Below are 281,054 nucleotides of genomic sequence, written 5' to 3'. Positions count from 1 at the left end.
TGTTGGCCACACCAACACCTCTTTCAGCAGCAACCCAGCATTCCCAGTTGATCTCCCATCCAAGTACTGGGCAGGGCCAAACCCGATTAGCATCAGATTTGTTACCTAGTCTGAACTGCAGGTGGTATGGCTGCATATGGAATGTATAACATATATTCAATTTGCACAACTGCCATTTGCACAACAGTCATTGTGCACTATATTTACCATGTTACATGTGGTACCTGTGGTTTGGCACAGTTTTCTTATTTATTCTTTGACTTATTTTTATGGTTATTATGTTGCTGATTAAAATAGTTTTATTGTGTATTTGTTGTGTTTTTAGTTATATTATCATTTGTTGTATTAATTTTTACTTACAAGAATTTTCCCTCCATGGGTAACAATAAAGTTCCATTTTATCATTCCTGGGAAATTCGCTCTCATGTTGCATACGGCCCCAGCCAGACATGGTGCTGCCATCAAACACAGGCAAACAAACCACCAGTCCTGTATTGAGGCACAGTCCCACCCGGAGAGTCAGTGTGGCAGATTACCCACCCAGACATGCTGTTAGTTGGGATCTTGCAGGAGCACCAGCCCCAATCCTGCAGTCTGACATGTAAATGCCTGCATGTGACTGAGTGATGCCCTGCATAGTTAATTTTCCTTGGTGCTGCACTTAAACAGAAATCCAGATAAACACACACACACACACACACACACACACACACACACACAGGTTTGTAATTATATCTTTGTGGGGACTCTCTATGGGAAAACTCTAATCCCAACAAGACGTCCTTAACCCCGACCCATCCCTAACCTTAACTAAAAGTAACCAAACAAAATGTGAGATTTTTGGCATTCTTAGTTTTTTGAGTGCATTCACGAATCTTTGTGGGGACCATTTTTAAGTTCCCACAACTTCAAAATATCAGGTTTTTATTACATTGTGGGGGACATTTTGTCCCCCACAAAGTAATATAGACCTAATCCACACACGCACACACACACACACACACGCACGCACGCACGCACACACACACACATGCATGCACGCACACGCACACACACACACACGCACACACATGCATGCACGCACACAAACACAAACAATACAAACCTGAGCATGACTCACAAATTCAGACTGGTGACTAACACAAGGCAGAGCAGCATGAACACAAATAGCTGAAATAGCTGCTCTTTCCCTCCATAAATCTGTATCTTGTTTGTCAGCATTCCTCTCTATATGGTGTGGCGGCAATGAATGTGCCCTTCCAATTTAATCTTCGGTGATGAAGAGACTTGGAAAAAGGTGCAGTGTTGGATAGAAGCAGAGAAGAGGGGGCAGGTCGATTCATTTGGGCAGCAATAGGATGGTGGGGGGGTGGGGGAAGTGTCAGTTAGTAATTAAGGAGAGTGCCTGAGAGCACCTCCGCACACACACACACACACACACACACACACACACACACACACACACACATACACACACACACACACACACACAAGTTTGTAATTACATCCTTGTGGGGACTCTCCATTCATTTCTATGCAGAAAACTCAAATCCCAACATGACGACCTTAACCCCGACCCAGCTTTTTTAGTTTTAAATTTTTGATTGCATGCACAGATCTTTGTGGGGACCTGAAAAATGGTCCCCAAAACATAGAAGTAACAGGTTTTTATTACATTGTGCAGGACATTTGGTCCACACAAAATAATATAAACCTAATACACACACAAACACACACACACACAGATACACACAGACACAGACAGACAGACACACAAACAGACACACACACACACACACACAGACACACACACACACACAGACAGACAGACACACAGACAGACATACAGACACACACACACAGACAGACACACACACACAGACACACACAGACAGACACACAGACATAGACACACAGACAGACATACAGACACACACACACAGACACACAGACATAGACACACAGACAGACATACACACACACACAGACAGACATACAGACACACACACACAGACACACAGACATAGACACACAGACAGACATACAGACACACACACACAGACACACAGACATAGACACACAGACAGACATACAGACACACACACACAGACAGACACACACACACAGACACACACAGACAGACACACAGACATAGACACACAGACAGACATACACACACACACACAGACACACACACACACAGACACACACAGACAGACACACAGACATAGACACACAGACAGACATACAGACACACACACACACACACAGACATAGACACACAGACAGACATACACACACACACACAGACACACACACACACACAGACACACACACACACAGACACACACACACAGACAGACACACACACACAGACACACACAGACAGACACACAGACATAGACACACAGACAGACATACACACACACAGACACACACACACAGACACACACACACAGACACACACAGACAGACACACAGACACACACACAGACAGACATACAGACACACACACACAGACACACACACACACAGACACACACAGACAGACACACAGACATAGACACACAGACAGACATACAGACACACACACACACACACACACAGACATAGACACACAGACAGACATACACACACACACACAGACACACACACACACACAGACACACACACACACAGACACACACACACAGACAGACACACACACACAGACACACACAGACAGACACACAGACATAGACACACAGACAGACATACACACACACACACAGACACACACACACACAGACACACACAGACAGACACACAGACATAGACACACAGACAGACATACAGACACACACACACACACACACACAGACATAGACACACAGACAGACATACACACACACACACAGACACACACAGACAGACATACAGACACACACACAGACACACACACACACAGACACACAGACATAGACACACAGACAGACATACAGACACACACACACAGACAGACACACACACACAGACACACACAGACAGACACACACACACAGACAGACACACACACACACAGACACACACACACACAGACAGACACACACACACAGACAGACACACACACACACAGACACACACACACACAGACAGACACACACACACACAGACACACACACACACAGACAGACACACACACACACAGACACACACACACACAGACACACACACACACAGACAGACACACACACACACAGACACACACACACACAGACAGACACACACACACAGACAGACACACACACACACAGACACACACACACACAGACACACACAGACACCTTGTCCAGCAGGAGACAGTGAAATATGTCCCTGCAGACTGCTTCCCATGGTGTCTGCAGTCACTTTGTATTGCTGATATGTGCTTGACTAAGGGTTGTATGTGGACGCATAGCTCTGTTGTACTCTGTACATTGATCATAGAATTGAGACTGTGCATGGTGTTATTTCATTGACAGTGACCACGGTACATATATACAGTAGTTTCGTTATCGAGGAAAGTGTTAAAGTGCACACATAATTATTTTGCTATCATTGACAGTACGAAAAGTGCACATAGGGAGTTGTCTTAACAGACAGTGTTATAGTAATGCACACATTTTGTTATTCAGTGTCAAAATGAAAGTACACTAGTAACCAGGAGGTGCCTGTTCAATCCCATAATAATTCTTTGTATTGTACCACTGAAAACTCTATTTTTTCTTTAGTAGAAATTTATGTTGGTAAGAGTATCTTTGCTGGAGGTGAGTTGCCTTGGATAAACGTGTGTATTGAGCTATTACGGGATGACATCAATGGATATTTTGGAATGGACAGTCATGTGACTTTGCTTAACAGTGAAGTGACTGTGAGCATTTTATTTGTTCACACACATAATGCTTTGATCTACAGACCCTAATGCCAATGTTGGTGGACAGACCTAAAGTTCTAGCCACCATGAATTGTGTCACAAACCAAGGTTTGCCTCAAGTAGTAAAATGTTGCGTACGCATTATGTGGTGTTACAAAATGACAATTTTTAATTTATTATTTATTATACTATGAATCTAAAACTATTTAGGATAAAAATATTTATAGATGGTCTGTATGAGTCTGTTGACTCACAGGTCTATGTGTCTGCACTGGTGTGCAGATAAAGTTGTACTGTCATGCCCCCTTGGTGCCCAGCTTGCTGTCTCAATGTAAACGCAGTCGACATTGATTATCTGCCTTGGTTGAATCCGAAACCTGCAGCCGTTCCCATTGCCCACAATTAATTCGCCTTGATTCAATCAGGGCAATTATCAATTATCTGAAAACCAGGACATCAGGGCAGGAGGGGATGAACCAATGAGAGAGAAAGCATTTGTGAGTGAGAGGGAGAACTGAAAGGAAGCCAAGAAACAGAGGCTTGCTTTGTGGGATATGCATTGTTTAGTGTGACAGATCAGGATCACTGCCCACCAATTGCTATACCCCATCCAAGATGTGCTCTGTACCTAAACACCGCTCATTCGTTCTATATATTTTTTTCATATAATGAATCACTCATACTGATAAGCCTTTGGGGCCTATTACTGATGGACAGTAATCCATAAATAAAAGCCAGAAATGATTTTTTTTCCCTTGCCAGGATGTCATCATCCAAATTTTAACAGGATGCTTTTATTGACATAAGTGAGTGAAACAGTACATCATCCGTCCATCTTCCAAGTACATATCTTAGAGGTGGGGTCCTGGGTCTTTCGAAAGTAGCGCAGGGAGCAAGGTAGGAGTGCAAGCAGCACCGGATGCCAGTCCACTGCAGGGCACACACACCATCATGCACTATGAGCAGTTAGCTCAACTGCATGTTTTTGGAATGCAGAAGGAAATTCACATGACACAGGGACTAATGAATTTGTTCACTATGGTCAAGGCTTGACGCACTAATTCCAAGCACTATGGTACAATGCTGATTCCTCTACTACCTAAACTTAACTTGGCTTACTAAGTGAGAGATGTGAATTCCATGGCACTCATGACACTCACTATGCAGAGTCTGTCGTGACATCACAGTTTTGGTTGTTTACCCAAGCAAGGTGCAGAGAAGCCATAAAACAGGCTCTTTTTAAAATCTGACTTGTGTCAGAAATGTTTGACTTTGCCGAGAAGGAGGAATTCTTATGCTTAAGAGTCCAAAAAGGAAGCAAAATGGCCAGGTCCACGGATAGCACATCTTGTCTGCTCAGCAGTGGCTGCAGTATCCATATAACTAATGCAGGCGGAGTCTAAAACCGCAGCAAGACAGCTGGATTGAGAGAAAGAGCTTTCTCAGGCTAATCTATAACAAGGCTGTTAAAAGCATCCGTGTGCTGATCCAGGGCTATGATCTAATTGCTGGTCTGTTAGTGATTGCCTGGAGAGATCAATCTTTTCCCTACTTTTGTGCCTTTGCCACCCTCCTTGTTTTTACTGCCGTGCTTTTGCTCCTTCCTACAAATAGACCATGCAGGGAAATGCAAAAGAGACCCTGAGTACAGAGTGTGAAGAGCACGAGATAGCAGTAAGTCAACAGACCAGAGGATACTGATAAAAAAGTACAAACACCCAGGGACGGATTATGGGTTGTGTGGGCCCCTGGGCAAAACGTTCGCGAGGGCCCCCCCCCCCCCACCACAACCACAACCACAATTCAAGGGCCCTTGGCAGCCAAACGCCCTCCCTCCATGTTTCCATCAGAGGCCCTATAGGGTCAGGGGCCCTTGTAGGCAGAGGATCAAAGAATGTAGGCCCTCTAAAATAGACAAACGTAAATACATTGTTGATAAGCGTTGCAAATTGTTTTGGGCTAGAGGCCCCATGGGCCCCCTGCACCCCAAGGGCCGCTGGGCAGCGGCCCCGCTGGCCCGGTCCGTAATCCGTCCCTGCAAGCACCATCATATCAACCACAGTCAAAAATGGAAGCTGAGGTAGAATTTTCTCCATGGGGGAAATTTTTGTTGTCCAGGAATATTAAAGAAATAAATTCCAACATAATCTCTGATTCATCTATGATCTTCCAACTGCTCGGACAGGGCTGCAGAGGTGCTGGAGATGCCGCAGACTCTGGACGGGATGCACACAACTGCACACCCACACTACTGGCAATTTAGAGAAACGAAACCAACTGCATGTTCAAATCCATCCTCTGCTCTCTTTCTGTGGGGTTTGCACGCTCTCCCTGCTTTGCACAGGTTTCCTTCAGATATTCCGGTTCCTCACACATCCAAAGACATACAGCTATTGTAACTGGTGTCTCGTGCACTTACAGTATGACTGTGTGTGTAGGTACGCACATTTGTGCACTCTACAATGAACTGGCATCCCATCCGATCTATGCTGCCTGGGGCGGGCAGCCCGCCCCTTGCGACCCTGACCAGAACTGAGTTAGGAATTCTGGGAAGAATATGCAAACTGCACAGACACAGAGCAGGAGCCCGATTTGAACCCCAAACCCAGGATGTGAGAAGCAGCAACGCTACACAACGAGCCTCAGTGCCATCCTATAGTCTCACTCCAAAAAAGATAAAAAATGAAGGCAACACTTTACATTATTTGCACATTCGCAATGAATTCTTTATGCATTCATAGAACATTCACTGCACCTTCATAATGCATTAAGACATTCATAATAATGATCATTAATAAAAATCATTAATAAAACATTCATAAGCAGCATGTAAGTATACCATAACATCCTAATATACCTTAATAGCTTAAATATGCATTAATAATAAGCATTATATAATAATAAGAAGCATTATAATTGTATTATCATACCATATAATCACACGCCTGAGGGAGATAACCTTCCTCACCTGTTTTTTTAGCTAATCACCCTTTACCTTGATATTATCCACCTAGATATCAGGAGCAATAACCATGACAATATCTACAATGGTGTGTGGCACCTTTCTGTATCGGGCCAGAGGACTTTACACTTCTCAAGAAAAACAGCCTACTTTGCACTTCCTTGTGGCCTCTGTGATGTCTTGCCAATTCAGCCTGTTACAGCACCACACCTTTTCCACATTACACCTTGGATGGTGCCACTGGGCAGTAGCTTCCTGCCCCGCCTGAAGTCAACCACTAGCTCCCATGTTTTTCCATAATTGAGATGCAGGTGGTTCTCCACTTAAAAAAAATCTCTGAATCATAAGAGAAGATGGCATCAGAGAAAGTTCTTTGGCCTCGGCCTGTTGGTGAGATAGTAATCTATGGCGTCCTCAACCTGCATCTCCTTGAACCTCTTCCCCAGCAGGGAAAACTGGATGTTAAACGCACTGGATTAGTTAAAGAAAAGAATCTGCAGTAGTTTGTCCAGGAACACTTCTAAAAATGGTCTGAGGTTTTGGAGGACCAGCCTCTGAAATATGGAGATTACATGGAATGCTAGTAGGTGGAATATTATAATAAATTTTCTGCTAAAATAAATTATGCGGTTTTTATTGAGCCAGGAATATACCATCCACCCATCCATCTATCTTCACTTTTCTGTGCTGTCCTACAAGAAAGAACAGTAAAATATTGCCACCTACTGGTCATAATGGGGCATTGCAGGAAATTCCTACCTAAGAGAATTTCAATTCTTATCTGAAAAGTGTACCAAAGTGCCTGAGAAAAAAAAATTGTAAATGTCTGGCCAACAATTTCTCATTACTAGTTCTAGCTCCTTATGCAATGGTAAATGGTCAATTTCATTCCATTTGATGCACTGAGGGCAGTGATTGTTGTATTCGTCGTGCGAGGCGAGCGGGGAAACAGGCAAGAGAGCCGGGAATACTCAAAAACGGGGTTTATTCCGGGCAGACAGCAGACGGCAACAAACATTACAACAATACAATGACAGATCTGGGAAACAAAGGAAGACGCGGACTAATATACACAAGACTAGCCAAAAGGAACAGGACACAGGTGATCACAATCGGGAATTAACACGAGGTAACGAGTGGGGCGTGGCACACACGAGGATCGGACGAGCCGGGCGTGACAGTGATGAGTTCATTGTAATAATTTTACAGCCAAAACTATACAAGTAAATGTGATAATTGTGCTTGTCACCACATGCAAAACAGTTAACCAAGCTTTTAAAATGATTTCCAATTTTTCTCGGTTCCTTTGGACCATTTCTCTAAAGAGGGATGAAGGACTCTGGGGCAGGCGTCTGGTGAACAAAAGGGGCTTTACTGGTAAAACAGGAGCAGGGAAATAAATGGGATTGCAATGGATCAAATCGGGGAGACGATCTCGGAGATGGGCACAGTCAACAGGAAGGCTGACATTAATGACTGGACTGGGCCATGTTAGGGGGAATACAAGAGGGTCAGGCGTGCAAACGTGACAGTGCCCCCCCCCCCCCCCAAAAAAAAACCATGTCCTCTGGGCACAAAAGATGAACAAGGGAGGAGACCAAGGGGACCAGACACCAGGGTGGACACACAGAGCCAGGGACATAAAGGACACTGGGCTGGACAGAGAACAGCAGGACTGACAGGGTACATGGGGTAGACAGCACACAAGATCCAAGGGGAAAAATCGCTGGACAGGGCAGGAAAGGACAGGATGAGACAAAACCAGGCACCAGGAGCACAACAGGGACCAGAAGGATTAACATTAAAAACCAATGCGGACTAGGAAGCAGAAGAACATGGCACACCAGAACAAGAAAGACAAGCAGAGGAACAATGGAGACAGAGACGGAAGCACTGGAGGGGTAATAAGGGACACAGGCCAGGGTAAAACAAAGGCAGAACAAGGTACTGGGACAGGGACTGAGTTGCAATGAATGGAAAAGGGTGGTGTCCAGGGAATCTTCCGGGTGCTGGACGACAATTCTGGGATGCGGACCCTCCTGGGTCCCATCCGGACTGCAGGACCTGGAGGCCTTGGAGGGCCAGCAGGGTGTGAGGGCACAGACGGGCCAGCAGGGCTGCAGCAGGAGGATGCTGAGGTTTTTCAGTGCGGGCAACATTGGGCAGAGGGAAGTCTGGGAGCCCAGCACGGATGGCATGCCCCCATCTCCCTCTCTAGAAGACGAAAGACTTAACCACCCCACCCGACGACCCCAACTGATATCGGTGGCTGCCCTGGGACCTAGAACTGGGTTGGCATAAGCCTTGGGTTGAGGCCCATGGAGCAGGGATCAGGGCAAGGCACAGAGGATCCCACTTTAAGTCTGCTGGATGGGCATCCTCCGATTCACTCCAATTTGGTCAGGTAGTTGCTGGGGAGTCAGGTGTCAGGCTGGCAGCAGCCAGCAGGCGATGAGGAAACTGCTGGTTGCAAGTCAGGAGGCTGCCAAGGTGAGGACAGAAGACAATGCGGGTGCCAGTGGGACATTAGGAGAGGAGGCAGGCACCAGCGGGACATCGGGAGACAAGGATGAAGCCAAAGAGGACATCAGGAGACAAGGCTGGAGCCGACAGGACACCAGGAGACAAGACTGGAACTGATGGAATATCTGGAGGTGAGCAGAGCATAGCCAGGACACCTGGAGGTGAGCAGGGAGAGGGGGACCCCCTTGGGCCGGGACACCTGGAGGTGAGCAGGGAGAGGGGGACCCCCTTGGGCCGGGAGCCTGGAGCGTGGGCAGAGTGGCCCTCTATGGACCAGACTGTGGAACACTAGGCAGAGCGGGCCCCTGTGGGCTGGGATCTGGAGATTTGGGATGAGCAGCAATCCCTTCTAGGGTGGGTTCTGGAGGCTTCCAACCTCCAGAACCATTTAGCAACTTCCTCTGGGCAAGGTTCTGGAGGCACTGAGTCATGCGAGGTCGGATTTTCTGCAAGAGAAGAATAAACATTTGTAAGGTGGTTTTTTTTTTTTAAATCAGGACAACAGAAATTAAAACTCAACCTTTATGCATATAAAATTATAGTAAAAGCTCAGTCAATGAAGTAGTTTAATGTGCAGAGTGTGACTGTTGTGCAGGATTCTTTTTTAAATGTAATTATGCATGCCATGCATATTCCTTCCAGGATTTTATATGACATTCACCAGGTTTTAAGTGCAATGTCATATACCATATACCATTTTATTGTTCTATTGTCTATGTATACTGAGTACACAGAACAGAGGACAATCTCTATGCTCTTTGAAATATGTAAACACCTGGCTCTTCCACCATGTGTTTCATTCAGATTATGGGGAATCCAAATATTAGCAAATATAATTATCTTTTCATCCATCCATTCATTTTTCGATGCTTATCTGGGTCTGAGTCGTGCGGCCTGACAGCCTGAGCAGGGATGTCCAGACCTCCTTCTCTCTAGCCTCCTCCTCCAAATCCTCTGTGGGGAAACAAAGGCATTCCCAGGCCAGGTGAGAGATCTCACAGGGTCTCCTCCTGGCTGGACATGCCTGAAGCACCTCCCCAGGGAGGCATCCGAAATAGACCCCTGAACTAGAGCCCTGCATTGGGAGCGGGATCCCGCGGGTCCCGCGGGACCCAACGCAAATCTCACGGGATTGGGCGGGTTTTAGATTGTCGTGGGCGGGAGTGACAGAGATAGCGGGCGGTATAAAAATAGACAGCGGGTCCCAAAATTGTTAGCTTAGCAGGATGGAGGATGCAGCTGATGTTGTTAATAAAATTGCAAAGGGAGAATATAAAACAAAACTAAAATTGGGGAAATCAGAGATATGGAAAAACTTTAAAATTGTAACAAACAAAGAGGGTAAAGAGTTGAACTTTGTGTGTTGTGTGAAGTGCGGCAAAGCGATCTGACACTTCAGGATTGAGGCGACACACCTGCCCCATTGCTGTACTCCCAGGTAGAGCCCTGCATTGGGAGCGGGTCCCGCGGGATAAATCTCACGGGATTGGGCGGGTTTTAGATTGTCGTGGGCGGGAGCGGGCGGGAGTGACAGAGACAGCGGGCGGGATTGGGCGGGAATCGTCAGAAATTCAGCGGGAGTGGGCGGTAATGGTCAGAAATTCAGCGGGAGTGGGCGGGAGCGGGATTAAAAAAATAGTCCCGCGCAGGGCTTTACCCTGAACCTCAACTGGCTCCTTTCAATGTGGAGCGGCAGTTCTACTTTGTGCTCCTCCTCAATGTCTGAGCTCCTCACCCTACCTCTCAGGCTGAGCCCAGACACTGAAAAGGAAACTCATTCCTGCCTCTTGTTTCTGCGAGTTCATTCTTTCAGTCACTACCCATGATCATAGGTATGGGTGGGAGCGCAGATTGAATGGTAAATTGATAGCTTCACCTTCCGGCTCAGCTGTGTCTTTACGACAACAGAATGGTATAACGTATGCATGACTGCTGATGATACACCGATCTGCCTATCAATCTCCTGCTCCCTTCTTCCAGGGGCATTGGACACAAAAAGGACGGCAGCTTTGATATTTGTTTTTCACTGGTTGTAAATGCATATGTATCCAAGAGAGTGTTTTGACTTGTTTTCTTTTGATGCATGGTTTCTTGGTTACCTAAATGAACTCTAACCCTTTCATCCATTTACTCAATGTTTTACTGTTGCTTATTTAGTCATCAAATTTATGTAATAATGGGTGCAGCTGGTTCTCCTTACACCACCCAGAAGTCCTGTTGTCATGGGTAGTTTATACATATTTTTGCGCATGGTTAATGTAAGCACCAAAGGTTAAAATTGATTAGACCAAGTAATTTCAGATTAAATTTCCTTTACTGTATGAGTTGACCTTGTCTTACACAGCTTCTCCCTGTCGTCTGTTTACTTCTCATATGGACCTTGCCTATACACTGCTACTGCATTTTTGAAAACGGTTCAGTATTACATTTCTTTAGTACAGGTAATAATGACACTATTACAGACATTGGTAGTGCTCCATATTGCTAATCATCGAATTGGAACCATGGACTCGATACGTCTGAACCACTGCCAAAACTCAGTTATACCCTATGTCAGAATTGAACGCATCATGCTATGTAAAATACTAAAATGTCACCCTAGTTAAATGTAATCTCCCTAGCTTCAAGTCAGGGATTTGTGTAAGGGATCTTATAATATTGCAAGGTCTTATATCAAATAGACTATGTTAACATCATCCTTCCATTTTCCAACCCACTTATCCTTCTGGGTTGTGGGGGGTCCGTAGCCTATCCTGGAAGCTATGGGCACGAGCGGGAAACAACCCAGGATGGGGGGCCAGCCCATCGCAGATGTTAACATCATCAAACCTGTTATTATGCTACCCTGTGTCAGCGTTGCCAGGTCCTGCTTAAAATCCACCCAACGGAAGCTGAAACTAGCCCAATATTTGAAATCGCAGTATACTGGATCTCAAAGAAATAAACCAATATTTTGCATGACGATCACATTCAAATGCTTAACATCTTAAAACTCTTTCCGCCAGAGTTGCCAACTGTGGTCAGCAGGAGGGACTGAGTTTTTCAATTCTAGATGAGTCTGCACAGCATTTATATCTATGTCACATTTTCATTTCCTTGTAAACAGTCTGTAGGGTTTGCAAACTACCCCAATGCTTCTGACTTTAATTTTAGATTTATAATAGAATAATATAGATTTTCCATAAGACTGCATGAGTGTCATGCCAGATGCATGACAGTTGGCAACCCTGCTTTCCGTGTACGCCTGTCTCTGACCTGGCGTGGCTAGCCATTCACTATTACTCAGGATTAGGAACCACTTGCATTCATAATAATTTATTTATTTTCCCCCTTACAGTATGCTGCTGTGGAACATTATGGAGGCAGCCCAAAAACCTGCAACCCGCCACGTCCTAATATTTACCCGCAACTGTATTTTCAAAATAGCCCAACTGGGCGGGAAAACCGCGGATCCGGCAACTCTGTTCTGTGTTTCAAGCAGCTAGGTTATCTGTGCTGGAAGGTTTTTAGTGTTTATTGAGCTGATAAATGGAAATCTGCTGTAATCTTTTGTGTGCTTATCTCTTTTTTTTTTTTTACAGTGGATAGTGATGGTGATGAGTTTGATCACTGAAGAAATACATTTTACAGTTTTGCGTGCTCTTTTTTTCACTTCACAGCACAGCGCCCTTTCAAAATCCATATAACGAATCAGATCCATACTGACCCCCACCAAGCCCAAAAACGATGCGTTCCGTACAGCCCACTCCATCCATTCCTTCCAGGTTCGGTTCAACTATAATGTCCATGTCCGCATTTGTAAGTCAATCGCCTCACTGATGTCATGTCTCCTTTCAGTACTCAAGCACGTTTAGCATACTGCATTCATACCGTGCTCAAGTCTATGGGACTATTATTGTAGCAAAATTATTTGCAAATGTGTATGGAGAATTGTGTGACTGTATCTCAATCCATGTGTGCGTAATCAGAATTGTAAATGTGTAAAAGAATTTGTAAATGCGTACTGAGATTTGCAAATGTGTACAGTAATCTGTAAATGTGTATTCAGAACCCGAGTGCATAATCAGATTCGTTTGCGTAATGAGATTTGCAAGTGTACTGAGATTTGTACGTGTATAGACAAATCTGTAAAAGCGTGCTTAAATCTGTGAATACGTGGACACATCTGGAAATGCATACATAGGTATTATTGGATAAAAAGTCTAAGTATTTTGCTGTATATACCGACAAGTCATCAGTTACAACGCAGGCGGACCTCTCTATTGGGTGTCTTTTTACGCGTTTAGAAAACATGTATTTTTATTCCGTATCAACGCAGTACAAAATGTTCATGTCAAAAAGTACGGGGCGCCAAGTTTCAAGTGCTCATTTTCGTGTACAGAATCAATTTTGCCACAAAAAGCATTTAATGATGAAATCAAGTAATGCCTTGCTGTATTCCGTCCACAAAAGCAAAACAACTTCACTTTCTTTTGTGCACAGAAATGAAAAGGAATGTTTCTCTCCCCGGGATAACATGGTCCCCAATACTAAAGATCAGACACACTGGATGAATGGATTAACATTCTGCGCACAAAAGAAAGTGTCGTCTTTTTGCTTTCCTAGACAGAATTCAGCAAGGGGTTACTGGATTTCTTCATCAAATAATGCTTTTTTTATCACAGAATGTATTTTGTACACAAAAAAGTCTCGCAGTACTAAGGTATACCTACATTAATACTTCCTATTCAAGGGCAAACGGTTCGATCTGTAATGCATATTATATTGGATGTCACATAATAATGACATTTTTACTTTTAAGCTCAAAATCTGAAGCTTACTGAAGCTCAAAATCTGTGAAAATTTTAACCTAAAAGTGAATTGTTTTGTCTGATATGCTGAATCATGCATATTTAACGCAAAATTAAAGCCTGTTGGTAAGAATGTGCGTTCAATAGCCTAGATAATTGTCATGTTAATCGAAACATAGTGCCAGAGATCCCGGTGAAAATTTTAGTCCTACTCCCGCCCTGACTACTTCGCTAATTTTAACTTAATATGTTCCAAGTCAGAAATATAATTCATCATATAATTTATATAATTCAGAAATATTCAGCGTTCAGTGTGGAGAGGTATTCTGTCTCACGGTTTATACCCTGACTGTGTTCCATACCTAAGCCCTCAAAAGACTGGGAGTGTTACAGCGCTAAGCCCTAAACCACTGATCATCAACTGGCGGCCCGCGGGCCGAATCCGGCCCGCTGAGCTGTTCTATCCGGCCCGCGACTGGATTCCAAAATTGTGAGGATCAAAAAGAAAATAGTGGTCCACACTATTAAAGCAACTAAAAATAACAACAACTGAGTCTCTTGTCAGAATAACCACCATTTATGACTATATTTAGGCTATGAAATGGAAAAAGTATAAACATTAAACATAATGTTAAGCCAAAATTAGATTTTTATTTGATTTTCTTCTTGGGGGTCCGGCCCCCAAGGAGACTGTCTGGTAAAACTCTGGCCCTCTGACAAATATAGTTGATGACCCCTGCCCTAAACCCTCAAAACCTCCACACCCAGAAAAATGTCCACATTCATTTGCAGATCTGCGGCGGCAGAAGTGTTACAATAATCGTGTGTGAAAAGACAGCAAATTGAGAGTTGTAACTGATGAGTTGTCAGTATATACAGCTCTTGGAGCAAACTCCATTATCCATTAGTACCTATGATACACCTGCAAATCTCGTTACGCATACGAATCTGATTACACACACGGATTCGTAATACACATTTACAGATTCCTGTACACATTTGCAAATCTCAGTACGCATTTGCAAATTATTTTACACACACACGGATTGAGATACAGTCACGCAACTCTCCATGCACATTTGCAAATAATTTTGCTACAATAATACACCTATATAAGTCTGACTAATCATACTGCACCTGAACACGGTGAGCGTACCGGTAAGCACACCACGCCCAGGCACGGTACGGAGTGATCTTACTAGTCAAATGAACTGGACATTGGGGGTCAAATGTCCTCCGGCATGGTACAGATCAGCTAGGATGAGTACACCCTTAAAAACAATCTGTACACCACACTTTAGTCTGGCCTGCACTTTTATAATGTGCATATTCTTACTACAGCTACTTTTAAAGCATATATAAATGGATGTGTATGTGAAGTTTTAAACATGATATCATATATGCTTTACTTTCACAATTAATGCAAAAGAGGCCTTATGAACATTAAATGGTTTGTACAGTTTAATATATAATTTATCCAAATGAAGTCTCCTAAAGCAACTCAAACTAGAAGAGGTGCTGTCAGACTGAGAACTATGTTTTTCCTGGACTCCCCCTCATCTAATCCCTACTCATCCCACAACTCCCAACCCCTACAATTTCTAGAATTACTGGATGGATCAATTGTAAATGTGAAAGCCAATGTGTTCTTACCCAAATGCTCAGAGTCCTACTTGTGACACAAATCAATTTAACTACATCTATTCATTTACTCCATATTCCACTTGCATCCCAGTTTATGCAATCTTTTCCCACCAGTTAGGTGGTTATTTATTTGGGCATGTCTTAATGTCTATGTCTTAAAATGTCATCTATATAATTTCTATACTATATTTTTCTGAATACTTATATTCTATTTATAATTTTCCCATTTGCACTATGCCCAATGTTTCCTGTGACACAACATGAAGAACCATAACAGACACACCAATGGTATAACTAAGAACCATGTAATGTTAAATAGGCACCAACATAGCCACACATATAGACACTGTGATTTTCTTCTAATATCAGGTGTTCCTGCTACCTGTTAACCAGCAAAAAAACTGCTGTACAAGCACAGTCGGCCGTGCATAAAATCTGTATAATATACCAGATCCAAAACTTGCAAAAACTAAACACGAACAAACAGAAAGTTGTTGCATTAGCATTTCAACTTTGAAAATAAATGTACAGTGGTACCTCAGTTCTCGAACTCATTAGAACTCGAATTTCTTAGAAGTCGAACCAACCAGTTCGAAAAAAAATTACCTAGAGCTCGATCTGAATCTCAGAAGTCAAACCGTGAACTCCGACCTAAGATAACTTGTACTCGCGGGGAAATGAGTTGCGGCACATCTCTCAGCGGAAACAAAGGGTAACGCTTCAGTCTCAGCCTCGCATTCGCTGTGATAGCATCGTGCATGTTTACACTAACTGGATACATACACTCACCTAAAGGATTATTAAGAACACCTGTTCAATTTCTCATTAATGCAATTATCTAATCAACCAATCACATGGCAGTTGCTTCAATGCATTTAGGGGTGTGGTCCTGGTCAAGACAATCTCCTGAACTCCAAACTGAATGTCAGAATGGGAAAGAAAGGTGATTTAAGCAATTTTGAGCGTGGCATGGTTGTTGGTGCCAGACGTTCCGGTCTGAGTATTTCACAATCTGGTCAGTTACTGGGATTTTCACGCACAACCATTTCTAGGGTTTACAAAGAATGGTGTGCAAAGGGAAAAACATCCAGTATGCGGCAGTCCTGTGGGCGAAAATGCCTTGTTGATGCTAGAGGTCTGAGGAGAATGGGCCGACTGATTCAAGCTGATAGAAGAGCAACTTTGACTGAAATAACCACTCGTTACAACCGAGGTATGCAGCAAAGCATTTGTGAAGCCACAACACGCACAACCTTGAGGCGGATGGGCTACAACAGCAGAAGACCCCACCGGGTACCACTCATCTCCACTACAAATAGGAAAAAGAGGCTACAATTTGCACGAGCTCACCAAAATTGGACAGTTGAAGACTGGAAAAATGTTGCCTGGTCTGATGAGTCTCGATTTCTGTTGAGACATTCAAATGGTAGAGTCAGAATTTGGCGTAAAGAGAATGAGAACATGGATCCATCATGCCTTGTTACCACTGTGCAAGCTGCTGGTGGTGGTGTAATGGTGTGGGGGATGTTTTCTTGGCACACTTTAGGCCCCTTAGTGCCAATTGGGCATCGTTTAAATGCCACGGCCTACCTGAGCATTGTTTCTGACCATGTCCATCCCTTTATGACCACCATGTACCCAACCTCTGATGGCTACTTCCAGGAGGATAATGCACCATGTCACAAAGCTCGAATCATTTCAAATTGGTTTCTTGAACATGACAATGAGTTCACTGTACTACAATGGCCCCAATCCGGTTCATTTTGTGTTTGAATGCTAAAAAAAAACATATTTAGGTGTAATTTTTTGGGGCCGGGAACCAATTAATTGGTTTCCATTATTTCTTATGGGGAAAATTCGATCACAACTTGAACTTTTTAGGATTCGACCCGGAGTTCTGAACGGATTAAATTCAAGTTCTGAGGTACCACTGCATATATTTATTGTAACACTAGAATAATTAAGATGAGCCTGCATACAAAGAATCTGAAAAAATGAGAACAAGTTATCCCCTGCATGGCCCCTCACCCCCCTCCCCTATCTAATCACTACTCCTCCTACGCCCCCACCCACCCCCCACCCTCTATATGTATGGTAATCCTAAAAATGGATGCATGAAATGTTACATCTGGATCTATCAAAATAATAAGTGAAGTGAAACACACTGAGAATTCCAATACCATAGTGACTAAGGGTAAAATCATTATCACCCTTGTGAAATATCCACATAATCCGGGCCCTGCCCATTTGCCTAGAGCCAAATATTGCATCAGGAAATAGAAACCTAAGGCATAATCTAAGGATATGTGTTTTGTATTGCCTTTGATAAAAGGTTTTGCAGACACCTTATTTACAGAGAAACCATAAAACCATACGCACTTTTGACCTTCTTTGATACCGTTAAACATTTGGTATCATATCTCCTTGGGACCACACCTTGGAGAAAGTGAATATCTACTTATCCACTTCCTTTAACTGCATCACAAAAGGTTACATTTGATTAAACCATGACAAAATTGATACACGAATCCATAGACACACAATCATACAGAAGACTGCAACCCAAATGCACTGCACTGCACTGCATTCCAATGAAAAGACTGAAAAATTAAAATACTCCAAAAACCACGTTTTAATCATGAGAGGACTGTGATTTGATTATGGAAGATCTCATTGAGTCACCATTTTCTAAATTTCACTTTTCCACTATCAAAAAATATTTTTCGGGATTCTGTTTGACATACCAGCGAACCATTGAAAAAACTATGAGAAATTACTTTGAATACAACCAAAATGTTGCACCTTCTCAGAATAAGTCATTTAAAATTTATTCCAATACTTCATAAGCCCAGTAATCTAAAACTGGTCATAAATCACTCTATGTGTATATGATTAGGAAAGACACTGACGGTTACAAGCTCTGAGGCACAAAATGTTGCTTCAGCACATTTTGACCCATTAAAGTTTAGTCCTTCAGCTAAACAGAAGATACAATGAACATCATTACCACAAAGTACTAAACAATTGATTATAATCAATTATATCACACAAAAACATGAAAAATTGATAACCAGAAAAATTTCAAGATAAAATAGGTGGCTGGACATGTTAGACCACATTTACTGGGGAATGTACCCCAGTATTATGTGCTGTGCCCAGCAAAATCTAACACTCAGCTTTCAACAACAAAATAATTTATTTGGCAGTGTATGAATTTTGATTGATAATATTGGGAAAAGAGTGGATGTTTTTGTATTCCAAAGTGTAGGAAGGTAGTTTTATCCACAAACATAAGTCACGCGCACACATGTGCATTTCAGGTAACAGGAGGAGGGGGTTGTGTCATAGTCGAGCGTTATGTATAGCAATGCCACTGTGGCAGGATGTGTCCTTGGTGGAAGAAAGTAACCCAAAATCGAACCCACTAAAGACCAGTTCATGTTTTTATAATTTTATAATCTATCTGTGGCATTTTGTTCTAGATAAGTATGTTTCATAAACAAATTAAAACTGACATCTGATTTTCACATGACATTGGATGTTTGCAACTCATTATATTCAACATTAACAGCTCAGACTGTTCTGAAGAAGAATAGTATGATGTACTAGGTTACCAGGATAGCTGTGTAATATGATTTAGCATGACTACTCTTTATAAACCCTAATGTTATATTGTAACTGAGAAATATGTTCCTAGTATGTCATAAAGCAACTATATGTTAGTTCATTAGAATTTCTCTACAGTACAGATAAGGTAGCAGATTGACAAATAAAGTAATAAAGAAGCGGACTAGGTATTCATTGTCTCTCTATACAATAACTGAATGCAAAACACATGGCTAAGCTACGAGCGAATGTCTGCCAGTTCCGAAGTTGTTGGATAGTGTAATGTTTTGCTGGAACTGATTAATTTAAAGAAGCTTTTGTGAAACAAAGTAATATCAATTGCACATGAACTCTTACCATTTCCTGCATATCACAAGGCTATAGAATACATATGGATTGCTCGGTTAAAAACAAGACTGCTATCAGCAAACGTTGGTAAAAGATTATGTTAGTCCATGGTTTTTCAAATCCTTGAAAAACGATGTTTTTTTTTGTATGCCAGTCCAATTTACAAGACTGCTAGATGCATGTGAATGAGATAAGCTGGTCCTGAAATAAATGTAACACTTTGAAAACAAAGTAAGCAAAGTGAGTCATATAAATCTAAATATGGACCAGTGTAAATTTCTTAAATGACATCTATGTGACCTTCAACATGGTTTTATGCAATCCCTCCCAATTTAATGTGCCTGTAATGTAAAACCTGCTATTCCCGGTGTCATGTGGGGAGGAGACAAGCCACTAAAGCAAAAATCAAATAACTAAATAAATTATAGAAATTTAATAATGCAAAATGCCATTTAAATGAGGCACATGAATTTACTAAGTAAATTTCTTAACGTACCTTGTCAAACATTTGTTTTTAAAAGGGTAGTAACATTAATTCTAATTAGAAATGTTGACTTTAAAAAGAGCTAATAAAGAACATATTTTATACTATTTTGTCAGTAGATGACGCTCAATTTCATTGAATTCACATATGATTATTCTATTTCCTAACACACTATCTTTTAAAAGATGAACTTCAAGAAGCTATGGAGGCATCCATCCACCCTCCCATATTCTGCACCCTCTTGTCCTACGCAAGGTCGCAGGGGCCCAGAGCCTATCCTGGAAGCTATGGGCACAAGACAGGGAACAATCCAGGATGGGGCTCTGACCCATCGCACACTCGCACCCCCTTCGCTCACACATGAACACCTACGGGCAATTTGGCAACTTCAATTCAACTGGCAATTTTTGGACTGGGGGGGGGGACCAGAAATCTCTGCGGAAACTTCATGATACCTTGGGTTGAACATGCAAACACCAAACATGCCACAGGACTTGGTGCAGACCCGTGGAAGCCATGGAAACATATTACACTATTAACAGGTCTGTGGAGCAAACTTGGGAAAGTATCCTGATTGCGGGGAAAAATCCATATAAGCCATACATGTATATATAAAGCATCTGACAGAAACAATGGGCTTTTAATAAATAAACTTGAGATTAATGATTAAACTGTCACATGCTACTGACAGCTCTCTGCTTTCCAGCTCTGGAAAGTCAGTCCCACGGATGACACATGATGAAAGGAACTGAGAAAGGAAACAGAGAGAAAGCAGAGTGACAGTCGGTATGGCACCCCCAGGGGCCCGTGTGACTGCTATTTTGTTCACCTGGATGATACTATGGACTGTTACAGGTAAGACAAAATTTCAGTCCTTTGAAGTAAAATAAGCATCCTGGTTAATCCTGTGGGTGTTTATACATTATAAAACCATTAAACTGCATTTACTCTATAACATTCTCACTGATAATAAATGAAAGACAAACTAATAATTAAAACGTATCAAACTTACCTGAATTCAACTTAAGGGATAACCAGATCCAGAATATGTTTACACATATGAGATTTCTTAAATGTTCAGAGATTTTTGTTCAAACGAAATATGATAATAAAGTGAATGAAAAACTAGAAAAAATTAGAAATTAGGTTGATTAAGGATTAGGTTGAAAAATACCCCTAATTTGGCTGAATTGCCTATATTAAATGTGATTGGCAGTTGTAGTATCTAAAAACATTTGAAAAGGATAAACATACTCTCTTGTGTGTGTGTGTGTGTGTGTGTATATATATATATATATATATATATATATATATATAGAGAGAGAGAGAGAGAGAGAAAGTATGTACAAAAGTCTTAGGCTTTTTTAAAACACATTACAGCTGGAAAACTGAATATTGAATATGAGGCTAACTTTATTGCAGTTTAACAAGAATGTCTCTGTAAGATATTCCAAGACTGAAGTTGAATTTTATGAGCTGTGTTCGTCACTCCATGTTCATGTAACTGTGCTCAGTACCCTGATTATCTTATGCGCATAAGAAATAAACCTGTGAGCAAAATTTGATCTGGTCCAGACCTTCAGCCTTACAACATGTCTGCAATGATTGAAAAACTTCTGTCAAACACTTTTTAAGTTGTTGGACTAATGGGACCAAATGTCTTGAAGTACCCTTTTTTCTATCACTATACAGTGCTGCTTCAGTTTTGGATCTGTCTCAACATTTGATCCCTTCTAATTTTTTACACCTACAACATGTCAGCATGTGTTGGAAAAAGATTCAAACAATACTTTTAGAGTTACCTTTTCCACAAGACTAAGTGTCATCTACAGTTGTTGTTTGTTTACTTTGTTGCCACACAGCTCTGTGGCTTCATTTCAAGTGTGATTTGTATAAAGATGAAACCAGGTGTAGATCTTCATCCATATAATGTTTTCGTAAAGTAGTAGTAATAGAAATCAAATACTTTTTGACTTAACAAATTCATAATGTTAAATGTCATTCCCTTTGTTTCCACTAAGCGGCGCTGCTTCAATTTTGAGGCAATCTGCCTCCGAGTCTCAAAGTTTTCTCAGAATTTAATCAATTTTATGTCCTCACCCATATGATGCCTCTGCAAAGTTTGAGTAGGATATTTGACTTATTGTTTTACATACAAAAGCATTGGTGGTGGTGGCAGACTGAGGCTAAAACAACATGTATTCCCTGAAATCCGGGGGAATACAATAAGTGGAAAGTAAAGATCAAAACTTACAGCTGTTTCAGCCTAAAAATGACAAGCACTTTGTATCAAAATGGTCAACAAATACTTAGGGTATACACAACTAAAGATCCATCCAGCTGTCTTCCAGCCATTTGTCCTGGACAGGGTAAGGGATAGCCTGGAAGCCACCCCAGGCAGCAGAGGGCACCTGTCTGGGATACACAGAGTCCATTTTAGAGCAGCATTTTAAAAAGTGTAAAATTCCCTAAAGCAATTTAATGAAAGGGCAAAATGCCTAACTAAAGTGCCCAATCTATCATAATAAATATCATCTGATTTAAGCAAAAGAATTCATTTTAATGGTGATTGCTTTATTCCTACTTGAGTGAAACAATTTGAAAAATGGTTGAGTTATGAAAGTTATGCATTTCATGGTCCAAGCACAAACTCATACTTTCCAATACCAAAGCTAAAGTATTTCATTGTCAATGTTAACTGATTTTGCCGAAATTTACACAATATTAACTATTTTATGATAACAGCGAAATCCTAAAATTAAGATTATATAGGACAACATAAATAATAATACATCATCAATAAATGGTTTTTCTTCCTCCCCATCACATTATAGTATAGGTTATATTACATATATAGAATATATATTCTAATATTTACTTTACCATAAAATTAGTTAGAAATGTGATTTCCATTTTTATTGTTCTTTTCTTTCAAAGGCACATGTATACATACCTACTGATTATCAGAAAAAAATAAATAAATCATTACACTTATACATGTCAATTACGTTTTAAACTGTATCTTATGAAATAAATCACTAGAATGCCGGTGGCTTAGTTGATTGTAGTGTAGCTTCACACATTAATAATTGGGGGTTCAGATTCCATCTCTGGATCTTTGTGTGTGTGATGTTTATGTGGTAAGGCAAATCTGGTTTCCCTAAATTTTCCCTTAAAGGGTGAGGGTGAATACTATGATGGAAAAGAATTTGTCCAGGGTATCCACAGTCTTGTATGCTATGATTTGTATGACAAATGAAACTCTGTGTGTTGTAAGCAGCTATGGATGGTGGATAAGTTAAGACCAGGGATAGGCAATCTTACCCTTAAAGAGTATGCAGGTTTTTGGGATAACCTTCAGGTTAGCTGTTAAAACCTAACCAATCATTCATCTAATTAGTAATTAAAATAGGTCCACAAGTGGCCCTTTCAGGATAAGATTGCCGAAGATTAAATCTAGCAATAATGACAGTTTGATAAGCAATAAGCTTCAAAAACCAGTTGATAAAGTAGCAGTAAAATGCAGTAGTTTATTGAACATTATATAAAACCTCAAATACTACAGAAATAGAATACTGGAAAAAACATGTTGCTATGGACTTTTGGAAAAGAAAGAACAGGCTAAGCAACAAGATTCAGGTTGGCTTTTTTAGGATAAAAAGATTTAGGGGGTTGTATATATTCTCTATAAGACCTATGAAGTTAATTTACTTTAAAAATGGGTAACAAATTAACAAAAACCTAATAATATTAACATATTATTAATGAACTAATTTTTTATTCAAAATTTCTTCTATTACTACAGGAACGGAACTTGAACTGAGAAAAAATTCAAAGGTCAAAAAATCAACTTACAATCAGTCAGAACAAATAACACTAAGTAAAATAATTAGGAATAAAAATGAAGCAATAAAACTAAAGGACTCAGAAAAAAACAAAAGTGCAACTGCCATCGTACAAACAGCGAATGAAGTAAAAAGGTTTACAAAGCCTGGAGCATCAATGAGAAAACAGCAAACCACCGACTCACCCACAACAACAGTCGGGATTTCCGAAACCACGCAGGTCGGTGACACGAGTCCTACTCAATCTGGAATGACCGCAGCAACCTCCGGAGCTACTGATCCTACCATCACAGCCGAGCACAGCACTACGGACGGGCAAACAGCAGGTATCTCCTCAGCATTCACCACTGATGCAACTTCTCAACCAGCAAGCACAGCAGAGGGTGCGACAATTACCACTTCAGAAGTAACCCGGACATCTGAGCCAGCAATGACCACCGTTGGATCTACAATGACCGCAAGTCCTGATGTAACAATTTCAGCCGCATCAACCGAGATCACCTCGGGTGTCACTGCAACCACTGCTCAAATTATTACCTCTGCAACGACAGCCATCACAACCTCAGAAAGCATGGCCACTGAAGTGTCAGATATGACAAGCTCCCAAACAGTCATAACTGAGCGGACAAGCTTTACAACACCTTACATGACCACAAACTCTGATGCTCCGCAAACCACCGACTCACCCACAACAACAGTCGGGATTTCCGAAACCACGCAGGTCGGTGACACGAGTCCTACTCAATCTGGAATGACCGCAGCAACCTCCGGAGCTACCGATCCTACCATCACAGCCGAGCACAGCACTACGGACAGGCAAACAGCAGGTATCTCCTCAGCATTCACCACTGATGCAACTTCTCAACCAGCAAGCACAGCAGAGGGTGCGACAATTACCACTTCAGAAGTAACCCGGACATCTGAGCCAGCAATGACCACTGTTGGATCTACAATGACCGCAAGTCCAGACGTAACAATTTCAGCCGCATCAACTGAGATCACCTCGGGTGTCACTGCAACCACTGCTCAAATTATTACCTCTGCAACGACAGCCATCACAACCTCAGAAAGCATGGCCACTGAAGTGTCAGATATGACAAGCTCCCAAACAGTCATAAATGAGCGGACAAGCTTTACAACACCTTACATGACCACAAACTCTGATGCTCCGCAAACCACCGACTCACCCACAACAACAGTCGGGATTTCCGAAACCACGCAGGTCGGTGACACGAGTCCTACTCAATCTGGAATGACCGCAGCAACCTCCGGAGCTACCGATCCTACCATCACAGCCGAGCACAGCACTACGGACAGGCAAACAGCAGGTATCTCCTCAGCATTCACCACTGATGCAACTTCTCAACCAGCAAGCACAGCAGAGGGTGCGACAATTACCACTTCAGAAGTAACCCGGACATCTGAGCCAGCAATGACCACCGTTGGATCTACAATGACCGCAAGTCCTGACGTAACAATTTCAGCCGCATCAACCGAGATCACCTTGGGTGTCACTGCAACCACTGCTCAAATTATTACCTCTGCAACGACAGCCATCACAACCTCAGAGAGCATGGCCACTGAAGTGTCAGATATGACAAGCTCCCAAACAGTCATAACTGAGCGGACAAGCTTTACAACACCTTTCATGACCACAAACTCTGATGCTCCGCAAACCACCGACTCACCCACAACAACAGTCGGGATTTCCGAAACCACGCAGGTCGGTGACACGAGTCCTACTCAATCTGGAATGACCGCAGCAACCTCCGGAGCTACTGATCCTACCATCACAGCCGAGCACAGCACTACGGACAGGCAAACAGCAGGTATCTCCTCAGCATTCACCACTGATGCAACTTCTCAACCAGCAAGCACAGCAGAGGGTGCGACAATTACCACTTCAGAAGTAACCCGGACATCTGAGCCAGCAATGACCACCGTTGGATCTACAATGACCGCAAGTCCAGACGTAACAATTTCAGCCGCATCAACCGAGATCACCTCGGGTGTCACTGCAACCACTGCTCAAATTATTACCTCTGCAACGACAGCCATCACAACCTCAGAAAGCATGGCCACTGAAGTGTCAGATATGACAAGCTCCCAAACAGTCATAACTGAGCGGACAAGCTTTACAACACCTTACATGACCACAAACTCTGATGCTCCGCAAACCACCGACTCACCCACAACAACAGTCGGGATTTCCGAAACCACGCAGGTCGGTGACACGAGTCCTACTCAATCTGGAATGACCGCAGCAACCTCCGGAGCTACTGATCCTACCATCACAGCCGAGCACAGCACTACGGACGGGCAAACAGCAGGTATCTCCTCAGCATTCACCACTGATGCAACTTCTCAACCAGCAAGCACAGCAGAGGGTGCGACAATTACCACTTCAGAAGTAACCCGGACATCTGAGCCAGCAATGACCACCGTTGGATCTACAATGACCGCAAGTCCAGACGTAACAATTTCAGCCGCATCAACCGAGATCACCTCGGGTGTCACTGCAACCACTGCTCAAATTATTACCTCTGCAACGACAGCCATCACAACCTCAGAAAGCATGGCCACTGAAGTGTCAGATATGACAAGCTCCCAAACAGTCATAACTGAGCGGACAAGCTTTACAACACCTTACATGACCACAAACTCTGATGCTCCGCAAACCACCGACTCACCCACAACAACAGTCGGGATTTCCGAAACCACGCAGGTCGGTGACACGAGTCCTACTCAATCTGGAATGACCGCAGCAACCTCCGGAGCTACTGATCCTACCATCACAGCCGAGCACAGCACTACGGACAGGCAAACAGCAGGTATCTCCTCAGCATTCACCACTGATGCAACTTCTCAACCAGCAAGCACAGCAGAGGGTGCGACAATTACCACTTCAGAAGTAACCCGGACATCTGAGCCAGCAATGACCACCGTTGGATCTACAATGACCGCAAGTCCAGACGTAACAATTTCAGCCGCATCAACCGAGATCACCTCGGGTGTCACTGCAACCACTGCTCAAATTATTACCTCTGCAACGACAGCCATCACAACCTCAGAAAGCATGGCCACTGAAGTGTCAGATATGACAAGCTCCCAAACAGTCATAACTGAGCGGACAAGCTTTACAACACCTTTGATGACCACAAACTCCGATGCTCCGCAAACCACCGACTCACCCACAACAACAGTCGGGATTTCCGAAACCACGCAGGTCGGTGACACGAGTCCTACTCAATCTGGAATGACCGCAGCAACCTCCGGAGCTACTGATCCTACCATCACAGCCGAGCACAGCACTACGGACAGGCAAACAGCAGGTATCTCCTCAGCATTCACCACTGATGCAACTTCTCAACCAGCAAGCACAGCAGAGGGTGCGACAATTACCACTTCAGAAGTAACCCGGACATCTGAGCCAGCAATGACCACCGTTGGATCTACAATGACCGCAAGTCCAGACGTAACAATTTCAGCCGCATCAACCGAGATCACCTCGGGTGTCACTGCAACCACTGCTCAAATTATTACCTCTGCAACGACAGCCATCACAACCTCAGAAAGCATGGCCACTGAAGTGTCAGATATGACAAGCTCCCAAACAGTCATAACTGAGCGGACAAGCTTTGCAACATCTTACATGACCACAAACTCTGATGCTCCGCAAACCACCGACTCACCCACAACAACAGTCGGGATTTCCGAAACCACGCAGGTCGGTTACACGAGTCCTACTCAATCTGGAATGACCGCAGCAACCTCCGGAGCTACTGATCCTACCATCACAGCCGAGCACAGCACTACGGACAGGCAAACAGCAGGTATCTCCTCAGCATTCACCACTGATGCAACTTCTCAACCAGCAAGCACAGCAGAGGGTGCGACAATTACCACTTCAGAAGTAACCCGGACATCTGAGCCAGCAATGACCACCGTTGGATCTACAATGACCGCAAGTCCTGACGTAACAATTTCAGCCGCATCAACCGAGATCACCTCGGGTGTCACTGCAACCACTGCTCAAATTATTACCTCTGCAACGACAGCCATCACAACCTCAGAAAGCATGGCCACTGAAGTGTCAGATATGACAAGCTCTCAAACAGTCATAACTGAGTGGACAAGCTTTACAACACCTTTCATGACCACAAACTCTGATGCTCCGCAAACCACCGACTCACCCACAACAACAGTCAGGATTTCCGAAACCACGCAGGTCGGTGACACGAGTCCTACTCAATCTGGAATGACCGCAGCAACCTCCGGAGCTACTGATCCTACCATCACAGCCGAGCACAGCACTACGGACAGGCAAACAGCAGGTATCTCCTCAGCATTCACCACTGATGCAACTTCTCAACCAGCAAGCACAGCAGAGGGTGCGACAATTACCACTTCAGAAGTAACCCGGACATCTGAGCCAGCAATGACCACCGTTGGATCTACAATGACCGCAAGTCCAGACGTAACAATTTCAGCCGCATCAACCGAGATCACCTCGGGTGTCACTGCAACCACTGCTCAAATTATTACCTCTGCAACGACAGCCATCACAACCTCAGAAAGCATGGCCACTGAAGTGTCAGATATGACAAGCTCCCAAACAGTCATAACTGAGCGGACAAGCTTTACAACACCTTACATGACCACAAACTCTGATGCTCCGCAAACCACCGACTCACCCACAACAACAGTCGGGATTTCCGAAACCACGCAGGTCGGTGACACGAGCCCTACTCAATCTGGAATGACCGCAGCAACCTCCGGAGCTACTGATCCTACCATCACAGCCGAGCACAGCACTACGGACAGGCAAACAGCAGGTATCTCCTCAGCATTCACCACTGATGCAACTTCTCAACCAGCAAGCACAGCAGAGGGTGCGACAATTACCACTTCAGAAGTAACCCGGACATCTGAGCCAGCAATGACCACCGTTGGATCTACAATGACCGCAAGTCCAGACGTAACAATTTCAGCCGCATCAACCGAGATCACCTCGGGTGTCACTGCAACCACTGCTCAAATTATTACCTCTGCAACGACAGCCATCACAACCTCAGAAAGCATGGCCACTGAAGTGTCAGATATGACAAGCTCCCAAACAGTCATAACTGAGCGGACAAGCTTTACAACACCTTACATGACCACAAACTCTGATGCTCCGCAAACCACCGACTCACCCACAACAACAGTCGGGATTTCCGAAACCACGCAGGTCGGTGACACGAGTCCTACTCAATCTGGAATGACCGCAGCAACCTCCGGAGCTACTGATCCTACCATCACAGCCGAGCACAGCACTACGGACAGGCAAACAGCAGGTATCTCCTCAGCATTCACCACTGATGCAACTTCTCAACCAGCAAGCACAGCAGAGGGTGCGACAATTACCACTTCAGAAGTAACCCGGACATCTGAGCCAGCAATGACCACCGTTGGATCTACAATGACCGCAAGTCCAGACGTAACAATTTCAGCCGCATCAACCGAGATCACCTCGGGTGTCACTGCAACCACTGCTCAAATTATTACCTCTGCAACGACAGCCATCACAACCTCAGAAAGCATGGCCACTGAAGTGTCAGATATGACAAGCTCCCAAACAGTCATAACTGAGCGGACAAGCTTTACAACACCTTTGATGACCACAAACTCCGATGCTCCGCAAACCACCGACTCACCCACAACAACAGTCGGGATTTCCGAAACCACGCAGGTCGGTGACACGAGTCCTACTCAATCTGGAATGACCGCAGCAACCTCCGGAGCTACTGATCCTACCATCACAGCCGAGCACAGCACTACGGACAGGCAAACAGCAGGTATCTCCTCAGCATTCACCACTGATGCAACTTCTCAACCAGCAAGCACAGCAGAGGGTGCGACAATTACCACTTCAGAAGTAACCCGGACATCTGAGCCAGCAATGACCACCGTTGGATCTACAATGACCGCAAGTCCAGACGTAACAATTTCAGCCGCATCAACCGAGATCACCTCGGGTGTCACTGCAACCACTGCTCAAATTATTACCTCTGCAACGACAGCCATCACAACCTCAGAAAGCATGGCCACTGAAGTGTCAGATATGACAAGCTCCCAAACAGTCATAACTGAGCGGACAAGCTTTGCAACATCTTACATGACCACAAACTCTGATGCTCCGCAAACCACCGACTCACCCACAACAACAGTCGGGATTTCCGAAACCACGCAGGTCGGTTACACGAGTCCTACTCAATCTGGAATGACCGCAGCAACCTCCGGAGCTACTGATCCTACCATCACAGCCGAGCACAGCACTACGGACAGGCAAACAGCAGGTATCTCCTCAGCATTCACCACTGATGCAACTTCTCAACCAGCAAGCACAGCAGAGGGTGCGACAATTACCACTTCAGAAGTAACCCGGACATCTGAGCCAGCAATGACCACCGTTGGATCTACAATGACCGCAAGTCCTGACGTAACAATTTCAGCCGCATCAACCGAGATCACCTCGGGTGTCACTGCAACCACTGCTCAAATTATTACCTCTGCAACGACAGCCATCACAACCTCAGAAAGCATGGCCACTGAAGTGTCAGATATGACAAGCTCTCAAACAGTCATAACTGAGTGGACAAGCTTTACAACACCTTTCATGACCACAAACTCTGATGCTCCGCAAACCACCGACTCACCCACAACAACAGTCAGGATTTCCGAAACCACGCAGGTCGGTGACACGAGTCCTACTCAATCTGGAATGACCGCAGCAACCTCCGGAGCTACTGATCCTACCATCACAGCCGAGCACAGCACTACGGACAGGCAAACAGCAGGTATCTCCTCAGCATTCACCACTGATGCAACTTCTCAACCAGCAAGCACAGCAGAGGGTGCGACAATTACCACTTCAGAAGTAACCCGGACATCTGAGCCAGCAATGACCACCGTTGGATCTACAATGACCGCAAGTCCAGACGTAACAATTTCAGCCGCATCAACCGAGATCACCTCGGGTGTCACTGCAACCACTGCTCAAATTATTACCTCTGCAACGACAGCCATCACAACCTCAGAAAGCATGGCCACTGAAGTGTCAGATATGACAAGCTCCCAAACAGTCATAACTGAGCGGACAAGCTTTACAACACCTTACATGACCACAAACTCTGATGCTCCGCAAACCACCGACTCACCCACAACAACAGTCGGGATTTCCGAAACCACGCAGGTCGGTGACACGAGCCCTACTCAATCTGGAATGACCGCAGCAACCTCCGGAGCTACTGATCCTACCATCACAGCCGAGCACAGCACTACGGACAGGCAAACAGCAGGTATCTCCTCAGCATTCACCACTGATGCAACTTCTCAACCAGCAAGCACAGCAGAGGGTGCGACAATTACCACTTCAGAAGTAACCCGGACATCTGAGCCAGCAATGACCACCGTTGGATCTACAATGACCGCAAGTCCAGACGTAACAATTTCAGCCGCATCAACCGAGATCACCTCGGGTGTCACTGCAACCACTGCTCAAATTATTACCTCTGCAACGACAGCCATCACAACCTCAGAAAGCATGGCCACTGAAGTGTCAGATATGACAAGCTCCCAAACAGTCATAACTGAGTGGACAAGCTTTACAACACCTTACATGACCACAAACTCTGATGCTCCGCAAACCACCGACTCACCCACAACAACAGTCGGGATTTCCGAAACCACGCAGGTCGGTGACACGAGTCCTACTCAATCTGGAATGACCGCAGCAACCTCCGGAGCTACTGATCCTACCATCACAGCCGAGCACAGCACTACGGACAGGCAAACAGCAGGTATCTCCTCAGCATTCACCACTGATGCAACTTCTCAACCAGCAAGCACAGCAGAGGGTGCGACAATTACCACTTCAGAAGTAACCCGGACATCTGAGCCAGCAATGACCACCGTTGGATCTACAATGACCGCAAGTCCTGATGTAACAATTTCAGCCGCATCAACCGAGATCACCTCGGGTGTCACTGCAACCACTGCTCAAATTATTACCTCTGCAACGACAGCCATCACAACCTCAGAAAGCATGGCCACTGAAGTGTCAGATATGACAAGCTCCCAAACAGTCATAACTGAGCGGACAAGCTTTACAACACCTTACATGACCACAAACTCTGATGCTCCGCAAACCACCGACTCACCCACAACAACAGTCGGGATTTCCGAAACCACGCAGGTCGGTGACACGAGTCCTACTCAATCTGGAATGACCGCAGCAACCTCCGGAGCTACTGATCCTACCATCACAGCCGAGCACAGCACTACGGACAGGCAAACAGCAGGTATCTCCTCAGCATTCACCACTGATGCAACTTCTCAACCAGCAAGCACAGCAGAGGGTGCGACAATTACCACTTCAGAAGTAACCCGGACATCTGAGCCAGCAATGACCACCGTTGGATCTACAATGACCGCAAGTCCAGACGTAACAATTTCAGCCGCATCAACCGAGATCACCTCGGGTGTCACTGCAACCACTGCTCAAATTATTACCTCTGCAACGACAGCCAACACAACCTCAGAAAGCATGGCCACTGAAGTGTCAGATATGACAAGCTCCCAAACAGTCGTAACTGAGCGGACAAGCTTTACAACACCTTACATGACCACAAACTCTGATGCTCCGCAAACCACCGACTCACCCACAACAACAGTCGGGATTTCCGAAACCACGCAGGTCGGTGACACGAGTCCTACTCAATCTGGAATGACCGCAGCAACCTCCGGAGCTACTGGTCCTACCATCACAGCCGAGCACAGCACTACGGACAGGCAAACAGCAGGTATCTCCTCAGCATTCACCACTGATGCAACTTCTCAACCAGCAAGCACAGCAGAGGGTGCGACAATTACCACTTCAGAAGTAACCCGGACATCTGAGCCAGCAATGACCACCGTTGGATCTACAATGACCGCAAGTCCAGACGTAACAATTTCAGCCGCATCAACCGAGATCACCTCGGGTGTCACTGCAACCACTGCTCAAATTATTACCTCTGCAACGACAGCCATCACAACCTCAGAAAGCATGGCCACTGAAGTGTCAGATATGACAAGCTCCCAAACAGTCATAACTGAGCGGACAAGCTTTACAACACCTTACATGACCACAAACTCTGATGCTCCGCAAACCACTGACTCACCCACAACAACAGTCGGGATTTCCGAAACCACGCAGGTCGGTGACACGAGTCCTACTCAATCTGGAATGACCGCAGCAACCTCCGGAGCTACTGATCCTACCATCACAGCCGAGCACAGCACTACGGACAGGCAAACAGCAGGTATCTCCTCAGCATTCACCACTGATGCAACTTCTCAACCAGCAAGCACAGCAGAGGGTGCGACAATTACCACTTCAGAAGTAACCCGGACATCTGAGCCAGCAATGACCACCGTTGGATCTACAATGACCGCAAGTTCAGACGTAACAATTTCAGCCGCATCAACCGAGATCACCTCGGGTGTCACTGCAACCACTGCTCAAATTATTACCTCTGCAACGACAGCCATCACAACCTCAGAAAGCATGGCCACTGAAGTGTCAGATATGACAAGCTCCCAAACAGTCTTAACTGAGCGGACAAGCTTTACAACACCTTTCATGACCACAAACTCTGATGCTCCGCAAACCACCGACTCACCCACAACAACAGTCGGGATTTCCGAAACCACGCAGGTCGGTGACACGAGTCCTACTCAATCTGGAATGACCGCAGCAACCTCCGGAGCTACTGATCCTACCATCACAGCCGAGCACAGCACTACGGACGGGCAAACAGCAGGTATCTCCTCAGCATTCACCACTGATGCAACTTCTCAACCAGCAAGCACAGCAGAGGGTGCGACAATTACCACTTCAGAAGTAACCCGGACATCTGAGCCAGCAATGACCACCGTTGGATCTACAATGACCGCAAGTCCAGACGTAACAATTTCAGCCGCATCAACCGAGATCACCTCGGGTGTCACTGCAACCACTGCTCAAATTATTACCTCTGCAACGACAGCCATCACAACCTCAGAAAGCATGGCCACTGAAGTGTCAGATATGACAAGCTCCCAAACAGTCATAACTGAGCGGACAAGCTTTACAACATCTTACATGACCACAAACTCTGATGCTCCGCAAACCACCGACTCACCCACAACAACAGTCGGGATTTCCGAAACCACGCAGGTCGGTGACACGAGTCCTACTCAATCTGGAATGACCGCAGCAACCTCCGGAGCTACTGATCCTACCATCACAGCCGAGCACAGCACTACGGACAGGCAAACAGCAGGTATCTCCTCAGCATTCACCACTGATGCAACTTCTCAACCAGCAAGCACAGCAGAGGGTGCGACAATTACCACTTCAGAAGTAACCCGGACATCTGAGCCAGCAATGACCACCGTTGGATCTACAATGACCGCAAGTCCAGACGTAACAATTTCAGCCGCATCAACCGAGATCACCTCGGGTGTCACTGCAACCACTGCTCAAATTATTACCTCTGCAACGACAGCCATCACAACCTCAGAAAGCATGGCCACTGAAGTGTCAGATATGACAAGCTCCCAAACAGTCATAACTGAGCGGACAAGCTTTACAACACCTTACATGACCACAAACTCTGATGCTCCGCAAACCACCGACTCACCCACAACAACAGTCGGGATTTCCGAAACCACGCAGGTCGGTGACACGAGTCCTACTCAATCTGGAATGACCGCAGCAACCTCCGGAGCTACTGATCCTACCATCACAGCCGAGCACAGCACTACGGACAGGCAAACAGCAGGTATCTCCTCAGCATTCACCACTGATGCAACTTCTCAACCAGCAAGCACAGCAGAGGGTGCGACAATTACCACTTCAGAAGTAACCCGGACATCTGAGCCAGCAATGACCACCGTTGGATCTACAATGACCGCAAGTCCAGACGTAACAATTTCAGCCGCATCAACCGAGATCACCTCGGGTGTCACTGCAACCACTGCTCAAATTATTACCTCTGCAACGACAGCCATCACAACCTCAGAAAGCATGGCCACTGAAGTGTCAGATATGACAAGCTCCCAAACAGTCATAACTGAGCGGACAAGCTTTACAACACCTTTGATGACCACAAACTCCGATGCTCCGCAAACCACCGACTCACCCACAACAACAGTCGGGATTTCCGAAACCACGCAGGTCGGTGACACGAGTCCTACTCAATCTGGAATGACCGCAGCAACCTCCGGAGCTACTGATCCTACCATCACAGCCGAGCACAGCACTACGGACAGGCAAACAGCAGGTATCTCCTCAGCATTCACCACTGATGCAACTTCTCAACCAGCAAGCACAGCAGAGGGTGCGACAATTACCACTTCAGAAGTAACCCGGACATCTGAGCCAGCAATGACCACCGTTGGATCTACAATGACCGCAAGTCCAGACGTAACAATTTCAGCCGCATCAACCGAGATCACCTCGGGTGTCACTGCAACCACTGCTCAAATTATTACCTCTGCAACGACAGCCATCACAACCTCAGAAAGCATGGCCACTGAAGTGTCAGATATGACAAGCTCCCAAACAGTCATAACTGAGCGGACAAGCTTTGCAACATCTTACATGACCACAAACTCTGATGCTCCGCAAACCACCGACTCACCCACAACAACAGTCGGGATTTCCGAAACCACGCAGGTCGGTTACACGAGTCCTACTCAATCTGGAATGACCGCAGCAACCTCCGGAGCTACTGATCCTACCATCACAGCCGAGCACAGCACTACGGACAGGCAAACAGCAGGTATCTCCTCAGCATTCACCACTGATGCAACTTCTCAACCAGCAAGCACAGCAGAGGGTGCGACAATTACCACTTCAGAAGTAACCCGGACATCTGAGCCAGCAATGACCACCGTTGGATCTACAATGACCGCAAGTCCTGACGTAACAATTTCAGCCGCATCAACCGAGATCACCTCGGGTGTCACTGCAACCACTGCTCAAATTATTACCTCTGCAACGACAGCCATCACAACCTCAGAAAGCATGGCCACTGAAGTGTCAGATATGACAAGCTCTCAAACAGTCATAACTGAGTGGACAAGCTTTACAACACCTTTCATGACCACAAACTCTGATGCTCCGCAAACCACCGACTCACCCACAACAACTGTCAGGATTTCCGAAACCACGCAGGTCGGTGACACGAGTCCTACTCAATCTGGAATGACCGCAGCAACCTCCGGAGCTACTGATCCTACCATCACAGCCGAGCACAGCACTACGGACAGGCAAACAGCAGGTATCTCCTCAGCATTCACCACTGATGCAACTTCTCAACCAGCAAGCACAGCAGAGGGTGCGACAATTACCACTTCAGAAGTAACCCGGACATCTGAGCCAGCAATGACCACCGTTGGATCTACAATGACCGCAAGTCCAGACGTAACAATTTCAGCCGCATCAACCGAGATCACCTCGGGTGTCACTGCAACCACTGCTCAAATTATTACCTCTGCAACGACAGCCATCACAACCTCAGAAAGCATGGCCACTGAAGTGTCAGATATGACAAGCTCCCAAACAGTCATAACTGAGCGGACAAGCTTTACAACACCTTACATGACCACAAACTCTGATGCTCCGCAAACCACCGACTCACCCACAACAACAGTCGGGATTTCCAAAACCACGCAGGTCGGTGACACGAGTCCTACTCAATCTGGAATGACCGCAGCAACCTCCGGAGCTACTGATCCTACCATCACAGCCGAGCACAGCACTACGGACAGGCAAACAGCAGGTATCTCCTCAGCATTCACCACTGATGCAACTTCTCAACCAGCAAGCACAGCAGAGGGTGCGACAATTACCACTTCAGAAGTAACCCGGACATCTGAGCCAGCAATGACCACCGTTGGATCTACAATGACCGCAAGTCCAGACGTAACAATTTCAGCCGCATCAACCGAGATCACCTCGGGTGTCACTGCAACCACTGCTCAAATTATTACCTCTGCAACGACAGCCATCACAACCTCAGAAAGCATGGCCACTGAAGTGTCAGATATGACAAGCTCCCAAACAGTCATAACTGAGCGGACAAGCTTTACAACACCTTACATGACCACAAACTCTGATGCTCCGCAAACCACCGACTCACCCACAACAACAGTCGGGATTTCCGAAACCACGCAGGTCGGTGACACGAGTCCTACTCAATCTGGAATGACCGCAGCAACCTCCGGAGCTACTGATCCTACCATCACAGCCGAGCACAGCACTACGGACAGGCAAACAGCAGGTATCTCCTCAGCATTCACCACTGATGCAACTTCTCAACCAGCAAGCACAGCAGAGGGTGCGACAATTACCACTTCAGAAGTAACCCGGACATCTGAGCCAGCAATGACCACCGTTGGATCTACAATGACCGCAAGTCCAGACGTAACAATTTCAGCCGCATCAACCGAGATCACCTCGGGTGTCACTGCAACCACTGCTCAAATTATTACCTCTGCAACGACAGCCATCACAACCTCAGAAAGCATGGCCACTGAAGTGTCAGATATGACAAGCTCCCAAACAGTCATAACTGAGCGGACAAGCTTTACAACACCTTACATGACCACAAACTCTGATGCTCCGCAAACCACCGACTTACCCACAACAACAGTCGGGATTTCCGAAACCACGCAGGTCGGTGACACGAGTCCTACTCAATCTGGAATGACCGCAGCAACCTCCGGAGCTACTGATCCTACCATCACAGCCGAGCACAGCACTACGGACAGGCAAACAGCAGGTATCTCCTCAGCATTCACCACTGATGCAACTTCTCAACCAGCAAGCACAGCAGAGGGTGCGACAATTACCACTTCAGAAGTAACCCGGACATCTGAGCCAGCAATGACCACCGTTGGATCTACAATGACCGCAAGTCCAGACGTAACAATTTCAGCCGCATCAACCGAGATCACCTCGGGTGTCACTGCAACCACTGCTCAAATTATTACCTCTGCAACGACAGCCATCACAACCTCAGAAAGCATGGCCACTGAAGTGTCAGATATGACAAGCTCCCAAACAGTCATAACTGAGCGGACAAGCTTTACAACACCTTACATGACCACAAACTCTGATGCTCCGCAAAACACCGACTCACCCACAACAACAGTCGGGATTTCCGAAACCACGCAGGTCGGTGACACGAGTCCTACTCAATCTGGAATGACCGCAGCAACCTCCGGAGCTACTGATCCTACCATCACAGCCGAGCACAGCACTACGGACAGGCAAACAGCAGGTATCTCCTCAGCATTCACCACTGATGCAACTTCTCAACCAGCAAGCACAGCAGAGGGTGCGACAATTACCACTTCAGAAGTAACCCGGACATCTGAGCCAGCAATGACCACCGTTGGATCTACAATGACCGCAAGTCCAGACGTAACAATTTCAGCCGCATCAACCGAGATCACCTCGGGTGTCACTGCAACCACTGCTCAAATTATTACCTCTGCAACGACAGCCATCACAACCTCAGAAAGCATGGCCACTGAAGTGTCAGATATGACAAGCTCCCAAACAGTCATAACTGAGCGGACAAGCTTTACAACACCTTACATGACCACAAACTCTGATGCTCCGCAAACCACCGACTCACCCACAACAACAGTCGGGATTTCCGAAACCACGCAGGTCGGTGACACGAGTCCTACTCAATCTGGAATGACCGCAGCAACCTCCGGAGCTACTGATCCTACCATCACAGCCGAGCACAGCACTACGGACAGGCAAACAGCAGGTATCTCCTCAGCATTCACCACTGATGCAACTTCTCAACCAGCAAGCACAGCAGAGGGTGCGACAATTACCACTTCAGAAGTAACCCGGACATCTGAGCCAGCAATGACCACCGTTGGATCTACAATGACCGCAAGTCCTGACGTAACAATTTCAGCCGCATCAACCGAGATCACCTCGGGTGTCACTGCAACCACTGCTCAAATTATTACCTCTGCAACGACAGCCATCACAACCTCAGAAAGCATGGCCACTGAAGTGTCAGATATGACAAGCTCCCAAACAGTCATAACTGAGCGGACAAGCTTTACAACACCTTACATGACCACAAACTCTGATGCTCCGCAAACCACCGACTCACCCACAACAACAGTTGGGATTTCCGAAACCACGCAGGTCGGTGACACGAATCCTACTCAATCTGGAATGACCGCAGCAACCTCCGGAGCTACTGATCCTACCATCACAGCCGAGCACAGCACTACGGACAGGCAAACAGCAGGTATCTCCTCAGCATTCACCACTGATGCAACTTCTCAACCAGCAAGCACAGCAGAGGGTGCGACAATTACCACTTCAGAAGTAACCCGGACATCTGAGCCAGCAATGACCACCGTTGGATCTACAATGACCGCAAGTCCAGACGTAACAATTTCAGCCGCATCAACCGAGATCACCTCGGCTGTCACTGCAACCACTGCTCAAATTATTACCTCTGCAACGACAGCCATCACAACCTCAGAAAGCATGGCCACTGAAGTGTCAGATATGACAAGCTCCCAAACAGTCATAACTGAGCGGACAAGCTTTACAACACCTTACATGACCACAAACTCTGATGCTCCGCAAACCACCGACTCACCCACAACAACAGTCGGGATTTCCGAAACCACGCAGGTCGGTGACACGAGTCCTACTCAATCTGGAATGACCGCAGCAACCTCCGGAGCTACTGATCCTACCATCACAGCCGAGCACAGCACTACGGACAGGCAAACAGCAGGTATCTCCTCAGCATTCACCACTGATGCAACTTCTCAACCAGCAAGCACAGCAGAGGGTGCGACAATTACCACTTCAGAAGTAACCCGGACATCTGAGCCAGCAATGACCACCGTTGGATCTACAATGACCGCAAGTCCAGACGTAACAATTTCAGCCGCATCAACCGAGATCACCTCGGCTGTCACTGCAACCACTGCTCAAATTATTACCTCTGCAACGACAGCCATCACAACCTCAGAAAGCATGGCCACTGAAGTGTCAGATATGACAAGCTCCCAAACAGTCATAACTGAGCGGACAAGCTTTACAACACCTTACATGACCACAAACTCTGATGCTCCGCAAAACACCGACTCACCCACAACAACAGTCGGGATTTCCGAAACCACGCAGGTCGGTGACACGAGTCCTACTCAATCTGGAATGACCGCAGCAACCTCCGGAGCTACTGATCCTACCATCACAGCCGAGCACAGCACTACGGACAGGCAAACAGCAGGTATCTCCTCAGCATTCACCACTGATGCAACTTCTCAACCAGCAAGCACAGCAGAGGGTGCGACAATTACCACTTCAGAAGTAACCCGGACATCTGAGCCAGCAATGACCACCGTTGGATCTACAATGACCGCAAGTCCAGACGTAACAATTTCAGCCGCATCAACCGAGATCACCTCGGGTGTCACTGCAACCACTGCTCAAATTATTACCTCTGCAACGACAGCCATCACAACCTCAGAAAGCATGGCCACTGAAGTGTCAGATATGACAAGCTCCCAAACAGTCATAACTGAGCGGACAAGCTTTACAACACCTTACATGACCACAAACTCTGATGCTCCGCAAACCACCGACTCACCCACAACAACAGTCGGGATTTCCGAAACCACGCAGGTCGGTGACACGAGTCCTACTCAATCTAGAATGACCGCAGCAACCTCCGGAGCTACTGATCCTACCATCACAGCCGAGCACAGCACTACGGACAGGCAAACAGCAGGTATCTCCTCAGCATTCACCACTGATGCAACTTCTCAACCAGCAAGCACAGCAGAGGGTGCGACAATTACCACTTCAGAAGTAACCCGGACATCTGAGCCAGCAATGACCACCGTTGGATCTACAATGACCGCAAGTCCTGACGTAACAATTTCAGCCGCATCAACCGAGATCACCTCGGGTGTCACTGCAACCACTGCTCAAATTATTACCCCTGCAACGACAGCCATCACAACCTCAGAAAGCATGGCCACTGAAGTGTCAGATATGACAAGCTCCCAAACAGTCATAACTGAGCGGACAAGCTTTACAACACCTTACATGACCACAAACTATGATGCTCCGCAAACCACCGACTCACCCACAACAACAGTCGGGATTTCCGAAACCACGCAGGTCGGTGACACGAGTCCTACTCAATCTGGAATGACCGCAGCAACCTCCGGAGCTACTGATCCTACCATCACAGCCGAGCACAGCACTACGGACAGGCAAACAGCAGGTATCTCCTCAGCATTCACCACTGATGCAACTTCTCAACCAGCAAGCACAGCAGAGGGTGCGACAATTACCACTTCAGAAGTAACCCGGACATCTGAGCCAGCAATGACCACCGTTGGATCTACAATGACCGCAAGTCCAGACGTAACAATTTCAGCCGCATCAACCGAGATCACCTCGGGTGTCACTGCAACCACTGCTCAAATTATTACCTCTGCAACGACAGCCATCACAACCTCAGAAAGCATGGCCACTGAAGTGTCAGATATGACAAGCTCCCAAACAGTCATAACTGAGCGGACAAGCTTTACAACACCTTACATGACCACAAACTCTGATGCTCCGCAAACCACCGACTCACCCACAACAACAGTCGGGATTTCCGAAACCACGCAGGTCGGTGACACGAGTCCTACTCAATCTAGAATGACCGCAGCAACCTCCGGAGCTACTGATCCTACCATCACAGCCGAGCACAGCACTACGGACAGGCAAACAGCAGGTATCTCCTCAGCATTCACCACTGATGCAACTTCTCAACCAGCAAGCACAGCAGAGGGTGCGACAATTACCACTTCAGAAGTAACCCGGACATCTGAGCCAGCAATGACCACCGTTGGATCTACAATGACCGCAAGTCCTGACGTAACAATTTCAGCCGCATCAACCGAGATCACCTCGGGTGTCACTGCAACCACTGCTCAAATTATTACCCCTGCAACGACAGCCATCACAACCTCAGAAAGCATGGCCACTGAAGTGTCAGATATGACAAGCTCCCAAACAGTCATAACTGAGCGGACAAGCTTTACAACACCTTACATGACCACAAACTATGATGCTCCGCAAACCACCGACTCACCCACAACAACAGTCGGGATTTCCGAAACCACGCAGGTCGGTGACACGAGTCCTACTCAATCTGGAATGACCGCAGCAACCTCCGGAGCTACTGATCCTACCATCACAGCCGAGCACAGCACTACGGACAGGCAAACAGCAGGTATCTCCTCAGCATTCACCACTGATGCAACTTCTCAACCAGCAAGCACAGCAGAGGGTGCGACAATTACCACTTCAGAAGTAACCCGGACATCTGAGCCAGCAATGACCACCGTTGGATCTACAATGACCGCAAGTCCAGACGTAACAATTTCAGCCGCATCAACCGAGATCACCTCGGGTGTCACTGCAACCACTGCTCAAATTATTACCTCTGCAACGACAGCCATCACAACCTCAGAAAGCATGGCCACTGAAGTGTCAGATATGACAAGCTCCCAAACAGTCATAACTGAGCGGACAAGCTTTACAACACCTTACATGACCACAAACTCTGATGCTCCGCAAACCACCGACTCACCCACAACAACAGTCGGGATTTCCGAAACCACGCAGGTCGGTGACACGAGTCCTACTCAATCTAGAATGACCGCAGCAACCTCCGGAGCTACTGATCCTACCATCACAGCCGAGCACAGCACTACGGACAGGCAAACAGCAGGTATCTCCTCAGCATTCACCACTGATGCAACTTCTCAACCAGCAAGCACAGCAGAGGGTGCGACAATTACCACTTCAGAAGTAACCCGGACATCTGAGCCAGCAATGACCACCGTTGGATCTACAATGACCGCAAGTCCTGACGTAACAATTTCAGCCGCATCAACCGAGATCACCTCGGGTGTCACTGCAACCACTGCTCAAATTATTACCCCTGCAACGACAGCCATCACAACCTCAGAAAGCATGGCCACTGAAGTGTCAGATATGACAAGCTCCCAAACAGTCATAACTGAGCGGACAAGCTTTACAACACCTTACATGACCACAAACTCTGATGCTCCGCAAACCACCGACTCACCCACAACAACAGTCGGGATTTCCGAAACCACGCAGGTCGGTGACACGAGTCCTACTCAATCTGGAATGACCGCAGCAACCTCCGGAGCTACTGATCCTACCATCACAGCCGAGCACAGCACTACGGACAGGCAAACAGCAGGTATCTCCTCAGCATTCACCACTGATGCAACTTCTCAACCAGCAAGCACAGCAGAGGGTGCGACAATTACCACTTCAGAAGTAACCCGGACATCTGAGCCAGCAATGACCACCGTTGGATCTACAATGACCGCAAGTCCAGACGTAACAATTTCAGCCGCATCAACCGAGATCACCTCGGGTGTCACTGCAACCACTGCTCAAATTATTACCTCTGCAACGACAGCCATCACAACCTCAGAAAGCATGGCCACTGAAGTGTCAGATATGACAAGCTCCCAAACAGTCATAACTGAGCGGACAAGCTTTACAACACCTTACATGACCACAAACTCTGATGCTCCGCAAACCACCGACTCACCCACAACAACAGTCGGGATTTCCGAAACCACGCAGGTCGGTGACACGAGTCCTACTCAATCTGGAATGACCGCAGCAACCTCCGGAGCTACTGATCCTACCATCACAGCCGAGCACAGCACTACGGACAGGCAAACAGCAGGTATCTCCTCAGCATTCACCACTGATGCAACTTCTCAACCAGCAAGCACAGCAGAGGGTGCGACAATTACCACTTCAGAAGTAACCCGGACATCTGAGCCAGCAATGACCACCGTTGGATCTACAATGACCGCAAGTCCAGACGTAACAATTTCAGCCGCATCAACCGAGATCACCTCGGGTGTCACTGCAACCACTGCTCAAATTATTACCTCTGCAACGACAGCCATCACAACCTCAGAAAGCATGGCCACTGAAGTGTCAGATATGACAAGCTCCCAAACAGTCATAACTGAGCGGACAAGCTTTACAACACCTTACATGACCACAAACTCTGATGCTCCGCAAAACACCGACTCACCCACAACAACAGTCGGGATTTCCGAAACCACGCAGGTCGGTGACACGAGTCCTACTCAATCTGGAATGACCGCAGCAACCTCCGGAGCTACTGATCCTACCATCACAGCCGAGCACAGCACTACGGACAGGCAAACAGCAGGTATCTCCTCAGCATTCACCACTGATGCAACTTCTCAACCAGCAAGCACAGCAGAGGGTGCGACAATTACCACTTCAGAAGTAACCCGGACATCTGAGCCAGCAATGACCACCGTTGGATCTACAATGACCGCAAGTCCAGACGTAACAATTTCAGCCGCATCAACCGAGATCACCTCGGGTGTCACTGCAACCACTGCTCAAATTATTACCTCTGCAACGACAGCCATCACAACCTCAGAAAGCATGGCCACTGAAGTGTCAGATATGACAAGCTCCCAAACAGTCATAACTGAGCGGACAAGCTTTACAACACCTTACATGACCACAAACTCTGATGCTCCGCAAACCACCGACTCACCCACAACAACAGTCGGGATTTCCGAAACCACGCAGGTCGGTGACACGAGTCCTACTCAATCTGGAATGACCGCAGCAACCTCCGGAGCTACTGATCCTACCATCACAGCCGAGCACAGCACTACGGACAGGCAAACAGCAGGTATCTCCTCAGCATTCACCACTGATGCAACTTCTCAACCAGCAAGCACAGCAGAGGGTGCGACAATTACCACTTCAGAAGTAACCCGGACATCTGAGCCAGCAATGACCACCGTTGGATCTACAATGACCGCAAGTCCTGACGTAACAATTTCAGCCGCATCAACCGAGATCACCTCGGGTGTCACTGCAACCACTGCTCAAATTATTACCTCTGCAACGACAGCCATCACAACCTCAGAAAGCATGGCCACTGAAGTGTCAGATATGACAAGCTCCCAAACAGTCATAACTGAGCGGACAAGCTTTACAACACCTTACATGACCACAAACTCTGATGCTCCGCAAACCACCGACTCACCCACAACAACAGTTGGGATTTCCGAAACCACGCAGGTCGGTGACACGAATCCTACTCAATCTGGAATGACCGCCGCAACCTCCGGAGCTACTGATCCTACCATCACAGCCGAGCACAGCACTACGGACAGGCAAACAGCAGGTATCTCCTCAGCATTCACCACTGATGCAACTTCTCAACCAGCAAGCACAGCAGAGGGTGCGACAATTACCACTTCAGAAGTAACCCGGACATCTGAGCCAGCAATGACCACCGTTGGATCTACAATGACCGCAAGTCCAGACGTAACAATTTCAGCCGCATCAACCGAGATCACCTCGGCTGTCACTGCAACCACTGCTCAAATTATTACCTCTGCAACGACAGCCATCACAACCTCAGAAAGCATGGCCACTGAAGTGTCAGATATGACAAGCTCCCAAACAGTCATAACTGAGCGGACAAGCTTTACAACACCTTACATGACCACAAACTCTGATGCTCCGCAAACCACCGACTCACCCACAACAACAGTCGGGATTTCCGAAACCACGCAGGTCGGTGACACGAGTCCTACTCAATCTGGAATGACCGCAGCAACCTCCGGAGCTACTGATCCTACCATCACAGCCGAGCACAGCACTACGGACAGGCAAACAGCAGGTATCTCCTCAGCATTCACCACTGATGCAACTTCTCAACCAGCAAGCACAGCAGAGGGTGCGACAATTACCACTTCAGAAGTAACCCGGACATCTGAGCCAGCAATGACCACCGTTGGATCTACAATGACCGCAAGTCCAGACGTAACAATTTCAGCCGCATCAACCGAGATCACCTCGGCTGTCACTGCAACCACTGCTCAAATTATTACCTCTGCAACGACAGCCATCACAACCTCAGAAAGCATGGCCACTGAAGTGTCAGATATGACAAGCTCCCAAACAGTCATAACTGAGCGGACAAGCTTTACAACACCTTACATGACCACAAACTCTGATGCTCCGCAAAACACCGACTCACCCACAACAACAGTCGGGATTTCCGAAACCACGCAGGTCGGTGACACGAGTCCTACTCAATCTGGAATGACCGCAGCAACCTCCGGAGCTACTGATCCTACCATCACAGCCGAGCACAGCACTACGGACAGGCAAACAGCAGGTATCTCCTCAGCATTCACCACTGATGCAACTTCTCAACCAGCAAGCACAGCAGAGGGTGCGACAATTACCACTTCAGAAGTAACCCGGACATCTGAGCCAGCAATGACCACCGTTGGATCTACAATGACCGCAAGTCCAGACGTAACAATTTCAGCCGCATCAACCGAGATCACCTCGGGTGTCACTGCAACCACTGCTCAAATTATTACCTCTGCAACGACAGCCATCACAACCTCAGAAAGCATGGCCACTGAAGTGTCAGATATGACAAGCTCCCAAACAGTCATAACTGAGCGGACAAGCTTTACAACACCTTACATGACCACAAACTCTGATGCTCCGCAAACCACCGACTCACCCACAACAACAGTCGGGATTTCCGAAACCACGCAGGTCGGTGACACGAGTCCTACTCAATCTAGAATGACCGCAGCAACCTCCGGAGCTACTGATCCTACCATCACAGCCGAGCACAGCACTACGGACAGGCAAACAGCAGGTATCTCCTCAGCATTCACCACTGATGCAACTTCTCAACCAGCAAGCACAGCAGAGGGTGCGACAATTACCACTTCAGAAGTAACCCGGACATCTGAGCCAGCAATGACCACCGTTGGATCTACAATGACCGCAAGTCCTGACGTAACAATTTCAGCCGCATCAACCGAGATCACCTCGGGTGTCACTGCAACCACTGCTCAAATTATTACCCCTGCAACGACAGCCATCACAACCTCAGAAAGCATGGCCACTGAAGTGTCAGATATGACAAGCTCCCAAACAGTCATAACTGAGCGGACAAGCTTTACAACACCTTACATGACCACAAACTATGATGCTCCGCAAACCACCGACTCACCCACAACAACAGTCGGGATTTCCGAAACCACGCAGGTCGGTGACACGAGTCCTACTCAATCTGGAATGACCGCAGCAACCTCCGGAGCTACTGATCCTACCATCACAGCCGAGCACAGCACTACGGACAGGCAAACAGCAGGTATCTCCTCAGCATTCACCACTGATGCAACTTCTCAACCAGCAAGCACAGCAGAGGGTGCGACAATTACCACTTCAGAAGTAACCCGGACATCTGAGCCAGCAATGACCACCGTTGGATCTACAATGACCGCAAGTCCAGACGTAACAATTTCAGCCGCATCAACCGAGATCACCTCGGGTGTCACTGCAACCACTGCTCAAATTATTACCTCTGCAACGACAGCCATCACAACCTCAGAAAGCATGGCCACTGAAGTGTCAGATATGACAAGCTCCCAAACAGTCATAACTGAGCGGACAAGCTTTACAACACCTTACATGACCACAAACTATGATGCTCCGCAAACCACCGACTCACCCACAACAACAGTCGGGATTTCCGAAACCACGCAGGTCGGTGACACGAGTCCTACTCAATCTGGAATGACCGCAGCAACCTCCGGAGCTACTGATCCTACCATCACAGCCGAGCACAGCACTACGGACAGGCAAACAGCAGGTATCTCCTCAGCATTCACCACTGATGCAACTTCTCAACCAGCAAGCACAGCAGAGGGTGCGACAATTACCACTTCAGAAGTAACCCGGACATCTGAGCCAGCAATGACCACCGTTGGATCTACAATGACCGCAAGTCCAGACGTAACAATTTCAGCCGCATCAACCGAGATCACCTCGGCTGTCACTGCAACCACTGCTCAAATTATTACCTCTGCAACGACAGCCATCACAACCTCAGAAAGCATGGCCACTGAAGTGTCAGATATGACAAGCTCCCAAACAGTCATAACTGAGCGGACAAGCTTTACAACACCTTACATGACCACAAACTCTGATGCTCCGCAAACCACCGACTCACCCACAACAACAGTCGGGATTTCCGAAACCACGCAGGTCGGTGACACGAGTCCTACTCAATCTGGAATGACCGCAGCAACCTCCGGAGCTACTGATCCTACCATCACAGCCGAGCACAGCACTACGGACAGGCAAACAGCAGGTATCTCCTCAGCATTCACCACTGATGCAACTTCTCAACCAGCAAGCACAGCAGAGGGTGCGACAATTACCACTTCAGAAGTAACCCGGACATCTGAGCCAGCAATGACCACCGTTGGATCTACAATGACCGCAAGTCCAGACGTAACAATTTCAGCCGCATCAACCGAGATCACCTCGGGTGTCACTGCAACCACTGCTCAAATTATTACCTCTGCAACGACAGCCATCACAACCTCAGAAAGCATGGCCACTGAAGTGTCAGATATGACAAGCTCCCAAACAGTCATAACTGAGCGGACAAGCTTTACAACACCTTACATGACCACAAACTCTGATGCTCCGCAAACCACCGACTCACCCACAACAACAGTCGGGATTTCCGAAACCACGCAGGTCGGTGACACGAGTCCTACTCAATCTGGAATGACCGCAGCAACCTCCGGAGCTACTGATCCTACCATCACAGCCGAGCACAGCACTACGGACAGGCAAACAGCAGGTATCTCCTCAGCATTCACCACTGATGCAACTTCTCAACCAGCAAGCACAGCAGAGGGTGCGACAATTACCACTTCAGAAGTAACCCGGACATCTGAGCCAGCAATGACCACCGTTGGATCTACAATGACCGCAAGTCCAGACGTAACAATTTCAGCCGCATCAACCGAGATCACCTCGGGTGTCACTGCAACCACTGCTCAAATTATTACCTCTGCAACGACAGCCATCACAACCTCAGAAAGCATGGCCACTGAAGTGTCAGATATGACAAGCTCCCAAACAGTCATAACTGAGCGGACAAGCTTTACAACACCTTACATGACCACAAACTCTGATGCTCCGCAAAACACCGACTCACCCACAACAACAGTCGGGATTTCCGAAACCACGCAGGTCGGTGACACGAGTCCTACTCAATCTGGAATGACCGCAGCAACCTCCGGAGCTACTGATCCTACCATCACAGCCGAGCACAGCACTACGGACAGGCAAACAGCAGGTATCTCCTCAGCATTCACCACTGATGCAACTTCTCAACCAGCAAGCACAGCAGAGGGTGCGACAATTACCACTTCAGAAGTAACCCGGACATCTGAGCCAGCAATGACCACCGTTGGATCTACAATGACCGCAAGTCCAGACGTAACAATTTCAGCCGCATCAACCGAGATCACCTCGGGTGTCACTGCAACCACTGCTCAAATTATTACCTCTGCAACGACAGCCATCACAACCTCAGAAAGCATGGCCACTGAAGTGTCAGATATGACAAGCTCCCAAACAGTCATAACTGAGCGGACAAGCTTTACAACACCTTACATGACCACAAACTCTGATGCTCCGCAAACCACCGACTCACCCACAACAACAGTCGGGATTTCCGAAACCACGCAGGTCGGTGACACGAGTCCTACTCAATCTGGAATGACCGCAGCAACCTCCGGAGCTACTGATCCTACCATCACAGCCGAGCACAGCACTACGGACAGGCAAACAGCAGGTATCTCCTCAGCATTCACCACTGATGCAACTTCTCAACCAGCAAGCACAGCAGAGGGTGCGACAATTACCACTTCAGAAGTAACCCGGACATCTGAGCCAGCAATGACCACCGTTGGATCTACAATGACCGCAAGTCCTGACGTAACAATTTCAGCCGCATCAACCGAGATCACCTCGGGTGTCACTGCAACCACTGCTCAAATTATTACCTCTGCAACGACAGCCATCACAACCTCAGAAAGCATGGCCACTGAAGTGTCAGATATGACAAGCTCCCAAACAGTCATAACTGAGCGGACAAGCTTTACAACACCTTACATGACCACAAACTCTGATGCTCCGCAAACCACCGACTCACCCACAACAACAGTTGGGATTTCCGAAACCACGCAGGTCGGTGACACGAATCCTACTCAATCTGGAATGACCGCCGCAACCTCCGGAGCTACTGATCCTACCATCACAGCCGAGCACAGCACTACGGACAGGCAAACAGCAGGTATCTCCTCAGCATTCACCACTGATGCAACTTCTCAACCAGCAAGCACAGCAGAGGGTGCGACAATTACCACTTCAGAAGTAACCCGGACATCTGAGCCAGCAATGACCACCGTTGGATCTACAATGACCGCAAGTCCAGACGTAACAATTTCAGCCGCATCAACCGAGATCACCTCGGCTGTCACTGCAACCACTGCTCAAATTATTACCTCTGCAACGACAGCCATCACAACCTCAGAAAGCATGGCCACTGAAGTGTCAGATATGACAAGCTCCCAAACAGTCATAACTGAGCGGACAAGCTTTACAACACCTTACATGACCACAAACTCTGATGCTCCGCAAAACACCGACTCACCCACAACAACAGTCGGGATTTCCGAAACCACGCAGGTCGGTGACACGAGTCCTACTCAATCTGGAATGACCGCAGCAACCTCCGGAGCTACTGATCCTACCATCACAGCCGAGCACAGCACTACGGACAGGCAAACAGCAGGTATCTCCTCAGCATTCACCACTGATGCAACTTCTCAACCAGCAAGCACAGCAGAGGGTGCGACAATTACCACTTCAGAAGTAACCCGGACATCTGAGCCAGCAATGACCACCGTTGGATCTACAATGACCGCAAGTCCAGACGTAACAATTTCAGCCGCATCAACCGAGATCACCTCGGGTGTCACTGCAACCACTGCTCAAATTATTACCTCTGCAACGACAGCCATCACAACCTCAGAAAGCATGGCCACTGAAGTGTCAGATATGACAAGCTCCCAAACAGTCATAACTGAGCGGACAAGCTTTACAACACCTTACATGACCACAAACTCTGATGCTCCGCAAACCACCGACTCACCCACAACAACAGTCGGGATTTCCGAAACCACGCAGGTCGGTGACACGAGTCCTACTCAATCTAGAATGACCGCAGCAACCTCCGGAGCTACTGATCCTACCATCACAGCCGAGCACAGCACTACGGACAGGCAAACAGCAGGTATCTCCTCAGCATTCACCACTGATGCAACTTCTCAACCAGCAAGCACAGCAGAGGGTGCGACAATTACCACTTCAGAAGTAACCCGGACATCTGAGCCAGCAATGACCACCGTTGGATCTACAATGACCGCAAGTCCTGACGTAACAATTTCAGCCGCATCAACCGAGATCACCTCGGGTGTCACTGCAACCACTGCTCAAATTATTACCCCTGCAACGACAGCCATCACAACCTCAGAAAGCATGGCCACTGAAGTGTCAGATATGACAAGCTCCCAAACAGTCATAACTGAGCGGACAAGCTTTACAACACCTTACATGACCACAAACTATGATGCTCCGCAAACCACCGACTCACCCACAACAACAGTCGGGATTTCCGAAACCACGCAGGTCGGTGACACGAGTCCTACTCAATCTGGAATGACCGCAGCAACCTCCGGAGCTACTGATCCTACCATCACAGCCGAGCACAGCACTACGGACAGGCAAACAGCAGGTATCTCCTCAGCATTCACCACTGATGCAACTTCTCAACCAGCAAGCACAGCAGAGGGTGCGACAATTACCACTTCAGAAGTAACCCGGACATCTGAGCCAGCAATGACCACCGTTGGATCTACAATGACCGCAAGTCCAGACGTAACAATTTCAGCCGCATCAACCGAGATCACCTCGGGTGTCACTGCAACCACTGCTCAAATTATTACCTCTGCAACGACAGCCATCACAACCTCAGAAAGCATGGCCACTGAAGTGTCAGATATGACAAGCTCCCAAACAGTCATAACTGAGCGGACAAGCTTTACAACACCTTACATGACCACAAACTATGATGCTCCGCAAACCACCGACTCACCCACAACAACAGTCGGGATTTCCGAAACCACGCAGGTCGGTGACACGAGTCCTACTCAATCTGGAATGACCGCAGCAACCTCCGGAGCTACTGATCCTACCATCACAGCCGAGCACAGCACTACGGACAGGCAAACAGCAGGTATCTCCTCAGCATTCACCACTGATGCAACTTCTCAACCAGCAAGCACAGCAGAGGGTGCGACAATTACCACTTCAGAAGTAACCCGGACATCTGAGCCAGCAATGACCACCGTTGGATCTACAATGACCGCAAGTCCAGACGTAACAATTACAGCCGCATCAACCGAGATCACCTCGGCTGTCACTGCAACCACTGCTCAAATTATTACCTCTGCAACGACAGCCATCACAACCTCAGAAAGCATGGCCACTGAAGTGTCAGATATGACAAGCTCCCAAACAGTCATAACTGAGCGGACAAGCTTTACAACACCTTACATGACCACAAACTCTGATGCTCCGCAAACCACCGACTCACCCACAACAACAGTCGGGATTTCCGAAACCACGCAGGTCGGTGACACGAGTCCTACTCAATCTGGAATGACCGCAGCAACCTCCGGAGCTACTGATCCTACCATCACAGCCGAGCACAGCACTACGGACAGGCGAACAGCAGGTATCTCCTCAGCATTCACCACTGATGCAACTTCTCAACCAGCAAGCACAGCAGAGGGTGCGACAATTACCACTTCAGAAGTAACCCGGACATCTGAGCCAGCAATGACCACCGTTGGATCTACAATGACCGCAAGTCCAGACGTAACAATTTCAGCCGCATCAACCGAGATCACCTCGGGTGTCACTGCAACCACTGCTCAAATTATTACCTCTGCAACGACAGCCATCACAACCTCAGAAAGCATGGCCACTGAAGTGTCAGATATGACAAGCTCCCAAACAGTCATAACTGAGCGGACAAGCTTTACAACACCTTACATGACCACAAACTCTAATGCTCCGCAAACCACCGACTCACCCACAACAACAGTCGGGATTTCTGAAACCACGCAGGTCGGTGACACGAGTCCTACTCAATCTGGAATGACCGCAGCAACCTCCGGAGCTACTGATCCTACCATCACAGCCGAGCACAGCACTACGGACAGGCAAACAGCAGGTATCTCCTCAGCATTCACCACTGATGCAACTTCTCAACCAGCAAGCACAGCAGAGGGTGCGACAATTACCACTTCAGAAGTAACCCGGACATCTGAGCCAGCAATGACCACCGTTGGATCTACAATGACCGCAAGTCCAGACGTAACAATTTCAGCCGCATCAACCGAGATCACCTCGGGTGTCACTGCAACCACTGCTCAAATTATTACCTCTGCAACGACAGCCATCACAACCTCAGAAAGCATGGCCACTGAAGTGTCAGATATGACAAGCTCCCAAACAGTCATAACTGAGCGGACAAGCTTTACAACACCTTACATGACCACAAACTCTGATGCTCCGCAAACCACCGACTCACCCACAACAACAGTCGGGATTTCCGAAACCACGCAGGTCGGTGACACGAGTCCTACTCAATCTGGAATGACCGCAGCAACCTCCGGAGCTACTGATCCTACCATCACAGCCGAGCACAGCACTACGGACAGGCAAACAGCAGGTATCTCCTCAGCATTCACCACTGATGCAACTTCTCAACCAGCAAGCACAGCAGAGGGTGCGACAATTACCACTTCAGAAGTAACCCGGACATCTGAGCCAGCAATGACCACCGTTGGATCTACAATGACCGCAAGTCCTGACGTAACAATTTCAGCCGCATCAACCGAGATCACCTCGGGTGTCACTGCAACCACTGCTCAAATTATTACCTCTGCAACGACAGCCATCACAACCTCAGAAAGCATGGCCACTGAAGTGTCAGATATGACAAGCTTTACAACACCTTACATGACCACAAACTCTGATGCTCCGCAAACCACCGACTCACCCACAACAACAGTCGGGATTTCCGAAACCACGCAGGTCGGTGACACGAGTCCTACTCAATCTGGAATGACCGCAGCAACCTCCGGAGCTACTGATCCTACCATCACAGCCGAGCACAGCACTACGGACAGGCAAACAGCAGGTATCTCCTCAGCATTCACCACTGATGCAACTTCTCAACCAGCAAGCACAGCAGAGGGTGCGACAATTACCACTTCAGAAGTAACCCGGACATCTGAGCCAGCAATGACCACCGTTGGATCTACAATGACCGCAAGTCCTGACGTAACAATTTCAGCCGCATCAACCGAGATCACCTCGGGTGTCACTGCAACCACTGCTCAAATTATTACCTCTGCAATGACAGCCATCACAACCTCAGAAAGCATGGCCACTGAAGTGTCAGATATGACAAGCTCCCAAACAGTCATAACTGAGCGGACAAGCTTTACAACACCTTACATGACCACAAACTCTGATGCTCCACAAACCACCGACTCACCCACAACAACATTCGGGATTTCCGAAACCACGCAGGTCGGTGACACGAGTCCTACTCAATCTGTAATGACCGCAGCAACCTCCGGAGCTACTGATCCTACCATCACAGCCGAGCACAGCACTACGGACAGGCAAACAGCAGGTATCTCCTCAGCATTCACCACTGATGCAACTTCTCAACCAGCAAGCACAGCAGAGGGTGCGACAATTACCACTTCAGAAGTAACCCGGACATCTGAGCCAGCAATGACCACCGTTGGATCTACAATGACCGCAAGTCCTGACGTAACAATTTCAGCCGCATCGACCGAGATCACCTCGGGTGTCACTGCAACCACTGCTCAAATTATTACCTCTGCAACGACAGCCATCACAACCTCAGAAAGCATGGCCACTGAAGTGTCAGATATGACAAGCTCCCAAACAGTCATAACTGAGCGGACAAGCTTTACAACACCTTACATGACCACAAACTCTGATGCTCCGCAAACCACCGACTCACCCACAACAACAGTCGGGATTTCCGAAACCACGCAGGTCGGTGACACGAGTCCTACTCAATCTGGAATGACCGCAGCAACCTCCGGAGCTACTGATCCTACCATCACAGCCGAACACAGCACTACGGACAGGCAAACAGCAGGTATCTCCTCAGCATTCACCACTGATGCAACTACTCAACCAGCAAGCACAGCAGAGGGTGCGACAATTACCACTTCAGAAGTAACCCGGACATCTGAGCCAGCAATGACCACCGTTGGATCTACAATGACCGCAAGTCCTGACGTAACAATTTCAGCCGCATCAACCGAGATCACCTCGGGTGTCACTGCAACCACTGCTCAAATTATTACCTCTGCAACGACAGCCATCACAACCTCAGAAAGCATGGCCACTGAAGTGTCAGATATGACAAGCTCCCAAACAGTCATAACTGAGCGGACAAGCTTTACAACACCTTACATGACCACAAACTCTGATGCTCCGCAAACCACCGACTCGCCCACAACAACAGTCGGGATTTCCGAAACCACGCAGGTCGGTGACACGAGTCCTACTCAATCTGGAATGACCGCAGCAACCTCCGGAGCTACTGATCCTACCATCACAGCCGAGCACAGCACTACGGACAGGCAAACAGCAGGTATCTCCTCAGCATTCACCACTGATGCAACTTCTCAACCAGCAAGCACAGTAGAGGGTGCGACAATTACCACTTCAGAAGTAACCCGGACATCTGAGCCAGCAATGACCACCGTTGGATCTACAATGACCGCAAGTCCAGACGTAACAATTTCAGCCGCATCAACCGAGATCACCTCGGGTGTCACTGCAACCACTGCTCAAATTATTACCTCTGCAACGACAGCCATCACAACCTCAGAAAGCATGGCCACTGAAGTGTCAGATATGACAAGCTCCCAAACAGTCATAACTGAGCGGACAAGCTTTACAACACCTTACATGACCACAAACTCTGATGCTCCGCAAACCACCGACTCACCCACAACAACAGTCGGGATTTCCGAAACCACGCAGGTCGGTGACACGAGTCCTACTCAATCTGGAATGACCGCAGCAACCTCCGGAGCTACTGATCCTACCATCACAGCCGAGCACAGCACTACGGACAGGCAAACAGCAGGTATCTCCTCAGCATTCACCACTGATGCAACTTCTCAACCAGCAAGCACAGCAGAGGGTGCGACAATTACCACTTCAGAAGTAACCCGGACATCTGAGCCAGCAATGACCACCGTTGGATCTACAATGACCGCAAGTCCTGACGTAACAATTTCAGCCGCATCAACCGAGATCACCTCGGGTGTCACTGCAACCACTGCTCAAATTATTACCTCTGCAACGACAGCCATCACAACCTCAGAAAGCATGGCCACTGAAGTGTCAGATATGACAAGCTCCCAAACAGTCATAACTGAGCGGACAAGCTTTACAACACCTTACATGACCACAAACTCTGATGCTCCGCAAACCACCGACTCGCCCACAACAACAGTCGGGATTTCCGAAACCACGCAGGTCGGTGACACGAGTCCTACTCAATCTGGAATGACCGCAGCAACCTCCGGAGCTACTGATCCTACCATCACAGCCGAGCACAGCACTACGGACAGGCAAACAGCAGGTATCTCCTCAGCATTCACCACTGATGCAACTTCTCAACCAGCAAGCACAGTAGAGGGTGCGACAATTACCACTTCAGAAGTAACCCAGACATCTGAGCCAGCAATGACCACCGTTGGATCTACAATGACCGCAAGTCCAGACGTAACAATTTCAGCCGCATCAACCGAGATCACCTCGGGTGTCACTGCAACCACTGCTCAAATTATTACCTCTGCAACAACAGCCATCACAACCTCAGAAAGCATGGCCACTGAAGTGTCAGATATGACAAGCTCCCAAACAGTCATAACTGAGCGGACAAGCTTTACAACACCTTACATGACCACAAACTCTGATGCTCCACAAACCACCGACTCACCCACAACAACATTCGGGATTTCCGAAACCACGCAGGTCGGTGACACGAGTCCTACTCAATCTGGAATGACCGCAGCAACCTCCGGAGCTACTGATCCTACCATCACAGCCGAGCACAGCACTACGGACAGGCAAACAGCAGGTATCTCCTCAGCATTCACCACTGATGCAACTTCTCAACCAGCAAGCACAGCAGAGGGTGCGACAATTACCACTTCAGAAGTAACCCGGACATCTGAGCCAGCAATGACCACCGTTGGATCTACAATGACCGCAAGTCCAGACGTAACAATTTCAGCCGCATCAACCGAGATCACCTCGGCTGTCACTGCAACCACTGCTCAAATTATTACCTCTGCAACGACAGCCATCACAACCTCAGAAAGCATTGCCACTGAAGTGTCAGATATGACAAGCTCCCAAACAGTCATAACTGAGCGGACAAGCTTTACAACACCTTACATGACCACAAACTCTGATGCTCCGCAAAACACCGACTCACCCACAACAACAGTCGGGATTTCCGAAACCACGCAGGTCGGTGACACGAGTCCTACTCAATCTGGAATGACCGCAGCAACCTCCGGAGCTACTGATCCTACCATCACAGCCGAGCACAGCACTACGGACAGGCAAACAGCAGGTATCTCCTCAGCATTCACCACTGATGCAACTTCTCAACCAGCAAGCACAGCAGAGGGTGCGACAATTACCACTTCAGAAGTAACCCGGACATCTGAGCCAGCAATGACCACCGTTGGATCTACAATGACCGCAAGTCCAGACGTAACAATTTCAGCCGCATCAACCGAGATCACCTCGGCTGTCACTGCAACCACTGCTCAAATTATTACCTCTGCAACGACAGCCATCACAACCTCAGAAAGCATGGCCACTGAAGTGTCAGATATGACAAGCTCCCAAACAGTCATAACTGAGCGGACAAGCTTTACAACACCTTACATGACCACAAACTCTGATGCTCCGCAAACCACCGACTCACCCACAACAACAGTCGGGATTTCCGAAACCACGCAGGTCGGTGACACGAGTCCTACTCAATCTAGAATGACCGCAGCAACCTCCGGAGCTACTGATCCTACCATCACAGCCGAGCACAGCACTACGGACAGGCAAACAGCAGGTATCTCCTCAGCATTCACCACTGATGCAACTTCTCAACCAGCAAGCACAGCAGAGGGTGCGACAATTACCACTTCAGAAGTAACCCGGACATCTGAGCCAGCAATGACCACCGTTGGATCTACAATGACCGCAAGTCCTGACGTAACAATTTCAGCCGCATCAACCGAGATCACCTCGGGTGTCACTGCAACCACTGCTCAAATTATTACCTCTGCAACGACAGCCATCACAACCTCAGAAAGCATGGCCACTGAAGTGTCAGATATGACAAGCTCCCAAACAGTCATAACTGAGCGGACAAGCTTTACAACACCTTACATGACCACAAACTATGATGCTCCGCAAACCACCGACTCACCCACAACAACAGTCGGGATTTCCGAAACCACGCAGGTCGGTGACACGAGTCCTACTCAATCTGGAATGACCGCAGCAACCTCCGGAGCTACTGATCCTACCATCACAGCCGAGCACAGCACTACGGACAGGCAAACAGCAGGTATCTCCTCAGCATTCACCACTGATGCAACTTCTCAACCAGCAAGCACAGCAGAGGGTGCGACAATTACCACTTCAGAAGTAACCCGGACATCTGAGCCAGCAATGACCACCGTTGGATCTACAATGACCGCAAGTCCAGACGTAACAATTTCAGCCGCATCAACCGAGATCACCTCGGGTGTCACTGCAACCACTGCTCAAATTATTACCTCTGCAACGACAGCCATCACAACCTCAGAAAGCATGGCCACTGAAGTGTCAGATATGACAAGCTCCCAAACAGTCATAACTGAGCGGACAAGCTTTACAACACCTTACATGACCACAAACTATGATGCTCCGCAAACCACCGACTCACCCACAACAACAGTCGGGATTTCCGAAACCACGCAGGTCGGTGACACGAGTCCTACTCAATCTGGAATGACCGCAGCAACCTCCGGAGCTACTGATCCTACCATCACAGCCGAGCACAGCACTACGGACAGGCAAACAGCAGGTATCTCCTCAGCATTCACCACTGATGCAACTTCTCAACCAGCAAGCACAGCAGAGGGTGCGACAATTACCACTTCAGAAGTAACCCGGACATCTGAGCCAGCAATGACCACCGTTGGATCTACAATGACCGCAAGTCCAGACGTAACAATTTCAGCCGCATCAACCGAGATCACCTCGGGTGTCACTGCAACCACTGCTCAAATTATTACCTCTGCAACGACAGCCATCACAACCTCAGAAAGCATGGCCACTGAAGTGTCAGATATGACAAGCTCCCAAACAGTCATAACTGAGCGGACAAGCTTTACAACACCTTACATGACCACAAACTCTAATGCTCCGCAAACCACCGACTCACCCACAACAACAGTCGGGATTTCTGAAAACACGCAGGTCGGTGACACGAGTCCTACTCAATCTGGAATGACCGCAGCAACCTCCGGAGCTACTGATCCTACCATCACAGCCGAGCACAGCACTACGGACAGGCAAACAGCAGGTATCTCCTCAGCATTCACCACTGATGCAACTTCTCAACCAGCAAGCACAGCAGAGGGTGCGACAATTACCACTTCAGAAGTAACCCGGACATCTGAGCCAGCAATGACCACCGTTGGATCTACAATGACCGCAAGTCCAGACGTAACAATTTCAGCCGCATCAACCGAGATCACCTCGAGTGTCACTGCAACCACTGCTCAAATTATTACCTCTGCAACGACAGCCATCACAACCTCAGAAAGCATGGCCACTGAAGTGTCAGATATGACAAGCTCCCAAACAGTCATAACTGAGCGGACAAGCTTTACAACACCTTACATGACCACAAACTCTGATGCTCCGCAAACCACCGACTCACCCACAACAACAGTCGGGATTTCCGAAACCACGCAGGTCGGTGACACGAGTCCTACTCAATCTGGAATGACCGCAGCAACCTCCGGAGCTACTGATCCTACCATCACAGCCGAGCACAGCACTACGGACAGGCAAACAGCAGGTATCTCCTCAGCATTCACCACTGATGCAACTTCTCAACCAGCAAGCACAGCAGAGGGTGCGACAATTACCACTTCAGAAGTAACCCGGACATCTGAGCCAGCAATGACCACCGTTGGATCTACAATGACCGCAAGTCCTGACGTAACAATTTCAGCCGCATCAACCGAGATCACCTCGGGTGTCACTGCAACCACTGCTCAAATTATTACCTCTGCAACGACAGCCATCACAACCTCAGAAAGCATGGCCACTGAAGTGTCAGATATGACAAGCTCCCAAACAGTCATAACTGAGCGGACAAGCTTTACAACACCTTACATGACCACAAACTCTGATGCTCCGCAAACCACCGACTCACCCACAACAACAGTCGGGATTTCCGAAACCACGCAGGTCGGTGACACGAGTCCTACTCAATCTGGAATGACCGCAGCAACCTCCGGAGCTACTGATCCTACCATCACAGCCGAGCACAGCACTACGGACAGGCAAACAGCAGGTATCTCCTCAGCATTCACCACTGATGCAACTTCTCAACCAGCAAGCACAGCAGAGGGTGCGACAATTACCACTTCAGAAGTAACCCGGACATCTGAGCCAGCAATGACCACCGTTGGATCTACAATGACCGCAAGTCCTGACGTAACAATTTCAGCCGCATCAACCGAGATCACCTCGGGTGTCACTGCAACCACTGCTCAAATTATTACCTCTGCAATGACAGCCATCACAACCTCAGAAAGCATGGCCACTGAAGTGTCAGATATGACAAGCTCCCAAACAGTCATAACTGAGCGGACAAGCTTTACAACACCTTACATGACCACAAACTCTGATGCTCCACAAACCACCGACTCACCCACAACAACATTCGGGATTTCCGAAACCACGCAGGTCGGTGACACGAGTCCTACTCAATCTGTAATGACCGCAGCAACCTCCGGAGCTACTGATCCTACCATCACAGCCGAGCACAGCACTACGGACAGGCAAACAGCAGGTATCTCCTCAGCATTCACCACTGATGCAACTTCTCAACCAGCAAGCACAGCAGAGGGTGCGACAATTACCACTTCAGAAGTAACCCGGACATCTGAGCCAGCAATGACCACCGTTGGATCTACAATGACCGCAAGTCCTGACGTAACAATTTCAGCCGCATCGACCGAGATCACCTCGGGTGTCACTGCAACCACTGCTCAAATTATTACCTCTGCAACGACAGCCATCACAACCTCAGAAAGCATGGCCACTGAAGTGTCAGATATGACAAGCTCCCAAACAGTCATAACTGAGCGGACAAGCTTTACAACACCTTACATGACCACAAACTCTGATGCTCCGCAAACCACCGACTCACCCACAACAACAGTCGGGATTTCCGAAACCACGCAGGTCGGTGACACGAGTCCTACTCAATCTGGAATGACCGCAGCAACCTCCGGAGCTACTGATCCTACCATCACAGCCGAACACAGCACTACGGACAGGCAAACAGCAGGTATCTCCTCAGCATTCACCACTGATGCAACTTCTCAACCAGCAAGCACAGCAGAGGGTGCGACAATTACCACTTCAGAAGTAACCCGGACATCTGAGCCAGCAATGACCACCGTTGGATCTACAATGACCGCAAGTCCTGACGTAACAATTTCAGCCGCATCAACCGAGATCACCTCGGGTGTCACTGCAACCACTGCTCAAATTATTACCTCTGCAACGACAGCCATCACAACCTCAGAAAGCATGGCCACTGAAGTGTCAGATATGACAAGCTCCCAAACAGTCATAACTGAGCGGACAAGCTTTACAACACCTTACATGACCACAAACTCTAATGCTCCGCAAACCACCGACTCACCCACAACAACAGTCGGGATTTCTGAAAACACGCAGGTCGGTGACACGAGTCCTACTCAATCTGGAATGACCGCAGCAACCTCCGGAGCTACTGATCCTACCATCACAGCCGAGCACAGCACTACGGACAGGCAAACAGCAGGTATCTCCTCAGCATTCACCACTGATGCAACTTCTCAACCAGCAAGCACAGCAGAGGGTGCGACAATTACCACTTCAGAAGTAACCCGGACATCTGAGCCAGCAATGACCACCGTTGGATCTACAATGACCGCAAGTCCAGACGTAACAATTTCAGCCGCATCAACCGAGATCACCTCGAGTGTCACTGCAACCACTGCTCAAATTATTACCTCTGCAACGACAGCCATCACAACCTCAGAAAGCATGGCCACTGAAGTGTCAGATATGACAAGCTCCCAAACAGTCATAACTGAGCGGACAAGCTTTACAACACCTTACATGACCACAAACTCTGATGCTCCGCAAACCACCGACTCACCCACAACAACAGTCGGGATTTCCGAAACCACGCAGGTCGGTGACACGAGTCCTACTCAATCTGGAATGACCGCAGCAACCTCCGGAGCTACTGATCCTACCATCACAGCCGAGCACAGCACTACGGACAGGCAAACAGCAGGTATCTCCTCAGCATTCACCACTGATGCAACTTCTCAACCAGCAAGCACAGCAGAGGGTGCGACAATTACCACTTCAGAAGTAACCCGGACATCTGAGCCAGCAATGACCACCGTTGGATCTACAATGACCGCAAGTCCTGACGTAACAATTTCAGCCGCATCAACCGAGATCACCTCGGGTGTCACTGCAACCACTGCTCAAATTATTACCTCTGCAACGACAGCCATCACAACCTCAGAAAGCATGGCCACTGAAGTGTCAGATATGACAAGCTCCCAAACAGTCATAACTGAGCGGACAAGCTTTACAACACCTTACATGACCACAAACTCTGATGCTCCGCAAACCACCGACTCACCCACAACAACAGTCGGGATTTCCGAAACCACGCAGGTCGGTGACACGAGTCCTACTCAATCTGGAATGACCGCAGCAACCTCCGGAGCTACTGATCCTACCATCACAGCCGAGCACAGCACTACGGACAGGCAAACAGCAGGTATCTCCTCAGCATTCACCACTGATGCAACTTCTCAACCAGCAAGCACAGCAGAGGGTGCGACAATTACCACTTCAGAAGTAACCCGGACATCTGAGCCAGCAATGACCACCGTTGGATCTACAATGACCGCAAGTCCTGACGTAACAATTTCAGCCGCATCAACCGAGATCACCTCGGGTGTCACTGCAACCACTGCTCAAATTATTACCTCTGCAATGACAGCCATCACAACCTCAGAAAGCATGGCCACTGAAGTGTCAGATATGACAAGCTCCCAAACAGTCATAACTGAGCGGACAAGCTTTACAACACCTTACATGACCACAAACTCTGATGCTCCACAAACCACCGACTCACCCACAACAACATTCGGGATTTCCGAAACCACGCAGGTCGGTGACACGAGTCCTACTCAATCTGTAATGACCGCAGCAACCTCCGGAGCTACTGATCCTACCATCACAGCCGAGCACAGCACTACGGACAGGCAAACAGCAGGTATCTCCTCAGCATTCACCACTGATGCAACTTCTCAACCAGCAAGCACAGCAGAGGGTGCGACAATTACCACTTCAGAAGTAACCCGGACATCTGAGCCAGCAATGACCACCGTTGGATCTACAATGACCGCAAGTCCTGACGTAACAATTTCAGCCGCATCGACCGAGATCACCTCGGGTGTCACTGCAACCACTGCTCAAATTATTACCTCTGCAACGACAGCCATCACAACCTCAGAAAGCATGGCCACTGAAGTGTCAGATATGACAAGCTCCCAAACAGTCATAACTGAGCGGACAAGCTTTACAACACCTTACATGACCACAAACTCTGATGCTCCGCAAACCACCGACTCACCCACAACAACAGTCGGGATTTCCGAAACCACGCAGGTCGGTGACACGAGTCCTACTCAATCTGGAATGACCGCAGCAACCTCCGGAGCTACTGATCCTACCATCACAGCCGAACACAGCACTACGGACAGGCAAACAGCAGGTATCTCCTCAGCATTCACCACTGATGCAACTTCTCAACCAGCAAGCACAGCAGAGGGTGCGACAATTACCACTTCAGAAGTAACCCGGACATCTGAGCCAGCAATGACCACCGTTGGATCTACAATGACCGCAAGTCCTGACGTAACAATTTCAGCCGCATCAACCGAGATCACCTCGGGTGTCACTGCAACCACTGCTCAAATTATTACCTCTGCAACGACAGCCATCACAACCTCAGAAAGCATGGCCACTGAAGTGTCAGATATGACAAGCTCCCAAACAGTCATAACTGAGCGGACAAGCTTTACAACACCTTACATGACCACAAACTCTGATGCTCCGCAAACCACCGACTCGCCCACAACAACAGTCGGGATTTCCGAAACCACGCAGGTCGGTGACACGAGTCCTACTCAATCTGGAATGACCGCAGCAACCTCCGGAGCTACTGATCCTACCATCACAGCCGAGCACAGCACTACGGACAGGCAAACAGCAGGTATCTCCTCAGCATTCACCACTGATGCAACTTCTCAACCAGCAAGCACAGTAGAGGGTGCGACAATTACCACTTCAGAAGTAACCCAGACATCTGAGCCAGCAATGACCACCGTTGGATCTACAATGACCGCAAGTCCAGACGTAACAATTTCAGCCGCATCAACCGAGATCACCTCGGGTGTCACTGCAACCACTGCTCAAATTATTACCTCTGCAACGACAGCCATCACAACCTCAGAAAGCATGGCCACTGAAGTGTCAGATATGACAAGCTCCCAAACAGTCATAACTGAGCGGACAAGCTTTACAACACCTTACATGACCACAAACTCTGATGCTCCGCAAACCACCGACTCACCCACAACAACAGTCGGGATTTCCGAAACCACGCAGGTCGGTGACACGAGTCCTACTCAATCTGGAATGACCGCAGTAACCTCCGGAGCTACTGATCCTACCATCACAGCCGAGCACAGCACTACGGACAGGCAAACAGCAGGTATCTCCTCAGCATTCACCACTGATGCAACTTCTCAACCAGCAAGCACAGCAGAGGGTGCGACAATTACCACTTCAGAAGTAACCCGGACATCTGAGCCAGCAATGACCACCGTTGGATCTACAATGACCGCAAGTCCTGACGTAACAATTTCAGCCGCATCAACCGAGATCACCTCGGGTGTCACTGCAACCACTGCTCAAATTATTACCTCTGCAACGACAGCCATCACAACCTCAGAAAGCATGGCCACTGAAGTGTCAGATATGACAAGCTCCCAAACAGTCATAACTGAGCGGACAAGCTTTACAACACCTTACATGACCACAAACTCTGATGCTCCGCAAACCACCGACTCGCCCACAACAACAGTCGGGATTTCCGAAACCACGCAGGTCGGTGACACGAGTCCTACTCAATCTGGAATGACCGCAGCAACCTCCGGAGCTACTGATCCTACCATCACAGCCGAGCACAGCACTACGGACAGGCAAACAGCAGGTATCTCCTCAGCATTCACCACTGATGCAACTTCTCAACCAGCAAGCACAGTAGAGGGTGCGACAATTACCACTTCAGAAGTAACCCAGACATCTGAGCCAGCAATGACCACCGTTGGATCTACAATGACCGCAAGTCCAGACGTAACAATTTCAGCCGCATCAACCGAGATCACCTCGGGTGTCACTGCAACCACTGCTCAAATTATTACCTCTGCAACGACAGCCATCACAACCTCAGAAAGCATGGCCACTGAAGTGTCAGATATGACAAGCTCCCAAACAGTCATAACTGAGCGGACAAGCTTTACAACACCTTACATGACCACAAACTCTGATGCTCCGCAAACCACCGACTCACCCACAACAACAGTCGGGATTTCCGAAACCACGCAGGTCGGTGACACGAGTCCTACTCAATCTGGAATGACCGCAGCAACCTCCGGAGCTACTGATCCTACCATCACAGCCGAGCACAGCACTACGGACAGGCAAACAGCAGGTATCTCCTCAGCATTCACCACTGATGCAACTTCTCAACCAGCAAGCACAGCAGAGGGTGCGACAATTACCACTTCAGAAGTAACCCGGACATCTGAGCCAGCAATGACCACCGTTGGATCTACAATGACCGCAAGTCCTGACGTAACAATTTCAGCCGCATCAACCGAGATCACCTCGGGTGTCACTGCAACCACTGCTCAAATTATTACCTCTGCAACGACAGCCATCACAACCTCAGAAAGCATGGCCACTGAAGTGTCAGATATGACAAGCTCCCAAACAGTCATAACTGAGCGGACAAGCTTTACAACACCTTACATGACCACAAACTCTGATGCTCCGCAAACCACCGACTCGCCCACAACAACAGTCGGGATTTCCGAAACCACGCAGGTCGGTGACACGAGTCCTACTCAATCTGGAATGACCGCAGCAACCTCCGGAGCTACTGATCCTACCATCACAGCCGAGCACAGCACTACGGACAGGCAAACAGCAGGTATCTCCTCAGCATTCACCACTGATGCAACTTCTCAACCAGCAAGCACAGTAGAGGGTGCGACAATTACCACTTCAGAAGTAACCCAGACATCTGAGCCAGCAATGACCACCGTTGGATCTACAATGACCGCAAGTCCAGACGTAACAATTTCAGCCGCATCAACCGAGATCACCTCGGGTGTCACTGCAACCACTGCTCAAATTATTACCTCTGCAACGACAGCCATCACAACCTCAGAAAGCATGGCCACTGAAGTGTCAGATATGACAAGCTCCCAAACAGTCATAACTGAGCGGACAAGCTTTACAACACCTTACATGACCACAAACTCTGATGCTCCGCAAACCACCGACTCGCCCACAACAACAGTCGGGATTTCCGAAACCACGCAGGTCGGTGACACGAGTCCTACTCAATCTGGAATGACCGCAGCAACCTCCGGAGCTACTGATCCTACCATCACAGCCGAGCACAGCACTACGGACAGGCAAACAGCAGGTATCTCCTCAGCATTCACCACTGATGCAACTTCTCAACCAGCAAGCACAGCAGAGGGTGCGACAATTACCACTTCAGAAGTAACCCGGACATCTGAGCCAGCAATGACCACCGTTGGATCTACAATGACCGCAAGTCCTGACGTAACAATTTCAGCCGCATCGACCGAGATCACCTCGGGTGTCACTGCAACCACTGCTCAAATTATTACCTCTGCAACGACAGCCATCACAACCTCAGAAAGCATGGCCACTGAAGTGTCAGATATGACAAGCTCCCAAACAGTCATAACTGAGCGGACAAGCTTTACAACACCTTACATGACCACAAACTCTGATGCTCCGCAAACCACCGACTCACCCACAACAACAGTCGGGATTTCCGAAACCACGCAGGTCGGTGACACGAGTCCTACTCAATCTGGAATGACCGCAGCAACCTCCGGAGCTACTGATCCTACCATCACAGCCGAGCACAGCACTACGGACAGGCAAACAGCAGGTATCTCCTCAGCATTCACCACTGATGCAACTTCTCAACCAGCAAGCACAGCAGAGGGTGCGACAATTACCACTTCAGAAGTAACCCGGACATCTGAGCCAGCAATGACCACCGTTGGATCTACAATGACCGCAAGTCCAGACGTAACAATTTCAGCCGCATCAACCGAGATCACCTCGGGTGTCACTGCAACCACTGCTCAAATTATTACCTCTGCAACGACAGCCATCACAACCTCAGAAAGCATGGCCACTGAAGTGTCAGATATGACAAGCTCCCAAACAGTCATAACTGAGCGGACAAGCTTTACAACACCTTACATGACCACAAACTATGATGCTCCGCAAACCACCGACTCACCCACAACAACATTCGGGATTTCCGAAACCACGCAGGTCGGTGACACGAGTCCTACTCAATCTGGAATGACCGCAGCAACCTCCGGAGCTACTGATCCTACCATCACAGCTGAGCACAGCACTACGGACAGGCAAACAGCAGGTATCTCCTCAGCATTCACCACTGATGCAACTTCTCAACCAGCAAGCACAGCAGAGGGTGCGACAATTACCACTTCAGAAGTAACCCGGACATCTGAGCCAGCAATGACCACCGTTGGATCTACAATGACCGCAAGTCCTGACGTAACAATTTCAGCCGCATCGACCGAGATCACCTCGGGTGTCACTGCAACCACTGCTCAAATTATTACCTCTGCAACGACAGCCATCACAACCTCAGAAAGCATGGCCACTGAAGTGTCAGATATGACAAGCTCCCAAACAGTCATAACTGAGCGGACAAGCTTTACAACACCTTACATGACCACAAACTCTGATGCTCCGCAAACCACCGACTCACCCACAACAACAGTCGGGATTTCCGAAACCACGCAGGTCGGTGACACGAGTCCTACTCAATCTGGAATGACCGCAGCAACCTCCGGAGCTACTGATCCTACCATCACAGCCGAGCACAGCACTACGGACAGGCAAACAGCAGGTATCTCCTCAGCATTCACCACTGATGCAACTTCTCAACCAGCAAGCACAGCAGAGGGTGCGACAATTACCACTTCAGAAGTAACCCGGACATCTGAGCCAGCAATGACCACCGTTGGATCTACAATGACCGCAAGTCCAGACGTAACAATTTCAGCCGCATCAACCGAGATCACCTCGGGTGTCACTGCAACCACTGCTCAAATTATTACCTCTGCAACGACAGCCATCACAACCTCAGAAAGCATGGCCACTGAAGTGTCAGATATGACAAGCTCCCAAACAGTCATAACTGAGCGGACAAGCTTTACAACACCTTACATGACCACAAACTCTGATGCTCCGCAAACCACCGACTCACCCACAACAACAGTCGGGATTTCCGAAACCACGCAGGTCGGTGACACGAGTCCTACTCAATCTGGAATGACCGCAGCAACCTCCGGAGCTACTGATCCTACCATCACAGCCGAGCACAGCACTACGGACAGGCAAACAGCAGGTATCTCCTCAGCATTCACCACTGATGCAACTTCTCAACCAGCAAGCACAGCAGAGGGTGCGACAATTACCACTTCAGAAGTAACCCGGACATCTGAGCCAGCAATGACCACCGTTGGATCTACAATGACCGCAAGTCCTGACGTAACAATTTCAGCCGCATCAACCGAGATCACCTCGGGTGTCACTGCAACCACTGCTCAAATTATTACCTCTGCAACGACAGCCATCACAACCTCAGAAAGCATGGCCACTGAAGTGTCAGATATGACAAGCTCCCAAACAGTCATAACTGAGCGGACAAGCTTTACAACACCTTACATGACCACAAACTCTGATGCTCCGCAAACCACCGACTCGCCCACAACAACAGTCGGGATTTCCGAAACCACGCAGGTCGGTGACACGAGTCCTACTCAATCTGGAATGACCGCAGCAACCTCCGGAGCTACTGATCCTACCATCACAGCCGAGCACAGCACTACGGACAGGCAAACAGCAGGTATCTCCTCAGCATTCACCACTGATGCAACTTCTCAACCAGCAAGCACAGTAGAGGGTGCGACAATTACCACTTCAGAAGTAACCCAGACATCTGAGCCAGCAATGACCACCGTTGGATCTACAATGACCGCAAGTCCAGACGTAACAATTTCAGCCGCATCAACCGAGATCACCTCGGGTGTCACTGCAACCACTGCTCAAATTATTACCTCTGCAACGACAGCCATCACAACCTCAGAAAGCATGGCCACTGAAGTGTCAGATATGACAAGCTCCCAAACAGTCATAACTGAGCGGACAAGCTTTACAACACCTTACATGACCACAAACTCTGATGCTCCGCAAACCACCGACTCGCCCACAACAACAGTCGGGATTTCCGAAACCACGCAGGTCGGTGACACGAGTCCTACTCAATCTGGAATGACCGCAGCAACCTCCGGAGCTACTGATCCTACCATCACAGCCGAGCACAGCACTACGGACAGGCAAACAGCAGGTATCTCCTCAGCATTCACCACTGATGCAACTTCTCAACCAGCAAGCATAGCAGAGGGTGCGACAATTACCACTTCAGAAGTAACCCGGACATCTGAGCCAGCAATGACCACCGTTGGATCTACAATGACCGCAAGTCCTGACGTAACAATTTCAGCCGCATCGACCGAGATCACCTCGGGTGTCACTGCAACCACTGCTCAAATTATTACCTCTGCAACGACATCCATCACAACCTCAGAAAGCATGGCCACTGAAGTGTCAGATATGACAAGCTCCCAAACAGTCATAACTGAGCGGACAAGCTTTACAACACCTTACATGACCACAAACTCTGATGCTCCGCAAACCACCGACTCACCCACAACAACAGTCGGGATTTCCGAAACCACGCAGGTCGGTGACACGAGTCCTACTCAATCTGGAATGACCGCAGCAACCTCCGGAGCTACTGATCCTACCATCACAGCCGAGCACAGCACTACGGACAGGCAAACAGCAGGTATCTCCTCAGCATTCACCACTGATGCAACTTCTCAACCAGCAAGCACAGCAGAGGGTGCGACAATTACCACTTCAGAAGTAACCCGGACATCTGAGCCAGCAATGACCACCGTTGGATCTACAATGACCGCAAGTCCTGACGTAACAATTTCAGCCGCATCAACCGAGATCACCTCGGGTGTCACTGCAACCACTGCTCAAATTATTACCTCTGCAACGACAGCCATCACAACCTCAGAAAGCATGGCCACTGAAGTGTCAGATATGACAAGCTCCCAAACAGTCATAACTGAGCGGACAAGCTTTACAACACCTTACATGACCACAAACTCTGATGCTCCGCAAACCACCGACTCACCCACAACAACAGTCGGGATTTCCGAAACCACGCAGGTCGGTGACACGAGTCCTACTCAATCTGGAATGACCGCAGCAACCTCCGGAGCTACTGATCCTACCATCACAGCCGAGCACAGCACTACGGACAGGCAAACAGCAGGTATCTCCTCAGCATTCACCACTGATGCAACTTCTCAACCAGCAAGCACAGCAGAGGGTGCGACAATTACCACTTCAGAAGTAACCCGGACATCTGAGCCAGCAATGACCACCGTTGGATCTACAATGACCGCAAGTCCAGACGTAACAATTTCAGCCGCATCAACCGAGATCACCTCGGGTGTCACTGCAACCACTGCTCAAATTATTACCTCTGCAACGACAGCCATCACAACCTCAGAAAGCATGGCCACTGAAGTGTCAGATATGACAAGCTCCCAAACAGTCATAACTGAGCGGACAAGCTTTACAACACCTTACATGACCACAAACTCTGATGCTCCGCAAACCACCGACTCACCCACAACAACAGTCGGGATTTCCGAAACCACGCAGGTCGGTGACACGAGTCCTACTCAATCTGGAATGACCGCAGCAACCTCCGGAGCTACTGATCCTACCATCACAGCCGAGCACAGCACTACGGACAGGCAAACAGCAGGTATCTCCTCAGCATTCACCACTGATGCAACTTCTCAACCAGCAAGCACAGCAGAGGGTGCGACAATTACCACTTCAGAAGTAACCCGGACATCTGAGCCAGCAATGACCACCGTTGGATCTACAATGACCGCAAGTCCTGACGTAACAATTTCAGCCGCATCAACCGAGATCACCTCGGGTGTCACTGCAACCACTGCTCAAATTATTACCTCTGCAACGACAGCCATCACAACCTCAGAAAGCATGGCCACTGAAGTGTCAGATATGACAAGCTCCCAAACAGTCATAACTGAGCGGACAAGCTTTACAACACCTTACATGACCACAAACTCTGATGCTCCGCAAACCACCGACTCACCCACAACAACAGTCGGGATTTCCGAAACCACGCAGGTCGGTGACACGAGTCCTACTCAATCTGGAATGACCGCAGCAACCTCCGGAGCTACTGATCCTACCATCACAGCCGAGCACAGCACTACGGACAGGCAAACAGCAGGTATCTCCTCAGCATTCACCACTGATGCAACTTCTCAACCAGCAAGCACAGCAGAGGGTGCGACAATTACCACTTCAGAAGTAACCCGGACATCTGAGCCAGCAATGACCACCGTTGGATCTACAATGACCGCAAGTCCAGACGTAACAATTTCAGCCGCATCAACCGAGATCACCTCGGGTGTCACTGCAACCACTGCTCAAATTATTACCTCTGCAACGACAGCCATCACAACCTCAGAAAGCATGGCCACTGAAGTGTCAGATATGACAAGCTCCCAAACAGTCATAACTGAGCGGACAAGCTTTACAACACCTTACATGACCACAAACTCTGATGCTCCGCAAACCACCGACTCACCCACAACAACAGTCAGGATTTCCGAAACCACGCAGGTCGGTGACACAAGTCCTACTCAATCTGGAATGACCGCAGCAACCTCCGGAGCTACTGATCCTACCATCACAGCCGAGCACAGCACTACGGACGGGCAAACAGCAGGTATCTCCTCAGCATTCACCAGTGATGCAACTTCTCAACCAGCAAGCACAGCAGAGGGTGCGACAATTACCACTTCAGAAGTAACCCGGACATCTGAGCCAGCAATGATCACCGTTGGATCTACAATGACCGCAAGTCCAGACGTAACAATTTCAGCCGCATCAACCGAGATCACCTCGGGTGTCACTGCAACCACTGCTCAAATTATTACCACTGCAACGACAGCCATCACAACCTCAGAAAGCATGGCCACTGAAGTGTCAGATATGACAAGCTCCCAAACAGTCATAACTGAGCGGACAAGCTTTACAACACCTTTCATGACCACAAACTCTGATGCTCCGCAAACCACCGACTCACCCACAACAACAGTCGGGATTTCCGAAACCACGCAGGTCGGTGACACGAGTCCTACTCAATCTGGAATGACCGCAGCAACCTCCGGAGCTACTGATCCTACCATCACAGCCGAGCACAGTACTACAGACAGGCAAACAGCAGGTATCTCCTCAGCATTCACCACTAATGCAACTTCTCAACCAGCAAGCACAGCAGAGGATGCGACAATTACCATTTCAGAAGTAACCCTCACATCTGAGACACCATTGACCACTGTTCTATTTACACTGACTCAGAGTCCCGACATTACAGGTTCGACAGCATTACCTGAGACCACCTCACAAGTCACAGCATCCACTGCTCCAATTATGTCCTCCATGACAAGTTCCGAAATACTCAAAACAACTGAGGGCACAAGGTTCACAACGTCTTGGATGACAACAAACTCCGATGTTCCGAAAACCATCATCACATCGTCTACTGCAACATCATTAACTGGTAGCACTACCCCAAGGACCACAACAATTACATCCACCACAACTCCATTACCACCTTTCTGTTTGAATAATGGAACGCTAATAAATGGAAAATGTCAATGCTCTCGCAATTATGAAGGACTCCGTTGCGAATTCCTGAAGTCACACCTCAGTTATGGTGAGTGTGCAAACTTGGTTTTTTTCTTAATTTCCAGGCCCTGTGGTCTTACTCTGGAGACCAATCTTAATATGTTTTTTTTGATTAATTGTTTTAAGTGATTTAATACATTACTCTTCACAATTTAGTCAAGTTTCCAATTTCTAACTGCTTCTGTTGGATAGCGAACTGGGGAAACATTTATAGAAAATGTATCTTCTTGCAAGTTAGAAAACATTACTTTAAAACTACAATGTTCATACAAGTAAATGTCAGATTTATAAAAGTTTACATAAACTGTCATACAGGTTATAAATCCCATGTATTGTAGAAATATTCTCACATTTGTGCACTTAATAGACTGCCCAATTTCACTCACTAATTACCCTACACTGGCAGTCTGTCATGGCTCAGGAAGGATGGAGGCAAATGCAGGTGTCAGGGAAAAATAAAAGGGTTTTATTCTCACAAAAACACAATACAAAAGACAAAAGGAACAGACCATGATGGGTCAAAACAAGGCTGGGAGAACAGGGGAGAAACACAGGGGGTAGGGGGTAGGGTGTCGGGCAGGGGTGGCCAATCTTATCCGCAAAGGGCCGGTGTGTATGCAGGTTTTCGCTGCAACTCCCTAATTAGAGGACTGATTGGCTGAAGAGTCCTCACACCTGGGTTTGAACAGCTGACCTACAGGTTATCCCAAAAACCTGCATACACACCGGCCTGGTGTAGGATAACCAGAGGGGTAGCGCAGGCTGGCCACAGTATCACGCACGTAGCAGTACAATGACCAGACTGGGAAGCTCAGGATGAGGAGGCACTATATACACCTCAGATGAAGGAGTAGACTAGAGGCACCTGGGGATCATCCACACGAGGGCTGAGACGAGAGGCAGGGTTAAACGAGGAACAGGTGTGGCTCTTGGCACACCACACGGAACACAGGGAAAAGAGGCATGTGGGGTATGACGCAATACACATTAGCCACTTGTATTTATAAGCAGACACACCTCACATTTGCAATGCTATTTCAGAGAGAATGGAGCCACACCAAGAGAAAAAATAAGAAATGTATAATAATGTGAAATGCAGACTTGAGCTAAAGGAACACCAAAACATTTTATTTGGCAGTACATCTGTCACTGTGACTAAAAAAAAAATTCAGAATGACAGCATCTAACTGCTGTTGTCAATGTGGTCAGCTCAACAAGCTGGACAGAAATAAAGATAGCTGCAAGCAGTAACTGAGGGGAATGGATTCTTTCGCCAAGCAATAGAAACAACGCTGGGTGAACTAATATTTTATGTTAAATGAGGGGTGGTCCAAACGAATAATTATGAAATGTGAGGGGTACACGTCCCTCTCAGATTTAATGGCGGCTACGCCCGTGATTTAGCTAGCAATTTTAAGTCATGATGGGGTCGTGGACGTGGATGCACGTAGCAGACCGATAGCCCGCGCAGTTGCTAGGTAAATAGGTAATCTTCGTATTTATGCTGCTAACTGAGTAAAAGTAAAAGTATAGACATGGCTATAATCGTTACTGTGTTGTATCTGTCTTTAATCGTTTAGGGACAGAGGATTGCACATATAAACATAACCAGGAACAAAAGAGAATACCAAGAGAAGGAAACCTAGCTAGGTTTTATTTCAAACTACGAAATTCTGGAATAATTGTACATTTTCAAAAAAAAAAAAAAAAACGGGACCATTCGTGTCCTGGGAAAGAATATTGAATTCAGAGACGTGTCTCTATCCATACAAGTTTTAGCAGGTCTGTTCTGTTTTGTCCTGTTCAGAGTTGTCAGTCGAGTTGCCGTTAGATTTTTCTTAACGGACCCGTTGGAGGTCCGTATTAGTAGAGTTGAATGCGTCTCGCCCCGTACAAGTTTTAGCAGGAACGGTCGAGGTACAAGTCGAAAAATATCCAACAGACCCGTTCGATGCCCGAGTTGGTCGAGTTAAGAGGCGCGTTTGATTTTCAAGATTCTACTGTATAATTAAAGTCATTCATTTAAAAATAAACACAAATGCTGAATGTTACTTGTATATTAGATATAATACAAATGTTTCTATATTTATTAACGCGGATGCACATTTCTGTCTGACCAATAGACATCAGCTTTTTCTTTCCTCCATTACATAGTTCATAGGACTGCTCTAGACCATTTGTAAATGTGTGAACCTTTTAGGGTATGTTTTATTTATTTAAATACCAAAATCTTCGTATAAATGTGCGCATACATTTTTGCTGCTATTTTGTTCCTATGAAGCCTTTAAAAATGAACCCCCTGAAACTTCATGGCTGCATAGGTTACATCCTGCATCTTATTTGCAATTTGATATCTGTTTAGTATTCAATACTTAGAACATTATTGGTACCTAATGTGTATTTATATATTTTATCTAACATTTGAATATTATTAATCCTTAAGTTTCTTTGAATTTTAAAGTTTTATATAATACTTTTCTTACATATTAAAAATTGTTTACAAACATGATAATTCCAAATTTGTGTTCACGGTGTGTTTATGGTGTATATGTACATAGAAAAAAACATGTCTCTTGCTTTTTTCCCCTCATATAGATACCTTTGGTGTGGCAACTGGGGTTGCCGTCAGAATTAATGAAACATTTAAAGAAGCTTTCAAAAATCCAGAGTCATTGGAGTACAAAGAATTTGTTAGAAACTTCACAAGAATTGTAAGAAAGACTTGTTAATTTCTATTAAGTTCAATTTAAACAGTACCTAGTATTTGAGGTAAATCTAGTTTCTGGAATAACAGGAAGCAGTATATTGAGTATATCTATGTAGGGGGCAGTGCAGTGGTGCAGTGGTTAGCACTGTCACCACACACTTCCTGGACCTGGGTTCAAGTCTCTGCCAGGATTCCATTTGTGTGTAGTTTGCTTGTTCTCCTTGTGTTGTCATGGGGTTTCCTCCAATCCCCCCACAATCTGAAAACATTTGGAGTTACCAAATTGCCCATAGGTGTGAGTCAATGGTGTGTGTGTGTGTGTGAGTGTGCCCTGCAATAGGATGAGTGGTTTCAGAAAATAGATGGATGGATGGAATCATTGTATTGGGTCTTTAATGTGAAGTTCAAGGGTTTATGTGAAGTTAAGTCTTTATTCTGATCAAGGTCCCAGGATGACCTTGGACAGGGGTGCCCAACTCCAGTCCTGGAGGGCCGGAGCTTAGTTCTTTCCCTGTTCCACCATAAATGATTCAGCTCAAGAGCTGTGTGGTAATTAGCACAAGGAGTTGAATCAGGTGCGTTAAATGAGGGGAAACCCAAAAATATGCAGGGCTCTGGCCCTCCAGGCCTGGAGTTGGGCACCCCTGACCTAGGGTCTATTCCAGGCAGCAGAGGACAGAAAGCTAGGGTACAAATATGCCCTAGGTAACAGGAGTGGACTTTTAAACTACCAAAATCCCATTCTGTACAATCTGAAACATACAACAACAAAATCAATATGCATAGTAGCATACATGCATCTTCACATTTTAAAATATTTTTAGCTAAATTATGCATTATCCATATCTAGAAATTATATACCTGTTAAAGCAATAAAATATACTGAAGCTGAGGACCGTAATTTAATATTAAACCTTTTTTCTTGTGTTTTAGATGGAACAAGTGTATCGAAAAACAGTGGAAAATTTCATGGCAATGACTATTATAAAACTCAGGTAAATACAGGCTAACAGATAAATGCAACTGGAGACAGTATTTATCAGGTGTAAAGGTCACAAACAAAATATGTAACTGCCAATATCCCAATAATCGATATTTTTAAATCCTGTTCTCTTTGTCCCTCCCAATGTCCCTAGGCAAGGCAGTGTGCTGGTGGATCACGAAGTAATAGTAAACATATCAAATGATCAGAATACCACACAAATTGTGAGTCAGATTCCAAAACAGATTGCTGCAGCTCTGGCGGCAGCACAAAACTGCACAAAAGGTACTAGAACCTTCATCTGCATTCATAATAACTGCTTTATTAAGTGGTTCAGCATGACAAATTTTTTGCATAACATCCATGTGCATATTTGCTGTTGTTGTGGTTGCAGGTTCACTTGGATGTTATGAGAATTACATTGTCGGAGACCCCATTGTGGAGAAACCAAAATTTTATCCAGAATGTAAGTTGGCTGCAAAGAAACTAGAAAGAGACTAAGAGTGAGAAATGCAGAAAAGCAGAGAGACCAAGGACATAATAGTTTTACCATTTTAATAATCTGGGAGACAATTTTATGATTTTATTTATGTTTGGAACTACCCCAGATACTACCCCTGATTTGGTTCAGGAAATAATGTACGTCGGAAAGAGATTACAGAGGACAGATTCTCACTTTTCTCCTTAAATTCCAGTGGTGTGTGATCAGAACATCCCCAAGGAGCTCAGCCGTTACTATATTGCACTCCAGAGCCCAGACAAAATCATTTGCATCTCTCAGTGTGACAGCGTCCACACCACCTCTAAGAACTGCAATGGTGGCACCTGTCGAATCTTGAGCACTGGCCCAACCTGCCAGTGAGTTCTAATACCACCTATTTATAATAATGTTTAGAGCACTTTTTTATTTTTTAAAAATATGTTTGTATTAATGTTTGAAAAGCAATGCATTTATTTACTACTAGGATTGCTGATAACTTGATGTTAGGGTCATATATGTCTCAATATGTAATACCTTACTGAAAGTAGTGTTCTTTATATTCAAATTATAGAGAAACTGCTGCTGTCCATGTATCTGAATGCTTCATGATTTTTTAAATTTGTTCCTTAGTTTGTGCCTCTCTCCCCTACAGATGTCTGGAAGATTACTGGTACTCTGGGGCTGATTGTTATGGACCCATCCAAAAGAATGCTGTGTTTGCAGGGGTTGGGACACTAGCTGGTATCCTATTGGTGTCTGTTGTATCTGTTGCTGTCTACGTGATCTGCATAAAGCATCAATCTAAACGGTAAAAAAATATTACAACCTCTATAGACATAGAATGCAGAAGGGATATTTAACATGTAATGTTACCTTTTCTCAGTAACCATATCTCTAAATGAGAATCCGGTTTTTAGCCCTGAATAACATAAGTAGGGGACCGTTGCTGTAAAATAAAACATAAAGAGTCTTCTTCTCCCCCCCCCCACCCTGCCCCACAACTGTATCAGGATGAAGGACAATAGCATTGATCAGCTGAATCAGTGGCTGGAGGGGGACTTTGAGTGGCCTTCTTCTGCAAGCAATTCTATAGGTATATTGATGTGCTGACTTTGTTAGTGTCTCAGGTTTTATACAGCCTTATTCATTTGCGTATACAGGCTTCACTCAAGGAATGCTTAAAATCACTTTCTCTTCCCTCCAGAAAACATCTTTGCCTCTCCAAATGGAGGATATGATGATTTGCAATATGAACAGGAGAGTGATTTCTGGCCTACCTCTTCAAGATCAAGCACTCAGTCTCCTTATCATGGCCCTCAGCAGCGTCTCTCATGCCAAAGGCCTGACTCTGTTCATTATGACTATCAGTCCTTCTACACAGGAATGGACAGCAGGCCAGAAAGCACATATCAGACTACTTCCAGAATGTCACAGTTCATCCAAAATGGGGACAATCATATGCAGGTGAGTTCCTGGTATAGCAAAGGCAGAAATCAGCCTTACAATAGAATGCAACATATACATGTTGATATATGTTTGTGAGTAAGTGTAATTTAATATAAAACATAATGTATCAACTTTAATTTATTTGCTCATGTAAATTCTGTTTCATTATACACCAGCTGAGGATCAGTCACCCACAGATCTTGTCCTCCTCTGAGATTTAATGAACTACTCTCATCATCTTTTGGGCCTACTGTGGACCTCCCGGAGCCTAAAAGCAGAACACAAAATCTCCAAAAAAAGATAATACAAATAATTACAAGACCTAAGTAAAAAAAGTGCATTTGGATCACACACTTGGCCAGAGGTTTTTCCCACGTGGAATTTGGAAAGAGCTACTAATCTTTGAAATGCTTCCCTTTTATATTTAATGTAACAGAACTTAAGAGAATATTGTTCCATTTTGGGAGGCAGTGTTATAAAATGAATTAAATAATGTCAACGTATGAAGCACTTTATACTTAATTTAATGAGGCTCTGTAGTGTAAAGCAATGGCTGTCGTGGATTTGACTGAGAGAAAAGAAATGAAGATAGATTCACAGTTTAAAAGAATGTTATGCAAATAGTACTTACTTATGTAAATGTTTTGAAAAATAAGTAATATTTTCTTATTTATATCTTATTTACTTAATTTGTAGAATATGTCATATAATACTACTATGTAACTCTTATAACATAGGGGACAGGGTTCTAGTAACCATGAGATGGGGCTGTTGTTTTTATTTAGGGAACTAGGTAGTTTTATTGAATTATACTTTTTATAATTTTATGTGTGTATATATAAATATATATATATATTTATATAAATTGTTCACTATCTATATATCATTTTAAAACATTTGACAGAGATTGAATAAAGTTACGGAGCTTTCTGCTGTCCTTTTTGCAAAACATTCTGCAGCCTCAGATATTACTACTCATCATGCAGATTAACACTTTTCTAATTTTGTTTGTTAGATCACTGCTTTTTATGTCAAGATGAATGGAACCCACACTGAATTACATAAGAATGAATCAATCAAATGTGTAATCATAATATAAACTGTGTCCTTGTCTTACAAATACAGGAGGTTGTTGCTGTGTGACATAAATTATCACTGTTACAGTATCAGCCCAGTTACGCAATTTCTTAAATAGAAAACATTAACATATATGAGGGTTACAGCAGTCCATAGTACAATTTAATCTAAAGAAAATACAGGCTGCTGTTATTAAATGAACTAGAATACAAACCATGTAATTGATTTTGAAACAATAGATTATAACTGTGAACTGCCTCTAATCATGCGAGTATCCACATTTTTCAATGTCTCAGGCTCAAATGCTTCAGTTTGATATTATTTATTTAATACACACTTTTATTAAAACGACACAGATTTCAGAATGCAGGGCCAGCCCTGGGGCAACTGGGGCTTAAGAGCCCAACAGCGAATGATTTGAGGCTTGTGCCTTGAATGATTGGCCCTAGTGACACCACTGGGTACAATTTATGTGCATGTTCTGTGTCGTTGAACTACAGGGGAGTTCAACTGCAGAGTTTCTTGATATTCCAAAGTATCAAAGAAAAATAAACTTATTTTCCATAACTGGGGAGTCTGTCCTTTCCAGTACAACCTCATAAGGAACATTCATTGTTACTTGTACTAAGAGCTGAAATTAAGCTGTAGGTCATATAAGTTGTACTTACAGTATGAATTCTGCTGAGCTACTTAGTGCAGTTAGAGGCTTTTTCCATTGTAAAACAGTAAATCTCACTTCATACTTTACATTTCTTTGGGGGTCATTTGTAGGATTTTACTGTATTACTTTGTTGTTACTAGTTGTTATATTACTTTATAAGACACAAATCCTGCCTTGTGTGGACTCTTGTAATTAAATGAAATACAGTAATGACAGAAACCACCCAGTCCTCACTCCCTATTGAGACCAAAAAGCAAGGTGCTAATCTATGCACATCAGCAAACAAAGACAGAGCAATCAGGTTGGCACATACATAATATTTTTTTTACTTTTTGTTCTCAGCATAAGTAATAGAAGCTCAATGTAGAACGAGTATTATTTTACTTGAAAATATAGGGTTATGTAAGTAATTTTCTGACACTGAGTGGATATTAATCAGATCTCTATTTGTAAAAGTTTTGATATTGTGATAACACAGCTACCTCGACAGCGGTGCCAGCCTGTCACCTTGACTTCAGCACCACGCTGGTGAAGAATTGCTTACTCAGGCAGAACCCAGAATGTTAACAACACATAGATGGCAGCCGATGAAGACTATCAACTGCCGGCAAGATACAACCACAACTGCAGAATAAAGGTAGAATGAGAAGGTCAAATACCCTAATCCAGTCCACCAGATGACCGACCTGTTGGAACCATTGCCCTTGGACCATGGACCAGGTGTAATATCCTTCTCCAGGTGGCTGCCATCTTCCCACGTACAGTTCTTCAGCTTCTTTAACCACCAACAGCCCCTTTGGGCTCTCACTCACTACCCAAACTCATCTCCATATCTCCAATGGTGACATTTTTTTTTAAATGTAGTCTGTCAGTTGATCAAGTTCTAAACTAAAATAAAGGAAAAACTATGATATGGTTCTCTAACTTGAATATCACAAAATTATGGCAGCAAATAGGCTCAGGCAGTAGAATTACCACTTCATACTCCAAGATTTGAAGGCTGTAATCTCGCCCCTGTTCTGTGTAGGCGTATGGAGTTTGCACATTTTGAATTTCCTCCTGCAGTCCAAAAACATACAGGGAACAACTGTCCTGGGGTATGCATGTTCTATGATGGATTATTATCCAGCCTTGCAGTTTTTGCTTTGTGGGACAGGCTGCTGGTTTTTGACCCTGTATCATCTAATAGGCAGAAGATGGATGTATAAATAAATACACTGCTTGGCCAAAAAAAAGTCACCATTTGAATTTATATCAGCAAATACTTAAGAGCCAATGACTGGATCATTATTACAGCTCTGCAATGTTATGCAACAATAAAATGAAGTCAGCTGAGTGCCTGAATCTACTGAATGGCCAGGTTACACCTCCATCCATCATCAATGGATTTTTTTCTTCCCTGTTGGCATGGGCATATTCCAGGACAAGAATGCCAAGATTCAATGGGTTCGAATTGTCAACGAGCAGTTCAGGGAGCATGAGGAATCATTTTTACGCATGACTTGGTCAACACAGAGTTGTGACCTTAACCTCACTGAAGGTCTTTGGGATGTGCTGAAGAAGGCTTTATGGAGTGGTTCAACTCTTGGTGAGAAATTAATGCAAATCTGGATGAAAATAAAGGGTGAGATGTTGCATACGCTTGTGGAAACAATGCCATAACAAATGTGCGGCATAATCATAGCTAAAGGCGGTCCAACGGAAAATTTAAATGCCGACTTTTTTTGGCCGGGCAGTGTATTAAATTCAGCACTGAAAGTGGTTTGTCTGGGAAAGGTACAGCTTTGTTTTAATCAGTAGGTTCCTCATTGAAAATATAAGCTTTCTTATATTTTCAATATAAGCAGCGTGTGGCTCAGTGGGCTAAGCCTGTGTACCTGTAATTACAAGGGCACCGTTTCAAACCCAGCCTCACCCACAGCTCCCCAACAGGTGACTGCCCTTCGTGGACAACTTACTCTACAAAGAGCAAGTTGAGGGAGGTGTAAAAACAATTTACCCATGGGGATCAATAAAGTATCAATTACTATTATTATTTCTTGGTGAAAACACTGAAATTCATGAAATATTCAAGAAATGTTTCAACAATAATAACATTTTTGGTAACACTTTACAATAGTTCCTTAACTTAGTAGTAAATAATTTACTACTCAAAAACAAACCATGAACAAATATGGTAGCTACTTGTGATAAAACATGCATTATGATTCATTAATGATGAATAAACATGAGATGGGTATTTAACTTTTTGTTATTCATTATTGTTTATTATTTATTAATAATGAACAAACATGGGATCATCATATCACTTTGTGTTATTCGTTATTTGTTCTTTCAGTAGTTCACAAAGATTTATAGAATTAACAGACGGAGTAATAAATACAGTAACTGCTTGAAATAAATGACCCATCACAATTCATTAATTATCTAAGAGTCTGGGTTTATCTTTAATGATGAACAACAATTCACCAAACATGGATGTGTTTGGACTGTGGACAGAAATCGAAGTAAGTGGGAGAACGTGCAACCGACCTGTGTCTGCTTTTATATCTAGTTAATCCATCAATTCAGAACACATGCCATGTAGGCTCATTCATATTTGGGGTAGGCAGTAGTTAGCACTGTTGCCTCACACTCCTGGGACCAGGGATAGAGTCTCTGCCATGACTCCCTGTGTGTGGAGTTTGCTGTTCTCGCCCTGTCATTGTGGGGTTTCCTCTGGGTGCTCCACACAGTCCAATAACATGCTGAGGACCCCCGCCCCCACAACCCTGAATAGGAGGAGCAGTTACAGAAAATGGATGGATGGATGGGTGGGTGATTATGTTAGTACAGCAGCAGATAACATTATTAATTACAATATTTATTAATCTATAAATAAACCTTTGTGATCTAATGAGAGAAGAAATAATGAATAACAAAAAGTGAAATATTGATCTTATATTCATTCATCAGGAATGAATCATGATTTATTTCAAGCAGGTGCTATATTTGTTACTATATGTGTTAATTTTATAAACTTTTGTGAACAACTGAAGAAACAAGTAAAGAATAACACAAGTGTTAATGAACAAACATGATATTTTATCTTGTTCTGATGCTTGTATGATTCACTGAGTACTGTAACCATTGTCCAATAACTAAAGCTTTTATCTCAAGTAGCTACTATATTTGTTAATGATTTGTACTTCAGTAGTAAATGACTTACTCCTAAGTTACTAAGGAACCATATTGTAAAGTGTTACCAATTTTTTTTTATTTTAACTTAAGTCTTTAATAGGTAATATCTATTATCATATACCATCATTTGTTCTTTATTCATTGCCATATTATGTACTTTTTGGTTTGGTATTTATAACATTCTGCAAATTAGTTACATTATCTTTACTTTTGTGTCATATCTAATATCAAAGTCCTGGCCATAGAAGGATGGCTTTCCAAGCCACTGAGAGAATGTTAATGTTTAACGTTTAATAATAAAAAAAAATTAAAAATCACAAGTTAAGGTCCAAGTTTAGCTTTGTTAACCAGCAACAGCACCACAAACCATCGAGAGAAAAGGACCCCAGTTTGGCAGTAATGGGAGAGTTTGGTGGTACAGGATTATTGCTTTCCTTGATGCTTCTCTGGGCAGCAAAAGGTAAGATGTTATGTATATTCCTGAAAAAATACAATTGGATAAATAATGTTGCTAAAAAAGATTAAGCTTTTGAAAAAAGGAGGTGTCATATTAAATACGTAATATATAAAAGTACCTTTAGTTATTGGACAATGGTTACAGTACTCAGTGAATCATACAAGCATCAGGACAAACTATATAGTCCTGTGTAATCATTTTTGTTTATTGTTAGGTCTTTTATCATTTCATTTCTAATGTAGACCATGAAAATTAAGTTTCCAAAATAGGTGGGAAAATAATACTGAGTAATAAAAGCAAAGAATCAAGGAATTCAACACAATGATCATCAATAATTTAGTACAGATTTGGCATTTTGACAAAAGAAGTATTATAATCTTACTAATATTATAGACAGCAATGCAATATATTAATACCTCGTCAAGTGAAAAATGAATAAAAAATTAATTCATTCATCAACAGCATCAAATGAATTTTCCAAAATTATGGCTGATGAAGAATCAGGTATCACCATCACAACCAAGGAAGGCACAGCAACTGCAATGTCAGATGTGACAGCTTACAAGTTACTCGCCATGGAGGGCACAACATTTTCAACATCTGGAATGACATCAACCTCAATTGTTCCCCAAACAACCACTGACTCTTCTACAAGTCCTACTCAGTCATTAGAATTTATCTCACCATTCTCCAGACTTACTGACCACACCAGTGCTTCTGAGGGAAGCACCTTCAAAACTGAAGCGCAAACCTCGGGTGTGATGTCAACAGACATTACTGCCATAGGCTCTCAACCAGCCAACACAACTGAGCTATTTTCCACCACTCCTGGACCTTCAACGATACAACAAGCTGCCACAAGCTCTCAAACTGTAAGCATGACTGATGACACAACAGTTATGGCATCAAATACGACTGATCAAGTCACTACTCCTAAAATGCATACAACTACCAAGCTCACTTTTACAACTGGAATTATATCTACAACAAAACCACTGCCTACTCCTCCACCGTGCTTGAATGGTGGGACATTTATAAATGGTGTATGCCATTGCCTTGGCAATTTTGAAGGAAGTAAATGTGAATCGTATAGTTCTTTAGTGACAATTGGTAAGTGATCACACAAATATATATGTATACATATATATTTTATATATATTTAGACTATTCCAATTTCTTATTCTCTTAATTTTTTATGCACCCAGCTAGTGAAATACAGAAATATTTGATTTTATAAATATTTATATAAATTTCATATAAAATGCTTACATTGGTTGAATAAAAAATCTGACACTATTCCAGGTAAATAATAGAAGTCTCTATCCAGTGCACTGAGAATGTAATAGTTTTATAGGAGATCTTAGTTTGGTTAAGTTGATTGAATTTGTGTCTAATGAATAGCTTCTATATTACTTTATTATTCATCTTTATATTAGATTCCACTGACATGGCAACGGAGGTTAAAGTAAAAATTAATGAAACATTTCATGAAGAATACACCGATCCACAGTCACTTCAATACAAAGAGTTTGTCCAGGACTTCACAAATAAGGTATGTTTTTGACAGAGAGTGACTGACTGCTGTGTAGTGTAGCAAAGCAACTTCACTTGCTGGTAAAGTGGAAAATGATTATAATAGTAGCGCCATAGCTTGCTGGTACTGCAGAATATTGCTGCCACCATAATGAAATAAAATTTGTTTCTCATTATAATGAGACATTTATAACGAGAAAAACATTTCATGGAGACCCAGTTGCATATTACATGTATTTGTTATTACAGTATATAGGTTTGAATGACCATAACTTTATTTTCAGTGTCCTGAGTACAGGTACAGAACCAGTGAAATGCAGTGAAGCATCTAACATCGAACTAGGTGCAAATTAAATACACACACACACACTGTCACGATCCTCGTGTGTGCCACGCCCCCTCATTACCTCATGTCGACTCCTGATTGTTCCCACCTACACACACAGAGTAAATTATAATAAATTATAGATATTAATGTAAGTGTAAAGAATGGTTCTTTGCGAAATATACATGAGGTAGTGCCTATAGCTTAAAGTGCAGACAGGAAGTACAGTGAGAATGATTGTGCCAGGAAATATGACAATATGCAATAATACAAGTGCAAAGTGGAGATGCATGATGTGCAAAATGAGCAGTTGGTGCAAACAAATGTGCAGTAGAAGAGTGTTCAGTGAAGGTAATGGTATCAAGTCGTGTGGGCAGGCAGAGAATCAATGCTGTAAGGTACTACTGAGCACATTGACAGCTGTGGGGAAGAAGCTGTTCCTTAGCTTAACCAGTAAATTCCACCACAGAATTGGATGAAAGTGGCTACGTACATACATGATAAGGCAGTCAGTGTTAGTATCAGGAAACAGGGTTTCATTCATAATTGCTAACATAGTCTTAATAAATTAAATGTTTTATGGTAAATAAATTTAAAGAGCAAAGGCTGTGAATTAAACATTTATCTCTGAAAAGACAGTAAATTGATACATCTTTAATGACACCTTTTAGCAGTGTTACAAAACTGCTGTATTACAAATGACATCCACATGATTTAATTTCTTTTGGAGATGCATTTATTTATTGTGGTGTAATGCTACATGAGAATTGCTGGTTGCGACTGCGAATGAGTCAATGAACCAAGTGAACTTTGCAGTTTGTTAACAGTGAATCTCCTCTTGTTTTCTTGCAGATGGAATTAGTGTATCGTCGAAAAGTTGAAAATTACATGAGACTGAATATCATAAAAATCAGGTGAGGTTAATGCCCTGCGTAAAAATGCAGGTTAATGAAACACACAATTCCACAAGTGCCACCTGGATTGATATTTTGCCAGACTGTACTGACTGGTTAGTACAGTCTACTCTAGAGGTTTGTTTTACTGTCCATTTTCATTCTATGTCCCCATCACCTGGCAAATCCCACAGCCAAGGCAGCGTCGTCGTGGAGCATGAAGTGGTAGTAAATATAACGAATGGACCAAACATCACCGAGGCAGTCAATCAGATTCCCGAAGAAATTGTGGAAGCTTTGAAGCTTTGCATGGCAGGTAGTTTACATAGATTTAACAGACTGACAAATGGAATCCAGCATTGTGAATGATTTCAGTAACAAGACTCCTTGCTTATTTCTGCTGCTTTTCAGGAGAATGTTCAGGGATTGAATTTCTTGAGACCCCAACTGTTGTGAAACCGACATTTTCCCCACAATGTAAGTCAATGCACAAGATATGCTTACAAGAGAACCCACAGTTCAGTGAATGTACCTGAAAAGTAACCAAATAATTCTACCGTTTCACAGATCTTGTATATTCTTGACATCTCTCCATCCATCCACCCATCTTCCAACTAATTAGTAGCTAGATATTATACCGAGCAGCATAGGAACAATAGGAGTTGTAAAGTAACAAAGTATAAATACTTCATAACTGCACTTTTTTTTTTTAGTAGAGTATAAGATGCTGCAACTTTTACTTTCACTTTGTTACATTTCTGAGCCATATAAGGACTTCTGACTGTGATAATTCAGCGTGACCATCGTTACTCACCCAGTTACGAAGAACTATTGCATGCAGTGTACCTGGGCCTGCGTGATTCTGGGTAAAATGTGAATCACAATTTTTGGAGCAATATCTTTTTCTTTCTTTCTTTCTTTCTTTTGCAGGACAAACAAACAATATGTACAGATGTATGATAGAGCTACTACTGAAATATTGGTATTGATTGCATTGGACAATGAGCCATTTTTTCGTAGTTGTAGACCAGGGTTTTTGTTGCCTCATTTATCACTTATAAGAGACTTACAAGTACCAGGCCGCAAAATGTTTATAATCCATTATTAAAACTGGCCTGTGGATCAATCTTTCGTTTTTCACAGAATCAAAAAGTTACTCCGTTAATCTGTGTCAGCAAACTTGGGAAGTTTCACCACTTTTTCTGAATTAAAAGAAAATATGAGACTGAATATTCCATCTTGTGCTGCAATGTAGCTTACAGTGTTATATTCAAACCTGTCTTGAATACATTTTGATGTTGTTTGCTTTTTATAAGGTCAACAGATTTTAATGTACAGTATAGTACTTTTTAACCAAGTACTTTTTTACTTTTACTTTAGTAGTTTGTTTTTTTTTGCTTTTACTTGAGTGGTATTTTACTGGATGGTATTTTTACTTTTACTTGACTAACATTTGGGGTGGTATTTGAACTTTTACTTAAGTATGACAACTGGGCACTTTTCCCACCACTTGACCCAAGGCAGGGGCAGACCTTAGACAAGGTGTCAGTATTTTCACATAAATATTACTACATTACATAATCTAAGTTTTCACATTCTATTATAGGCGCGGATTGTCGTCTTAGATGACCATATAATCAAATGCCCATTCTGTTAGAAGAATGTCTAACTAGGTTAAGAAGAATGTAATAATGCACATTACAAGTCATGCATATTGTACTGGGTAAATCAGAAGTAAAGTTATATACCTTTACATCATGAGATTGCTGTGTAAAAATATAAAAACTGTTTCATCAACTTAAATTACCATCATTCCCTTTGCAGGCTTCAGACCTCAACGTTTTATAGCAGATTACCGTCCAAGTGCAAAAACTGGTTGTTTATGAAAATGTACTGTCTCTAATTGCACACAGTGCACAGGCTAATATCCAATCTAGTATGAAGCCTGCTTCATGCCGTGCTTTTTTGGGATAGGTTTCCAGAGTTGGGTAATTCAGGTCCAGAGAGTAAAAGTCCAGACCAGGATTTTGTTTCAACCAACCAGTTCCGTACTCAACTGGTTGGTTGAAACAAAATCTTGGTCTGAACTTTTATTCTTTGGACCTGAATTATCCAACTCTGTAGATTCCAAGCTCAGCCTATTCCCAAACTGAATAAGTAGTTATCGAAAATTTTATGGATTACAGTGATATGACACTGGCATAGATGGCACTCTATAGGAAGTGATTTTTAGTTGAAGCACAACGGAGAGCAAGACAGAAGGTACACGCAGAAATATGAAATCAGATTAAGACTTTTCTCCTTTCCTTTGAATTACAGTGATTTGTGATCAGCACATTCCCAAGGAGTACAGGAATTACTACACTGCAATCATGGAGACAGGAGGAATCACCTGTGTCTCTTTGTGTGACAGCGAACATAACAACACTAAGAACTGCAACACAGGCGACTGTCGAATCATGAACACCGGCCCAACCTGCAAGTAAGTTCTAATAGCACTTATATTCATACTGTGACCAGCAGAAAAAAACGTATTCTACTAGTGCAGTTTAATTCCATGGACTACAGCTGTACTGAGTATTATATAATATATAATATAACTGAAGTATGCAAAAATAATGTTCCAAAAGATAAAGATTACAAATAATTGTTCAGAATATCTGTGAGCTGAATTGTTGACAGCACTTTACCGAATTTTACCTAGTAATTGACTTCATATAATCATGTAATTTCTACCATATCTTTCCATAATGTCCTTGAAAAGCTTCAAACTGATAACAAGTAGCTCTCCAGCCTAGGGCGGGCACTTGATCGGTGGCTCTGTCCCCTGCTGCAGATGTCCAGAAGGTTACTGGTACTCTGAGACAGACTGTTATGGACCCATCCAGAAGATTGCTGTGTTTTCTGTGACTGGAGTTCTAGCTGCAGTGCTTGTTATCTTTGTGATGACTTCTATCATATGCATGGTCTATAAGGGAAAACAGACTAAAAGGTGAGAGTTTGTTTGTAATTAAAGAATCATACTTTTAAATGTGAAAAGCACATCCCTTCAAATGCTTGACATGACTGAATATGGTATTTTAATTTTCAAGACATAACCTTAAAAGTACCCATATTCCAGTTAGTACAGTCCAGGAAGTATTGTAGGCAGGATGTGAGTCTTCTGTCCTTGTCAGCCAGTAGACATTTGTCATACAGTGTGATTGGTCAGTTGGAGGGATTGAATTTGCTACTGGAAATTGGATTGCCCTCAGTATGAGCTTATGATGGACAGAGATATTAAGGTCAAATTAACTGCTCATTTACCAGTTTCTGAAAGGGCTGTAAGTTTTGCTGAATGGGCAAATCTGAAAATTATGCTTTTTTTCCCATTGCTTGCCTACCCCTGCACCAGATTGAAGGGCAGTAAAGATGACCAGATGACAGAATGGGTAGAGGATGATTTTCATTGGTCTTCCTCTCATAAGGGGGCGGTACCGGTGGGATTCTCCAGAGAGTTCTCAACAGGTAGTTAAACAGGCATTTAAATTTATTAAGTACTGTTAAATTATCGTTTTCACAGGCTTCTGAATTTATAATTAATTTGTGTCTATAGACCACCAGTATTTCTATAAGTGCAACACTGACCATAAACCTGTGTCCCTTTTGGTCTCTTTTTCTCCAGAGACCAAGCTCCCCTCCCATAATAATAGCTTTGATGGTTGGCAATTTGAAGCACAGCGTCATTTACAAAGTATGTCTTCTGGTTCAGTCACTGGATCTTCCTATTATGGGCCCCAACAGTATCTCGCCCACAAAAGGCCCGATTCTGTCTACCAGTCATTCTATGGACAGAGAAATGACGCATGGGGGCACATGTCACAAACGACTCCCAGAGATCCACATCTCAGCAAAGACATGCAGGTGAGCTACTATTCCCCATAAAGGACAAGAAGAAGCCTAAAATATATGAGTGAGAGACAACATCTGAACTAGTGGTGCACTATTCCCAAAGTGTCGAGTTGCTCAGTGAAAGGAACAACTGGAGAATACTTTTAAGGTCTCTATGCAGGGAAATAATTGAGGGATGGGCAAGGAAAGTGTATGAGGTTTGTGTATCTTTATTAAAAGAAAAGAAACATTCTTGCCTTTTTGTTTCAGTTTTCTAGGCCTCAGATCCGGTCTTCGGTTGACATTTAGCCAGTGCCCCTCATTTTCAGTCTTTTGTGGATCTTCAGAATCTACACATCGTTTCCCAGTGGACCCAAAACTTTGTGGTCCATCTTCAGTCAGGAATTATCATTAGCTTTATTCATTATATACCATTCACCAGGACTGATGAAATAAGCTTTTCAATACTATTTAAGGCTTTCCTGTTAAATGATTAATCCTTTCAGTAAATTAAATCACAAAGCATCATATATTATATATATATATATATATATATATATATATATATATATATATATATATATATATATATATAGACACACACACACACACACACTTAATGATTATTCTCAAGGATAGTTTGTGCAATTGTTTTTTATGTACCAGTTTGTTTTTCACCAAATCTCATGCCAGCAGACCAAAGTTGGCAATTTTGAAACTATCACTTGCAAAAATTCATTTGCTGAATCAGTCACTCATTTGAAATTTTTTTTACACAATATTCACTAGTTAGACAGATGTAGTTAAACTCACCCTTTTTTCAAAACTCATTCTCATTCATCAAAACACATTTTGCACTGTGGTGAAATGGAAAACACAGGCTACAAGAGTTACAGACAGCACACAATAGTCAACATTTAAACACAATGACACCAAATTGTTCACGTGTTTCTAAACATGTGAAAAAGCCAATGAGTGACTAGAACAGAGAATAAGTGCCAGATGACAGTGCCGTAGCCGAGTCAAATTTCAATGTCATGGTAAGGATGTTTAGCTAACATTTTTGCTAAACAACTTTTTTTACTATAGTCTTATGCAGCATGTTTCCAATTTTGCAACTCCGCATGCAAAAGACCATATCCACAGCATAAACCAACCAGCATAAAGAGTCACAGTCACAGAGTACTCAACTGGTTGGTTGAAACAAAATCCTGGTCTGGAGTTTTACTCTCTGGACCTGAATTACCCACCTCTGTCCTTTGGGAAGTAACACCAAGCAAATTGTGGAGCTTTATTTACCAATTGGCAACACCCACTTCTCACAGGGATAAACATCCATTCATCCATTTTCCAAACCGCTTATCCTTTTTGGGTCATGGGGGGTCCGGAGTCTATCCCAGAAGCTACGGGCACGAGGCTGGGAACAACCCAGGATGGGGGGGCCAGCCCATCGCAGGGCACACACACAATAGCCTTTGGGTTATCTTTTAGGGACCTTTTAGGTATTGTTTTTTTCCATCAATGTTTTTTTTTCCCAAAGCTGGGATTTCGGTAGAATACATTATGAATTTTTGTGTTATTTGCTGTGGCCTAAAATAAAAGCTTTTATCCAATCAAATTTGTTTCTGCATACATGTCTGTAAACTTGAACAATATCTCTTTGTACAGTTCTCAGCATACACAGTTATGATAATCCCTAAAAAGATAAGTGTTTATGATTATACATAGCAGTGTTTAGTTGGATAGAGCAAAAAATTCAGGCATGGGAATTTTGCAGGATGTGTGAGGTGTTTTGCTCTTTTGGTTTGTGGTTTTGTGAATTGTATTAAGTGATTTTTTAAAAATGAGCACTGTTTTCAATATTGTGCTTAAGCAATTGTAAAAAACTGTAAATGAGAATAGGTAAGTACACCTATCCACTATACCATGTAACTGACCTCACGAGGTAGGGGATTATCTAGGATGGGGCACCAACTCACTGCATGGCACACATGAACAATTTGGTATCTCAGCATGTTTTTGGACTCGAGGAAGAGGGGAGAAACCAGAGTACCTGGAGGAAATCCCACCATGACATGGGGAGAACATGCAAACTCCATGCACAAAGCCCTGTTGGAGACTTGAACCCTGGTCCCAGAGGTGTGAGGCAACAGTGTTAACCACTGCCCCCCTTCCCCATATTTCGTACAAAAAAACTATTTGCATAATGTTTTTTGCAGACTTACTAGGCAACCCCCTGCTGAAGGAAGAAGACTGCTGTTCACTCCAGAGCAGGAAGAGCACATCATAATCTTCAGATCAGACAATCACACAACTCTACGACCACTGCAACGGCACATCATTACTGACAACATAAGGTTCTCACGCTTCCATTCAGTGAGCTTATCCACAATCAACTGTCTCCTGAAAGCCATCACCGATCCATGAAGAAGCTATACAGGGTACTGTTTCAGCACAACTCTGACAGTGAGACAATTACACAATTACACAAGTAAGCAATTCTCTCATTGGATCTGTATTCCAGTGTACTGTGCAACACAATATTGACTACTTCATCTCTCTTCATACTGTCAAACAATACGTTAATGCTTTCTTGCCTGTTTCAAAGAGTGATGGAGCTAGATGTTGCTGTAGTGGACCAGGAGTTCCTTTACATTGATGGAGCTGGCTTTAACCTTCCCAAAACACAGCACAGGGGAAGGAACATCATAGGACACCTTGCCATTGTCAAAGTCCCTGGACAATGTTGTGGCAACATCACAATGTGCAGCCATTAGCCAGAATGGGATCATTCGTCACCTTGCCACTCTTGGTCCCTACAACTCTGACCACATCACCTTCCTCAAAACCCTACACAACGTAGTCCTAATGACCAGACTTTAGGACTGGAGCAGTCCAGTGGAAGTGGAAGTTCTCACTGTGCGGCTCTGGTACGGAAATGTTTCTTTGACCACTCATGATTTTTGATACTTTATCTGCCACCATGCTTTCCGTTCCTCAATCCAATTGAAGAGTTCTTTTCAGCGTGGCAATGGAACATTTATGATTGGCCATTCCACCGATGCATACCCGTTCTCCAGCGGATGGAGGTGGCCCGTGCTGTGCATTGATGTGGGAGCATGCCAGGGCTGGATACGTCACTCTAGATCCCTATTATTCAAATCGCGGTCCTCGAGGTCCGAGCATTGCTGGTTTTCCAGCCTTCCTTTACCTGTGAGCCAAGTGTGAACCCTCAGACCAATCAGAATCAGTAATTATTAAACTAACTAACTGGGAGAACTGAAAACAAGGCCTGGATTTGGAATTGAGGTCCAGATTTGAAGAAACCTGCTCTAGATGGTACTTCCCCCGCTGTTTGGCCAGAGAGAACATTGCTTCAGATGTTCTATATCCAGACCTAAAGAGAAGACAGGACGCACCATAGTTTTTCCTTTAGTTCACAGTATCAAGCCTCTTATATCTTCCATGACAGTATACACAGCAGGTACTGTCTGTTACTGTTCACGCCAAAACTAAAAATTCCCCTTATATTTCTCTTTTATAGTGTATATGTACTGAATTTGCATACAATGCCTATATATTTGTGAAAACACATGTACGTGTGAGTTGTGGTAAACTTTTACAACAGTCTGATGTGCACTGCACACTGAAAATGCAACAGCCACAAGTTCATAGTGTGTTCCATTTATCACATCAGTGTGTAGTTCGCCTATATAAAGGGCTATCCATTGAATATTCGTGGGTAGTTTGCATGCAAAAATGCCATTCTGGCAAGAGTTAAAATAGTCTTGGGTAAAGTGTTTGCTTTATCAAGAAGTGTGTGATGTTTTGCATGTTGTGTGTGTGCCATTTTGTGTGTTAAGTTTTCACAAATTGAGCCATAGATTCAGAAATTGTCTAAGCACTAGTAAAAACTATAATTTAGAAACGTTAAGCTATACATCTCTGGAAAAAACCAAGATCACTCTATATTTATAAAAAAAAATCTGCATTTTTAAATTTGGGTTTGGTCCTGGTTCTGCTGGCAGAAGGCTACACTGCGAGGCTCAAAGATTCCAAGGCAGCAGTACACAAGAACAAGGTGAAGCAGGAGACACTGGCAGTGACCAAAAACCAGCCAGGTAGAGGGCGGAAGCAACTTTCTAATGCCAGAGATGACCGTCAACTTATCCGACAATGCCTCAAAAATCAGAGGATGACCTCAAGTGACCTTCAAAAAGATTGGGAAACTAGACTATTAACTAGACATTCAAAACCATCCAAAATGCCATCTACCAAAAGATAGATCTATTTCTCAAAACTATAAAAACTATTACCCTGTTTTCATGCGATTCAGCTTTGTTGAACTTTTTGTGAGAAACGCTGCACACAAATCCTTCCATATATCACAGGCCCACATGCCCTAGGTTCTCATTTACAAAGCACTGGCATTCGATACCATTAACTCAAGTCATCACAGGTCGAACCCAATTAACACACATTTCCCCAGGTGGAAACACTAAGAGGCAAAATTGTTCACACACCAATCAGACAGATAATAGGGCCATGGGTCGGTTCACTTGTAGTGGGACAATGGATCTACAAAGACTTGAAGATAGTGGAAGAGGAGGTGGAAGAGAGGGGCAAGGAGACAAGTGGATTCTGATAAGATTTCTGCAACTCTAGTTATCCATGCCTTTGTCCGTGGGATGTAAGTAAGGGAAGCTGGGCAAAGAGTGCAGCCGAACCTGAGCCACTTCACAGTAGCCTTTACGATCTGGACCTTCAGAGAGGAAAATGGATAGACAATTTACATACTGCTCTCTACTGTAACCTTGCAGTGCTGTTACAGCATGGACATGTACTGTAGCTGTTGTACTGTACTGTATGCTGTCTGAAACTGTATTGTATCATTGTACCATATCACATATTGTTAATTTGGAGCTACCGTATGCTTGGATTTTGTAAAATGGATGGCTTTTAGTATACTAATCAGTACTATATTTTTGCAAAACTGAGAGATGACCGCCTAATGGAGGAAGAAGGTGGCTCTTGTCAGAGGTACGACTATATTGACGATTTCTAACAATATCATTTGCTTGTATGAAATCCAAAAGGAAGTTATTGAGTATCAGGGATTGATGCAGTCAGCATCTCAACAACTTACCACATTCTTTGACATGGCTGAGGATGAAACATCCATGAAACATCTTTTCAAAACGACCTCCAATAGTTATAGACCAGCACTTGGAAAATGTGAAAGTATGGTTTTTCATCTGTATTAAATAACTGAGTATAGTTATGTTATACAGTCGTATGTACTATAGTACAGGCTATATGATTATTTCATCTCTTTTTGTCGACAATCTAGGAAATTGGTGTCAACAGGTTTTTCTTACCAGATGGGGAGGAACATAATTGACCACCAGGCCATTGTGAATGCCCCATGTGACCATGTATGCCGCCATCAACTGCTGAGAGATCCTCCACCACCATGCCGGCCTTGGTCGATACAACACCATGCATTTGCAGGCTTTCCTCGATAGTCTGCGAAATCATGTATACCAAAGGGAGCCAGCACAACCAGAGCAGTCATAATCTTGTTGTTTGGGATAATATCCGTTTTCACCGGGCTGCTCTGTTTCATGATTGGTTCACAAACAATCCAAGATTCAGCAACATCTTTCTACCTGTATCTTCTCCCTTCCCAAAGTCCATATAGTGGTTTGTTTTTTTCGCCTGGTGGTGGAAGGTCTATGACAGACCTCTACAGCTGCGATGGTCTCTTTATGTATGCTTGATTAGATTAGTTTGAGGGTTGCTCCCACTGCCTAGCTAGGGCTAATATTGTCTGTGATGCTGATGAGAACCCAGACCAGCAGGCCTGGAGTAGCCAACTGGGAGACTCAGGAGAATTACCGGTGGGCCGAGGCTGTTGTGCCTGTCAGAAACAAAATAATCGTACGAATTAATTACTCATCTTCGAAGCAGCTGATTTTCTATCCAGCTGTATTCAGCTTTGAATATTTTTTTATCTAAAAAAAAGATGACAGAGGTCTGTATCTGGCTATGGGCATGGCACCATTACTCATTGCAGCAACAGGTTTTTATTGTGGTGTTTTGAAATTCATCTCACCAGTGTGCCATCGCTATTTTGTAGTGTCTGTGTATTTGATGGGTTCTGTGTAATGTCTAAAGGCAAAGTTTGGTTAGGTATAAGATTACATGTTTTTGGGAGAGAATTTGGTTTTAACATGGAAGTTTGTGAAGATGAGTGTACAATTTTGCTGTAGCCACCATAAACAAGTCATCCTCTCTATCTCCCACTCCCAGTCATTAAAATTGCACATTGCACTTTACCTACCTTTCAGCTGATACCAGATACATACTACTGCTTACCTTTAACCTGATACTGCAGTATTACATGTTTTCATGATCTCATCTAACTGTGCAATTACCTGCATTTATGCATATTTTTCCAGTCCCTGCACAGCAATTATCTATTACATGGGGTATTGTGTAGTGCAGTGGGTAAGGACTTTGTGCTCATCATCAGAATGTCGCTGGCTCGAATCCCCTGACTAGCAGACCGATGTCACCGTTGAGGCCTTGAGCAAGCAACCTCAGTTGCCCCAGGGGTGTCAGGCACTGGCTGACCCTATACTCTGACCCCCAAGTTTATTATCACCTGCCTGTCTCTCGAAGATGAAATAGGTTAAAAGACAATTTTCCTTGCTGGAATAAATAGTTTGGACTCTTCAGGTGTACCTGCATTGCCAAACCCTGATAAAGGGTATCACACCAACACACCAGAAAAGAATGTTTAAACTAAGTTTAAGACTTCTTAATCTCACCTACTCACGTAACTCCCATCTAATAAGGAAGTACTACACCTATACTACAATTCATTAGCTTGGGGTCAAAGATTTATTGCTTTACTGGGTGATACTGTGACTAAGAAGTTGGTTTTCTGAGCAAAAGACTGTTAATGGAGTCCCAAGTAGTCTTTTCTCATGTACGTGTTTCCCTATTAAACATTGTATAATCATGCAATGATTTTACATGCAACTCCCAAAATAGTAAATCAAGTAACAATAGTATAATCTGAGGTAGAACAAAAAAGAGTCACAGGAGAATTAAAATAGTTTTTAATCACCAAATGAAAATAATGCTTTTTAAAAGAGGATTTTAACTAAAAAAAAAAACAAAACAACTTAAAATAAAATTTGAGAGAACTTTAATTGCAACAGACCATCATTTTACTTACTGTATGAAATCTGTTATTGGGATCAAATGAATGTGTCCTGGGTTTTTTGATAGTGGCTTCAGTCTTGTTGTATCTCCAGGAAAATGGATGGATGGACAGACTTTTAGTTATCATAGGAACATAACTGAATTGCAAGAATCTTAAAATCTACTGTAGCCTAATTGCATGTTCAAGTATTTAACAAAGAATAATTTAGCTTCATACTGAAACTATACAAAACCGAAGAAAAGTAAATGCTTTAAATATGTGATTTATGTGGAAGATCTTTTCATAAAGCAGCTACTTTGTACAGCTCCATATCGATTGCTCCTGTAAATATAGTGTAAAATAAAAATATTAGGTCTTTGCAAAATAATAGTGTTATTATATACAGATGTATAATTTTATTATTTACATATATATTATGTAAAGAATGGTACATGTTGTACCATGTAAAGATCTTCCACCCATGGAAAAAGACAAATACGGAGAGTGTCCCAAGTGAGATGTCTGGTGAGCTCAGATGATACTATCGGTATTTCATTTAATATGTTTTGGCAGTTGCGTGATAATGGATTTTGAATGTGTTGAAAATCCATGCATAGTCAATTAACAAAGAAATATAAAAACATTTTGGAATGACAGGCTAACAGAATGTTTGTTTATTATTTAATGACATACTTGCAAGTTATCGTTGATCTGGTTAGCCTCTCCACAGCGATTGACGTCACTTCTTTGTTTCACAAGAAAATATGGTCCCTGCCTTGTACATCCATTTTAGTGTTTACATTGTTGTGTCATCCTTTATCTCACCTGGAATACTCCCCATAATTGTATTTTTACATGTGTAAATGAACTGGGGACTATTTCGGGTCATTTTCTTTCCAAAGAACTGAATACCATTACTCTGGAAAATAATAAGAAAAGCACTACAACTAAAAATTATTGTGAATAGGAGATTAAAAATTAATCACCCTCCAAGAGCTTATGCCAAACAGGATCGTGGAAGGCAGTGAGAGCCTTTTGCAGGCATCATAGAGTACAAGGCAATTAAAAAAAGACCTTGGATGGATTAAAACTTGAAAGTTAAGTCTCAGATGTAATACTAAACACACTGTTTTAGCAATTTATTCCTTACAAAAAGTTAACCACCACATATCCATATATTCTTATATAACCCATGCAGACTATTGTTATATTAAATTTCATCAACTATTTGCATGTCTCTCTAGCAACCTCTACAGGCAAGGATGATGAAGTGCCATAAAATATAGCAAATCTAACTCAAGAATCAAAGATTCATTAATTGTCACATACATAGTTAGACAAAGTACAACACACAGTGAAATACATCATGAACCACTCTTTTGTAGACTGTGCAAATTTAAAACTCCAATTGTGCTAAAGTTAAAGTCCAAAAAGAGCTAAAATGCAAGCAGAAAAAGTATATTTAAAATGAATGGTAAAAGACATAATAAAAAGTGACCAGTGTAACAGTGCGGGTATGATGAGGGGTACAAGAGCACAATGCACATCAAGGTGTGAGGTGCAATGGCATGTCCAGGTTCAGAAACCTTATGGCCTGGGGGTAGAAAGTCTCTCAGTCCTGGAATTGCAACCCTGAAGTTCATGGCTGAGCTTTTTAAAAAACCAAGTGGAGATGGTCGCGCCACCATTATGTTCAGCCGAGGGACCAAACAGTAAAAGAAATGATGGACAAACTTATCACCTAGGGGTGTGGATTAAGGGAAAAAACAATGATCATGACCTGCTCATTCGATCCTCTTGTGCCACGCCCCCCTCAACCTCGTGAGGATTCTCCATGTTTACCAGCTGTTTTGAGTTGTTTTCATTAGTTTGGTGTACTTAAATCCACGTCAGAGTCTGTTTCCCTAGTTCTGTCATTGTATTGTTAAGCCTGTTTGTTCCTTATGCCCCTTTGTGTGCCTATTAAATCCCGTTATTTTTCCCCAGTCCTTATCTCCTTTGCTTGCTTCCCTGGTCCGTACCTTGTAAGTCATAACAGAATGACAGAACTCCAGAAGACATCGCCTCGTCTCTTTGAAGAGGAATACCTCAACGCTGCCGACAAAGTAACATACTGGTTTGATCAGCCCGAAGTCCGAGATGATCCTGTGCTTCGGGCTCTAGCTCACAGGGGGAGGGACGTTCTGGAGGAGATGTTCCTGCCCGGAGACACGCACCTAGCCGGGGAGGTGTGCACGACTGTCCGGCAGCTTCGAGGAGGGGCGGCAGAGTCGATGATGAGGTGAGTAGCCTTGGACAATGGACTGCCATATGGCCTGCTGTCCGAGCTGCCCAGCGTCACCCCAGCGTCCCCACTCCAGCAGTTGGACATAGTGGAGGAAACCCTGAGGAAGCTGCTCCGCTTGAGGATGGTGCAGGCTTCCCCAGCAGGGGACACCATGCCCGCATCTGAGACGCAACCTCAGGCTGCACCCCCTGAGGTTCCTGCGCCACATGTTCCAGGTTAGCCCCCAGCGGTTCCCGTCCCGGCGGCTCCAGCTCTGCCCCCAGTGGTTCCCGATCCTCCTGCTCAGCCCCCAGTGGTTCCCGATCTTCCTGCTCAGCCCCCAGTGGTTCCTCACCCGGCAGCTCCAGCTCTGCCCCCAGTGGTTCCTGACCTGGCGGCTCCAGCTCTTATCCCCGTGGTTCCAGACCCTCCTGTTCTGCCTCCCGTGGTTCTAGACCCTCCTGCTACATCCCCCATGACTCCAGACCCAGATCCCATGGCCCCAGAGCCCATCCCCGAGAAGGTCCCAGACCACCTGACCACCGCTCCTCCCTCTTTAGTGAAGTTGGAGGAGGAACGTGAGTGGGACCCCTCAGGGATTTTCCTAGTGGCCCAGGTGCCCCCTCGGGTGGGTTGTAGTGGGTCTTCGCCCCCTTCGACTCTGGCCTCGCGGTCGCCAAGGGTCTCTCCTGCTCCACCCTTGCGGTCGCCCATTGCCCCTGCGGCTTCTGCTTTTTGCCCACCGGGGTTCTCTCCGGCTCCCCGTTTCCCCCTGCCCTTTGCGTCCTCGCCTCCTCCCTTTGTGCCCCCTGTGTTTGCTCCCCATTCCTTCATGCCCCCGGTGTTTGCTCCTTGTCCCTCTGTTTTGCCTGTGTTTCTGTCTGGTCCTTTTGTGCCTCCTGTGGGTTTGTCCCCTGGTGTTGTCCCTCTGTTGTCCCCTTTCGTGTTCCCGTGTCCTGGGTTTCCGTCGTTGGTGTCCCTGTGTTTGTCTGCGTTCCCCATGGTTTGTCGTTTGTTGTCGGAGTGGGTCTCCTTGTGTCTGTTCTGTGTATCTGTGTTATTCATGTGTGGAATGACAATAAAGTTCTTGAATCTAAATGCTCATTGTTGTCAGTTGGCTCCTACTCCACTTTCGAGGTACAGCTGTTCAAGACTGAACTGTTACATCCTGTGCTCAGTACTTTGATTTTCAGGCCGCCAAAATACAGTAAGGACTTTGCATATTTTTCTGTCTTTAATGGTGCCCCATTTTGAACAATAAAACACCAGCCATTAAAGCTGCCCTGCTCCCAGATGATCAGCCCCTCAGACTTTCCATCTCTGATGTTCAAGCTGTTCTGAGTAGAGTGAATGAACGCAAGGCTGTTGGCCCCAAGGGCATACCCAGGCGTGTGCTCAAGGGAGAAACATGGAATCTAACAAGACTCAGAGGAGTACACAACATGGCTGATGCTTTGACACCAAAAAGAGCATCATATCTTGATCCAGTACAGTACAATGATGCTCCTCAGCTGCACTTTCTCTGGATTCAGCAGGGGAAAATGTTGGATGGGGAGGAACATTTTCCTGATCCATGGCATCAGATGCTAGAGTGGGAGAACAGAAAAAGAAATCGATGCACAGTGCAAGACCAAACTAAACCCTCCCACTGACAGTAACAACTTCTGTGATGCTGGCAGCCTGCTGTGTCCCATGTTCATTGTTGGTGCCCAGTCAATGATGCCTCGGTGTTATATTGTGGCTGGTTTTCCCGAAAGGATAATTATGGCCTTTAGGATGCGTTTCCATTTCATATTTTTAAAATCTAAACAATTTTACGTCATTAGATGAGCTCCAGATGTCGCCGGTCAACTGCACATGAGTAATAAAATCCAAGCATAAAATAAACAATTAATGAATGAGGGTTAACTGATAATGATCATAAATGTGGATGTGAATGTGGAAGTCAGGAAGTCTTGCCCATTCATTCAAAAGAGCACTTGTGAGGTCAGGAACTGATATTGGATGTGAAGGCCTGGTTTGCAATCTCTGCTCTAGTTCATCCCAAAGGTGTTAGATGGGATTGAGGTCAGGGCTCTGGGCAGGCCAGTCAAGTTCTTCCACACCAAACTCACCCAACCATGTCTTATGGATCTTGCTTTGTGCACAATAGCACAGTCGTACTGGAACAGAATTTTATACGAAGTTGGAAGTATAAAATTGTCCAAAATGTCTTGGTGTTCTGAAGCATTAAGAATTCCCTTCACTGGAACTAAGAGGTCTATCCCAACCCCTGAACAACAACCCCATACCATTATCCATCCTCCACCAAACTTTACAGTTGGCACAATGCAATCAGACAAGTAACATTCTCTTGGTATCTGCCAAACCCAGGCCCATCCATCAGACTACCAGACAGAGAAGCATGATTTGTCACTCCACAGAACATTTCCACTGGCGGCATGCTTTACATCACTCCATAAGACACTTGCCATTGCGCTTGGTGATGTAAGGCCTGCATGCAGCTGCTCGGCCATGGAAGCCCATTCCATGAAGCTTCTGGTGAATAGTTTTTGCACTGGAGTTAATGCCAAAGGAAGTTTGGCACTCTGCAGTTACTGAGTCAACAGAGTGTTGGCGACCTCTATGCACTGTGGACCTCAGCAACTCCGTTCCATTACATTAAGTGGTCTGCCACTTCATGACTGAGTTTCTGTTGTTCCTAAACGCTTCCACTTTGCCATAATACCACTTACAGTTGGCTTGGAATATCTAGCAGGGAAGAAAGTTCACAAACTGACTTATTGCAATGGTGGCATCCTATGACAGCACCACGCTTGAATTCACTGAGCTCTTCAGAACGACCCATCATTTCACAAATGTTTGTGAACTTGACTGCATGGCCAGCTGCTTGATTTTATACACCTTGGGTCTGAATGGTAAACCTGAATTCAATGATTGATTATATGTTCCAGTACATCTGTCCATATACCTGTAATGTATATTACAGTGTGTTGTTTATACACAGTATAAAGGATGTTGTCAAAAACAGCAAAATTAATGATTAGCATCAGCACTGGGAGCACAGAAGCTGCACTGCATTGCATTACATTGCATTGCATTAGAGCTCAGCAACAGACATTGGGTCCCCATCACAGTATTTGTGCACATATAACATTGCCCCATTGTTAATAATGAATACATTTTCACATTAAAATGATCTTTAATATTCATAAAAAAATAAACACAATAGCTCAACAACCAAATATCGTGAATGCCTAGAAGAGGAAAAAGTCCTTCATACTTGACTGGAATTCAATACTCAATTAGTCTGACAGACATCTGGCTGGCATGTTAGTTTATAATCCATGAAAACTGGAGCTAAGGGCCATCTTCCATAAGTGGAGTTGCAGACCGTGCCAGTAGCTTAAGAGGAATCATGAAGGGGTTCATTGGGCAGTGTCCCACATTTGCCCAGTTGGCTTTGTCTGTCCTAGGGCTTGGAGGTGATGTAGGGGCATTTTGGTTGGATTCTGTCTGGATCTGCATTGTCATGGTGCCAGCATTAGCCAAAGTATCTCTTTGTTGTCCTGGGCTTCCTTTTGCAGCTCTGTCTTTTTCATCCTCCTTTTGATTGGTTTGATTTAGAGAGTTCTTCAATGAATGGCCAGCATCTTCATCCCCATGGGAACAGCAGGCTCTATCACCAACCAACTCAGAGGCTGAGGTATTTGAAGATTCTGACACATCAGTTTGTCCATGTTGCTTATTGGTAGAATTGTCCTCTGTTTGTACATCTTTCTCTGAAGGGGGCATGTGAACAACAGATGAACTGATTGGATTAGAGCCCTGTCTGCCGCAGGGATGTGGCTCCTCTGCAGTTGCATTGAGCTGTGCATGTATCTGGCACAGATGATGCTGCAGTTCCTGGCAGTCAAGCAGAGGGAGCTCTTCTGGCAAGGATAACAGCAGGTCTAATACCACTCCACTCTCTGGAAACGTGAAAAGCAAACCAAAGTTTTAAAGCATAAAAACAAAATAAAGCTGAAAGTAAACATATATAGTATTGCGCACAATGTCTTAAGCTATGTATCTGGGCAATAAATTTATATTTTTTCAGAAAAAGAACACAGTTTAACATTATAATATATGCAAATGAACAGTGACAACAAAAATAAGATTTTCTTTTGTTCTCGTAAAAATGACTCATATCTTGTGGAATGATTAGAACAGTTTCAATTCCCAAACCTCTCCTCAGGGACACAAGAAATTTTGCCATCTGCTCACTAAATGAACTAACTACTATGGTGACTTGGGAGATTGTGAGAGGTTTGTGACAGACATACAAGCAGAGGTGGAAAGTTCAGGTCCAGGAAGTACAAATCCAGACCAAGATTTTATTTCAACAAAACAGTTTGGTATAAAGTGTAACATTCAGAGTATTGAACTGATTGGTTGAAACAAAATCTTGGTCTGGATTTGTACTTTCTGGACCGGAACTTTCCACCTCTACATAACGGCATAGTTTACACCAACATAAACGCAATCTAAACAACTTCCTTTGGCTGCCTAGGTATTTTGCACAGTACTGTACATCATATACAGTATGTGTATATACACAAACACAAAAAAACTCCAAAGCATACAGTCCACTCACCCATAGCAGTGAGAGTGGGCTCTTTCGCCTTCTTGCTGAGCGCATTTAAAAAACGATAAATGTTTTCAAAATTCACAGTGTGTTCCGACTTGCGGAAATGGCTCAGGAATGCCTGCTGAGCTGGTTCAGGCTGCTGATCGGTGGAGGAGGAGCACGGCTTCCCCTGAGCGGGGCTCTTAAGGCTTGGGCTGACTGCCTGTTGACGGGACAGGACAGGTGGAGATGCGAGATGCATTATGGTTGTTTCATACTGAACTGTCTGAGGCTGGCTAAAGCAGACTCAGGAACTGAGCCAGAGGTATGGGTGCTGACAACATTTTATACCTTTGGGGAAGCAGATCTGGACAAAGATTTCCGGGTAATGGTACGCACACCAGAACTTGAGGGCTCAGAGGAGTCGAGGGAACAAGGAGGTAAGGAATGTAAGAGGCTGCAAGGCTCTGTGGCTCCAATCACCAACATCTAGAAAAGAGAAACCACATACAAGAGTTGGATAATGAAACTAAAACACCTGGTTATAGACCACAATAATTTATTGATATGGTGCAAGGTCTCCTTCTGTGGCCAATACAGAATTAGTTTGTATTGGGAACGACAGATACAAGTCCTGAGCCATTCCTCTTGCAGAACAGTGGCCAGGTCATTATGTGATCCTGGTGAAAGAGTTTCCTGACTCACTCCTCCACAACACCCCAAAGTGAGTCACTAATATTCAAATCTGGTGACTCTGCAGGCCATGGGAGATGTTTTGCTGTGTGCACTGGTGCATTATCATCCTGATACACAGCACCATCTTCAGGGTACAATGTTTGAACCACTGGGTGACCATGGTCCTCCAGAATGCTTCTGTAGTCCTTGGCAGTGACGCACTCATCTAGAACAAGTAGTGGCCCTAGGAAATGGCATGATATTGCAACCCAAACCATCACTGATCCACACTCCGTGCTGCACTCGGGGCATGCAACAGTCAGAAAAATAAAAAGCAGCAATCTCAAATACGCAAAATCTGTGCGGTAAAAGTGCCAGAAACTGATGTTTACCAAAGTAGTTAACTATTGACTTCTGCTCGTACATTTCCGTGTGGAACAAAGCGGGAAACAAAAATGAACAAGGCTAATTTCCAAAACTTTTCCTCTCTATCCAAGAATTCCAAAACTTATCCAGGACCTGTAGTCCACTGCAGATGTTCTCTGAGTATGGAACTAGGTTCTGGATCACTGGTGAAATGGATAAATAGTTAATGAAGATGTATACTTATTTAAACACACAGTCTGAGTATGTACATATACAAATACATACATAATAAAACATGTTTTCACTCTGCCTGAGTCAATAGGAAGAATTCAAATGTTCAGCAAGACAATGCCGGAGTTCCTGTCAGGGCTAATTATCAGCAATAAAGTTGAGCCAATGATTATACTTGCTGGACACTTACAATGTGATATGCTGCTACGGTATATAGTTCTGATCTCCTAAGAATTCAGCAGGTACATGTTAAACTTTACTTACACACAAATATAAAGAAAGGCATAGTGTAGAACTTGCGTCAAGTACTGGTTTAAGTCTGCCAAAAAATTGTGTAATTTTCCATTATGCCATTGACTACTCTGCCTCCTACTCTGCCTATTTACTCATAACTATACTGAGTGGAAAAAAACATGCTTCAACTACATACCCCCAAAAGCCCCTACAGACCTGAGAGAAAGCGGAAGAGATGGCCTCTTCCATTGAGCCAGCCATGTCCTGCGCAAGCTTCTCCCACACCTGTGCAGGTACCCGGGCCAACCGCTCCTCCCGTAGCTGGCGTTGAACATAGGTTGCCACCATCTTCCCAACACGACTCTTCAGTTTTTGCAGGAAGCTGGTGATCTGAACTCAAAATATATAAAGCAAACTTACATAACTGTTGGCCAAAACAGGGGCAGATTAATACGCAAGGCAGCCAGGGAAGCTGCCCCAGGGCCCAACCCACCCCCCCATGATGACAAGGGCCCCCCATTTGAATGGGAAACATTTGTGAGGATGAAGTCGTGCATTTTATATGAACCTGTAACATGCTACTTTTCTCTCTCTCATTTTAATGTATACAATCTCATTATGAAGTCAACACAAAAATATTTGGCACAATACTTAAAACAATTTTGAAATGTCATAATTTGTAATGTTTGTAGTCAAACTATGTTGTCGAGGTGCGTATTTAAAGAAAAAAAGCATGTTTGTGGAATCTGCTAATTACTGCAATGCATGACAGGTATGATATTTGGAGGCTACTAATTTAATCATCTGAAACTGCTGCAACTGGCATAAGCAGGACCTAGGTGTCAATTTGGAGAAGGGAGGGGATATTATTAATTCTTAATTAATTGACACCAACTTTTTGGTGAGCATTAAATTTCCATGCTAACTTTAAAGGCTGAAAAAAGGCAAGCACAGATCTAAAGAAGAGTGAGAACAAATTTGTGGAAACTTAAATTGTTAGAGAACACAGTGTCCGGGTATCTCTGGCAGGGTAAGAGACCACCAAAGCAATAACTCATTTATATTTTTCTCATTTACCTCTATCGTAGACCGCTTGGGGAGTTTCTCCTTCAGGATATTAATGTCTAATTCAGGCTTGCAGGACTGCTTTCTCAGTTCAATCATCAGCCGACGCCTCTCGGCCCGACTCCATCCACACCAGTCACCACGAACTTTGAGGCGCTCAGGCTGTTGCCGCATGAAACGCTGCGGTATTTCTCGCCGACGGGAGGGTGGCTTCATGACTGGAGACCCCGATCAGGGATGACACAGAACTGCAACCGAAGATAAATCTTAGTAACGGTGTTCTGACAAGTTGAGCTACTTTGTCGAGTTAGGCTACCGTAGTCCTAATCGATAGCCCTAGCCATAACCCAAAAAAACCCCTAAAGCCCTAACCCCTAAAACCTAACCCTAATCCCAAAACGGTGGGACTGCACATGCGCATAAAGGCTCGATGGCACGTTTCGATAGGTACCATTGGTCGATAGAACAACAGTTCATATGTAAAGCGAATCAGACATTTGTCCGTTTAGCCACATGTACAGAATCGGGGGGTCGGTCATAAGAAGTTACATTTTATGTGCAACATCTCCGACCTAGTATTTATTCCGTAGCAAAATAATGACAAAATAAGTCGGACGCAAAATACAGGCTAGTTTTTGCCTTGCGGTTAAACGCTAGTTGCATTACCGTACTTGGAACACACAGTATATTACAAGTTAGTTCAAATAGTTTGTGCACGTATTCTATACATTTCAACTGCATATAATCCCGTACTTAGCTAGGCAAATTGGTCAACACTGTTTTGCTCAATTTCTTTACCAAGGTAAGTGGTTATATTTTACTTATAATTATTTAGCTGGCAAAGAATCAACCAGGATGGACATAGCATTTATACACAACACGACGTTTTTCAGAAACAGCCGCGACTACCTGGTAAACCGGAATACAATCTAGCCAAACAAATACTTTAGCACAACACTGAAGTATAAACGAATTTATATCTCAAAATGGAACATGTCTGCGACAAACATCTAGCAAATTACCCTACCACCTCAAACACCCCCCGACCAGACGTCACCAGGCATCCACCAATTAATGTACGGGTAGGCAGACGACCAAAAAGGCCAAAAATATATGAATCGCGATTATAATTGTTGTCGGCTTAACGCACAATTTGTCGCTTTACTTCGGAATAAGGAATATATGTAAAGCTGCAGAATGATTAGTAACATTATTAATGTTAGTGCAGAAAATCTTTTTTGTATTCAAAAAAAATAAATAAAAATACAAAACCGTAAAAAATAGATGGCAGCGGTGGGATTCGAACCCACGCCCCCGAAGAGACTGGAGCCTTAATCCAGCGCCTTAGACCGCTCGGCCACGCTACCGATGTAGGCTTCTACATTTCCGAAAATCTTGAAAACCGAAACAAATTGGGAATAGCAACGTAAGATAACGGCATTATTCCGAGCGGCCTATCCAAAACTTTTTTACTGGGCTTTCCTATAAAATTCGCACAATTTACGGTGGTATGTTTCATCTCATACGCAAACACCTCATCAGAAATTAAAACTGTATTTTAAGAGTATAAATTTGACATACTTCAGATTCGCCGGGAATCCAAATGTCGAAGTTAATATAGAACTGCAATAGTCATTACGACTGATTGACCGATATAATGGTTTAAGGTGTGACTGAACATAATTTAAGATAATAGAAATAATTACCACTTTTTGGGAACTCGGTTAGGGAATTGGTTATAGACGCAAAATATTCACAGAATCATCAGATTGTCTAGCACTTTAAGGACACTAATGGTGAAGCCCAAAAATTATGGTTTATATTATTATTAGGTACCAACAAAGTATTTTGAAATCCTGACATATCGACGACAGCCTTTACAATGACATCCATCTGGTCCTGAAGCTTCACAACAGGATGATCATTGTCATAATCTTTGTCTTTTACCTTCAACTTCTCCACGCATTACGGTTTTCTCCAACGCAATGGGTTTAAAGTAAGATATCTAGTTTGGTTATTTCTGCTTCAAGTGAAACTCTAAATTAGCTGAAATAGCCGCGGTCAATTTAAACGCGCCAGTAGCACCAAAACAATGAAATGTTCGCCGACCGCCTGTCGTTTGCCGCCACACAGAAACAGGGTCCTAGACACCGCCACTTACCGCGTACCTTGATTAGACGAGCTTGGTGACATAATTCAATACACTATACGACAGTGGTGATCCACATGCTAACAAAATACACGAGGAAAAAGATTCAAAAACTGTATTTACAGTAAGTTTTAATTCTCAGTTGCCATTTGAGCTTACATTTTGTGTATCTTCAAATTGCTGTAATGTGATTATTGCTATATCAAAAACCAACATTTAATACCAAACCATGAAGCACTAAACAGGTGTTTTAAGTACCAGACCCAGGCTTTTGTACTGTTATAACTTAATGTAGATTTATGAAGTAAATGTCAGCATCATCATTAAAAAAATCAGTTGAAATTAGTTTACAAGACATTGTACTGTCGGAAAACACAGATAGCCATGGTAAAAGACCCCCCCCCCACATTATCCTTCATTTCTCAAAGACCCAAAAAGGGTGAGATGCAATTTTCTTACAATGCCATAAAGATATATGTCCATTTATGATTAGAACATTGTATGCAAACAAAATTTACATAAAACATATCATGGTAAATGTATATAATTCTGATAGCCTATGAAAACATAGAATTAAAAATAACCTAAACGTCACAACTTGAACTACTTCAACTTTAACAATCACTCCAACATGTCAGAACTATGCTGTAAAAACGATGCAATCTGGCTGCCATTTTGTCAGTTTCTAGTCTCTGCATCACTGAATGACTCTTCCAAAGAGTCTGTTCTGGCCATGTTAATTCCATGACTTGTCCTTCATGAAGTGTGGAGCAGCCAGTTTCCCAGCCTGCTGGGGATCTGCTGTTGGGAGGCAGTAAGTTGGTGTTGTGACAAACGGATTGACAGAAATTCTTAGGGCTCAGTAACAGCCGTCCTTCCATGACTCATCGGCGACAGGTCTGCATGATTTGGTCAACCCTAGAGACCTGTCAAAAGGAATTATTTGGTCGTTATCTGATGCATTTTAATCAGGTTTCAGTATTGTATCATACTTTTTTCTTTTCTAAAAAATACATTTATATACAATTACGTTTTACCTGTTAAATAGTATCATGAAAAATCTAATCTTATACAAGTAACTAAAATTCCAGCATGGTCACATTCATTGAACTGATTTTGATATGAAGAACTCCCATACCTGAACACTACAGCTTACAGAGTGAGTTTAAAAATAAGAGTTTTAACCAACGACGACAACTTTGGCTGGCTGACAATGAAACTAAATCTTCTGCTTCCTTATCTTTAGTTTGTATAAAACAAGCCTTCTAAATGGACTGTAGTCTCTGTCTGACCTTCTCTGGTATACCCTACCTCCTGGTGGGTTGGGCAAGTCTTCCTCGAGATGCAGCCCCAGACCCTCCCAGTGAGCTCCGCGCCCTGCCTGGTGCACTCCTATTTGTCACAGTAGTAAGCCGAGTGGCTGATGAAGCTCCGCCATTGGAAGGGCCTGGTGACTGGCCCCTGTGTGCGCCGCCCAAGGGTCCCTCCTGAGTCACGGTGTGAGCCCTCTGTGGTTGCCGCACTCCCGTCATGGTGCCTACCGGGCTCAAAGCTTTCACAGGGGCGCGGAGAGACAGGGGAGACTGACCATTGCTACGTAGCCTTGTGGAAGATACACCTGGGGAAGAAGTCATGGATTTGCATGGGTCAGCCAAGAAATAAAAAATAAAACCAGGAATTAATAGGATTGTATGAAACAAGGCAAGGGATACTAATGCAGGAGTAAAACAATGCGTTTAGATATTTTCCTTATACCAGATGCAAAACCACAGGTATTGGTAAATGCATAAGAAATTTCAAATGACTTTAATATCATTTTGTAGAAGAGAAAAATATTTTAATAATCTAGTGATTGTTTCATATAGGGCCCCTAAGAGGGCAGTACAGTACAGCATAAATCACTGCCACATCATTAGTGATTCTGATGTAGGTTCCTGTTATTGGAGTTTTGTATTGCATTGCAAGCTGTATTGTATTGCAGACCAAAGCTTGAAATAATTAATTTATAAAAGTCCCTTATTCCCCATAGCACTATTCTACTTGTCACAATAGTTATTTGTACATACCCTCTTTATATGTTATGCTTCTTGTTCCAATAGACCTTTATGCGAATAAAAAGGCTTGCTTTGTGAGTATCGTTAAAAAGGATGGTTCAGGTCAGATGGGTATGAAAGGGATCAATGAGAGGCACACGTATTACCAGCAGCTTGCAATACTTGAGAAAAAGGACGAGGTGAATGGGTTTTGTTTTTTCTGATTTAGAAGTAGCTGGATTTGACTGACTGCAAGTATTTAACCTTTGAAATGTTGCTGGCATATGTATCAACTAACCCTTCTGTTTTTACTTTATTCATAGCATATATTTAATATTATTTAGATCACATTCATGTGTATTGTATTACCTAATGTATAACTACTTTTGGCTATTATGGTAACCATCATTGATGCAGAATAGTTAAGTCTATATCACCACTACTCAACCTCTCTCTATTATAGGTAGATCCCTGTTGAAAAGAGGGAACATATTTCTGTAATAAAAGGTCTTCTTATACAGTATTGTTATAGAAATGTTGGTATTGTGTGACCTATTAGTGCTGTATCACATTGGAGTATGACACACTACTTCAGTATTGTCCTTTCTGTATTTGCAGAACCACACCCACCTATACTTTTACCTAAACACAGGTGTATGTACTCACTAAGAGGCTACAATATAAGTTCAGTCTGGGAGGTCAACTAGAATCGTAGAATCTTTCTTTTTCTTTTTAAATCTGATGACCCACGGTGTTCACACCCATCATTGAATCCTCAATTACAGATCCAGTCTATCTGGTTCACTCTTCAGGAGCCAAAGGTTTTCACAAATAAATTTATTATGTACAATGAAAATTTGGGGCAATGCAAGTTCAAATGTTGTATAAGTGGTGCAGTATAAGCCATTTAAAAACTGCATGTGCATCTTTCCCATTTAGACTGAATATTTTTTCAGCCACGTGACCATTCATTACATGATGACCACAATTTGTTTAATCAGAGGAAGTAATATTCATGAAACCTATATTCCTTAAACTGTTGAGAGTAATGTTTTGCATATGGCATTTAGGGCTTCCAGTAATGACCATTTTTCTATAGATTAATCTATTGACTATTTTACCAATTGGTTGGTTAATCTAAATGATTTATTTTCCTTCAGAAAATCAAATAGACTGTTTAAGTTAATTTTGTTTTGCTTATTCTGGCAGTCCAGAATAGCACCTGTGTGTTCTCTTCAGGTGCTCGTATACAACACTAGTGCCCTTGTAGTATGCCATCGAACTTTGCACACTGTAAAAACACCTATTTGTTTTGTGATAATATGAACTACTCCCATAATTACATAGTGATATTAAAGGAAAACATTTGTTATAATAAATTGAAACATTTTAAAAATCATAATGGTAATTTAATTAAAGTAATGTATCGATATAAAATATTGAGGCATAAAAATATCTAAAAAACGATGCGTCAATATAAAATATTGATGTCGATGCATTTTCAGCATTAACGTCATCGACTATGTTGACTAACCGTGGCAACCCCAACGGCATTACTAGCAAAACTCAAATAACTGGTGCAAGAGTGGTACAGACCTATACCACAGGGGCAAGAGCATGGTACAGACCTCTATAAGAGGGAAGTGAAGCACAGTGTGGTACAGACCTATACTGGAGGAGTGGGGCAGGCGGGACATCCGGCTGCCTGGACTCTGCAGGTTGGCTTCCATGCTACGGCTATTCCTCACTGCCTCGAGAGAGCGGAGGCTGGTGCGTGGTGCCAGGTTGGGCATGCTGTGCCTTAACTCATCTGTAACCACACACAGCAAGGCCTCGCTGACAAAGGCGTTCCCAGCCAGATGGAGAATAACACTACACCCGTATTTCATGGCAAATAAACTTACAAGAATTTTCCCAGACAAACTATTTGAACATGTTTTGTCTACCAAAAATAAAATGAAAATGCTCTATATTTAAATAAAAATAAGACTGAACAAATATAAAAAATTTATGAAAACCCTCAAATGAGCAGGGAACCAGGAACACTTTATTTGATTAGGTGGATGCCTGTTAAAAGTAGGCTTGGGCGGTATATTTCTTCTGACGGTGTGTGTGTGTGTATATATATATAAATGACATAAATCATGTAGGCTACTGTAGACACCAGAATCGGAGATAGCCCGAACAGGCTCATCAGTGTGGTAGTTGAGCGCAAGTAAAATGAGGAGACAACTCCTTGTTAACGAGTTAAAAATATCACCCTTTGTTTATTGACACCAGTGTCACTCCCTGATCTGTGGCCGCATGCGCACTATGTTTCACGTATGCCACACGTGCGCCAACAGTTTGCAGTGCATTCACAGCAGATTGTTTTTGTGGCATTGACCTATGCATGCGCATTATTCTTTTTTTTAAGACTTCCAAGGTTCCAATCTCAGCTAATGTACAGTGCATCGCCTCTCTATATCAATTTCATAGAAAGAGCATCTATATTTTTTTCAGTATTGAAAAGTCTTATGTTTTAATACTGGGGTGTACCGTAATACTGTCATACCGCCCAAGCTAGGAGTACAGGGTGATGTTATGTATTAATACTGGGGCGTACCGTAATACTGTCATACCGCCCAAGCTAAGAGTACAGGGTGATGTTATGTATTAATACTGGGGTGTACCGTAATACTGTCATACCGCCCAAGCTAAGAGTACAGGGTGATGTTATGTATTAATACTGGGGTGTACCGTAATACTGTCATACCGCCCAAGCTAAGAGTACAGGGTGATGTTATGTATTAATACTGGGGTGTACCGTAATACTGTCATACCGCCCAAGCTAAGAGTACAGGGTGATGTTATGTATTAATACTGGGGTGTACCGTAATACTGTCATACCGCCCAAGCTAAGAGTACAGGGTGATGTTATGTATTAATACTGGGGTGTACCGTAATACTGTCATACCACCCAAGCTAAGAGTACAGGGTGATGTTATGTATTAATACTGGGGTGTACTGTAATACTGTCATACTGCCCAAGCTAGGAGTACAGGGTGATGTTATGTATTAATACTGGGGTGTACCGTAATACTGTCATACTGCCAAAGCTAGGAGTACAGGGTGATGTTATGTATTAATACTGGGGTGTACCGTAATACTGTCATACTGCCCAAGCTAGGAGTACAGGGTGATGTTATGTATTAATACTGGGGTGTACCGTAATACTGTCATACTGCCCAAGCTAGGAGTACAGGGTGGTACTGGGGAGCCCTGCACATACCCTCGGTCTGGGCAAAGGCGAGAAGCTCGGAGCCGGGACCCTGTAAGGAGCGCCGAGGGGTGCGGGTACGCTGGGCACTCAGGCGGCTATACTCTGCCAGGGTGTTGGGGGACTGGCAGCGGGGCGAGCTCAGCGGGGAGGGGGAGTAGCGATGCAGGCGTTGGGGAAGGGAGAAGCAGCCATCTTCCTCATCCTCCAGGCTGTAGGAATCGAACTCCTGGTCGCTGTACGTGCCCCGGCGCAAGGACTGCAGGGAAGCACTGGAGCTGCGACGTGACACTGAGGCCGAGCTGGAGGCGTAATCCTGCCTGAGGCCTGTGTATGTGCAACGGTACACGCGCATAGGTACACGCACACACAGACAGACAGACAGACACATATACAGGTACAAAGTGTTTGCCAAGGAGACTATTAACGTTAGCTCACTGCTAAGACTAAGGAAGATTAGTCTTAGCAGTCTTTTGAATTAACATACATTGGTAGAAATAATTATGTTTCTGCTTTTTATATCTGTTTATTACAAACCTTAATGTATTACATTCCTATAAATACTGCAGAACAAAAGAACAAACTGCAGTCAAAAGGCATTAGCGTTATATGACTGCTTTATGCTTTCAGATCTTAGAACACAGCACTAAGGTACTACAGGGCAAGAGGGCTTGTTACAACAATTTATTAGACGAGATCAGTCAGGCAGCTACACTCACTTTCTTCCTGCAGCCGAGCCATAATCTGAACATCGGTCAAGTCCTGTAGCTTGTATCCCATGGAGATGGAGTCATCCGAGGTGCTCAACTCACTGTCTATAGAAGACTGTGAGCTTAAGGCGGAGTGCGTGCCCATATGACCTGGGAACAAAGGGAAGAAAGCATACTACCTTAAAGGATTTGCCTCTGTACACAGAGTTCACTCATACTGAAGGATATATTAAAATACCCAGTTTCTGATGCATGTAAAATGCATGTATAAGCAGATGTTGTGACTATAAACAGGGTATATACAGAAATCCAGAGGTTCAATTTAACACTTTTTAATACCTTTTTTAATACTTTCTCAATATTTTTTAAAACCCGCACGGCATTGAGTTGCAACCGTTTTTAAACAAGTTTCAAATTGATTTAAAGATTTATAATGTTACACAATTTTGGCCTGTACAACAGAATTTAAATAGGGAACATGGGTCAACAGAATAAATTTAGTGACTGTGATTTTGAAAACATCTTGCATTTAACTTCTTCAGTCACAAGTCCATATCTTTATCCACTAGGCTATTCATGGCAAGTGCCTTAATTGTTTGGCTTTTTCTTCATTGAGTTTGTCGATTTGCACCAGTTGACTAACTGCTCTCATCCATGCATTCCTGATTTATGAGTTGCGCATCGCATATGCGACCAGAGAGCGCTAACCCCCATCCAGGTGATATTTATGTTTTTTTTTTGCAAACTGATCAGTAACCCTCTCAATATTTTCCTGCTACCGGCCTTAGCCAGTCCTTAAACGCTGGGTCCTCTAACCACTTACGTGCAAATTTGCACTTACCCATGATGACTATGACTTAGCTTTTCTGAGTGTAAGCAGCCAACATGTACTTCAGCACGCAAACTTTTTAAGGCGTCACTCGACCACCGAATATGACGTCAGCATCACAGAGATCATCTATGAATGAAGGAATGAGCCTAATCCACATTTAAAATAATTTGCGAGAAATTTAGCAGATAAATTTTAAAACACAAACGGACAATTTGTAGTTAAAATTTTTTTTTCTGAAATTTAATATCTCGTAAATTTGCGTGTAATACCTTTTAATACTTTTTAATGGCTTTAATTTTTGCTTATGTGATTTACTACCTTTTAATACTTTTTAAAACCCCACGGACACCCTGATAAATGTTATACGATCTTTTTCTCTGAATAAAATGCATTGTACCACATACAGCTAGCTCAGTGGTATAGTAAGGGTAGCACAGAAGGAACACAAGAATAAGAGGCTAAAGATGCTAGACAGAACATTTAAATTTTGAATGACAGACATCGGCTCAATTTCAAAATTCACTTTTTAAAATCAGCTGGTATCCTATGCTAGTGTTCATGTCTGCTGCAATGCTGCCTTTAAAATACTAACTCCTACAGAAAGGCTTATTATAAGCAACCAAAGCAATTAAGGGTATACACTAAGTCCCCAAGAGACCAGTTCTGCTGTGAGAGTGGGTTCACAAGTCCAAAAGTTCGCAAGTTCGACAGAGTTAGCCTGCGCGTCCAGCTGATGACGCTCGTCCATGACATCGGCACAGCATTTTTCACGTTCCATTACCTTGTCCTTGTTCTTTAAAATCGTGCAGATGGTGGATTTGTTCATATTATATGCATGAGCGACATAAACCATCTTTTCACCGCGTTTGTAACGTTCAACTTTCTTCCATTCTCGTTTCCATTGTAACAGCCTGGTGCATCTTAGCGCTACCAGCTAGATCAACCCTTGTTTTTTGTTTAATTCCCGACATCTTGGGTTTAAAATAGCCCTGAAAACTCAACACAAATATGCAGTCAATAATGAACACTTGTGGTGGATAAAGGCTGCCCATGACTAAGCATATATAAAATAACAGCGTGGGTTCTGTGCACTGCCAAGCGTCAGAGACAGGAACTAACATACACTCTGTTACAAAATTTGAAATTCGGGCACAATTAATTTTTTTTTAATTTATTGGGCACGCATGTTCACGTCATTGAAAGTTTGCATCTTGAAGGGTTGTATGTAGAGGATTTTCTGTAAAATGCTCATGCAGAGAGGTTAATTAATAAGAGGCCTAATTTGTCTGACATCATGCCATGCACAGACCTTGCAGCCAAACTTAATGTCCTGTATTAGTGTTAGCAATTTTAAACATTCTGTACTTCAAATCAGAAGTTAAAAGGTGAGAAGGCATTCCATGCAAACTCTGCAATGCTTGAATTCCAAGAAATTGCATTGCAAGAAATTCTAAGACGGTGCACATTTCACAATTAATAAAGCACTAAAAGCTTTAAAGCTAAGATGCAAAGCCATAAGTTACACTATAATATGAAGCATGATTCAAAGACAAATAGCAGAGATACTTTCCCACTGGGACATTAGAAGAGAGCCCTTTAACTTGAACATGACAGACATACCAAGGGGCAGAGTGTGTTAACGTCATGCCATACCTGAGCTGCCACAGGTTAGTAGTGTTTTGTTAGTTGTTTTGTGGTACCCAGGCGACAGTAAGGCAGTGCCAGGGCCAGACTCCGAGGCTGGCCCCACAGTCTGAGAGGGGCTGCTATATATGTTCCTCCATCGGGTGGCTGGAGGAGAGAAGACACATCACAAGCATTCAGACACCAGATCATTCTCAGGCTGATTCACGGTGCAGCACCCAAGCCATGGGCATCTCTTTCCATGATGTAAACAAGGCTAATAAACTGATAAAAATGATACCTACCGTCTACAGGACTTGACCAAACACAACACGCATTCAGAATTGAGTGGGGACATAACACGTAAAAAACAGAATTTAAAAAAAACTTTAGGCTTTTCTACATTTTTCCCCAGAGACACTGACTGACAGATTTAAAATTTCTGAGAGAAACAAACAGATATGATGTTAATTTCATTCGTGTTTTGACGGGGTCATAAAAGCTAAGAGAGGAGGAACTCAAGTTTAAATGATATATTACTACAAACCTTTCCTCAAACTACAGGTGCCTCTTATTAACTATTGCAGTTTGCTCATGAGAGGCAGCAGCAAAGCATTAATACAAATGTTTGCTTTAAACTTCAATTGCACCTTGTGTTACATTTACATCGTGCTTCCTTTGTTATTGCTTTAAAAAGCAGTTGCACAGCTGACCAGGTTTTACAGAAGAATTACAAAAGGGGAACTGATCCAGGCTGTGGTAATCCGAGCTAACCGCCGAGAGAGGGTGTGGTAGGGCTCTTCACCATTTGTTGTGGAACTAGAGCAGTGATGGAAGCCACGGGGGAGCCATTACATAATGGAATGGTCAGCTGAGTAGCACACACACCTGGGTGGGTATCACAGAGCACGCACATCTGAGCTCACAAAAACGTCATTGAGCAGTAAAATAACTGCAGCACACAGAGTAAGAGAACTCTGACCTGTCTCACAAATGAACAACAATGATCTGATGGTTACGAGTAGCAGGAAAGGTACCACTTCTACTCCCATGGAAGGTAAATTGCTAGCATCTACTTTGTTTTACAGGCATTTTTAGAAATGTCTTATGCAGAAAGGATGGATATGTTTAACAGGTTATGGATGGGGAAAAAAGGAGTTGTGGGGAAGCCTTGTATTCCCTTCCTATGACAGCACATGAGATCATTACTGTGGCAAGCAAATGCATTTCACACGGGTGAGGACTTACTTTGGTCCAGGCGGTTGATAAGCATGCGGCAGGCCACCTCAGTCTCTGGGCTGGGGTGATCCAACACCTTCCTACACCACTTTAGAGGAGACTCTGGCCTCTCCTCTGCCAACACCTGCTTCTTTGGAGACACATACAACCTACACATACACACACACACACAGACACACACACACACACACACACAGACACACACACACAAGATTAAAAAATCTCAGTACCAGAAAATCAGATGACATGGCAAAATAATGAACCGGTTATGCTATCAGGAGGGGAAAGAAAAAGTTCAAAAAGCAAATGAAGACAAATGAAGAGCAGCAGTCTGTAGGAGCAATAGGGGAAACCAGCTGGTTTGTCCCACATACTATAAGAACAGACACTCTGTGCTATGTGTCCAAATAACCGTAAGGTAAGAACAACTCGTCCAAAGAAACATGAAAATCTCAAAATAATCAGATTAAGCTGTCATCATCCAAGACTCTGTTAAAATGCATTTTCTCTTATGGGGAGAACAACAAAAATGACAACACAGGTATTAGAGCCAACAATTCTATTTGAGTACTGGGTGTAACCTTGGTCTAATTTTCTTATTGCTGTTGGCAACCTCAGGCATTACTGGCGAGGCTGAATTTGGTCACTGCTGAGTAAACGGCTTTTAAGAGTAATGTGATTCAGAGAAAACAAAACATTCTGCTAGTTAAAAACTGGATGCTGACTCCAATGAAGAGCCATCATCTGTGCTGACAGCTTTCTGCACTCTTTCGCACAGCTAATCAGTGATGAGTCTGGCAGAAACAGCCTGTGTTCCCTGCCAGTACTGTAAAACACAGCAAGCAATCCTATCTGCAACAGGATCACATGCGCCCAAATCAGCTTACAGGGCCAGAGCAGGGGGAGATTACAAACACTTTTTTTTTTTTTTTTTTTAATTTTCATAATCCCATGCTCTGCCCACTGAATAACTAATTATGTAAAGAAAAAAAAAAAAAAGCATTTCGTTGCTGGTTTGTCAATTTTGTCCTGGGTGAACCGTGACATGGCATTACAGTCAGCAGACAAAACAGCACTTGCTCTCAAACAAGACATGAGAATACCTGAAGCTTTGAGATTATTTTGCTCACTACTAGTACTACTACTACTAAGACGACAATTCTAACAGACATGCTGGGGGAAATTAGCACATAGAAAATCATGATGTACATCATGTGAACAGTAAATAAGTGTTTCTTCCATTTTACATCACTGTTGCTCTCCAAACCCAGCAACGCCTTTATTGAGCTAACCCTTCTGCAGAGGAAAAGCAAAGTGAGCTAGAACTGTGCTGAAACTCTCTCTTCGTGGTACAGCTTGGTTCCTGTATACCAGTGGAATAGCGGCAAAAGAGATTACACCCCTCAGGAGCCACAGATGATTATAGATTATAGAAAAGAATGGAATCAATTGTATAAAAGAACAAAATACAGTATCACAATTAGGATGCTATTCAAATTACATGAAATGCAAAAGAGAGTACTTTACAAAATGCTTTGATGTTTATTTCATATATATTTCAAGAATATTATGCTTAATTTGTTCAAGTAGGTATTATTAATCCACTGCAATAAAAAGGACTGTGACCCATTTTTGCTTTCTGCTTGTGCGAGTTCTCAAAATGCCAGAGGGTAACTTTCTTAAACATTCAGAGCACTGCAAAACACAAAAACTATTACACTAAGGCTCCACGCTGAATTTATAAAAAGCAGTCTGTTATTCAATATGTACTGATATTATGTGAAAGCCTTCTGTCTTCATGCATTTTCATGCCCTTAGCTATATGACTCTGAGATGAAGTTTTATGTTTTGTTCTTGCAAAGCACATACTTAGCAAATGAAATTGAGATTCCAGGTAAAATTTTCATGCAGAATATGTTTAAACTTCAAGAATGGTTCATACTCCGTAAGTGTACTAGTGGATATGTTCGCTCGAACGTTTATGACACGTTTGATGTCATTGTGCTCCTCTATAGACAAAATTCTGCTGCATTCCAAATTTGTGTCTGTGTGGCTCAGAACACACTGCGCATGATTGATTCGCTAGCATCCACTTTAACTACCAACATGGATGCTTTTGGTGTGTACTGGGGTAGTTTACAAACCCTACAGACTATTTACAAGGTAATAAAATTGTTACATACATGTGTATGTGTGCGGATTTGTCTGAAATTGAAAATCTCACGCCAGCCAGTTGGAAAAAAAAGGGAGCTGGCTCTCTGAATTTGTAACACAGAGAAACTGACACAAACCTCACTGCTGTAGTACGTGTGCAGGGAATATCAGAATAATAATTAATAATAATAATAATAATAATAATAATAATAATAATAATATACCCACAGTCCAAAGACATGCTGAGGCTAATTGGAGTTACTAAATTGCCCATAGGTGTGCATGTGTGAGTAAATGGTGTGTGAGTGTGCCCTGCGATGGGCTTCCCCCCCCCCCCCCCCTCCTGGGTTGTTCCCTGCCTCGTGCCTGTAGCTTCCGGGATAGGCTCAGGACCCAGAAGGATAAGCGGTTTGGAAAATGGATGGATGGATAATAGTAACAAAGTACAACACGTTGTGTGCATGTGCAAATTACGTGGCTTGACCGGAGAACTATAAACGTTTCCGTATACGCATATGTAGAGTGGATACGCAAGTGTTGCACTTGGGCAGAGAGGCATGAACCAGCTTCCAGGCTACCAAATTAGCCACTTCTCTTAAGGACAATTGGATTTCACAAAGTCTTTACTTTTCTATTCCTTACAGAAACGCCAAACTCTTTGCTGTCCAACCACTGTAGAGGCCCAGAATTTTCACTGACCACCAATTACAAAATGAAAGATGTACAGCTGCCTCCTGAGAACACAGTCATGAACATCACACTCCAAAAACATTAATCAACAGAAGGCCTACTGAACTACTCCTTGACATAATTCATCCTTTTATAGATGGGACCAAAGTCATATCTACCCGGGAGAAACAGATGAACCAACCAAAAATAATGGGAAAGTAACAGATGTGTGAAGGACATGCACAGTTAGCGGACCTCATAAAACCTGAGAGTACCGCCACTGCTTTACTTTAATTCTTTGATGAGTAAAACAATACTAAGGAGAGAAAAGAGTGAAGTGAAATAGATTTCCAAAAAACATTACAGCAATTATGCAAGTTCATCCACTTCAAGGTATGCCCTATGCTGCCTGGGAGAGGCTCAAGGCCCCTCAGTGACCCTGACCAGTATAAGCAGCTGGAAGATGGACAGATGGATGTTTGTAGGGTGCCAGCACCATCTGAGTACCAAATGGGTAAGAGCAATTCAAAAGTATTCAATGGGTCGATGCTGGCAAAGTCAGGTGCAAATGTTATCATTCTGACGTATAACTAGAGCTGGACAATAATTATAATATTAAATATTTTTTTCAGTCCATATTGATAATCTTCATTATATAATTCAAGTACTTCTTTACTTCAAGGCTCAATGTTTACTTAAAATTCCCTCAAATTGCCCTTAATCAGATTCGGAACATGAAAACAGGCAAAAATTAGTATGGACTGCAAACTGAAGTGTAATTTTAACAAATAAATCATACAAAAATGAACACTAGAAAACAGCAACAGTATGGTTAATTGCTGGACTTTTTCCCTGACTGCCTCAATGCTCGTTCTAGAGAACAGGATTGACATTGCTGGTAGGGTTGCCACCCACCTTGTAATGAAAAATTTAAAAAGGGTGTCCTATTTTTTTTTACCAATACAGGACGCAATTTGTCCTGTATTTCTTCAGACTGAAAGTTGAAACCCTAATTGCTGTTGTTGACTGTGATCACTTGTATTTTGTATGTTCTACTGTATGGCTATGGTTCAAGTGGTGAAACAAATTTGCAGCATTTCCAGATTTAGTTGGCACAAGTTTTCGGCAGACTTTACAATACACAATACACAAAACCTTCCATGATTTTACCAAAACAGTAGCTCTGCCAACTCACTAAACCTTGCTGTGCATTTATTGGGCATAGGTTGTCCATTCTTAAAACATTACCAACATTGCTTGAAACTGCATGTTTCTGTGATGTGATGCTGATGTGTGCTACCAAGCCACGTTCCTTATGGACTGTTTATCAAAGTTTCTCGTTGTTTAAATTATTCAGATCTGTCGATATATTGTTTATATCGCTCAGCCCTACATACAACCTAATAACCACAAAGCCACAGAATCAAATTTCCTTCCCCATCCTCCCACGCATACGAGGATAGAGACATTGCAAGTTTTGCAATCCTCAAAGACCACACCACTCCAGTGCAGATTGGGGGAGTTTACATTGATTTTTAGTAAGATTGCTGGAGCGTTTCACCGCAAGGAGCCAAAGACTCTCTCTCTCTCTCATACATATCTGACTAATTACATCAAATAAGCAAATGGTTTGACCATGCAGTGCAAACATGACTGACAAGAAAGGAAACTGCACACGAGTTCAACAACCCATTAAACTATTATTCTAACATGTTACCAGAAAAAGTGTAGGATTTCTTAGTGCATGTGTGCCAACTCTGCTGGATCAATCAACAACTCCTAGAACTACTGCAATACAAAGGAGCTAATTATGCCACTTGAAAATTACATCAAAATACAAAGATCTTAATTGCCATTTCATACACTTGATACACTGAAAAAGACTGAGGACTTTGAAAGTACTGCAGTTCAAAAAACCTCAGAGAGAAGGAGAGTAGTGATACAAGCTCACTAAGATTCTCATGAGGGAGAGGATGTTTTATTTAGAGCACTTGGGCTTTATAATGTCTTGAGTACAGGAAGACAAAGATGCCTGGAAGCAGCAATGGAGCCTTCAAGGCCCAGCTATTTTCACAGTCCAACTCAGACAGTTCATCTGCTCACTGCTGTCTTGGTACTTGAACCTCCCAGACTCCACCATGTGGCCTCCCATAAGCAAGAGATGTTTCCACGATTTTACCAACCAGGTGTTGCATGGCAGCAAAACGATGAACAATAATGTAGTTATTCCTCAACAGGAAAATGTAAACTATGTGAATGCATATTAAATGGCACCCCTCCCAAGCAGTTATCTGGGGGGGTTGGTGAACGGACATTTACGAAGCAAAAATCTTTTGCAGCCAGTGTGACTGCCTCAATTAACGACCAGAACTCAAAAAATGAGACTGAGGATAGGGATATTGAGAAAAACTTACTATGGGTACATGTATTTAGATTCTATTCTAAAACTGGACTGCCTGGAGGGAAAGTGGGTAGAACACATGGAGAACATACAAAATCCACACACACAGAGTGGAGGTGTGATTTAAACCCAAATCCTGCTACCCAAAGAGCTTTCATATAATTACTGGCTGTTTCACTAAAGTGATATAATTCTTGAGAAAATAAGGAGTAAAACTGATAATTACATACTTACCTGAAATATGGGGATGTAAAGATCCTTTGGATAAAGGCCATAACTCCTGTTTTGAAACTGTAGTGTACATACATACTGCTAGGCCATCTGACAATATGCATATATTAGACAAGGCTGCCAGCACAAGCAAATAAATATTGACTTTTGGCAGAATGTAGAACATGATCTAGCATCAGTGTCAAGGGAGGAGCCCAGCGAAACCAACCGTGGCAAAGAGCAATAATATTCCCAACAGGCACCTACCAGCTGTCTTCTTCTTCCATCTCATCACATTCCTCCAGGTTGAGCACTTCCACCTCATCTAGCGCAGACAGATTTGCTCCTGTGTCTGCCCCACCAGGAGTCTCATGGCCTACAGTGTCCACAGTCCGACACAATGTTTCCCCTGACGTTCTACTGCAGGGTATGGCCATATACCCACCGCCCAAAAGGTGCCCCTCATGTGCCCCTTCCTCCTCATCCTCTAACCTACAGGTATCTGGGAGGGGGGACACATCTCTACTGCTGTCGTTGCTACTACTGTTGCTGTCCGGCCGAGGTGATGGCTCCAAGCCCCTGCTGCCAAGTTTGACATGGTCTTCCAAAACGAGTGGGGAGGTAGTCACCTCCTCAGTGGGAGTCCTGGCATTAATGTTGCTAGCTGCTCTCAAGTTGCTGTTAGCCCTGCCCCCTCTGTTGCGCAGTGTCTGATTTTGAACCTCCAGTCTTCGCACCAGTTCCTGAAGCTTGCGCACCTCCTCAAGCTCCTTCCCATCCGTGTCCTGCTCTGTGCCAAATCCAGCCTGCGGGGTCTCCCCCAAACTGCTTGATTCACCATTATCTGCCTGTTGGACCGCAGTTCCATTCTCAGGTACCACCATCTTCACACCCTGAAAAGAGAGACAGGAAAAGACTGAAGTCAAATTGGACCAAGCTAACCTAATCACGTCTACAGGTAGATTAAGAGTTGCACTAAAATGACAGATTCAATATGAGCCAGATCAGTTTTTTCCATTTGCTATTTTCATTTACTTATAATTTATCCATCTTTGCAACAATGCAGACCTGATCCTAATTAGAATCTAGTTAATTCCAGCCTTTATTATAATAAAAGGGTATAGTGGTTGTTTAAGTAAACAAACCAACCACAACAAGGCTCCAGTTGCACCGTGTTGGCAGATGTGATGCCAATGGGTGAGCACTGATGTAGGAATTTTAGGAAATAATTATGAATTGTGAGCAGATATGAGCATCTGCTCTCCTCCAGAGGTTTTCAGGAGACGCCAAAGATGTAGCTTCAGAAAACTGCTTCAAAATAACTTCTGTTGAACAAAGTACAGGTAACATGCAACTTGACAAGTAAAGACACAACTGAAAGACTGCATCTCAGGGCAGCACTGCCAACCATAAGTGGAGTTACAGTTTTTTGGGAGGTAGCTGCTGACGAATGACTTTGCCTCCCGTGATGTGACATGAAAGAATGGTAGGACATGGACTGTACCTAGAGTCAAAACGTGGATGTAAACTTTAATGTTTCTTATTTCTTGTGTTTGCCTTACTTTAGACGGTCCCAAATGCCACCTCGGCAAAACCCCACATCAGAAAAAAATATATATTTAAAGCTGTTAACTATGCAGAGTAAGAAAACCTTATTTAAAGCACACATAAGGTACTGACGTCACTCCTCAATGGGAGAGACTTCATACATGCCAGCTTCGGCACTACACTTTGCAAAGCAAATCAGAGGGGCAGAGAATTGTCTGCCAGACATGTCACACACACACTTCAAAACTGAATTGACGTTACCTTTAAGATGGACCACACACAGGAACAAAGCACATCTCGACGGTTTTTACACCTGTCTTTCAAAATACCATCGTATTCTTTCCTCTAATAAACTTACAGTATATGCTACCTTTCATGGAAAATGTTGACGGTGTTTATTGATCCTTAAGGATTCACCAGGTAGTAATGGGAACTGCGATAAACTCCAGCCAAGGAAAACTGACATTACATTAAAAACAAAACCCATCTGCTATCAAGCTAAAGTCACGCGAACCAGTCGAGGGCAGCACCAATAGCATATTAAAAGGTAGAAGGGTAACTAATACGGTTATGTAGCTATAGTTCACCCAAACCATTTAACGCCTCAGTCTGGATGCCAGTTGTAGAGTCCAATAGCATCATAGCTTTAGCGGTGGCCGCGCTGCAGTATCGTTATGCTGACTAACTAACCAAACGGCATATGATAAAACAACTCAGCCGCTGTAGATGGTTAAGTTAATCTTATTAGTCTACCAAGCCAAAAGAAAAAAAACGACGGCGGACTAGCCAACTGTGCTAAGCCCAAGTTACGTCGTCGGCACTGTACGCTTCAAACTGGACCTGCACCCATCTAACATTTCCCAACAATGACGGCCGCGCACGACCCACGTTTCTCAGGTCACACTTAGGTAGCTAGTTAGTTATATTAATGAGCTGTCAGCCAGGCGTTTCTTACATTTTTTTAAAACTAGATATCTATCCAAAGGACATTCGAAACCCAACAACCCAAACAGTCGTCGATACGACCACGTCCGAACGCCGACTAATGGAAAACATGAGCAATTCTTATTATGAATTAAACTCACAAGTCCAACTAGCCAGTTAGCCACGTAGCTAACGGCACAACAAAACCTACCTCTGCCCGGTGTTCCGTTTCCGTTTGAACGACGGCTTATAATAAAATTTTACGTTGGGGAGTGCTCATGCAGTTATTAAATTTAAGGATACAAAAAACTGGTAGGTTGCACGAAGACGGACTAAACAACAGCGAAACTGACCGGCGATCTGAGCGTCTCCTCCGTGTGGCGATGCGCGTCGCTAACGGCTGATTCTGCGCTACTAGCAACAAGGGGGCGGGCTCGAGTACAGCGCTTAGCCTATTCAACCTGGGGGGGGATTGGGGGGTGCGCTCCATGCAGCTCTTTGTTTTCACACATAATACGTACCGACTGTATAACGGCATCTAAGTCCATCGTCGCATAGTTCAGCTGGGAAGGTTTATGGCGAAACCCCAGTGTGACTGCATCGTCTGATCTCTCGAAAAGGAAACCAGTGTCAGCGAATCTTGAGCCCGCGTTTTCACATAAGCGGCCGATTTCACTGGATTTTCTAAAGCGGTGAGAAAAAAATGAACACAACCTACAGTGCAGATTGCGCTTTCTGCATAGGTCTTAATCTGTCAAATCCAGTTTACAAGGTTTCATTTACTTTGTCAATCTGTTTTGTACGATTGTACAATTCATTATTACCTGTTCTCAATTTAACACTTTTATGAAAAGGTGATTAACATTTAATGTATAAATACAGATTTCAGATAGCTTCAGGTGGGTATGTTGTATGTTGTCGCTCAGTGTTTTCCGTCAATAAAACAGAAACCTAGAAGAATTCACAATTCATTACGGCAATATATATTCTTGCCAGATGGTGGCAGCACCCTTCGTTTCTCTTATCCATCCTCCAACTGTTTAACCAGTACAGAGCCATGGTTAGATTACCTGACGGGGATGAGGACATCGGGGGTTTTACATGCTTGGGCTTACATGCGCCACTGCGGTTGCATTTAAAAGTTTCACAAACACTGGGTGGGGAATTCACACTTTAGGAGATCCCACAGGTTATGGTTGGAGGTTTGCAGCGACAGTGCCACCCGCTGCGCCGCCGATCCTCCCTCATCTCGATTATGAATTCGATTAATAAAACGTAGAATTTTATTTCAAAAAGCAATAGCAAACAATTGCAATATAGTTCAAAAACAAATGAAATAGTCTTTTAATAATCATATTATGTCGCATGGACATGCAGTTCTGCATATAATAACAAAAGAGTATTTATTTTTTAAGATACTGAGTTGGAGACAGCATTTCTTTTAAAATACGTTAATGGCGTAATTTGCAGTGTCATTCTTGAACGGCAGATGTCCTTGTAACACAATGCTTCCACCTATAATGCTTTCACGCCGTTTTAGCTTTGCAAGGGGAAATAGGGTGTGGCGATCCAGATAGGTTTTAATTTTCTGAGTTACGCTGTATCAGTGTTTTTGAGAAGACATTTATAAACGATTTCGATTGTGTGGCGGTTAGAATTTTAGTAAACATTATGATGAAATACAAATGTGATGATAGGTTAATATGACTACCTGCATGGTAGTAACCTTGCAGTATTTTAATCACCTCATTTTGCAATGTTCATAAAAACTAGAGTCTGTTTCATCTACCTAATACAAAACAAATATCGCTCTAAGGAGAAAAACGAGACAGAAAATAGAGCCATTATCCAATCACACATGCATAGAGGTCTGATCTTTTGTATGTATATAGATACTGGATGCCTAATTTTTCCATGGAATCACTAAAATACCTGTCTATCTCTGTCTGTCTGTTGCTGCAGGTATGCATACCAAGACATCTAATCGTGTCCGCGCACGTATGTCTGTTCGCTGGTAATGTGTGTGCCCGACTTTCTAGGCATATATGTAGAGGCAAGATGTCTGAAGATAGTGTGGGTATTTCGACGTTTTGGCCAGAAACTTAGATCACGTCAGTGGCCTATAAATATTGAATAATTTGGGTGCAACACCTTGCAATGGGGTACATGTGCATATTTTCCATAGAAAAATACATGAAACTCACTTTTAGTGACTTTTGAAAATACATTTTTATTTACATTTATATTAGTATTGTGGGAGTTCCATAAAAGAATGGGGATGCTTACACCATACCAACAACCGGTATTATTTTGAATGAAAGGGAACTAAAAAAAAACCCGAATTATTCATAGAACGAATCAAACTGCTCGAAGTATGGCATTACAATCTGAGATTATAGTTACTGTACATTAGTGGTTTGGCTTTATATATGTTTCTGTTTGAAGTGCCTTTGAATTGAATTGACTTTGATATATCAACAGAATTATATGTGTTATATTGTCATTTCTTAACTGTGTTTGTACCTACTGTATGTACTGTATGTGAGCACTGAAAAACGGAGACAAATTCCCTGTACGTGTGCACATACTTGGCCAGATAAACCTGATGATGATTAATTTGTCATTGCTGTTTCACGACACACTTTTGGACACACTAGATAGACTGGCCATGTTTAACAAACTTTTGCTTTTGGTAACTCACCTGCATAATCAAAGGAATGTCCTGCAGTCACAGAGGATCGTATTACAGGTTAGGGCCTCATGAGTAGTGAAATTACTACTCCCATGAAACATTAGCTAACATGTATCTGCATGTGCAGGAATTGCAGGAACAGTCTACCATTTCCTTACCACCCCACCTTCTGAAAAGATTCCACTCTGGCAGGGACATAGTATGTCAATGATGCGGAAAGACTCTTCCCAGAAAGGACACTGACCAATAGCAGTGTGATAGGCTTGAGGGCAGTGGTGGCTTAATGGTTAGGAAAGTGTGCTTGTAATTGAAAGATTGTTGGTTTGAATCCCCGACCACCACTGACATACCCAGAGTAAAGTACTACTCCCCGGGCGCTGAATTAGCTGCCCCCTGCTGTGTCTCAATGTCCCATATGGGTTAAATGCAGAGGACACATTTTGTTGTGTGCTATGGTGTGTCAAAAATGACCACTAAATTCTAAGCTGCTTACTCCAAAAAGCTCAAAAATCAACACCTGGTCTGGGCAAAGAATGTGATAAGGCTGATTAAGATCAACTGCTGTCACATGTGGTTATCGCGGGGGATATCTTGGTGTATGGGCATGCAGGAAAACATGTCCAATATGTTCTGGAGTCTCGGCTAAGCAGTTGCATGGAGTACTAATGGTGAAAAGGTCATGTTCCGCTGAACTGATTTCACAATTCATGCAGAGTCACGTGATGATTGGAAACTGGATTAATGTGTTTATATTTAGTTATTTAGCTTTAATTCAGAGTGAACTGAACCCATTTATATGGCTGGATCTCTATGGAGACACACAGGTTAAGGACATTTTAGCTGGGCTCCTGTGCAGTCATATGCAGTGAGTCTTTTCACCATTATTCACCCTGCTGCCCTAATCAGATAACAGAATTTCTTCTTGGCAGTTAAACTGGATTTGAAATGATAATTAAGTAAGTATCTGTAATAAATGTGTGTCTTTATCACTTAAAATTAATTGTACGGTTTATTTTGATTTACCATAGTAAATAAATACTATCACACTGTTTAGGGTGTTGCCCTTCCTCATGTCCTGTGCTTCTTCGGATTAGCTCCAGGCTCACGGTGACACAATGGTTGGTAATTAAAGGCCAATTAACTATAATTATGTTTAATTAAATAATTTTTAATAAATAATCTTTAAGTCCCATGATGCAATAGCTTTCAGTGAGGGCACGTCTGTTGTGTAAATCAGGTCAAAAGCTTAATTTGGTGGATATAGTATAAAATTAGGGACAGCTGTATTTAAATTAAAATGTTTTGTTCGTGCCATTTCAAAATGTTAGCAGGTCTGTTTCTGTTATGTCTGTTGCAGTGTTTCCCGACCAAGTCCTTTGGTCCACATTTTTGCTCTCTTCCAGCTCCCAGCATGCTGTTACAGGTGTTTGGGGCTGGAAGGAAGCAAAAATGTGGAGTGTCTGGGGGTTCCTGAGGACTTGGTTGAGAATCACTGTGTCTACCGTATAACATGTATAATATGTTGCCAAATTGTGTAGGATTTTAGACAATGTACAGATGCAGCACCTTTGGGTATGTTACAGGTCCACATGACTATCTGCTCCTTAGTATGTGCAACATTTTCTACCTTTTTTGGAAATTTTGAACTCATGCTCACCAGCTCATTGCTGGATATGAACATTTGAGCTGCAGCTGTGTGAATATTAACAGAGCTCCTTAGCTTATTTTAGCACGTTTTCTGAATGATGACATACTGTACTGTTTTGCTATACAACACAATTTACAAGTTGGCTTCAGTGTACAGCAATCCGATTTTCATTTATATTTTATCTGCCATTCTAATCATATTGTCAGACCTCTTAAAACTTTTCTGCTTACATTTGATAAAGTACAAAACTGTATTTCATGTTCCCATTAATCAGTCCCAGCATTCAGTTTATGAAGCACTTTTTAATGAATAGTTTTTAAATGAACTGTGAACTAACAATACTTATATTGTGTATTTTCTGTTTTATTTTCTCAAGTAATATTTAAGAATTTACATTGTAAGTATGGAAATCATCTTCTTAAAAAGGCACTTTTAAATGATTTCCGGTACACCAAAACAAACATTTGCACCAACATTATATGAAGTTGCTTTCTATTGCTAGTTCAAATTTCAACACATGAAGTATTAAATATAAAAACTCTCTTCAGGTGCTCTGGAAAATACATTCACTGGATTACGGGAGATTTTCCTGTTATTTGAAAGCAGGCCAGATGCAAGTTAAACTTTAGAGGAAGTTCAACATTAAAAACAATAGGTTATGTGCTCACAACAAAATACTTTGATTTAGATTAAGAGACAAAACATGTATAAACAAACTTTTTGAAAACATCCATCCACTTTCTAAAATTCTTCTCCTGGTCTGGGACTCCTGGACTCTGTCCCAAGCATTACAGGTCACAAGGTTTGAGTACACCCTGGACGGGATACCAGTCCACTGCAGGGCACACGCAATGGAAAATTCAGAAATAACAGTTAGCCTAACCACATGAGGACATCCATATGATGTTGGGAAACATGCAAACACCTCACACAAAGAACAAAGGTGGGATTCAAGCCCTGGAGATAGCTGAACAACCGCACCATTTTTCCAAAAATATGTCTATTAAAATCATACATTTGTTTTGCATTCTGCCAAATAATCATCTGTTTTTGTTTGACTGCTAAAAATATGATTCTACTCCACTAAACTTCCCAGCATTCAAGATACACACCATTAGCATGTATCTTGCACTGAAACTGCTGAAGATGTTTAAAACTATGTGTGATTGAACTCCGACAGTCCACCAGAAAGACATACGCCTGCTATTCTGTTCGGGACACAAAAGAATAACTCGGTTTTGGAAACAGCACACACCCCCGGGAAAGGGGCCCATATTCACAGAAGGAAATTTGAAATAAACAGTTTTGATTGTTTTTTCAAATGATGTTTTTCATCAGGAGGTCTTTGCAGAGTGGGTTGTTCCCCAGTGCTGGCTGAAGCTTTTGGCATCTGTATTCTATGGATGGATGAAAGGCCAGTACATTTGGTTGTCTCTGTGTGCAGGTTCTTGGGCAAACAGAAAGCTGGCAGTTTAGGAGGTCATGCATGACAATGCAGGTGCTGGGTGTCTAATCAACAGGTTGAGTGGCTAGGCTGCAATTTGAATTGCAAACAGTTTATCTCCAGGCTGTGAACTCCTAAGGCTCTCCACGTCTGGCACATTGCGTGGAGAATTCCGGAAACACGAGCCTCCTTATTCCACAGCCGCATATTGTGTCTGTCACTAGCAAATTTAATAATGTTATGACAGAGACATAGACAGCCCTCAGAACATGTATTTCAATAATCTGTCTCAAACACAGGACAGAATACAAAAGTTATGTGGTGGGCTGTTTGGGCTGAATGACATTTTTCGTTCTCGAATCTGCAAGCATGGCACTCATCAGCTGCCACTGAGCTGAAATGAGACAGGTGCAGGATTCATGAAAAGGAGAAGTGCGTGAGACACAATAACCTATGAATGTCCACAGTCCGTCTCGAGTCCATCCAGATGCTTACAGCTGTTGCTTTGGCTGCTTTCACTATCAGTACTGTTTGTAGAACCCTTGCCCCTGTTTATAAAATATGTCAGGGTGCAGGAACATGCTGTTCAGTGATTTTTTTTTTTTGCTGCAGTTCATGTCATGTTCAAGTTATTATATTTCATGTTAAACATTATTATTATTATTTAAATTTTATACTAGATCTGTTCAGTCTTTTGGTTTGTGATGATGACTATTTTTGGAACTAGTACAGTGGTACCTCAGTGCTCAAACTCATTAGAACTCAAATTTCTTAAAAGTTGAACCAACCAGTTTGAAAACAAATGACCTAGAACTGAATCTGAATCTCAGAAGTCAAACTGTGAACAGCGACCTAAGATAATTTGTACACGCAGGAAAATGAGTCACACGGCACGTCTCTAAGTGGAAACAAAGGGTAACGCTTCAGTCTCAGCCTCGCATTCGCTGTGATAGCTTCGTTTGTTGGTGATAGTGCTTTTTTAATTGAAAATATCAGTTAATACACTATACTTTATATCATTTTGGTAGCCATTGCTCACCAAAAAATTATGCAATAATTGTACAAATGTTACAACCTAAAAGTTTGCAATTTATGAACACATTAACGAATACAGAGTAATAATAAAAATAAACAATGGACTGCAAGGCATACACACTCTCTCAATATCTTTCTCATTTTTTAAAATGTTTTGCTTTTGTTCCTGCATTAACTACAAACCCTTAGTATGAGTCAAGGTAGTAGTGGTGTCATTGTTTTTTTTTTAACTTTACACATTGTTTGGATACATTTATTTTGTTACTTTACAAATTACTGTTTTGATAAATGTGCTTAGATGTGTTTAGCATATGCTCTTCTTGTTTTATCATTCTTCTTGTTTAAATGCTAAAAAAAAACAAAAACATATTTAGGTGTATTTTTTGGGGCCAGGAACCAATTAATTGGTTTTCAATTATTTCTTATGGGGAAAATTCAATCAGAACTCAAACTTTTTATGATTCAAGCCTGAGTTCTGGGGCCAGTTCTTCTGCTAGGGGAGCCAGGTACATTTGACCTTAATGTCCTCCAAGTATTACTCACACTAGTCTGCCAGCAATAAGAAGCAGAAATTTTGAAAACCGACGGTATTTAGGCAATGCTTTGCAGTTACATTTCACAGTCTTTACAAATATGTAACTCACTATGATTTCTATTTTAGACTGTCTTATTTGTTTCTGTCGTTAACTTTGCTTTTCAGCAACTGAAGCGACTCGACCACCCAGTGGCCCCTGTTCCCAGCACACAAAATTTTAGCCTTACATATATTTATGTAAATAATAATAATAGTAATAATAATAATACATTTATTTCAGACCCAAGTAGCATACGTATTTAGGGGGACCGTGCATGTTATTCCAAGCCCAATGGGCCATATATGAGTTCACTATACTTTGTGTACTTAACTAAGACTTTTTATAGAGAGAAAAAGAAAAAAGAAAAAAAAAAATATATATAACTGTTTTTTTAATCTCTTTTATTACCTATTGCTATAATCAAAACAAAGCAAGTACATTTTGGGCTCACTCATTAACTAAACAAATCTGATGGTCATTGCTACTGTAAAATTGTTGTCAAACAAGTATGAGGTCCAGTCTTGTTGGAAGTAACTGTTGTCAGTTCAGAAGCAACACACAGTCTTATAAAGCACCAGGTCTCTTGGAGAACACTTACTAAGGAAATCATACTGTATGGCATGGTTATCACAATGAAGCAGATATACTGGGGGGAAATATTTAAGCATTTTAGGTGATAACCTGATTTATGTCTTAGAACCCCAGTGAGAGAATATATTGGTTTACATATAATATTGCATATAATGACATTATAAACAGATTTTGAGTGCAGTGGCATTCATTAGAAAAATAAATGGTTATATTAAAATAAAACATAAAAGTGGTTTGATCATGTGTATACTTGCATATAACACCTGCTTATGTTAAAAAACACAGTATTAAAAGCATTTCCTTATTAAATCTTTATACATTATGAAAACGTTTTTACTGTTGTTTGTAGAGATATTCCGTATGGAACATACAAGGGGGTGTTGTTTTTGCTGAAGATTGTTTATGGGAAATGATGCCAGGGATCTGACTGCAAATGGAATGGTTTTTGTAGTGCACAGATAAAATCGACTGTCCTGTTCTATCCAGTTCAACGGATCCAGGCATGTTTTACGTACTTTGCTCAATTCAGACTCTCTGTCTTTATTCTTCTTTTTTCCCTCACACCACTGTTTCTATTCCAGAAGATATTTTCTGGCTCCACATTTGTCTCCAAACTACTCTGTCTCCATCATTCCTTGCATTTTGTCTTTACAATTGAGTGTGGCAACATGCTTCTGTATTGTATGCTGGAAACTAAATTAACAGTCATAGCATGGTCATATGCAAACTAATATTGTAAGAAAATATTTTGTTGTTTCTGTTCATTTTTAGCTCGAATAACCTTAAAAATCTGCAAAAAAATCTCCACAAAGCTGTAAAACAATTACATGCTATTGGAAGAGCCAAACCAAGAATATCTTCAATGTCTGCAAGTCTGTAATTCGCCTTGACAGGCAACACTGGCTCATGCCACAGCAGACTGCTGGCACGTTGGAATCGACGTAACACGACATCACTGTGCTGCTTCTACACGCCCTCTCATCCCCAGAAGGACCCACTATTTGCCCTGTGAAGTCAGTGCGGCTTTCCAGCCCAGCTATCAGATGCCATGTCACACTGGTTATACAAGCAATTAGTAAAACTGGATGGACAATTTCCCTTTATATGCTAAACATAGTGAAATTCCTTTGGATAATAACATCTGTAATGGTCCGCAAATGAGAAATGGCAAACCACTCAAACGGTCTTGTTGGTTGTGCATGTTTTTTGAGGTATTGAGGGAGGGGCATGGATACCCTGAGAGATTCAGGGAGCGCAACACTTTGCAGAGGCCGTTGAATATGTAAAATTATAAAACTATATAATGCGAGGGGGGCGGGGCCCCCAAGGTGATATTTTGTCAGGGGGCCCACAATGTCAAGCTACTCTCTTGAGTGTGTCTATGACCATGAGGTCTGTGCTGGTGATGTGTGTCTACAGACCTGCTGTCCACTCCTTTTACGGAGAGCAACTCACTCTGGGACGTTCTGTGTACAGACATGCTTCTGGCACGTCTGAGGCTGCTGGTGTTTTGCCTTTTCCACGGCTCAAGTCCCAGTGCAGAGTTGAGGGTCTGATGCCGTGTCCTTCATCTGCTTCACACAGAGTCACTCCCAGCTGGATATGCATGAGTGTGTTTATATATGCAACTAATGCTCATAAACACTGAAACACTATATACGTACAACTGATACAGCTATCATTTAATCTGCCATGGTTAACGTGAGTTTTGGAACAGTAATCATATTGAGGGCCAGGACTGATCACGTACAAGGGGTCCTTGTATCTTTGATCCAATTCTGTTTTCCCCGTTAAGGCTGCAAAAGGCAGGCAAGCTCTAGGAAGACCACACCCTTCCTTTGGCATGCTGCAACATGCTTTCTGGCCCAAGGAAGGGAGGATTCACTGCTTGAATCCGGTTTCTCAACTAAGCAAACATGCTTCAATCTCTGCTATACAGAAGTGAGAAGTATTGTGTATGCAAGCTTACAGTTAATGGAATATTCACAAAAAATATATATGAAAATAAAACAAACGTGCTAGCGATTTATCAACTTAACTAACTTGATCCCAGGAAAGTGCATGAAAGCGTAATGCGGATAGGCGGAATTCCTAAAAGTTTCCTGAAAAATCTTACCAATAGAAAATAAAGATGTATTTTGAAGGGTTTTACTATTGTAATTTGTCTGAATTTAGTAATAAAATGTTTTAGATATTATACAAAAAAACAAGCAGGCCAGTTTAGATGAATTGGCCCACTGTGCAAGGGCCTGTGATGTCACACCATGCTTTGTGCCCTGAGTGTACATTCATACATGGACACAAACACATATATGTATGGGAGAGAAGTATAGGGAAAAAATAAGCTGCCTTGGGGAGGTCCTTACACAACGTTTAGGAAGGACGTGTGTTTCTTGTTTTGAATATACTACTGCAGATATGCTTCCTGTAGTGTCACTTGAAGCCTCTAATTAAACCCTTTGTACTTCCCCATTCCTAACAATGTGTCATGGAAGTAAATTCCAAAAAACATGTAATTTATAATAGATGGAAGTTCAATATCTATAAGGCACAGTCTTGTCATTGTCCAAAAAAATGTGCATGCCAACATTATCAGCTAGTATTGCGTGAGATGAGCTTGGTTTGTTGAATTCCCTTTGTCATATAAAAACAAACTGATGTTTACGGACTGTGGACATCTGTATATTTAATTAAGAAATTTTATCCTGCGTAATCTTATTTATTTCTGTATTACGTGAAATGTGCAGGCTGTTTGCAAGGGTGAGGCTAAAGTTATACCGAAACTAATGCTGCACAAACCTGTTTTCCATTTAACAACTGTAAATCTATTCAGATCTAAAACTTTTGTCCCTTGGAAATTATGTGAAATTCTACAAAATGTTCAGATGGGAATTCTGAATTTCACAGGTCAATTATCTTTGTTCTCTTCACTCTCCATTCTGTCCGATCACTACTGGCAAGAGAGCTATGCTACTCACCTGTGGACAGAATCGCTTCATTAATCTGGCAACTTCATACAGCAACAGTGCATTCATTGAAAAAGACGATGATTTAAATGCAACTCTTGCATAAATCATAAATCTAGCATCAACGAATATAGCCGGCTCATTTAGTGAACTAAATGTTTTCCACTATTTAATGCAATAGCAATTGTATGCATTACATATGTGTTTAATGTATCTGTATTGTTTGTTCTGCAGTTTTTTTTGCATCTCTGTAAACAAGATTAACAAATTTCTATGGTATACACACAGGGTGTCACGTGTGTCCCAGCACCTTAGAGCATACACACTGTGTTTCTTCTGTAAAATTTATCTGGCACATCTAATTCCAGTTGTAAACTTGGGAGACTCTGTTATTTGTTGAAGTTCACATGATCCAGATGAGGCAAGTCTGCTATGCAGGGGTGACGTCATTCTCAGCAATGCTCCAAAGATTAAATACAACATGGACATAAAAACATTGATTCTTTTGGACAGCAAGTCTGGGCAGAGAGCATTTTTTGAGTTCTGAATCTCCAGAATGCCATCAGGCCCTGATTCTTTAATTAGCAGAACAGGGGAACGTTCATCTTATTTTTTTGTTGCCATGACGTAATTTATTATTCTGCCTGTGCTGGATTAAAAAATTACTGAAGGGATGCAAGTGGTATTTTATGGCATTATATATGTGTTTGATGCATGTTTTGCTTTAGTGTTTTTATACCCATAATGACTAATGTGATTTGGTACAAAGAAGCTCCTCATGGTTGATGCAATATATGAGCAAGAGCTCAGGCTGATCATTGGTTACCTCTGAGAGAGTGAGTCAAATGCGTTGAATTCCTTTTTAAAACATCTTTATTTCAAATAAAAACAGAAAACACAAAATCTGACAGATGTTTCAGGAAACGCATCCAGAATGGCACATGGGCTGACAGAGTTGGTGTCGCTCTAATTGGCACAACTGCTCTGTGCACCATCAGCCTCTGTACCTGCCATTTGCTTCCTCCTCTTTTCCGGAATGAATTAAGAAAGAATCATTGTGTACGTGACTGAAATCGACATTAAAATGGGACCACTTCCCCACACCTGTCACCGCACCTGCACATGCCCTCCCCTCCCTCCCCCCACCCCATACTACTCCTGCCCCTGCAGCATCTAAATGACCCACATTTTATTTGGATGCACAGATGACTGGAGGAGAAGCAGTAGCAATTCACAGGGGTAATGGCTTGGGAGGAGACGGGTAGAGGCGGGGCGGCTGGACTCGGGAGTTCCGTTGTTTCATTTGGAGGCCTCCGCTCGCTTCTCCTGCTCGATATCTGATGGGGGCAGGACGACACGAGGAAGTCAGTGTGTCTTTGAGCACTGTAAACAAGCTGAAGTATGTTTTTAATCGGCACATGATATCTGTGGCATAGGGCAGAAGATTGACGGGGAATGAGTCGTCAAATGTCATCAAAAACACCTGCGACGCATCGCTGCCGAAACATCAGCAATCAGCTCATCTTCTTCATATCTTGTGAAACTAAAGTGGTTGATTTAAATGAGCATGGAGCACACCAACAACAGACAGACTTTCTGCAGGTTTTTCCTCCACTAAGTGTGGGTGGCCCAAAACAGGGGTAATGGATTGTGAAGGACTACGGGAATCCCTGTGTCTATGGCCGGATGCAAGCTGGGCTTTGGGCATTTTGCCCAGTGCTGTATGCTGCATTGCTAAAAATCAAGCCGTGATCCATGCGTCTGCCAGTGCCACACTGCTGCATGTGGGTTCAGAAGTTCCATTAATGTGTACGTGACTTTATCATCAGAGCAAAAGCTGTAGCTACACATGCTTTCAACACTGTTCGTTATTAGGAGTGAGTAATGAATTTATAGAAACAACCAATTTCCTTCCTCTCCTTCTCGCTGTTCCCACTGTATGCTTTGCCAGTCCCTGTTAGTCAAGCTATAAAGTATATTGTCTTTGTGGGGAGATTGGAATTACAACTGATTGTGATTTAACAATTTTATGTGTGGCCAAACATTAACTAGCAAGTGTCTGAACAAGAATACCTATCCCAAGGCACGTGAGGGACACTTACAGACACTGTGGTGCACTCGCAGTACCAACATTGGCAGTAGGAAAAAGTAGCATTTGAACATATTAGATTACACATACACAGACACTTTTGTGATTAATGGCAGAATTTCAGACTCCATAACAACCATACAGAATAAAAATGAAAAACAGAGAGCAAGGAGACAACACAAATAGTCAAAGGAAAGAAATCGCTCTCACCCTCCTTGGTGGGAAGGGTATTCTTTTCAGATGTGGTGGTCTTCTTTAGACACTTCTTATCGAAGTTCTGAACTTGCTCGTTGACTGGATTGTTGTCGCTCATTTTGGCACGTCCCTGTGGAGGAGAAGGGGCCATCCTGAATGGTAGCTACTTCCAATTAGCATAGTTTTTCAAGGCGGTTGCTTGATGAAAACAAGATTAGTCTCCATTTTGTTTGCGAAATACTTTGAAAGAGAAGCCAGAAAGATGTAATCATTCCTGTAGTTGATGTCAGTCATGTACAGTTCTCTTTCTGTCAGGTACAGATCATACCAGATACCAAGTACCAAAAGAAGGTTCACTCATGGGCTGAAGAGAATGGCACGGAGGACACAGCAACCAGTCAACCTTCTTCAACGATTCCCAGTTCCTAATTGTTTAATCCACAACTGTTAAAGAACAGCTACTTTTTCGTCTCCATCTAATCAAGACCCAAGGAGTCTGCTCACTTGTGTCAGTTTCTCTATCTGATCAATTATTTTTATCAATGGATATACAGAAAATTTACGTGGATCATAAATTGCCGATACTGTTACAGAACAGCCCAGTTTGGTAATAGTTCACAACAACCACTGATGTTGAAGATCCCAGTCATAACAGTAACATGATTCTAATAGGGGGAACTCTGATTACCACAATCTCACAATACCAGGCTGATCCAGTACAACCAGATGCATCCTGTTGCTTTTCTGCCCCTGTGTCATTGAACAGATAAAACTCTTCACCCCAGCTCTGACACTCTCCTCTACTCCCCTAGCACAATACAGACTTCTGCAGTACCCAGGCCTTCACTGCACCCCCCACGCCTCCTTCCCTGCAGTGCGCGCAAACTGCTGCGTAGGGAAAGACCTATTCTGTAGTGTGAAATCAGCATCACTGCAGTTTGGATAGGGTGGGACCAGAAGCTTACCTTGTCAAGAAAGCAATGCTTGAAGTCTTTTGTTGTAAACTCACTTGACGCTGAATATCTACTTAATTCTTTTGTCCCAGAGACTAATTAATCGTTTTGGTCTAGAAATAAAAAGGTCATTATACCTTTCTTCCTACACAGAATTAAGTTTGGGAGTTGTCCGAAGTGAATTTCACAACCATGACCCATGGTCACGGCCTTGGCTTTAGTGCCACAGGGAATTTAGTACAATTAAATAAAGTTTGCAATTTGACTTAGGACATTAGAAGTTTGGATATGATTTGAGAAAATGAAAAAAAAGTTCAGGTTCAATGAATTTACAGAATTTACAACCTGTGTTAATATTGTAATTAAAGCTTCTTCATTTTTAACAGCAGTTCAAAATCAAATAATCATAAAATGTGTCAAAGATTGTGTAGAATATGCTGTTCCAAATTAAATTCAGCTCAGCAACAAAGACTGCTTATCTGGAAAAAGAAAAAAACACGCACCCATGGAATCACCTTCACTTCCCTCTAGTAATGCAGCAGTAAAATGAGAAGGCTATGAAATCGTCATGTTCGGTGTGAGCCATTGATGGTAATACACCTTTGTACTCTGAAAATGCATACGAAATAAGGTCCATTTATACAAACTAAACAGCACCTTAGGGCACAGCCTATTCTTACGATTTTCAGGGCCCTTTATGGAGATGAATCGTATCTAAACTGCAAAGGTGTGGCTGCCTCCTACCCGTACATCCACTATAATAAGTGTTTCTCCAAAAGAGCGACATTTAAAATGTAGGGATGGTATGGGTGGGGCTCTTGAAAGGTTAGGTAACGGCATTTCCGCACACCTCGTTTAAGTGCCTCCGATCACTACCAAAATATTAGCATGCTAATTTAGCCAATAACAGTTTATATTATGTAACACGTTAACTCAGTATTATACAATAACTTGACAGCACTTCCTCAGAGAAACCGCAGCAGTCACTCCCTAGTGCGCTAGTGAGCGCGTGCACAAGATGATCTGCAAAGGAATGTATATGTTCAATATAAAGCATGTCGATTCATATACTCTAAATCAATAACCTAGCAAGATAGTTTACGGTGCAACCTGCTAGAAATGTAGTAGTAGTAGTAGTAGTAGTAGTAGTAATAATAATAATAATAATAATAATAATAATAATAATAGCAATGACTCATAGAGGTAAAATAAAACATGGTTATCACAAGTAGTAATAAAACATTTTGTATGTTCAGCGCTGCACCCTTCCTTGCCAAGGTATATTCATTAGTAAATTCACTGAACTGAATGTAAACGCATTCTTTTAGTTTTTAAATATAATGGACAGAACATCGTAGAAGGTAAAAAGGGGAAATAGTACTACAGGAAGACTGCGACCTGAATTACCACTGTCCACTCACATTATCTGGAATTGTCTGCGATTTTCTAATTGCATCGAGGTGTAGAGCAGCTACATAGCATCTAAAATGGTATCTTCACGGCTACAGTAGCCAATAAATCATATTTCACCTCCGAATACATCGTATATATAATTATATAATTAATAAACCACAAGAGGTCTAACTGAGCAATCAATCAGCAATCATAGCAGATATAAAACGTTAACTTCTGCATTCTGTAAAAAATCCTGTCTTGCTGTCTTACCTGGGATTACCAGATCACAAAATTGCAGCAAATTCCTCAGAGTAGTACTGTGATATCGTGTGGAGAAAGGTGTTTAAATAATTCAGCACGCCTTTAAGTGTCTTTCAACAGTTATCCTCCCCCTCACACTGATTGGCCAGAATTTTCCATCATTGTACACTATTGGTCAGAGCTACGATCATTTAGTTTCAGACCAATTATATTTCGCTAAATAATCCAATCTAATTATTCTTCTATGAGCTAATGGTAGCTTATTGGATACTATTTGAGTACCGTTGAACGCTAACGCAGTTACTGTAATATACGCCTACTGCTTAAAGTGAGAAAAAGGGAGGTATTAAAAAGCTAAGTGACAGCGCCACCATGTGGACAATCAAGAATTTCATAAGAATTTCACCACCAAAGAATTTTTCTTTCTAAAGAGTTTATTTCATATTTGGAATGCAGTCTAAAACAAAAATATAGTAATGCAGCTGTTTTCTCTGTCAAATTATGACAAGTTTGCAGCCCGGGGTTTACAATGAAAGCTAGCATTCACTTCCGAGAATTTGCATGGACTTTTGCATATTACAAGAAAGTAAGAGCAGCGCAAATGAGTTTCGAGCAGCAATTTCATGACACCCTCCCCCAGTTCAAAACACTGTTTCATTGATGATCTGGTATCACTCAATCAGAACGAATATGGTAATAAAATAACCAATGGGTTTATTAATGGGCAAATTAATTCCGTTTAGGATCTGAATAATGCTAATACTAAAATAGTTAAGTGATACTGTGACAGTAATAGGACAGATGATACACAGTAGAGAACGTCGATTAAAAATCAACCCTGCTACTTTGCCACTACATGCAGCGCAGGATTCAGGCATATGCAAAGTACGCAGCTGCTTAGAGCAAATCAACAATGAACAAACAAATAAAACCATATACATCAAATTAAAATTGTTGCGTTGTGTTGGCAGAAACATGGCCGCCTCTAGCTATAGAATAAGCAGGTACCTACAGGGCCCCCAAATTACCTGTGTTGCGGAAGAAGTTTAATTTCCTTGGTATGGGGGGAGCCGGGACAACTGTAGCTTTGCCTAGGGCCCCTGTAAAAGTAGATTCGATCGGCTCTGCCCACCACACATACATACCTATGGTCAGGGGCGGATTAACGCACAGGCTAGATATGGCTTAAGCCTAGGGGCCCCACGTGTGCCAGCCTGCAAGGGGGCCCCCATTGGCGCGGAGGGGGGCGGGGTTGGGGGGCCCACAGACTACTGTAGCCTAGGGGCCTCTGTACATCTTAATCCGCCCCTGCCTATGGTACAGTTTGGTGATTCAGGGGGGTTCCTCACAACAAATTTTGCCAGCAAAGATTTCCTCTAAACTTGCCTTGTGTTTAAAGCGCTACGTTTATCCTATGTCTTAAAACTGTAAATAAATTATCCACTCCATATTTAGTCAATACAGGAAAATTGTATTTTATTTTTCAGGAAATATAACATGGCAAGAAGTTTAACACATTCAGGCTGTGTGTTACTATATATTCCAAATATGCATATAATTTACTACAAGAATTCCTGTGCCGCCAGTAGGTAGGCCTATGCAACTTCAATTCAAATAATTTTGTACAAAGTGCACAGTTTCTATAAAAAATTAAAAATGAACAAGTATCAAAAATCAAAACACGAGAGAATAGTTAAATAAATAAATAAATAACTTGCGCTAACACTGCCCTCTGGTGATAATATAGGGAATAACAGTAAACAGGGCATTTTTTTTTTTCAGATTTCCAGACATTCTTCTGATATGTAAAAGGTGTCCGGTATTACCCATTTTTTTTCTTAAGAAAACAATAATACTAAAGTAACACATAGCAACAAAATAATAAGACAGTAAACATAAGGCACCGAATGGCAAATACATATACAAAAAAACATTTACACCACAATAAGGATAGTTCTTTAAAAAGAAATTCATAATGCACATTTGAAATTGTAATCAGAAATTTCATAACTGGTCCAAAATCACAGTGAAACTACACTCTACTTCTTTCTGCTCTGCCATGTTTTTACATATACTCCTAGCAGTGGTAATGGCATGGATTGAGGAATTAAATAAAATAAGAAACACATATAACAAACTTTTAAAATACTGAAACGTGTATTGCCTTTTGAATTACCAGTCTAACTTAAAAACAAGTCTTTTCAAACCATTGAGAGATTGTCACATTGTCATACCTGAAGCAACAGAGACGAGAGTCATACATGGTGTGAGCAGACTTTACTTGGAATTGTTAGCTTTGAAAGTATGCCTTTCTAGGCTGTCGTAGATGGCTGTTGTAATGCCCCAGGTAAGGCAGGACCGAAAGATAACCAGGGAACCACCACGGTACAAGAGGGCGACGCTGTGCTGCCGAGAGTTCCACAGCATGACACCAGACTGCCACGCCCCACGCGGCCCTCCAACAACCTGGGCCTGTATGTTGGCCACCAGAACTGAGAGTGGGTACAGGGGCAAACTGATGATCATGGAGTTGAGAACACCTGACATAAAGGACGATGCACCTGGTGAAAGACCTTGCTGCCAGAGCATGCTCTGCACTGGATCCTTCAGCCCGAAGTAGAGGCTGCTACCAATTGCGTTGCGGATCATCGTGGGCATCAGGCCCCTGTAGAACCCGGATGACAGGCTCTCAGAACGAAACCGTGACAGCACACTCCGGAGTGTGGGCAGATTGCAGTCATTGCTGGAGTTCTGCATCACGTTCTGTACCCGCTCAAAGGGCGTGAAGACCAGGGCCTCCACCATACCTACACCAAGGCCTGCAAAAGCTGGCAAGAGGAGTGGGGGGATGAAATGCACATCTGAGAGCTGGTGCATGAACGTGTCTTGGAGGCCGAACAACAGTGTCCCCTGCAGCGTCTTCACCAGCAGCGGAGGCACCACCCCTCTGTAGAGCTTCCATGGACCTTCCCTATAAAGCTGAGCAATGGCCTCACGAACGAGGGTGCTGTGTATCTGCTGGCGGAATACGGTCTTGTAAACAGGAAATGTGACTAATGTTGTTACGGTGGATAGCAAGCTGGACGTACCACCATGCATGTAGCTGTGGAACCGCGCAATATGATCCTGAGTCGCACAGGGCACTTCATCCTTACATACTTCATGTCTGCTATTCATCTTCCTCCTTCCTTCTGAATGAGGCACACCAAAGCCCTGAAGAAGAAACAGAAATTCTATGCATCTTTACAAAGTTTACGGCGTTAGTGTCAGGAATTCCGGCATGGAACTCGAAGTAGTAATCTTGCGTCGTGACTATCAAAACAAAAGGCAAACACTGGCATTTGAATGGTTAGCCTTATAAATAAACGGCATTTTTAAATCCACGAAGCAAAATAAATGGTACTAAAAGAATATCACTCAACAAAGTGCGTATTTAGTTAAATAACCGCATGTTACACATTTCCTGCATTATTACATTATTTCCTGTTCTAGACGAATATCCGCACATCGAACCTCAACCAACTATTATAATCCACCATCGAACCTCAACCATTATAAAATAATAGTGTTCTTTTTTTCTAATTTATTGATACCGAGCTATTACAGGAAATAGAATTGAGAATGAAAATGGTTTAGCATTGAAATTGGGTCGGATCTATGTGTATCATTTAGATTTATTCCGCACTGCCAGAAAATGATCGAGTTAAGATAAATAAACAGTAAAATTCTTAGTTTGTAACCGTTTATCTTAGTTAAAGATTTAATTAATTTCTCTACCTCCTTTCACCCGTCTTCACTCTGCAATCGGTACTTAATGATAATTATTTATCCTGTGCCTAAAGACGTTTAAAAAACTGGTAGAAATATTCGATAAAAAAAAAAATTAAAAGAAAACGACAGTTCCGAAAATAGCAATTCAAAAGGAAATTTTCCAAATGCATAATATTTGCACCAGGTAGGTTTAAAATGTGCTGTCTGCAATTATACTTTCCTTGTCGTCGGTCATTGAAACGTAATCCCGCCCCTTCGTGAAATAACTATTGGACAGCGTGTTTCCGTTAGTTAAATTCTAACTGGCAGTTTCACCTGTCAATCAACCAGGCAGAAAACGATTTCCTTTGCGTTTCCAGCCTTAAACATCTATCTATCTTCCAGCAGATTATCTGGTAAAAGATTCTCATATCCCAGTATTCACTGTGAGAAATACAAATATGTACAAATATGTAGTCAGAAATTGGACATTGACCTGATATTGTCGGATATCTAGTGCTTAAGGTGTGTCCCCCTATACTGTCCCGTTATTCAATGAAACCGTTTCCAAATTAACATACAGTACTACCAGGAAAACTTCTTGCACAAAAAAGTTTTTTTGTGTGTGTAAATAATACAAAATATTATTTGAAAGGATCCGTCCGGTATTCAAATTCTCGTAACCTATGACGCGAAACCAGTTACAAAATTAAGAGGAGGGAGCAGGGGCGTTTCTACCTATTGTACAGATCAGGGGCTAAGTTCACCTGGGACTTGACATTTTTCGCTTTTGAAGGAAGATTGGCATCAAGGCTAAATACTCTGGGCTAGGCTTAAGATACTCGGGGCTATAGCCCCGACCTAACAACGCCCATGAGAGGTAGAGCAGCTTGCGGACCGGCGCAAAGAGAACAACTTTATGCTTAATTGTGGCTAAAACCAGAGATGGTTGTGGACCCCCAAGGCTCCTCCACCGCTTATTGTAGACAGGGTAAAACAAAAAATCATGTCCCTTGGCGTACACCTCACTGAGGGTCCTACCTGGAGCTTCAATGTTTGTATTCTAGTCAAGAAGCACAACAATGCTTGGACTTCGCGTATTTGTTCGCCATTGATGCTGCTAAAGTTTGATGTTCTGGTCTTGTGTAAAATGTATGCATGTGTGTGTGTATATATATGTGGATGTTCACATGCATATAGGTGTCTAAATAACTGACTTTAATCCTTTTATATTGGATGTAGGATTGATTGAGAGGTGTGAATGATGTTTTTTTATTTATTTTTACTTCATATTAAATTGCACCCTAACTCCAGAGAAACATTTCATCCATGTGGGGCGCGGTACGCAAATGTTCATGTGCACACATATTCTTATATGGTGAAATGATAATAGACAATTTTAAAAACAGCTCTCACGCATCTGGCGCGACACACTTTCAGACGCTCACGCAAGAAATCTTACATCAAATATTTTAAATTGGGCTAGTTTGCAAACTCTATAGACTATTTACAAGGCAATAAAACTGTTACATTCATGTGCATGTGTGTGCAGAATTGTCTCGAACTGAAAATTTCACTCCAGCCAGCAACCCTGGGGCTAATATGTGGGTAAATTGAAGGCTTACCTATGAATATAATGAAGGGGTATAGCATGAGTGATCTTGATTTTTCTGAAGTTTGAACACCCCGGTCTTGGTATAATTCTCATTGTTTTAAAAAAAAAAACCATTGCAAATTGCAGTGTGAATTTAGTTTCAGATGTAAAGAAACCAGAAAGAAGAACAGCATTTTGTTAGGATGCTGGTGACTTAGGTGTCGATGTTATGTGCCAAAAATTTGATCTGACAAGCATGTTACAATGAAAGACAGTAGAACAGTTATACTGCTAGCAATGTACTTGTTTTCATTGGAAACACTGAAATTAGTGAGTTCACAGATTTTAGCGCAAACACATCACCCACCCACTCAGTCAAGGTTACGACAGCCATAGAGATGCAAACTGGCAGTTGGATTTTAAGAATCACCTGAAGACAATGCCAGTTTACCAATTACTTACACGGTGATAATTTTGCTGAAGACTACGTAAGCCCCAGGATGTGACAGGAAACCCAAACAAATGGCAGATCGTATAAAAAGTTCCACGAGTACTGCTTACTGTTAACTTTCTGCTGTGGATTTAATATTAAGCGTTGGAACAACAGTGGTGTTTTATCAAAGGCATTACGCGTTTCCGGACAGCTGCCCAGGGAAAAAAAAAAAAAAGTGCACTACTCTCCTGAGAGGCCCTATTGCACGAGCTGCACCTTGCTTCAGTGACAGAGAATAAGTTCTTCACCGTGATTTTAATGAAGAGGTCTGGCCAAGTGTACAATATCCGGTCATGGCAGGGGAGGAACCAAAGCCAAATAAAATTCCCCGTATGAGAATCCCTCGGCATCCAATTACACCATGCATCTTTATGATTGCCCTCGACAACAAAAAACCTAGCCACATTTTTGTGTAATTCATCTGTCAGTTGCAGACACTGATGCTCCTTAAATCCATGAAGTAGTAGGAAGTAAGAGAAAATGGTTAAACAGGTAATGTATGCACCTTTGTGCACACACACACACATTCTGCAGTGCTGTAGTTCTGGTGTAGGTTTAATCACATAAGCCAAAAGAACAAAAAAAAAAAAAAAAACATTGCCCAACCTATAAACATCAGGTCCATAAATGCATTAGATACTTTCAAAAATTTGGATCAAATTTAATCTAGCACTTTCAAGTAAGAGGTGTGTGAGGGGCACAAACACGGAGTCATTCGCTTGGTTGATACTTTTATCCACGCAGAACACATGGAACTGCACACGGACAATGCTGCACATTCAGCAAATACCAAGAGGGGAGTCATTTGGGGGATGCAAGCGCAGACAGACGACCTCGTTTAGAAACAGTGAACTAAAATTAGCTTTCCAAAGAACTGACAAGTTAAAAAAAAAAAAAACAAACAAACAAAAAAGCAAACAGCTTGTTTATCAACAAAGCTGCTGCCTAGATAAACCAACTTGAAGGACTAGAGGCACGAGGGGGGGCTTGGAGGGGGTGTCTTTACAAAATTATACATCTTTACCATCCCCACACATGCATTGTGGAACTGCTTTCCAACCTGGCTTCGGCAGCACTGATACCTATGACACATTCATGTTCCGTTTACTGTGGAAAACTGCCTCTGGACAGACTAGTAGAGTAAGACTGAACTAGGTTACTTAAGTCAGCGTTTACTGTGCCCAACTGTCAAACACACTGACAGCCATTGTAACAAAATATATGGGGGGGGGGCTAACATGGAGCAAGCTGGAGGGAGGAGGAAGATGCCCCAGGTGGAGTCACAATGGCTGAGTAGAAATTAGACAGTCATTCCTCAGAACCACTGGACCCATGGCGTGGTGAATGCTGGGGTGCCGAGCAAGCCTGTGAAACATGGCTCTCCTTACAGGTAAAGGGGGGGGGGGGCAGCTTTGTAAGGCGTGGCAGGGTGAGCAGGGGTGGCCTGGGTCTAGGGCCCCTTCCTGTTTCTGCAGACAGGTATGGGGGCTCCTGGAGGGCAGCTGTTACAAGGGAACGTGGCTGAAGAGATAGGAGACAGACTCGCCATTGTGAGTCCTGCGAATGGCCTCAGCCAGAATCATGGAGATGTCAATCACCTGTAGGAGAACACATGCATGCTCTGGTCACATGACTGTTACATGAGTGATGTAATATCAGAAAAAAAGCAGGGTACGATACAAAGCCTGCAGAATACACAAGATACAGTTAGATCAGGAACAAGGAAGTGGCTTAACCTCTGTACCAAGGGAGGCCATGCTAGATGTCCTACTCCGAGACTGCTCACCTGTATCTTGGAACAGTGCTTCATCTTCTCTTCCTGTGGTATGGTGTTGGTGACCACCACAGCCTCGAAGCAGGCATTGTTGATGCGCGAGATGGCCGGGCCAGAGAAGATGCCATGGGTCAGGATGGCATACACCTTGGTAGCACCAGCTGACAGAAGTCTGAAGGTTGTAAAAACCACATGAATCACACAGCAGCTCAAACGGATTTGCAAAGCAAAACTAGCAGAAAGTACTTCTGACAGCTTTATTCAGGACGTGTCACCAAGAAATCAGTACATCACTGGCATGACAAAAAATTTAATGTTGGTTTAAATATGATGTCATTTTTGAAGCCGCGGTCCTGGTGGCTACAATGTGACCAAATGAGCCACTTCACCACAAAAATATGGAATGCTTCACAAACTTCCATTTAATTATTCATGACACCACGAATGCTCTAATTTAACAGCTACACAGTCTAGGTCAAGTGTCGGTCTTAAGTTCCGAGCTTTATATCAGCTACTGGGACAAGCACGCTAAGAGCATGAGACTGATGGCAGAGGGAGCTTACTTATCGGCAGCATGGCAGATTGTGCCGCAGGTGTCCGCCATATCATCCACCAGGATCGCAACTCGGTCCTTGACGTCCCCGACCAGAACCATGCGGTCCACTTCATTGGCTTTCTTCCTCTCTTTGTGGATGAGGGCGAAGTCCACGTTCAGGCGGTCGGCGATAGAGGTAACCCTGTGAAGAGATGGCTAAGGTTTTCACACGGAATATAGTTTTAGTTCAGCCCCATGCCCCCCAAAAACGTTTGTCCAAATGCTTTAGGCAAAATACTGAGCCGAGGATAGAGAAAAAACTGTATGGAAAACAGGCCACACAGTCACTGGGAGAAGAGTGCGGAATGTAACCTAGAGGGTGGCTGGCTGTCTACATATCACGGGTGTATACACAAAGATAGTCCTGCCACAGCTGGCATAAAGAAATCTGAAGAGCAAAACTACAACTCAATGGGAATCTGGCTATTCCAGATGGGGAGAAACTGAAGAGGAGGAGGAGGGAGCGTGGGAGAATCACACCAGCCAAAAACTCCCCAAACCTGGTTGAGGGTAGCTCTGGCTCAGATAACGACACTTTGGCAGGACTGGTCATCAACCACAAAACCATATCATATGCAAGTTAAAGTTTTTGAAACACTTCTGCAATTTTCATCTAAGGGCATGTACACGGAGTACAGTTAGTTTCGGAAATGCTCAGAGGCTTAAAACTTATAGGGCATACATTCAACGGCACAATGAATTCAGAGAGTACAAGGTCCCCCACATAAATACGGATTATGATTAGGAAGTCAGACATTCCTAACTCCCAAAATGATGCCCTCATGCTTTTTTTTCTGACGTATGACATCAGTGCAATATGAAATTCATCAAAAAAATATGTTACAGTTGTACAATTTGCACTTTGAAATGTGTGTGTGTGTTTTTTTCCGTGTGATGCTTCTAGCCACCCAGGAAGGTATCAGTAACTTTTAGGAGAACCGAAAAAAATCTCGTTAGTTTTTATTATGTTACTATTAATTTTCCTGTGTTCTAATGTCACACTGTTTTTTTGTTGAGCATATATACACCTACTACCTAGATAAATGGCTTTAAACATTTCCTTTGACTGCACAGTACTGTACACACACATGTAAAGGTGAGAGTGAAATTTGGTGTCTAAGGACATGCCCCCGGACTATTTTTAGGGGAGTCAAGGAGCTTGCTCGTGGGCCCAGCGACAACGTGGCTACTCTGCTGAGTAGGGGTGGGGAAAAGAAAATCGATTTTACAATTAATTGTGTTACTACCTTTGATAATTCAATACAGATTCAAAAAATACCTAGACCAACATTTGAATTTACACATGTACCCTTTGAAAATATCTTCTTATCATAAAGGGGGCACTATTTTGTCTCTGATCTATAGAGTGTACAGTTATTATCCTAAAAAAGGCAAAGTGAATTCCATTACGTTAGCCCCTGATGCTTAACAACTGCAGAAGGTGATTCTCTGACAGCAGCACCTTAAAGCAGATGTTTGGGAGCGGAGCAGAAGAAGGGTCAGCTGAGGAAGTTCAGAAATACCAGCATTTATATGATTCCTCACTACCTGGAACCAGTGTACCTAATGAAAGGGCATTCTCTACAGAGGGAGAGATCTATATTGCACAAAGCAGCTGATTCACGCCTGGACATGATAGCCAGCTCCTTCTTTGCATAAAAATCTTCCACTGCCTTAAAAATTAACAGGCTTCTGTGAATGCGTTTTGTTTCAAGTAGTGCTCAGAAGTTTCATTAATTCTTAGTTAGCGTGTGCTGAAAATTTATTATTTACAATTGATGATGTAAAGAAAAGGACCTAACAAGAACCTTGTCTGGTTAATTTCACATAGTAATGGACATTATGTGATAGCTAAAACACACCATTTTCTTTGCTGGTTAAAAAAAACCATTAACCTCGAACTTTGTTAATATTTGACATTAATCCATGTGATAAAGTAATTCTCAAAGAATTGTTCTAAAAAGATGATGTAGCAAATTCAAATTGGATTTAAATTCAATTGAACACTTGTGAATGGAAATCGGATAAAATTGTGAGGTCATGACTGATTCCCAGCCCTACTGCCAAGCACGGGATTCGAACCTGCGACCTTCCGACTACAGGAACAGAAGCCCAATCTGCTGAGCCACACACCACGCCGGTGGATTACTCTTGTCCAGCTCACCTTTTAGCACCTCCTGCATCTGGAGACACGATGGTGCAGTTCTTCCATTCAGGGATGTTCTCCTTGATCCACTTCAGCACGGCGGGTTCCGCGTACAGATTGTCCACAGGGATGTCGAAAAAGCCCTGCAAACGGCACGGCAGCCAGACGTCAGGAAGACACACGGCTTCTTGCCAAAATGGGGCTTCACGGTCCCGCTGGCAAACAGCCCCTAAATTCAGTCGTCAACCATTCATCCATCCATCTTCCTTAACTGCAGATCTAGTGCAGGATCAAAGTGTCCAGCATAATGGATTTAAAAACAAAAAAAAGCACATTAAGAACTTGAACTATTTTCAATAAGACTTACGAATGTATCAAGTTACTTTCTTTCCTTTAAAATGTTCTGTAGTACTATTTATACTGTTACTATTGCAGTTTCTATCAAACAATATAATTGCCTTGGGTATTTCAGCTTCAGAATTTAGCAAAGGAATCTGAATACTCTTATACTTAAAACAAGTTTAAAACAAGCGGTTCCAAACTTCACAAAGAGTTAAAGCTAGATACACCTGAATGTCCAGCTGTAGTGGCATCAGAATAAAGCTGGCATGCCCTTTCATTTCACTTCCATACCAACCTGTATCTGAGAAGCGTGCAGATCCATGGTGATAATGTGGTCGGCTCCAGAGACAGACAGCATGTTGGCCACCAGTTTAGCGGAGATGGGGGCGCGACTCTGAAAGGGTAGCAGACAGAGCCACCATTAAAGCCCCTCACTCATTCTGCCAAAAATGTATCAGAAAATAGTTGCATACAATGCCACTGCAGGCTGGTGTATCTGCATGATCAGGAGCACCATATGGGCTCATGGGAGTTTTACTTACACAAAATTGTTCTGAGGGCAGAAGGAAAAATGATTGGTTCAGAGAGGCAGATCCAAGCAACTAAAGGAGGTAGGACCAACCAATCAGATATATTGGCCCCACCTCCTTAAGTTGCTTGGTCCCACCTCTACGGTCTGATTGGTTCTCTCTCTGAACTATTAATTTTTCCTTCTCCCCTCAGAACATTTTTGCGCAAGTAAAATTCCCATGAGCAGCATGTGGAGGGAGGAAACAAAACAAAAAGATCTAGAACAGGAACCATGCCAACTTAAGAGACCACAACCAACCACATCTTTATAATCTGAAAGGGCAGGTCGGTTACAGTAAGCCAGCTAGGTGTGGTTAGTTAGGCAGCTGGGCAGACACCCTTTGCCCTCACCTTGTCCTTCTTGTCTTGTCGAGCGTAGGGGAAGCAGGGGATGACGGCGGTGACACGGGAGGCCGAGGCGATCTTGCAGGCATTGATCATGATCAGCAGCTCCATCAGGTTGTCGTTGATCTCGCCACAGCCACTCTGGACGATGTAGACATCCTCCCCGCGCACGCTCTCACCGATCTCCACGCTGGGGAGGGGGGGGGGGGGCACAGGACAGAGTCTCTCTTCAGATGGGAAGCTGACTTTATACCCAAGTTGTGGGGCGCTTAGCTAATGCCACTGTTTTTTTGTGGTGGAGCCAAAAACAAAACAGTTGACATGGGGGGTATCCAGCGAGTATGACATGCCCAAAAAACAAGGACAGCCTATCACCGGGCAATTAGTATTTAAAAGGGGAGCATCAGGATGCAAACAAACGTTTCACCAAAAGATGTTAAGGTATGAAGGGCTTCTGAAATGTCAAAGGCACCTGGCTTGTCAGACTCCCACTTGCATTTTGCCTCCACTACACATCACATTGCCACCTGATGGTTATTACACCATGTACATTTGTTTATTGCTGATACCGAACAAAATGCAACTGAACAGAGAATCTCACCTGTGCATCTCCTTTCCTAATCGGCTGTCTATCAGACTCGGCAAAAGGCACTGTGTCACTACCCGACCCATACCACGTGCCACGCCTGTGCATGAAAACACACTCAGAGATACATCTCAGTATCTCAAGGAGTCATTCTACTTGGAAAGCCTGCCCTGTAACCACTTTGGAAAAAGGTACATGAAAAAGGAGGGCCCATCCTGGATACACAACATTGTTAGATGGAAGTGGAACTCTCCAGGGAATGCGAGTCAGTCTGAATGGATGGGCACGCGCCATTCCAGAATAATTAGTGGAATTTCAGTAACAAATTCAAGAAAACAAGAACTAAAATGGGCATCAAAAAACAGACTTGGTTAATGGTTAATTAGCCATTCTTTGAATGACTATACTAAAATAATAATGCTCCATATTTAAAATACACAATCATACCATCAATGTTACATTCCCTCTTAAATCTCAAACTGCCCCCTTTCACAAATGAGACTTCACCTTATCCTACTGAAAGGCCGGTATGTATCTTTTGAAATGACACTGTCTTTTATAATGACAAAGGGTGCAAACAAACAATTCACCAAAGAATAAGGTGAAAAGAAGGGCTTCTCAAATGTCAAACGCACCTGTTTGTCACACTCCTCTTATACTTGCATTTTGCCTTCACTGCCATCACTCCCCCATCACATTTAAGGCTGTCGCTTCTGAGGTGGACTCTGAGAACAGGGTGGCGAACCAGCACATTGCTGTACAGTGACTATGCTGGATAATTTTGGCCAACAGGAAAAGCCAGTCTGGGCTAAAGCGATCCGGTCAGCATGGTGACAAGCACACACTGATATTACTGATTTCTACCTACAGCTTTCAGAGTGGCACAGTCCTGGAAAAGGCGCGGCGATCACATGACGGCATGGCAAACAGTCTGAAGTGCTCCTTTGGAAGCCAGCAACAGGCAATCAATCACACTAATTTATTTTGCTGGGGAAAGAAAGCTAGTCACTCCTTCTGTTATTAGCCTGCCGACTACCACAACTACCGTCGTTGAAAGTGGGGCCACCCACAACAGTCCAAGAAGCATAACCTGGCATTGTTTAACATGAATAGAAGATGAAGTTAGATGAATTAGATGAATGGCTATGCATGCTTTTGCATGACAACAGTTATAACATACCTATTGTCTAATCCCTAGTTTCTATAAATATGACACTGACATTAATATTAGGATCAGATATGTTTTATGGTGGAAAGTATTTTTTCCTACAGAGCTACAGTATTTTTCGCCACCCATTTTGCTGACCAGAATTTGGTCAGAAATTAAGAGCCCACTGTCCCTTCAACAGGGAAAAACACAAAACTGATACAAGTCAATTATATAACATTTTACCCAACGAGCCAGTGATAAACAATCACACTAGCTAAAATAAAGCTCCATATTTAAAATACACAATCATACCATTAGTGTTATGCTCTTAAAATTCAAACTGCCCCCTTTAACTAATGAAACTTCACCTTATCCTTCTGAAAGACCGTTACGTATCCTTTGAAATTATACTGTCTTTTTTAATGGCACAGGGCAGCCACCGAGTTTACACACGGTCCTGTCTATCCATAGCCAGAGGCAGAAACACAGAAATTGGATCTACCATGACGGCCACACCAGCATGCCACACACCCACTGGCTTTGGCTACTGCAAAAATGACTATTTATTAAACAGTCTTCACGGCCAACCTTCCACAGCCTGCACTGACATAGCAGTGCCTCTCTATCCACCGAAACCTTTCCCGTTCAGGTTTATATGTGGACTAGTAACCTGCACCAACGCAAGAGCAGCCGAGTCTGAATCAAAGCAGCCCGTGACCTATGGGGGCATCAGAGGTCAACACCTAACCATGTGACCTACACTGTCAAACATCACACTCATGCAAGAGATCGAATAGCAGCTGTCATGTAAAGTCAGTAATCTTATTTCAATATTGTGGGCACAGTTTACACTGATGCAGTTTCAATCCTGAATTAGACAACTTACAAAACACACACCTATGATTAACAAATATAGGCACGTGAGAGATCTACAGCTTTTATTCAACTTTCATGCTAACAACACATGAAAATATATACTGTGTAACTTCAATCTCACTTTAAGTCTCACACAAAACCAATTCCAAGGTAGAACTGCAAATTTCTTACTGTGGGGCAGATAAATTAACAAAACTTACATGCAGAGCACACATTTTCATGATGAACCATTATTCAGCCATAGATAATTCATTATAATAATTAATTATTGGGAGACACTGTAAATTCACATATTTTTTGTTGGAAAAGGGTGAATGGCAATATTTTACAGCTATATTCTGAGTACAGCCAATCACCTAAGTAACCAAGAATGTTTTATTAATGTTTAATGCACCTAATTATAATGTGGCACTAATCTATGCCCAACAAGTACTAACAAATGTCAAAGTTACAATCCATCTTTATTTTCAACTCAGATGGAAGATGTTAAGTTCTGACAAAGAAATGAGCTTCAAATTACAGAAATAACCATCCCAACCAGGAACAGGAAAGAATAAATGTCTAAGGATTCGAAGAAACTCAGCTGTAAGTAAAAAAAATGCGTTTAATCGTATACATGTGCAGGCATGAATAATCGAGGGTTAGTGAACAATAGAGAAATTATAGACATAGCGGGTGTGCTAATTTATAACTAAATATACCAGTCCTCGCCCCACCGTTACATTTATCATGACTTTCACTCGATATCTTAAGTTGCAGTAATGTTTTAATTTAAAAGATATTTTAAAGGAAATTTTTATTCGAGTGGAATTGTCCCAATACAGGAGATATAGTTGTCTCACCAAAGCACGCTCAAGTTTCCCTTTAATACTACAATATATAATAATAATACGTCATTGTAAGCACTAGCTTAAATGAGTCATACAGGTTTCAATAATTTAATATTTTCTAAGAAACTATTAGGATATAATATTCATGCGGACCCAAGGCCTGTATAGCCAAACGAAGCCAATCCGATCATTAATAGAAATATGAGGTTGAATTGTTTTCGTCGCATATTTTCCGATATATAATCGGTGGGCCAACTGTTAGCGCTTAATTTCGGGACACCAATGCCTTGTTAACTACAAGGCCCACAATGCCCCCGAACTAAACTGCCCGTAGATACAGCGCATGTGGTTTAGCTAAACCCTCATGTTGCACAAATCGTTACCCTTCAGCGTGGCTGTTTAGCCGAACACGTGGTCATCCGCATCGCAAAACAAAAATGCACTCACCAGGTCTCTTGGTTACTAAATTTTTTGGTGACGACTTTTCCCAACTCGAGTCCCAGGCGATCAGCGATCTTTTGAGACAGGTCTTGGTGAGAGCTTCCGCTGAAAATCTTTATGTTCGGCATGTCTGGCCGTTCAAGTGAGCTGGCTTCTTCAGGAGTCAAACGAGAATTTCAACCTAAGTCGAAGTCCGACCGAGATGTGTTGTTTGATGAACTGGAGACGAAAACCAGATATCTGCCCCTTAATTTGCTTACATTTAGAAATGTGTAACGCCGCACTAGCTACACACCACACTCTACCTCTCCTCCATCGTAACCTGCGCGCGCTTCCCCTCGGTGGCGCGCGGCATCACTTTTTGGCACGCCCCTCGGCGCGTATACGTCACGCTGGCTCTTCCTTCAGCCGCGAGCGCGACGTCTTACGTTCTATTGGACCTAGTCGTATCACGAGGTCTCAGTTCGTATTACTGATTAGTCAGCATTCGGTGCTATTGGTTCTTATTTCTTGGGTTGTCCGTTATGTTACGGCTTGCTAAGAGACGGCAATCAAGGAGTATCGCACTGAAATTATCAATTTATTTTTTTCGTTTTTAAAACAAATTCCTGTTTATGTCCTAAGCACAAATACCACAAGCAGTAAGTTCAGCTCTGTCGCAGGAAGCTCATTTACAGGGTTGCGTGTATCCGATATAAAACATCACGTGTTTGTCATTGTTATCACTGAATTTGATATTTCTAGCGAAATGGCCTTGCGTCTTCTATAGCTATTATAGCTGACCCTTGACTGATCATATATTCCATCGCACACAAATCCATCGCAGACACAAATCCATCGCAGAACCATTAGGTGTTCCTGTTTAGCTTTACTGAACAACATGTTATTATTGTAACTCGAGAAGTACATATTATACTCAGATATATGTTTTACTACAAATAACGTAAGCCGAGAAACAATGTGTATATCGATCTTCATATATATATATTTTTTAAAAAAAAACTAGGCAGTTTGGGATTTGCACGCCGGCTTGATCATGAAATTTCCGCGGCAGTTTGAAAAAGGAATCTAACAATGAAAATATAACCTGGAATGTATGGCATATATTCAGGACTTTTGTTTTTACTAACATACGTTTTACTTTGTGTTATTTTCTACAATGTTGAGAACTAAAGAACTAAATAACTTGTAACCTGTAGATTGTAATTATGACGGGGCACTGATTATGTATACTGGGGTGAATTGCCTAATCTGTGGCCTGTACTACGAAGCGGGGTTACTGGCTTATCGGGGTAACTTGTCGGATTTAACGAACCACAGTTTAAATGGACTTCATACAGTATATATTCGTTCACTTACATTTTGCCCAGACTACCTTAAATCCGACAAGTTACCCCGATAAGCCAGTAACCTCGTTTCGTAGTACAGGCCACTGGAGATAACCACATTAATGAGTATAATGATGTGCAGTATCTTATGAAATGACTGACGTTGTATTGTATTATCCTGTATCTTGAAGCACTTGGCATCTTTATTCTGCATCAGAACCTCTTGTATTTTATACTATTGTTTATTAACTTGTTATAAAGTGATTTTAGAGGCTGCTGAAGTTACCGACATTATTATTTGCATTAGTCTTATTTTATAGGCAGGGATTTTATGTTACGTGTTTTATTTTTTTATGTGTTGTGCTGTGATTGGTTGTTTTGGCATGAACAAGTGCACTGAGAGAAATTCCTAATAAGTAAGTTATATGGCAAAAAAAGTACTGCATCTTGAAAATTTCGTATGTGACTTTATTAATTACCCCACCCAAAGTTTAGCTGTGGATATGTTTTAACATAGCAGACCTTGAGATCTGAAATGCTTTAATCATTCTAAATTAATGCGAAAATGTATTTTTAAAAATACTTAACGAGATATTACTGAGCTGGAATAGTATGCTTTTCTGTAAGTCAAAACAAATACGATAGTGAAATAGAATCAGCGAAGTGCTTAGGTATGCTTTAAGTAAATCCAGGAGTTTCTTCAAAAGTGTTTCACATGATCAGTATTTTTTGAAACGTTTAAGTATTTTAATATATAAACTGAGTGTGTGGACTTTTACACTTTATTGCTTTTAAAACATGAAACACATTTTACAGACATAAGAGTATAATGAAGACAGTCACTGACACAAATAATTCAAAAAGTCTTACGTAACACAAAAAACATACACAAGTGAATGAAACAGACATTCATAGTTTAAGAACGTAAGTAAACAATGTGTGTAACCCAAAATATTCCGAAAAATGTGACCGTCAAAATATTTGATAAATAAAATTTTCCATTAAATAAGATCAACAGTATGCTTAAAATTAGAGTAGGTTACAAAAATAAATATGGCCCATGCTTTACTTTTATTGGTATATAGGCTTTAAAATATAACTAACTGTTCATGTCTATGATACATAACTACTATAAATATTTTCATATTGTGATTTTTTTTCTTCTACAAAACAGTGAAGCCTTTTGATAAATCTTCACACTTCTACTTTTAAATATTCTAAAACTTTTCTTTCACAAATATCCCATTTGATTTTACAATATCGTACAAGTTAATAATATCCTCAGAGAATTTTAAAAAGGAAAGAAAATACAGTGCCATTTCGAAACACCGGTCTCTATGTGGTTCTCAGATTTGTTTTCATGTAACCACAGCATTATCACTAAAACAAGGCCGTCGGGCATGTAATCGCAAACCCATTGCTGGAGCAGACAAGGACAAATATGTGCCTTCAGCAGTGGGATCCAGAAACTGTCTATATTATGGACATCGTAGGAAAAGAAACAGATGAACAATGTTGTGACAGATAGAGGTGAGTAAACATGGCATGGAATGGATGCTGTCGGGATGTGGGTGTTTCCCCGGAGCCGCTAAATCATTGTGGCTTGGTCCTGAAAGCAGCAGGATGTTGGTCAGGATTTAGTGAGTCTTACACCAGCCAAGTGTCTCAAAGGAGAGAACAGTAGCAGACAGAAATGTTGAGACAGAGAACAGGTGTTTGTTTTATTAAAATACAATAAAAAACTACTTTGTTGGGATTTTTTTTTTAAATATCTCCAAGAATTCACAATGGATAACTGATACATAATTTAAAAAAAACGTCATATCCAATAGCTCAAGGGGCAGGACCTCATGGAGATGTTTACTGTGGCAGTGAAGAAGAACAAACTCTTACAATACAAAATTATTATTTTTTTTAACATGAATATAGGGCTTGAGGATTATTTGGAAAAGAACCTAACCCTCTATGCTATGTTAGAAAAACACAGTAGTTGAAAAAGACAGAGTAGCTGTGCATGATATGTCATTATAAACTAATTTTTGTGTATATGAGGGAAAATTTGAGAAGCTTTCTTAGCCTTGGAAAGCCTTTCCACTGGAATGTGTCAGCAGTTGCACTGGATGAGGTGTCACGTTAGCGCCACAGATGAACATCTGTTTATGTGCCCTTTCAACTGACAAGCTGAAGTGTAACGTGGACTGTAAGCATTACCTCACTAAATTGCTCATGGAGAGACTGTACTGCCACCAGGAAGTAGCACCTGTCCTGGCTGATGTAAATGAGGCATGGGTTTGGGTCTCTGCTACATTATCTGCCCTGAGCAGGTTTGCCTTATCCGTGTTTCCATTCCACATTTGTGGGTGACTGTGCATGGTTGAGACACAGAAACCCAACCGTAACGTGTGGCAATTTTCATGATACAACTTCCAAAGACTATGAAAATGGTACATTTTAGAGTTGCACTTAAGAAGTTGTTAAGATGTCCAATGTAGTCTGCATTGTATCATAACAATCAAACAGTACACAAACAAACACATCACCTGACCAGTCAATGCCAAACATTTTATACAACCAGCTACTTAACATTTTCTCTAGAGGAGTTTGTTTCTTAGTGCATATTAAATAGAAGGGCTTTAATCAGAATTATCATGATTATTGTAATAATCATCAATATGATCATCATCATAATAAGATATACTTTACTGAACACAAAATTGTACTTCTCTGGAAAAAAAAACAATAAAATCCTTAGCCAGGCTGATATAAAGACTTTTCCAGTTGTTAGCCGAAGGGCAAGGGTTTATTTCCTTCAGCCAGTCGTGCATGTAGCTCTGTCCATAGTGCCCAGAATCTTAGAGTAGAATGTCTCCAGTTCTCCCTTTCCCATATATACGGTTATACTTGGTGGGTGGTTATTTTTCTTATAATGCCTTTGTAAACATGTGAAAGTAGCAATTGTATTGCAGTGCTGAAGATGGAATAATTCATGTGGAGTTCACAGGACTAAATGTAAACAGCAAAGAGGGGGTTGGCCAGGGCAAAGTACCCACATTATATCTGACTGCAGTAGTCCAGTGTCTCGGAAAATGTCAGACAAAGATAAAGATGGGCCTTCAATTCTGAAGCCTTGGTTTGAGCTTGGGTTTCATTTAGTGCTCAGGCTGTTGATGGGACGGTTGAGAGAGCCCATATTTGCTGCAGGGTTGCCAGGTAGAGGGCTGCTGCTTTTGGTGGGCAGGCTGCTTGAGTGGCCCATCGACTCCTCTGCAGCACGCAGGAGCAGAGTGTAGTTGACTGCCACCTCCTCCACCTTGCGCAGCAGCTGCAGTCTCTGTGTCTCAGACCGCACGCCTCTGACTAGCTGGATGAAGGACTGTGTCAAACTGCAAAGCACTTGAAAGCTGGCAGTAACAGCGCTCAGCATTCGCGTGGGGGATTTCTCTACACCTGCTACTCGCCGGCACGATGCCCGAAACTCCTTGAAACGCAAGGCTAGCTCTTGTTTGTATTCGGCCAATTGAGGGGCTTGCAGGCGAAGCTCATCCTCAGCCTGTGGGCTGCTTGCACACTGTCGCAGGATGGCAAGCAACTCGTTAGCATCAAGCTGTGCAGTCAAGAACCCATCTGGTAGGGAAAATGTCTTACCCTGCAAGGCTTTTACTCGTGATAGGCTTGCCTCCAGGCTACCACAGGCTCGCAAATCAATCTCGTGGCTTTGGGGATCCTCCACTTCCACCTCCCCACTACAGTCCTCTGCATCAAGCACCTGCAGTGTTTTGCTGACCACAGGCATGGCATGGCTGTCCAACTGCATGCCTGGTAGTACTTGCAAGGGAATGGAGTAGGAAAGCTCGTCTTTCTCACTGTTCTCATCAGTTGTATCACACTTACGGTAGCAAAAGCAGAAAGAACAGCACTTCTGTCTGTCATCGTTATCCTCACTTGGCAACCCTAGCACTACCTCATTAGCCTCCACTCGGTCTTCCTTCAGCAGCTCTTCCTCTTGAATGGAGAACACACCTTTTCTTTTTCCGTCCCCAGCATGAGTATAAGATGGTTCCACTGGAGTTGGGAGCCTGAGTCCAGTTGCTCTGACTCGCTCCATTTCCTTCTCAAGGCTTTTGGATTTGACTTTCTTGACTTCAGCATAGAGTGGTGCACATTCATTGCTGTCTGCCTCTCCAATGCTGTATCGCCTCTGAAGCTTCATATAATGTGGAGCTGCTATGCACTCTGAATGTGAAGTACAGGTAGGTAGACAGGAGACTGGCTTTCCTTGGGGTTCTCGAGACTCAAGACTTGTTGAGCGGATTCGAGTGGTCTTTATCTCTAAAGTTTGAGGTCTTTTCGCTCCCTCAAGTTGAGATGCTTTTTTGGGTCCTTCTGGTGATGTTTTATGGATGGTAGGTGGGGTTTTAGACACAGTCCTTTCTCTTCCTCTGCGTTCAAGAGCAGATCCAACAGGTGTATCGGGCAGTCGGATTCCTCTGCACAACCTCTTGCAGTCACAGCTTCGTCTCTGTTCCCTAGACACACCAGGAACCTTTTGCACAGGACTAGAGCGAAGCTGGCAAGCACAAGATGTGCCCACAGGAACTAGAGATGGTCCCTGGGGAAGAAACTCTGCCTGTGCTGCTTTTGGCTTTAACAGTTCCTCTAAAAATTCCAGCTCATATTGACGTACCTTCTGCAGTTGTGCCTGCCGCTCATCTGTCTCACGCCTCAGCCGTGCTGGAAAAGTTGCTGACAGTAAGTTCCTGAAGCTCAGGAACGGAGCACTACGTTGGGTCTTAGCCTTGTTATTGCCCTGTTTCTTGCAATCCATGGCAGGAATTGTTGCTGCCTTATCCGCATAACTAGTGGCTTTTGATGTTTCAACAAGCACAGGTACGGTTTTGGTGACTTTTTGTGTCTCATTTGAAACTTTGCTCTGAGAATTCTCTGTCTTGATCTCTGGTATCTCTTTGTGCCCTGTCTTTTTTGGGGGAAGTGGGGAACACTTGGGTGGAGCTAAAAGGGTAGACTTTGTCTGTGAATGTTCTGGGCCTTGTGTTGTACTCTCTTTGCTGCTGGCTAGCTGTAAACTTTTGGCTTTAGCACGAAGGCGCTCATCATCAGTTGGAGATGAAGAATGGAACACTACTACCTTATGAGCTTGTGGGTCTTTTGCTCGCAGTGGAACACTAGGCTTTGGCTGTATTGGGCATGTGCAGAACAAGTCATCATCTGATAAGAGATCCTTGGAACTTGAAGGTTTACTAGTTTTACTCGAGACAGTCTGATTTTCTTGACTTCCTGGGTGGCTATTGGTAGAATTTGCTCCATCCACAGGCAAAAGAATAGGTAAGGCTTTGTTGGTAGATTCTGGACTAGGAGTTTTTGGGGCCTTCCCCTTGACATCCCCCTTGACAGCAGGCTTTGGACTCAACCGTTCCTTTTTTGGGCTTAATGACCCCTGATCATTGCTGATTGATTTTTTTTCACCTTGTTCAAAAACTTTTAGTTCTCTAGAGGCCTGTGAGGAGCAATCAGCTGACAAAACTTGGGGAGGCACTAGCTTGGACTTCCCTGTGTCTTCTACACTAGTTTGGGGTTGTGTCTGGACTGGATCCACAGTAATGCTGGGAACTGTAGTCTCTTGACTTGGAATAACTCTTAGTTGGGTAGCCTTGCTGAGGATGACAGATTTAGGGGGCCCTCCAGCACGCAGCTGACTCACAGAAAAGGTACCTCCTCCAAGAGCCTGAGCAGAGCATCCAGGGATGGCTAGGGGGAAGTCACGGCGCCCAAAGAGACGATCCTTGTTGATGTGGTGAGCCAGCAGGTAGGCTTGATTCTGATGCTGCTTCATTGCAGACACCATCTCTGAGACATCTGTTAGCTCTGAAGAGTTGGTCTCATGTCCAGAATCTAGCGAGGACTCTGGGGTGATTGCTGCCAGCACGATCAGCCCTGCAGAGAGTGAAGCATAAACCAAAGTCAAGTTTACTAAAATGCTAATCCATATCCCGAGCTAACAGTATTAAGAGTGCAGTTCCATGCTAAATGAAATGCCCTTCAAAGTTCTTTTACTCATTTTATACATTTATATACCGAAGAATAAAGTAATGCATAAAACAGGAATTTATATAATCATTATTAATAATTAAAATAATCATGGTATGAAGTTGCATGTTGTACCCTTTAATCCTACAGAAACATAACACGTTGTCACAAATAGCAATAGGAAATCAAGTCAAATCTAGGATACAAGAATGGTCATTGTCCTTTATGAACTACATTCGTAATTAGGAAAGGACCAGTTTTAGGGCTAATCTAGGGGTTCTTCATGGAGGCCATGGAAATTATGACAGCTGTCCACCTGCTGTCTGTGGGGCTGGCTGATGGTGGGGATAGTCCTCAGATGCAGCTAAAGCCTCCAGTGCCTGTAGGGTGGATACCAGTGCATCGTCTAGTTCCTGGGCATGATCTCGCACTGTCCGTGTGGCTACATTGTCAATTAGAGTCACAGGCACCTCTTCCTGAGCTTCTACTGCCAGTGCTTGACCCTGGGCTTTGCGCCCCCTATTGGGATCGTCCTCATCTGAGCTGTTGTCACGGAATCCTGGTGGTGGTGCAGCAATTGCAGGAGGAGGCGGTTGGAGTTTTCCCCCTCCTTCCTCCATCTCCTCATCTTCTTCGTTTCCTGGTGGGGGTAAGGACATGAGGTCCACAGCTCCCCCATCACGGGAGGCGCATGCATTAGAGCATCGCTGCACAGCAGATGACTGAGACCCACCATTTACTGCCACAACACCCTCTGCTGCTGCCTTTAATCTGGCCTTACAAGAATCACAGAAGAACCGTCCATGGCGCTGGGAAGCTTCCAGTGTGTTGGCCCGGCCTCTACACTCCGAATTGCTGTGCTCGACTGCCACAGGTTCTGCAATGGACTCAGTGCTCTTGAGTGTTGGGTCAGATTTGGTGCGTGGTCGGCTTTCCTCTTGGAAGATAATGTTCTCATTGAAGTCCACTTCCTCTTCTGCCTGCATTTGGAGCTCCTGGAGCTGCTTCTGCTCTTTGAGATGCAGGTGACACAGACCCAGGTGCTGTGAGTGTGGTGGGCTAGCTGGCCTTCTGGAGGACTCCCTAGGGATACCCTCCCTCTCTTCCCGTCGGCTGCTGCTCGACATTGAGGGGACCAGCTGGGGTAGCGTGTGAGGACTTCTGTAATCTAAAGACAGAGTTATCATAAAAGTTGAAATGTAGAGAACCACACAGTGAGAGGAGTTTTTCCAGACAGTCAAACTCTCTACAAATGTTGGATGATAGTTTTTGGGATGAATGTTGAGCTCAGCTTTGTGGGCTGGAGAAAATGAGCCCGAACGTCCTCTCAGGCAGGCTCAAGCACACAAAAGCAGAGTTGTGGAAAGGCCAAGCCAGTATCATGAACTGAAGCAGGATCCCGTGGTCACTGTCTCAGAAGTCAGCAAAAAATTAGCTATCCAGCAGTAGATGTGACATTACACAAAGTTATATTGAACAGATCCAGGGATGCTGATTTAGAACATGATGATCAACAAGTGAATCAGAGGTGGTCTCTTGAAGAGACTGAGCCAAAATGGAGATGAGACAGTTCCAGGCAGGAGAAGCACAGAGCACTATGAATGGTGGTTCCAGGATGACTTGTTAACATGAGTCAATGGAGCTGGTCCAGTTGCGAATGATGTCGTAGATGAGAATCCAGGTAGCTGGGGCACACATTTAAGCCATCACATGATGACTGATATGCTTTGATGAATGAATCTTGGCTTAGATTCTGTAGAACACTGACCGCAAGCCTGCATAAACCTTGCTAAAAGCCCCCAGGAACTGGTAATTTGGTATCATGAAGTGGTCTAGTTTTATGTCAGTGCAGCACCTGCAGTTTCTAAATTTTTAGTCAGCATTATAGATGAGAAGTTTTTCTTTTACTTAAAATGTCCTGTCAACAAAATAAAGCTTCTTCTTTTTTAACAAAAGAACAAGCAGATTACTTACTACCACCTCTTACAATAGTATAACACTTTGCACCTTCTGTATTGTTCAATATCATAAGTCCATCAGCAGTCCTTCTTACACAAAAGAATCGGCAAGTTTAGTGTTACTTTTTTAACACAGCTAATTTTGCAACCTTGCAGTTGTTTTTCCTGATTATTGTGAAGCGATATGTAGCGACAATGCACTGGATATGGCAGTGGTTATTGCTGTGGTTGTCAGAGGTAGAAAGTTCAGGTCCAGAAAGTACAAATCCAGACCAATGTTTTGTTTCAACCAACCAGTTGAGCGTAAAGAGTCACAGTCACAGTTGAGAAATCTGTGACTGTGACTCTTTATTTTCAACTGGTTGGTTGAAGCAAAACCTTGGTCTGGATTTGTACTTTCTGGACCTGAGCTTTCCACCTTGTGGTTGTGCATGGAACTCATATGGTACATATTGTAGTGCTATAAAGTAAAAAGGTGGCTACTAACGTACCTGCCTTGATCATGTGGGACTGACCAGGAGTCCGGCAGTAGATGGTTTTCTTGGGGTCCACAAAGAGCTTGTAATAACCGGATATAAGACAGGCGAAATTGGAGGCATCTGGCCATTCCATCAATAAGACCAGTGGCTAGAATCAAGGGATGGATGGAGATTTTAGAAATTATTGAGGCAAGAAAACATCCTGGCAGAAAATGTTCCTTGTTGCTGGTTCAGTAGGATTTGTGTATGTTAAACAGCATCATCTTGAATTGAGATTTAAATATATAGAAAACAGACTTAAGATTTGACCCACCTGACTGTATAACAACAAATGGCACATAAGATCATTCAGTTTTGCTATAAAATACCACATGGCATGGTCTTATACCTTGGCCTCCAGTATTGTCACTTCCACCCGGGCCACTCCTTGGTTTTCGCGAAACAGCTGCACCTTTGAAATCCGGCTGAATTCAGCCAGGACGGTGGTGAGGTTGTTCTTCAGGTCGATGACGTGACTGATGCCATGTCGCGGCCCAACCAGGAGTGTTGTGGCAGACTGCTTCTCATCCTAGCAGGATAGAGGCAGAGAGGCATTTGCTGAGCAGGCAGAAGGATTGATTGTTCATTTATTTATTTTTTTCCATCCTATTTCTTTCACATTACAGTTAACATCACTAAGGATAAATTTGAATGGTGATGGTTCTAGTCCTTGGAGAGTTCCTGCTACTTTTGAGATCTGTTTTCAACCTGAATTATTACAATGAAATATGAAGGTGTATAAAAAGAGTTAAACTGTAACTTTCTTTGGCTGAAATGTCTGAAATTGCTATGGTTACTATTACCAGACCAACAGTATGAAACAGCAGGCCCCCAAAGGGCGGCAAGTCATTCAGAGCACGCATATACTGTAGCTTTCCCTGCAGAGGAGGGACCTGTAAGGTCAGACATAGAGAGAGATTGTCAAATCACTATGTTGCAATACCACCACTGTCCTCATGAAGGCACTGTTACTTTACTTATAAAGCACATGTTTGCACCCAGTTGCAGTATCTGATGTATTTGCTGTCTGGGGACAGTTTTTGGGCTATAGGAGGAAAATTATAACTATAGCAAAAATCATATCACAATTCTGAAAACTAAGCAATAAAAAAGTTTAATGAGCATCTTTGTATTTTCTGTCATGAGTAATTAAACAGCTTTAAATCATGATAAATGGATTGATTGAAAGTGTCAGAGGGATATGATGCTGGCTCTTGCACTAACCCACAGAAAACATTCTAATTATGACTAAAGCAGTCTTTCATTCTCAGTACTTCTGGTGATTATATTTATTGTTACCACGTTATATGGTACATTATGGTACATCCCTACTCCTAACCTTCTGCAGTTTGGGGCACATTGCATTGAACTGGAGTACCTTATTGCCAGCAGGCAGGGGATGCTGGTAGGTCTTAAGCAGCTGGGAAAGGGATTTGCAGACATTTTTCTCTTTTACAGTCGGTAGCAGAGTGAGGGGAAGAAAAGGTTCAAGACCCCACTCCTTTCTAAGGCAATGAGAGACAGAAGAAGTTGAGTTTTCATTGTACAGTTACTTGTGCAGAGCTTTCTGAATGGGATTGTACCATCACTGCTGGATGAACCAAGCTGGGCTTCCTAATTCATGTGGGCAATGTCTAATATGTATAATTATATTTAAAATATTGTAAATAAAGACTTATTATTAAGATGTGTTCCAGCTTACAAAATGTGCTCATGGACCATTGATGTGTCTTCAAATTAGAGTTAAAGCTTTACAACATAGTATCATTTTTCTGATTGATAATTATCAGATTATAGTTTGAGCTCGTTACATTTATTAAGGGATTTAAAGAGAAGAAAGGTTAAAAACCATTTGCCACAGAAAACTAAAATATCGTGAGGCATTTTAACAATACAAGCACGCTGCAATCCAGAATTATTTTGGAGCTCTGAGCGGCAGGACTTACTCGACGTGCTTAAGCGAGATCTTTTGGTTCGGCCTAGCAGCTGAAACTGTAATGTAGATATGGAGAGCTGCCAGCTTCAGTGTGATGTCAGACTTCCAGTCGATTCCGAAGCGTTCCTTAATAACATCGTTACGACTCTGTGGTGGATACAGTAAATGTACATGCCAGTTGCAGCCAATATATCCGTTATTCCTGCATTACCAGGGTTTTAACTCAAACATTCATTCTTTAAAGTCAGGTAAGATATGAAATACAAACGTGAATTACAAATCTTAAACATAATCATATTAGATGAGAGGACCAAAGTACGCAAATACAAATATTCAGAAATGTTTCAGTCATGAAAAGGGGACACACAAAGGATTGCAGTTGATGAGGAGGATTATTTATGCTGAAGCAGTACGGATATACCTGGATGTACAAGTACTCAAAAGCTGCGGGGTCTCTCCTCAAGAGGTCTGCAGGGTCCTTGGGAAAATAGCAGATGCGAAACAGACACTTCATCCCCTGGAAGTAGGTCCTCTGTACTACCTAATGAGACAAGTATTGTGTTACCACATAGAATACATGAATAAGAGGGAATTCATAATCACATCCAGTTCCCCATAGGATTGTGACACATACTGTATCTCTCTGTACAAGATCATCATAATCAGGAGGATTAGACAGAATCAGACCCATCCAAGTTCTTTTGAAGGAAAGATTACAAAGGAGAATTCCTGTCAGGAAAAAACATGACAGAATGAGACAGACAATAGCATTGATTCGGCGAAGAAGCAGACTTACATGGGACAGGGGCTGGGTGTCCTGTAGAAGGTGCAGCCGCTGGTTCTGATGGAGTCCACCAGACTCCAGAACAAGGGCAAAATGCTCAATGTAACGCAAGGACAGCCGGTCCTGCAGAGAGGAGATGACATCCTAGGGGATGTGAGGAGAGAGAAAGCCAACAAGACAGATGTATATAAGTATCTAAAGAGGAATTCCCATTAAATTAAGCTACAAAATAAGCAGGAGTTTATCATTTAATATTTTGTAAGATACTCTTCAAAACCTGCTCTAAAATCTGCTCCTTCACAAAGATGCAAAGATAAACAATATATACAATTAAAAACATACTCAAGTCTATAGTGTATGACTGTGTGATGGACTGACCTCACATCTATGGTGTGCTACTTGCCAAGCCCTGGGAACTGACTAGGATTAGTGTTTGGAAGTTGGATTGATAGAACACTGACTTCTAGATGTTCACAACCTTCAGAGCCCTAGTCTTCCTGAGAAGACAGCAGTAATTTTAGCATGGCATTCATTTCATTGCATTTTTTAGGTTTTTCTGCATGACATTGATATTTTTGTCCAGCTTCCTCTGAATGTGATAATAGATGTGGCCTAGATGTTCAACTCATCATTCCAGGATCTCTAATTCCTGAGATGGAGTGGATTTTTCATTTATATACCAAATCCTTTTGAAAACACCGATCCCACCTTAGAACATTCAAGGACTTTGCTCATTATTCACCGGGTAAAAGAAAGATTCAAGCTTATTATAAAACATTTCTTGTGATCTTTTGGTATTGAAAGTGCAGAATGTCTTAAATAGACATACTCAAATTAACTTTCAAAATAGCTCATCACACATGCTGGGAAAAAGTTATATGTTAGATTAGTAAAAAGCTATTGATAGCATGCATATTGTGCAAAAAGACCGATCAGACAGATGATATGGATGTTACTGATATTCAGTTTAATGCAGTGTTTCCCAACCACATCCTTGGGGACCCCCAGACGGTCCACGTGACACACAGTTACTATAGAGTAGGCTTTGTTCAGTCTGGAGTAGAACTGGATGTGTATTTGATTAGTAGCCCTTGTTTCTGTGGTGTTCCTTTTCACTCGCCGAATTCCGCAACAGTTTCAAGGTTTTGGAAAACACTTTGTCAGGAGTATTTTAAAATCTGCCAAACAAAGCTGTGAAATAGTAAGCAGAGCATATTTCCAAGGGCACAGAGATACAAGTCAAACTAAAACATAAAATCGCCAATTTGCTGTTTCGTGTTGGTCCTGTGACTTACAAACGTAACATATTCACAATAGGTCCAAATAAACATAAAGGTGGGTGTGTATTAATCTATGGATTTCCATGCATATGCCAAATCTATAGGTTAAAAATATAATCATTTTTGTTTAAATGATGCCAGAAATACAAATTATATAAACTGGAACAGGGGACATTCGGTGAAGCAGGCGTACATGCATCTACATTTTGTTTTAAAAAACGATGTTGTAAACCTGATGTCTGTATGTGCATGCCAAACATTTATGTAATATCTTGTAATACCTGTTTTTTTTTTTACAGCATTAGCTGGCTAAATGACAGCCAGCTGCCAAAAATGGAAGCACACAGGAAAATCACAGGCTGTTGGACCACTGTGTGCTTTCAGGACATAACGGATACAATGTGACTCTGAGTGAGTTGCAGGCAGAAATTGCCGTTGTTGGTGCTGCTTCAGACAGTCCAGTGAAATCAGTGTAGGATTGAAGGCTGGCAATTATGAAAGGTCTGGGTGATGAAAAAAGTGCTCTCCCCACACAACCCATTAACAACATGTGGTCTATTGTGGACTAAAGCATCGTCCCAAGAAATGCTGCCTCATAGGACCTACTGGGATCTGTAGAACATCGTACTGCAGTAACTTTCTGATGGGTTGAGTGGTGATGAAAATGATGCCTGGGTCATCGTTGGATTTGATTTTCAGCTGTTTTGCTGTCTGTGCGTCTGTGTCGCTGTGCAAATGTAGTGTGACGGCTAAGGGCATTCACAAAATGTAGCATAATAGTCCAGGGAGAAGCCCTGCTGTAATAGCCTTTAGCAAGATGTTTAACATGAGTGATAACTGTAAAAATATCTGCTGGTAACGGCTGTATGTTTTTCGAGAAGACACTTTCATCCCCTGTTGGTTGCAGATAATGATTCTTTTCTTGGGCAGGGGAATTGAGCAGTGGGTGTAAATGAGACACAGTCGTAGCTACACAGTCCTGTGATTTGCTCCTGTCCCCCTGGTTGGTGGGTGAAATCTATTAGGGGGAACCCCCAGAGTGGTTGAAATCAACCTGGAGAGACCTACAGTATCTGTTGGGTTGCTGAACCCCTGACTCCCCCCCTCCCGTCGCCAAAAAAAGAGATTAATTTCTAACTATGGGCCTGGTGTTTTTATTGATTTCATTCATACCTCTTGGGATTTTGTATGCCCAGACAAGATGGTATAAAACATATTAGAAGGTTCTAACCAGTCCACCTTTCAGAAAGTGACTTTCTTAGGTTACATTTCCTAGTAGCTGAAACTGAGGACTTCCTTAATTCTTCTGCTCAAAATTCTATGTGAAAAACCAGGATTGCAAATGACGTACAAATAATCTCATTACTCTAACAGCAGCTGGCCTTTGACAAATGTAAGGTGCTGGAGATAATTCAGTGCTCTGGCCAACGATAAATTTTAACTGGCCAGCTCATAAACCAGTATCACATTTCCTTTGTCAATGAATCACACAAAATGCCAGCAGTGTACTTTTGAAATAAGAACATTTGAAACAATAAATTATATTAGAAGCAAGATTTCTACCAGGATCATTATATTTTGAACATTATACCAACTATAAAATACTTTTCTATTTCATACACCTTCCATGATTGCTGACCCATTTCAGGGTCATGGTGAGCTTATCCTATCTGGGGGGCCACAGAGAAGATACTAGAGATGGGGGCTCCAGTTTGTAACTCGAGCTGGAGTCACACTTAAGTCATGCATACCATTATAGTTTTTAAAACCAAATTTAGATCAATATATACATTTCTGTAGTATCAATTCTGTTATATCTTTTTACTTAAAATCTCCTCAGTGCCCTCCAAATACAAACATTAGCACTGGCATTCACAAATAAAACAGCCATTTTCAATCTATTGTTACTCTAATATTAACTGCGCTCACATCAAACATTAATAGCGATGACAATTCAAGGTGTGATCCACTGAACCTTGTGACATGTGATGTGGATAAAGGCTAATCCACCTCATTGAATGAGCTGTTCTAGCATATGCATTAAAGACAAATAGGTGGTAAATTAACAAGTGAATGTGCGTGAACCCTGGTCAGAAATGACATGGAAATTGTCTGATGCAGGCAGACGCTGCCATTTAAAAATATCTGTTGAAAATCACTGGCATTAATCACGCTGGGTTTACATCGAGTTTTAGCACAATGTTGCAACATTGCACAGTTTTGCTTTTCGCTCCTGTTTTCTTTCCCCACCCCGTTACTGCCTCGTATTGGATTGGAAGGGTGGAGCTGGTACCTTCACGGAAGCTGTAGGTTCCTACTGACAAACTGGAAGAGAGAGGAAAGGACAGAGAGAGAGAGAGAAAAGAGAGAATAGAAGAAGCTATGCGGGTCGGGGGTATTCCTGTTATTGCAGCCCAAGTTTAGCGTGTGACGACTACTGTGTATATGGTTCAAACTTTTTGTGTTACAGTATTTTATCATTTTCTTTATAATAGTTTTCCTTAAAGATGGTTCTTTTGTAATCAATACAAGTAGACTGTATCATGATTATGTTACGGCCTAACCACGGTCCGGAAGAGACATACATGCTAATGGCTGTAACATTAGTTTCAACTATATATATATATATATATATATATATATATATATATATATATATATATATATATACACTCACCTAAAGGATTATTAGGAACACCATACTAATACGGTGTTTGACCCCCTTTCGCCTTCAGAACTGCCTTAATTCTACGTGGCATTGATTCAACAAGGTGCTGAACGCATTCTTTAGAAATGTTGGCCCATATTGATAGGATAGCATCTTGCAGTTGATGGAGATTTGTGGGATGCACATCCAGGGCACGAAGCTCCCGTTCCACCACATCCCAAAGATGCTCTATTGGGTTGAGATCTGGTGACTGTGGGGGCCATTTTAGTACAGTGAACTCATTGTCATGTTCAAGAAACCAATTTGAAATGATTCGAGCTTTGTGACATGGTGCATTATCCTGCTGGAAGTAGCCATCAGAGGATGGGTACATGGTGGTCATAAAGGGATGGACATGGTCAGAAACAATGCTCAGGTAGGCCGTGGCATTTAAACGATGCCCAATTGGCACTAAGGGGCCTAAAGTGTGCCAAGAAAACATCCCCCACACCATTAAACCACCACCACCAGCCTGCACAGTGGTAACAAGGCATGATGGATCCATGTTCTCATTCTGTTTACGCCAAATTCTCACTCTACCATTTGAATGTCTCAACAGAAATCGAGACTCATCAGACCAGGCAACATTTTTCCAGTCTTCAACTGTCCAATTTTGGTGAGCTCGTGCAAATTGTAGCCTCTTTTTCCTATTTGTAGTGGAGATGAGTGGTACCCGGTGGGGTCTTCTGCTGTTGTAGCCCATCCGCCTCAAGGTTGTGCGTGTTGTGGCTTCACAAATGCTTTGCTGCATACCTCGGTTGTAACGAGTGGTTATTTCAGTCAAAGTTGCTCTTCTATCAGCTTGAATCAGTCGGCCCATTCTCCTCAGACCTCTAGCATCAACAAGGCATTTTCTCCCACAGGACTGCCGCATACTGGATGTTTTTCCCTTTGCACACCATTCTTTGTAAACCCTAGAAATGGTTGTGCGTGAAAATCTCAGTAACTGAGCAGATTGTGAAATACTCAGACCGGCCCGTCTGGCACCAACAACCATGCCACGCTCAAAATTGCTTAAATCACCTTTCTTTCCCATTCTGAGATTCAGTTTGGAGTTCAGGAGATTGTCTTGACCAGGACCACACCCCTAAATGCATTGAAGCAACTGCCATGTGATTTTTTGATTAGATAATTGCATTAATGAGAAATTGAACAGGTGTTCCTAATAATCCTTTAGGTGAGTGCATATATATATATATATATATATATATATATATATATAAAGAGTAGATAAGAAAAACAAGTTTCCCCTGCACTTCCATGTCATCCAGATCAAAGACTGAGATCTTTCCAGTTTATGCTGTCTGAATGCCACTGGAAAAAAATAGTCTTGGGGGTTGTGCATGCATAAAAATCAAGGAACTGGCTCCCAGACACACAATTGTAAGTTCACTCTGACGCCACGAATGAGGCGAAAGACTGTAATTAAAGCACATAATGGCAATCCAGGTACACTGTGGTGTGTTCTAGCCATAGAACATTAAAGTAGTTGCTCTGCTATGTTTATAATATATGAAAAGAAAGTAAATGTTAATGTATGTCTTTTTTTCCTCTAATCATCAAACTGAAGTGAAGTGTTTTAGGCCCGGGGAAAGGTGCTACTTACCTACACTACAAAGACAGCAATAATTACAACAGCTAAGAGAGCTTTAGTTCATGCGTGCAGCATTTCTGTAAGATTGTGATGCATTAAGCAGAAGCTGATGGCGTATGGTTGTGGAGAGATGAAGTGTGCTCCTTATTTAAGGTCTTAGCTAGTGTACCTGTCCTTTGTCTCAAGGACTATTGGTTTCCCAAAGATCATGTCAGTTTCTTGGTTCATAATATGATGTGAGAGATGCATTTTTGATGGAGGATAACACTAAGCAAAGCAAATGTATATTGATTTTCATTTACTTTTAAACTGAGCATATTTAATTATTTTCATAGCAGACACAGCATAAAAATACTTCAAGGAAAAGAATGACTGCAATCTTGTACTGGAGCAGTTTTAAACCCTCTTTAAGATGCCAGTGTCCTCACATTGCATACACTTGAGAGATGGGGTAGACCTGCTTCCAACAGGCAAAAGTCATTTTCCAAACACAAGTTCTCACCCCATTGAAATGCCGGAACTCAATAGCTTCAATGGATCTTCCAGCACTATAGGTTACGGATTGGGGCAGTTTGGGCACAAGAACGAGGCATGATGGCGGCAGAAATGTGGACGACCCACTTGCAGCTCAAAGGACAAATGGGGATTTATTAAACAAAACAGAAAACACTGAAAACACTACAAAAAAAACCAAAAGGACCACAAGGGGTCAAAAACAGAAGAGGATAAACAAAGACTAAATTTACAAAAGGGTCAAGACAGGCTGGTTACAAATAGAATATTCAAAACTTTACTGACAATACAACTATCACAAACCATCACAGACAATGAACCACTAGGGCCTAAATACAAACACTTAAATACAAAAACTGAACGGGGTAATGACAAGCAGGAGTGAGACCGACAATTAACCAATTGGGGAAGGTGCAGGACAACGAGCAATCAGGGAAACACACAAGGGCAGGCAACAGGTGAAGCTAATAAACTAAAACAAGAAACTCAAACTAGAAACAGAATCTAACAATGGGGAAAACTGACAGGTAAAAACACAATCAAGAGCAAAAACCAAAACCGAATACAAATGAAAAATACAGGGACTAGAAAACTGATACAATTGAAACACAAGGGAACAAAATCTGCAAAACAGAGGCGGCAGGATTTGAACATGAGACAAGCGGTTAAAGGCAACCACATGCTCAACGCATTGAGCCATGTGGCTGAAAGGGAAGGGGGGAAAACACAAAGACTGACAACACGAGGGACAGGACGACCAGCAACGCTTGCTGGCCAAACAGGGAAGGGATACAGAGTGGAACAGGAGCTGACCCTGACACTATATATCTCGACATAATGATTTAAGAAGATGAAATATTGGACCTTTACTGTTTCTGTGAAATTAACTATAAGCACATTTAAAGCTGCTTGGTGAGCCAACTGTAATCCTTAATTTGGTCTCTCATGCTATTTGCAGTCAGCTAACATTCTGCTCCTTGGGTGAGTTTTCAGACTCCAAACGAACAGGATTACCAGGTTTAATTTAAGTCTAACTGTAATGATGGCCATACAGCACAAATTATACTGTCTAAACCAGAACCGCTAAATTCATAAAGTATATCACCCTTTTCTTCCCCCTGCACCCTTTCACTCCACATTTCAAAATACAAGTCTGCTTCAATTAATGACAACTCACATTACACAATAGAGGACGACTCCTTATAGCCCCCACCACCACAGGATGCCCTAACAGTGTGGTTTTGTTAAATCTCTGTGAGTTCGAATTGGTTCAGTTTACATGCAACATTGAATTATATAATAACTATACTCCTGTTCTGTGAAGGCGCCATCACACAACACTTACCCTCACAGTGGTACGGCTGTCAAACGTAAAGGACTTAATCTGTCCGTTCTCTAGGAACACCTTCAGCACATTAGGAATGAGTAGTAAAGAGTCGTCCTTCAGCATGGTCTGAGAGTGGATGGAAGATTGGGATGGGAGAGGAAGAAAGAGACAAAATGAGAAACAGACAAGGAGAAAGGAAACAAGGAGTAGAAAAAGGAAAGTATGAGGTAGTAGCTTACAAAAGTCAGTATTATAAATTCAGTAATTGCAAAGAAAAGGTACAGATTACAATGACCATAGCAGTTGTTTTTGGAGGGAGAGCTCAGGAATTAGCAGACAAGCATGATTTTTAGGTTTTCTACACATCTTTCAAAGTACAAGAAATAAATTGGAGCACGTAGCTCTCCCGGGGCTCTACAGCAAACTTATGAGAAATGTGGGGTACAATCAATGTTGGAGAAGTTACTTACAAAGTAATCCATTAGAGACAAAGACAGAAAGTTCTGGTCCAGAAAGTACAAATCCAGACCAAGATTTTTTTTCAACCAACCAGCTGAGTACTCTGTGACTATGACTCTTCATACTCAACTGGATGGTTGAAACAAAACCTTGATCTGGATTCATACTTTCTGGACCGGAACTTTCTACTTCTGTCTGTAATGGATTACTTTGTGAGTAACTTCCCCAACAGTGGGTATAATGAATTAGTATTGTTATGGTGATTTCATAAAACGTTAAAAGACAATCTGTATTACTTGGTGTGTTCCTTTGAATCACTTGAATTGGCAAAGACTTTATCAATGGCTTTTAGACTTTTATTCCAGTGTTTTTAAACATGTTCATTAAAAGAGTCAGCAGTGGCCCATGTGTTTTACAGAATGTGGTAAACTATTTGTGAACAGGATTCATATTAATTTGCTAACTTTTCCACACTGGTCATCATAGAACATCCCACTGGAAAGGAGACTGACTTATTTCCATAACCTACAGGCATCCGAATAATCTATCAGGAGTCTTACAGCTTGTGGGAGTTTTACTTACACGAAAATGTTCTGAGGGTATAAATAACTAAATAAAAATTCTACTTCAGAAGAAAAAGTGGAGAACTGAGATGATACTTTGAATCACAAAGCTTGGAGGGGTCAGGTCTCAGCCTGTGAAAGTAGAGACAGTTTCTGGACAAAAATATTCTGAGGGCAGAAGGAGCAATGATTGGTTCAGAGAGATAACCGATCAGATTGTAGAGGAGGTGGGTCCAAGCAACTAGACGAGGTGGGACCAAGACATCTGATTGGTTGGTCCTGCCTCACCTAGTTGCTTGGACCCACCTCCTCTCCATCTGATTGGTTATCTCTCTGAACCAATCATTTCTCCTTCTGCCCTCAGAACATTTTTGTGTGGGGAAAACTCTCATAGAAAATCTTACATGGGTCATTCCAGAAACTGTCTCTACTTTCTGACCCCTCCAAACTTTGTGATTCAAAGTATCATCTCAGTTCTCCACTTTTTCTTCTGAAGTAGAATTTTTAGTGATTATAGTTAGTCAGTATAAATAGTGTGTGTGAGAGGTGATTACGGAACTGCGGGAGAGTGACAGTGCTGCAGATGGCCATTCAGTCTAAATGAGAAATCAAACAGGCCTATTTATTTCAGACTGCAGGTCAATTCATTCGGCCTTGTGCACGACAGGAAGCAAGCGGAGTCTGATATGATCAAATTAACCAATGCATAAGCCAGATGGTGCTCCTCATATTTTTTCCTGCCTGTTGTTACATGTTGCTCATGCAAGTCTTGGTGCAAAGTTGAGCAGGCACGATATAATCAATCCCCAACAACTCCTGGTGATCACACAAGACATAACAGTGAGTGCTTAACTGTACTTTGGAGTGCCATGGATGGATTTTGAATGTGAGCCCCCGTTAAGTTTATGGCCTCTTTTAGCAGACAACAAAAAAAGAAGATACCAAAAAAGGCTCATTTTGCCTAAGATCATTAGATCAAACAAACATCTGAGGTGGCTCTTATCCTTTGTCTTAGCTTCATGGCAAATATTTAGGCATATATTCTCCATGTGGAGAAAGAATGATCAAGGCAAGGCATTTAATTAATACGAGTGCTAACAATGCACGGCACTGACATACCGTAGAGATCTAAAGTGTCATAAGTTATGCAAGTGCCCAGTTGTCAATACTTGACTCTGGCTTCTTGTAGAGTGGTATTCAGGGAGAAAGTCCTTCAAAGCCCAACATGGGTATTTTCAAAGCATTTTCTTCTTGTGTGACCTGCAAAATGTGTTCACTCTTTTTTTGAAAGTCATAAAAACGTCGAAGGTGGAACATGGTAGAGTAGGATCAAGTAAAGAAAATCGACGTGGAATTGCATTGGATGGTTAGAGGTATGATGACGGTTCCTAGAGCTGATATGAGTTTTCTAGGTTAAAAATCATGACAAGAGTAGCTTAAGGAAGGCTGATGTAGTTAAGTGAATAGTGGTATTGGGAGCTGGGAGGATGCAGAGCATGGGAGGGATGATGAGAGGTCACATGCAAGGGCTGTGTGCGTGTTGATCTGGCGGTAGGACATACTGAGTCTGGATCGCTGATTGAGACTTGCTCAGAGAAACGCACTTTTGGCGGGTTTGTCCGGAGACGCGCTTTCTTGGCTGCGCTAATAAAGGCAGACTTGGGTGACTGAGAACAGGATAGCAGGAGGAAAGCAGGTTGATTAACACTCAGGAGCAACATAAATCACCTCCATAAAGTTTATGAAGAATACTTGTCTCTCGCCACAGGAAAACCGATCAGTTAAAGGTATATACATTTATTCGACCGGGCCGTTTCATTTTATCACATAAAGCATGAGGTTTAGTTTGAAGGTTAATGCAATTAGAATGGCAACATTAAAGTTTCATTACATGCTTGATTCCACGAGACTGTATGACTATGTGGGGGGGATGAAGGAAAGTATACATAAGTCCAAATTTATGCTTGCGTGGGAACAATTGAATTTCTCCAAACACATAAGGTATATGTTTTCAGGCTGAAGTAGGTTGACGATTTGAGAAGCACATATGCAAGGAGTGTGTCTTTTGCGTGAAACATATGTTGTACATCGATTATACTGTTCTCACCTGTTGTGGCTGCAGTACAGTAAGAACAATAGATTCCTTGCAGCTCCTATGGACAGGAGTGAAAGCTTGAATGAGCCTGATTTTATGCTATCACAGGGTCAAATGTAATCTCTTGTGAGTTGAGGGTATCTGAGCCGGCCGAGCCCTGCTTAATAATGATGCTTCAGGAAATTACTTTATCGATCAATTGCTACTGGACTGTACGCTGTTCACTGAGTGCGTCATAATCATTCACACAAAGGTGACACAGAAAGTGGCCCAGGGCAAAAGCTGATGCCTTTCTGAAACAGAAATTGTTACAAAGGCTGAGAGCTTTACCCTATCTGTGCAACTGATTGAACATTTTTACCAACCTTTTATTCCCGCGTGTTTCTGTATTTAAACTATTGTACCATGAAATTAGTTGAGAAGTAAAAATGAATAGTTGCATGCCTAGTTTTTTATTTGACTTTTTCGATAACACTTTACTTAAGGCCACGCTTTTAGTAATTTATAAACACATTCATAATGCATTATAATGCATTCATGAAGCATTATAAACATGGGTATAAATATTTATAAAAAGGCATAACACATTATAGCCATGTTTATTATGCTTTATGACTGCCTTATGAAGCTCTCATCTATAATTTAATTTCAGATACCTTTATAATGCAGTACAAAGCATTGTTAATACTTATACTGACTATTATAATGCATCATAAAGGTATCTATAGTGCATTACAAATGAGAGCTTCATAGAGCATTCATAATGCATAATAGACCTGGCTATAATGTATGACTTTTGAGAAGTACTTATAGCCATGCTCATAAGGCTTTATGAAAGTATTATTATTTGTTATGAATGTGTTTTCCCTTACATTGCAATTGCAGAACACATTATCATGAATGACTGAAGTGTATAAGCCGATGCACAGCTTACAGTTCACAGCAAAAAGCCTTGCTCCCACCTCCCATCCCCAGTACAGTAAAAGGATGTTACCTTACAAGGTCTATGACTCTCTCCCTTGGCACGTCACTCACTGGCTCGTTGTTGATAGTCAGAATCTGGTCTCCCGGCAAAAGCTTGCCCTCAGAGGGACCGTCTTGGACGCCAAAGGAATGGAAAGTCACAGCGCGGGAGACACCGAGAGAGAGATACATGGCGACTTACACAGCGCTAAGGTCTGGAATGGAAGGACTCGAAGGAGTTGCACAGAACAGCGAATTGGGGGCTGCGCTGTTGGCACGCAGGTGGACGGGTTACAACAGATGGGCAGAGCGGACACAGAGGAGAGAACGGTGAAGAATGCTGAGGCCATGGGAGCAACATCGCAACAGGAGCGTGAGCGCAAGGCTGCGTGTGAGACCTCTGGGTGTCCTACCGGCTGAGACTGAACGGATGATGACAGGCCTCTCGCTACCGGCGATGAAGCCAAATCCGTGGCTGGGGTGGCGCAGAATGCAGACCTGTCGAGCTGATCCAGGGGTCAGGCTACCACTGTCCATCCCATTGTAGCTCTCCTCTAACATTGCAGGGCTGGGTCACACACAGACGAAGGTGCAGATGCCTTCATAACTGAATGCTACTCCAGCAGCATCTCGTCCTCTTTAATCAAAAGCCACACAGCTAGGGTGACGGCCTAATTCGCGTCAAGGGGACACTATGAACTACTTCACGTTTTACAAACTACTTGAAAATGGAAAGGCTCATGCGCTTGGCTAATTAGTCCAGGTCTTCACGTGCTTTTACTGTTTGTTTCCTTGATTGAAAGACTCATCCAGCTGTTTCACGTTAACGTTAGTGACACATGCATGATTGTAGGAGACTGACCAATCAGCACACAGCAAGAAGTCAGTACTAAAATGAAATCCAGGTCTTTTTGACTGAAATGGTAGTTTACAAACCTGGTCCAAGCTCATAGTGTCCTCCCAACATGGATTAGGTGGCCACCTTACACACAGCTGTGCTGGGATCCTCTGAGTTCGATCAGTTTGAGTATCTGATACTAAGAGTAGGATGTACAAAACTGGCCTAAATTTATTGGGTGCAGACTAGAGCCCAGTAGTTCAATTAACTAGAACTATAACGGCTATTTTACCTGTGTCTTGACAACGATCCCTCATGATATCACAGCAGTGACGAAACAATGACAATCACAGACAAGGGAAACATCATAAGTGAATCGACACACCTTCCACGAGTGTCTGTGTGTCCATCTTGGACCTGGGCCATCCCCTGAGAGGAGAGACGAGGATGGAGTGTGGTCTGATGGCAAGGTGCTCTTCCTGTCCTATACTCATTCACCTGGAACCAGAACAAGTAAGGTATTACACAAGGAACATTGGTAGATGACCCACATTTACAGGCACAGTGCAAAACACACAAGAATCCCTCTAAAGAAGGCCTGGGCAATTATTTTCTGTGGAGGGCTAAAACAGTGCTTCACCATATTGGCAGGGAGCATTTATTATGGTTATGTTTGTGTCCCATGAAAGCTACAATAGCAAACTTGTTAGATTTCTTTTCTTTTTTTGTGGGGAGGCTCATTTTTGTGTGTCAGTATAGAAATACCAATAGTATTTGCGATTATTCATGGGACTTGAACATAAAACTTTACCCGTTTTGTAATTTTATGTCAATGATAAAAATAGCTTAGCAGGCCAGACATGGCCCATGGGCTGGCTTTCTGTTTTTTTAGCCCTGACATTTTTTATTAATTTCAAGATAACAGGTACATTAAGAAAACGGCAATGTTCTACAATAACTGCACCTTCATAATGTATTCATAATGCATTGATAGAACATTCATAAGCCGCTTGTAAGTATACCTTAACATCATAAAATACCTTAATAGCTTTAATATACATTAATAACAAACATTATATGATGATAATAAGCATTATTATTGTATAGTTTTTGTTATTAATGCTGATTCACCCTTAATTAAAAACAGTGCTTGAAGTGGGAAAAAATAAGTGCAGGAACTCTAATTTTCCGACATTTGACATTTGTGCGGTGAAAAAAAAATCAAGTCTTTAGGATGTGTTGGTTCAAAAACTATTTTAATTTAATCATTCTTCCAAGCAATAACCTATAGGCATAGGCTACTTTTTTCTAATTCACAAATGGAATACTGAAAAACCATTAAAACAACATGAACCAGACCAGTGTGATACTTGTAGGCCTAACAATAGACTAGGACTAAAGCTGATGCGATTGGTTGGGACTCAGTGGATGCATATGATAGGGCACTGTCGTGGCTCGTGGGTAATGTAGTCTTTTATCGGTCTTGTGATATTGTCTATTCTCGGGCCACTGTCGCTGCGTTGGATCAGTTTCAGTAAGTACTGGAACGCAGAAAAAAGTGCCGGAACTCAAAAGACGAAAATACAGAAGTTCAGGAACTGCGTTCCGCTGCGTTCCGGCCCACTTCAAGCACTGGTTAAAAAGCAAACGAACATAGTGTGGTTAGCCTGATCCAGTTCATTTAGTGAGTATAGAAGCTACAGGAGGACCGCGGGTGGAAAGACATGGTTTCTTAGTGAGCAGGGATCTTTAAAAATATATCTGTCAGAAAGCACATGAATCTACTGCTGACTCTAATGGCTGCTTTGATGAAAGACCAGGCGAACAGAACAATAACACAGTCAGCCACGCTGCGCTCTAATGCTGTGGCATGTTCTCATTTTCCTACCAGCGAATGTGCCTGTCTGTGTGGGTGTAGGAGAGAGATGGAGCGAGGGGTTCGGGGTGAAAGGCTGAGGGAAGGAAAGACAGTGAAGGAGAGGAAATTTGCATAGTGCAAATATCTAACTGCATTGGGTCATGCCTAAATGCTCTGAGAAACCATGTGACTGAAGAAGCGTGTCTCCACACCAAAACTAAGCAGATATGGAATCCTGAGCAGAGATGGTTGACGCAGAGGCCTAATGCTTATATTATGTAATGCAGGGAAAAAAAGAGGTAATTTCAAAGCAGAGTATTCCAGAGGGAATTGCAAATAATGACATTAGAAATAGTAGAATCACGCAAGAGAAATAATTAAGTCATATTCCTATCAGATTTTATGGCATATTATTGCTGAAACGGACAAGGAATTTTGCTGTCATATCAGTGAGGACATTGGCAGACAAAAAATATATATGTATATATATTTTTAAAAAAATGTAATGACTACACAAGAGACTGAGGTATCCTGGGACGTACCAGTGAATCAGAACTCCCCTCATAAATGTCTGACTCAAAATAAATGATCCAAAATCATAAAAGCAAATACTACCTACTTACTTCGGTTGTATAGCTATAGTAATGTATCTACTGAGAAATCATCTTTGGATGAAATCCAACATTGTTTCCCACAGAAGTTCAGATCAGACAGTTTCTTTGTGCAAAATATGTTTCATGCTTTGCTGGTTTCTGTTGATCAGAATGAATGGTGGAGATACAGAAATGTTCAAGGGGCCCTGAAACAGGGAGATGCAGACATTTTCAAAGAACTTCCAGTCTTTTCTTGGCAGACAAATAACCTTTAAAGAGAGCTTGCATCAGTGTCATTACAAAAATCCTTATGGCTAGCTAAATATGTATTTAAACAGATTTTTGGTGGGGGTACCTCAGTTCAGTCATTTAACTAGCTATATAAGTATGTTTTAAATATGAACTGATGAATGAGCTAGCTAGATAAAACTGTAGAACGTAGTAGCTACCTGTTTATTGCTAATAAATCCTTTAATTCAAAGCCATAAATTGCAGCCGTTATATGACTGGTAGTGACATTCCTCTGACAGGGTCTTTGCTGCTTGTTAGTGTCTTTAATAATATTTCATCGTATTGAACAGCATCACTGCTATCTTTGGAAATACATTTAATTAAAGCTGGGTTATACCACATCTGAGCCAAATCCTAATGTTTGTAGGAAGCATCGTACATTTGCAAAAACAGACAGCAAAAGCGATCGAATTCTTACGCTTCATTATAGATAATGGTAAGCGCTCTTGGATATTTTGGATTGGTAATATGTAATATACACGTGGGCAATGCAATGTTTTTGACACAAATTTCAGTATTTCCAGTCTTCTCATAGCATATTCACACGCAGCTGCGAGATGGCCGTCAAATGAATACTGACACCCAGTGACTCCAGGGAAAGTTTCCCTGAAAAGGGCTTGACGTCCGTGAACTAGCATGTCAGTTTAAAAGACTGGGGCAGTGACGGGGAGGATGAATATTTCATACCGCCACTCCCCATTATGGGATGTCACTGAAGAGCTGGACAGCCGCAGAGGTCTGCAGTCTGCACGCTCATGGAAGTCCCCCCCGCCCCACAAATTAATGGGCTCCCCCATCCATCAAGTGTCTGTGATGCCCAAATGCCACTATGTCCACCAGATATATGTTCTAATGGAAAACACTGAATAAACGTCTGTGATAAGGAGATCCTCTGTTCGAAATCCACTCAGTCTGGCTATAGGTTACCTAAACAAATAGCAAATGCTGCTATCCTATACATTTATGCTGTTGTCTTTCTTCATTTTGTTTATGTTAACAAACCTCTATAATCCATCCATCTATCTATTTTCCATGGTCACTAGTCCTATGCAGGGTCACATGATCCCTAGCCTATCAGAGAAGCTACAGGAGCAAGGCAGGGAATAACTCAGGGTGAGGTGCCAACCTTTTAATTGAACATTAAAAATGTATTTGATATGTGTCTTCATCGTGTAAACTATAACATAAACACAAAACAAACAACACGTAAATGACAGGATGAAAACAGAGGATAAGATGAATAAATAAAAGTGGAAAGGGCAGGACAGGGTGCCCATCCGTATTTAATTGAACACATCCAGGATGGGCCAACCTTTACAGTAAGAAAAGCTGGGGAATCTTTTGAAAATGTGTCCCCTAGGCATTTGTGGGTCTGAGTGTTGCCATGGCTACAGCAGCACTGACCATGTATGGAAAGGTCTAATCTCAGAGCATACAAAGATAGCCGTGGGACTATGTCTGTTATTACTGTCCGCAGTTGGGTGCCTGTACACACGTGCCCACACACACACGGGGTGGTTGCGTCATTTTATTTGGGTCATCAAAGGAGTCATTCCCCTGAAGGTTTGTCAGAATCCTCTCATGGAAAAACAGCGAACAAACAGCATATGAATGCTTTACGTGTTCCCGAAGCTTGCGCTGAACATAATCATCACACATTTGGTTCACATGGAATTAACAAGCCAATTTACTTTCAGGCACAAGTAAAACTTCTAGTCTACAAATAGATTACAGAATTAGTGGGACGATTAAAACTAAATTATACTGAATAATGAACCTTCCAAATAAATAACTTGACATCATTCATGAGACAACTGATGAAATATAAGTGAACTCCACTATAAATTCTGTATAATATTCATATTGAACATGATATGAATTCTGTAGAAAAAAAGCATAGTTAAGCGGATGGATTTATTGATGTAAAAAGTAGAAAAGGAGTGTGGTTTGGTAATATAGTAATCTTCTTAATTAGTAACTTAATAAATAGCCGGACTGATCTAGAATAGTGGCCTCCTTGATCATTACTGAAACAGATCAATGACTACTTATCAGTGTGGAACTTGCATCATGGAACGGCAATTAGACAGATGTCAATTGGTTAAAAGAGAAAGAGAGATGGCTGGTTTCCATACTCAACAACGTATGAAGGTTTGTAAAAAGACTTAAGTCACTGCCTATTTGAATACCAGCGGGCAGAGGACCAGAATTTCTGATTACCCTGTGCGTAATGTGATCTGTGTTCTCTGTGGAATTGTGTTTAGCTTAGCCTCCCCCTGACTGATTGAATTTTTGCATTAAACCCGGCATCAAAGACAAGTCTGTTGATGATTTACTTTAGCTAGGAAATGTGTTAAGTTTATGTCACTACCCATTTTGGGTGCCCTTAAAACAGGTTGCCAGATCCCACTAGGGGGGTTCCTGGATACCCACTAATTAGCTATGAAAATGGTGCTCTGCCAGCCAGTTTAGCTGGTGCCGTACCCCTGAAAGATGCTGCCATTTTATGAAGCCGCAAAGGACGCACTGTGCTATGTAACATTTATACGCTTGCTGGGCACGATGTGGAGAGTTAGTTAAAAGGGAACAGATTGCCCATCTGGAATAAGGATCAAGGCGGCATTCTACCTGGCCAAGGTCCCAGCCGTGTCTCTAGTTCTTACTGAAGTATGAAGACCAGCCGCTCTTTGCTCAAACACCGTGCAAATGGCTCACCTGCCAACACCATATGCCCACTATTTAACGACTATAGATCATTGTTTTTGCTTGCTTTTAAAAAATTTGATGCCATGAATTTTTTCTCTTGCTTTCTCTCTGGTGGACTGCTGGTATGCTGACTCATAGGGTCGAGGTATGTGGCGGGGGGGAAGGACAACTACTGTACACATAGTCCAGGATTTGCATGGCAAGATGTCATTGTGCCAACCCAATACCCGTCGAGAAAAGGAAGACTCGTAAGTTGCAGGATGGCAGTAGCATGTGCTAACATGTGACAGCAGGACAGAAGAGGAGTCGCAACACTGTCTTCAGATCATTTCAGGCAAGGTGTAGTGCGTTTATCAGTGCTCAGAATCAAGACGATGCCCATCGCTAAACTATGACAGTAATCTTTCAGAATTTCCTATATTTTCTGCAGTCACACTGCAGAGACATTTTGCCCTATTACTTGATTGATATGACTTTGACCAAAGCATCCAATGAAACGAATAGATCAAACATACACCTGTCTTTGTGCACCCATCCGCTCCCTTTTTAATGTGATTAATGATTCTAAATGCTATACTAGCCAAAGTCAAAATCTGACTGGGGGAATTTCCAGACTGAAAATCATCTGGCTGTCTGCCGTCTCACAGGGAACCCCTCCACAGACACATATGGAAGAACATCTCTGTGTACATTGGGTTTCCCTGTGAGAGGGCAGACAGCCAGATGATTATCAGTCACATGGCCAGCCACAGTTAGTGGCTCTAGAGTCAGTTTGAGGTGATTTGAGGAAGACTGAAATTGAAAATGAAGAACCCCACCTATTTGAGAGGTCCATCAGCAAAACAGACCTTGGGCTGCAGTCATTGCCTGCAGGAGTCTGTTTAGTGAAGTAGAAGATACCCCTGACTTTGGTATTGGAGCATTATCAGTTTCTTCTGACACCTGCTTGATAGTCCTACTGTCCCCTATGTTATTCTGCTCACATTCTAGAATAGCATTTCCCTCAGGGTGGAACATTCTCAGAGATTTGTAGGTTGTTGAAAGGCAAAGGCAACCTGTTACTTCATAACTGAGAGATGTGGGAGCACCATAACTGTAACTGCCCTTAGTCTGGAAGGTCCTTGTTCCTCTCTTTTGGCTCCTCCAGTTAGTTATCCTGGGATAAGGCGTGAACCAAACTACATGACAGAGTAGGGAATTCTCTAAAGGGGTGATACAGGAACAGGATGGGACAACATTACCCATCCTGCACTGTGGAGTTAGACAAGTTCCCCCAGTACTAATAAATCCACACTAAACAATCCGGAGAAAGGTACATACCGTCTTGGCTGGGTAATGGAATACCTCCGAAGAAGAACGAGTTATTGGCGAATGCTTTTAGAAACCCTGCACTCCAGGCTTGAAAGAATATGTCTCCTTTTGAATGTGCAGGTGTGTTTAGTAGTAAATGGTTCAGCAAGCAAATAGCAGATGGTTTGAGATATAAAGCAAATATTAAGCTAACCTCAAAAAAGAAGCCGGCATTCACCCATCTAAAAACAACTCACACCAGTACAAGATAGACTCTATGAGCCAATTCTAATCTGATTTAAAGCAACATTTTTGAACTGCAGTCCATAGTGTTGATTTCATCTCTAGACCTTTTGTGTGTGTTGCTTTCTATTCTGGTAATATCCTAATAAAAAGGGATGATTGGGCTATTTTTATATACTAGAAAAACTGTTAGTATTTGGAGATCCTTTATGGAAAATATTATATATTCATGACCCTGGGGGATGAACATTATTCATTATAATTCATCATAAGCTAGATACTTCAGTTGCCATTATAGAAACCTTTGGATAGTTTTACGTTTAAGTTTTACATTACATTTTATGTGATTATCGAGCAATCATTTTGATTAAATCATCACTTTTTTTAAACCATCCATCCATCTATCCATCCATCCATCCCATCTGGGGTCGGGTCATGGACGCAGCAGTCTAAGCAGGTAAACTAATGAAATATTTAAAATATACATGAGGTTAGAAGGAATAATAAAAACATGGGCCCATAGAGTGAGTCCCCAGGACAGAAATGGAAATCTAGAATGGAGACCCCATTGATACGTTCTATCCCGCTTTATTCGGCATATTCAGAACACATTTTGGAGAATTATTATCCTAAATGCCCTCACTGGCAATTCCGACAAAAAAATCCAAAATAACCTAAATGGAAACTGAAACATTTGATTAAAAAAAACCTTTGGTCGAAAGAATGCTGTATGTATAATGTATGTTCAATGTTACATTGAACATACATTATAAAAAATAACAGTGAAATTTGAAAAGCTCCTTTTCTGTTCATTCTGAGCTTGCCTTTAAGTGCAGTTTGAAGAAAGTGAATAAAGCAGTAACACAGTAGGTTAAAAGGGCCTCTGAGATGGATAGATACCATAATCAATGCTACAGAACATGAGCAGTGGTCAGCCAATGCAAAGATCCTGCGCTTCTGAATATGTGACATAATGAAAACAAGTACACAGAATGCTGCATCCCGAAACACAATACGTGAGTAGTGGTCAAAATGCAAATGCACAGCATGAGGGGATAATCCAAAGCAACAACAGAAAACGCGAATTTTAATTAACTCATAAAAGGAACACTGTGATTAGATAAAACACATTAACATTTTCAAAGAGCGGGCTGCCTGAATGGCCTTCAGCAACACTGAGACATTTGGTCTTTGTGTTTATGCCCATAAATCACAATTAAGGAATGATTGCTCCTTCCAGACGTTGCCATATATGCTTGAGTTACCATGATTATTATATGTATGGTGAAATAACACAGACATCAGCTTTCAAAAACGCATAGAAATTTGGATGAAAATCTGTATTTCTAATAAAGCATTCTGGCTGTACAACCTAATACAGATTCAATGTGCTAATTTGAAAGTGAATTCAAAAGCTTTCACATCAAAATGAAAAATGGTAATATTGTAGCATTGACAATACCTTTAGAGTTACCTCTCAGGTTTTTTGTATAAGAATAGGTGCACAAAACTGAACACAGCAAACTGTAGCTCCTGGATCCTTCTCCATGCCTTCCCCCGTCTTACAGGCTGATGAATAAACATCTCGACATCTTAATAAATGTGCAATGGACCCCTGACCTGGCAGCTGCAAATGAGGAAAACGTCCCCGACTTTGTTGACAAGGACAGTGTTGTGGTGTTTGGCCACAGGGTTACTCGATCTGATTCAGCTCTATCTGGCCGTACATATTACAGATCATATATTTACACTCATATACATAATGAGGGCAGATACCAAAATGATGAATCACATTCACATGTGTAAGTTGTTTATCTAGTTCAGTATTGGAGAGGAATCAGAAACACATCAAAGGTGATTTTGGAATTATTTCCCTCGTGACATTTTAAACACCATTGAGAAAGTATTTTTCAACACATAACCAAATTCCTGACAGCCATCTAAATGAAGTGATTGACTTGGCTGTATTTCCCATAACACCTGAGATGGAGACTCGCATAGGTAGCAGACAGGAGACAGTAGGAGGAAGAACATGCTGATGTAGTTAGCGGCTGCTGGGAGATGCCAGGGATGGATTCTGCAATTCATGTTTTGTCCAGCAGATTGCTTGCAGGTGTTCTGCTAAGATGAGCAAACTCTGTTCAACGGGGGGCAGAGACTGAGAGATTTTTCAGCACAAAAATGTTCTTCTAATGCACATTGGGTCACACTGCCTGATGAGACTGCCAGTTTTAAGTGCAATCAAATACTGCCAATAACTTTATTGGGAGTTATAAATGAACATTGCTCCTTGTCACAGTGCCAGTACTGGAGTTAGCTAGTGCATTAAATCACCGATATTCCTCCACACAGTGACTGCAGCACAGGTTTTTTTCCCTTTAGCCACCCAGCATGCTGCCACCCTTATGTCAATATGCTTTTTAATAAGCTTTTCTTTCTTCACAAATGAGTCATCAACAATGATCACAGATGCAAAACAATGAGTCTTTGATGAGTAAGGCTAACAACTGAAGTCCTCGTCATATCTCTGGTCAAAAGTCCCATGTGATGGATGATGTTGGTGGCATATATCACAGCAGGGGCTGTGCTGGATGTGTGCTTTCCAGCTAGCAAGGCCCGTAACACAGCTGCTAAACTCTGAAAGGTGTTAGTCTTATTAGGTATAAGAAATGGTAGGGGGGAAAAAGACCAATCTTACTCTCATGTAGTATGCTGTCAGTTATCGTTGCATTGTAATATATGCAGAATTTCAGAGATGCATCACATGATTTGCTGTTTTGAAAAAAGCCCCCCTGAACGGGTTCCTTGCGGCAATTCAGAGATGTTGTTTGTCATCAAAACTGGAGGCTTGTGTGAACTCCATCGATCAGAAGCACTTTGAGGTCGCTACAGCTAGAATTCTGGTCTCACTTATTGCCCAGTGGAGCATTTAATTGGCCATATGCCCAATTCTCATCTTCCTGGAGAAACAGTCTTCTGTTTACACCGCACTAATATTTTAATTGTATCTGTTTAACACCTCATAGCACGTGATAAGACTTTAAAAATGAACTCCAGCTTTTATTCTTAAAAGCAGACCCTTCTGTGCATCAGTAATCAAGTATGCGGCTGCATATTTGAGGCAAATATTGCCGTCTTCTTTGGAAACGTTGTACAGTAGAACATCAAACCACCCATCTTTAAATAGGGTGCCGTTAAATCAAGGAGTGAACTACACTTTTTAGTACATTAGCAGTTATTATCAAAGACTGCGGTGTAATCAGCTAGGGTCTGCCATGGCTGGCAAAATCAGTGCTATTTCTGCATTAAGAAGAAGGAGAAGCCATCAGCCAAGGGACACAATGTTATTTCAGTCTCATCACAAGCCACTTCTTATAGCTGGAACAAGTGTGCCTCCACAAAGTGGCACTGGGAAATTGCATACATCTTGGTGCTAACTGTGAACTGATAATACTCAATTACCCATGCATGAGCAATAAAACACTTCTCATTAGTATTGCAATAAGAATCTCGAAGTGCAAAAAATTAATAAAAATACGGTTGCTGCAGAATCGTGTTGAACTCGCCCGACAGCAAATTAAACGCACTGTCAACACATATTAAGGCCTGATTGCTTGCAGATACATTCCCAAACAAAACAATGCATGCTTTTTCAGTGCTGAATGCATAACAAGTGTCTTTTCAGTAAGGTACAATGGAAGAGTGCACATAAACAGTTACATAGTTGTCATAGTAAATTTAGAAGTCAGGGAGAGCCAGTAACAGTTGTTGACAGTGTAAAATCAGTAGCATTTCAGTGGTCACTGCCTGAGAATGCATTTATTCTAATGAAGTACCCTATTCTCTAATCCTCACACAGGGCGCTGCATAATATATAGTGACATTCTGGATATGGGGAATATTTCTGTGCTAAGGTTCAGTTCAGGAAAACATAAACAGGTTAATTAAGGTGGTACTGGGCATTCTCCAAGCTGGAAATATTAACATTAATTCAAAGGCTCCATGAACTGACTTATCTTTTTACCAGCAATGCTCCAAGTGCACACTATAAATAAATGTGAAATTAAATCAAATAAGAAAAAGAAAAGGCACAGCTAAGTCAAAACAAAAGACAGATTGCTGCAAAAACATGACAGCCAGTATAAAAACAGTCAAACAAGGAGCAGCAAAACAAAATCAAGTTATTTTGGATGGTAGTTTTCCAGGTAGTGATTGATTCAGACCTTTGAATTCCAAAAAACACCACATTTCATCAGATCACAATGACAGTGTGCCTGGTGGCTCTCTATCCCTAATCAGCATAGCATTTGGAATGGGCCTACCTGAAACCAGCAGGCCCATCCTGTCGCTTCTCAGTCACCCTTCACTGCAGTCTATGGTTGCTGTCCTGACACTCGAGTGGCTATGAAAGGGTTCTGTGAAATATAGTTTTCCAAGTTGGTAAGCCTGGCTGAAAAAGCAAATGCGACAGTCCCCATTAATTCCATGTGTTTGCATGCTGAGAGATCCAGCTGTGTTTGCATGTTGCGAAATCATATATGCAAAGTAGCATTGCTTTAGTTTGGCATTTGGTTACTATTTATTATCGGCAATGTTCTAATGTACTGCTGAACGAGTCAGCCGAACCATTTCATAGAAGCAAAGAGAATTATATAACTACTTGCCCTTCCAGTCAGCTCCACACTAGGGAAAGGCAAACCAAAGTTTGGTTGATTTTCTCACTAAACATTGCTTCTGGAAATCTCGTATTCTTGTGTGTCAAATGAAGGAGGAATCCATCCATTTAGCTGGGCATTACATGTTTCTTGGGTCCACATCACTCTCGTTCGTCTCACCGGAAATATGACAATGAACCACCTACTGTGCTCAAATTACAAATAAACTTATGGTAAAAATTTGAATACCTTCTGGACCTCATGTCGAGCTTGCGCTTCTCTAATTTTACAAAAAGATCATTCTACTGGAGGCACTTGAGGTGGAAGTGTGGAAATATTTATAGTGACTCTCATCATCAGAGAAGTAGATAAGAATATCATCAAAGTAAACTACCGGCAATTTACCAAGCATATCCCACAGCACGTCACTAAGAAATGCCAGGAAGTAAGTAGGAACGTTAACTAATCCAAAAGGCATAGTGAAATATTCATAGTGCCCAGATATGGAAAGCTGCCTTCCACGTAAAACCTTCTCATATTTGGATAAGACTATCACCACCCTTTATATCAAGTTTACTGTAGATTTTTGTCTTCTTCTCTTACTCTAATGCAGTGGTCCTCAACCTTTTTGCAATGCGACCCAGTTTTTACCATGCCAGCTCAGTTGCGACACTATATCAAGTATAGGTGTAAATTAACACTATGATCAAGCGCACAGTGCACTCTGCAATTTATGCCTATCAATGCCTATCGCACACATCTAATTGGATGTGCCAGTGACTTTTAAATTAAGCATCTGTGGTTTGGCTTCTTGGATTGGCCGAGTGTTCACTAATTTTGCATTAAGCATTTGCAAACCCAAGACCCGTTTATATAGGTTAATTCTAGAATTGGGGCTAGGACATCTGATGGTGGATCAGTATTTAAGAGCTTGCTGGTTTGAAAACTCTGCCTTTGGGAACCTTTCAGAACTTGCTGCGACCCAAATTTGGGTCACGACTCACAGGTTGAGAACTGATGCTGTAATGCATTGGGGATAACAGGGAGAGTGTACCAGTACTTCACTATTATAATGTAAAGCCCCCATTAGTTAAAGGCTGTAGTCCACCATCCCATTTACCAATTAAAAATAAACTGGCTGCTAGTGGAAATGGAGGAATGAAAGATCCCAGAGTGATGTTATGCATTCCTCCTTGGCTCTGGACTCCGGAAAATACAGATGGTAAATGGATCTTCATGGTAGTGTGGTTCCTGGTCCTAGATCAATAGCAAAATCATAAGTGTTTTGCAAGAAGTCATAGGCTGGTCAGTGTTTACTAAAAACGTCCTTAAGATGACTGTATTATGGAGGAACAGCAGGTGAAATAGCATGAACATTTTCTTCCACACTAGTGGCCCCCATCACTTGCAGAGTGTATTGATGCTGGCAATTTCTCTAAAATCTTCCCTGTAGTCCATAATATGTCAGGTTCCTGAAACCGGAGGCAGGGAAGACCTAAAACCCAGTGGTTATCATGTGTCCGGGTGACCGTGAACTGAATTTCCTAAGTGAGGGACTCTCCCAGCTTCATTCAGACAGGAGCAGTGATGAGAGTGACCTTTCATGGGCTAATAGGCTTCCCATCTAAGGCCAAAATGGTGTAAGTGCCAGGCAGGTGTGTGCAGGGAGTGCCCATTCCCGCACTAGTCTAGTATCGATTAGGATCCCTTCTAAACTAGAGTGTATGAAGGCTGTGGACTTATGTGACACCTGCTTCCAAGTTAATTTTACTGAAATTAAGGGGTATTACTAATGAAAGTGAGAGCAGCTCTACTCATAAGGGCCCACAATATTCCCATTGTGTAGGGTGACTCACCAGTTGGAGTTCCCTTTGTCCAGAACATGAATAAAGACCATGTAATCCTGCATGAATGTTCCTGAGGCAATAACTTGGTACGACCTAAATGCATAAGTTTCCTGACTGACTTGGGACTTTATGATGACAGTGTACCACATTATGAGTCTCACATCTCCCATGCCTGTGTTGCCTTAGTAAATCATCAATTGTGATTGATAAAGCAATGAATAATTCCATGTCATCTGGACAAGAGAGGAACATTGGTCTCTCTGTTGAAGAACCAACAACCTTCATCCAACTGTGGGGTGACCAAGGACAGTTCAGAGACACTGGACAAGCCTGTTAATGCTAGGATGTCTGGACCCTGCAGCACCCAGACAGCACTCGACCCAGCAACAGCATGTTCTGATGGTAAAGAAATTAAGAAGGAAGTTAATGTTTAGTAAGAAGGTCTTGGCTACTACAGGGCTGACAAGAAAACACAACTGAGCACTGGAGGATGAATCTGGGTTCATCAAAACTATACGAGTGGGAAACTATATGGAAAATAAACATCTGGTAATGGATGTAGTGGCTCTGGATTCTGGGTTCAGAGCTGGCATGGCCTCTCTGAAAGCGTTTCAGCAGCTTCCATGCAAACTCATGTGTTTTTATTATCCACGGGTAGATTTAAGTTTCTCCCACTCCGCTAAGTTCATAATATGATTCAGTATTCTGTCACAAGGGGTCCCGGTAAAGAGAAAACAGTGTTTATCCTCTCAAGATTGTTGGTTTAATAGAAGACTCTGGTGAGTAGGACAATATCAATCCAACACTCTAAAAATACAAGCCGACTTATGTGTGTGTGTGGGTGAAAGAAGACAGAAAACTAAGCAACAGGATAGCCAAATGAACAAAGATAATTTTATATATGCCATTAAGTGCATTAATGTTAAGGAGGTTGTGATTAAATAACTACTGATCACTCCTATTACTGCTATAAGTTATCATATGGAGGGTAGTGGGAAGACTGGTAGTAAGCTGAAGGAGATTAAGGAACTGCTGTATTAGGCATGACAGCAGGAAACTGAAATCCAGCACAGGACCAGTGTGTGGTAACAAGCTGTGTGTCACTCCTAGCAAGCATCTTGTTCTTGTTGTTGTACAATCAGTCAGTTTGCTCACTTATCACTCATGATTCTTTTGCTCATCAGCACAACAATTCAACACTTTTAATGTGACGGACCCGGTGTTTGTAGATGGTCTCATCTGCAAACAGTATGGTATCACCTAGGAACACCTGGAAAAATCAAGTTGGGAAATAGGAGTAGGCAGGCGTCCAAGTATGGACAAAACCTTGTGTGTGTCAACCTCTACTTGTAGCAATTTCCTAGCCAATGTCTAGTCACTGGACAATAAACTGGATGATCTCAGGGGATGAAGGCGTTTCCGAAGGCATGCAAGGAATTGCTGTGTTTTCATTTTTACCAAGACATGGCTGACCGCCAGCACGTCTAACTCCGCAATCCAACTGGAGGGTGTTTCATCTACCACACTGATCGGACTGAATCATATGTCAAGGAGGAAGTGTAAGCTTTCTCATAAACAACATGTGAGCCACTGATGTTGGATCTCACTGTCCATCCAACCTGGAATATCTGCTGATTCTTTGTTTTTATGACTACCGCTTATATTCCACTGGCAAATAATACTGACATTGCACTGAATGAATTGCATAGCATCACCACATACAGAAATGCATGTACTGGGGGATTTCTCCTCAGTTAACCTGTCTGTCCTTTTATTTTCTTTTTACAAGCGGGGGCTGAATCACGTGGAGCTGGTCATGAACACGGTGTAGTGCCGGACCCGGGATATGGGAGAAAATCTTCAGGACTGTTTTGCTTCAGTAAACTGGACTATGTCCAGAAACTCACTCTCTGACATAGATGAATGTGATACTCGAAGCTCAAAGGATGCTCATTAGTTTTAACATTGGTAGGGACCAAATCTGCCCCAGACCCCGTGCCCCCATAACAATACACAGTACTCCCACAATACTGGGGCACGTCTCTACCATCCTTACCCAAATCTACTCCCTTGATGTTACCAGTCACAGACTTCATAATAGCTGCATATATGACTATGTACCAACCAAAATCTCCAGAGAACTTCCTAAAAGAATACAAGCCAGTATAAGAATATTTCAGTCTCAAGATGCGTAGACATAAATGTTCAACCATGAACTTCATGAAGCAATCAAAAGCTCAAAACAACAGAACAGAAACAAATAGTAATTGCAGTTTGGCAGCACCCTTCACACATGCCAAATATAGCAAGGCATTCAGACATTTACAGGTTGCAAACCAGTCACAAGTAGTCATGGACACCAGAAGCTCTCTTGCAGACAAACTGAATGCTTTCTATGCCTGGTTTGAGCTTGCTAAAAAGGATTCTCCTGGGCTAACTCCTGCAGCACTGCATGACCCTAGTTTTGCTATTTCTATGGATGAGCTGAAGAGGACTTTCAAATTAGTTAACATCCACAAGGCAACTGGACCAAATGAAGATTCAGGTTGTGTTTTAAAAGTCTGCAGCAACCAATTAGCAGCTGTTTTTCACTGACATTTTTAAAGTTCTCTGAGATATTTCAGAGTCCTCACCTGCTTCAAAAGCACCACCATTATCCCAGTCTTAATGACTGCTGCCCAGTGGCACTTATTCCCATTGAGAAGAAGCGCTTTGAGAGGCTGGTGCTGGAACATTGGACCTCCTCCAATTTGCTTAGCAGGCCCACTGATGATGCCACATCCCTTGCACTCCACAACACTCCAGCCCACCTGGACAACCGAAACTGTTATTCCAGGCTATTATTTGTGGATTATAGACTGACGTGTTACATTCTCATCCCTTTCAGATTGACTACCAAGCTCCTAGGACTTAATGTCATCCTCTGGGTCTTAGACTTCCTCACTGGCAGACCCCATTACGTGCGCGTCGGCAGTAATTCCTCTTCCACCCCGGTTCTTTCCACAGAGCTGCCTTCCGAACCCCCTGCAGTACTGCCTGTACACCAACAAATGTGTGGCCCGACACCGCGCCAGTTCCATTATAAAATTTGCTGACGATACCGCCATCATAGGCCTTATCATAAACAATAGAGGGGGGGGGGGGAGGTAAAGATCCTGAGGTAAGGCTTTCTTCCAAGTGGTTCAAGACCTTAAACACCTGGACATCCAGATTCAGGCAGACTTTTTGTCCAAAGGTCCTGTGACTACTCACCAAGTACTGATAAAATCTACACTTCAATCCTAATACTGTTACACTGTCACGGTTACATAATCTAACTTCTGCTGCAGTCACACTTTATCTCACTTCATGTTGTAATGTTGCACATACTACAGGATCATTCTTGGTGTCTGCTGTGTTGTTGTTATATATTGCTACTTATTTTTTTCTGGACAAATGTTAAGAGTTAACAGGCAAATTAGGATTTCACAGTAATCAGTAGACATGACAATACAGTTTTGATTCCCCCAGTTCTTGACTCCTGAAGCAGCAGCATCATCCCCATACTTTTGTCCACATAAAGCATGCACACCTGAACTCGAGGCTGCTAAAATATCTCCAAAATTAACATCTACATACGTATAGTTTTATATAAGCATAACTTTAATTACAATGTATCAAAAGCATGCCTAGTCATGGAGATCTTTGGCAGGAGCCCTTTGTTAAGCCAAACCAAGAACAAAAGGACATGAGAGCCTGGAACAAATGTTTGAGGGATGTGAGATAAGGGCAGCAGGCAGGGCTTCTGCTCCTCCACAGTGGGAGGAAATGCACAAAGCAGGTGAAAGCTGAGGAGGTGGAAGCTGAAACATAGTTTACGGCTCCACTTAAGCTGAAACAGACCCCCACAAGTCAGCATGCAATGGACAGAGGTCTCAGCTGCAGGTGACAGCAAAGCCCAGGCAATTGGCTGGTGTAAATTGTGACGCGTCCGTCCAGTCGGTGATTTTCTCCGCATGCGCCGGCTCAGCGCCACGCAGCTTCGCTCACACGCACACGACCGTTTCCATGCAGACACTGCATTTTCGCTTGCCGAGTGGGTGTACCTGCTGGACTGAGTGTCTGTGTAAATGAGCTGCTTGGCATTTTAAAGCTTTGTTTTTTTTTTGTAAAGAGCGAATACATTCTCATTAATGGAGGCTGACTAACAGCACGCTGGTTCATCAGGTGGATAGAAAGGGGGGTGTGACGAGTATGTGAATAATCAACTTGTGGCTGAATTATTTTTTTTTTACCTATAAATTTTGCCTGTAACACTACATGCTGCGATTTATTTTCAGAACAGTTATTTACACAACCAATCAATCCATCCTCATCCTGCTGTCGAGATTTTGTTAGAGCGCTTAGGTTTGCATTTCACCGTCACCTTATTTCCAGCTCTATTTCCCTCCATCTGATGTTCAAATGTGAGAGGGGAGATCAATAGTTTCTCCCTGAAGCTGAAGTGTGATTTTCTTTTTTCCCTCTTCAGACTTCAATCCAAGGATCAAAACGTTTGCACCAGACAGGCCTCTCGCATCCAAACGTGTCATAAAAGACAAAGAGAGGACATTAATACTGAGAGTGTGTCATTGCAACTGCAAATATACACGTGGGCACACACATTTGTAGCCCCCTTACAATCCCTCGGCTGAGAGTCTCCTGCATAATTGCACGGATGCTGGAAATGCCTTATGACAAGGCGCGTCCAGCCTGTCCCAAAGCAGATGCCAAACCCTCATTCTCGGTCTTGTCACGTTGTTTCCCAGCCTGGCATTGGAAGACTTTCTGGTGTAGAGCTGCTGCGCGGAGGGTGATAGATGGCCCGATTTAACTGTTTGCACACATGGAGGGAATACCAAGCGTATATCTCTCTGGTGTGCAGCGGTCTGGCTGGTCGGCCCATTTCCTCCTAGGTGCTGGTGTAGAAAAATACTGAGTTACTGCCTGGTGATGATAAACTAGTAGTCCACCACATCACACAGATCGCTAAATAAAGCAAGGTAAGTACATCTCAATATTACTATAGCTCTGAGTCGAGAGTATCCTCAGACCAATTACCTTATGGGGAACTTAATATCATGCACATAAACATCTATGAGGAAATCTAGCAAGGAGTCAGTTTTAATGTTCCTGTCCATTTTTGATAGCTACTTTTCTAATGCGAGACGATTACCTAAAGCCTATCATGAAAATCGCAAGGTAGGGTGCGCCTTCCCAGCCCTTTCCAGCACACTGACACACACTTGAGCACAAGCCAAGGGTAATTCAGATATATCGATCAACCACTGGGCAGTAACTGGAGCAGAAACGCACGTAAACACGGGAAGAACATGCAAACTCCTCACGCAGAGGCTGCTGATTTGGATTTTTATTAACCAGCTAACATGCTTTTCTTTAGTGTCAGGATTAATTACCCGATATATGAAAAAGAGATTAGAATTCTGTGCAGCTCTGCAGTGTCCAAGAGCCCCTGTTGGCCAGTCAGTCTTATATACTTTGTCTCATGAGAATAAAAGGAAGCAGAACATCACCAACTGGCCCTTGGGTTCCCGTTTCCTGTTAAAGGCCAGGCGTCAGCCTCTTATAATGAGACTGCTCACTGCCACGATAACAACAAAGGTGTTTCGTGGAGCAATTCTTAATGAGTTAAAAGCTGAACTCACATTAACATCTTTAAACATTGTTTTTCTTTTTTTGTCGTTTAATTATTGTTTTTTGCACATTCCTTATAAAGCGCCCAATTCAAATTCTGCTTGCAAAGGTACAATGTGTGCTAAATGAGCAAGCTGTCCATAGCCAAAAAAGCCCGGCATATTTGTTCTGCAATTAGCATTTTTTAAATTTACTTTAGGAAGTTTGGCCAGAGAAGTCATCGTCCCATTGGTTGCACAAATGACATCCTCAAGGGTTACCATAAGCCAGTCTCAGTTTTGCTGTATGTATTCTCCACGTCCTTCCTAACAATGTTTGTTAATCATTCCATTTTCTGCCAGCCCCCCCCCCCACCCAAAATCCCCTTTAATTGTCTGTGTAGTGTTATGAGCTCGGTATTGAGGCTTTGCTTTCAAGCCTCACTGCATCTCTGTCAGGATAAGCCATAGCTGCAAGACAGTGATGAAGCAAAAGGCTCGTTATCTCGAACAGAAATTCAGAATTTTCCCTTATTTATTTATTTTTAAACAAATGACTGTCTAGGTTGTCTTAAAAAGACCGATTCATATTTCACATTTTCACAGAATTAACAATTTTCAGTAATCATGCATGTGATTAATTCTGAAAATATAATAGGGTAAATTTAATTATTTTTGCTTGGTCTTAGCTGAAGAAATAAATATAATATTTAATATATACAATATTTATATTATATAATATATAATTAATGTAATAAAAACCTGATACAATGTATTACATTAATAAGTGACAGACACAGATACAATGTTAAGTATTTGATGTTATATAATAAGCAATCTGTCAGGTTTAAAAGAATCTGACAATTGATTTAGAATCACAACATATACTGTATAGATTAAAATTTGCCATGCATTTCCCTCATGGAAAGTTATATCAGAAATAAAAATCTAGACTTGACTGTTATGGTTCCCTCCCATCCATCCATCCATCCATCTTCTAACTGCTTATCCTGGGCAGGGTCACATGCAGCCAATCCCAACACTGGTTATGGTTGGGGTATGCGTTATACCCTGAATAGGATGCGATTAAATCACATGACACATATACAGTCGTTCCCTCTGGGCAATCTGGAGACACCATTTAGCCTAACTGCTGCTTTTTGGACTGTGGGAGGAAACTGGAAGACACTGAGGAAACCTGTGCAACATGGAGTGAACATGCAAACGCCACACTGAGGTGGGACTCTAACCCCCAACCATGGAGGGGTGAGACCACAGTGCTACCCACTGAGACACTGTGCCAATCAAGCATGCACAATACATGCAAAATAAAAAAAATTATGCAGTGTGAAACATTGCAGATGCAGTGATTCTGTTCATAACAATTTCTGTGAGTGGGGGGGCACGAGAAATACCATTTCAACATAATAGAGGCAATTGATTAACACTTAACTACTGCCAGTTGCTCTGACGTGTATTGTATGAGACTACAGCTACAGCAATATGCCAAATATTAACAGTGTTTCTCTTCATCACCGATCACTGAATAACCACTGAGTAAATAATTCAATAACCATGACTCTGATACAAACATCGAGATGTAAAATTTGCTCATTTTAAAAATCAAATTATATTTATTTCATTACTTTGTTCATTTAAGTTCTACGTTTATTATGAGCTAATCTGACTGTATTGTTTAACTAGGAACAGTGTGTTTCAAGTAGAATGCACAAGTAATGTGTCTGGTTTATTTACTTTTGTCTAACTGGAGACATTGGTAAGGAGCATGCACTGATTACAGCGTGCAGCTGCACCCAGCACACAACAAACCACCACATGGATGAGAACCTGAGCGCAGCCATGGTGATACCTCAGCAGCACACGAGTCTGAATGGACCAATGTGAGTTTTTTTTTTTTTTTCCCAATGGCTGGAGTACCAACCCCCAAGTTACTGAGTATACAAGTTGAAGGACCTCCTTCTAGGGCTGGATTTAGATTGACATCATATACCCAGGATGAAGCAATTGCAGGTTAAGGGCCCAACAGAGTAGGATCACTCTGGGCATTTATGGGATTTGAACCAACAATCTTCCAGTTAATGGCACAGATCCCTAACCTCAGGGCCCCCACTCCATCCAGCAGAGCAAATGGAGTGGAGACATTAAATGCAGACATTACTTGTTTTAATTGATTTCTCAGTGATATTTACATGTATGAGTTTTAAATTATTTGCCATTTAAAGAACACAGTCACACAGTCTACTTTGTGCAGCAGTTGCATAAATGCAGTATGTGTGTGTGATAATTATATTCTTTGCATCGTTGATGTTGCTAATGGTCATTTGAATGAAATTTAAAAGAGATAAGTATTTTTACTTAGTGTAATGGATGTATTTCACAATATATTGACATTTAATGTTGTATCAAACATGATATATTACAATACTGTAATAACTTAATATAATGTAATCACTTTCGACATATTAGTTTAATAAAATAAGGCTTTTCACCTTTGTGCAGCATGATATTTTTATATACAGATACTCCTAATAAAGGGGTTCAATTCTGGCAACCAGCTCATAAGTTAATTTTGTCATCAGTCGAGCATCATTAAATCTTGAAGTCCAATCATGTGTTACCACCAGAACGTCAGTGTTTCTCTGGCTTTGCCATTTTCTACGTAATGGCACAATGTCAAACAAACACACAGAAAAACATGGCAGACACTGTTATTTGCAAGCATACACTGACACCAAAACACCGAAGAATGTAAACAAGGCTGCCTGACACTGTGTTGACTAGTGTAAAATGGCGCCGCCCTTCGGACGAGATGTAAAACTGAGGTCCTGACTCTGATGAAATAGAAGATCCCTGGGCATCTTTTGAAAGAATAGGCTTGGAACTCTGATGTCCTGGCTAAATTGCCCACTGTGGCTCTATCAAATCTGGCTTCCTAATCATCCACTCTATCGAACTGCTGTATTCTCTCCTGCCCATTCATCACCTTAGCTAATGTGTGGTGAGCATACTGGTGCAAAATAGCTGCTATTACATCATCCAGGTAGGGGCTATGCAGTGGTGATGGTTGAATTGGCTCCCCACTGCTTCTGTGAAGCACTTTGGGTGTTGTGAAAGGCGCTATATAAGTGCACTTTTCATTCATTCATTCATTCATTCATTCATAGTGTGACAGTATAGGCTGCCATGTTATCCTACTGGGAAACTATCTGCCTGTAGGTCTCTGCTATCCTGAAGGTTGTTTCAACCACCTATCAAGTCACCCTACACCATGCAGGATAGCTGGTGTGAAATGAGCATGCAGTGAGTTTCTCATGAATGGCCAATGACCATGGCTAAGATAAGGCCAACCTGTGTATTGTATTGTCTCCATGGAACTTTAAAAATTTGTCCCCCCTTCCCTTTTTTCGTCCCCCCTTCCCAATTTTCACAGTTTTTTGATTAAATAATTCCCACCATAACCTATGGTCCAAATACTTGACTAGCAGTAAAAGAGTAAATGTTTAATATGTCTATTATGACTTCAAAAGCCCTGGGTCTCTTTGTGACTGATCAGTCTGCTCTCCGTGCCCTGGCCAGGTGAGAAAGAGTTGAATGAATGCTTGGCTGCCCATGCCGGTTTAATCCAGTTAATGCACAACTCAGAAACATCATGATTTTTTTCCCCCACAAGACGCCTGGCCTATATAATGTATAATATATAAGGGGAATTAATTATTTTTTTAAAAATGCTTCAAGGGCATCCAGTGATGGAATTTCTTTATTGGGTAAGTTGAGTCTGTGTTTAATTTTCTGTGATATTTAATAAATGTAAGGTAGGAAGTGCTAAATTTTCTTGTCTGATATATATATCACACACTGCATCAGCAAGAGTGTAATTATCACAATGGATTGTCAAATCAATTCCAAACTTCACTTCTATGAGTCCAATATGCTGATTTTTGCAGCTGTGTTTATAATTGCTTGTGTATGAGTATTTTAATTAAATCATGCCCAAACTAAATATCATGTTCTAGGCATCTTAAATGACACAGAAAACAAATGACACGGACGCATATCCATCCATTTATCCTTCGATCTCCCAGTTTACATCAGAGCAAATGAATGATTTTATTCCCTTCATCACTGCTAATTAATAGGTTGCAATATTTTAAGTGCCAATAAATTAATAAGACACACCATGTATAGTAAAATAAATAAACGAAATATGGCCAAGAATGCAAGATTCTTCTCAACCAAATCCATTTCAGAAAATTATGAATTAACCATAAATATGTGATACTATGTACAGCATGTTAGTGTTGCCCTATTGAATACACTGATACAAATCAGCAGGTAAGACCCGAAAAATCACAGATAAACAGAAAAACAGGACAATTGTACTCTTTTCATCTTAGGACACACTTGATTCATCCAGATCAGTGTGTATTGTTCTGAGTATGTTTGTGGACTTGGCCAAGACAGCAATTCATTTTCTTTCATATAAGTTCCTTTTTGAACGTCGAATACCTCATTGGAAAATGAAAAAATCAATTTCCCCGTATCTGAGGGGTGGCTGGAGTTATCACCGTGTATGAGAATCTTACTCCACTTTGACACTGTAGCTCGTACCCTGTTATAGGTTTATTCCTATAGAAAAATGTTGTAAAAAAAAAAAAAAACAAACAAATAAAAACTAACAAGCCTGACTCTTCAGGATATAACACTGAAGATCTACATACTGTAAGTGTTTAATTGTGGAACAATAGGTGCATCGTTTGGAAAACAAAATAAGTGTTTGGCTTGTAGAAATGCAGCTACGTGACATGCAAGCATATGAATAGGTGGAGGGGATGCTTTTCATTATTTTGTCCTTCATTTCAGTTTTGGGCCACTTGAAGGGTGCTTGATGAATGTTGTTTTGTTGCTTGACTTCAGCCTAATAACCTGCTTAGACATTTATGAACAACCTTACAGGCTTGAGTCAAGCCTATAATTTTTTTAGTTCAACAAAATTTATGAGCAAAACAGTAATGGTATAAAGGTTTTTTTTGTAAACTTATTTTTTTTTACTCCTATTAGCAAAACATGTTCATTGTTTTAGATAACTAATTGATTGTTATTTGCTCACAAATTCATTTACGTTAATTCATGTGATACTTTATCAGGACTAATACAACTTTAGCAGTTTGCATTGAACATTTGGTCCCCACAATGTAATATAAATCTAATCCACATACACACAGACACACACACACACACACATACGCAAACAAACATACGGAGATGCACAGTTAATTAATTCCATATGATGAATCCATGTCCACATGTGTGCTATCAAATATCCATCCATCCATCCATCTTCCAAACCGCTTTTCCTGGGTCGACATATTAAGATATTAAACATATTCTTTTCAAAGCATGCAAGTTTCCTCATGTAAATGATATTTGATATAACAAGAAATGTCCACATTTATGGCGCTTACAGCTAATTGAGACTAATTAATTAAGAGCTAGGAGGGAACAAAACCCAGTACAGCCTTTGGTCTGCAAGGCGTGAAATTAGCCACCTGCGCAATAATATATAATTATGTCCTCATCTTCCATAACTGCTTATGCAGCCTGAGGTGGTGGTGAGTCTGCAGCTTGTTGCAAGAGCCACAGGGAATGAGGCAGCATACAGCTTGGAAGACAGTTCAGTCCCTCATAGGGCAAAGACACATTAATTGTACGTCTTTGAACTGTGGAAGGAAACCACAGAGTTGTCTGTGTTCCCAGGGAAACGCAGAAAGAACGTGCAAACTACACACATCCATTACCCATCAGGTGCGGCAGCGTGGTGCTACTCACCACAGTGACTGTTTACTGTTTACTTCCTTTACAATGGATCAATATATGAGCACTGTATTCCGTTTTGGTTTTTACCCATAGGAAATGAGGATGGGCAGGGTGCTAAATGGCTAAATAACTGACAATGCAGTAATCAGCTGAACGCATGGTAATTGAACCACACCCAAACCCTTTACAGTTCTCCCCATTTAGCCTGAGTCTGATTAGCATATTGGTCCAACGAGCTGCTCATTCCACTTCTCTTTCTCATTATTTTTGGATTGCCCTTGTCCATTCACACAAACTGACACATGGTGAACCTAGACATGGCGCTCTGCCCAGGCATCCTGTTTCCTCATCATTACCGATTACACACCTGTACCAATTATGCCTGAATTCTAAAACTGATAATGAACTCATAATGGCAGACGCGGAGAAGATCCTTCAGAATGGTACAGTGAAGGTCTACTGATGAGAGGCAACAAAAAAACCCTCCATCCATCCATCCATCCATCCAACCATCCATCCATCCATCCCTATTTGTCCTATGCAAGGTCTTGGGGTTCCAGAGCCTATCCCAGAAACCACAGGTGCAAGACAGGGAATAACCCATGATGAAGCACAAACCCATCGCAGGACATACACAGCTTTCAAACACACATGCACACCTATGGGCCCCTATGACATCACGGGGAGAGCATGCCAACTCCACACATATGGAGCCAGAGCAGTACCTTAAACCCTGATCCTAGCAGCAGCGCCAACCACTGAGTCGCCCTGCTACCCCCAACAAACAGATCAGTAAAAAAATAGGAACAAAATTCCAATTGTCACATTGACACATTTTCTATCATAGGTTGCCAACAACACTTTGGAAGTAATGCATTTATATTCAATAATTCCATAGATATTACCTTACCTAAGATGAACTTAGTATGGGTTACACAGGCATCCTTTGCCATTTTTACTGGACAGCTTGTGATTATAGAACTATATGGAAAGTTGTCGAGGTGAATTCAGATATGACACATTTGCCTTTCATATATGAAAAGCTGTTTGTAGTTAATTAGGGAACAGAATGAGACATCAGCCACTGCTGTCTTCTTTAGTGTCCCAAAGGACTTATTTCATGCTCCACTGATTGCCACCCATAAGGCACAAGATGCAGACACACACACACACACACACGTTTGTAATTATATGTTTGTGGGGACTCTCCATTCTTTTCTATGGGGAAAACTCTAATCTCAACATTAACTCCTTAACTCCTACCCAACCCTAACTACTGTATAACCATAAGTAACCAAACATATTATATTCAGGGTGACAGTGATTTATGCAATCTAAACAAACAGTTTTTTGATTGCATTCTCAGATCTTTGTGGGGACCTGAAAAAGTTAATTACACACAGTTAATTAATTCCATATGAAGAATCCATGTCCACAGGTGTGCTATTAATTATTTTAGCACAGAATTGTTAAAAAAAAAGAAATTCAGGAAGTCAGAAACTTTCCAGTAATAGACAGGTTACTTATTATATTTAAATGGAAAATAAGTTTATGAGGCAATGGACTTTGGGGAGAAACTGTGCACTTTGAAGTGCAATTAACATGATGACTCATAAACCGTATTACCCCAAAAGCAGCCACTACTTTGCTATTACCCCCAACAGTAGTAATTACATGCCTTTCTTCATGCTCACTGCAACCCAGGGCACAAATTGCAAATAGATAAATAGACTGGGCCATCATGGGATCAGGGGTTGTCAATATTTTAAGCTCCTTAGATGTATAATAACTCATTTGTTTACTCATCAATCTGGAATAGCCATTAATCAATTCATATGCATGACACTAGTATTGGTCTGTGATATTGAGCACCACCTTGAACATATATTCTGCAAATGAAAGTCTTCCAGTACCTGCAGATATTGACCGTCCCTATGTATTACTGATGTGAAACACTATTCAAAGATTGATCAAAGCAGGCATCAAAACATTTTGCTGCTTGATTTGTGATTCTTCAAAATACATCATTTTCAAGCAAATATTTATACTCTGCCGCACGGTACTATGCTTGCAGGAACAGATCTTTGAATTTGTGCTTCCTCAACTACAGAAATAACCACAAAAATACACTACAGTTTACCCATGTTCCAAATTGGCCATTCTGTAGGAAGTATCTAATATTAACTGATTTCTTTGGGTATAAAACAGCTGTTGCCTAAGCAACTGGATGTTGTTCTAAATATAAAATCACATCAGGGATAAAAAAGAAACTGAAGATTTCAAAATCATTTCTGCCTATTTTATTAATTGTTGTCACAAGAGACAACTAATGTCTGATATTACAGAACACACACACAGACACACACATGTATGTATATGTATATATGTCAAAAGAATCCTTAGTCAGTATACATTTAGAATCTCAAAACCAAGCTTCACTCCATGAATAAGGCATGACTTGGCATTATTTAAAAAATGTGTAGCTTATTTACAATATGAGTTGGATCCCCCTCCCCCCCCCCCCAAAAAAAAAACAAATCAAGTTGACAGTGATTTTTTTTTTTTACTGTTGCACATTTTAAGCCCCTCACAGACTACTGCTCATTATTTAGATTTGGTTAAGAAGGATTGTTGGACTCCAGAAGAAACTTAATTGCACCTTGAAGTACAATTAGTATGATGATTTATTCATAACTTATTACTTTGGCATGAAATTTAGTACTACATTTATTGCTTCCTTCCATCAATTGTAATTTTTTGCCCTTCCTCATTCTCCTTATGAATAGCGGCCAGGATTCTGAGGACAGAACCAATGTGGCACCAGTGGTTGTAAGAATGATGTTCAAACATCCATACTGTAGCAATTTATACCCAGAACAATAATAGCCCACCTGTTCACTTATCCCGTGTCACAATGAGGTTGATTAACAATGACACATTCCAAGCGTCTTAATTTTGGAATCTTAGAGTGTAATGTTTTAAAGCTAAATTTTAAACTAGCTTTCAATTGCCAGCATCCTCGAAAACTTGACTGGCATTTTAATGACCCATTCAGTAACTGATCTCCCTAATGTGTATTGAAAAAAAAAATGTGTAATTTGTTTCTAGATTTCTGATTCGGTAGTATGTGCTATTAGCAGAAGAATCTGCATTCTTTGTGGTGCCCATCCATTCATAATCGCTTATCCAGGACAGGACCCACACGACACAGAATCCTTAAAATTTGTAGGCATGTCTGTACAATTTGGTATATTAGAGCTCATAGATGTGTGATGTCAATACCTGAAGTTAGATTATTTAGTTTCACAACGGTTACAAGTGGACAGTCTTCTACAAGCTAGAATCCAAACAGGCTTGTCGATTCTTGGCGTTGACTGAAATGTGGTGCGGTGCCTTCACTGGATGGGGCATTTACAGTAATACATGGAGGAGGTTATATCTCCATAGGATGGAGCTTTGTGACCTGCTTAGCTTGTATAGTTTGTAAGTTTGTAAGATCTACACAATAAATATTACCTTGTCTAACATATTCAAAGTTGTCTGTCAGATGCTTTGCTTGGTGATGGCCAAATGAATCTTCATGAACCATTTTCTGTATTTTTTGACTGCACTAGATGGTGCTCTTGGTTAGCATTGGAGCATCAATTTAGTCCTTTTTTGAACAAAGAGCACCATCTAGTGGTGTCAGAAAATACAGCAATTGGTTCATGAAGCTTCATTTGGCCATCACTTGCTTTGCTGTCAACATGGTGTTTTAGGGAACTAAGGTGTGTCACAGATAATGCTTTCCTAGGGTGTCACATGTAGAACCTCCAGTATTTTAAGAATGAAGCCAACCGAACATTCAAGGTGGTGTCTCTGCAGCTTTCTGACTGGAAACCGGCCACCAGCTGACCAAACAGCTCTATACCACACTAAGCTGGTGGAAAAGACCTATGTGCATGGACATTTACCTGTGGGACATGATCATAAACAGTATGTTTATGATCATGTCTATTGAGGTCTCTATGTGTGAAACTGAGTGTATGTGGAATTGTCCAGTGAAACAGGAACTGTGTTGTAAGTGTAGCAAAGTTGTTACCAGTGCTGCTTGACTTGCAGCGTGTAAGAAACCACAAACCCTTTGAACTGATTTAATGCATTCAGCCCAAGTGTTTATCTTAAATTAAATAGACCAAAAACCAGAAATTGGTTTTCTTCAAAAAAAAAAAGAAATGTTATTAAAAATAGTAACTAGCATGGAAATGAAACAATAAACATGCAACAGCAGCAAACAGTTTTTCACTGATGAAGTACCTATAATTCTATGAATTATTTTTACTCTCGTCTGTTTCAGGCATTAGAAAGCCTCAGTCTTTGAGCAATGCATTTTGTATGCTTGCTCTCTGACCCCCCACCCCTACCCCCACCCCCACCCCCATCCTGGCATTAAAGCACTAAATTACAAGACACTGGGGAAATTACGGTGGCTCACTGGGCACTGTTGTGCCAAGCAGGTGGCTAAATCACTGCGCTTCCCTGCTATTACGGGTTCGAGGCTGACCAGAATCCAGCTATAAGTAGGCTCGACTTGGTGCCCCCTTGTTGACTGTGTTTCTTTTCAATATTTGTTCTTGCTTTTAGTGTCATTTTTCCTGGCTTTCCCTGCTTGTGTCCAGTATTGTAGTTGTGTCCTTTATTCCTTGTTTTTCCTGTGTAGCTCCTTGGCCCTAGTGTGTTGGATGATTGTTATTACTGTCACCTACAGATAGTTCAAGTTACTCTAAGTTCCCAGTGTTTGGTTAATTGGTTATGGCCTACACATATTCCTCGTCTAACCCTCCTCTCTTGTATAAATATGAGCCTTCCTATGCTCTTTTCATCAGTTCATCATTGTATGCGCTGCTTGACTAACCTGCCTGTCTATTACTGTAGTTCATGCTTTTGTTTAGACCCTTCTTGGTCCTCTTGTTTCATGTCTTTTTGAGTTTTGTTTGAAAATAAAGTTCCCTGTACTAGTAGCTGCAAGTGGATAGTCATCATTCACCATTGCATGTTGCAACACAGTTAGAAGCTTTAAAGATATGAATGTTTACGTACTCTTTCACCAGGGTGATAGTAGAATAATGAATGTCTTATAACACCATTTAACTTTCAACATAATTCACTTCACCAAATCCTTGTTCAAAATGTTATGCTTCCACGAGCATGTCCCACACTGTTGCTGGAATAAACAGAACATTCTAAGAAATGTACATAAAATATATCAAACCGTTTTCTCAGTCAGAAACCTTCAGCAACCTTCCTGAAACTTAAAAAAAATTGGGTACCACTTTACAATAAGGCTTCCTTTTGCCACTTGTAAATGGTAAATAGTAAATGGTAAATAATAAAAAGAAAACTGTGTTATAACTAAAATTGTCTATTAATAATTTACAAAGTGTTATAACCTAATTAATAACCTGCTTATAAACCATTCATAAACCCTTTATATGAGTAGCCTTATTGTAAAGTGGTACCAAAAATTGTCATGCACATTGTATCTTTTAAATTGTATACAGGGTAGTGATTTATGGTAGGTAAAACTATACTGAAAATTATATCAATGCTGTTTGCAATGCAGTGTACTGCAGTAATTCATGATATTTTATTGGCCTGCCTCAATTTTCAAACATAAATTAGTCTGTTGTCGAATTATTACCAAATAGCCTTTTGCCTATATTCATCTCAAAGTTATTTTAACTTTCAGGTTTACAATTTCAGGTTACCTCAACTTGACTTGCCTTACATAAGGGATGCACAGTGAAGAACATACACCTTCTGCTTATTATCACCAACCTTTACTGCTTAAATGTCACCACTATTAGAGCTTTTAAGCTAGATGTGTTTAATGCACTACATACATTGTACCTGACATTAACCTTTGGACCTGTGGGAGGGTGTATGTCAATCATTTTGTTATATACAAATAAATGTGTCTGGTAAATGATTATTGCATTTTCCTGTGTTGCTGTGAGTATACTGTGCTGTACTTTTGCAAAGATCTTCCTGCAGGACATCCAAATTCTGTAATATACACCAAATTAACATATGACTGGACAGCAGGATGTTTTGGTGAGTTATCGTGTCGTAATGTGTTGCTGCAGTATATTTCATTGCTATCTGTCGCCTGTCAAGGCTTTCAATTTACATGTACAAACTGGTTTGATTCATTTGAAGGTTTCACACGGAAATCTCCTTCCATTTAATTCTGATCAGTATTATTTGCGAACCCCTCATTCATTCCACCTCACAATTTCCTTCCAGCTGCATCATTTTGCCCAGCAGGGGAGCAGAAACTGCCGTCCCTCTCACTGATAGGTAGGTCCCGGCCTGTGGGGGTTGGCAAGCTTTGAAATACATCAGTTTACTCTGCAAAAGAGCACCCAACCCCAAGATTAAATGTATTTTCAGGCTCATGTTGTATTTTTCTTTATAATTATGTATACTTTCAAGACAAGCAAGTGATACAAATAATAAAGTACTTATATATAGTCTAACAGCACGCACAATAAATCAAATCGGTGCTCAAGGAGAGTTTAAAGGACAACATGAAGAAAATGGATGACTCGAATCAGGGAAATCAGTGTCGTTTAACAAAAACATAGGTCCTTTATATTCAGGAGTCATTTTGCAGATAAGGGTGACAGTGATTTATGCAATCTAAACAAATTTCTTTAAACAATGGTGAAAGAGAAAGGTGAACTGTGTCGTCACGGCGAGGACTTAAATACAACTCTGTGCCGCACTTTGCATATAAGCTATTAAAACGTTTTCAAGAAATAGTTTTGATATTAAACAGAACATGTTAACGTGTTATAAAAGCACCTTTACAAAAGTAAAACTGACAAGTGTGCAGAAATAAATTATACACATCGCTTGAATAAACAGTTTGATATACCCAGACATATTGTGAGCAGCATGTCACAACAACATGCTATTCATTTCATACAGTCAGTGGCAGAACAACTATACACTGGGCCCTGGGGCAAAAATGGACCACGCCCCCCCCCCCTCCCCTTTTCCAAATTCACACCTAGGGCCTCTCTACGCCAGTCGCAGCAGTTGCAGATGATGAAATTAGTAGCCTCCAAATATTGTACCCATAATACACTGCAGCAAACTCCACAAACTTGCTTTTTTTTTTGTTAAATGCACACCTGGACAACAGTTTGACTACAAAACATTACAAACTATTACATTTCAAATTTGTTTTAAGTATTGTACCAAATACTTTTTGTGTTATGACTCACACCATAATGAGACTGTATAGATAAATATGAGAGATATATAAGTAGCCTGTCAATACTTTATTTAATATGCAGACACTAGCACCTTAATCCTCTCAAATGTTTTGTTTCATGGTTTGCAGTCAGAAAAGGGACCATCGTTGGTGTGGTGGCTGGGCTCTACCAGCCCCCTCCCTTACATAGAGGTTATTCATATTTCTTAAGTCTGATGTTTAACGAAAAATCACACCGCAATTTAAGAATTTTCAATTAAAAAAAATTTCACATTGTTTTTTTTGCCAGCATAGTGTGTTGGAGTTATTATTATTTTGCCCTGTTCTTTTCTGTAACAGGTATGAAAATGGTTGTGCTATTTTGTGTTAAACTACTGAGCTGGAATGCACAATTCACTCCAAAATGCTTTACCCCACATATGTAATATGTTATGAAACACAAAGGCGCATACCCAAGCTTTATTTTTACAATGCGCACATGTTAAGAGACCCAGATCCGGCGAGTGGCCCAGACGGAGAGAGACCGCGCTGTGTGCTCCGACCACTTGTGTCACCAGCCGGTCCCCATAGCGACAGCGAAACCCGAGAGAACAGCTCTCTCTCCACTCAGCCTCACACTGCCCGTGTGGGAGCCTCCTACTCAAACAACCTCCGTTACAATTGCCTTTTTTAACCAATACTAGTGTTTTTGTTTACATGTAACAGCTCCGAAAGGCTCCCGAATAATCCATCAACAATGTGTTAATGTCGCACATCTTTCTTTCACTGCTATCTTTCCTGTCTCCATTCATTTGTTTTTGGTCCCCTCCTTGATAGCCTTGGTTTCCCTTCTGTCTCTCGCTGAACCCACTTGGCTGCTTGTTTATTTTCTCCTTAATGTCCCTACTGGGTCTTCACTCCATGATTTTCTAGCTGTCTCTCATTTCCTCTCCACCACACCTTCTTTGCTCGCTTCCCCAACTCCATCCCTGACAGGCATGTCTCATTCACAAGGCCATGGATTAAAAAAAATAAATAAAACAAAAATGCCCGGACAAAACAAATGGACATCGTACACAGAGTATGAGAGAGAGGAAGAGAAAGGAAAGAAGGAATGGTTCTCTTATAAAATGCGGGGCAACAATTGCTACAGGGCCCTCCAGCAATCCATCCTGTAAAAGCCCATTATTGTAATTCAGGCCCTATTCACTAGCTGTCCTGCAGTGACCTTTCGTGTTTCTAAGATGAGACCCACGGGAGCTCCTGGTGCTCATACCTGTTTTTTATTGAATTTGTCCATTCCGTGGAAAAAAATGATAGCTCCTGTGACTAAGGAGACAAATGGATTCATTAACCAGTGTGAGGGAAAATACAATTCATTAATCTGAGTGGCAGGTCACACAATATGACAGATTACAGCATTAGATCCATTGTTATAACCTTTAAATTTGCTAGTTCTGAAACAACTTTCTGATTCTGATACTTTCCAGTTAGAAACAGCTGTGATTATAGTGTACCATAAAGCTAGCTGATTAAATATATGGCTCTCTGTTGAGGTCATCAAAAATAATTCAGCTGAAAGTGAAAGTGTGTTCTTGGACATTGTTTTGAATATACTACTTTATTCTTATCTTAATTCGAGTATAGCTGTGTGACACAACTACATGATAATTAGGCAGCTAGGTGAATATATTACCCTACTTATGTAAAGTGATATTTGATAAAAACTAGCAACAACAGCAACTGAACAGTGACCTCTGTCGCAAGTGGATGCTGTATAACACACCGTGTTGCATAAATGTTTCTTGGAATCTGCTCTCCCTTTCATAAGTCCTATTAAAAACCACCAATAAGTCCACAGAAACCAGTTTATACCGGAACTTTTTCTCTTCAGCATCGCAGCTTGTGTGTGATGCCTGAAATGACAGTATTGTTACTGTCACCCTGGCCCGTTTTCATGAGCACACAATACAAACAACATGTAAGGATCCTTCCAGAAAGAATCCTTGCTTGGAAAAAAATGAGGCTAACAACCTAGAGCAACAGTGACTTGCATTTAAAGTATTCCTGCTGTAAACCAGCAGCACAAAAGAAGTATTTTTTATTTTACTGTTTATCCTCAAGGCGATGAAGGATAGCTTTAATTATAAACGGGCATGAAATCGATCGCGTGCGCTATGGCTTGTCACATTTACCTGTGGCTACATCTTTCAGGATCACCATTGCAGAAAGTGATTGGAATCACATGACTCTGGATTCAACCTAAGATTTAGAGTATAGTATACATACTAATTAACCGTGCATTTAACTATGTTTTCTACATGAGTCAAATAAGAAAATGCACCTTAAAGTTGTTTAAAATGTGTTTGCGTGACGGGCAACAGACATTTGATTCAAACGGCTGCACTGTCGGTACAGAGAAGCCAGCACTGCTTGGGCGCCGATATGCACCGAACCGCATCTTTGGTGAGAGAGCGTGCATTTGAAATTGGCAGCGGAGCAGCGTTATCAGCCTGGCGCTACTTTGGAGCTGAGAAGATGGAGAGATAGCTGAGCCGACAGCATGTGATTAGTCATGTAAAGAAGAGGAAAGGGGGAGGCCAGGGAGGAGCAGATTTCAGGCACAGATCCTGGCCACACCACTATCACACCAAAAACATGGTCGGGTAGATACAATACGAAAGCAGTGGGTTCCGCAGCGTAAACAAACTGTCCCCCTGCGACAGGAGTCTGGTTTTGTTGGATGTGAAGCTTTGAAGGAGCCCTACTGCTGAAGCCTGGGGAAATGCCAACGAATTTCAGTTACAATGTCAGTTTAGATACAAAAAAAACATCCAGTTTCTACATGAACAATGGTGAAGATTGACAGTACTGGGGGGGTGTCAGATGGAGAGAAGGCCACTGTCATTCAGGGGCTCTGGGTTTCAGTCCCAAATGCAGATCTTCTTCTGACTTTCAAAGCTCTTAATAACCCAGCCCCATCATATCTTTCTGAACTGCTTCCCCTATACCAGCCTCCCTGCACTCTTAGATCCTCTCTCCTCATCCCCCCTTCCAAATTCAAACTGCTATTCGTCAATTGATCTTGGTTTCAGATTTGAAAAACCATCTAAAAATTTTTTTGTGCGCTCAAGCATATAGCCTTCCCTATCCATAATATGTTTTGTCGTTTTCTTATGTTTGCTTCTTTGAGATCTTGAAAAGCACTATATAAATAAATCATTATTATTATTATTATTATTATTATCTGTAGCTGTACTGCTTAGAAATGTGCTATATGTAGAGCTTACCATACATTGAACCATTTTGAACTATTTTGCAATACACTGAAATCTTGATCAGGTTTTTTATTTTTGTGCTCAGTTTGAGTAATAATGGTCTTCTATACAAATGATTGTCATATGGCTTTATATCAGTAATAAATCGAGAAATGTTACAGCAATGTTCGGCTTGTACTAACAATCTCATGAGCAATAATGTGCCCAAGGTACTGTACAGTTCAGAGACCTTGTCGAGAGCTGTTAGACCTTCCATGAATGCATGAGGATGTGCAGTCCCAGTTCAGGCAGCGGGCCATGTCTATTCTATATGCAGCTGTCACGCAAATGTGAGGGGGAATGACTGATGATGTCTGGCAACCAGTTCAATGATAGAGATCACAGAAATTATACACCTGTAACAGATAGATGTACAAGTACGGTGGCCCAGCCCTCACACCTAAACACATTATTATCATCAACGACATTATCAGAATTGGTTGAATGCAAAAACTGTGATACAAAACTGAGAATAAAAGGCAGGGCAGAGTTAAACAAATATTGAGTGTATGTGCAATATGTAAATTTGTGTAATAATGATAATAATTATAATAAAATAATAATAATAATAATAATACTAGTACTACTACTAATAATAATAATACTGTAGTAATAATAAATAGTTACCATCACTTTCTTCTCATTATCTGGCTGTGCCGATATGATATTTCAAGCAAATATTGTTGTGACAGTTCTGTAAAATGTCCTATAAGTTGTATAAATTGTATAGACGTATGTTTCTACCTTTTATAGTGGTATAAGACGTACGTTTCTACCTTTGGTTCATTAATTTGATAAGATGATAGATTTTAAGTAGTGCAATCTGTCACTAACCAGAGCAAGCTTCGGTACTCACCTCTGCAAAAAAAATGCTTTGAATCTACTGGAAATGTGCTGTCAGGAAATCATTTTATGAAACGACCACCCAATGTGTAAACCCAGATTTGACACACAGGTCTGTCAAAATGCAACAGCTAATTCCGCCATCATCGGATTGGCAGGAAATGGAATTCTGCTTTATAGGATTAGCCCAGATTACTTCCAAAAGGTAGCCAAGTGCGGGCAAGTACCAGCAGTAGAAACAGCAAAACATGTGCTTAATCAAATTCTGAGCATATATTGAGTTCTAAAAATGTGTTAATTAGTTTTCTAGGTATATGACTTAAATATTTCTTGAAAACGTATTCAAATGCAAATTTGAATTTAAATTGCTTTATAAATAACTTTTTGTGGGGAACCACAATGGATGTGTCATTAAATGTGTTTGCTAGATTTTGAAAAGTTACTGCCAAATAAACCGCCATATGGCAACGATTGTTAGTCCTAAGGAAAGTTACACAATATTCTTAACATCCTAGACTAGCTTCTCTGAACTGGAGGACACAGACTGAATTTTCAACTAGTGGCAGTAAACCACCCACAGAGATCAAGGTCAAACATCAATCACTGCTACTCAAAACCTTTAATGACAGAATGCAGAAAAAAATTACTGTAGCACAGCTAAAATGTAAGGATTTAAGACCACTGTGAATGAAGCATGATTGTTTACAGTAAAGCAATGCATTTCAGGTGACAATAAATATGTGCAAATAAAAGACCTCCCCTCATAAGCCCGAAATAAGGATTTAAAATTTAATTAAATTTTATATGAATTAATTTAGCTCATTTCCTTCTGTGAAGGTTTACATAACATGTGAAATTCGCTCAGTTTCAGTCGTGTTTATACCTTTTAGACGACAGGTGTTTGCATAATCTCTAATTTTGCTTCCTCACCCGATTATCAGAGTCAGCCAGCTTCACATTCTCACGGGTCGATTTGTTACTAACACAGGGCCTGTCTAGGTTTCTGTGTAATAAGATTAAGGTAATCGATGGCCTGCACGAGTGAAAGTAATACCTGCCCCCATGCTAACAAATTGGAGGCTAAAAAAAACATACAGAAAATAATCCAGCATGACTACAGTTTGCTTTCAGCGTGTGTAGCCCTGATGTTTTATTTTGATGGCTGCTTCCGGATCGTAGTCAAAGGAAATCATGCCAAGCTCCAGAAGCTGATAAAGATGGATGAAATAGACAGAGGCCTATTCTTATTTCATATTCTGAAGCAGCAAATTGTATTATAACATATACAAAATCAAAAATCCCCAATGGCTATGAATCCTTCACATGTAGTTTGCTTCACAAATGCTGAAATTATAATAGGGGAAAAAAAACTATTTTTTTCACCAGTGGTAAATGCTTATTTTGTGAGGTTTTGGAAGATCAAATCTAAATATGCATGGCAGAAATAAATAAATAAACTTTCTCATCTTGCCAGTTTTGACTAATCTCTTGAGTTGACTATCCTGCCAGGTCAATGGCTTCTTAGCGTTTTTATTTTGTCTAATCCTCGCTCTGCTACAGAATAACTACTGATCATTTGGCTCTTTCTTTGTAACCTACACCCATCCATCCATCCATCCATCCATCCATCCATCCACTAATCCACTTATGCATGGCAGGCACTAACATAAGACCAGGACTAGGACGCACCCTGAATGGGATGCCAGTCAAATGTAATCTTGGTCCAAAAAAAGAGTTACATCTTGTTCTGTACTTTGCAAGAACCCCCAAAAGAAAACCCATCACCCAGGACATATATGTGATACTCCTAATGTCTAAATCTGTTGTCAAAGTCAAAGTTACTTCAGTGGATCAGTCCCCCAATTCAGGCGATCTTAATAGTGGGGCATATCGCTTGTTCAGCTTCCAGGATTAAACCATCACAGAGAAAAACAGCTGTGTATTTTTTGTCTAATAAATTATATATAATATTACACACACCTAGATATGGAGAGGGAGAGAGAGAGAGGGAGAGGGGGAGAGAAAGAGATGATTGATTGTCCAGAGATATATATGCATAGATCTGTGAAGATACAGGACAAAATCTGAGATTTGTTCTGATGGACACAGGGCATGAAGCTCCTTCCTCTGCTTTGGCAGAGTCACTATCACATTTCAGGCCCTAAACCATGTCTTCAGCTATTCCTCCAGCTCAGTAGAGCTGTTACAAAAGGAAGATATGAGCTTGGCTATAAGCATACTGGGAAAATACACCCTACCATCTGCCATTGAAGGTATGCTGTGAATTGCTGAAATAGCAAAAGTGCTTTAGAGATGGTCTGAATTTACATTTTAATGAATCCCTTTATAGGTCTTCTTGGGCGTCACCTTAGAACCGTTAGTCATAAGCTTCATTATTATAGTCAAATGAAATTTGGAAGCGGATGTTCCCTCTCTGACTGATTTGGTTGCTCTGTCCTGTTGAGTCAGTAAACCGTGCTTGACGTTCTGAGCCGTCGCCGTGCAGATGATTAGGTCACGGCTGTGTGGCCGGTCATGGCGTGGCAAGGTATGGCGGGCTGGCTGTGTCACAAAATGGTGGGAGAAGGGAACGGGGGTGGGGGGGGGGGGCAGGGATGTACTGGTGGAGGCATTCCAGATGCAAAGCACCAAGAGGTGCCTATGCATCAGTCTGACTGATGAGCTGCTGTCTGAGCCTGATTGCCACCGACAGCTGGCCATACTCACAGCTTCGCTCACAAGCCCAGGCACCAGAAGGGCTGTATCTATGATGTGTGGGGCTGCATCTATGATGCATGATGTCACAGCCGTTCAATAGCCCAGACAGCGCTTGCTGCTTGCCTGGTCACAAGGTACTCTCGAGCACATCATTATTATTGCTCAAGACTGCTTGGTGTTTCCCAGCATGCAATTTGCCTTTTGTTTAATGAGCTCTACTCAATGAGATGCGTGACCTGAGAGCAGATCAAACACAGAACTTGCAAGGTTTTAACTCTTTGTTTGTCCCCATTGCACTTTTCAATTGAATTTTGTTATTCAGACTGAGATCGTATAGAAATTACTTTGTCAGTCTAGGCAGAGACTCATTGAGCTTGACATAGAAAACTAAAATACTGAGAGAAAACTGCTTGTGCATGACTGGGCAACTGTCCATGAATCCTCGATGGTCACACACACACACATACACAGAGTCGTGTAATCATAATATTATCTTTTTGGGGACCGCTCACTCATTTCTATGGGAAAAATGCTAATGCTAACTATGATAACCCCTACCCAGCCCTAACCATAACCATAAGTAACCAAACAAAATACAAGAGTTTTTGCATTTTTAGTTTTTTTCATTGCAGTCACGGATTTTTGTTAAATAATCTATTAATAGGAAACTGGTCCCCATAAGGTAAAAAAAATGGTTATTCATCATGTTGTGGGGTCCCCACAAGGTAAGGTATACCTGGACCACACACACACACACACACACGCATTAAAATAGCAACAATAACAACAGCAGTATTTATCTGTTTGCACATAACACAGTTAGTGATCAAATGTTATTTCATGGTGTTATGCAAGAAAGGCTCATAAGTTATTTAAGGACATAAGGAAGCCCTGTAATTGTTACTCAAGGTACATTTTTGGCTTTGATATCATCCTTCATCTTGAGAACAAAGTGCATATTATGTCAATACTGGTTTCCATCACTATAAATGTCCCTACAGAAGGCCTGTTTGTCTGTGGGCCTGTTTATCTGTAGGCCTGTTTGTCTGTGGGTCTGTATGTCTATGGGCCTGTATGTCTGTGGACCTGTATGTCTGTAGGTCTGTATGTCTGTGGGCCTGTTTGTCTGTGGGCCTGTATGCCTGTGGGCTTGTATGTCTGTGGGCCTGTTTATCTGTGGGCCTGTTTATCTGTGGGCCTGTTTATCTGTGGGCCTATATGTCTGTGGGCCTGTTTGTCTGTGGGCCTATTTGTCTGTGGGCCTATTTGTCTGTGGGCCTATTTGTCTGTGGGCCTGTATGTCTGTGGGCCTGTTTGTCTGTGGGCCTGTATGTCTGTGGGCCTATTTGTCTATGGGCCTGTATGTCTGTGGGCCTGTTTGTCTGTGGGCCTTACTCACTGACCATGGCATTTTCATAAGGACAAGAGTTACTAAGAGACTCATTTGGGGGCAAACCACAAGAAAATCAACGACAGTTGAAAAAGTGATTTCTGATTCAACTTTATGTGCAATCAGTAGTAAGAACAAGAGCCTGTCATTCAGTTTGAGATGAAAGGTTCGTTTCTTGACCATAGTGTGTGTTGAGCACCAGGTAACCACACCTACCACTAAGCTCAAAGTCTTAGGCCCTTTGATCCCAGTTTTAGGAATAGAAGAGATAATCTGTATTGTCATTATACTGTACATGCACAACAAGAGTCAACCAATGCTACATATATAAAATAAAAAAGAATGGTTCACATGTTCGAAATGTGCCTTTTGGTTACAGCATTTTTAGTTTAGAAGGCGCAATTAAAACATTTCCTGACACGGGTGAAACCTAAGTAGATGTTCAACATGGAAAACTAGGTAATGGAAAATTGCTAATTGTGGCTTTGAGTTGGTTACAGCTAGTAATAGGGAGCTCAAAGAATCTCCCACATTTCTTAAATCAGTAGTTTGGGAACATTTTGACCTCCAAATAAATTATGCCAAAACTGCAGAGAGAGAGAGAGAGTAGTTTAATAGTTAAGACTAATACACCGAACTCGGATATTTTTATGGAAACACATCCAGCATGCTAACTCATTTTAGACTACAGCATCCGAGTCGCCGATCCACCGCAGACACACGTCAGATGTCTTGCAGGCTAAACCAGTCGGCAACTCCTGTAGTGTGAAAAATGTTGTGACCGGCAGTAAATGCGATGAGGAGCTACAGCAGCGGTGGCTCATCTTATCCGCAAAGGGCCGGTGCATATGACTCCGCAGCCAATCAGTCCTCTAATTAGTAATATAGTTAGGTACAGTAGCTGCAGCGAAAACCCGCAAACACCGCGGCCCTTTGCGGATAAGATTGGCCACCCCTGAGCTACAGCCAATCAGAACGCAAGACAGGGAGTCAGGTGAACCCTCAGGGAGGAGTTTAAAAAAGGAGTAAATAGTTCATTTTGTTTAGCAATTTTCTTAGTGTTCAGGGAAGAGGTGTAGAGATATTCAATGAAAGTTTGCATTTCGTTAGCTGTGGCTTTAAATTGAGATGGTGCAGGAAAAGTCTCGGCACACGCTTACTCATACTTAATACTGTAGCACATGTGAGTCCCTTAACAGAATCAGGCTGTGTGTAACTGGGCAAATATATTAGCAGTACCAAATGCGAACAACATCATTTCAGTCACCCCCACCTGTTTAGAAATCGATTCATTTTTTTAAACTCTCGCAGCGATATTAAAATCGTCACTTTGAAGTATCGTGACACAATCGAGTTTTCCTCACACCCCTAGCAATCATATTTAATTTATTTATCAGCATAACAGTGTTATTTATGATTACGAAATTAGCAGCATAGTAAATATACCTGGTAGTTTTTTAGTTGATACAGTGCATTGTGCAGTTATTCAGTGCATAACAATCCATTGGGTGTCTGTGTTGTGTTATAGCAGACAGTCCTCTTGGTTGAGATACAGTATGTAGGGGAAAGTCAGTTGTTTTTTTGGGGGGGAGGGCGGGTGGGCAGGGTGACATTATGTGCACTGGAACTGAAACCAAGTGTGCCATTATCCAACCATCCCAGACTTGTATTGATGTTTGACTATTTTAAGTTATAAAATAGTCCTTAAAAAACTAATCTTGCCTTGATGCAAGGGTAAAACACTGATCAATACAATCTGTGGGAACAACTGCTGAACAGCAACGCTGAACAGCAACGCTGAACAGCAACGCTGAACAGCAACGCTGAACAGCAACGCTGAACAGCAATGCTGAACAGCAATGCTCTGTATCCCAAGTATGGCGGGAGAACACACCACTGGCACTTTGACATCCCAGGAGCACCTGTAGAATCCGGACAGAGCCTTTGCTATGCTCTGCTGAACCCAGAGAATCAGCCTCGAGGTGAACTCCAGCCCATTATCTCTAATGACACCCCCCTCTCCCTGCCCCCACCAGACGTACTTACAGTAAATGGAGTTAAATTAAATTGAAACTCAGGAAAGGAAAGTCTCGACCGTAACAGAACCTCAAGTTCGTGCTTAATTACCCAGAATTGCATTGAATCTGCTTTATGGAGGATGGCAACACAGGCAAGTATATATCGCTGTAGCTGAGGGCCGAGTGTCGAGTGGGAGGGGCAATCTCGAGTAGGAGAGGTTTGTCATGAGAGGGTAGGAGGGGTTTATAGTCAGGGTTAGGGTTGGGGTTAGGGCATCAGATGATAACAGTTATAAACCCCTCCCACATTGCCTCTCATATTTGACATTGCCCCTCCCACTCGACATTTGGCTCTTGGTTGCAGTGATATGCCTCTCGGGTCAGGGACTGATCCTAACCTGCATGGGAGCCTGACTGCAGAGTGTGGACGTCACTGATGCCTGCTTCTCCACTGATTCTACATACAAATTTCTAGAACTCGTGGCCATAAGTGGAAATTAGCGGGAGAACATTTTAAAACAAATTTGAGGAAGCACTTCTTTACACAGCGTGTAGTTAGAGTATGGAATAGTCTTCCTGCTAGTGTAGTGGAAGCTAAAACCATGGGTTCCTTTAAATCAGAGCTAGATAAGATTTTAACAACTCTGAGCTATTAGTTAAGTTCTCCCCAAACGAGCTTGATGGGCCGAATGGCTTCCTCTAGTTTGTAAATTTCTTATGTTCTTATCCTGTTCTACTCTGTCTCTGATTAGCGGACTTCAGAACATAATTAAAGCATACCAAGCAGCAAGAGGCAGTGACGCTGAGTTTGGTGGGGGCCATTTATGCATGTGGGGGGAAAAAATGCACAGGGATCGACCTCAGAACATAAAACAAATGAAATGCTGTATTTTCCATTTGCATAAGTACAGTTACATTGAAATACCGTTTCTCCACATATCCCATCTTGCTCTTTTTTGAGACACGCACAGACAGCTGAGAGCATAGATTGGGGTTAAAGCACAGGGTCAGACTGTCTATGTAGTGCCGCTGGGGTATTTTGTGGGGGGGGGGGTTAAACTCCTTTTTCAAGGGCCCAAAGGAAAAGTGACGATTCTGCTGAGGCTTGAACTGGTGAACTGCCGATCATAAGCACTTTGCCATCAGAGGGCCTAACCCACTTAGCTACAATGCGCCCCCCCAAGTGTCTGACCACTGAGGTATTTGGAGAAAGGAGATGATGAGCTTAAAAAGACCAACATAGCACAGAAATGGCTTATTCTGGAGCTAAGCATATAAACTGCTCCTTATGCATGTTGACTTTTTAATTAAGGTGAATTTCAAATTAAAGCAAAGGCTGAATAATCAAGCAATAAAGATACTTTCCTGCTGACAAACACCATATGCTGCCTGTCTAATAAACACACAGCCCGGTACCATTTGCGACAATCGCCAGTCTACATCAGGAAGACTGAAAAAAGGATAAAAGGTGTCAATAAAGGAATGTAAAATTCCAGAGATCAATTGCACATAAGATTGCTCTAAATTGCTAATAAGGTCTTATTCTGGATGTTAAGAACACAGAGGACATTTGAACTTCAAGGTGATCAACATTTGCCACAGAAAACACAAACAGACTTTATACTGCTAAGCACCCCAACAGAGAAGGTGCAATGCAGGTGCAATGCAGGTGCAACCACTGGCGACCAGCAGCTCACAACTGCCTCATAAAGCATAGGGCTTTGCTTATGCAGCAGTGTGCCAAGATCAGCTGACCACTGCAAACTCCCTCACTTGGTGGAATGGTATACATTTGTTTTGCTGATCACAAGTGAAGAATGAGTGCTTTTGAGTTTAACTGTAAGCTATGAAGTTAAAAAAAAAAACTTAGACACTCACAATAAACCTTTTCTTGTTGATAGGAAAAATGAATTGAATACATGAACAAGCTAATAAAGCAAATAATTTTAAAAATCAAGCCTGCCATCTGCTTTATATATTTCACTCACCAGTGACCAGTACTTCCAGCTATCACATTTAAAATAAGTTCTTATTTTGTTTGGCAACAGGAAAGGCTTCAGAAGGTAAACTACACAGGCACAGAGTACATCTGTAAGAGAATGAAAATCTGTGCTAATCCTGGTTATTCTTCCGTAAAGCTCACAACCTGGCAGAGCCAGACTGTCACACCAGGACACGAGTGTCATCTTCTACCTTCTGATCTTAACAAAACGGTCGCTGCACTCAGAAAATCAATAATGTTAAAATCTTTCAGCTAACTCTGAAAATGGCCACGAGCCCTGTACATGGTCCTTTATGGCTCAGTATACAGGGCGATCTAAAGCTGGAGATGGAGGGCGGAGCCTGGGGTGGGAATGGGGATGGGAATGGGGGGTGGCGGTGGATGTCTATCTCCCTCGGTGCCAAAGGGAGCGGAAAGGGACACGTTTATGAAGGTGGTGTGTTTATGTCGACACATGCTATTCATCACTCTTGATGAATGGGTTGCTGAAGATGGGAAGAGCGAGAGCAGTAAATAGCCCGGCTTAATGCATGCAGAAGCGGAAGGTTTTCAATGACACTGCTGAATACACAATGTAATATTCCCTGTTGAGCTGCAGAATTTTCTGTACAAGTTTGTAAGTATACAAGCTACATACAAAAAAAGAGAAATGACCACTAATTCCTACAAAAAAAAAGATAAAGTCTCCCCTACATTTAAAACACATAGAACAGATTAATGGAAATGCTTGTTGTGATGACAGGTGACGGTTTTCCCGGGATGCAGTACTTACAGTTTCATTGAAGTTCCTAAAAGTGCAACTGAACTCTTGGTATCAGGGAACAGACAAGCTTCTAGACAGGGGGATTGGGCCGCTGTGGGGACAAACACGAAACATGATAAGAACCATGTGGTATTAAATGTCGTTTTTGTCAAAGGTCATGCAAGGAAATTGATTTACACCAGCCACTATGGCTTGGTTCCCGCTGAAGAGCGTTTGGTGGCTTTTGTACCAGAAGCCCTTTGGAAAATTGAAAATGTCACTAGTAGCAGATTTCTCGTCTGTCATTATTAGTCATCGCCATCCCTGGATTAGTTAACGGTTACTGATGCAGGGCTGAAAACCTTGTATCAATCAGCCAAATCGTATTACAACGCCAAAAAGCTTTGTATTACACAGCCAAGCAGTATTACAACGCCAAATCACAAAGTTCATCAAATTTGGGTGTCATCGCTGGACAAAAAACCCAATGTTTAGTTCCAAGAGAAAAAGATGGTAAACAATATAAAAACAATTATAAAAAAAATGTTAAAATAAAATTTCACAGTTGCTGCAATCAGGTTTGTATTCATCATTGATACTGGTCATAAAACCAGTCATAGAAAGTCACAGAAAATAATGAAACTAATCACTTTTAGATGAATGGGAATATTTCCTAGAAAGATGTGTCTTTCAGTCAAAGTCTGGTGGGTAGGGTTTTATTTCACTGTAAGACCTTCCTTCTTCCCCTGTTTAATACACTTCCAAATACAGCAGACAAATTTCACGCATTGTGTTCTCAGGGCTCTGAAAGGACTTTTGCAATGCACTCCCAGTCTTCACACTTGAATTCCTCTATATTGTGTTTTTCAAAATAATTATACGAGTTTGTAACAGTTACCGACACTTATCCACCCCCCAGCCTGAGAATTTCCCTCTCCATCCCCACAAATCCCTAAGGTTATGTTTGGATGGCAGGTGTGTTTAAACTGAAATAGTAATTATAAATAGGAGTACAACATTAGACTCTACGTTTTTTTTCCTCTTTCATTTATACTCTTCTGAGAATTGAAACTATTGCATTGAGAGAGAAAATGATAAATCCAGCCCTGAGAATCTAGAGTGAACCATCGGCAGATAGGCGTGTTTTTGTTTTATGAAAGACTGTGCTACCTTCATAGGGAACCAAAGACAGAGCCGACTAGGCCCAGTTGTATTGATTCTGCTTGCTAAAACAGCAGTTCCACAGCAGTGATTTTTATTTGCTCGTAGTTTTATGTTAGACACACAAACATTTCTGTGTGCTTCACTGGACATGGACCGTCGTAATTATCTGGGGCAGGATTTCTGCCTGAAGACATATGAGGATCCGTTAAGCCAACTTTGCAGACAGATTCACATGAAAGGGAATGATGTAAACAGGGGCCGGTAAGAGATAAAGTTCACACCACACAGGTGAGGAAGCACAAAAAATTACAATGGTACTGTAAGCTTAGCCATATACTATGTGACCCATCAAAACTCAGGATCAGGTCTAACACACAACAAAACATGACATTTATCTTTAGACTTGAATATATAGAGGCCATATATTTTAGATATAATAATGTTTTTCACTATTATTTTTTCACCAAAAGTTATTGCAATGCTGTTTTTTTCGACAACAGTAATTTTACTACTTTTCCCCCGTGATTGTTTTTTGCTACTATTTCATGATATGTGTAAAGATGGCTGACCTGGCTGGACATATTGGCAGCTTGGATCAGCATAATTAGCAGACTAAACAGCACTGTCTATTCCATCAATGAAAATCTGTGTCATTAAGTTAGCTTGCTTTTCACACTGATTTGTCTGAAGTTTAACTAATTAATCAACATAATGATGGCACACAGCTGGCAATTTACTGCCCCCCCCCCCCCCACCAATAATAAGGCGCTTGATATCATTTGTTATCATGAGAAAACAACAAGAAAAAAATAGTAGTGATTTTCACTATAGGATCTGAGTCATCCATAGATGCATGTGCCAGTGTTGAAATTCAAATGCAAAAGCAACAAAAAACTAGCTTAAAATGACTAAGTAAAGCTAAATACTAACTAAAAGCAAGTCAAACACAACAGAATGTAGGCTATATGTCCAGCTCCTGTGAGGGGCTTACAGTGTTGCCATTGTTCATACAGACAATCAAAGCCATTTTATGAAAATTTATGCAAATACATGAGATGGGCCTTAACTCTCTATTATTGATAAGGGTGCAGTTTTGGCACATGAATAATTTAATACTTTAATAGTTTTACTTGGTTGACTCCGATTGGCAGCACATACTCAAATCCACGGTTGACTGAGACCCTTTATTGACAATGAAAAACAACTTTTGGCAGAAAAAAAAAAATAATGCATAGCCTTTCTAGGCTTCCGTACCAACCCAAGTCACCTGACTCTTCTTCCCGAGATGGTCACACCCTCTAATTCCTCACAGAACGAATATACGAATGAATATATTTAATATATCCAAACGTATAGATTCTGAAATTTTTTAAGGCAATTGTCAAGCTGATAAAGACTTCTGCCAAATAGCAGTGTAGATGATTTCAGTGCTATAATTAAGCTAACCAGTTAACTAAACTAATCAGGCAATCAGTCACTGAAAGAAATATCTTGTTCGTTATTGTGTGGTTGGAGGCTGGGCCAGCAGAGCAAAAGAGCAAGGAAGTGACAGGAGCATGAGGCTGAGAATAAGTGCTGATGATATCTAAGCGACTGACAATTGATGAAAGACAGTTGTGTGTGCAGTTTCATATTTACATTTAGTCATTTAGCTGTGGTCCAAGTCATATCCAAGTAAGGATCAGGATAAAGGGTCAGTGTCCCTGGAGCAATTGTGATTAAGGACCTTGTTCAAAGATCCAAAATTAAAATCATTCAGTGCCAACTATGGGATTTGAATGAACAATCTTCCGTTTATGGGCATGGAGCCACACATTGCCCTACCATACCCAGTATATCCGGGTTCATATCAAGCAGAGATTCCAAGTGCTGTGTTTATTAATTTTACTGCGGAGGCAAGATACTGTGGGACGTGGCAGCATCATTAGTAAAGGTTAAGTCTTGTCACGCAGTGAGAGCGACATTCACCTTGGAGACATTCTGCTCATATTCACAATAAGTTGAAGACACCACTGAGACGTGCATATAATGGAAGCTGATCCTTGTCACTATGTCATAAAAAAAAATTAAATACAGGTAAGACTCTCAGCAGTGCATTTCATCAGGGAGAAATGTCGAGTGATGGTTGATGGCTTGTTTACCAGTGCTGGGATGGATGATGAATACCACTCCCTGATTAAGTAGTATGGATGTAAACATCTCTATGGCTCCATCTATAGGTTTGCTTTCGCCATAAAAGTGCTTTATAAGGCAAAACACAGTAGCCTCGGCCCGCTGTGTGCTAATTACCCCTCTCTAGTGGCTTCTGAGGCAGCCACTGGAACAAAATATTCTTCTATATGCAGCTACATGATAAAAGAAAATGCTTTTTAAGGCAAGTAGAAGGAATAAACTAATTAGTCAGCAAACAATAAACAGGCTATCATGCAAATATGATAATAAAAATTGATGGCAGTGATGATGCAAGCTACTTTCCAGATGGCATTAGCTGGGAACCAGTGTAAGGGGGCACAGGAGTGAATTTCCAGCAGCATGGCTTGTGGACGAGAATGTGACGGCTCTTAATCTATACTTCTGCTTGTATGTGTGAAGAGGGAGGGTTAGGGGGGTAGAGTATATTATCAAATAAATGACATAAGTCCTCCAGAGTCATCCCCTGCGGTTGGTCATTCATTATAAAATCTCCAAGTTCAAGCTTTATTGATCTGACTCATGAAGAATTCATTTTTTCCTCTTATATTTTATTTTTTTTGGCTCCTTATATGGCCGTCATATTATTCAAGCCTGCAACCACTTTCTGTGCTTATAGTTTAAGGTGGTTTTGAAACTCTGTTTCTTAAAGAAATTAAAACAATGCTGTATGTTAGAACATAAATTTTTAATCAAATGAAATGTTTTTTTTTTTTTTTTTTTTACAACAAAGAAGGCTTATCCTGTCTAATTTTGCCAGTCTGATGGAGCTCCAACATAAATCGAAATGAAATGAGGCGGAATACTTCAAGCATGATTATGTAGCATCCAATGAAATGAAACCGAATGCATTTTACCGTAAAATTTGATTTATTTCTATATATACGTCCCTTTATATTGCTAGTCAAAAGAATTCCAGTTATGAGGGTCCGATTCCCTTTGTTAAGCTAGCTTTCATGCTCCGACTTTCATGACTTATTTTAATTGACAGAGGGAGCTGGCAGGTTCACAGTGGCCCATTGCAGGTGTTTGCTCAAAGACTGAATCGCGTTGAAAGGAGCGAGGGGCCTAAACGAGACGACTGAGGCAGCCCGTTTATCAGGTTTCCAATCGCAGCCCCAATACGCTGGCAGCTCAGGCCGAAACGGGGAGCCACCGTCTATTAGTCTGCCTGGTGGCCTGTGAGATTTGCTGACGAGCAGGGACTCCAAGCACAGAAATCGATGCTGTTTAAATACCTCGACTGCTTGGACTTTCATATTAAGGGGAGGCCGAAGCGCCGTCCATATAAACAACTCCCTGGAGTCCTGGTCCCCTAGTAATTGCAGCGTTGGCTTTTATCAGGGAAGTCAGGAGCTGTGGGGATCAGTCACTGTTTATCTATTGCTGGGTGAGAGTTAAATGTCTTTGTGTGATGCTCCTGTTGGTCTTGGGGATTCTGTTTCACCTAGGCGTACCCCAAGTGCGAGAACGCCCCTGCAGTGTGCTGATAGTCAGCGATGCCCGTGCCAGCATCTCCACGGAGCCCTCAGCATGCACGAGGACACACACCCCCCATGCACGAGGACACGCACCCCCCATGCCCGAGGACACGCACAGCATGGCTCCGTTTGGCTAAAAGCTGCCTTTGGAGTATGGACACCTACGCAGCAGAAGTCACCAAAAGGCACGATGCAAAATATTTAGCTGGTAACACATGACACCCCCCCCCCTCCTGTCATGTATAATGATCAAATGCAGATCTATAGCCAGGGCTGATCAACACATTAGGTGACATAGGCAGCCGCCTAGGGCACCATATTCTGAGGGGACTCCGACATAGCAAACCAATTTCTCTTTGTCTTGAAAGGGAGGATGAATTTGGCTCGCTCATTATGTCCTGCTACCCTTATAATACACAGCTAACACCCCAGGCTTAAAAATAACACATTATTGTATATTTAAAACCACTCCCAAGGACCCAATATGATGGAGATAGATAGTGTATTATCATAAATCAGTTCCCAGACATTTGTTGAACCTCCTCCAGTTAATGACTTCTTTTTAGTCTCTCCAGCTCATTTCATAACAGTCTTCTAAGGGAGCCCCATTTTCAGGTGATTCAATATTACAGCTATTATGTGCCTCCTTCATTTAATTGTCGGTCAACAGAATAATTAAGGGCACACACTTTACTCTAAAGGGCCAAGGAGGGCAGGGTCTGAAAATCACAATGCGTCAAACATAACGGTGTGTTGTGGAATATATTACACTCAGACTTGTCCAGGGTGAATCCAAATTTTCTGGAAATGGTAAACAGGACTGGGTAAAGTGATCTTGCGTTTAGGATTTAGATCTCCTATTGGGGAGACAATCCATTTTAAAAATCAATATCTCTTTAAAAAAAGCAAATACACAACCGAGCATCTACTTTCAAAGTAATATTGAACTCTGCAAAAATCTTAAGAACCCTGATGCTCAGTATGAGCACTTTGAAGATGAATTCCTAACGCTTCTAAAAATTCACTCAGTAATGAAAAACTATTATATCCTTTAGACCATGAAAACCCAAAAGACAGAACTTTCAAGCTAGCAAAGTATAGCCTTAGGTTTTATTTTTGACTACTAAAATGAATGTGATTAATTTAGACATTTTCATAACCAAAGTTGTGAGAGTCTTGGAAGCGCTCTAATGTAGAGAGCTTCTAAAATGTACTCTTAATGTTCTTAAATAAGATTTATTATCAATAAAGGAGACAAACAAAAGCCAAGAAAACACAGCAGCCTAGATGAAAATAGAAAATGCAATATGTTTCATACATTATAAATTCTGTAGAATTTTTTGGCATCATTGTGTTCTTTTCTTTTTTTAATGGGGCCATGCAGGAGAGAGAAAACTGAAAATCATTCCACAGTCTGACAACATTTCCAAGAGTAAAATGACAGGATTTTTCAGGACTTAATTTTTTTAATCTGAGGGTTGTAGATGTGCGGCTGTTGATTTGCAGTCTTCACGATGTGAAATGGCAGGTAAGCAGAGGTGGCTTGGTTGATATGTAAACACAACTGATAACTATCATTCAAATCAATTGTATAGATAGATTCATTGATGCTGAATGAAATGTGACATTTTGATTAAATATCGGCCTATTGAAATTGATTCTTTTCATCTCAGGGGATTTTATCCAAGTGACAGGTCTTTCATATTTCTTCAGCATTGCTGAATTATAAACTGGGAACCAATCAAATAAATGCTTTTATTTTTCAAGTCCTAAAATGTATTATATTAACCAAGACTACTAGACAGATAAGCCTGTAGAAAATCTATTGACTAAACTGATTCTTATAATTGCATTAGATTATAATCATCATGGAAATATTTATGGATAAAAACACAAACTTTGATTTATTTAAATTGTTAAAATCTTTTAATTTAAAAAAATAGCTTTGAAATTTTATTTTCTAATTTAGAAATTTAGGAAATGTTTTAAGCTGGTTTTTTTCCACTTGGCCTGCCATGACAGCAGATATTATCAAACCTTCAGTGCCAGAATTTAATTCTGTTTGAAGTTCATTATCATTATCAACATTAGTGACGCTTTCATTGTACCAGTGTGAGGAAAAACATCAGCCATCATTATAATGCTGCTTCAGTAATAGCAATTGTAATATCGAAAGACTTGACACCTTAATTTCCAGAGTATTCCCAAAACTACCAGGCATTGATGAGACACAATAGAAATTGAAAATAACCAATGCTAGTCAAGTCAGGACAGAACTGGGCTTCGTTTTAAATAGGGAGAAAAAGGCCAGCGCCTTTTTCAAATATTACAGCTAATTAAATATAATCCCAGGGACACCCTATGACAATTCGCTTGAACAGGTTTGGCGTTACATCATCCTAACCTCATCCCATATCTTACTTAGCATTTAGCCGAGTCAGTCACTAGGCAGTAGAATGGAGAGCGGCTGCAGGGTAACAGCCGAATGCCTGAAATTCGTAGATTGTCTGTGATACTGCGTCACACTGGGAAAAAAAAGCGTCAAAAAGCTTGGAAAGTATTTTTCATCGCTTTCCTTTTTTTCTTATTTAAATGCTTAGCTAGCATAATGAGAGCATTTGCTGTACTCTGTATTGATTTTCTCATGTCCCCAAATGACAACCGAATACACTACGCACAAAACCAGATCTGATAAAAAATAACGTTACTGACGCTAAAGGTATGTTATTTTTGACCTCGGAGCAAAAATTAAAAATAAAAACGCGTTCAGTAAAGCGTACTATGGGAGCGAGCCAAGAAGGCCCTCGATCTCGCATGTCCTCCGGGCTGCTGTTCCTGAGTGTCAGCACCTTGCATCACCCACATTCAGGCGAAGAGATAGGCATGAAAATCCAGGAGCATGTAAATCTGGAAGGATTGGCTGCAGGAACCTATTGTATTTGTGGGGACATCTGTGCAACCGACATATGGACACTGAGATAGAACATGCAGGGAGCAGATGGGAGCCGATACACAAAGAAAGACACCTAACAAAAGGCAGAACTCAGGACTGATATTAAACCTAATTTTTACAAGCTTGGCGAGCTACTTTATATGAGTGACACTGTTGTGGAACGCAGTCCTAAGTCCATGTACCTTTTCTTGCGCAGATCTTATCTGGCTAATCTTCACATAGCAGGCCCAGATGCCCAGGCTCAATCGATACTGAGGCTCCAAATGGATTCTCGACATGATCAAAAAAATGGCAAAAAGCCACGATTGCTTTTCCTCCAGAAGCACATATTGGAGAGAGTTTATTTCAATGAGTTACGGTAAAGCATTTAATTCTATACTCCAGTCTTGATACATTTTATTTTGTCTTACAAAATCATACTCATTTGCTTCAACAGCTAAAAGAGGAGCAGTATAAGGCATATTAAAAACACCTGCTGTTCCAAACTTTTTCCATGCCTGGAACAATTTTTGGTTTAGGCCGGTTGATTTTTACTGTTATTTCTTTTGGTGATCAATAAGTCTGATTAGGGCGTCATCAAAGTCCAGCCTGTTACTGAAAAAATAACAAGACCTGGTCTTGCTTGTGATCCAGCTTAGAGTCATTCTTACCCCAGGGGTCGACGCTGGATGCTTTGCTGATGTAACTGGAATAAACTGCAGCCTTCTAGGTCAAAGTAATAATTCTACAAATTATTTCATATTCCAGCAAAAATAATACCAGGAATGCATTCTGGAGTTAAGTATGTTGCCAGCAAACTTGTGTGGTCCTGTTACCATCACTTAATATTTAAGCACATCTCTGAGTGGTTGAATGTTTGTAAATGTTTATAGACCGATACTAATAATTTTGCCTCAATTTAAAAAAATGATCATGCAGTGTCCCCTAGTCAGCAATAAGGCTGCCAATGTCATGGTGGACAAGAACTCAGGCTGTTAACCTGATTGCTGCCAATTCAATTCTCGTAATTTTTTAGCTGCAGGGGTATAATTGTAAGTTGCCTTAGATAAACAACGTAACGTATTCGAACGTGTTTGGAATTCGTTTCCAAAACCAACTAACTGATTAACATCCCATAGCTCAGAAGAACAAGACTTTGAGTGTATTATGTATCAAGCAAAATCACATAGCTTCAAACCTACAGTACTTAACATCGTCATATTCATTGAAATTAGCTCTGTATTTTAAATCATTGTGTTTTAAATGCAGCACAATCAACAATTCATTCATGCTGTTTTCGAATAACTGGGTGACTTAGATGTGAAGAGCGTTAGGGTGGTCTTCGTCAAATGCCTGAAGACAGATGTCTATCTTCACAGCAGCTTGTTTTCAGTATTTATAAGTATGTTTTCAGTTTGAATGAACCCAAGCTGTTCCGTTTTGCTAGGGTTTAAGAAGCAGTATGTGAGATCTTCTCATTACAATACCAGATCTGAAACATTTCTCTATGAAAAATTTCAGTTTTTTGCAACCTATTGTTTCTAAGGAAGAATACTGATAATGGATCACAGGCCTATCTGGTGCTGTCATTCCAGGCTATTTTATTACACACTGGCCTTTCATTTGGAAAATCCTTGTAAAACAGAAAAAATGGTAGCTTCAGCCACTGCAGACAGAGCGATTTAATGGCTGCACATCGATCTTCAGTTCAGGTCTGGAAAGCTGCAATATCTATAGGCTTATGTTCCAACCAAGTGAACCACTGAATTCCAGTCATTTCTATCTAAGCCAGGTTGACACCATCCTGTGTTCAGCTTCCTCATAGTTGTAGCCCTTCAACATCAGAGGTAAGTAGTTCTCTACCGGATCAAAGACAACGCTTTTGTTTCAGTAGACATTGACAATGCTTCCATCACACAACAAGCGCCAAGATTTCAGTCCCTCTAAAAGTTGCCAGCACATGTAGCCATTCTTGATTTATTGTGTAACGGGATACATGTTGGAATTGTGGGAGCATGGAATTTTTTTCCTAATGAATTACATTGCTTTCAGTTTCTTTCATAAATATAAAACATGCCCGTTATATTGGATTTAGAGCAATAGCCATTGTTTTCTGTATAGAACATGGGATGTCTACTTACTTAAAGTGGGTCAAACTAACATTCTTAATAAATGGCAGGGTGTAAGGATAAATGCATATGGTTAATCGTCTTACATGTGTTGCTAATACATATTCTGAAGGCACACTAGGCTTGCAGTTGCATTGGTGCCTTGCAGGATATCTTTATTAATGAAACAATATTAACAAATCAGCGATCATTCTGGCACTTGTCACTTTGTTACACGTCCCTTCATGCTGTGTTTCATTATGTTACATGTCTCATCTGATCCCATTTATAACTGCTGCTGTAATGTCGAAATTTCCCTTCATGGCATCAATAAAGTGCATCTTAGTCTTACTTTGTATTGTTATTCTTATCACAGTCATTTTCTTAAATCTTATTTATTTCCCCCCCAGAAACATCAATTTACTCAAGTATGTTTCTGCACTATGAGAGGAAATCAGATGGTTGTACAAAAACAGAAAGTATGGATTGGGAGTCAAATCCCAACTGATCTTGATGAACATCCAAAAAAATATGAATATTTTAAGGAATATATATATATATATATATACACACACACACATATAAAGGAATCAGAGCAAACTGTCCTAATGACACTGAAACAGAACATTCGTTTTAATTGAGACACTCCTGGTACAGCTTATATATACAAAATTCATAAAAAAAAATATGGTTTAATATTGAGGAAATAGTAAGGAAAAATTAGATGGCAACTTGTTTATTTCCTGTGCAGGATGAAGGCAGAATAACAGAGAATAAGAGGTGAGTTTGAGATCACATCATTGCTTCCATCATGCTAGCACTGATAGCCGGCGGGAAACAACTGCTTTTGTTGAAGAAAACGGCTCGACACGCCCATCAATACACGATAACGCAGCAGCCAATAGAACAACAATACAGTCAAATGATTCTGACAAGGCTAGATTTCAATTGTTTTTCAATAGTCTTTTAATTCCTCTTGTTGATCAGGTCATTTGCAATGTCAGAGATGTTTTCCCACAATACCAATGGCCTATTCTCAAGGATCTTGGCAGCTAATTAACAGGTAATTTATTAATGTGCTCAAAATTACATCGAAGATATTAGATTTATATAGAGAGCGAGGGGTATATTAATTATCAATCCATCGTCTTTTTACTCAGTGGATCAGTCATTCCCCTGCTAGCTTTCGGTGTAAGTCTATTAAAACAGCAAGCCTTTACCCCAGTCAATATTGTAGGGCAAGTGTGTTTGCTTTTAATTTGCACGTACTTTCACCATAATATCTTTAATCTTTTGTCATGTCTTAGTGCTGAATGAATTGCATGATTTGTGAGGATCCAGTCTGTGTGGAGCCTCTACCTTCCTTGCAACCAACAGGCAGCAGAGGTGAAATCGTTCTCTCGTCACCACAGATGCCTTTGGATGCTTTCCATCCTCGCATTACACATCTCAACTCATTCCGTTCTGTTAAGTGTTGGAGTTCCCTTCCTGCTCTGTCAGCCTCTCGCTGGGTGAGCTTTGTGTGGGCAAGTGGCAGTCTTTACCCTGCATGGCCTTGACAAGGTGACACCTCTCAGTGGCCGGTCTTAGTATTCCAAAATATCACTATAGCTTTAACCCCTAGAACCACATGCCAGGTTCTCCAGTCAGAGCCAGGAATGATGACAACAGCATTAAAAAAAAAGATAAAAATGTGTATATAGTGCATCAGTTAATATGCTCTGGTTCAATGGCACTGGCTACTCTAAAGCATATATTTTTTTCCTTGTTACAATATTTTGCTTAGGACCTGACAAGTTGTCAAATTGGACTAGGAAAGGTGTGCCTTTATAAAAGCGTTTATTACAAGGGTGCATTTAAGTCATTTCTCAAAATAATTATTGATCTAAAGTAGGAAGATAAAGTTTGTTTGAATACCACATAGTATTTAATATTTTATAGGAAGTTATAATGTAGAAAAGTAATATCACTACAATAGGTCATTCCTGCCCATGGCAGTAACCATCTATACTGACTCCTCTGTGCAGGAAGAGGATCCTCCTCTGAGGCAACACACAATGCACATTTGCATTTATTTTGCACACTAAAGGTATCACGGTATATGAGACGAAGGACTCAAAGGCAGGCATTTGGCCATCAAAGGGGGTTTTATTGCACAAAAACTGAACAGAACTAAACAGGGGCTGGAAAACAAACAGGAACGGGAGGGGTCAAAGATGGGAGGACTGGTACAGGGAAGGGCACAGGCAACAGGAAGGCAGACATCAACCAGACTGGGGCTGACGAGGCTAACAGATACTTAAATGCTAAGACTAATGAAAGGTAACAAGCAACAGGGTCAGGCGGACATGAGAACCAGGATGTTACAAAAGATATATCTCAGTCGTAAAGTTTTTTTTTTTGTAATCTAGCACAGTAGTTTTTACATATTTCCACAGGTATATTTTTAGTAGGTATGAAGGCCAAAGATAGGAAAACAGAATAGTTTTAAACACTACAGTTTGCATGAGTCAGCCATAGGAACTGGTTTGTCATATAAACGCTGGTGTCGTTTTCCAAGTTTTTCCTGCAGTAAAATTTTACAAAAGGCTGTCACTAGCCTGAAAGCTGCCAGTGAGCCACAGACTTTTCTCAAGAGGTTGCACTACAGAAGTGTTACATTGCTCACTAAAAATACATCATGACCAAAAATCTAATCAGTTTTTCTTGTATATTTTGCCATCTTATAATATTTTGACTTGTATTAATACCATCCCATTCTCATTTCAGAAATCCAGTAACAAAACTGAGTAGTGAAAGCTGCTAGGTAAGTTCTAACATTCATCTTCTTATGTGTATTATTAATAAAGCCATTTACAATCTGTAATACATTTATGGATGCAGCATTAATGATTGATGCAAAGGAACTCCTGCGTGTCTGTAAGGATGAAATGTTACGGCAGGTACTTGGCCACTCCAAATGTCCACGTTCTATTGAAGTTCTTCTACAGAAAACTTCTCTCTTTCTTTCTCTCTGTAATCCTATACATACTACTGTTCTACCGGGCATGTACATTTTCAGCTTATGAATAACTTTTAACATTACATGAAATCCTATAACAGCACATTTTGCCTGATTCTCACCGACCAACAAGCTACCATTTCTGCTCCTGCTGTTCCGTAAAACAAAAATTCCCCACATAAAATAGCGGTGCTGGCACCAGGATTAATCTGACCTTCCGGAACTTCCGGGAGCGGTGGGATGTTTGAAAATAAAAGATGGTGTCCTTGGTGGGTGGCGTTTGGGGAGACACAGTGGCTCATTTGTGGGGCCGCGGACCGTGAATGCTCCCCCCGTGACACCGACCCTGTAAGATCGTGAGAGATGAAAGACTGCAGGACCTTTCCGGCACCTGGGTTAAGAGGGATTATAAGGAACTGGAACAAGAAGTGTGAACATATTTATACCCATGTGCAGGTATCATGGGAACTCACTGAGCTCTTTTCCAGCCCTTCACATATATGCTAATACTCAGGCAATACCTAGGAACATAAATCCCCCTGCCCTTCCACCTCATATTTAAGTCTGTGTACACCTCTTATACATGGACTCTGATCTGTCGTGCCTTCCTGTCAGATTTAAAACGCATTTGCAGCATTAGATGACTGATCTTCATGTCTATACCACTGTGAACTGAAGACCAAGATGATATTATTGAGAGGGCGACGTCAATCTAGACATTCCGTGTGTAACAAGGGAACAAAATGTTCAATGGGAAAATGTGTTATTATGTGATTTTGAAAATACATTTTTGCCTCTATTGAATGTTAAGCCCGTGTCTTGCTAATGTACTGCCGTACCCCGAATGGGGCAGCACTGGATGTGTGTGAAAGACCCACATCTGTCACTCAGACTGAACGCAGTGCCACAGCGCCTTTATAATAATCCAGTGCAATCAAATATTAATCTTATCTACAACTTAATTACGGCATTGCTGAGTGATGTCTAATTTAATAGGAATTATTTTCTCACGAGACTAATGTGCTGTGGTATCAGAATTACTGAGAGGCACCTTAATTAAACTTGAGTAGGTTAAAGGCTGTTTTCCTAAAAAGAAGCTAAGGGCATATAAAGAATAACCTTTAAAAATGGCAGGAGTATCCCTCCTTATTGGACCATGGCAGGCGTAATCTCAGCAGGGAACACTTCATTTGGATTAAAACAGTTTTTTCTATTGTGTATTGTCTGAAAGAATGTTTTATTATACACACACATACACACACACACTTTTGTACATTAATCCGGAACACATTGTAGCTCTACTCTTCAAAAGTAATTGATTTCAAGATCACTATAGTTAATGTTAAGTCTGTTATTGCTAAATGTAGCCAGTGGATTGTGGTAAAACATCTACCGAGAGACATCTGAAAGGTGATGAAGAATGTTTCACTATGGAACATTGTTTATGCTTTACTTCATGAGAGATTAACCACATTGTGCTTTAATGAAACATGAAATTCAGTAGAATTCCACAGCTCTAATGATTTATTGATCACACCATCGATGGCTCTCAGGGAAATGGGTTATGATATGATAACCCACTGGGGATCCGTCATGTGCCATCTGGGGTCGATCAGCACCACACCGGCGGACAGCGACAACAGGAAAGCTTGTTGCTGGTTTGTTCTCTTCCCTAGAGGTTTAGCATCCCAGAGGATGCCCGAGGGGACCATCGCTCCCGATGCCATTCAGCGTCGCTGAAAGGACACACACACCCCTGTTGTTGTGAAAAATCATGTTGCGCCTGAATCGACAACTACAGGCCCTTTAAGGACTTTCTCCGGTAACCTCCATTTCCCATTTAATTTTGCAAACCCGGGTCTCCTTGCCCACAACAGAGTGTACCAGCGAATTTCAATATCCTCTTGAAGAACCTTATGATGGACAAGCTGCAGTCAGTGTTGAATATGGAACAAAAAACAAACTGGCTATTACAAATGGGAAAAGCATTCATATCCAACTTGTTTGTAGAATATAAAGTGAGGAAACTCAAGATGCTGGGGAACTGAAGATGTTGAAAGAAACACCAGCGACCTTTGATATGCTGATGACACCACACTTATAGCAGTAAATGATAAAGATCTTAAGATAATGAAGAACATACCGGAAAGAGGACTGACAATTTTTGACCTTTTGGTTTTTAATAATAAGACCATTATGCATGTGATGAACTGCAAGGAGAAGAAAGTGCATTCTTGAGCACATCAAGCCTGAACTTTCACTTTAAGTCCAGACCAGATTATTTTCTGCATGTTATTTGAGAAAAATCCACTGCATTCTAAAATTTCCTTGAATTCTGGGAGACTTAACCAGCAATAAGTTGGACGGACTCAATCCTCAGAACATTGAACTTGCCATTGGGATACCTGAGAGAATATAGGACATCTTGGAGGAGAGCTATCAGTATGGTAACCTGGAATTGACATCAGTCTGATGGAATCTAAAATTAATAACAATTCCACAATCAGTTACATGTATGTTGGCTAAAATATACACAATTTATTTCTTTTTAATTTTGCTACCTTAAAATTCACTTGGTGTTAGAATGTGCACATTAATTTGATATACTGGCAGGGCCTCATCCATCCATTCATCCATCCATCCATCCATCCATCCAGGTATGCACAAAGAAACACTCATATTGGAATGCCAGGTGATTCCTCTGACTCACAGCCTAATTATTATCGCCCTAGATTTTCAGCACAGACTTTCGTTTCTCCGTTAAATGTTTATGGTCTCCTACTCCCTTTCTCACCCTTTCTCCCACCTTCTCACATTGTCGCTCAGCCATGCTGCTTGTGCAATCAGGGAGACACCGAACGGCTTCCTGTTGACATTTTTGGAACTTTGCTGTGAGCAGAACATTTTATTTTTCAGTAGCAGAGTCAAGATGGGTTGTTTTTTCAGAATTGTATAGAAGATGTGTTTGACTGCTGTCTTTTAAATCTGATTCCCCTATGAAGCTCCTGCATAAAACCCTCCCGCTCCTTGACCTATCCCTGATCTGTATTTATGCCCCAGTGCGAGCTGGGTAATGTATATAAAGTGGCTCCTTTGTTGACCGAGGCTGTCGTAAATCTGACCGGAGAGGTTGGAGTAGGTCAAAAATAGTGTTTTATCTGCTGCATTCTCAGAACGCCCCCCCCCCCCACTCCCCTCACCCAGCTCATTCAGATTCTAGAAGCACTGAATGAAAAATTACTTAGAACTTAACAATATTTTCAGAAAGTTGACCAATAATGTGGAAATATAGTGAGAGTGCTTATTCAAAAACAAAATCCAATTCCATTTGCCTCAAACGTTAAAAAGCACAAGACATCAATATTAGACAGAAATAAAAAAAATAATAATTTAGGTGTTTTGTCAATATTAATAATTGGAAGAGTATAACGCAGTCAGTTATTCTTGATGGTGTGTAGGGAGTTCTATTACGAAATATCACCAAAACATCATGAAACATTTTCACGAGTGCGACATGCATTATTAGCCTGATAGACGCAGTGAAGTCACTTTGTGCGGAAATAAAAGCATAAGAATGTAAATGTTGCATCTGTGACAGTGACTTCAGCAGTGTGGCATATAAAACTTAAGCCCATAGCTTGCCGACTATTGGGAAGACAGATGAGAGAAGCAGCGCAAGAGGTCGTCTCTCCATTCCTACTTTGTTGCATCGGCTCAATTTGCAAGCTAAGGGATGATCTCAGCATTTAGGCGGCACGGGGGGGGGGAATCGCTTCCCCATGCTGTGCCTCCACTGGCTGCACAGCAGAAGGCAAAGAGTGACATCTTTCAGTTCCGCGGGGAGCAGGTCCCCTGGGCCTCGAGTACAGGCTGTTCCTCAATAAACCTGCCCCTCATTAAAATACCCCTACATGCCTCTGTCTCTCAGGCACGAGCCCCAGCGGAGTCTACATTTAATTCCTGCCAGTGGCATCGGTTCTTAGGTCTCAGAAGAAGACACGGGGGTTGATTTTGCTTTCTGCTTCTAGTGTGGAGAGCAATTGGTCTGGACAGCAGCCCAGAGACCAAACATCTGAAAAAGTCAAGGGCAGGTTGGCTATTGTATTGTTTTGGACGTGCAAGAGTGCAGGAATGCTCCCCAGGAAATATTTAGTGAAAATGTTAATGTAATTTATTTCATTCACTTGTATTGTGACTAATTCATTGGATTATCTGGTAATCTGTCTATAATGTTACCGCTGACATTTTTGGCTAGAACTGGACTCTGTGTGTGCGACACTAAATTTTTACTAAAGATATGTTTTCAAAGCCATTTTGAAAATGTACACATGCATACATATGATTTAAAGGCAAACCTCAAGTAAGTAAGTGGAAGAAACTGTAGCATGATGACTGGATATGTGGTATAGTGACCTGGATTTGATAAGCAAACCATATCATGACTCTCTGTTCAATTGCATTTTCTGGCTCGGTTAACACTGACCCTCAGGATGAAAGACCTTCAAATGAAGGAGGACATAACACACACAACAGGGTAATGTGTCCATGGGAACAGGTCAATGGGAATTTCCTTCAGTTTCTCGTGAAACACACCTGTGTTCCTTGTGTCCAGAAATGAGCTGAGTGTATTGAGCTTATCCCTGATGCTGACAGAGGCACTGGTGGCATTTTACACTTGCCTGGATTTATTGTGCTTGTCGTGTCGGTCTGTCACATCTGGGGACTGTCCCTCCAGGCTACTTCTCGTTCAAAGACCTACCATGACATTGGTTTTATTTCCAATGGCTCCAGTTTCTTCTCAGAAAAAAATCAATGTGGACTTTATGTTAGCATTTCTTGATCTTTGCCAGCAAAGGTCTTTCCTTTCTCTTTGTGTTTTAGACCAGTGTACCTACACATTGAAAAATCATTCCTAGATAAATCTTGGGGCATACAGCCCAAAGTAGTTGTCTGAACTTCAATAGATGTGTCAACATATAAAAGGACCCCTGTAGAACAGCCCCTTATTACAGTAGGTGTCTGTTGATACTTCTGGCTTCTTTGCTGGGGTTGATCAGCAAGATGTCAAAGATTAAATGAGTTCTTGCAGTTGGCCTGGCACAGCAACTTGACTCCTCTGGCCACCACTAAAACAGGATAAGTTACTCTGCTCACCTTCAATGAATGTGATGCTTAAAAATGTAACGGAATATGTCATCAAATAGATGCAGTAAGAGTGTTTGTAGTTATGTATTATAAGTACTAAGCCAGAGGTACGTAGGCAACCCAGATCCTGGAGTAACTCATCAGGTAGGATAGAAAACCTACTGGATACCGGCACTCCAGGATCAGGGCTGCCTACCCCTGTAGTAAGCTAATAGACTGATAACTCACATACAGCATGTAGCTAACTATAAGGTTAGGTGATTTGACAAATGTCATGACAGCAAGGCTGATCCTGCATAAACAGCCAAGTCTCTCCATAATCTTCTTAGGAATTGTTTATGTCTGGGATGCAACAATTTGAACGTGCCCTCCGCTAAGCAATGGAAGTTTAGTGCAGCTGTTAGCAGACATTTTGGAGGAGATGTAAGGGTAAGCACAAGTTCAACAGGATAAGAAGGCACAACTTCCCATGTTAGATGTGCAGGTCTGTCTGAAGGACTCCCAGAATTACTTTCAGTTTGAGGAAATGACCTACAAACTGCCCAGTAGATTGTTGGTCTTCTTAAGTGCCAGAGGCACTTTAGTCAAGGAGCAGGTAACTGCAGTCTTTCCTCCTCTCTCCTTTCCTGTGCCATTCTTAATGCTTCAGGATGTAAAAACAGAATCTGAGTACCTGGGACTAGACTCAGCTGACACATCCGCTCTGCCCGTGAGCCATTTAACATTATTACTGAAGCATCACTGTCCACAGTTTAAACTCCTTCACTCATGACCATGTCCTGAGGGGTGCTTAAGGATTATTAAATTTGCAGAACATCATGTCCTCATAGACGACCATCTTCCCTTTGTCACCCATGACAGGTGTTCGGTCAGAATTTTTCATGTTTATTTCTCTCAAAAAATTTGATAAATTGACTTGCTATATAATAATAATTGATACTTTATTGATCCCTGTGGGAAAATTGCCTTTATGCTTCCCTCAACTTGCTCTTTGTAGGGTAAGTTGTCTGCAAAGGGCGGCCACCTATAGCGGCATCCATGGAGCTAGAGTTAAGGGCCTTGCTCAAGGACCTACAGAAGTGGGGTTTAAACCAGCAACCTTGAGATTATAAGCATACAGGCTTAGCCCACTGAGCCACACGCTGCCCCAATATAGTTTGATATATTGTATCAAAAAGTAGCATTTCAGCCTTATTTAAGGATATCGACACCTGCCGCTGTCCTTGCAGTCGCCTTCCTCCCACAACATCAGTTTCTCTACTGATAAATTTTATTAAGTTACCTTTTTTAATCGTCATGCTTATAAATTGATCCTTTTCCAGGTTATTTACTGACTACAGGACAGCGTTAATCTGCATTGGCAAAATGAATTAAAGGTTTTAAAAGGCCAAATTATGATATACTATGCACTCAGCTTCTTGGAGGGAAATGTATTCACAAAACATGCCTGCTGGTTTTTGGCAAACCGTTTGGAAGCTTGTCTCTTGGAGCTGCAATCACTAAATTAATTCGTTATAACACTCATTCCAGCCAGCATGCAAAGGCTTGGAAGAGGTGCACTGCAGCACCACAGCATTGCTAAGCAGCTGTAAAATCCTGACGACTGTAGGGCTTCTGCTTGGGATCTACTACAAAATCAATTAACACCTGTGATATTACTTTCCGTGTACTGTGGGCCAAGTGAAAAGATCATTAAAGATGGAACTGAACTTGTTTACATCTGTCCAGGAATGATTGTAAAAAGAAAAAGTTACTCTTTTCTGTTGTAATCCCTAGACTTTCTATTGTAACTGTTGGAGATACCAGCAGGTACAATTGACCCCTCCATTGAAAAGTGTTAGATTTTCATTCACATACTTTACTCTGTTTTTAGGATGCCCTATATCAGGGTTCTTCAAATCTGGACCTCGATTCCAAATCCAGGCCTTGTTTTCAGTTCTCCCAGGTAGTTAGTTTAATAATTACTGATTCTGATTGGTCAGAGGCTTCACACCTGGCTCACAGGTGAAGGAAGGCTGGAAAACCAGCAATGCTCGGACCTCGAGGACCGTGATTTGAATAATAGGGCCCTATATGATGCTAGCCTGCTACTGCAAAGTGTTCGCACTGTCAAATTCAGCAGTTACTCACCAGGTAGTTAAAAGATTGACGCCTACATAAACGCGAGATTAACTGAGAGAGGCGTACTGTTTTTTTATAGCACCCATCCAAGAGAATGTTAATGAAACAGATTTATGAGGTACAGATGTAATCTCAATTCATTATTAAAATGACAATTATGAAGTTGTTGGTTTGTTCGGAACTGAGCAATGGCTAAAATATTTGATAAGTGTGAACACTGGTGCTGTAAAAAAGACATTGTTTTCCATGAAAATGGGGTCCTTCAGATTGTAGCAAACGTGTCACATTGATATAACTATCCGCACATACATCATCTTCGTATGAGTCTTCGTTTGATGCCCACATCATGTGGACAGCCATAAAAAACAGGATCTGCAGCAATTTAAAGTAAGACTTAATTGCCTTTTAGAGCAATTAGATCCCAAGGCTTCTGTCATTGACCTGTAAGAGGATTTGCGGTTTCCTTTAATAGGTTGTGGAAGAGTCTTATTACCTCTCTATGCAAAAAAAAAAGATATAGCGTGCGATGTCGGATTAAGTAAGGGACACACAGCAAAGAAGGCTGCAAACCGTCTTTACAGCTTGTAGTAAATTAATCATTATTCCTGTGATTTCACCAGCTACAGACAACCTTGGAAGGTCCTTCTGTTATTTCCCCAAGCAGTGGGAACAGGAGGGTGTTGTTAACTGTTTCATACCCCATAGTGTGCTGCGGATACAGGGGTCCTCAGGGCCATGCAGGTAACCAAGACTAAAGGCCTGATTTTTTTTTCCTATGCAATTTCACCTCCATCTTATTTGGAAGAAGACATACAACATGGCTGTGAAGATGTCGAGATGAAAAATGAAAGGAAATGCAAAAAGGAAAATGAAAATCAACTCTATTGAGTTGTTACTGCATGCCAAAATAGTTTAGCGATCTGATCGTAGCCTAGCCCCAGTTTCTAATCTCTTCTCCTTAGTTAGCATTAGCCTGTCAAGCACTTAACACAGCAGAAACTTCTCTCTCTCCTTTTGGTTGGCGGTTTAGCTAACAGGGCAATGGAGTTTCTGTCTACGTTTATCCTTCGGAATTTTGTTTATGAGTGTCTTTGAGACGCAGAAGCGTCTCAGGTATGGTGACTGTTTAGTCACCATACCTGAGACGCTTCTGCCATGGCGGCTTGTCAGCATATTTGTCAGCAGGACACGCACCATGAAATTTAATTTGCAAAGCCAGTGTTTGAACAGTTCCCAGAGGAACGCCGATAATTAGCCAAGCTGTATTCCTTGATTCCATATTTATGCCACACCTGAGCCTGGGGCTTTTGAAAAAAAGATACCAACACGTTCCTTTAATTAATTTGTTTTGAAGGTTATTTGTGAATGGGGAAGGGGAGTATTGTGGATCAATGGGTTGCACAGCAGCCTTACACATCCAGGGCTTCGAATCCTACCCCTACCTCTGTGTATGAGTTTGCATGTTCTCCCAGTGTTTACACTGGTTTCCTCCCAGTCATGTGGTCAGATGACAGGCTCACCATAGAGATGAAGATCTTGGAACAGCAATGGCTATGATGGACTGGTTCTGGGAGAAGACCACGTGAACCATACTTCGACAATGTCTCCCATCTTCATTGGATTTCAACAAATAAGGCTCAGAAAATATTCACAGTCTATGTGTCCTCATGCAGGCCTTTAGCTTGTTTTGCCCTGGGTTTTAATTAGTTTTCAGTTTTGGATCAAAAACGCATATTTACAGCAGCACCCGTGCTTGGGGTGACGTCCCCGCTCCATACACAGGCACACTGCCAAGCTTATGGCTTTCTTTGCACACCACCGGTCATGCCAGTCCATGCAGGAGGAGCAGCACTTTGCATGCTGGTTGGCAAGGGCCTGAAAAGCTCATGGGTCAACCAAACACCTTCATACAGTACAGTAGCCAGTCTTTGCGACTTAAATCTGCCCCCCCCCCCCCCCCCCACTCCCCAACGTTACCATGTTGTCTACAACTGCAGGAGATTCACGCCACTGTGATCACAGCTCGTGGAAGTGAGATACACAGTGCCGAATGAATCTTCGCCCTGCCGGTCAGCACAGTCCTTTGGCTGTACTTTAGGGCACTGATCCTAGCAGAATGTGACGAGGCTAGCTAGTGCAGCCTAGATGTCCATGACTCAGAAGGGTGGGGGGAGGGGTAATAAGGAATAAAAGAAACGCATAAATGTTTACTGACAAGAATGGGAAGCTTGGCTGGTACTAAGAATTGAACCAATAGTTATTGCATGAGGGCAAATATGAATAATAATAATAATAACAACAATGATGATGATGAAACCAGAAATTGTATGGAAGTGTTATTTGAATTAACACTTTGAACATAGTCCCAAAACTAATAATTATTTCAACCATAAAATGCTACCATGCACCTTAATACTGCCCTGCTATTTGTATTTTTCATCTTTTAAAGTGTAGGTGTCTCCAGTATAGATTCAACACAAACATGTCTACAGTCGTGCATTCAGAGCTATGTCTCAACCAAGATGCGAACCTGAGCACCAAATGTGACTGTCTACCACCTTGTACAGCAGAGGGTTCGTATGCTGGTCCTTTAAGGGCTCCAGGAGCTCCGTGGTCATGCTGACTGTTCTTAAAACTTCTTCATTAGATAAGCTGTTCAGAAATTCCATAAAAAAATGGCTCAACTATTCAAGGAAAAAAAACAATTTGGCCCTGAAGGAAAACAAAAGGAATTGAGGTACATTGTGTCCTAACATGAAATATATTTTCAAACAGTATTTATTAAAATAAATCTATCGCCCTCAAGCTGTACAAATTAGCCCAAAAATAATTAATATTTAGCAATCTGGATGGTTAATGCTTCAAGGATCTGGAATAATCAAGTCACCATTTAGTTAAAATCAATTACTTTTACATTTATGTCATAACAAATAGACCTAAAAATCAGTATGAACCATCAAAATGCACCACGCTTACTGAACCAGCTCCTAACCCAGTAGAACTGTGTCCTGTGGACCAAAATGAAGAAAATCTGAATTTATTTTAATCAAGGTGAACACATAGGAAGGTGAGCAATTGAAGGATTCCCTATCACGTCCTGCTGAATGTTGTGTTGAATCTGTTCCATCTTCTGTTCCACACTTGGGCAAAGCCTTAATGTCAGCCTGTGGGCGTCCATATGCTTTAACCTGTAGATTCGTGATGTATGTTAATGAGCAAAATTGTGATGCTAACGCCTTCCCGCTGTCCTGAACCACACATTATTGGTTGTGCTACAAATGAGAATCACCAGCATCGGACTCTCCATCCATCCTTTCATTTTCCTTAATTGCTCATCGTGGAACAGGGTTACCATTCTAGGGCGATACCCACTAGACACTGAAAAGCCATTTTTTTTTAGTGGCTTAAGACTCTCCCAAGATCAACTAGATCAGGAATAACTGCAGATTGAAATTGACAGCGAGCATAGAATGTACGTGTCATAGCCTGGTTTGGTGGTGGAGGAAAAAAAAAAAATCACTGGAAAAGTCATTGTTAATGCATAATTCAGATAACCTGTGGCTGTGCATGTACTGAACACATACCGGAGGCAGCATGAGGTATCAAAGTATCAAAGTGCCGATTCATTTCCCCTTTTAAATCACAGCAAGAATGAAAGAATGAAAGCAAAACGAGAAGAGAAGTTGGTGTTATTTATCTATGCAAAAAACATTTTGTACACTATTCTTTTGGACTACATGCAGCCATAAACCTTTCAATTTTCTCTCATCAATTAGAAGCCATAAAATTTCCACATGCAATCAATGTTCCTGTTTTTTTTTTTTTTAAATCTCAATTGCAGAGGCATCCATCAATGGACTGACTCCAATGGCTGCTAATGTAATTAGGGAGTGGGTGTTTGGAAGGGGACCCTGGGGCACTCGTAGCCAGCGAGGTGAACAGTGAGGACAGTTTGCATAACCACATGGGATGCTGTTAAGTAGAGGAGCCTCAGGTCTCTCCCTCAAACTAGGAACAATGAGTTCCTTGCATGGAGCACTGTGCAGGAACCCTGCTGTAGTATGATTGTCAGAACAGAGAACCAGCATGAACTATAGTTATCAGTATCGATACTGACTATCAAATTCGGTCAAATGTGGGGTAAAAAAATCCTGCTTGAGCCAAATATAGTGCATTTTGTCAGTCCTTATCATCATCCACATGATGTTGCATCTACATCTACATGAAAATTTTCTTTTTTTCCCTCCCTCTAAAGTCGCCTGCAGCCTCACAATTGCCCCATGTTGGAGAAATATATTTATAGGGAGAAATTATCCACTTGAATCTGCCTGGAGTTAAACATCGACTTTCAGCTACCTGTCCGTATCGAAATGGCGTGATTGCAGTTCACTTAACCAAAACATCATGCCGCCCGTGTCTTCAAATTTTTAGCGAGCAGGGGGCAGTGTCGCACAATCGCTAACGATCCAATTGATTTGCATCAATTTAAAAATGTAGGGTAATTTGGCTTACTGTCTGTCTGTTTGGAGGGCAATTTGAGCCATCCGAGTTCACCTGATACTCTTCGGTTCAGTGACAGCTAATTAAGTGCAGGCCAAAGGGTCGATGCTCCCTCACCGTTCATTATGGTCACCATCTTAGGGCGAGCACACACACAGAACCTGCTGCTTTGGCGTAGTCACTCTTTAAGAACACTCACATTTGCATGGCCTATATCAGTGTTTCACAACCCAATCCTTGGGGACCTCCAGACAATCGATGGTTTTGCTCTCTCCCAGCTCTAGCAAAAATGTAGACTGTCCGGCAGTGAGTTAGGAGGGAGCAAAAATGTGGACCGTCTGAGGATTCCCAAGAACTGGGTTGAGAAACACTGGTCAACATGTTTCTGTACTATCTCTCTCTCTCTCTCTCTCTCTCTCTCTCTCTCTCATACTGTACACATACACTCACAGGTTCGTAATTATATCTTTGTGGGGACTCTCCATTCATTTCTATGAGGAAAACACTAATCCCAACATGACGACCTTAACCGCTACCCAGCCCTAACCCTAACCATCAGTAACCAAACAAAATACAAGACATTTGGCATTTTTTGATTGTATTCACAGATCTTTGTTGGGACCTGAAAAATGGTCCTCACAACATCAAAAGAACAGGTTTTCTTTGGTCCCCACAATGTAATATAAATATAACCCAAACACACACACGCTCGCACACATGTAGGGTATACATATCCTTATGGGGACCGCTCATTCATTTCAATGGGAAAAATGCTAGCGCTAACTATGACAACCTTAACCCCTACCCTGCCCTAACCATAACCATAAGTAACCAAACAAAATACAAGAGTTTTTGCATTTTTAGTTTTTTCATAGCAGTCACCGATTTTTATAAAATAGAGTTTTTCCTTATGGGGACCAGGAAACCGGTCCCCGTAAGGGAAAAAAAACGGATATTTATCACGTTATGGGGACATTATGTCCCCATAAGGATAGGTAAACCCGCTCGCACACACACACACACACACACACGCGCGCCTTTATATTTATGTGTATAGACATATCATGGTTCATCATCATGGAAACTTCACCTTGACTTATACGGCATATGATTCCCAAGTTGAAAGGAGAACTTGAAAAAGAACTTGACATCAGATGAAATTTGATTGCTGAGTAAATGGTTTGGCATTTTTTTATAAGAATACTTGAATAAGCTATATTTTTCCAGGGCTTACTACCTTTCCGTTGACGTATATGCATTGTGCATAAGAACAAACAAGGAACATAAACTCACTTAACTGGCATCTATTATGAGTTAACATAGGCAGATACTGTAATGGAAAAACATGAAAAAAGTCTCTGAGATATAAATGCCCATCATTTTGTACATTTGCTCGTATGACAGCCAGACCATTTCAGAAAATGTCATTAGCTCATTTCTACTGACCCAGTACATGACTCATGCATCTTTAAAATGCCAAAGGATCTGAAGGGCTACAGATCAAATGCAGCGGTTCCCTTCTGCAAAGTTCCTACATTCTTCAATACCAGTATGTGTGATCAGAGGTGGGGCTATTGCATTTTTTTTTTCTGTGAAGTCACTTCCTGAAGACAAAGAAATGAAAGATACCTTTTACATTACATCCAGACCATATGCACTCTGACCATTTCCCTGGCATATTATTAGTATAATGGATATTTTTTTCCAGAAATTGATTTTAAAAAGTAGTATCAGAAGAACACTTATTGTGCATTTTTCATCACGTCTTTCACATAGCCTTATTCAATTTTATTATTACTCTGTAATGTGATTGTAATCACAGAAGTTGACAGAAAAATTACAGTTGTGACCCAGATTCAATAATTAGATGAAACTTTAGCATTCTGCGTCTGCATGTCACCCCATCCAGAGTGTACCCCAGGCTTGTGCTCTATTCTGCCTAGAATATGCTGTAGCTCCCGCGCCCCCCCCTCCTCCCATAACCCTGAAATTTGGGAGTTTACTCAGCGAAAACGTCACCAGCAGAAATCCTTTGGTTGGTTTTAGTGAATATGTAGAGGTGAAAGATTTTCCACTTGGTATTGTGTCAGAAACAGCATCTATCTTGTGTTTCACATACAGTAGTCCCACTAGACAAACTCATTCATAAATATATATTGTGCAGAAGTAGCTAAGCAACAGCCTGAAGGCCACAACCCAGAAGCCTTGGATTCCAGACACACTTTGTCACATGCACCTACATGCCAATTTTTGAGTTATCGCCAAATATTTATGCAATGTTAAATATAATGAAACCAGTATAGCCATTACAATTATAGCACAGACCTTTTTCATGACATTACCCTGGTAGTAATCATATTTTCATATTTGTTATTCTACTGCATTACCATATAACTCTCATTTGTCATTCATTAAAAAGATTGCCAAACACAGCATGGGATATGAAGCCACACTCACTGTGATGCACAGTTAAGATTCTGGGACAAGAAACATAATGTCTGTCTATCCTGCGTTCCTGTTTCATACTCATTTGATGGTGCGTTTAGCAACAATTAGTTAAGCAGTCATTTGGATTCACTTAATTCAAACTGAATTAAATTAAAACTCCAACCTTATGCTCCAAACCAAAGAACTATTCATAAATGTCAGAGCAACAGTCCTTATAAATAAACCATTCAAAATGAGGATACACTCATTAGCTGATTTTATGCTGATCACCCAGGCATTCCTGCACCAATTCCTTCATTTTGACCAATAATAGTTAAAGCATAATAATGTGCATCTCACTGTAGGTGCGTTACTGCATTGCATTAAATACTGTGTTATTCTTTATTAGACCAAGAAATATCATAGCTTTTATCTCAGTCACCATTTTGTACCAGTTAATTCAATTACTGTAATAGGATTAGATGTTTACACTTTCTACCAGAAAAATAGCATATCTTGCTGGCTAGACCTCTATTCAAATGTGTGTCTCATCCACAGGATGCCGATAAATCGTATGAACAATATCATTAATAATTATAATAAAAAGACAGAAAAGGTCTATTTTATACCGTATTTTTGACACAAATCCAAATTATATATATTAATTTCTTTAAACCTTGCCCACAGGTTTCTTGTACATATAGCTACTCTTCATTATGTACCGTATGACATTATTAGCTCATTTAGTCCTGATACAGTATTAATTTCTTGGAATTCTTCATAGGGGACTAAATGTTACAAATAACAAGTCAGAACTGTACAAATCAGTAAAGGCGCAGCAAATGAAGCCAAAATGCATTTGCATAATGAAACATTTTAATTATAAAATAGCACAGTGGAAAGGCTATAAATAGGCTGATATTATTCAGAACACGTACTGCTTAAACAGAACAAAAAGGACAAAGCTATATAATGAGCAATTGCTAATGCAGTTGCCTACCCAACCCAGTGATTAACCACAATGCATTTCTGTATACATGTACTGTGTCTGTGCTTGTGCATGTACTTGTGGCGTCAATCGTGCACAGCTTCCTGTCATGCTGACATACACCGCAATCAGTTCAGTTACTGTGCTCAGTCAAGGCAAGAGAAAGCATATGTGTATGGTTGAAAATTGTCTGTTGGTTCAAGACTTCTTTGTTTACCACTTAATGGCAAGATACAGATCAGGTTGTCATTGCTAGCGCTCATTCTTCATGCCCTCATAATAAGACAGTTGCAAATAGTGTTTGGCTAGCGACAAAAGACATAAGTCATGGTTTTCTCAAACATACTGTGGAATTTCGCTGCCAAAATGCACAGTGTGTGACACTGAGGGGAAAAAAAAACGAAGTACCAAAAGATGATAACCATTGTGTATTAGGAAATCATTTATTCTTTCTCAGATGATTCAGTTGTTAATACTAATAAACAGACCTATAGCATAATATTCCTTTCTTAGTGCTGCCACTGTAAGGCTCATTACAGAGGTGTTACATGACCAAACTGTACTTCATTTAAACATAAAGTAAATATTCATGAATAATAAACCTAATAACCTGAAAACGTCAAAGTAACAAGTATTTAATAAGGGCATAATCCACACACACACGCACATGTTGGGTAAACATATCCTTATGGGGACCGCTCATTCATGGGAAAAATACTAACGCTAACTATGACAACCTTAACCCCCACCCTGCCCTAACCATAACCATAAGTAACCAAACAAAATACAAGAGTTTTTGCATTTTTAGTTTTTTTGTAGCAGTCACCGATTTTTATAAAATAGTTTTCCCTTATGGGGACCAGGAAACCGGTCCCCATAAGGGAAAAAAAACAGATGGAAGGGAAAAAAATGGATATTTATCACGTTATGGGGACATTGTGTCCCCATAAGGATAGGTATACCCGCTTGCACACACACACACACACACATTTTCTTTCCTAGGAAACATATATTGTGTTGTGAAAAACATCCCGAGGTTAAACAAATCTTAAAGTCTAATATGTGATATGGATAAAATAGGGTTATGGAGAATGATGTTTCATTGCCATTTCATCTTGGTATCCATTTCCATTCAAAAGATACAAAGATGAAATCACAAATGCAAAAAGCTTACCTTTCAGTGATGAAATTTGCCATCACAGGCCTTAGAGGCAAGTCATTTGATTAGCATCACAAACAATGGAAATGGAAACTGCAACAAATTTTTGTGCTAACGGCGTTTCTCACTGGAGAGTGCCTGTTTGGGGATAAGGTCAGAGTGCGGAAACAATTTACATTTTGTTCAGCATTCGATGAGCACGGCATTGTATAAAATATAACATTTGGCTAAATTGTATTCAGTCTGTTTTGCTATTTGAGATCTATTCTAGCTTGCAATATGAGCAACTCCATTGTGTTTTCTGCATATTATTAAATTCTTTGAAAGCAAATTGTCTTGTTACCTACATGTGTGTTACATATAGCATTACTAGCACAGCTTCTTTTGTCCATAAGAATTTGTTACGTTATTAACTAAATATTTCACTTCGTCTTTTTTCCACCCGGTGTAAATACCTTCATTAATAGTCAAAGTAGCCTAATATTACAGTACCTACAGGCATCCATCCATCATCTAGCTGTGTAACCTATATGGAGCTGGATTGCCTATAGGATCAGTTCCTATGCCAAGCTCAAGATTTTTTTCAATGCTAACTGCAGCCCATTTGGCAGTGGTGGGTATACCTGTTTGTGGATAGTGTTCACTTTTCAAGGGCCACCAGCTCACTCTCTAACTCACTTCCTCGCTCTACAGGAGCCTGAGCCCTTAAGGTGATGTCTGACATCTACAATTCGCACATAGGCAGCGATGACCTTTTCACGCACTACACACAGCACACGGCATAATACACTTTTGGTAAGAACAAACACAAGCACATGCAACTCAGTAGATGTAGTTCTCATTCCATGCTTTTTTTCAGAGATATGAGGGAAAATATATAAAATATCCACCAGAACCGATCCTTATTTAGTTCCAATTTCTAAAAGGAAGGGACAAGATACCCACATGAAAGTCATATTAATGAGAAGAAATACTCAGGTAACCAAAGATGTCAGAAAAAGAGAAAGCACATTATTATAGTTCCTTGATGTTACTAGGCACAAACATCTGGCCACATTATGATCTTCACCCAACAGCAACTGTAGGATAGCCATAAAATCAATTTTGTCTCCTGCCACTAGTATTAATGTAACATTTCATATTCTATGAATAATTCTGGTCATGGAGTGCCTCAACTGCAAAAATGCACCCTCTGGAAAGTGTCGTGTCTGCTGTTTGTGCATGTTGCCCTCAATACTTAGCAGATAGCTACTCCCCACATGTGAAGCACAGGATGCAAGTGTTGACAGAGACTTTGGTTTGAAGGCTGTGCTTCATGGGAAAACTACGGAATGGCTACAAAGCAGTGGGCAGGATCATTGGCAATCGTTATTTAATCCCTGTAACATCCACTTAGGTCCTTTTTTCATCATCATCTCAAGGCAATTGGTCTGAAACTGCATAGAGTAGCATAGTATTGTAATACTCAAGTCCGGTCTTGGTCTCCAAACCACTTTTTCACTTATTCAGTCTTGTCTTGGAACTGAAAGCATTTCTGCTGATGCCTCATTGTTGAATCAGTCTCGGACATACATGCACAGTGTATTGGTTTGGACTTGCAATTTTAGATATAGACACAAGACACATTTTACACATCTCATACCCTGAGCGGCTCACCTGAAAATCTGATCAGGTTAGCAATGGTAAAGTGTTGGGTTTTTGTGATTAAATACTAATGTTTGAGATCAAAGGGTTGGCATGCTGAAATTACCCAATTTTGCTTTTAAATAACTATAATTAAAATCATGGTCTCAAATAAACTTGATTTTTCTGGTTTTGATCTCAACCCCCTCAAAGTCTCGGTCTTGACCCCCCCAAAGGCTTGGGGTACTTTTCCACTGCCATCAAGAGCTGAGCCATACTGGTGCCGTACCACAAACTGGTGGTTTTTCCATTGTAAATGCCTGTGCTGTACCCGTTCTGACACAGCCCTGCTTCCTAGAAGGGCCAATAGCATGACCAAGCCAAGCTGGTTGCATCAACACCATCTGATTAGTCGAAATTCATGGAGATACCAGTGTTCAGCATCGATATACATGGATTAAGGAAAAAAGGGCATATTCTATATATTATTCATCATTAGTAGTATTGCACATCACGATGAACTGATGCATTCGCAATAACTCAGAACTTGAAAACTTCCAACCTCCTTCTTTAAAAAGTAGTATAGAACATCTGACAGAAGGGATTCGTAATACAAATTTACGCAAGTGAATGCTAATTCTGCTAGCCTTTGATGCTAACATAAATTGGCAATTAGCACAGATGTGCTAGAAAATCAGCAGCACACAGTAAATCATGATGTATGCTATGTGAACGGTAAATAAGCACCTCTTCAGTTTTATATCACAGTTACTCTCTAAACCCGTCAAGGCTTTTATTAAGCTGACTCTTCTGCAGTGGAAAACCAAAGAGAGCTAGAACTGCACTGTGACTAGTCTCTCTTTGCGGTATGACTTGGGTTTGGGTCAATTCCTGTATGGCAGTGAAAACGTGCAATTTGCCTTGACTTGTCTCAACACCTCCAAAGTCTTGGTCTTGACCCCGACAATGTCTTGGTCTTGACTGAGTCTTGACAAAGTCTCGACAAAGTCTCGGTCTTGACCCCCGTAAAGTCTTGCTCTTTACTTAGACTCTATTCTTGAAAGTATTTGTCATAACTACAGCAGCAGTACACTTTATACCTGCCATACAACCTCAGTATAACATAATTAAGTCCTGTATGCGCTTTTTTTATGCGTATATTGTCATTCTCACTTAAATTCTACTGTTATTCATCTGGTTTGACTGCTTTACCTCATATGCATTCCTGCAAACGAATAGACTTTTAATGCCTCAATTCCTTATTTATAAGACAGAACTTCCACACAGAATTCCCATACTATACAAAGAAATATTGCAATTGCATGCTTTCTTGTCTGACAAATGATGAATTATCTTCTTCACCCACATAAGATGAATTATTCAGATTTTGGTCTGACAGATAATCGTCTATTGTCACTTACTGGTGGCATTGTAAGAGATTGTACAAGAGAAAATTTAGCAAGGACTGCACATCATGATGGCTTAGTGATTGGAACTGTCACCCCATACCTCCAGTTCTGGGGGTTTGAGTCCCGTCCCGTGTGTGGAGTCTGCACGCTCTCCCAGTGTTACTATGGGTTTCCTCCCAAAACATGCAGTTAGATAAACTGGTACCTCTAAATTGCCCATTCTGAGTGTGTGTCCTATTATTGGTATCCTACCCAAGGTGCCCCCTGCCCGGTGCTTCGTGGGATAAGCGCCAGACTCGCTGCAGCCCAGCTCTGAATAAACAGTTAGGCCAGAAGGATGAATTAACGAGAGGTGCGAAAAGCAAAAGTCTGTCACTGAGCAATAGTAAAAAAAAAAGAATGAGGTTGATTGTGAAATTTAAAAGTAAACACAGTTTCTGTGTTTTAAGTATTTCTTTGGTTCCCATTCTCTGATAACTATATGTGTTTGCTTTCAGCTTTCATCTGAGGGTGTTCTGACCACTGGAAAGGGAGCAGAGCACTTTACTGTGTTCATTCACATTTGGATTGTAGTATTTGAAATTCAGCAATCGAGGACATGGTCGTGCGGAAGCAGATGATTACGTGTGTTCTTAATAATGAAAGGTCAACATAATTAATGTAACAACTATCCAATAACTTCAGCTCACAGTAATCAAATTATGGTCTGTGTTGATTTGCTCCTAAAAATTAACAACAGAAATGCCCAGAATTGTCTTGGTTTATTTCCTTCTCAGCCATTATGCCCTCAGCACAGCAGGTCCAGCATGCATATGCTACTTTATATACCCCATTGCTTTAAGCCACTCTGGTTTCCACTAAAACATTTCAATGGATGTTTTGAAAGAAAGGGGAATAACAAATATGCGGAACTGAAAAAAAAAGAGATCCATTAAATTCTGTTGAAAGATTAAATAAATATGAGTATGTATTCTGGTTTTTCCTTTGCTTTTTATTTGGTTCCTTATGAAACATTTAGTGCGTGTGCCATGCCGAACGTGAGAGGTTCTGTTGGAGTCATGTGACTCAAACTGCCTCTCTTGGATCGTTCTTTCTATCTTTGTCCTTCTTCATACCACCAAGGCCCAGTGTACAGCTCCAAGTATCCTATCTCACAAACACACAATAAAGGAAGATAAGAAAGATAAAATATTTATGGATGAAGAATCATCCTGAGAATGTCTTAAGTATAATACATAGATAATATAATATGTATACAGTACAAAGCAAATGGAATATATATATATATATATATATATATATATATATATATATATATATATATATAAAATTCTCATGATTTAAGGATTATTTTGAATTATTGTGGATAAACAAAATAATTCAGTATTATTCAGTACTGCAACGTAATTGCAGTAGGCCTACTTGATGCTGGAAAATATTGTAGAAAATGCACATTACTACAATGAAAAATTCTGTTGATACTCTACAGTCTATAATTGTGATATCAAACAAAGTAGTGAAGTACCTTTATTTTGTAAGCGTTGGGGGGGAAATTGGGAAATGAGGCAATATACAGCTTTGTATTGGCTACGGGAAAAGTGGCTCATTTGACTGTGTTAAAAGGGCAATACGAGAATATCGAGCAACTAAGGATGTAATTAACCACTACACCTTTGTAGCCCTAGGCTATGTTTTTCATCTTTATGAAAAGAGAAAGGCAGTGCATTGCTAATAAGCGTCCATCTGGACTTGTCTTTGGAAATTGCGGATTGTTTATACAGTGTAACGCAAATGAAGCGAACGATCTTATTCAGTTTCCTGCCTGGGTTTGTGCTAGACTTATTAAGTGCACGCACTGAAACATATTGCAAACAATTTATTAGAAATTCTCATATTGCAGTAGCAGCTTGTAGTGATTCTGAGCATTGGAAAAAAATCTCATTGACGTTAAAGCATAGTAATCTATGATACTGACATTCACATGCACCCGAATGACAACTTTTATTCACGCTGATATAAGCAAATGGGAATGCGCTATGACACGTATCACAACACACAATTATCCCGTCTAAGTACGGCTTTGGGAGGCGTCGATCTCTTCGCGACTCAGAGCGATGGGATCGGAAATCCCGGATACCCCTCTTGAAAATAAACAAATGGAGGAATCGGGAATATTTGGCATGTTAGAATTAGCCGTGCTGATTAGGGAGAATGAACACGCAGCGAAGCTTTCAACTTTGCTTTAAATAGAGGAAGAAGTGAGGCGGCGGGGTTTTTTGATGCATGCAATATGTATGAGTTGTCAACACGAAGCTTTATGTTAACTCGCGTGCTCCTTGAACTTGTCACTCAGGCATGCATCGGAGGAGGGCGATCTGGACAGAGTCCTGACAACATAATCGTTTGCCCGATCACCCGTAGATTGCATCGGTGGCGAGGCAGAACCAATTCGGCTTTCCAGGAGAGCCATGTTTAGTATATATGCTACCTCGAAATTACATTTACAGTTTTCAATCTTGCCTGTGCTACTTCAGCAACATCACAAAATACCAATACTCTTATGACGCTGACAAATGGTTCAAATATCCTCGGAAATTTTAATTCGGTTGTGCCAACAATGTTAAATTTGACTGTTTTGACATTTTCAGAAATTTTGCATGTGTGTGAAATGGCAGTACAGCACAATTCTAATACGTGAATTGAAACCAGATGATGGATTTGATGCAGATTGCAAGTGACAACCATAGCAGAAAACCCACAGTTTACACACTGCCGATGATTATTTTGAAATATTTACTTAAATGTAGCTGATGACAGCAAAACTGTTTGGGGCAAAAAATATGGTAGTAAGTCATTATTAAAATGATAATCATAATTAAAGATGATTAAGGATGTGTCATGCATGAAATAAACATATTAACTTGAGAAACGCTAGTAATGTATGAGAAGATTATACATCATATTATTTCCATAGGAATGAATTTACTGAAGTATTTACAGAATCCATTTACTAGCGGTCCTCTTGCTTGTGGTCAGTGCTGTGACTAGGCAGGTTATAGCGATTTCTGTGTTTGTCTTTTTTGGACTTGTAAGATGTTGCAGTGGTTTCCATGGGAACACAGAGAGTTCCCTCTCAGGAAGTTGTGATTCAGCCATTTTTTGATAGAAAAACGCGGGGTTTGAACAGCTTCGGCAAGGTCCGTTTTAGTGGATGATATCAAGGGCAGGGGGCCAGAGCAGAATTCTCTTTAGGGATGTGATGGCCGGGTGGCCAGAGACGAGGGAAGGATGCAACAGTGGTGCAAAGGATGACTCATGAAACATGTGATGTCTCATTACTCATCGCAAAACGGGTCGCAGGATCTGCATTTCTCTGTGCCAGTGCACATGAAATGCTGCTGTCATGGCCCTCGTGCAGCTGTCTGCCCTGCATGACGTGTTAATTTTGCGATCTCACAGTTCAAATGGTAACTTTGTGCTTCTGGGCCTGCTTGTGACTGTTGCCCGTTGTCAGAGTAGATTGGCTGTGATTGTTTTAAAACAGACCCACGCATGGGTAAACCACGCCGCACACGTGGCTGAATGCTGGTTTCGTAAAGGCATGCTTCAGATAGGTTAAGGGCTGTCTCTCTCAAAGCATCGCTCCCTCCAGAAGGTGTTACAAACTGGGAGAGAGACAGAGAGAAAGGGCTGACCTACCGCAGTGAACTTTGATGAGCTAAAAACTACAGCCTTCAGAGCTTCTATTCTCACTTGCTCGTTGGAGTGACTTGTTACGGAGTCAGGTCTCAGTACCCCTTTATCACCCCCCCCCCCCATCCACCCATCACACAGAGAACCTGTGAAAAGAGGGAGCTATTGAGCCAAAGCAGTAGTTGCAGCGAATACTTTGCAACGCGGGTGAAGTGTTTTTGAAGAGATGGAAAACGTTCACTCGTTTGCATCATTTAAATGCCCTCCACTGTAATTGATGTAATGTGTGGTTTTATCAAGCTTAGATCTGTTTTTATAGTGTGCTTTTATCTGCCTCCACGGTGCTGTTTGTTGCTGCCAACTGCAACTTGCATTAAGTCCGATGGAAATAGATAATTTACACTACCAGCTATTATATAATGAATGGCTGTCAATTAATCACTATGGAATTGTAGAGGAGGGGCTTATGTAGATGATTTGTTTACTTGTGTGTATATGTAATGAATAGCTGCATGGCTTTGAATTGCGTTAGTTTTACATGCGCTGGATATACACTCAGAGGCCAGTTTATTGGGCACACCTGCCCACTAATGCAAACCACAAAGCAGATAATCTTGTAGCTGAAACTGAATAACACAACATAGATACCAGGTCAAGAGGTTTGCTTACTGATTGGCTAAGCTTTCGAATAGCTAAAATGCCTGATTTAAGTGCTTTTGAGCATAATATGGTCATTGGTGCCAGACATGGTGGTTCGAGCATCTCAGAAACATCCTTCTGGGATTTTCACACACTACAGTCTCTAGGGTTTCCAGGGAATGATGTAATGAACAAGAAATATCCAGTTTATGACATTTCTGTTTCCAAAAATATCTTGTTAATGAGAGAGGTCAGAGGAGAATGACCGGCCCATCTAACAAGCCACTAATGCAAAAATAACGGCTCTGCGCAACACCAGTGCACAGAATGGCATCTCTCTACGTACAACTTGCTCATTTTTTAAGTGGGTCTGGAGATAAAAGTTGGTCCTACTTGCTACTAGTTAGGTGTACCTTATAGAGTGTCCACTGATTGTATACTGTTGAGTCATTTCTGATCATGTGACTGGGAAAGGATGCCACGATAAGTTTCAGGAACTTAATTTTACACACAAGCAGTGGAAAAAAGAAGAAAACAGCAATGTTTCCCGCAGTTAGACATCAGGGAAATAGTACTGGCTGTAAGTAAAGTTAAACGGCAAGCTAAAATCCTTTTCGCTTAGCTCACAAACTTTGAGCTCTCGTAAGAGTCAATCGTATCTCAGTCCGTGTCTTTGTCAGTCATTCTGTATCAGAGAGGTACCACATGCTGCCAGATGATATGAAGCTGCACGTCAGGGCAGTGAAATGTTGGTTTTCTGTCTGCGAAAGAGATTTGGTCCCACGATATTGACAAGAAATATACAAAAAAAAAATGCATACAGCAACAAAAAAATTCTAAACTCAGCAGAGACATTCTTGAGTCTTTCATCAGAAACTGGGAGAAAGTTCAATCCTCTTGCCAAACCAGCACTTGCATTAAAATGTCCCAACTATAAATTTCACTGTCTCCACACACAGAGAATGTACGGACCCTCTGCTCGAGTTGATCTCCTGGGTTAATTGATCCCACTGCTCACTTGTGTTGGACTGGAATTGCTGGCTACAGCTCAATGTGGTGATGGATTTCATCCAGCAGACCATCCAGAGGAAAAAAAAAATCACACACAACTGCCTGCTCCACATGCAGAACCCATGGCTTTAGACTGCCTGATGTATGCTCTTCGCAATTGTAGCTGACAGCTAATCTCTTATAAGCTCTGATATTTCAGAATGAGCACTGCGTCTTCAGCTGCATCCCTGAGCTGCTGTTAGGTGTGTAGATCTCGCCACATGCTTCTATTCAAGAGACAATGTCATCACGTCTTGTGTGGAGTGCAAGTCTCCACCTAATGATCTCGGTCTGGCAGAAAGGCAACTCTGGGTTTAGTCTCCAATGCCCAGTTAAGCCTTTTTACCCGAGTCACTCTTTCAAATGCCTGTCTGATTTTTAATGCCCCACCCCCAACTCAAAGTGAGGGAAGTTCTTACAAACTTATATTACTTGCTATTGATGTGGTAGGTATGTTTTTATTGATAGTTATTATTTTAGTAATTCATACCTCTGTAAAAAGTGAAACATTAACGCAAAAGCTATGCTCGTTAAGTCATGGAGCAGGACAGAAATGTGGAACAAATGACTCCAGTAATGGAAAATTAAAGCTGATCATTCACGTTTGGGGAACAAATAAATCTTATAGTCGTAGGAGAAATGAACAGCTTCACCGCGAAGCAGTGACATGTATGATAACAATGAGAATACAGGGTGCAATCAGGCTGACAGGCACTGCAGAGAACTGAGAGGCTGGGGGACGTGGCTCCATGTTGGGCTTCTTCCTTGCACTGGCCCTTAACTCCTCTGGTACTCTACCTGTAGCTGATTGACTGTGTTTCTGTTAAGTCTCTCTCCAACACAGTGACCCCCCCACCCACCCCCTGCAGGATTCTAGAGAGCATCGTCCCCATCCTGACATACCGTCCCTAAAGGGGTCCTCTGCAGACTTTGATGTTGCCACAACGTAAGTACCGGGGAAACGGGGAGAGCCACCAGCCAAGCTGAACATGAGACAGCATCGTCTCCCCAGCACCAGACCACTGGCCCTGTCTATATTTGCCATCTGACAGACGCATGTTATAGACAACCAACCAACATGCACTAGGAAGCTGGGATTGTAACTGACAGCCACTCGCTGTTCCCACTAGTTATAATGGATCCTGCTCCCCATTAATCTAGATTTATCCCCAGGCTAAGCATTTCTTTAAAACACATAAGTCAAATCGGATGGAAAAATACAGCGATCTGAACCATGCTGATTGCTTTAATATGAAACTCAGCATTCCGGGAATGTCTGTCAACATTTAATGGGTTTTTCTCCAATTTGTTTCGACATGCGACATCCACACAAATGAGACGTTGGCCAGCCTATCAGTGTCCACGCAGAGGAGCTTCACTGACCATTAAGCCGGGAGCAAACAACTCCTCAAGAGGAAACAAGTAAGGCACATCAACCGTGAACCATGTTTGTGTTCTCCAGGAAAAAAAAACAACAACAACAAAAACATAAGGGAACAAATGCCACTAGTTGCCTGCTTGTAACTTACCTGTCTCAGTGCACCAGATCCGTATCCATCTGAGCCACCGGAGCTGACCAGTGCCGGCTTACTGGGAAGGTGGTAACGCAGGAGTGGAAGTGGGAGAGTCCCTTAAACAACCAGCCTGCTGAGACGTTCCAGAGCTCTGCCAGTCGACCAGGTCATCCCAGTTGGTTCCACGTTGTGCTCCGGTACCGAAGGCAGTAGGATGGGAGGGGGGGTGAATAGGGAAAGGGGGAGCGGCACTCGTGTGTGCACACCACACACACGCATGCACCCACAGCCGTGCAGCAGACCTCCTACATCCCTCTCGCACGAGCTTGCAGGTCTTCACTGCGCTCCCGTAACGCCTGCCTGCGCAAGCTCAGCTTCTCTTCTCCCGTCGGTTGTGTGTGTGTGTGCGCGCGTGTCTGTGCGTGCACGCCGGCGGACACACGCATCTCTCCCTGCCGAAGGTGCAGCGGCTTGTGGTAGAGTCGCGATCGGAGGAAGAGAAGGAGAACGAGGCGGAGAGTGATGGGAAAGACAGGAAGCGAGCGAGGGAGAGGGAGCGAGAGGGAGACAGAGAGAGAGGAGAGGCTGTTGTCCCTCCTGCTACATCTATCTGCATCAATCAGTCAGGAAGTGGAGGGGTGGGTTGTGGAAAGCCATATGTCACTCACAGACAGGTGAGGTGTATGAAGCGGCATGTGTCTGTGCCCCTGTGTGTCCATTTGTGTGCAAGAGCGCACTTTTATGGGAATGCTTAAAGTGTCACTGACATATGGTATAGGGTACCCAGGGACACTCCCCAGCTGTCAAGGGTCTCCCCTTAGTATATACACAGTAGTCATGGGTCCTGGAGCTGTAAATTGTCCCTGGTGCAGAATGGGGAGGGGCCTATTTTTATCGGCACTGCGTCTCTGTCTCTCATTAGGATTCCCATTAAGATCATCGATAGAAAAACACAGAAAATGGACAGTATGCTGGAGTAGTAGCCCCCCTTGCAAGTCACCTGGCACGTGTTCCTCCTGAAAAGCAGAGTAAACTTGAAGAATCAAACAAAAATGGAAAAAAAAGGACAAAAAATGTTGGCAGACCAGCAGGTGCGTGTTGTAGGGGGCTTGTTTCCTGAAACACATTTGCTCTCCAGTTACAAAGCGCTTAACGGTGAGCTGCTGCCTGCTTTTTGCTGAGACTGAGTGAGTGGATATGAGAGAGAGGGAGACAGGGAGGGGGGGGGGGCAGAGAGCCAGGAAGAGAGAGAGAGAGAGAGAGAGAGAGAGAGAGAGCCGTCCAGGCACACAGCATAGTCTGATAAAAGATCGGGGACATTTACAGAGGACAGGGGGTGCATACAAAGCAGCCGTCTCAACTTCCATGCTGTATAAAACTATTCTCCTGTCGTTCTAATGGCTAGGCCTCTTGGACAGAATGGAGTGTTGCCAAGGGAATCTTTCTCTGAGAAGCTCGTTTACAGCCGGCTCCACTATGTCAACATACGTGCACTTGTGCCTCAAGCGTTAGTGCAGTCTATGGCGGCAGGCACAGAGCTGGCAGTCGCAGCGTGGCTTGACAGCCTGAATTTAACACGTCTGACCTGGGATTTTGTGTGAAGGATCCCCCCCCGCACTGCAGGTGGCACTGGTACAGGAAGGTGCCCCGTCACTGGGCACACCGTTACCTGGCAGTCTGCAGGAATGCTTTTCATGTCCAACATCCAGGGCCCAGATTTAAATACCCAATTCATGATTACCTGTAAAAATCTTCAGCAGATACATGAATGTTAACACATGCACAATAGAGGACTATAACGTGACCTAGACAGCCACAGAGGCCAAAAAATACCGTCCATGAACATGGCTGGGCTTAAAAGAAGGTCTTTTTTACAGGTTTGTGTGTTATTTGTGCTTATTTGTGCTCAGCGGAAAGGTGTTCCCTGTTTCCGTTGACCTTGGGCTTAGGTCTCTATCAGATATTCAGTGGTTTTGTTGCTTTGGTTCGGCATCTGAGTTCAGATTCCATAGCTGTTTTGTGCTGATCACAAAGCCAGTGACTATAAGGAGACCTACAGTATCTGGGAAAAAAACTGCATCTGGGTAGTTAACCATGAAGGAATCTTTAGTGGCAGACAAAAGCTGGAAGGGTGTTTACTTGTATTCTACCTATAAATCCGTAAATTTAGCTACTGTAGTTCCCTTTTCTTGATTCGGCTGGGGGGGGTGGGGGGTGAATTGTGTCGTTACCATACTGAGGTTACCCTGCTGAGGTTACCATGCTGAGGTTACCATGCTGGGACCTTGGTAGGAGAGAACATCGGCCTCATCACTCAGGGAGTTATTACAACATGCCAGTTCAGTGTCTGGCCTGAATCAGCAGACCTATAGCAACTGCAGTGTAGCACCAGCGTTGGCCTGGGCAATAAGTTATGTTTTAGCTTGAAGGAAAGCTGTATGACTTAATGCAGCACAATCCCAAAAGATCCAGGGTTTAAACAGAGTTTTAATGATAGTGATGGGTAAAGCTTTTATACCAAACCAACTAATTATTATGATATTTGATCTCATTGGGATGTCATTTGCAAGTTTCTTGGTAATACTTTACTTAAAGCATCCATGTATAATGCACTTTAAATACCTTCATAATGCATTATAATGGCTTATACCAGGGGTGCCCAACTCATGTCCTGGGGGGCCGGAGCCCTGTGTAGCTTAGTTCTTTCCCTCTTCCACCATAAATGATTCAGTTCAAGAGCTGTGTGGTAATTAGCACAAGGAGTTGAATCAGGTGTATTAAATGAGGGGACACCCAAAACTGTGCAGGGCTCTGGCCCTCCAGGACTGGAGTTGGGCACCCCAGGCTTATACTGACTATTATAATGCATTATGATGGTAAATAAATGAGAGCTTCATAGAGCATTCATAATGCATGGTAAACATGGTTATGTGTTATGCCTTTTTACGGTGTGGCTTTATAGTTATGGTGCTGTACTGTATATAATACTTTATGAATGCATTATAATGTCTTATGGTGGTCTGTATAATACTTTATGAATGCATTATAATGTCATGGTGGTCTGTATAATACTTTATGAATGCATTATGATGACTGCTTAAAGTGTTACCAATTTCTCTTGGTTTCTGTCTCAGTAACAAATAACAGGCATAATAAATTCATAAACTTTATTTTAAAAAATGCGTTATCATAATATTATTGATATTATGATTGAATAAGGCTTTTTACCTAAACTGTGATTAACTTTATGCATTTTCTGCAGCTAATATTCCAGTATTAGTCAGCCTGAGGTTAAAGTTACAATTTCTCATTGTGCATTCGGTTCTACATGAAGCTGATGAGGAAGAAAACATATTATCTGAAAATCGATCAAGGGCTTTCCCACTCAGTGTTCAACTCCAACTATCAGCTCCTCCTCATTATAATTCCCATAGGCCAAGCTTAACACCCAATCATCCATCATATCTTGTGCTCCTTGTCGTTCACTGCTGATCGTTATACAGTTCATATATGTTCCTTTATGATTGTTGTTTGCTTCAAGGTGACCCAAGTCTCCTTTCTGTCAAAAAGGGTTAACAGTATTGGACTAGGATCACTCAATAAGACATCATAGACTTTTGGGCTCACATCTAATTAACTTTCATTATGTCTGCTATGAAAGATTTCCAGAACGTTACAGGAAGGGATTTATACCTTTAATCAATAATCATCTCTGGCTGAACCCATCTTACAGAAAGAGTGTTTAAAATGAACCAAATTAATTATCTTTGACTGTACAATTGTTATAATGTTGGTGATATACGATTGTCATACTTTTGGGTTAATTTTAGGTGAATTAATGGTTTTAAATAATTATACCAATTATTTCTCTGATTGGGATTCAGAATTACAGAGATGGCTGTGATAATGACCCTTACAACATGGTTAGTTTCTTCTGTTTCCTTCTGTTGAGTCAGGAGCATCACATTTGGTAAGACTCTATATGAGTTGCTTGGTGTAGGTCAGGGTATGCAGTTATTTTTCCCCGAGGTCCAAATTTTATCAGTCACAAAAAGCAAAGGTCCTTGTCGTACATTTTGCTTGCTAGGGCTGGGAGTTTCCTTTGGTTCATTCTGCTGGCTGGGGGAGGGGGGAGCTTCCCCTAGTTATGCTGCATTCCATTTGAACTCATAAATTGGAAATTCTGAGTTCCTAGTCAGAAATTTCAACTGGAACGCCCCATGAAGTCAAACTTGTAAAGTTGGAGGAATCTACACAACCCCGACCTCAGAATTCAATATGGCCGCACCCTTTATCAACAGAAGTTAAAGCTGTAAAGCTGTATCATACTGTTTATTAGCTCTTATGTTTTATTTGTGGGTCATTAAATCGGTTGTACACACAGTACTATCCAACCGCTATCTGTGGATGTGTTGCTATGGAATTTTTATGTGCAAAATACAGTGTAATGTGTTATTATGGACTGCTATGGCTAACAATTAACTGGGATAGAACTGGGGCTAGTTTCAGAAAGCAGGATTTATTGCTTAGCTAGATAACTAGATTCAGTTAAAGCTAAATGTAAGTCAACGAAGATAAAGGCCATGTAAACTGGGGTAACTTAAATCTGAGAAGTTATCCAGCTAAGCAAGAAATCTTACTTTTAGGAACAGGTTCCTGGGACTGCTATATGGCGTTCTGACCTGCTATACTGGAACGCATGTGTGACATCATTCCCAGCTCCGACTTCCAACCTCCAAGGTAAATGGAATGCAGCATTAGATTTTGCTGACCAGGGGTGGGGTCCCCCAATTGAGAAGAGGGGGATACATCACAGGGTTCGGATTACATTACAGGCCGCCATTTTATGGCCTCTGGTCTAGGGTGTCTGTTACAGCATTTTAATTTTTAATTAACACTTTAAGGGTGCTTTATTCTATAATATACTGTCAACATTCTGAGTGCAATTAATTCAAGCCTCTGTTGTCTGAAGTGTATTATTTTGATCATCATCAAGCAGATGACTAGCTATTTATTTATTAATTAATTTGTGAGGGAATTTAAGTAAATGGGTATGTGTTCGGAAGACCATCTGTGTATGCACAAACAAGATGTCTTCTTCGGCAAATAGTGTGAGTATATCAACCTCCAAACAAACAGGTCAACCTGCATTAATGTCTTTTCATTCAGGTCTTGAAAATATATTTCGGTATATAATAAATTGAAAGAATTACAGTAACAAAATTTGGTTAAGTGCTTCACCAATATTCCTCACAGTTTTCTATAAAAATTAGCTACGGGTTAGAAGACTACTTTGATATGAGTGATGTAGAGCAATGCGTCTAGTTTGAGGAAATCAAATTTAAAGTTTGGATGGGGTACAATGTATGCTGCTGTATACGACTGAAACGGTCCACGGCAGATGGGGAGAGACGTTAAAGCTTCCTTCTCCCAATGAGTATTGGCAGGTCATTATTCGGCTGCTGAAACAGGATAGCCAGCTATCCAGGTTATTTACCAGTGTGACAGGTAATCCTCTGGGAGCTGCTCCTTTGGTCCATAGGTGCTCTGTGTCCTGTTTATAACAGTATGGAGAATACCTTGCATTAACCTAAGGCCATGCCATTATTAGCAAGACGTCACTGGCTGCAAGTGATCGGTAGATGACTCTCTGAGGAGGTGAAACCACAATTAGGCCAGATACTCATTGAAACAATAGAAGGATCAAAGAGTCACTAATGAAAGGCAGAATGTGTATGTGTACGACAATTCACTAAATATTTATTAAATGCAGAATTTTTTATAAACTCTTTCCCCTGGTTTCCTCAAAAGGGATTAACCCTAGTCTTGGACTAAATTTGAGTAGCAATGGAGATTTACCACTGAAAAGCAAAGCTAGTCTAAGACTAGGGCCCCTTAAGCTTAATCTCAAAGGCCTGACTAAGAGAACAGGATGGATGGAAGTGGAAAGTGTAAAAACCAGGAAGTGGAAAGTGTAAAAACCAGGAAGTGGAAAGTGTAAAAACCAGGAAGTGGAAAGTCACAGTGCCAGCCAATGCAGTGCATTTCAAAAAACATTTTATACCTCCATATGTGAATTATTATGTGAATTTTGTTGAATACAGCTATTTGGAATGATAAAAAAGCATATACTTCAATCCGACATCATGTGCCTTGTTTTGAATTGTAATATTATTTGACTTATACTGTGCAAGTCCATCTTGATTTAAAATGTCATTTATGTAATATTTTATAATGGCTGTCATGGCATAACCTCAGAAGTGTCTGCTAGAGCAGGGCAATGGGCACTGCAGGAAAAGCCAGACAATGGTGTCCGAGATTTCTCATGAAAATGCTAGGTGAAGGCCAGCTTACATGGAGAAGTTCCGTGTGGGTCAGACTACTCATGCTTCCCTGAGACACTTGCATTTCACTTTCTTTGAACTTTGTAATACTTGACCATTTGTTGGGAGAGTCATGCTTTCTTAGTTGTCTTGCCATTAATAATGCCATTGGTCTTAATGTTCATGCACTCAGGCTACCTTTAGTTCTTCTTGAGTGGTTGAAAAAAAAAAAATGCGGTTTTTGATGCAGGTCTTGAAAATGGCATTTAAATTCCAGTTTTCAAGCATGTTTGTTGTCTAGAGGAAAGCAAAGAAACCCGACTGTTAGAACTACACCTCTAAATGGAGAATTCAATCAGTGCTGAAACATCCAAACAATAAAAGGTCTTTTGTTCTAGAGGAGATGTGTCACATGTTAGATTAAGAGCTACTGGAAAGTTATTGTGATGGGAACATAACAAATACAGACCCAATACGTACTAGTTTAGGGCGTCACAGTCATGGCCGCCTACAGAAAAAAGTACAAACACAAAGGAGGTTTCGCACACTTATCACTCACCTAACAACTACAAAGTCACTTGTGGGAGAGAATGAGAGCTCTGGTAAGTTGATGACAAGGAAATGTGGCCGAGACAGGCCATGTGATTGGCAGATCGTTTTATTTGGCGGGACCAGAAAATCCCATTGCATTTGAAATGTGTTTGTCAGTTTAGCCTGTGACAAAACTGGGGTTTGCCTGCTCTTCCGAAGCCTTTGTGGAAGGATACAGGAAGCAGATTTATGATTGAGAGCAAAGGTGAAATTCCAGTCTCCCGGGAAGCTTAACTTGTGAAATAAGCACCCAGACAAAAATCACACTGGGCAGACATGTGACCTGACCTTTGTCAGAATCCTGATTCACTTCTCCAGTAAATTTCTTCTCGTAAATTTCAAGAGATATAAACAAATATTACGGACACACACAGGTGGTAGGATTAGAGGATATGCATCCAAAGAATTCAAATACTGTAGATGCTCTATTTCAGGCAGAATTTCCCAAGTCTGTTCCTTACGACCCATCGTGTATGCTGGTGTTCAGCCCAGCCAAACTCTCATAATGTGACAAAATATTTCCCATAGGAATTATTATTATTATATGTATCAGTAGTAAACTATTTTAAAAAATAGAGAAAAATAGACTGTTTTACTAATTTATTATTTTATGAATTTACTGTTATTGTTCACAGTCTACAATATAATCCTTGATTTACTGAAAATGAATTAACAAAGAGCAATCTATTATTAATTTTATTTGGGCAAATAAATTTAGAAATTAGCAGTCATTTAAAAAGCAAAATCGCGTATTCAGGTAATGTAATTGCATGAAAATGTGTATAATTTAAGTGATTCATTCAATCAAAGGTTCTCAGGCTCACTTAAAAGCTAATCTGAAGCAAAAACTCACTGGCATGGTGTGTCCTGAAAACACAACTGGGAAGCACTGTTCTAGGCAGCAAGTCATCTAACTACAGTGGCAGTTCAGTTCACTAAAATAAGGCCTTCTTGGGGGAAAGGTTAGACCATGATAGGTCAGTGCAGCACGGAATAAGATCTAGGAGACCCAAATTTGCTGTATAGGGGGTTTGAGAGAAGGCTGGTTAGCTGTGAGGGCACTGTGCCATTAGCTGCCTGATTGAGCATCACCACGACTGCCCATAACTGCCTAATAATGCAGTTACAGTGCAGCTATGTTCAGTGCAGAGGTGGTTTTTACCATTAATCATAACACGCATTTGTGAGGGGGCCCTGAGGTTTGGGGTGCACCTGTTGGCCACAAACAGTCACTACATGAGATTTGGCCAGGGACAGAAACAGCAAACCCAGCCCTGGTTCCGTGACAGTGGGGTGTATTCTATGTCGAGCTTCGAACACCGGAGTGCATTTAGGACGTAAATCGAAATATGGCATGCAGCCTGTCACCATGCGCCCGTGTTATCTGCATGTAAGTATGATTCTTTTCTTTTAGTCACAAAGTGGCCGTACCGTCAGAAAAAAGCCGGCATTGTTATCGAAAATTACATGATTGGCCTTCACTGCTGTTCATCCCCCTCTAAACTGAACTCTTTTGTTAAAAGTCATTCCTCAAACAGATTGTAAATCAAAAGTGGTGCAGTGTGCGTGTGATTAAAAAACAATGGTATAGAGCCTCTGCTCCCAGAACTTACACTCCAGCAGTGGAAAAATAAGCACTTACTGTAGCTGAATGGACCATCAATCTTATCAGACCCCATAGCTGAGGTATACAAAAAGTTCCTTCATTAAACATGCTGCATCAGGTTTTCCATGGTGTGTGACCCCCTGTGCCTGAAAGCAGCTGTTTTCGTGTATGGCCAGTTGTGTGTCTCTTCTTCTGCTAGTTTCTTATTGGCCGGTGGTGCTGCAATCATTCTGGGTGTTTAATTTGGGTGTGATTTCACTGGCAGCTGGCACCTAGAGTCACAGCTCTCCGGAATTTTCTCACTGCCCACTGGTATTTAAGGACAGCCAGCTGCTGTATGTTACTCAGCTTGGGTGTGGCCTTCTCCGACTATCAGAACTTTTAACTGGCTACATCTCAACCTCTCCCCTTATCTCAATGTCAAATGTACGGTGGGCCAGTCTGGTCCAGAAATTGAAGCCGTTCGTCTACGCTTCCCCGAAGTCTGCTCCACCTGTCAGCTGGCATCTGGGCCTGGACCACATAATATGACCTGTTAACATTTGGTGGCATGATACCCCAAATCTCCCTCTGGCCACACGGCCGCGACTGGCCTAAGAAACTGGGTGACAGATGCTCAGTCTGCAGTGCGCTGGGACAACACTTTTGCCCGGTAATGAGGATCGGCCTGGCTACAGCACGCTGGAAATTCTGTTCAGCCTCTTCTGTCACCGCGAATAATGCTTTTTCATTACAAAGTATTTGTTTGGGCTTTTGCCCCGAGATTTTCAAATCCCATTTGAAGAGCTCTAATGTGGAAATGGCTCAATTCGTTCAGGTGTGCTGGGTTACAGGTTGAAATGTGGACTAATTTTATATCGCAAAGGCAGTAATTCAGGGTCTCTTGGTTTTTCCTGTTACTTGCTCACCAGACTGTTTTTTATTGTTTATTACTTGCCCACAAATATGCACCAGAATGCAGCCTTAGACCTCTGTGTGCTTCAAGGCAAACTGGCAAACCTGCTTTTGTCCATTATTAAGGGAATAATGCTGCTGAAATGTTTAACAATGGTCTTTTTTTCTCAACCTATTTGTGAATTGAATTTGTAACATAGATGCCAATTGGTCTGGCGTTATAAGTTGGATGTTGCAGAAAATAGGTTATCGAAAAGTAAATACGAACATGTATTCATCGTACCATAGTTTATCCAGTGAAGTTGTACTTCATCTTTATTAATGATTATATGATTTTCTGCACCTAAGTATCAATTTTATACACTGCATGGGTAAGTGGTAAACGTAAAGATGTTAGTTTGCATGAGACTGTATGAGTCTAAGTCGTTTGCTTACCGGTGCTTTATCGGTATAGGATATAACCTTTTAAACATACAGATGAACAACATGGACAGACTTTATTTTTCATGCTAAACTGTTTTCCACTGGAGGCTATTCCCAGAACAGCAAATCTATGGTAAGAGAAAGCCAGCTTCAGCACTGACAGATATATTAATTTGTTAGTATATGAACTCAACTCTAACTGCATCATGGTGCTTTCTATGATTACACAGGGAACTAAACATGCACTGCTGGGGGGGAGGGGGGGCGCTTAAGCATCTCCCCTTAATTAAAAGCACTGTTTCAACATCACCCACTGGCCTTTTTCCATTTCTGCAGGAAATGGCTTTCATGGGACAGGCGCACTGTAAAAGAACTTAAAGACACTTTTAAACGATCCCAACCCCCCTCTGCAGTGATATTGTTTTTTTTTTTGTTTTTCCATATGACATTATTCTTAAGTAATAGTGGGGTTTTCTTTCACTTTTTTATTTCTGACAGGTTTTCATATTTGTAAAGCAGGTGAATAGCTTTTGAGGATGTAATGCACTGTTGACACAGCGCAGGCACTCCGTCAGTGTCAGGGAAATGGCACAGCAAATGCCCAGAAGAGCGGGAGGCATAAACAAGTGCCAGGGCAGGAGCCTGGCACACTGAGCTGCACCTTTGTGTGCGTGTGTGTGTGTATTATGTTTACATTACAAATGTCACCCACAATGTAATAAAATTATAGATTATAAGATCTGTGAATGCAATCAAGAAACTAAAAAAGTCTCGTATTTTGTTTGGTTAGTTATGGTTAGGGTTAGGGCTGGGTAGTGGTTAAGGATGTCATGTTGGAATTAGAGTTTTCCCCAAAGAAATGAATGGAGAGTCCCCACAAAGATATAATTACAAACCTGTATGTGTATGTGTGGTTTATCTGTTATCTAACTAGCAGACAGCTGCTTTGTGTCCAACTACAATCATTTTCACAAGTGTGGACAGTGTGGAGGACCCTCAACTGGAATCAGTACTATCAGCTTTTAAATTATATTTTTAAATGATGATTCTGGTGACAATGAAGCTGCATGTTGGTGTGGAAACAGTACATTCATCCATCTTCCACACACCAGAAGTCACAAGACCAGGACACCATGAATGGCATACCAATCCGTCACAGGCAAGACAAGGCATGGATCCTGAATACTCCTATATCCATTAAAAATAATCCTCATCTCATCAACAACCTAGTGTTTTCTATCACTATTTGCAAATATCACACACCTATGCCAGCAAAATATAGGACTTTGTAATGCTGGGAACTGTATTTTGATAACACAAATATTTCAACTTATCAAGCTCAAGATGAGGCATTTGGGAGAGTTTAATTTGTTCTCAGAATGTGTTGTTCTATGTGCAAGCATGCCATTTGAGATGGGGTGGGGGGGGGGGGGTTATACAAAGGGGTGATTTTTAAACCTCCAGCTATGGTCCCCACCGCCTTTCGTCTGTTTCTTCAAGGGGGCGACACACAGGTATGTGGCTTTATCTGCTCTGACACCTGCACAGTCTATTCAGCTGCGCAGACATGCGGGTCACAGGCATCGCGTGTTTGACATCCCCGCCAGGGAGAGTGATTTGCAAAGCCTTTCTACTTCTGTGCCCGCTGTAAAAATGTTGCCTTCTTTTTTGTCGTTTATTATATATATATATATATATATATATTATTTTTTTTGCTGACAACCAAGCTGGCAGCTAGTAGAAAATTCTAAATAGGGTAATGAGCCTCTGGATTAAATTCCGTTGATTCCAGTAATTATTCCCCCCCCCAAAAAAAAAAAAGTTTTTCTTTTCTGTGGGTGTCACCTGTTAAACAGTTACACCTTTTCTGTCCCAAACTAAATAATTAAATAATTAGAGGACTAAAACTGATTTCAAAGCTTAACGTCCTCTTGTTCGTATGCTAGAGGGACGGTGCAGTGGTAGGACCATTGACTCACACCTTGGGACTGGACTTTGAGTCTCCATCCCAACTCTATGTGTGTAGAGTTTGCATGTCCTCCCTGTGTTACCATGCGGCTTCCTCTGGAGTTCACCCACTAGGGTGACCACCTAATCCATGTCAGGAGGGACACTATGAGCTACAACAGGATTTGTAAACTACCATTTCATACATTTCAATTAAAAGGACCAGGATTTCACTTAAGCACTGGGTTCTTGCCGTATGCTGATTGGTCAGTCTCCTATAATCATGCATATGTGTCAGTAATGTTAATGCGAAACAGCTGGATGAGTCTTTCAATCTAGGAACTAACCAAACATTTTAGCAGAGCACAGAACCATTTCAGCTTTAAAGTAGTTCGTAAAAGCTGAAGTAGCTCATAGTGTCCCCCCTGACATGGATTAGGTGGTCACCCTACCCCCCACACCCCAAAAACATGCTAAGGTGTCAATTGCCTGTAGGTATGAATGGGTGCTTTGCACATGTAGCTTTTGGGACAGGGACCCTCATGACCCCGTGACCCTTCAATGGACCAGGGGGTACAGTATATAAAATTGATGGATGTGTGCTAGAATGTAAAGTGAGGGGCTGTTCTTTCACAGACATCTTTCATGTGACAAACCGTGACACAGAAT

At 42.4% G+C, this 281,054-nt stretch overlaps 8 protein-coding genes and 1 non-coding gene across 32 annotated transcripts; 2 read left to right on the top strand and 7 right to left on the bottom strand.

Moving 5' to 3' along the window:
- Positions 1 to 73,914: 73,914 nt before the first annotated feature.
- On the top strand, positions 73,915 to 80,330 carry LOC111846303 (mucin-17-like). Its single transcript, XM_023816358.1, has 10 exons — positions 73,915 to 73,980; positions 76,548 to 76,663; positions 77,593 to 77,654; positions 77,796 to 77,926; positions 78,036 to 78,107; positions 78,337 to 78,499; positions 78,775 to 78,930; positions 79,133 to 79,215; positions 79,327 to 79,586; positions 79,745 to 80,330. The coding sequence occupies exons 3-10, from the start codon at positions 77,593 to 77,595 to the stop codon at positions 79,787 to 79,789; spliced, it is 972 nt and encodes a 323-aa protein (XP_023672126.1). The 5' UTR covers positions 73,915 to 73,980; positions 76,548 to 76,663; the 3' UTR covers positions 79,790 to 80,330.
- A 4,500-nt stretch (positions 80,331 to 84,830) lies between these two features.
- On the top strand, positions 84,831 to 96,781 carry LOC111846313 (mucin-17-like). 3 transcript variants are annotated; one of them, XM_023816376.2, is made up of 11 exons: positions 84,831 to 84,946; positions 85,406 to 86,053; positions 86,380 to 86,495; positions 87,654 to 87,715; positions 87,889 to 88,010; positions 88,106 to 88,171; positions 90,014 to 90,176; positions 90,531 to 90,686; positions 91,089 to 91,201; positions 91,359 to 91,597; positions 93,784 to 96,781. In XM_023816376.2, exons 1-11 carry the CDS (start codon positions 84,886 to 84,888, stop codon positions 93,790 to 93,792), a joined length of 1,755 nt encoding a protein of 584 aa, XP_023672144.1. In that variant the 5' UTR covers positions 84,831 to 84,885; the 3' UTR covers positions 93,793 to 96,781. The 3 variants fall into 3 exon arrangements, with proteins under 3 accessions (XP_023672144.1, XP_023672143.1, XP_072573687.1); XM_023816375.2 differs by lacking the exon at positions 93,784 to 96,781 and adding an exon at positions 91,835 to 92,092; XM_072717586.1 differs by lacking the exons at positions 84,831 to 84,946; positions 85,406 to 86,053; positions 86,380 to 86,495; ... (2 more) ...; positions 88,106 to 88,171; positions 93,784 to 96,781 and adding exons at positions 88,379 to 88,567; positions 91,835 to 92,092.
- A 7,444-nt stretch (positions 96,782 to 104,225) lies between these two features.
- On the bottom strand, positions 104,226 to 110,337 carry snapc2 (small nuclear RNA activating complex, polypeptide 2). 6 transcript variants are annotated; one of them, XM_023816350.2, is made up of 6 exons: positions 110,171 to 110,337; positions 108,236 to 108,471; positions 107,375 to 107,548; positions 106,004 to 106,141; positions 105,680 to 105,875; positions 104,226 to 105,014 (listed from the first exon to the last, which is right to left on the bottom strand). In XM_023816350.2, the coding sequence occupies exons 2-6, from the start codon at positions 108,437 to 108,439 to the stop codon at positions 104,404 to 104,406; spliced, it is 1,323 nt and encodes a 440-aa protein (XP_023672118.2). In that variant the 5' UTR covers positions 108,440 to 108,471; positions 110,171 to 110,337; the 3' UTR covers positions 104,226 to 104,403. The 6 variants fall into 6 exon arrangements, with proteins under 6 accessions (XP_023672118.2, XP_023672116.2, XP_023672119.2 ...); XM_023816348.2 differs by lacking the exon at positions 110,171 to 110,337 and adding an exon at positions 109,133 to 109,438; XM_023816351.2 differs by lacking the exon at positions 110,171 to 110,337 and adding an exon at positions 109,254 to 109,438.
- On the bottom strand, positions 109,509 to 109,590 carry trnal-aag (transfer RNA leucine (anticodon AAG)). Its single transcript has one exon. It is a non-coding gene; the product is annotated as a tRNA-Leu (tRNA).
- A 149-nt stretch (positions 110,338 to 110,486) lies between the features above and the next one.
- LOC111846341 (SLAIN motif-containing protein-like) lies at positions 110,487 to 128,933 on the bottom strand. 9 transcript variants are annotated; one of them, XM_023816427.2, is made up of 10 exons: positions 128,799 to 128,932; positions 128,496 to 128,658; positions 125,770 to 126,395; positions 120,078 to 120,217; positions 118,860 to 118,997; positions 116,384 to 116,524; positions 115,677 to 115,991; positions 114,072 to 114,215; positions 111,684 to 111,990; positions 110,487 to 111,298 (listed from the first exon to the last, which is right to left on the bottom strand). In XM_023816427.2, exons 2-10 carry the CDS (start codon positions 128,520 to 128,522, stop codon positions 111,232 to 111,234), a joined length of 1,905 nt encoding a protein of 634 aa, XP_023672195.1. In that variant the 5' UTR covers positions 128,523 to 128,658; positions 128,799 to 128,932; the 3' UTR covers positions 110,487 to 111,231. The 9 variants fall into 9 exon arrangements, with proteins under 9 accessions (XP_023672195.1, XP_023672196.1, XP_023672204.1 ...); XM_023816428.2 differs by having other exon boundaries at positions 128,496 to 128,585; positions 128,799 to 128,910; XM_023816436.2 differs by lacking the exon at positions 118,860 to 118,997 and having other exon boundaries at positions 128,799 to 128,933.
- A 10,847-nt stretch (positions 128,934 to 139,780) lies between these two features.
- tmsb1 (thymosin beta 1) lies at positions 139,781 to 143,968 on the bottom strand. Its single transcript, XM_023816459.1, has 3 exons — positions 143,828 to 143,968; positions 141,225 to 141,339; positions 139,781 to 140,262 (listed from the first exon to the last, which is right to left on the bottom strand). Exons 2-3 carry the CDS (start codon positions 141,325 to 141,327, stop codon positions 140,225 to 140,227), a joined length of 141 nt encoding a protein of 46 aa, XP_023672227.1. The 5' UTR covers positions 141,328 to 141,339; positions 143,828 to 143,968; the 3' UTR covers positions 139,781 to 140,224.
- Positions 143,969 to 145,051: 1,083 nt separating this feature from the next.
- LOC111846312 (solute carrier family 25 member 53) lies at positions 145,052 to 147,923 on the bottom strand. 5 transcript variants are annotated; one of them, XM_023816374.2, is made up of 3 exons: positions 147,596 to 147,610; positions 146,908 to 147,031; positions 145,053 to 146,833 (listed from the first exon to the last, which is right to left on the bottom strand). In XM_023816374.2, exons 2-3 carry the CDS (start codon positions 146,980 to 146,982, stop codon positions 146,096 to 146,098), a joined length of 813 nt encoding a protein of 270 aa, XP_023672142.2. In that variant the 5' UTR covers positions 146,983 to 147,031; positions 147,596 to 147,610; the 3' UTR covers positions 145,053 to 146,095. The 5 variants fall into 5 exon arrangements, with proteins under 5 accessions (XP_023672140.2, XP_023672142.2, XP_023672141.2 ...); XM_023816372.2 differs by lacking the exon at positions 147,596 to 147,610 and having other exon boundaries at positions 145,052 to 146,836; positions 146,908 to 147,584; XM_023816373.2 differs by lacking the exon at positions 147,596 to 147,610 and having other exon boundaries at positions 146,908 to 147,584.
- Positions 147,924 to 150,295: 2,372 nt separating this feature from the next.
- On the bottom strand, positions 150,296 to 159,684 carry prps1b (phosphoribosyl pyrophosphate synthetase 1B). The gene is made up of 7 exons (XM_023816479.2): positions 159,317 to 159,684; positions 155,434 to 155,617; positions 154,808 to 154,906; positions 154,189 to 154,313; positions 151,993 to 152,166; positions 151,442 to 151,601; positions 150,296 to 151,253 (listed from the first exon to the last, which is right to left on the bottom strand). Exons 1-7 carry the CDS (start codon positions 159,436 to 159,438, stop codon positions 151,161 to 151,163), a joined length of 957 nt encoding a protein of 318 aa, XP_023672247.1. The 5' UTR covers positions 159,439 to 159,684; the 3' UTR covers positions 150,296 to 151,160.
- Positions 159,685 to 161,402: 1,718 nt separating this feature from the next.
- On the bottom strand, positions 161,403 to 269,143 carry frmpd3 (FERM and PDZ domain containing 3). 5 transcript variants are annotated; one of them, XM_072717583.1, is made up of 18 exons: positions 268,617 to 269,143; positions 229,488 to 229,569; positions 195,522 to 195,614; positions 184,604 to 184,716; positions 183,794 to 183,948; positions 183,412 to 183,514; positions 182,430 to 182,475; positions 181,885 to 181,989; positions 179,319 to 179,426; positions 171,892 to 172,023; positions 171,517 to 171,636; positions 171,106 to 171,242; positions 170,538 to 170,664; positions 169,963 to 170,052; positions 169,509 to 169,688; positions 169,133 to 169,268; positions 167,000 to 167,851; positions 161,403 to 166,590 (listed from the first exon to the last, which is right to left on the bottom strand). In XM_072717583.1, the coding sequence occupies exons 4-18, from the start codon at positions 184,642 to 184,644 to the stop codon at positions 163,784 to 163,786; spliced, it is 5,139 nt and encodes a 1,712-aa protein (XP_072573684.1). In that variant the 5' UTR covers positions 184,645 to 184,716; positions 195,522 to 195,614; positions 229,488 to 229,569; positions 268,617 to 269,143; the 3' UTR covers positions 161,403 to 163,783. The 5 variants fall into 5 exon arrangements, with proteins under 5 accessions (XP_072573684.1, XP_023672240.2, XP_023672246.2 ...); XM_023816472.2 differs by lacking the exon at positions 195,522 to 195,614; XM_023816478.2 differs by lacking the exons at positions 167,000 to 167,851; positions 195,522 to 195,614 and having other exon boundaries at positions 268,617 to 269,140.
- Positions 269,144 to 281,054: the final 11,911 nt, after the last annotated feature.

Source organism: Paramormyrops kingsleyae, chromosome 10 (genome assembly GCF_048594095.1).
Source record: "Paramormyrops kingsleyae isolate MSU_618 chromosome 10, PKINGS_0.4, whole genome shotgun sequence".
Classification (NCBI taxonomy): domain Eukaryota; kingdom Metazoa; phylum Chordata; class Actinopteri; order Osteoglossiformes; family Mormyridae; genus Paramormyrops; species Paramormyrops kingsleyae.
The sequence above is the reverse complement of the archived record's forward strand: the minus strand, read 5'-3'. Positions and strand labels throughout refer to the sequence as shown.

Coding starts and splice junctions, on each gene's coding strand:
- LOC111846303 (XM_023816358.1), top strand. CDS start 77,593: ATGGAACAAGTGTATCGAAAAACAGTGGAAAATTTCATGGCAATGACT. Junction 77,655..77,795: donor ATGACTATTATAAAACTCAG/GTAAATACAGGC, acceptor CAATGTCCCTAG/GCAAGGCAGTGTGCTGGTGG. Junction 78,931..79,132: donor ATAAAGCATCAATCTAAACG/GTAAAAAAATAT, acceptor CAACTGTATCAG/GATGAAGGACAATAGCATTG.
- LOC111846313 (XM_023816375.2), top strand. CDS start 84,886: ATGGGAGAGTTTGGTGGTACAGGATTATTGCTTTCCTTGATGCTTCTC. Junction 88,011..88,105: donor TTTGAAGCTTTGCATGGCAG/GTAGTTTACATA, acceptor GCTGCTTTTCAG/GAGAATGTTCAGGGATTGAA. Junction 88,172..90,013: donor ACCGACATTTTCCCCACAAT/GTAAGTCAATGC, acceptor TTTGAATTACAG/TGATTTGTGATCAGCACATT.
- snapc2 (XM_023816350.2), bottom strand. CDS start 108,439: ATGAAGCCACCCTCCCGTCGGCGAGAAATACCGCAGCGTTTCATGCGG. Junction 106,142..107,374: donor TCTCTTCCGCTTTCTCTCAG/GTCTGTAGGGGC, acceptor TCTCTTTTCTAG/ATGTTGGTGATTGGAGCCAC. Junction 105,015..105,679: donor GCCCACTCTCACTGCTATGG/GTGAGTGGACTG, acceptor TCACGTTTCCAG/AGAGTGGAGTGGTATTAGAC.
- LOC111846341 (XM_023816427.2), bottom strand. CDS start 128,522: ATGGACTTAGATGCCGTTATACAGTCG. Junction 116,525..118,859: donor ACTAACCTGTGGCAGCTCAG/GTATGGCATGAC, acceptor CTTTGTTCCCAG/GTCATATGGGCACGCACTCC. Junction 115,992..116,383: donor GGCTCGGCTGCAGGAAGAAA/GTGAGTGTAGCT, acceptor GCACATACACAG/GCCTCAGGCAGGATTACGCC.
- tmsb1 (XM_023816459.1), bottom strand. CDS start 141,327: ATGAGCGACAACAATCCAGTCAACGAGCAAGTTCAGAACTTCGATAAG. Junction 140,263..141,224: donor TACCCTTCCCACCAAGGAGG/GTGAGAGCGATT, acceptor TGCCCCCATCAG/ATATCGAGCAGGAGAAGCGA.
- LOC111846312 (XM_023816370.2), bottom strand. CDS start 147,326: ATGTGCGGATATTCGTCTAGAACAGGAAATAAT. Junction 147,032..147,293: donor CGTCTAGAACAGGAAATAAT/GTAATAATGCAG, acceptor TTTCTTCTTCAG/GGCTTTGGTGTGCCTCATTC.
- prps1b (XM_023816479.2), bottom strand. CDS start 159,438: ATGCCGAACATAAAGATTTTCAGCGGAAGCTCTCACCAAGACCTGTCT. Junction 155,618..159,316: donor TTTAGTAACCAAGAGACCTG/GTGAGTGCATTT, acceptor CCCCCTCCCCAG/CGTGGAGATCGGTGAGAGCG. Junction 154,907..155,433: donor GACAAGACAAGAAGGACAAG/GTGAGGGCAAAG, acceptor CTACCCTTTCAG/AGTCGCGCCCCCATCTCCGC.
- frmpd3 (XM_072717583.1), bottom strand. CDS start 184,644: ATGGCCCAGGTCCAAGATGGACACACAGACACTCGTGGAAG. Junction 181,990..182,429: donor CTGTACTGCAGCCACAACAG/GTGAGAACAGTA, acceptor TCCTGTTCTCAG/TCACCCAAGTCTGCCTTTAT. Junction 169,689..169,962: donor TGTTTCATACTGTTGGTCTG/GTAATAGTAACC, acceptor CTATCCTGCTAG/GATGAGAAGCAGTCTGCCAC.